This window comes from Aphelocoma coerulescens, chromosome 1 (genome assembly GCF_041296385.1).
Source record: "Aphelocoma coerulescens isolate FSJ_1873_10779 chromosome 1, UR_Acoe_1.0, whole genome shotgun sequence".
NCBI classification, from domain to species: domain Eukaryota; kingdom Metazoa; phylum Chordata; class Aves; order Passeriformes; family Corvidae; genus Aphelocoma; species Aphelocoma coerulescens.
The window spans coordinates 119,752,589-120,004,611 of NC_091013.1; the positions used below are offsets into that span (position 1 = coordinate 119,752,589).

At 49.8% G+C, this 252,023-nt stretch overlaps 3 protein-coding genes and 1 long non-coding RNA gene across 11 annotated transcripts; 1 reads left to right on the top strand and 3 right to left on the bottom strand.

Annotated features, from left to right (window-relative positions):
- Positions 1-540: 540 nt before the first annotated feature.
- Positions 541-35,134, bottom strand: SLCO2B1 (solute carrier organic anion transporter family member 2B1). Of its 5 annotated transcripts, none has more exons than XM_069027013.1 (16): positions 35,031-35,134; positions 26,420-26,509; positions 22,251-22,388; positions 21,999-22,161; positions 20,273-20,500; positions 19,149-19,247; positions 18,640-18,770; positions 11,913-12,021; positions 7,804-7,968; positions 6,475-6,667; positions 5,448-5,604; positions 3,328-3,488; positions 2,169-2,233; positions 1,539-1,659; positions 903-1,087; positions 541-766 (listed from the first exon to the last, which is right to left on the bottom strand). In XM_069027013.1, the coding sequence occupies exons 1-15, from the start codon at positions 35,106-35,108 to the stop codon at positions 913-915; spliced, it is 2,073 nt and encodes a 690-aa protein (XP_068883114.1). In that variant the 5' UTR covers positions 35,109-35,134; the 3' UTR covers positions 541-766; positions 903-912. The 5 variants fall into 5 exon arrangements, with proteins under 5 accessions (XP_068883114.1, XP_068883103.1, XP_068883093.1 ...); XM_069027002.1 differs by having other exon boundaries at positions 541-788; XM_069026992.1 differs by having other exon boundaries at positions 541-1,087.
- A 19,684-nt stretch (positions 35,135-54,818) lies between these two features.
- Positions 54,819-108,782, bottom strand: LOC138120098 (glutamate receptor ionotropic, kainate 1). The gene is made up of 15 exons (XM_069032543.1): positions 108,710-108,782; positions 105,842-106,099; positions 102,936-103,117; positions 95,671-95,724; positions 93,933-94,106; positions 90,978-91,121; positions 83,749-83,856; positions 80,344-80,457; positions 79,134-79,337; positions 78,535-78,758; positions 75,418-75,536; positions 70,789-71,006; positions 66,040-66,265; positions 61,659-61,909; positions 54,819-55,071 (listed from the first exon to the last, which is right to left on the bottom strand). The coding sequence occupies exons 1-15, from the start codon at positions 108,780-108,782 to the stop codon at positions 54,916-54,918; spliced, it is 2,505 nt and encodes an 834-aa protein (XP_068888644.1). The 3' UTR covers positions 54,819-54,915.
- Positions 108,783-125,616: 16,834 nt separating this feature from the next.
- On the top strand, positions 125,617-195,861 carry LOC138117059 (uncharacterized). Of its 4 annotated transcripts, XR_011154489.1 has the most exons (5): positions 125,617-125,907; positions 164,376-165,141; positions 171,849-171,946; positions 193,062-193,193; positions 193,412-195,861. It is a non-coding gene; the product is annotated as an uncharacterized lncRNA (long non-coding RNA). The 4 variants fall into 4 exon arrangements; XR_011154481.1 differs by lacking the exon at positions 164,376-165,141; XR_011154491.1 differs by lacking the exons at positions 125,617-125,907; positions 164,376-165,141; positions 171,849-171,946 and adding an exon at positions 181,369-182,289.
- Positions 195,862-217,226: 21,365 nt separating this feature from the next.
- Positions 217,227-221,634, bottom strand: LOC138117071 (claudin-17-like). Its single transcript, XM_069027060.1, has one exon. The coding sequence runs from the start codon at positions 221,435-221,437 to the stop codon at positions 220,778-220,780; it is 660 nt and encodes a 219-aa protein (XP_068883161.1). The 5' UTR covers positions 221,438-221,634; the 3' UTR covers positions 217,227-220,777.
- Positions 221,635-252,023: the final 30,389 nt, after the last annotated feature.

Below are 252,023 nucleotides of genomic sequence, written 5' to 3' on the forward strand. Positions count from 1 at the left end.
GATGGTTCAGCCACAATCTCTGCCCAGTCTGGAGAGGACTCCAACCTCGCCCTCTGATCCTGCGTCCCTGGGAAAAGTTCTGCCCTTCTCAAGCTGCAAACCAGGAATGCACCTGAACTCCTACGTGCTTCAGTGAGCTCCTGTGATAAGCACTGACCATCAGAAAGTAAGTGCTGATAACACAAAAAATAGGAATTATTGTTATTGTTATTGTTGTTATTGTTATTATTATTACTACTTTTCCTTTTTTTTTATGTCCCTGCTGCCAAAGCAGGAATGGGAGTTTCTCCCCTGGGCTGGACCTCCAGGTCCTTTTGGTGTCCTCCCCTCCCCAGGATCCTCATCCCTGCAGATGTGCAGGTTGGTCCTTCTGCAAAAGTGGTGACAAAAATCCCAGCAGTGTCAGCTGGAGCTGGATGAAGTGTCCCGGGAGGAGAGGGCATCTGACACCAGGAGAGGAAAGGGAACAAGCACAGCTGACATTCTGGAGGCAAGGACAGACCATCAGTCACAGAGATCTATGGGTTCAGTACAAAACCATTTCTTAAAAATGATTTATTTAAAAAATACAACCCACAAAACCCTTCAGGTTTATGGTTAATGCTCAGTGCTGGCATCACCGAGACGCTCAGCAGGAAAAAATGCTTTGAAGGACACAAATCCCGGAGGCTGCAGAGTCCAAGGGTTGAAGTGTGCGGACTAATCCATGGGAAGGAAGAAGCTGCACCCCTGAGGTGGAGACCAACGCGTGGATGGATCCCCAGCACTGCAGGAAGAGTTCATCCCACCTGGGAGATCAGGAGGCAGCCCCAGGGTCCATCACTCCGAGCATCCACCCTCCACAGCTCGGGTGTGGGGCTGATTCACGTGGCTCCACCTCCCCAGACATGATCACAATTCACCTTTGCGGTGTCACACTTTGGATTCCGGGGTCTTTATGGAGTCTCCTGACAGTTTCTCCTTTTCTGGCTCTGCCTTTGTCTCCTGTGCCTGGCTGGCTTCCCTCTCCTGCTTGCTGAGGATCAGATACACGGCCCCGAAGCACAGGAAAGCACCCACCTCGAAGAAAAACTGCAGCCCCAGATACCTGTGGGGTGCAAACGGAGGATCAGGGGAGTGGGGATATTCCTGAGCGCTCCAAGCACCTGAGACTCTGGGGAGGTTCTTCCAGGGATTGCCTCTGCCACAGTGCAGAGAGCTGGCAGGGCCTGGGGGGTGAGTGTCCCTGTGTGTTCACAGTGCTTTGCACAACGATTTGCCACGTCTCCCCACTGTCCCTAACCCCCATTATCCCAATGCCATGTGCCCCCACAGTCCATGATCCCCATTATCCCGATGCCACGTCCCCCACAGTCCCTGACCCCCATTATCCCAATGCCACATCCCCCCACAGTCCCTGACCCCCATTATCCCGATGCCACGTCCCCCCGCAGTCCCTGACCCCCATTATCCTGATGCCACGTCCCCCACAGTCCCTGACCCCCAATATCCCGATGCCACGTCCCCCCGCAGTCCCTGATCCCGATCTCCAGCCCTACCTCTGCCTGAAGAGGGTGTTGTCGTAGTACCTGCAGGCTGCCCTCCGGTCACACCTGCTCTCCCACAGGATGCAGGTGGTGTCGATGGCGCTGCCGTACAGCACCGGGCCCGGCATCCACGCTGCAACACAGGGTCAGCCGGGCCCAGCCATCCCCCCCACCAAAGTCACCCCAAATCCACGTCCCCAGGTGCCCCAGCCAGGTGCCTCTGGAACGCTTCAGTGACGGTGACCCCACCAGCCCCCTGGGCAGCCCATTCCAGCTCCCCTCCTCCATACACTGAGCACTTACTGCTCCTTCCCACGGCTGCTGTGGCACAGCCTGGGGGCCTCCAGGGCAACGTGAACTTTCCCCTCTGGAGAAGTAACTGGTGGGATCCCAGGACAGGGTTTGGAGCCCCCCTGATGCACTGGAGGCGAGCAGAGCAGTGTCTGCACACAGCCTGAGCTCCTGGACCTGAAGTATTCCCGTCCCTCCTTTGCACATGGAGATGGAGCCCTTGGAGCTGCCCTGTCTTATCCCCACTGTGAGCACCCCCAGACCCCACAAGGCAGCATCTTTCCCTGCCTTGGGAAAGCCCTCTCCAAGAGCTGCCATTATTTTCCAGGATGGTATTTTAACACAATTTACCTAAAACTCTCAGCAGCATGAACTGTATCCCAACAGCAAATGATTTGTCTTCAGGCTGGATGCTCCTGAAAAACAAAGTGGAAAACATGTCCTCTGGCAATCCCACCAGGATGGATGCTTCCCTCCCTGGCACGGCACCTCACCCACACATGGCCCTTCAACCCAGCCACCAAGCACCCTGGAAGTTCCCATTTACATCAGCAAAGCTGATGAGGGTTCATTCATCAGGGCTGAACACTGACCATGGCCTTCCCTTGGCCTGAAAATCCTGCCAGACCCAGGAAGACATGGGGAGGGCTCGGCTAAGGAGCATTTTTGCTTTTGATTCAAAGAATCTGGGTGAGTGAAACAGAGGCAATGAAAGGGATGCTTTTTGTAACTGAGCAAGTGCTTTGCACGTGGAGGCAGAGGTTTTCCTGAGGTGAGAAGCCCCAGTGTCCATTCTGGTGGCAGCCCAGTTTTCCGGAATCCGTATTTCCGGCTGTGGTTCCTGCTGGGCTTACACATGGAAAAGGACTGGTTGGCAGAGGACCCCCAGGCCAGCACCCTCAGGGGACTCAGCTTCCCTCTCTGCTCTGACTGCCTGGAGGGCACGGAGCTCTGGGAGGTAAAAAGGGGTTTTTAACCACAGATTTTTCCCTAAAAAGCAACTCTTTAGAATATTTTGGCCATGGAAATGTCCTTGGAAGTACCGTTTATAGACTAAGACAGAGACTTCCCCATGGCTTTCCCCTCTCCCTCAGCTTTGCCCATGCTGGGGTCCAGCCCCACCAGCCTGGGCTCACGTCTAGGCGGCTCCATCCTGCTCTGCCCCACAGGCACCTTTCCAAGGATGTGGGAAGGTGCAGCCCTAATTGCCTCTCTGCACTGGGAGGGAGGCCGCTTGCAAGCAAAGGAAGGTAATTAAACTTCTTAACTTCACACAGAGCTGCCTTAAAAAGAGCCCAAGTGCCGCGTGCTGAATTACTGCTGAGTTAATGGTGCATCTAGTGCTGAGGTAAAAATCCCGGCAGGAACAGGCAGGAGGTGCAAAACAGGGCTGGTTTAACCCCTACAGGGCTGGTTTAACCCCCAGCTGCAGAAATCCTTCCTCCTGAACCAAACATCCTCTCTGGAAGCCCTCTGTGGCTGCGCAGGACCGTGCCCAAGGCGTCCCCACCTGAGGATGAGCATGAAGGACGGCGTGTGGGATGTGCTGGCGAGGATCCCCGCCAGGCAGGACAGGACCACGAAGGGCACGAAGAGGTGCGAGCAGCCGGTGCCGCAGGTGCCCGGCCTGGCGAGCCCCGGTCCCGGGATGCAGCTGCACTCGGTGTAGTTCTGCAAAGAGAGGAGAAGATCCAGGGGCTGCTCACGTGCCCAGGGGTGTGCAGATGGAAGGGAACGCTGCCAGCTGCCAGAGTGAAGGAGGGCAGTAGGATTTGTCTGGAAATAATTAGCAGTAATTAGCACTCAGTACTTTGGGGAGACGTCAGAGCCCGGTCCCGAGCTCCAGGAGAGCTGGAGAAGGACTGGGAACAAGGGCATGGAGGGACAGGACACAGGGAATGGCTTCCCACTGCCAGAGGGCAGGGATGGATGGGATATTGGGAAGGAATTCCTGGCTGTGAGGGTGCTGAGGCCCTGGCACAGGGTGCCTGGGCTCTGCCACCCGTGCCCAGGCGCTGTCCTGCTGTGAGCCCCTTCATCCAGGGCTGTGCGCAGGGCCCAGCTGCAGCCAGAGCCCAACCTCAGGGCAGCGTTAAATCAAAAACATAAAACCTCACCTTTGAGAGAGGCTCATAAATAACTGGCAGAGAATTATAGCAAAGAAAAGATGCCCTGGGGTGATGGATGAGGAATTTTTCCTTTTCTCTATTTTTTAGCCACAATTTTCTTTCTTTTTTTTCTTTTTTTTTTTTTTTTTTTTAAACAAGAAACCTCTGGGTGTTTTTTCGAAGAGACCTTTAAATAAATAATGAGCATCATCTTTTGGTTGCCAGAGAGGGTGGCAGTTCGCAGAAGGGTGATCCCAGAGGCAGGAGCAGCTCAGGGTCTCCCAAAACCTCATTCCTACATCCGAGCTTGCATGGTGCCCTCTGGAAAGGCTGCAGCAGAGCTGGGCACACAGTGGCAGGGCTTTCTGCAGGCTGGGAGGTTTCTGGAAACCCCGGGACAGGGAAGGCAGTAGGCAATGAGTGCCACAGGTCCCTGTACTGGCAGAGATGCTGAAAATTGTAAGAAAAGTGTAAAATTTCCGAGAAAGCAAGGGCTGGAAGAGGGAGGCATCTTCGAGGAGGAAGAAAGCAGTTGGAAAGGATCTGCCATACAAAAGGCAGGCGTGGGGGTGCAGGAAAGCACATTTGGGACTAAGCTCTGGCAGAAAGCATAATTGTTATTAAAATGAAGTGCTGTTAATTAACAAAACACTGCTGAAAACTGCCCAGACAGTCCCACGCTGCCATTACAGCCTGTGCCAAGTGGAAAGCCACTCATCCTACACAGACTGCAGAGAGGTTGGAATGGCAAAGATTTCCTTGTGGGTTATCTGTTGAACTGCACTGTCTGCAGACCCACAGAGCAGCTGGGAGAGCTCAGAGCTGTCGGGGTGACGGTGGCAGGCTGGGAGCAGCACAGCAGAGACAAGCACAGGGCAGCAGAAAGACCCCACCAAAGGAAGGCCAGGAGCAAACCCCACTGTTCCAGTCCCTGCACTGGACTCTCCACTCAGTCCCCCTCTCATGCAGACACTTGGCTGGGCAGCCCGTGCCCATGGAGAGGGCGTGCACTCTGCAACCAGATGGGAATTTCCACCCTGCAAACCTGGGAGCTGAAAGGTGGAATAACACCCCTCTGACGAGGCTCTCCCAGAGCCCTCACCACAGCTCTGCCAAATGCCAGTGCTGGGAGCAACCTGGGCACCTGGGAGGTGTCCCTGCCCATGGCAGGGGGTGACCTGGGAGAGCTTGGAAGTGCCTTCCAATCCAAACCATTCTGTGGTCCTGGGGCGGCCCCTCAAGCTGCTGGGTAGCAATGAATCTGGAGAAGCTGGGGTTTGGGAAGCACAGCCTGACCTGGGGGTCAGGAGATGGGGAGGGACACCTGTACCTCCTAAAACACTGGATCCTAAGAGGTTCCTCCTTGTTGCCTTGGCCAAGGGATGTTCCCAGCCTCCCTCTGCTCATCCCACACGGATCACGCAGCGCTTGCCCAACACCAATGAACATCAGAAAATCCAACTGCCAGTCTCCAGCAGGACAGTGGTCACCCCTCAGCAGCCATGCCCCAGGCCCGACTCACCAGGACTGAGTTGTTTGTGTCGATGTTCACATTCCTGCAGCCAGCAGAGCAGGGGGAGGTGTATTCCACGCCGTTGGAGCCACAGACGGGGTTGAAGCCCTTCTCGGGGCAGCGACACTGCGCGTTGCACTCCATGTTGTGGTGCCCAAACCCAGAGCTGAGCATGAGGGAAGTGTTAGTGCCAGGTACTGATCAATATGCATCTTACAGAGAAAACAAACTGCGGGTGTGCTGAGATCAGTAAAAACCCACTTGACTGCTCAACAAACCCTTCCCCACGTGTGAATGAGGAGCCACGGGAATTCCACCATCACCCCGGGCCTTGGCTCTGCCTGGGCAAAGCATCCCAGCCACAAATGGTCCCAGGAGCCTCCCACTTCCTTCATACTTGGTCCCAAGCCCGGGCTTTGGGGTTCTTGCAACACCCCACTGTGGGAGGGAAGGAGGGAGGGAGGGAGATTCCCCTGAAGGTTGGGACCACAGGACACTGACCAGGCAATTCACAGAGACCTGGATCAAGCCTTGAGGGCACACAAGAAGATCCTGCCCATGTTTAGCTGCCACAGCTTGGAAGGTGTGATCCCAGGGCTGGCCCAAAACTTTCCAAGATGAAATGTAAGTCTTGTGCTGTTTGTGCCAAAAACGTGTTTACTTCGGGTTCCACACTTGCTCCTCAGTGGGAAATCTCACTGGTGGAACTCTTATAACCCTGCTCCTAAAAATCTCATGTTAAAAAGGTTTTAACCCAAAGGAGATAAAGCTGAACTGACTCCACTGTGTGTGGGATAAATCACGAAGGACATCTGTATCTTTTCCGCCCTAAACCTGAGGACACAGCAGACTCGGTGCTTATCTACAAGAATTTCTTACTTTATCTCCATCAGCTGCTTCTCCTGAGGAAATAAATCAATTTCTGGGGATTCTGCTTGGCTCCCACTCCCACCCCGAGGAATGTGCCTGTGGCTGGGGTGTGCCCACCCTGGGAATGCCCCCCCCGCCCCGTGCCCAGCCCGCGGAGCAGTGGTACCTGTCCCAGTAGGTGACACCGGCCACCTTCTGCGTGGGGCAGCCCAGGAAGAGCAGGGGAAAGGCCCCGAGCAGGCAGAGCAGCATGCCCAGCACACACAGGGCACTGCACTGCCTCAGGGACATCTGGAACCGCTTCAGGATGGCACCGCCCACCACAATCCCCACCATGGCCCCGGGGATGTTCACGGCACCTGGGGAAAGGCAGGGCATGGAATCAGGGAATCACAGAGTGGGTTGGGAGGGATCTTAAACATCACCCAGTTCCAGCCCTTCCACTGTCCCAGGGTGCTCCAAGCCCTGTCCAGCCTGGACACTTCCAGGGATCCAGGGGCAGCCACAGCTGCTCTGGGCACCCTGTGCCAGGGCCTCAGCTCCCTCACAGGGAAGGATTCCCTCCTAATACCCTATCTAAAGCCATTCCCCCTTGTCCTATCACTGTAACTTGCTTTCCATCCTCTGAGCTGCGTCAGTCCCTTCTCACAGCAAAGGCCCAGGGGATTTGCTGTTGGGTTCCTGTTTTTCAGCACAGGGGATTCAGGAGGGAGCAAGGTTTTTGCAGGGACTGGTGGAATAATGCTACGAAAAAGCTGCTTTTCAAAGCCAGGAGGATCCCAGGGCAAACCGGCTGCCTTATGTATCCGTGGATGGAAGATGCCAGGAGCAGTGGAAAGCCATGCTTCACCCAGCAAAATGTGACCTTTCAGTGTGGACAGGAGGAAGCACCAAGTAAACCTGGGGAGGATGTTTAATTTCTGTGCAGCACAGGACTGTGCCCATTTCTGTGGTCACCCTTGTAAAACCCCATTTATCTAAACCCCCCCATTTTCGAGGGAGACCAAAGTTCAGCTACAGATGTGCAAACTGATTAATTCAGCTGAGGATCAACGGGGAGGTTGCTTTCATCCCATAAATACCCACGCAAGGAAGGAATTTCCAGCTACAGAAAGCTTTTTGATCTGAGGGAAAAAGGCAAAGCAAGACTCAGTGGTGAGAACAAAGGCTAGAGAAATTCATCCACTGAGCACAGGGCTGACTTGAATGCAGAGGGTAAATCAAGGCTGGGAGCAGCTCAGCTCACATCGGGGCAGGAGAGCACTGCTTCAGCATTTAACCTTCCCGCCTGCATTCAGCCCTGGGCTTTGCCAGTCTGCTCTGCTCACTTTATTCTGATTTATCTGTTGCAGACCTCAGAGGCCTCTTTCCCTGAGGAGCTGTGGCAGGATCTCTGAACTCTCTGACTGATTCTGAGAGGGGGGCTTTATTCCAGAGGAGCTCTTCCTAATTTCTAGATTATTTTTTAAAGAGTCAAAAGCTCAGCAACACTTACCAATGATCATGTTGGCCAGGGACGCTGTGAGGGAGAATTGTCTCTCCAGGAACTTGCCCATGAACGTTGCTAACCCAGCAACCATGGCAGAGATGTTGACCTGAGCCAGCACCACCAGCAGGTACACGGGGTGCCGCAGGTTCCTCAGCAGCACCACAGGGAAACCTGAAAGGACAAGGGGGCACCTGTACCATGGAGAGCAGGGGTACACCAAAATATTAATCAGGGAATCACAGAAGGGTTTGGGTTGGAAGGGACTTCAAAGCTCATCTCATTCCACCCCTTTCCTTGAAGCTTTCTGGCAGGGCTTCTGCTAAAACAAACACAAAAGTTAACTAAAAGTTAATTTATTTGTTTGCTGCGCTTGCAATTTCAGTGTCCTTTTTGTTTCAATAATGAAAAATGCATTTTTTGATTACAGGCAAGAAACACTCCAGCAAACTGCTCTAGGGCTGAACCCTTGAGCAGGAGAGGTCTCCACTGAGCTCAGCACAGGCAGCCCCAGCTGCCAGGGAAGGGGTGCCCGGTGCTGCCAGCTGGGAGCTGCAGCTGTCCATCCTGGAGCGATCTCCCCTTCCTGCACATCCCAACCCCACTTTCTGCTCCTGCTGCTGCTCTCCCGCCGCCTTCCCCTGCTCTGGCTGGCACGCAAAGGGCAACTTCCGAACGAACTGCTGGTGAGTTTCCCAGATGAGGGCTCGGGCAGCCAATATGCTGGAGCAGAGATAAGGAATTAACAGGGAGGATTAATGCAAAGGACTGCCATAAATTAATGGTGTTAATTCTCAGCAGCTGACAAACAACTGGGACAATCTTTCTATCGGCTCCAGCCCAGCGGCGCCAGGGCACTGCGGCGGGGAGGCCTCCCTGGGGCTCGTCTGGGAGCTGTCCCCAGATGGGGACAGATTTTGGCTGTCCTAAATGTTCTGTGGAGGGCAAAAGGACCCTCTGTGGGTGTGGTAGGGTCCTCCATGTGCAAAGGCAAAACTCCCCAAACTCATGGCAGCATCACCTCTCCTGCTCAGCACTCTGCCCTCAGGTCAGGCAAGCAGCCCAAAATTTTAGGGAGCTGCAAAAGCAGGTCCGAGCATACAAGGCATGGTCAGGGACCCTGGAATTTTGACCCTGTGGAGGCTGGCAGTCAGTGGAGAGGGAAGGAGCTGCATTACACCAATGTGAACCCAAGAGGGGAGATGGTTTTGCTTTCAAGTACCACTAAAGGTCCTGATCTTCGAAGCATATTCCTGGAATTTCTCAGCCATATTACAGATAGGAAACCTCAACTTGCTTGCTGAAAAATCTGATTTTTGTGGGAATCCTCCACCAAAAAGTTCTTTTCCCTGTAGGCCTTTGGTCTTTTCAGTCAAACCACACCCCCTCTGCCCCACCAGATCAGAGGTAAAAAGCTACAACTCTTTTTACCACTCAGAGGTAGAAAGCTGAGCAGGTCCCCACTTCATGGTGGGAGCAGCAAGACTTCCGTCCTCTGCAATCCCTACCTCAGCACTAATTGGATCTTCCTCACAGCTCCAGAGAGGAAGCTGGGCAGACAGGAAAAACAAGTGGAAACTTTAAAATAATAAACAAAAAATATCCTTGAAACTGCCTCTAGGGACCATAAGGGAAACAAACGAGTCACGAGTGCAGCGTTCCAATTGCTTTGAAGATCACCTTTAATGGGCTAATTCCCAGTATGTGCAGCAGAATCGGCACATCCTCCCAGCTGTTTTCAACAGAAGCCTGGAAATTAGCAATGGAAATTACTTCAGGCAAGCTAAATCCTACAATTTTCATTACTGCAGGAAGATCCTGTGCCTGCAGAAGGAGGAATTGGTGGTGGGGGGGGTGCAAGCCAGTGTCACACGGAGAGAGCATCTGTGCGAGAGCCAAGATCATTCCCCACGGAGGCCTGATGTCCCCAGCGCTGAGGGACTCAGCCAGCGGAGCCGCTCCCTCCTGGGGTGACTGACCTCAGTGCTTGGAACGTCCCCAGAGCCCCTTATCCTGCACACAGCTCCATCCTGTTATCGCTGACAGGGCTGGAAAAGCCCTTCCTGCCCGAGGCAGAGCCTCCAGGGCTCGGCACGCTGCCCCTCACACCCTGCCCCAGAGAGGCCCAGAGCCCCCAGGAGCACCTCACGGCACGGGCTCCAACCCAGCCTTGTTCTGCTTGCGGGACATGGCAAAACTTCCCACAAGCCTGATTTTGCTCTCTGGTTATCCCCAAAGCAACAGAACACACGGCAAAAGGCGTTTTCTTCTCCATAATCATGGAAAGGTTTGGGTTGGAAGGGACCTCAAAGCCCATCCAGTCCCATGCCATGGGCAGCGACACCTTCCACTATCCCAGGTTGCTCCCAGCCCCATCCAACCTGGCCTTGGACACTTCCAAGGTGATTCAGGCTGGACAATCTCCAAATGCTGCTTTGATAAATTATCATGTAGAAAATAATAGTAAAAATAGAAACTGAGAGAGGAAACAAAACAAGCAGGAGAGTGATGGAATGGGAAGAAAATTCTCTTTCCAGTGACTTGTGGATGAGCCAGCCCTGAATTGTTTAGGCTTCACCCAAACTGTCCCATCTAACCATCACACACTACCTGTCACCCTGCTCCTGGCTCTAAACAGGGTTTTGTACTGGAGATCCTGGTGATTTCAGCAAGATTGCTCTCCTGACCAAAACCAGACAATTCATTTATTTCAGAACTGGGCTTTGGGGGATAAATTCTCAGGAATAATGAATTTATGAGCACAGCCCTGACACAGCAACACTGATGCAAGCCCCAAACCAAAGCTGCAGCTGGAGCAGGGTTAAGATATTTCCTCCTCTCTCCTCCCAGGAGCAGGGAGCTCATTTTCATTCGTGTTTCAGAGGCACAGAACAGAGTGTTGGTGTGAAAATCCCATCTGAGCACTATCAATCTGTTCCCACGCAGCCGCTGCCATCACACAGGATTCTAAATGACAGTGCAACAAGGTCGGGGGGGGAAGAAACCCCCGACCGCCTCCTCTAATTGAGCATTAGGCTGACGAGCAAACGCTGCCACCAGCGGGAGGAAAACCTGCCCACGCCTCCCTGGCTGTGCCTGCCCTGCACTGACCTTCAGAACACAGAGGATTTCCAATAAGTTAACGGGATAATAGCTGGGAAATATGGTGGAAGCTGACACAGAATGACTTCAGAGGGCCACTTTTCCTAAGTAGTTGCCAAAGTGCAGCTATTTAAAAACCCCAAACATCCCAACCATTAGCAGATGCCTCCACAGACTAAAGCCTAGCTGATCCCCTTCAGCACAAAGAGCCCAGTCATTTCCAAACAATTTAATTGCACTGGATTCAAATCCCAGTCTCTGATTTTAGCTGCTCAGACCCTGGCCCCAGGCAGCGCCGGCCGTCCTCAGTGGGACAGGAGGTCAGGCTGGCTTGGATATTGTCTCCAGCCTTGGAGGAGTGGGTCTGAAGAGGGTTTTTGGGGATGAAAGTTGCCAGTGCTGCTGTGGGTCTGATTCCTGCCATGGCCTGAGGACTGAGCAAGAGCAGCTGGATGCACCCTAGTCCCTCTGACTGAAGGGGGTCTCTCCCTTGCCATGGGCCTGCTCCAGGCTCACAGCTTGCACCCCTCTTCCCTGCCTGGATTTGGGCTCTGGTGAGATCTTGGCCTGTTTCCTACTGCCCACCTGAGCCATAAATCACAGTCACAGAAGGATTTGGGCTGGAAGGAACCTTAAAGCCCACCCAGTCCCACCCCCTGCCATGGGCAGGTACACCTCCCACTAGCCCAGGTTGCTCCAAGCCCTGTCCAACCTGGCCTTGGGCACTTCCAGGGAAGACATGTGACACTCAGAGTGACCAAGCCCAGGTGCTTTGGCTGGCAGGAGGTGGAGCAGGGCAGTCTGGGCGAGGTGAACCACATCTGCTAGGAGCAGAGGGTTTAAACCCAACACTGAGCCTAAGGTGCATCTCGAGGGCCCATCCAGGAGCTGGGCTGAGCATAGGTGGGAACATCCCTGTTCCTTGGCAGCACTGCAGCCCCGGCACGGCCCCAGCTCAGCTGTCTGTGCCAGCAGGGAGTCGCCGTCCGTGTGGGATCGGGACATTCCACACTTACGTCTGATGAACTCCGGTAGGGAGAGGTTCTCCGTATGCTTGGATCTCGACCTGAGCTGGCTCAGCACGTCCTCCCTCTTCTTGCTGCCACTGTCCTTCCCTCTCACCACCTGGGGACACACCAGAGGCTGTCACTGCACACATCATGACAGAGCTTCCCCTGCTCTCGCCTTTTCTCTCCCAAACCATGACACACAGGAGCCCATGTTTTTGGCCTTGGCCATCCCTATCCGTGTCCAGCTGCTGCTCCCTGCCCACACCACCGAGTTTCCAATGGGGCTGAGAGCATCCAGACATATATCCATGCTGCAGGGAAGTTCTCCCACCTTTCCTGACAGCAGTAGATCACACTTCATCAATATCAAGCTGTGCCATTCCCCAGGCACAGCACACCGTGTGCTCAGCTCACACAAATTCAGGAGGTGCAAACCTTTGCAGGGAAAGCTGGATACCCTTAGGTGGGTGGTTTTCTGCCCCAGAGGTTCTTGTACCTCTGTGTGTGGGGACAGGCACAGGCACCCAAGAGGGATACAGCTGGATCCCCACCAGCACAGCTTTGGGCACCGGTTTGGATGGAGGATGAGCAGTTCCCTGTGTCTCTGTGTTCCCTAAAAGCCACTGGGCAGGAAAGAGGCAGCAATTGTAAGAGGAAAGTGTATCCAGGCAAGCAGGAGGTCTGGGATGGAAGCAAAACATTTGTCACCTCCTGAGCCAAGAGGCTGCCCAGGGCAGTGGTGGAGCCCCCAGCCCTGGAGGGCTCAGAGTGTGGAAGGTCCATTGCAGCCCCACTCAGCCGAGTGTCCAACATCCCACGGCATTGGGAAGCCAAAGGAGCAGAGGATTTCTGGGATGTGCTTCGGGTCCCCTGCTCTGCTTTTAGGGGAATCACAGGAGCAGAGGGCCTTACTTAGAGGAGCTGTGGGGCTGTGCCTGTGGGGTGGCAGGCAGGGCTCAGGGGAAACCACGGAGTGCTTACAGCCAGAGCCAACAGCCCGGCTCTGCCACCCGCCTCAGCTCAGCAGCTCTGCTGCAGCTCCTGGCACCAGCCTGGGCTGGACAAACGAGTTCATTCAACAGCAATTAGAGACTTGTAATGGACAGAGAGAAACGGGCAGCTCTTGGGCGAAAATCACCTCCTGTGCTCTGAAACTGAGAGTGGTCATTAAACCACAGCGAGGTCACAGTGTCTGTGCTGCGGGTGCCACGTGCCCTTTTTTAAGGGCAAAAGCAATGAAACTCCTTTCCTGTTTTTTATGGCTGGAGCTCAGGCTTTCATACGTTTTTCAAATGCAAAGATAAAATCCGGCTCCCTTTCACTTTTCAACTGCGTTACAGGGGCTCTTCTCTCTGCTCTGAAACTGCAGCACTTTCCAAAAATACATTCAAGCTGTTCCTGACTGTGGCTTCCTCAGCTTCCAGCTGTTTGTACTTCTGAGAGTCAACAGCCGGCACGTCCAGACAAAACGCAACTCCCCCCAAATTCCCCAGTCTGGGTTGCCCCTGTGGGTGACCCTTGCAAGGGACATTTCCGCGCTGGCTCGGGAGCAGCAGCTGCCTGCACAGGGAGCAAAGCCCTCACAGAGGAGGAAAGCTCATCTCCCCGTGCTGCCTTGGCCCTGGTATATTTTTTTGCTGCCTGAAAGGATCAGGAAATACATTCCTCTGGGATGAAGGAAAGCAGGGGCAGAAGGAAAAGCAGGAATCCTGCCTGCTTGCTGCAGATGATACTGGAATGGTGCTGGAATGCTGCTGGCTGCACCATCAGCGATGCCCAAGCCCTGAGGAGGATGCTGTGCTCCTGCCACGGGGGATTTTGGCACTCTCACAGCAGGAATTTGTCAAGCTGGAAGGTGCAGTAGCATGGGCTGGCTGCTCAGCCCTGCCCCAGCATCGTGCCAAGGAGAAACAAACTAAGCTTGCAAAATGCCCCTATACTTGGGTTTTCTTGCATGATTCCTTAAAGGACTCCGTTTCTTGGTGCCACTCATGTGCATGTGCATCTCACATTTTTGCAATGAGATTTTATCTGCATGGAAGATTTTGCCCACAGAAGCTGTGGCTGCCCCTGGATCCCTGGCAGTGTCCAAGGCCAGGCTGGACATTGGGGCTTGGAGCAGCCTGGGACAGTGGAAGGTGTCCCTGCCCATGGCAGGGGGTGGGACTGGATGGGCTTTCAGGTCCCTGCAACCCAACTCATGCCGTGATTCCCTGAGTCCACTGGCATCACTTCCAGCCTTCCAGGGATGGAGGAGGCAGACAGGCTTCTAAGGAAGGAGAATGAAGCTCCCACACACTTTGCACCAGGAAGAGCATCCCCAGCCCGACCTTGGCCTGGGGAAATCCCCAATTTCCCTGCACAGACATGAATAAATCCAGGGATGGCTGAGCAAGGCTCTGCAGGAAAGGAAAATGAAAGCAGCTTTTGCCGCCAGCTCCTGCTCTCCCCACCTGCTACTGCACCTGTGAGAAGGGCAGCCAGAGGTGCCAGCAGCCTGGGCTTATCCAAATACACCCCTGGAAACAAGGATAAATGACCTGCTCCGTGACAGAGAGGTTTTCTTTGTTTATTTTGAGGTGTCTGCAGAGTTTCCCTCTGGCTGTGAACAGAACCTGGCACTCCCAGCTCAGTAAGGACAGAGAAGCTATTTTCATATTAGACAAACAAAGTGTGAAACCTCACATCTTGCAAAAGGATTCTTTTCCTTTTGACAAGGTCACACTCCCCACAAACACTTCATTCTGCCTCTTGCAGCACGTGCGGGTCCCTCCAGGGACCCTATTTCCAGGAGTGTTAACATCACCAGCGGAGGGGCACCTTGCTCCCACTGAATGGGAGGATTATTTTTAGCTGCTGTTTGTGCCTGACTTTAAAGCTCCCTGGGGAAAATCCAGATGTAGAGCCCAGCCCACTCCTGAAGCCTGTCCTTCCACTTTGCCCTCTTTGCTCCTCAGATCATGCCCTGTACTCCTAGGCTGCCTTTGGTGGTGCTTTAGGAGCTTTAATGAGGCAACCAGAGCATCACAGCACCTTCTCCCAGAGAAAGAGCTCCATCTCCAGCACCCAATGGAAGCCCACAGGAGAGCTGGACAGGGACTTCTGCAAGGGCAGGGAGGGACAGGACAGGGGGGAATGTCTTTAAGAGGAAGGAGGTCAGGGACAGATGGGATATTGGGAGGGAATTGTTTCCTGTGAGGGTGGGGAGGCCCTGGCACAGGGTGGCCAGAGCAGCTGTGGCTGCCCCTGGATCCCTGGCAGTGTCCGAGGCCAGGCTGGAGTAACCTGGGATAGTGGAAGGTGTCCCTGCAACACGGAGGCAAATAAGTTTTTGAAACCTCCTGCCAGTGAGGCTCAGGAGGAGAGCACTGAGGAGTGACCTGATGTCCAGAGGGGTTGTGTGACAGCGAACTGGAGCCACCAGGGCTTGGACAGGAGCGGGACATGCAGACCTGCTTCCCATGAAATCCATGGGGGCTTTGTCTTGAGGCATCTGTCAGTGGATGCCGAGTGCTGACATGGCAGGGAGGTTTGTCCCAGCCAGGAGGAAGAGTCCCTCAGTGTCACTCAGTGTCACTCAGTGTCACTCAGTGTCACTCAGTGTCACTCAGCCCCTCTGGCATTTGGGAGACGTCGGGTTCTGTGTTTGGAGTGTCCCAGAGCAAACCTGCAGCGGGAGGGATCTGGGTGGCCAAGACAGGTCCTGCACACGAGAAATGCTGAGCAAGGACAGCGCTCCTGTTTCTCTCTGAGGCGCTGCTGAGAGCAGCTTTCCCCCTTTCAGTCCCTCTCCGTGTCACCCTTGGAGCTGCAGGACAGACACAGGCTGTGGCCCAGGAATACTGGAATATTGTGACAATACAGCTGCCTTGGGCTTGGGATGCAGCAACACCAGCAGATGGCAAAGCATGAGCTAAACTTTGGCTACACAGCAACTGGAGAGTGCTTCAAGTTCCTCACAATCCAGGACACAACTGCAAGAAATGGTCCAGGCTCATGGAGGCAGGATTAAACTGGAATTACTGGGGAAAAAAGCTGTTCTTGACTGAAAATAGTTTTTCCAGTATAAAAGCCTCATCCCCTCATCCCCTTCTTGAGTTCATGACAACTCCATGGCTTTGCTGTGATCAGCCCCCAAACAGGATTATTCAGGATACTCTGGTGCTAGAAACCTACCGACAGGCAGCAAAGCAGAGAAATAAAGATGTTCTGGGCTTGGAGTGACTAATTTACGAAAAAAAGATCAGAAGAGCAGCCCCACATTATCATTAATGTTAACACGAGCCCTTGCAGGAACTTCAAAGGCAGAATTCATCAAGAAAAGGTGAAGCTGAAATGTGGCTGTGGAATGAAAGATGTAGATGTGTCCTGGCTGGTGGGAGGAGGCAGATAAGTCTCCGAAGACACGGAGGGCTGGGTGATACCCGGTGTTCGCTGCGTGATGCCCGCTGAGGAGGGTGGCCAGAAATGGAATCCAAGCTGCTGGTGCAGGAACACCTCAGCTGCCTCTGGGCAGAGCAGAGCTTTTCGCATGGGCTGTTCCCATGCTGAGCCTGAAGGCATCTGCTGTGGGTAAGACAAATTTTTGGGGCTCTACAAGCTGTGTGGAAAAGCTCAGTTGATTCTTCAAGTACTTGCAGCTTGTGGTTTCTCTGCTGGTAGATTTGTTCCTGCTTTGGACAGTCAGAAATCCTGGAACACTTCCAGGGATCCAGGGGCAGCCACAGCCTTGCTGGGCACCCTGTGCCAGGGCCTCCCCACCCTCCCAGGGAACAATTCCTTCCCAATCTCCCATCCATCCCTGCCCTCTGGCAGTGGGAAGCCATTCCCTGTGTCCTGTCCCTCCATGCCTTGTCCCCAGCCCCTCTCCAGCTCTCCTGGAGCCCCTTTAGGCACTGGAAGATCTCCCTTCTCCAGGCTAACACCACCAGCAACCCCAGTCTGAATCCACAGCCCTTTGTGATGGAAAAACCATCACTTTTGTGTCCTTAACCAAACACTGATTTACTCCAAGGGCAAGCCAGAGAAAGGGTTTTATATACATATATATGCATATGTACATCTTTAGATATACATACATACATGTATATAAATTTATATATACACTACAGAAAAACATCCACGACAACACGGATTTCCAATGAATCTTGGAGTGCTCCTGCAGCCCACATGTGTTACCCACAACAGCACCTGGCAAACTTTCTACAGAGGCTTTTATTTGAATTTTTAAAGCAGGGCCCCTTGCTGCTGCTGCTGGTGCTGATACCCCCATGGGACAGGTGTGGCTGGCCCCAGTGCCTCCCATTCTGCAAGGAGGGCAGAATTTGGCTATCATTTAGTGTATTTTCCTATTCTTACTATTATTTTTAACTGTCAGCAGATTCCAAGAGCTTTCTGAGGGAGATGGCAAAATGGGGAGAAATCCAAGAATTCAAGAAACTCACATGCTGCAGATGGATACATGGGTGCTTGGCCACGTGGGAGCGTTCCCACAGATCCCAGCCAGCAGAGCAGGGTGAAATCCTCCTGCTCTTTCTTAAACCAATATCCGCCCATTCCCCCCTTCAACTCTTTCAAACTGCTCAGAGTGCAGCACTTGCCAGAAAGTGCAGCTGTTTTAGTTGGAAGTGCATTATTTTCTCTCAAGAGCTGCTTATGAAATTAATATTCCCATCAGCCCTAATGAAGAACTTTTCCCTATGATGGAGCATGCCACCCTGGCATACTGAGCAGGCCCTGCCAACACAGACCATCCCCAAGGCTTCAGAGCAACCCAGGCTGCAGGAGGATCAGTCAGGCACATTGCATTTGGGATCACCTTTACTCTGCCAGGCGCAGAGCAGTTCCCAGCCCATCACTTCACAGCTCATGTCAGCCAGGAGTAAATCACTGCATCCCCAAGCTGAACTGGTAAAACAGGTCAGGGAACCCCAAATCTCCACTCACTCCTGTGGAAATTCAGGCAGTGTCAGAAGTGAAGAATTACTCTGCAGCGGTGCACGGACTTGTTTGGACATGAAGGTTTTGATGCTGCCTCAAAGCACAAGTGCAAGGCAATGATACCACTCAGAGCATGGCCAAGACACCGAGATGAGCACAGCTTCACCTCCTGAGCATGTCCCAGCAGCTTCAGCAGCATCCCAACCCGCAGAAAGTGCCTCCTCTGCAAGCACAGCCTGTTCTCTTTGCTGCTGCCAACACGCCGGGACGCGCAGCCAGGGAAGCGCTGGGGAAGCTCCTGAGTTGTGCACTCCAGGCACGCACGGCCACTCCCTGGCCCTGCTCCCCAGCTGCTGCTGAAGAAGAGCTCCCAGCGTCTTCCAGGAGCCCACTGCTCAAATTTCAGAAATGTCATAGTAATTTAAAACGTCCAAGGACTGCTCCTGAAAAATCCTGCCAGCATAGACAGGTCTGGCTGCCTTTACCTGCCCAAGCAGTCTCTCATTGGCATCTGAAACATGGGGCTAAGTCCTTTCCTCCTATGGAAAAGGGTGTCCTTGTCTTCCAGGAGCCCAGTGATGGAATTTCAATTCTACCTCCAGAATTCAGGAATTCTCAGCTGCCAGCACAGACAAAGCTGGCTGCCCTTGACCTCCCCTGCAACCCTCTCACGGAAACATGAAAATCTGAGACTGCACCCTTCCCTTCCTAAGGAACAGATCCTGGTTCCAGTCCCTATGGCTGACATTCTGGCTCCACCGAGGTGTGTGTGTGTGTGCAGAACCTCTCCTACCTCTTTCGGCATTTCCCGAGGGAAGAAGAAGTAGGGCAGGGCAGACACGGCCACCAGGCTGGCGGCCACCAGGAACCCAAGCCACCAGGCCCCGACCCAGCGCGGGTCCTTGTTGGTGAGCTGCACCTCAGCTGCAACACAAGCGGGGAGAGGGGCATCAGACCAATGCTGGGACAAGGGAGGGAGCCCAGAGCACCGAAGGGTGGCCCCAGTCACCCCCGACATCAATCAGCCCCAAGGTGGTGGCTCCCAACCCAGGGACCATCAGTTCTGGGGTCTGAGCAGCGTTTGCCACCAATCATCCCACCACTAAATCACATTTCATTGTCTCTTTCCTATTTCACTGCTGTCCCCAGGACGTCCAAAGAGCCACTCAGCCCTTTGGATGGAGACAGCTGGGACAGGGATGTCCTGGAGGCCCACTCTGCCCCACCGGCACAGGGCACAGAACCCACAGGAGGCTGGAAGCCCCTCTGCTTTAGGAGCTCTCCCAGGACCCGCTCCCTCACCTGCACCCACTTTGTCGATGTCCACGTAGAACCTCAGCATGGCAGAGCCCAGCATGAAGGCCACCCCCGGGCCAATGACCGTCACGGAGAACAGGATTCCTGCGGAGGTACGAGAGCGGGGAAGGGCTCAGCCTGGGGGAAGGGACCACAGGGACAGAGGGGGCTGGGGGTGGGACGAGGCTCTGCTGTGCCTGCCTCCAGCACAGCCCACTTCCCCGGCAGCTTTCTAATCCCCAAGAGCCACAGCCCCATGCTCCCTATACTCCCTTCACACACGGAATTCCCTTTGGCACGGCTCAGACCTTTCCCGACGCTTGTCTGCAGCCTCCTAGAAGGACTGCAATACTCCTAGGAACAAGATGTGCCCCTTGGCATCAGTAATCCAGGAAACACCAAGGTTTGTTACAAGGTTAAGGAGATAAAAGTTATCAGTGAACTCTCCTCCATGAATTACTGATAAAAGAAATCCCCACATGTAAGATTCAATTCCTACCTGGTTTGGATCATATACCAGAACAAAATTTGATGCTGTGCTTCCATTTTTTAACAGTAATGACCTGTTTTTGATCTCCCTTTGCTGTTCCATTCAGTTCAAAAGGCTGTCACAGCTAACAGCTGGGAGAGGACTAGAAGGACCTGCAAGGACCAGCTTGTCCATCCCGTCACCCTGGGACACCCCTTTTGGGCCTGTGCCCAAGCTGTTCTGAAGGATACTCTCCCATCTCCTGGGTGGTTGAACCTGCTTTCCTTTGGGTTGTATCACTTTCCTAACATCTGAACAGAGTCCTCGTTGCTGCCCCTTAAGCCCACAGCTGCCACAGAGATCAGATTGTCCCTCTTGTCCTTCCTGAAGCCTTTTTGGAGGAGGATATGGTTACTAACTCCATCTCCAGGTTATCTCTCAGGCCAAAAACCCCAGCATCTGCCCCAAATGGTGCTTACCAGCTCTCCTGCTGTTTGCCCAAGCCTGAAGCAGGTAAACTCTTTTTGCAGAAACCTTCCTGGCTCTGGGCAGAGCACAAGGGCTGTAACGAACCCTGCTCTCATTAATGCAAATTAGTCCTGGCTGGCCTTGCTGTCACCTCCACCCTGGCTTCTCCCCCTCCCAAGCAGCCCAGCCTTACCCAGGTAGAGGGGGGAGTTCCTCTCACTGGCGAAGTCGTCGATGTAGGAGATGCCAAAGGGCTGGATGGGCACGCCGCCGATGCCCAGCAGTGCCTGGGCCATGAACATGACCAGGAGAACCTCGTGGTTCTCCCTGGAGGCGTGGGGGGTGCAGCTGGCAGCGCTCAGGTTGGCCCCGGCCCCCGGGGCCCCGGGCTGGCACAGGTCCGTGGTGTTGCTGAAGGTGCCTGCGGTGGCAAGGGGAAAGGTCTGAGGAGCTCGGTCTGGAGAAAGAACTTCTTCCTTTAGGCCCTGCAAGGGGCTCTGAGCTCTCCCTGGAGCCTTCTCCTCTCCAGGTGAGCACCCCCAGCTCTCCCAGCCTGGCTTCACAGCATAGGAGCTCCAGCCCTGGAGCAGCTCCAGGGCCTCCTCTGGATTTGCTCCAGCAACTCCATGTCCTTATCTTATCCTTAGGTGAAAGAAAATACAAAGAAGTTGCAAAGAGCACTCCACTGATGTTCACAGAGATGGGTTCACGTGCCATGGAAAGCCACCTCCATCAAGAAGTGGAGCTGAGGTCACTCCCAGGACCTTTGACTGACCTTCCAATACAGGTAAATGAGCAAACCTGCAGATTTTGTGAGTGGCTACCCAGGAAATGAGAACTCATTTCACATTTTACTGCCTAAGTGAAAGTGCTGATTCTAGCACCCTCATCTTCCTTGGAACCCCAGGCAAGGGGGTGGGGGTGCTCATAGCAGGATTTCCATGGTTGTGCCCCAAATCCTGTGGAATTCCAAGTGCTCAGACACGGGGCCACCTGCACCAGCACTGCTGAAACACCAACTCATTGTTTCCAAACTGGGGTTTGCAGCTGGCCCCTATGTGCAGCCAGCAGTTATTCACCTTTTCAGCCTTCCTTTGGTGTCTGCAGATGCCTGAAACAGCTGCACTTCTTCTGATGAGCCAAACAAAAGCTCTTCAGTGGAGGCTTCTAAAAGACTTGCTGGAGCTCCATGGCAGGAATTGGGAAGGTGGCAAAAATTGGTTTTCTCCTTTCTTTCTTTTCTCATCCCTTCACTTTCCTTCAGAAAGAAAATCCCAAACCCACCGTGTCCCGTTCCCTCCACAAGTGATTTAGACCTGCATGTTTCTCAAGGGAGGCTGATTATCTGGTGGGGTCTAAAACCTCAAAGGCAGCCCAGCCAGATCAGGGAAGGCAGGTGAGGTTGGATGTGCAGCAAACAAGGGGAATCAGAGGCACAGCCTGTATTTTGATTGTTTTCCTGCCCTTTGCCATGGCTCCATGATTCTCATGTCCCCTGGCTCTGCTTTCCACCAGTAGCTATTGCCTCTCAAGGCTGAGATGATTTCATTCTTAGAAAAATAAGATTTCTTGAGGAGAAGCCAACAGCTTGCAGCTCGCAGTGTGTGGAGGGAAGGTCATTTCACAATGGCTTCCCACTGCCAGGGGGCAGGGCTGGATGGGATATTGGGAAGGAATTGTTCCCTGTGATGGTGGGGAGGCCCTGGCACAGGGTGCCCAGAGCAGCTGTGGGGCCCCTGGATCCCTGGAAGTGTCCAAGGCCACGTTGGAGCAACCTGGGATGGTGGAAGGTGTCCCTGCCCATGGCAGGGGTGGAACAGGATGGTTTTTAAGGTCCTTTTCAACCCAAACCATCCTGTCATCCTGTTATTTCCTCCTTCTGCCCCAAAAGGCCTAAACCAAGTTTCTGGAGCACTTACTGGCCACAGACTGGTCGTACTCGTAGGGCCCTGTAATGAAGTGGGGCAGGGACATGAGGAAGCCGGCCAGGGACACGAGGATGGCCCCGCAGCCGATGAGGCGCGGCCGGTGCACGCGGCTGCCGAAGTAGCTGACGAAGACAATCAGCAGCGTGTTCCCAACCTGCAGGGACAGAGAGCGGGAATGTCTCCCAGGGAATGGGAGGAGCAGGGGACAGAGCTCAGCAGGGACAGGGGGCTGGCAGTGGTCACCTCATTGAAGGAAGCGAGCAGCCCTGAGGTCTGGCTGGAGAGGCCGTAGCGTCTCTCGATGGTGGAGATGGAGCTCTTCAGGTAGCCGGAGACCAGGAGCTGGGAGAGCTGCAGCAGCCCGTGGCAGAACACAAAGAACTGCCAACACAAAAAGAGAGCCCCCAGCAGGGTCACCGAGAGCTGAGGGTCACCGAGAGCTGCAGCACGACAAACTGCATCCCCCTCAGAAAGGCACCATTATCCAACATAAACCTCTGACCACAAGGCTTGGAAGTATCACCCCTGCTCTGCCACCAGTGAACTCTTCTGAAATTAGGTCAGAGCTATGAAATGGCCCTCTGCCAAAAATAACAACAGGGTCAGCATCTGCAGGGAGGCTGTAATTCCTTCAGCTGAGAAGTGGCTTTGGACAAACACATTCCTTCAGTTGGGATGGCGCCTGTTTGTGTTGGCCTTGTCCCTAGGATGCAGAGCAGAAGAGAGCTTGCAAAACGTTCCTGCTCCCATTCATCCAGAGGCAGCCATCCCCAGTGCTGGGAGCTCTTCTGGGACAGGAATGAGCCCTTCCCAACACAGCAACAAACAACTCCTTGAGGCAAAGTCAGGAGAAGGTCAGGGAGAAGAATTCAGACTGCTTTCCTTCCCTTCCCACAAAGCCCTAGATGTAAAAGACTCCCCCTTTGGAAAATGTGAAGGTTCTCTTCCACTTCCAGAAGAAAACCTTGTCAAAGTCCACCATCTCCCAGAAAATAATCTGGCCTCATCTCCATCCTCCCTCCTCCAGGTGAGCCATCTCCTTCCCTGCTGCCTTGTGGCTCTCCCAGGCATCCCTCCAACCCCCAGAGGAGTTCAAATAACCAGCCTGAACAGCCACAGCCCACCCATCTCCCTGCAGGACAGGCTGCATGCCCCAGGCTCCTTCCAGAGCTGCTGCCCTCAGCCTTGGATGATGCCCAGACCCTGAGGGCACCGCTCCTGCTCTGTGTGTTTTGCACCAGCTCCCACCACAGAGAAGCTGCTCAGCCTGGCCTGGATTTCTGCTCTGTCTCGTTCTGATCCAGGCCTGAAGGGAGGTCACTGCCAAACTGGCCTGCTCTGTAAGCCCAGGGAATATCCACAGCACAGAAGGGGGCAAGGGGAAGGCCTTGAGTCCCTGAGAACTGCGGGGCTGGGATATGGTCACCACCTCCCAAGGGGATGGGCTGGCACAATGCACACCAAGCCACCATCCAGGACCATCCCCGGCTCATGTCACCCTGATGGAGGCAACGTGCCTGGACTGGGGAAATGTCACCCAGCCAGAGGAAAGCGTCCCCAGAGTCAGCTTTGCTAAAACTCCTGCGTTCCTACAAGTCGCTGGCTGTGTCCAGGCTCTGCTTCCTGAACACATCAGATGCAAAGGCTGGAACCAGATCTGTTTATTCCAGGCATCCACAGCACACAGCCCCCTGGCTATCCGAATCCAGGACCTTCATGGGTTTACAGCAGCTCAGCAGCTGCCCAGCACTGCCCCATGTCCTCTTCAGCTCAAAAGGGGCTGGGAATCTGCTGTTTTATTCTGCCCTGTCTGGGCAGAGTAAAGCACCGAAAGGAAAGATGGCCCTGCACAGGACCTGCAGTGGGTTGGACAAGGACCCCAGTTCTGCCTCCAGGGGCTCTTTGCTCTCAGCCATCAGTGTTCTGTCAGGAAAAGAAAGACCAGACCTTTCCCGGCCTTTGGATCTGCTGGACTGCTGGGACTGATGTACTACCCCAACAGGTGACCCAGACTGGCAGATACCAGCCTTTCCCAAGACCTTTTCCCTGACAGCAGGACAGACCATGGAGAGCCAGGAGCAGCCCCAGGGCTGGGTGGTCCTGGAAGGGAGCCCCAGCTCACAGCCCAGCACCTTTTCCCTGAAGGGCTGAGCTGTGTTCCTAATCCTTCCCTCTAGATCCATGGAACTAAAGCAACTCAGAGAATCCAAGCACTGGCAAGGTATGGCTGATCCCAGCCTGCATGTGCAGGAGAATAGAGAAACACACTGCATCCCACACAGCCAGTAAATCACAGACCTGGGAATTAAACAGCAACATTTCCTCTCCTGGTGGTCTGGAACAAAGCTTCTTCCAAAGGCTCCCATTGTTTGTAGCGCTGATGGTGCAGCTCGGCAGCAAAGCCTCCCCGGGAGGCTCTGAGAGCCCCACACAGCGTCCTGCCCAGCCCAGTTCCCAGCACGCTCTTTCCACCTGTTTGGGGACTCTGGAGGGTATTTTAAGAGAGGGGGTTGTGCCTTAGCACCTGACAAAACCCTGTGCACTGGGCTGTGCCTACGGCAAATGGGTCTGGGAGGAATCGGCTCCTTCCAGTTTAATCCAAACCAGTTTGGCTGGGCCTGTAGTTGGAAAGGAGCTTAAAGTTCATTCAGTCCCCCCCTGCCACGGGCAGGGACACCTTCCACTGTCCCAGGCTGCTCCAAGCCCCATCCAACCTGGCCTTGGGCACTGCCAGGGATCCAGGGGCAGCCACAGCTGCTCTGGGCACCCTCACAGGGCCTGCCCAGCCTCACAGGGAGGAATTCTTTCCCAATATCCCATTTAAATCATAATGCTCCTTGAAGCCAAACAGGGCAGTTGTTAGCTATGCCCCTTAGCTGCATTTTGCCATGTGGTAGGTGGTTTTTGTGACACACTCTCTGGAGATATAAATACACACAAAAACTGCAGTGCTGTGATTTTTGGTCCTTCGGCCACTTCGAACACATCCAACCACATTGTGCAATGGCTCTGTGTTTCTGCAAGAACCATTCGAACCCTGGGCTGGAGGTTTTGTTTTCTGAGGAAGTCATTTAGAAACCGGACAGGGAGGCCTAACTTCTTGAAAAAAATCCCCAAGAGATGAGGGGAAAACATCCTGTGCTGAGGATAACTGTGGTCTTGGTGACAAGAGCTTCCTCTACATCTGCCTGGGGCTGGGGGTTGCAACAAGAGGGTCTTTAAGGTCCCCCTCCAGCCCAAAGCAGTCTGGGATTTTAGGATCTACCTTCACAGATACAGCAAAATATAACTTGAATCTGCTCACAGAGCCGACTTTGCCCCTCAGTGGTTTAACCTTTGAACCCCTTTAAAATATCTCCTCAAGGAAAAATCAATGGGGTTGTATCTTTATGGATAATGTTACTGGCAAGTCAAGAAAAAACCAACAAAAAGCATCAGATGAAAACAGCTGAACGGGCTGAAGAGAGGATTGGGGAAGAAGCCTCAGGACACGCCACTGTGCCTCCAACCTCTGTGCTCTGGTGGCCTCTGCCTCAGTGACTCACTTTCCTCCTGCCACATGGGATGAGGGTGATTATCTTCACCAGCACTTGTAGAAAAACCCTCAAAACCCCAAACTTCCCCACAAAAGTGACAGAGAAATCTTAAGCTTTTAAGACTGACTGTCATCTTTTGCTCTCTGGCCTGGTGAGATTATCTAATGAGCCAGGTAACTGGCTTCCAACTATACTGAATGAAGTAATAAACTGATGTTAAGGCTGCCACTACTAATAAAAAGGAATTATTGAGCCAGAAAGGAATGAAGCAGATGTTGCAAGACAGAGGGAGCCACTCCAGGTGCAGCCTGTGGTTCTGCAGAGCTCCTCAAACACTCACCTGGAGGGCTGGAGGTTGCACCATATCCAGGAGGATGTAAGACTTTGAAGAAAGGCTTCCCACTGACAAAGCCAGGGATGGATGGGATATTGGGAAGGAATTGTTCCCTGTGAGGATGGGCAGGCCCTGGCACTGGGTGCCCAGAGCAGCTGTGGCTGCCCCTGGATCCCTGGCAGTGTCCAAGGCCAGGCTGGATGTTGGGGCTTGGAGCAGCCTGGGACAGTGGAAGGGATCCTGCCCATTGCAGGGGGTGGGACTGGATGGGCTTTGAGGTCACTCCAACCCATCCCATGCTGTGATTCTCTGGAGTTAAATCCTGCAGGAGCTGGGAGTTAAACCTGCATTGAAACATCCTTGCCCCACCACTGGCTTTGGGATGGAGACAGCTCCACGCCAAAGGTGCTTTTGCCATGAGAAACACAGGGAGCATTTCCCAAATACACTTGGTACCCAGAAATCCTCTCAATGCCTCCTGCAGGAAGCTGAACTCCTCTTTCCCAGGCCAGTGATCCGAGGAGAAAGCAGGAAGTGTTTACCTTGATACTGAGAAAGGGGCTCCTGCAGAGTGTTTTCCGAGCCACGTCCGGGCAGCTGCTCCTTGGAGCCGTACTTGTCATTCTGTCAGCCTGTCAAAAACAAATCATTCAGCACAATGCTCAGTTGCTGTGCCTGGATTCCCTGTGCTCAGCAGGCAAAAAATCCTGTCGTGCTCTGCCAACACCCCCACAGCAGGCACATGGTCTCCCAAGCAATCACTAATTATTCCTGGGTTTCCTTTGCTCCGAGCACTTTAACTCTGCAAAGCCGCAGAGCAGCCTGCAAAATGTTAAACACCAGAGGTGCGGGAGGTGGAACTCTGTCCAGCAGAGCCAAGGACAATGTTGTGCAAACATCACTGGGGTCGGTGTGACGTCCTTATCAATGGCCTCGGTGATGGGGCACAGGGCACCCTCAGTCAGCTGGCAGCAGACACGAGACTGGGAGAGCAGCTGGCAAAGCTGATGGCTGTGCTGCCATCCAGAGGTACCTCAGCTGCCCGGAGAAATGGGCACTGGGGGATCCCAGTGGGCTGCAGAAATGGGCTCTGAGAGGGATCCCAGTGGGCTGCAGAACCCCACGAAGCTCAAGCGGACACAGTGCAAAGTCCTGTCCCTGCCATGACCAGGACCCAGCCTCTGCATCCCTCAGGAGGGATTCCCTGCAGGCTCAGGGGCAGCAGCTCCTGCCTGCACAAGGGGGCTCAGCGAGCCCTTCCCCATCCCTGCATGTGCTGGGCTCTGATGGATTGAAGCCCTCCTATCCTGCATCCCATTTTCACCCAGGGCGTTTCTGCATCTCCCCGGAAGAACCCCTCCACGCTCGCTTTCCCAGCCACCGCCTACCCGGAGCCACGCAAAGCGGTTCCAACCCGCGGCAAGCCAGCACGCCGCTCCCTGCCCGCACATCTCCTTCCCTCCTCCGTGGCCGCTCAGCCCCTCCTCCCCGAGGGACCGCTGGTGCCTTTGTCGGGTTTCAGTACCCAGGCTTCCTGCTCCGGAAGCTGCATTGTTTGGAGGCACGTTAAACCCATTAGGCTTTAACTTGTTGTTCAGCACACTCTAATAGATGTTTTCATCTCCGCAGCAAATGGGGTGAAAGGCTTCCCGTTATTACTTTGTGTAATTCTATTTCCCCCGTGATGAGAAGCAAAGGAGCGAGGACCCGCAGCCTCGAACAGATTAACAAATGCAGGGGTTGATGTAACTTCGAGCAGGAGGAGACTGCCTTAACCGTGGTGTTTATAAACCCTTCAGCACGGAGCACAGGAGAGGTGAATTCCAGAGGGGACCGGCACGAGTTACGAGCTCCACTGCAGCCTCTGCAAAACGCAGAGTTGCTGCCCTCAGCCCCATTCCACGAGATATTGCTACAACAAATCCAGGATGGGATCAATAAAGTGAATTTGATCGTAAATGAAAGCAGCAGCAAAAGCTCCCCCGGCCCCTGGAGGGTTCGGCAATGCTGGGGCAGAGGCACCTGCCTGGCTGCAGCCCACGGCGCCCTGATGAATTATTGACAGCCCCTCGGAGGCTCAGGGGTTCACAGGCGGGAGAAAAAAGGGTGGAAAACCAAAGGCAGGAAACCCAAAGGAGCCCGAGCCTGGATATCCAGGGATGGGAATGCTCATGGAGCTGGAAGCCACAGCAGGGTGGATGCCCTGGTTAGCTGCGTGAATGTCTTTGTCAATCAAACCCAGTGGTGTGCCGGAGTGCTCCGGTCCTCCTGCCCATCCTTTCCAGCTCTCCTTTCCATGTGTGGAAGGCGGAGGGTGGCTGACCCCCGAGGCAACGCTCAGCAGAGATCTGAAACGCGGCAGGGTTTGCCAGCAGATCAAACTGAGGATAAACCCATTGCCCTCAGATCCCAGCCATCCACAGCTCTCCTTCAGGAACAAAATGAAACAGAAAAGTACTTTGATCCAGCGCAAAGGACAAGGAGCACATCAAATAAAAACACAGATAAGGCTTAATTGATTTTAAAAAACCCCCAAACATGGAGATAGAAGCAGGTTAAGGTCAGTCTGGTTCTTGTTGCCTTTGGCTGGATGGAGGCCAGCCGTGGCAGTACCCCCTGGGAGTGGCACTGGCTTGGCACGAGCCAGGTTTTCCATCCTGGACAACTCCGGATGGAGAGAAGGAATTCCTGGTGCCAAAAGAGTGCCTCTCTCTTGGAGCTCTCAGGGATGCCCTTCGCCTTCTCCCCCCCAGTTCCAGGGGCGTGAAATCCCTTTGTTAGGGAGACCTGACCTGAGCGGCTGGTGGGGCCGGCACTCCGGGTGCCAGCAGGGGTGGCAGGGTGTGACAGGGAGCGGCGTCACGGACCCTGACACGGAGCCCTCGGAAAGCAGCACGGCGCCCTCAGGAAGCAGAACGTCGCGTCCTTGAGCGCCTGCAAGTGAGCCCTCCGGGAAAACCGCTTCTCCCATCCCCCCAGAGGTGCTCACAGGTGTGCTTGGGAGTCCGGGGAGGTGCACAGGCGGCCAGGCTTCCCCGAGGGTCACCTCTGATGTGGGCACTGCAGGGGACCCAAGCAGCAGCTCCCACACAGCCACGGGTTTCACTCCAGGGAAGGTGATGGATGGATGGATGGATGGATGGATGGATGGATGGATGGATGGATGGATGGATGGATGGATGGATGGATGGATGGCTGTTCAGAGAGCAGAGGTGCTGCAGATCCACCAGCTGCTGCTGTTCCTTCAGCTACAGGTGCAGGATTTGTCCTCAAAGCCCAGTCTTCTTCCCAGTGCTGTCCTGTGGGTCACTGCACCCCTCAGCAAGGCCTGGCATGGCAAACCCTGGGTGCAGTGGGGGAGCTGAGCTCAGTCCCACACCAACTGCTGGCACTAAAATACTGCCGTGGATCCAGCCTTGCCTGCCTGACAGCTCCTCCCTGCTCCCGGGAGACTGCAGAGAGCTGCAGGTGGGGGAATAACCAGGCTGCTTTGGGATAGAAGGGACCTTAAAACTCACCCAGTCCCACCCCTGCCATGGGCAGGGACACCTTCCACCATCCCAGGCTGCTCCAAGCCCCAATGTCCAGCCTGGCCTGGGACACTGCCAGGGATCCAGGGGCAGCCACAGCTGCTCTGGGCACCCTGTGCCAGGGCCTGCCCACCCTCACAGGGAACAATTCCTTCCCCATACCCCACCTGTCCCTGCCCTCTGGCAGTGGGAAGCCATTCCCTGTGTCCTGTCACTGCCTATACCCGGGCTAATCCCACAAACCTTTGCAGCACTGATTAAGATGCTCCACTTGTCCCCACACTACCCTTTCTTTGACACCAGGGCAGCAAAAATGCCCAAAACCCCGTGTGGGACCTGCACCATAGTCCTGGCTGCGAGAGCAGGGGTCTGGGCTGGGTGCCAGCACCCTGTCCCCTTCCCGAGGACATGAACCCCTCCAACACCTTTATTAGCAGCTGCTCCCGTTAGCTGAGCACGGAGAGGCACACGCTGGGCTCAGCAGAGCATGAGCAAATAACAGCCGATGTAACACAGCAAATTAAACCCCAGCAGGGACTCGAAATGCCAGCAAATATTCCATAATCTGTCTTCCTTCCTTCTGCTGAATAATTTTCCCTCACTGGCAGTGAAGCTGGGACGGTGTCAGGGTGTGTATTTATGGGTGTGCCTGGGGTAAAGGGGGAGCTGGCTCATGAAAATCTGGGTGCAGAGATGCTTTATAATACACCAGAAGGAAAAGACAGTGGATACACATCATCCCCTCCTGGAGAAAGACAGAGGGAATAAAAAGGGATGCAGAGATGTGCCCAAGAGCTATTTCTATCTTGCACCAAGTGGCAAAAAGAAAGCGAAAATGAGATTGGCCCATCTCAATGACTCAGTGTAATGAGAAATGGGCCACAGATGACACATCCCAGAAATCTTACATGAAGTTAGACAAAGAGGAAAATGCTACTGGAGGTTAAAAATTAGATGAAAAAGGAAAACTGGTATTGAAACACATGACATGCAAGCACAGGCAATGAGGGAGAGGCTCCATCCCTGCCCTGGTACCCCTCTGCCTCGGGAAGGATGAAACCCTGCTCCCTGTGTGTGTGCTGAGGTTTCCCGGAGCTCCCTGCCCTCCCTGGCACCCCCTGCCAGGGCTGGAGCCCTTCCTGGACAGATCCTCACCTGCTCCAGCAGTGCAGGATGTGGGGAAGGCATTGGAGCTCACCTGGCAGCATCAAACCAGAGATGGGAGCTCTCACCCCACCCCCGGGCATGGGGCAGCCGCAGCTTCTCTGGGCACCCTGTGCCTCCCCACCCTCACAGGGAACAATTCCCTCTCAATATCCCATCTAATTCTGCCCTCTGGCACTGGGAAGCCATTCCCTGTGTCCTGTCCCTCCAGCCCTTGTGCCCAGTCCCTCTCCAGCTCTCCTGGAGCCCCTTTAGGCCCTGCAAGGGGCTCTGAGCTCTCCCTGGAGCCTTCTCCTCTCCAGGTGAGCACCCCCAGCTCTCCCAGCCTGGCTCCAGAGCAGAGGGGCTCCAGCCCTGGAGCAGCTTCGGGGCCTCCTCTGGACTCTCTCCAGCAGCTCCAGGTCCTTGTGCTGCTGGCCCCAGGGCTGGGGCAGCTCTGCAGGTGGGGTCTCACCTGAGGGGGCAGAAGGGCAGAATCCCCCTCCCCTGCTGCCCACGCTGGGGGATCAGCCCAGGGTTAGGGGTTTCTGAGCTGGTTCATGTCCAGCCTCTCAGTCACCAGCAGCCCCAAATCCTCCTCCCAGGGCTGCTCTCCATCCATCCATCCATCCATCCATCCATCCATCCATCCATCCATCCATCCATCCACCCCTGCAGGAAGCAGCACCCATCGCACCTGGGGTGACATTTCCTTCCAAGGGAAAGCGCCCCGGGGCAGCCGTGGCTCTGGGAGGGCAGGGAAGGAATCCCGGAGCCTCCAGCTGTGGGAGATGGCTCTGCAGTTACATAAGCAGGGAGGCTGGCATTGCATAATTCCATGAATCACTCACTTGGCTTTGCTTTCAGAGGCTGCCCAGTGCTGTGGAGCTGTCGGGGTCTGCAGCCACCCCAAGACCCCTCCTCACCCTCTGCTCCTGCTGCTTCTCAGGCTCTTCTGGGGTGCCTCCCCCTCCGTGCACCAGCAGCACCCATTAACTGCTCCTGCCCTTGTTCCTGCCCCATGGCCTGTGGGTTTGTGCAGTGGCTCAAGGGTTTCTAAGACATTTGCCAAACCAGGATCTCCCGGCTCTGCCGGTTTTACTCCTTCCTGCTAAGGTTGTATGCGGTATTTTGAGTACAAAAGTCACCCCTGTCTTCAGGATCGAGCCAGATGCTGAACATGCACCCCCCTGCCCTGGGATGCGCAGATGTGGCTGAGCTGCAGAAAAGCCTCATCTTGTGTCCTCAGTGGAGATTTTCTATTTTAGCACCACCTCCTCTGTGTTTGGCAGGGAAACTCTTGGCGTTTTCAGGCAACTCCAACCCCTGGAGAGGAGTTAAAGTGCTGAATGAAGGATGAAGAGCCTGATTCCAGCAGGGATCTGCCTCTCCACAGGCTGCAGGCAGTGCTTAGCTCTGCGGACAAACACCTGCCAAGAGAAGCCTGAAGGGAAGTGATCCCAAACCACACTTTTCCTGATTTGGGGCTTCATACACCATAAATACCTTCCTGATGTTTTTTTTCCCTCTGCACTTCACTGCTGCTTGGACAGGAGCGAAGACTGAGAAAAACACGTGTTTTGTGCCGAGTCCTCCTGAAAGCTGTGAGAGTTTGCAGTGCAAGGAGCAGCTGGAGGAAACAGGCAGAGCCAGAGTGGCTCCAGGGACACTGACACCTCTGGTGAGAAAAATGAACTTTTGGAAGGGGAAGCTGTGGCAAAACAAGGAGCAGGAGCCCCTGCAACAGCCCCATGCCTTGAACACACATCCTGAGTGGAAACCCCAGCAGTTCCCTGGAGCTGAGCCCTCCTGGAGCAATCCAGAGTTGTTTGCTATTTATCATCTATAACTTCTCAAAAACCAGCACCAACAAACTCCATCTGCACTCATGGCCGGCCCAGGACCACAGACCTGCTCCCCACGCTGAGTATTCCATGAGGAGCAGCCACACCCTAATCCGAAACATTTATTTCCAAGGGACATTCAAGGGCAGGTCTTTTCTCCCTCCACACTAACCCAGGCATTAACAACTAGAGCATCCCCAAATTTTGGGGGTGACCAGTAAAAATTGCTTCACCAGGAGCTGTGAATAACACCAGCCACCTGCAAGCAAAAGGGATGGACGGAAGAGCAGGAGCAGGGAAATGCTGCTGCCAGGAAAGGGAACTGAGTAGAGCTTAGGAGAAGTGAGAAAATTCCTTAGCCAGCAAGAGAGGAGCTGGCTGTGAACAGCAGAGGAAACACTGTGGGTGGGAGAGACCTGGTGACATCTCTGGGTGATGATGGACAAGGAGCAAGTGCTGGAGTGAAGCCCCAGCCCAGAGCAGCTGCTGGGGGCTGGAGCTGGCACGGGAAAAGGAGGAAACGCTGGTATTCTGGGCAGCAAATTACTCAATGTCCTTCCATTATTTAACGTTACTGGACTGCACTGGCATCTGTACACTCAGAGGGAACACGAAGTCCGCTGAAAGTGGAGATTATTTTCTGGAAGTGCCCCGACCCACAGCTGGAGCCACAGCTGGCCCCAGCCAAGCTGCCTGACAGCAACAAACCCTTTCCTGCATCCCTGGGCGTGATCTTGTCCAGGGGTGTCTCCAGCCATGCACTCCTGATTTTCCCTGGATGACACCTCAGAGCCTTGCGGTGTTCAAATCATGTTTCAAGCCAGGAATTCCCCTCACCGCCTGCTGAGCCTCCCACACTGCCTCCATTTCCTTAGAAAATCACCTTTTCCAAAGCTGGGGGGCAGTGACAGGTGCTGAGATGGGAAATGAAGCTCCCGAGCCATCCCTCAAATCCACGTTCAGCCACATCGTGGCTCAAGCCACGGAACATTTAACCCACCTGCAGCCAGGGCACATGTGGCAGGTCCAGGGTAGAGCACAGTGCAGACCAGAACCCCCAGTGATCCACTGGGAACAGTCTGGGAGCCAGGAACCACAGAGGAAGGGAGGCTGCGATCTAATTGTGACCAGAGCAAGGTCCCCAGAGAGCCCCGGGCTGCTACAGGGAAGGGAGGAGGCCAAGCAGCCCCGCAGGGCTCGGGCGCCGGGGGGGCCAGGACGGGGCATTGCAGAGCCTGGAAATGCCACCTGTGCCCAGCAGGACGGCTGGAAAACGGGGAACTGGGCAAGTAGGAGGGGACGCAGAGAAACGAGAGCGTGCTGTGAAACAAGCCCATAACAATAACGAGCGGGAGGCTGGCAGACAGGGGGGCTCTCACAGCCACACTGGGGCCGGGGTTCCTCAGGAGCCTTCAGAAGCTTTCTGAGGGAATTGGCCAAAGCAGGGAGGAGCTTGGGATGTGTCTGTGCTTCCAAGGTGGTGGGAGAACCTTGCTCAGGCTGCACGGCTGAACAGCCAAGGAAGGGTTTGGGTTGAAAGGGACCTTAAAGCCCATCCAGTGCCACCCCCTGCCGTGGGCAGGGACACCTTCCACTATCTCAGGCTGCTCCAAGCCCCGTCCAGCCCGGCCTGGGACACTGCCAGGGATCCAGGGGCAGCCACCACTTTTTGGGACATGCAGTGCCATTCCCTTCTGGGGAGTGTCATTCCCATCCAGGGTTATCCTTGCCTCTGGATTCCCATCTCCAGAGGGGCTGGAATCAGAGGGCTGCAGCAGCCCGCACACAGGATGGGACGTGTGCCCACCCCATCCCTGCAGACCGGTCCCACTGTCCCCATGCCCAGCAGGGACGCCACAGCTGCCACCTGACAGCAGCAGCAAGTGTGGCCAGTCTCACCCCAAACTTAAAATCCGTGTTCCAGGGAGGACAGGCTGTTCCCGGGGCTGACTCCCGGGGGATATGCTCACGCCAAAGGCTTTAAGGGACACAGCAGCTCCCCCATTTGCAGGACCCAGCAGAAACCAAGCCAGCCTGCTGCTCCCAGACCCTGCAGCCAAGGGCAAGCTCACTGGGGCACTGGCAGAGGCAGCAGCTCAGCCCTGACCCCAGACCTTTCCATGTCTCTAGGACCGTATGGATCAGTTCTCCCAAGCAGTGCCCTGCTGGAGAGGCTGGGCTTGGCCAGGCTCTGCCTGTGGCAGCAGGCACAGGTCAGAGCCACGGCTGCCCGGCATCTTCCCAGGATCCGGGCTGCAAAGAGGCACTGCCATTAGAGGAGAAGTGAAAGCATAAGAGAAACCCACCGTGGCAGCCTCAGGCATTGGGAAAACTGGGAAAATTCCCTGCGACGGGAGAACTAAGGGGAGCTGCCTCACCGGGGGAAAAAAATCCCTCAAATAAATAAGCACAAGCAGAGAGGAAGCGACAAAACACGTGCAGAAGGCTGACAGGGGACAGGCGTGGAATCACTCCTCGTTTTTTCCCCTTTGAAGCTGCTCCTGAGCCTCAGCGGGTCAAGGAGCAAAACCAGCGGGGAAAAGCAGCGTGAGAAACTTCACCTTTCCCGGCCCCGAGCCCGGCACCACAGCCATCCTCCGCATCCCCCGGCAGCGAGCAGGTGCTGCCATACTCACAGTTCCAGGGCTCTCCCGATCCTCATCCCACTGGCGCTGGGAGCGAAAGTTTTCCTCTGCCCGCAGAGCTGGGGCCATTCGCTCTTTCCCTGCCCAGGATGGGTGTGGGTGTGTGGAGGTGGGGCTTCGGCACTTCTAAAACCCAGAGCACGTTTCAATCCAAACTTTTGCAATCCCTTTCAATAGGATTTCTTTTATTTTTGTTTTTGCTTTCTCCTGAGGCTGCAATCCCAGAATGACAGAGCTGCCCGTGCGGTTTGCTGAGCCAGGGCTTTGCGAGCTGCTTCTCCAGTCCCTGTCCCACTCCAAACTGGGCTTGGCTTTCCCTCCATCCCCCGGATCCAGCCTCCTCTCCCCTCCCTGCAAGGGTCCCATTCCTCCAGGGCAGTTTCCTTCCGTTCATTTTCCTGTTCAATTTGCTTTATCTGCTTTTTTTTTTTGTTGTTAAGTTTTGAAGCTGTAGTGTAATCCTGGGATTTGGGACAGGGAAACTTTGTTTGTCTAACCCCGGACTATTTATTTTCAATGCCTCCCCAGTACTCTCTTGCTCTGAGCACTGAGGCTTTTCCGGAGGAGAACTGGAGAAGTTAATAAACAGGCAGCCTCATCCAGCCCTGCCCTCTGGCAGTGGGAAGCCATTCCCTGTGTCCTGTCCCTCCATGCCTTGTCCCCAGTCCCTCCCCAGCTCTCCTGGAGCCCCTTTAGGCCCTGCAAGGGGCTCTGAACTCTCCTTGGAGCCTTCTCCTCTCCAGGTGAGCACTCCCAGCTGTGCCAGCAGACAGGTGCACAAACACAGGCGAGCTTTGCCAGGGCAAATGCACACTTGGATTTCGTAAAGTTGCAGCTTGGAGACCGGGACAGCTGCAAAGTCCTGTCCAAGGGGAGTTTGAGGGATGGAGGGAGATGGAGAGCCTTCTTCCATCCCAGAAGCCACAACGAGCTCCTGGATGGAACCTCCGAACGGGATGTTTCCCCTCTCAGGGCTGTGGTGCAGCAGAGGCAGAGAAAGGCACAGCCACCTTTTCCCCCTGGCACTTCTTGCTGAGCTCTGAGGGATGGGACAACCCACAGGACACACTGGGCAGAGGGACTTGATGTTTCCCAGGGGAAGATCATCTGCTTCCTCTGCACCAGCTCATTAAATAATAATTAAACAACCCCTTTATTAGCTCTGGCAGCACGGAATCATTTGGCTGAGCAGGAGACAGCCACATCAGCGTGTCCCAAAGCGCTCTGCACCCCAGTGACCATGAGCTGTGCTCCCGAGCAGGGCTGCCACTGCAGGGAAAAGAAACTTTATCGGCTCCACCGGCTCTGCAGTGTCACAGGAAGGCATTATTAGATTGGAAACAAATATTATTAATAATTTACAGCTGCAGAGCTCCTTCCTTCCTGGGGGGCTGTGCACACAGAATCCCCCAGGACCCCCAGAACGGGCTTGGTTATGAGCCAGGGGAAGAGGAGACTGTGCAGCTGCGGGGGAGCATGAGACAGACACCCCAAAACCGCCCCGACAGGGGATCCTCGCCCCCCATGCCCGGAGAGCGGCAGCGAAGGGTGGATACCCAGGAATGGAGAGGCAGGAATCACTGCTGTGATCCTCCATGAAAGAAGAGCACCATCTACTGACTCTGCTCAGCTCCTCGTCCCGAGCTGCTCTGAGCCCGCACGGCTTCTGCAGCTCCGCCGGCTGCTGCTCCATCCCACGGCCGGGGGGTGGCCAGGGCACCCCTGTCCCGCCGCTCCAGGGTGGCTGCTCCATGTCCCAGCTCCGGGACATCCCCGTGGTCTGCCCAAAGGCTGCTCATCCATCCAGGGCCAGGCTGGACAGGGCTTGGAGCCACCTGGGATAGTGGAAGTGTCCCTGCAGCGTGAAACTGGGTGAAGCAGGGTGAGCTGTAAAACCCTTCGGCCCAGCCCATCTGGGATCCTAGAAAGCCCGTGGAGTGTTCAGAGGAGGGCAGTGTTATCCTGGTGCCTCAGCTCGTGGCTCCTGCCTGGGGCCGTGTCCTGCCTCTGGCCAAGAGATTTCCCGCAGCTCCTTCAGCTCTTAGGTCATGCAAGGCTTTGGCCGCCAAATATTTGGGATGTGCAGACCCCAAGTGCATCCCCAAAAGGATAATTCCTGTTAAAACCAAACACTACAACCTGAGTGGGCACACAAAGTGCTCGGTCGGGTGAGGGGGGTGGAATCCTCTGGAGGATGTGCAGGAAGGAAGATTCCCTGGAACACTTGGGAGCAGGTTGTTTTTTTTTTTTGAAGCGATAGCAGCCCTTATTTGTGCAAAGAGACTGCCAGATCTCACGTGTCTGAGGTCAGAGAGGTGCACAGATGAACAAATTTGGGCTTCCAGCCTGGAAAAGGCCACATTAGGAACCCCGTATCTGCCCAGGTTCTGCTGCTATTCCAACTCTGCTCTTGGCTCCAGACTTAAACGGGGATGGGAAAGGAGCAGCTCAGTGTCCTGTGGGAAATGGGACACGTGGCTGCTTGTGGGGCTGGGGATGATCCTTTTCTGCATGTGGAGTTGGGAAAAGCCAGCTGGATTAGGGCTGGGATTTCACATCTGAGCTCCCCTGATGTCTTCTCACAGAGGGCCAGCCAAAAGCTGGAATGCAAACGTTTGGGATTCTGCAGAAATTGTTTGCAGAGCTGGGATTTAAACCGGGTGGCTGGTGGTAATCAGCTGCCTTGCTTCCGTGTATTTTGGGCTTTTCTGAATCCCTGCCTGCGTCCTGCCTTTTGCTGTCTGTGTTTGCAGTGCCTGTAGAGGACAACAGAAAAGAGTCATCTGCTTTTGGGATTTCAGTCAGAAACAAACTGAATAAGGAACTCCTTTGTTTGTCCTCTGTGTTTAATGAAAAGTCCCAAACCACCACCAAAGGAAATAAGACCAGGATGTGTCAGATTCTGGGAGGAATTGGGAAATCACAGGATTTCCACATCAAGAAAAGACTTTTCCATTATTTTCTTAACAGAAAAAAAAAAAAAAAAGAAAAAAAAAGAAAGAGGTTTCTGGTTTTGTTTTTGTGGAGATTTATCACGATTTAAATTTTTTTTAATGCTAAAGCGGCTGCCCCATTCCTGAAAGTGTTCCAGGCCAGGTTGGACGGGGCTTGGAGCACCCTGGGCTAGTGGAAGGTGTCCCTGCCCATTCCTTTCCAGTTTGGAACCACAGATGGCAGCACGACCCTGGGAATTGCTGCTTCGCTGCTCCTACGGGAGAGCAACGCGACCCAAACTTCTTGGCTTAAAAACCCCGGAAAAACGGAGCGGGGAAGTGAATTTAAATTATTTGTACAACAATAGCGCAAAAGAAAAGGCAAAGTGCCAAGTCCTGCATTTGGGTCACCACGAGCCCATGGAATGCTCCAGGCTTGGGGCAGCCGGGGGATCGGGCTCTGCTCCCAGGGAACAGGGACAGGAGGAGAGGGAACGGCCTCAGGCTGGGCCAGGGGAGGCTCAGGTTGGACACCAGCAGGAATTTCCTCATGGAAAGGGTGCTCAGGCCTTGGCAGGGGCTGCCAGGGAGGTTTGGAGTGCCCATCCCTGCAGGTGTCCGAGTAATTCCTGGAGGTGGCACTCAGTGCCCTGGGCTGGGGACAAGGTGGGCATTGGGCACAGCTTGGACTCCGTGGTCCTGGAGGGATTTTCCAGCCTAAATGGTTCTGGGACTCTACTCTAATTAATGCAGAAGATAGATTTCAATATAGGCTTTTCAACTCAAAACCTTCATTAATCCCACCAGATGGGTGAGGCAGTCCCAGCACGTGGATCACCGATGTCCTGATGCTGAATGCAGGTCTGAACTCCAGAACACGGCATTCCGGCTGGAACTTTGCACGTTGGGAGTCAATCCTATCCCACGGACTGGAATTCAAGGTAGACATGAGAATAACAGTAAAAATAAGAGAAAAATACATCTCCCAAGGCTTTGTGCATTGTGAGTAAAGCTCAGCTGGAGAGGGCAGTGCAGTTCCCCTCAGGGCCCGGCCTAAAGCCATCCAAGCACTTTTAAAATATTAAATGTGGTGTTAGCCCAAAGAGCTTCTATTGCTTATTTGTAAAGGAGAAGAGGTTTTAAGGTTCTGAAGAGAAGACTTGCTGTTACCCCTTTTACACAGCACCACTTCCAGCTCTCAGCTGGTGCCGTGAAACGCTGCCTACGAAGAGTTAGTGGGGATACAAGAGATGCTTAATTATTGTAGCATAGATGTTTAATTGTCTCGTTATTTTGCTGAGAGGCTGCAGTGGGATCTTTCGCACTAATGCTGTGCCAGATTAACCGAGTGTATTTGAAGAAGAGTGAAGAAGTTCCAAGCTCGTGTTTATCTGCTTGCACAGATAAAATATTTGTAAACTCAGCGACACACAGGTGCTAACAGGAACTTCTCCTTTATCTGTTATCTATCAGTTTAAAACACCCCAAACTTGTTAGTTCACATCTATGTGGCAAATTTTTTTTCCACAATGTTACAAAAACTACAGTTATCTTTTTACAAAACTCTTCAAATACCCTCAGTAATAAAAGCTCTTTGAGGGTTATTAATTTGATTGAAAAATTACAAGCTAGACTGGAAAACAGCTTTTTGTTTGAACAATATCTGGGAAAGTCATTGTTCTTGAGGTATTAAGATGCAAATGTTAAAAGCAAGAGGGTGCTGGTGTCATAAAAAGAAAATCATTATTTCAAAGGTGATTATTGCTTTACAGTTATGAGAAATTTCCAAGTACTCCAAATGCTTTTGCTTGGTAAGGGAAAATGACCTGTGCGTAGTTCCAATATCAAAAGTGGCTTTGAAAAAATCTTTTATTTGAGCCATCAAAAATTATTTCTGCCCCATCTTAAAACCAAACAGTTCTGCTTCAACCCAGGGAGTGCATTTTACCCTGGACTATAAAACTCTGAGGATGCAGCCTGAAACCTGGGTGGAACCAAGGCATGAAACAAGGCAGCACATTAATCCTGCTTTACTCCTGCCCTGTTTTCTTGCTCTGAACATCAGGTTTCTGGTCCCAGCAATGCTCTTTGCTCACTGGACTACCCTGTGGAGCTCCTCATGGGGAAAAATCAACTGTGGGGAGGAAGGCTCAGTGCTGCCACGGTTGGAAATTCCAACACTTCCCAGGTATTTGTCCCTGGGGGTGTCCCAGGAAGGCCTGGAAGTGGCACTCAGTGCTCTGGGCTGGGGACAAGGTGGGGACAGGGCACAGCTTGGGTTCAGCGGTCTTTTCCAGCCTCAGGGACTCCGGGATTCCAGGATTCCGTTCTCATGGCTGGGATTTTGCTCGCAGGGCCCCAAATTAGGGAATGTCTTAATCAAAACCCTGTTGTGCCAGGGACCAGAGCATCGGCGGGAGCGTGGGTTTGTCCCCCCAGGGAGCTGCATTTTCAGGCAGCTCTTTGAGGTCGGCATTTGGGCGTTGCAGCTTTCTGATGAGCAAATTCTTCCAGGGAAAACAGCTCGGGGAGAAATGTGATCTCCCGGAGGCTCGCAGGAGGCGCGGCAGGTCCGAATGGATGATTCACCGTCCGCGGCGGCCACTGCCTGCTGCAGCCCTGCTGGGAGCTGGGGATCCTGGCGGAGATCCTGCCCCGACAAACACGGCCTGCCTTCTGCTCTCACGCCAGAAACCAAATCGCAGCGGCTGGAAACAGAGTCACTCCGGCTGCTGTGTTCGTGCAGGCCGGCAAAACCACTTTAAGGGCGAATTACTGACAAGCAGCAGGGATTTTAATTTGCCCTTTACACCTCAAGTGAGGCTCAGCAGTGCTAGTGAATGGATTGGCAGCACCTTCTGTGCTGGCAGTCACCGAGCCAAGGCAGCCACATCCCAGACCTTGTCCAGTGCCCTCTGGCGAGGGGAAGCCCAGCCCTCTGCACTGCCCTGCTGGTTGTGCCATGACCCTTTTGCCTTCCTCTTCCTCCCAGTCTGTGACTCCTCATCCCAAAGAGTCCTCACCCCGTGCGTGCTGCAGGACCATCATCCTACACTTGGGTCTGGGAATTAGGAGCATCCAGGACTCTCCTGTTCACTAGAACATAATTTATGCTTTATATATATATATATATATATATATATATATATATATATATATATATATATATACATACACACACACATATATATATATATATATATGTATACATGTATATTTATCAGAAAGATATTGTGCAAGACTCAAGAGTAAGTCCTGGTGTAACATTGGTCATTACTCCCCACAGTTTTTAAAATGACTTCACGGAGTTTTTAAAACAGTGACTTAATCATTTCAGGTTTTAGGGATGTTTCTTAAAAGTTTCTAAAAGTTTCTTAATCCTGAGCTGTCTTCCTCAAGGGAGGGAGGAAGATCCCATCTTAATCCTTGTGTTCTGTGAGTAACATTTGTGTTGCAAAGGCACTGCACAAAAATCAGGGTGTCAGAAGCCACACCGGAAACGTTCTTTTTAGTCACTGAGGCATTTTTTCCTGTGTTTATTTGCTGGTCTGTGTAGAAAATGTCTTTTTCCTTCTGACCTTTCCCTGCTCCTCTAAATAAACCCCTAGATAACTTTTGCTGTTCTATCCAGCTGTATGTGCTCTATGAGGAAACAATCCAGATTAAGAAAAGTTTAATTCTGGCTCACTGGCATCAAACTAGGTTGAAAACAGTTCAAAACTCCTACTGAACTTCAGGAAATTACTTTTCCATAGACTTTGCCTCTATTTAAGCAATTTGAATAATTCAGGACCAGATAAACCAGGATAACAACCAGTAACAATGGGGTAAAATGAAGTTCTAGTTTCCAGGACTATGATGGAAACTGGAGGGAGTTTAAAACGAATTGTGGAATGCTTTAAAAGAAACACAGCACAGCCTCTGGTGGATTTTAACTCTTCACTGAAGAGGGAGCAGTGTTCCAGTTGTTCTCTGCCAGAGGGTATTTATGGACTTCCCTTTTTCTCCCCAGACCTTTCCCCAGGTCTGGAATGCCTGCGAGGGCGGGAGAAGGCAAAGGGGAGGCTCCAGCTGTCTGCCAGAGGCAGCTGAGGGCCTCTAATCTTCCAGTCTGTACACACAAGATTAAAGATCTGCCCGGAGTTTTGATTAAGAATGCAAAGTTAAAAGATTAAATACCAGGAAGCCAAATTAAAGAGCTTTAAGTCAATCTCAGAACTCATCAAAGTACCAAATTTTTAAGCTGTCATTACAACACAGGATTAGTGCAAAGCTTCCCTAACCCTGATTTGATGCCCTTCACTCAGCAGTGTTATTTATTCCCCCCTGCAGTTCTGTGCTCCCGGCATAAACCCAGCTATTGTTTTGTCTGTGGAGCTCATCCCACCTGGATCCCTGCGGGACTTTCCCTGGCATTCCAGCCGTGTCCCAGTTAGCCTGGAGCCCACGGTGACCCCCGTTTGTGCTGCCCTGCTTGGTGCACTGTCCCCGAATGCACCAGAGCTTAGAAAGTGCCCTCAGGCACTCGCATTATTGTGGGCTAAAGGAATGAATACATCCCGAGGAACAAATAGATCCCAAGGAATGAATACATCCCAAGGAGTAAATACACCCCCTTTCCTTCTCGCCTCTGGGCCCACTGATCCCAAAGACCTGGGGAAAAGGGAAATGTGGTGAGAACCGGAGTGGGGTGAGGCCACTGTGGTTATTCACCTCCAGGTACCTGAAAATGAGCCCTAAAAGTCCCTGATTGATGCTCACAGCTTGCTGGAGCCAGGAATCCTTTCAGCTGGAATCACTGACAGCCCGGGATGGAGGGTGGTTCTGTCCAGGGACCTGCGAATGCAAAGGACTGCTCTGAAAACACATCCCGAGAACTGCCACAACTGCTATTTAAAGCTCCTGCGTTGAAGTGAACGTTCCCCTGCTCTTCAGGATAATAAATCCTGTCCTTCCCTTTTTATTTATGGGATTGGGATGTCTCAGCTACATTAAGATTGTGCTTTCCAGGGCTTTTTCCACAAAAGATAACTTAATAACGTGGCTAAATGCTGTGCTAATTAAAGCTTTAATTTGAAGTTATTCTCCCTTGTAAGACGCTGTGCCAAGTGAGCCATTTCCAAATGAGCATCTCAAGCCTTAGAACTCTTTGTAAGAGTTAAGCACAACAATTCCAAGCTTTTTGGACCCACTTTTTAACTTTCCCGCATACCCGTGCAGAACGCCTTACCCAAAACATCAAACTTATGCGCTAAATTACGTGAGGTTCTTTTTTTTTTTTTGAAAAGGGAAAATTAAAAATTTTGTTCCTCATTGGATGTTATTGCCCTCCCTTCTGTGTTACTGAGGACTCTTCTCTGCCTGCTCTGTTGGTACAGTGGGGATTCTGTAACACGCGTATCAAACCAGGAGTCTCGTGGAAAAGAAATACATATAAGGACCGATTCTCGCTGTGTGCTCGAGAGCCGCTCCTCCGTCCCGCCGCCCGGCCGGGCTGTGCCGAGGAGCTGAGGCCGGCCCGGCCCGAGGGCCCTTCCCGCGCAGGGAGCACAGAACAGCCAATGGCAGCGAGGCTGGGCAGGGGCTGGGAAACCCCGCGCCTCCCCTCAGCGCCCCTCGCCCCGGGCTGGGGAGAGGGGGGGACCCCGGCGCTCTGTGTCTTGTGGCCGTTTCTGATCATTTCCCTCAGTAAGGGACACTGAGAAGCGCTGCTGTATGAGTTATGTGAACATGCAGTTCTGTAGTTAGCACCTGGTGTCCTTCAGAAATACTCTTCTGGATGGTGGAAGACGAGGGATAAATAACCAGGACATCGGAGAAACGGTGAGTGTGGTGATGCGATGTTTTGCTGTATGTTTTGTCTACATGTTCTGTATATTCAACCCTGTTACCCTCTTGCCCCCATTCCCAGTTGGTACACCCCAAACCCTAGCCGATCCCCCAGTGCTCCCTGCATGGTTACTTTCCTCCCCCCGTTCGAGTTCGTTCTCCGTCAGCCACCCGAACCCCTCCCGTTGCTCCAGACGGTTCTGTGCCCATCCCCTAGGCCCTCCCTGATTACCTCTATATGGTTCTTGTCAATCCCCTGAGACCCTGCCCCTTCTGGTGCCTTCCCTTTGGAAATCCCCTAAACCTCGAGGCCCCAGTGGGGCATGTGATCCCTTTCCCTCTGTCCCTTAAGGCCATTAGTCTGTGTCTACGTCTATCCCTGTCCATATCCCTCCCCCAGAGATCCCTATTGGACGCCAGGCGAGCCATTCCCCTTGTAACACCCCGCATTTATAAGTTGTTGGTCTGTGCTTCTTCTCCCTGGACGCTGTCCTGGCGATAACCCTGGAAGTGTATCCAGAGGCAAGCCTCCTCGCAGCCTTTTATCCTTTCCCTCCTCGGGGCTGCTGGCAAGCACAGCGCCTGGGTTTCGGCTGCCCTGGGCAGAGCTGAGACTCCGGAGGAGCAGCCTCAAAGCCGGGTGCCCTGGGCTGCTCCCCGCTGCTGCCGGGCTGTGGGGGAGCGGTCACTGCGCTGGGTGTGTTTTCCCTGACCGTAGGAATAACCATCTTTTTGGAGGCTGCTTGCTGCTCTCGTTCGTTCTGGGTGTACTGCACGTAACCTGAAAATGCTTTCATTCAGCAAATAAAATATAGGCTTTCAGAAGGGAATTTATACGTGGCTTTTGAGTAAAAATGGGAGGGAAATGAATGTGGAAGGACAAGGAGAATAATGAAGGAGAGAAAACAGTTGTTGCCTAAGAATGCGTTGGCATCCTGCTCCTGTCGGGCTTGCAGGGTTTATGCCTGAATTCCCCTTGCTGAGGGTTTCACTTCCTGGTGCTCGAGCTGCAGACAGGAATGGGAATGGCAGAATATGATTCCCAGTCCACAGCAACCATGGCAGGGGAAGGATTCCCAACAAACTGCAATACTCTGTCCCACGGATCTTTCAGATTTCCCACATTTTATATCAAAACATGGCTAATCTACCAATACAGGGGTTTATACCAAATCTGCTTACTAGCAAATTTTGTTTATTGCCAAGTGTAGTCAATGTCAAATTCCTTATTTGATTCCTCTGGTGGGATACAGCTGAATTCAATGAAAATGTGATTCCCTTTAATCTTCACTGTCACTACACTGAGTTTCCCAGGAGGAGTTTGTGGGTTGAAGGCAGCCCAAATCCTAAATTCCTCCTTTGGCAATCCTGAGGTAAAGCTGCCGTGCCATTTGGTCCCCTGTGGAGCTGTTGAGTGGAGAAAGAAGAAACTTTTGAGTTCCTTTTTCCAAAAGTCCTTTATAAGTGCAGTTACTACTAATGGTTATTTAGTGTAGTTATTCCCAGCATATTTCTACTCTTAGAAAGCCATATTGGAATGAAGCTTTTTATCCTCTGGAATTACTGGAATGGTTTCCCAGCAGCTCCAGCCCAGCCGCTGCGTTGTGCTGGTTCTCCCCAGAGCAGCAGGGCCCTCGGTCCTGTTGGGCACCACAGGTCTGTTCTTAACCCCCTCCCCAGCCCCCCCTTGTCTGCATTCTGACACAGCTCCCACCACGCTGCTCTTGCTCTCCACTTTGTCATTACAGATCCATCACGTGCCAAAGACCGAAAACGCCAGTGTGAATTGGAAGTCCTGCTTATTGAATATTGCTCTTTCCTGGGCAAGCTGTCGCCCAGCTTTGCTTGCAGGAGCAAGGCTTAAAGAATATTTTATTTTTATAATAAAAAAGAAAATACATTGATTGCGCAGAGCAGCTGTGGCTGTCCCTGGGCAGTGTCCAAGGCCAGGCTGGACGGGGCTTGGGGCAACCTGGGATAGTGGAACCTATCCCTGCCCATGGCAGAGGTGGCACTGGGTGATCCCTTCCAAGATCCCTTCCAACCCAGACCCCTCCATGATTCTCTGATGATGATAAATTCATTTTGGCTTCTGTTAAAATTACAGATACAGCAACTCCATGGTGCCACCAACAAAAGGGGGCTGATCCAACAGCTGCCCCTGTGCCCAATCCTGGGGCTGTTTGTGCTTCAGTGCCCAGAGCATTAATTCCAGAGGTTGTATTTTGGACTCACTGGTTGGATTTGTGGCTGCATTATCAGTCTCTTCACGTTTCCCCAGTTATATTAAATGACTATTATTTCCTTCTCCTGCTCCCTCCCCCATCCAACTGTTGTTGTTTAATTAAGGATAACGTGCTGCTCTTCTGTGGGTGTTTGTTTATAGCCAGATAAATGTCAGGAATATGCTCTGGTGTAAAGTCTTTTAGCTGGGAACACTCGGGTCCTTATAACCACTATTGCATCTGTAAAAAAGAAAAATGGTCTTAAAATCTCCTTTTCTGATGATTTAAAAATATTTAAATTATTCATTTACAGGAAAAGTGCAGTTCAAATTATGCTTTTTACAATATCTTTCTTCTTGGCTTTTTTGCTTGTTTGTTTGTTTTGGTTACTTGCTGGCAATCTGCATGTTTGGAACCTGGAGAGGAAAAATGCATTTGTGATTTATAACAGTAGAGACCCTGTACAAGCTATTGCCTGTAGACACATTGATTTTTATTGGTTGTGAAGAGCACCTTTTTCAAAGCCAGCTCAAGCAGCAGCCTCTCCTCAGGGCCTCTGGGCTGTCCTGTAGCCCTCAGCAGGCAGAGCTTGGGCTCAAGTCAGAACCAGAAACAGCCAATTTTTCCACTGGATGGCAAAATCTGGTTGGTTTTTTTTGCCTGGGGCTTTGGGGTTAGAACAGGCATTTCACCTCAGCTGTGCCATGGAAGATTTTACCTTGCTCTGCCCTTTCCTGTGTATGGGGCAAAAGATTTCATGGCCCTTTGCAAGAGTCAGTGTAGCTGCCATGCTTAAATCACCTTAAAAACAAAGGAAAAGCTAATTGGGAAGGTGTCTAAATGCTTTTACTTTTTGCAATTCCCTTCATCACCTTCGCCAAAGTTTGAGAAAAGTTTGTTTGAGCCCTCGGTGCGTCTTTGGTGAGCAGGCTCTTGCAGGGAGTGTCCCACTGCAGGGGTTCAGAAGGGTGGGGAGCATTCCATGGATCGTGCTGGCAGATGGGCCTTGCAGAGCCCCAGTCACGGAGCAGTGCCATCAAATCTGCCTTTCCCAGCACCTTTGTGCCACAGACAGGTGACAGCCACCGGGTGCTGGAGCGTTCTCCCAGGTGCTGCTCACCTCCAACCACGCCTGTGGGATATAAAGCCTGCAGACTGTAACACACCTCTGGCACCTTGCAGGTGTTAGGCATGATTTCATCCTTATTATTTAGGGAGTTAAAGAAGGAGAGGACAAATCAGTTGAGAAACTCCTCTGAGTCTGAGACTTTGCCATCCCTGACTTTGGTTCTTGGCTGCGCCACCAATGCCTGGGGTGACCTTGGTCGGGTGCTGAACACCTCTGGAACGATGCAATTTACACCCTGTGTGAATTCCTGGAAATGGATTTCCCTCTGCTTTCATTTGCACTTTCTGTCTGAAGGGGATGGGGAGTGTCAGCTGCTGGCTTGGCTCTGTATCCCCGCCTGAGCGGGGCTCAGCACAATGGGACCTGACTTTCACTGCCACAAGGACTGCAGCCTGAGCAGCTCAGCTGAAATGCTGGAATAAATGATGCGTGCTTGAGAGGCTGGTATGAGAGACAGCCACGTTTTAATTCTCTGTGAGGAACCTGGGCGTTCTCAATGCATACTTCTCCTAATGAAAAGCTGTAAATTCACGCTGCTTTCTCTCTGAGGTGGAGCAGCCTGCAGGTTCTGAGTGCTGAATTTCTAAGAGGCTGTTATCAATCACAGCCTTTCTGATTTAGCCAAACTAAGACAGAAGACCTCGGGAGGGATCTCCTTTCCATGAAATTCAGAGGCCAGTTTTTCAGCCCTGGAGCGCTGATGGGAAGTCACACTCCTGTCAATAACTATTGCCTCCGGGACTTCATCCAGGTGTACAAATGCAGGGCCCTGGTGGCTCTTTCAGGGCTTTCCTGGGCCATTGGTGGAGTTGCAAAACCAGATTGGGTTCCACCTGTTTGTATTGGTGGGAAAAAGCTCCTTTGGAACCTCCCCTGGTGTTTGTGCCCGACAGCACTGCGGATCTGGGTATTTCCTCACGGCTCTGCAGGGAAGGGCTCAGGTTTGCTACTGCAGTTAGAGATGGGATGGGCAGGGTTGGAGTGAAAGTGAGCAATTTTTGGCTTGTAAACCCCAGATGTTGGCTTGCAGCAGTGCAAGGGCCGTGAAGCTGGGATATGAATTGCAATCAAAATTAAGGCTGAAATTACTTCTTTGGAAAGCAGAGAGAGTTGTGTCCGTATATTGCAGACTGAGGATAGTTTGCCTCCCTCTGTTCCCAGGGGCTTCCCGTAGTTAATGGGGTTAGATTTCTGACCCAAGCACCCTATTTCTTCCCTTTATCTGCTATTGACCTAAGCAACAGCAACAAAAAATAGTCACAATTTCTTTATTACCTTGATATCCTAAGGAAAACCCTTAGGAAACCACTAGTATCCCTATTATTTCCCCAGAAGATGTGTTTAGGATGTATTTAGGATTCTCTTTGATTGGAGGAATTAAATAGCAACATCTGTCAGGAATACAGGGATATCTGCAACTCTGTTTTTGTGTAGGGGAACTGAGGGGCCTCTCAGGACTCCTTCCAGTTCAATTTTCTGGCTTCCCTATGTAGGACATTGGAATAGATCTAGAAAGAGAAGAAAAGGTCCTGTATGTGTGTGTATATATATATATATATATATGTATAATTACTGTGCTCTTTTCAGTAGCATTGGAAGGTCAGATTTGATGGGGAAATCCCCTTTACAACCCTTAACTCCCAAAGCTGCTCTTGGATTTCCAAAATAAATGTAGAAGTGCAGCCATTTATTAAAGCAAACCCCAACACTGCCTGAGCTGTATAAACATTGATCATCACTGGCACATCTTGCTGCTGCTTTGACTCTGGATCAGCATCATCATTTATTAATGTTTTGAAAAAGCTCTGCAGAATGGATGATGCTCAAACCTGTACCTGAAAAATCTCCCCAAATCTCCCCACAGAGAACTTGGTGAGGAAAGCAGGAAAAAAAAATCAGCCAAAACTGATGCAGGAAGTTCAGCCCCTCAATCTACCCACTTTCCATGCATTCTGTATAAATCAAAGGCTGTGTTTTAAGTCTGTATTAGATCATCAAATAGCTCTTTTCAAAATGTCAGCAATTCGTTGCCCTAAAGCCTGCCAAATAATAGTTAATCAATTGCAAATGGGATGCAGATTCTCCTGGAAACTTGGGGGAATTGTTCACCTCAGCTAAATGCATGTAACACTTTAAGTCACTTCCTGCACTTGCCTTGGCCGGATTAGGCTGGACAAAACTGATTGGAATAATTGCAGAAATGTGGCTTAGACTGAAAGGTCCTGTTTGATTTTATTAACAGAACTGTGCCAAGAGTTCTCTGCTGTGGAAGCCCAGCCTCCCTGCAGGTATCTGCCACTGCTTTAGAGACTCTTGCAGTCCATCTTAGCATTATGCAGATTTTTGCTCTCTTATCAGCTCTATCATCAGCTCTGCATCTCCACGGGCTCCCACAGAATGGCTCAGTGTGCTCCATCCACAGCCTGCACGCTGGAACAATTTAGATGTCACTCATCAGACTTAATTGTTCACCTGCCTGAAATCCACATTGAAACACTATGGATGAGTTTCAGGGAATTAAATTTGCTCAAGGCTTGGCAGACATTGGCACAAAGTGGAGTCAAAAGCAGAAACAAACAAGTTCAGCTGGTGCCTCTGCATAACGCACACAGCTTAAAATATTGGATTAATTAAAGACAGGAGTGAGGATGAGGAGCAGATGAGGAATTGCCTCCAGTTTTGGTGCTCACGTGTCCTCTGGTGGCACTGGAATCCTTGTCCGGTGCCCCTGCTTGTCCAAGGAAAAGCCAGGAGCAAAACCCCTCCAGCCTCACTATCCCGGCTCTGTGGCAGGGGAAGCCCCAAACTGCTGTTGGAATATTTGCTTTCACTCGTGCTGCACAGACAGACCACTTTCCCAACTTCCAGTTGCTTCAGAAATCCAGGATGTGAGGGAGTTTTGCCGGTGATACACTGGTAACAACCGCCAGAGATGAAGCTGAAGGCCAGATAAATAATTAATGCAGCCCTCCTGATGAAGGCTTCTTCCTTAGCACTGGGTCTCGTTAAAGTCAGTAGAGGGAGCACGGAACAAAAGGCCACGTATGCACTGAGTTTAGCCTGGAGATAATGAAGTGGCAAATAGGTCACGCTGCTTAGGAATTTACTTAAAGCAATTTTATTTTGATAATGCCAGCTGTCACCAAGTGCTGCTAGCAGGGATGGTCTCCCAGGTAGTTCTTCTTCCTACCTGAGCAAGCCTTGACCCTTGAAATACCAGCTCTGGGTGCACAGTGCAGCTCTGGGCAGGGGCCTGGAGGTGTGGGCACTTTGCGTGGTGAGAACAGAAACTGGAAAAGGGCATTTAGCCATCAACAGCTGGGCAGGTTTGCTGTCTTTAGTTCAACAGTCAGATCAACTTTATACTTGGCTTTATACCACTGGGCCTTCTGAAAGGACTGGGCTCCAGGTATGCACGGAAATGAGGAGATAACTCTGGGGTCTAGAAGAGAGCAAAGATCCCCTTGCAGGGCTCAGTCTGGCTGGGGTGACATTTCTGTCTGGAGAAAGGGAGGTGATAATTCGAGAAGAGTTGGGACAGTGACAGCATGCTGGAAGAGCTTTCCTTGAGCCTCAGAGCATCCCCTAGGGACGCTCGGAGTGATTTAATCAGCAGAGAAAGATTATTTAATCAGCCATGAACCTGGGGTTGGATTTTTTAAAGAGAAGCAATTCTCTGTTCATTTGGAAAGGGAAGCAGGGAAACAGGAAAGCGGTGTGGCTGACAGAAAGCTGTCCTTGCTGGGGACTGCCTGTGGTGACATCCCTTGACAAGAGGAGCCTGTGAGCTTGGTCCTTGTGCTTCCTCCATCCCCTCCAAAGCAGCAGAGCCTCTGAATTCCCTTGTTGTGGCGGAGGTGCAGCTTCAGGGGTGTGTGCAGCGTCTGCGAGAGATGGGGCAGCCCCAGGCCCTGCCGGGTGCGGGATCCCTGGCAGGGTTTGTGGGGTGCAGCTGCTCCCCCATGCCCGTGCCCAGCCAGGGAGCAAAGCCCAGGCTGTGCCTCTGAGCAGGGCATTAATCTGCCAGCAGTCTGATTGAGTGGAACGGGCAATCCCTGCTGGATAGCAAAATGCTAGATTAGCAGTTAGGAACCCTTGTGATTAGAGAGATTAACTGCTAAAGACATCACTCCTTCGGAGGCCAAGCCTCCCTTTGCATTCCCAGCTGGTAGCCCGTGGAAAAGCACCGATCTGGCAATTAGGGGAGCACGAACGTCCTGACCTGCACAAGGGGCTGTGCTTTACCACAGCTTTGGTAGCAGTATTTCTGCCTGTTTGCTTGTTAGGCAGCCCATTTTTCTTTCTCTGGACAATTGAGGTGTTGCCTTCTCAGAAGATGCTCCTTTACTGGAAGAAAAAAGACCAGGCTGCTCCAAGCCCCAATGTCCAGCCTGGCCTTGGACACTGCCAGGGATCCAGGGCAGCCACAGCTTCTCTGGGCACCCTGTGCCAGGGCCTGCCCACCCTCACAGGGAACAATTCCTTCCCAGTATCCCATCCAGCCCTGCCCTCTGGCAGTGGGAAGCCATTCCCTGTGTCCTGTCCCTCCAGCCCTTGTCAAGAGTTTCTCTCCATCTTTCCTCTCAGCTCCTTCAGGCACTGCAAGGCCACAATTTGAACACCATGAACATTGTATTTCTCTTTTATAAACAACTGTATTTCTGTTTATAAACGTCCTGCTGCTGCCAGGAAAGGGATCTAATGAGGACACTGGCTTTCCTAATCTCTAGCCAGGCTTCTCTGCTGCCATGCAGGGAAAAAGGCAGGAAAATGGGATTTGCTGGGATACAGGGAGAAGGTCACTGCAATCATATCTGCTCCTACATCCACATGTACAACTGTAAAAAGTAACCAAACAAAGTGCTTTCTCTTCAGGCAAACATGAGTAGATTTTTTAAAAACTGAACTTGGAATTCTTTAATCTGAAGGTTTAAGCCACAGGAAAAGCTTAAAAAAAAGGCTTGATCATAAATCTTTTATCACTTTTAACCGAGTCATTTAAAAATGCCTTAGCTGAGGGCCATGGATGGCAGAGCAGTAGGGTTACAGGACTGGAAAATAATAACCTGCTTTTCAATCATAGTTTCAACAATAACCTGCTTTTCCACCCTCACAGCAGTGCTGGGGGTCTGCAAGGTCTGTTTGCCACCTGATGATGACACAAATGAATGAAGCTGCCTGTTACAGGGTTCTCTGTGAGCTCTCCCAGCCAGGGGCTGCTTTCCCTAATTGCTGCTCACCAGCCTCTGCAGCAGACTGAGCTTCCCAAAGCGGGCACGGGCGTTCCAGCTTCCCACTGGAGGCACCTGAAAGAGGCCCTGCTCTCTCCTGTCCCACTGTCCCAAACCTCCTGGAGGACAGACAGCCTCCAGAGGAAATGCTGGAAAGCTGCATGTCATAGGTTAGCAAGCATAGTCCCGGAAGGGATATCCTTGCTGAGGGGTGCTTACAGCTTCCTCTGGGACCTGATAGAACCTATCAGCTGGCCAGTTTGAATATGGACAATTCTTTAAGCCACTTAAAGTTGTGACCGCCTCTGTGATCCACACTTAAGAATAGACAAACTCCCCCCCAAGCTCTCTCTCGTTTCCGGCGCTGGCACAGGTGGCTGCAGGCCCCGTGCGGGGGCCAGCGGGCCCGGCCAGGCCCTGCTTGGGCCAGGCCAGGCTGGGCCATGGCCAGCCTGGAGCCATGGGCCTGTTCCAGCCATGGAACCCCCCCCCCTCCACTGCGGCCAAGATTTCAGCAAAGCGGCACCTCTGTCCGGCAGAGATCAGTGACCAACAGCGATAAGCCACATTCCAGCTGCAAGGCCGAGGTGAGATTAACCCTTTTATTGCTGTGAAGAGCTGAAAACCTGAGGGAAGAGAGAGAGGAGATGCTTAAAGCTGAAAGTCTGTTGTGAAGCTATGATATATCAGAGTATCCCGTTGTAATTTCATGAAGATCTGGGGGGTGGAGTGTTCAACTCGTAAGCAATAGGCAGATGCTGCCGCAGCTGTAATTTCATGAGAAGTTTGGACAGAGAGAGATGAACCAGATGAGGACTTTTGCTCCAAAGAGGAAAGGAGAAAAACCTCAATTCCTAGAGATGCTCCCAGAGATAGTCTTGAAGATAAGAAAGACCCTTTGCTCCCAGGGAAGGAGTAGGGCCTCTGTTTCTTTGTTTCTGAATGGCTCAACCTTAAAATTGTACCCCAAAAAACTTAAGAGTGGACCCTCAAAAGCAGTTGCGGGAAAAGCTGCAAGTCAGGGGAAGGGACTCACATTGCGAGCAGAGAGACTCCTCTTCCTAAATGGACTGAACAATATTTGGAAGTGGGTGGCTGTCTCGGTGTGATACTGTTTTCATAGCACGAGCAAAAAGAGACTTCTCTTTCTAAATGGACTGAACCAGGTTATTATGGAAGTGGTAACAGACTGAACATCTTAAGGGTTGTCTTTACATTGTCAGTGGGAGAAGGGAGGAAGGTGGGGGGAGGAGGAGGAGAGTTCTGAAGGTGGTATAATTTTTTTTCTTTTCTTCTTTTAGTTCTTTTAATAAACTTCTTTATATTCATTCAAGTTGGTGCCTGCTTTGCATTTCTCCTAATTCTTATCTCACAGAAGATAAACAGTAATGAGTATTTTAGCCCAAACCACTACACTGCAATAATACTTCCTGTTTTCAGATGGAGGAAAAGAAGAATGCAGGCAGTTTTGCATTGCCTGACAAGCACTTATATCAAATAACGATTTTTTAAGTAAGTGGGAGAGAATGAACAGGAATTAATACGAGTCCGTCAAAACCAGGCCTTGTTAATCTGATTAATTCCTTTCTTCAAGAGCTTGACCCTCCATGGGTGAGGGAAGGGGTCCTTAATAAGCCTTTGATGTCCCTAAACCCAGGCTGAAATCCTCCCTGCCTGCACCATGGAGGGGTCACCCAACCCAGGCCAGACCTTCTGTTATCTTGGTGGTGAAGATTTGTTATAAATCTAATATTCTCAGCCCTAATTTCTAAGAGATTGTCATTTCCAAGTCAAGAATTGCTTTGTTGACATCAGGATCTGGAGGATATGGCAGTGTGATTGTGTCAGGGTTGCTCACTGATCACTCCTTGTGGCATTTTGTTTTTTCTTTTTTAAACATCAGCACCTGCTGATTTTATCACCTGGTGCTATGATATTACCAAATACTCATGTTTTAAAAGAACTGAAAAAGGGAAAAGATGGTGGAAAGCAAGTTTCTCACAGAAAAGAGCCTGCAGAGTGTTCCTTACAATATCAGAGAAAATAGAAACGCCTTGTTGCTGGATACCCTTGTGCTTCACACATTTCTGTAGTCACAGTTCGTGAGTTAATGGTGTGAATTTCCACTTTGGTGTCTCGGGCCTGGTTCCCAAACACCTGTGCTCAGCAGAGCTGCAATCTTCGCTTCAGAAGGGAAAAGAAAAGGTTCACTCCCAGATTCTTGGAAAAAAGAACCCTGTCTGTTGTTTATTTATTTATTTAGAAAGCACATACAGCGATGCACGGGGGAGGGGGGGACAGAGATGCAGATCGGGTGAGCAGAGGAGTCCAGCCCGGAGGAAGAGCCAGACGCTCCCCGGAGGATCAGGAGTACCTCAGTCTAGGCGAGCATTTCGGCTGCTGTACCTCTAGATTAAAAAAAGACACCGCAGAGAGCCTCTGAGGGCGGGGAGCGTGTGTCCCCGTGCCAGCAGCGCCCCGGTGTCCCTCGGGCAGGCGGCTCTGTCCTGCCCGGGCTGCCCCCGGCCCTCACGCGATGGTTTCCTTCCTCGGCGTGCGCCGCTGCTGGCATGTGAGGATGCTCGGGAAGGACGATTTCCCCTTCGTCCTCGACCTCTTCTTCAGCTTCTTCTGGTGCTTGAGGGAGATTCCCAGCTCCTCCATGATGGCGTTGAAAGACAGACACTGTGGGGAGAGGGGATGGCATTAAACACCTCCCTGCGTGGGGAGCCCGGCGGAGCTCGGCCCGGGGCCAACCTGGGCCCTCATGGGGCTCAGGGAGCTCCTCGGGAGATCCAGCTGGGAATAAACCCCCGGGTACCCCAGGTCACTGCATACGTCTGGGCTTTCTGCCTAACTCGGCTGCCACTGACTTCCAGTTAACTTTGGCTCAGCTAAAGCTGCTTACAAATGTTTCTGAAATCCCCCACAGGCGCATGTACGATGTTTGGGTGGCTTCACATCCGCAAACTTACCCTTTCTCATTTCCCCCTGACCTCACAAGAGAAGAGATCTCGTTTTAAACGCCATATACCTTAGTCACAAAAACCCATGAGCGTGCTAGAGAAAATTTCAAAGAAGAGGTTTTGTAGATTTCTTTGTGGTTTAGTTATTTTCCCCTCATGAAATGAACAGACGTTTCTAAAATACAGCCCAGCCCTCAATCTTCTTCTCTTCTTTGGTAAGAATCTTTTCAAATATTGTGTGTTGAAAAAAGGAGATAATTACTACAAGAATCAGGGAGCTGAATGGCTTAGAAAGAAAGAAGAGATCTTTGTTCTTCCCACCATCACAACATTAACAAAGACATTTGAGGCAAGTGGAAACATCTTTTAAAATCCACAGCTGGAATAATTACATATAACACAAAGGAACACAAGGAGCCTTTAAGTGGAAGTATCTGGCTTTGCAAAAAAACCCCAAAACAATTGTTCTGTGCAAATATACATGAGTAGATTATTTATATAGAAAATCAAGTGATGGCAGTGGGGTAAACAAAGCTTCAAGCCCCTTACCTTCATCGAGCTGAATAAAGTGTGTGAGCCTGGTTCTGCAGCGAGCTCCTGCCCCCAGAGCCTCAGTGTGGGTGTGAATTTTGTGTCCTGTGTGTGCCACCCTGTCCTCGTGGGCTGGGCTGCACAGAGGCTGAGATCCCAGACTGTGGCAGATTTACAGCTCAACGTGCTCCTTCTCTGAGGGGCTTCATTTTTGTTCGTCTCAAATTCCGAGGTCAATTAAACTCCTGTTAATTCGTGCCCCTCCCCAGGGTCAATAGGCACGGCCAGGGCAGTGCACTGCTGCTGTTTCAAATTCCTGCTGTGGTAGCCAGGCCTCTGCTGCTGCAATTATCATTGAAATACCCTCCCTTTGACAATATTATACAGGAATTCCTGTCCTCCTTCCCCCTGGAAGCAGCAGGAGGAGCAGGTATCCTCTAAACACACTTGCTGTATTGCTCCAGGCTCTTCTGGGGAGCAGCACCACTGATTGCCAAGCTAATAAACCCAAATGCTCTGAGTGGCTGACTTGGCCTGGATTATTGCTCTCTGTGATCTCAGCTTTAACTGAATTTTTAAAATCTGGATTACAAAGTGAATCTGGAACGCCGTGGTAAATAGGGACAGGATCCTATTAACCCTTTGTAGGATTGATCAGGCTTATTTTTATTTTCTTTCCCTGTCGTTCTCACTGCCCTCCTAATGTGTGTATTTAATCCCAGCCATCACTGTCTGCAGAGCACAGGCAGGGGTGATTTCTGCAGGTGAAAGAGTGCATTTTACTGCCTTGTTAATAGGCTGGTATTTTAATTTTCCAAGTGGATTCCTATTACTCAGACTGTGCAATAACCACAACGCCTTTCACATTCATCCCCACAAAACAGCCCCATGAAGATCATTTAATATCTGCAGGCAGCTACACTGAACATATTGCTGGGAGGTTTGTAATATCTCATCTGTGGAGTGCCCAGTGGTTCCACTTCCAACTGTCTGGAATTTTAAAATAATTACTATCAGGACGATGTCAAGCTATTCTCAGGAGAAGGGGTGCAGAGCGAGCACCCCTCAGCCAGAACGGTGTGGGATTTGCAGGAAAGCCATGGACAAGGAGCACACCCCATGGGGAAGCCCAAGACGTGGCCCTCTGAGCAGCACCTGCAAAGCAGCCTTCAGAAAGAGGATGCTGACATTAAAATTCGATTTAAAAGGGTAATAATGGATTGTTCTTTCGTCTCATATTCAGGTGGCCAGACTGAAAGGGTTGCTTTAAACCCCCTCTTTTTTCCATGCTGTTCAGTCCACTGCTGAGGTCTGCCCAGAACAAGAGCAGAGTGGGCACAGAGTGATGCCTTTTACAACTTAATAATGAATTTAACATTTTGCTTTCAGCCAGCTTAACGTTCTCATTCTGGCAGTGTCAAAATGCTGCAGGCCGTGGCATGTAAAAGGAAATGTCATGCTTTAAAAGCAGAATAGGTTCTGCTCTCCGTGCGACGTGGGACTCTTTTCTCTGTGCCCTTTGGTCATTTCAGCAGCTGCTAAAGCTTACTCATGAAGCTCCCAAATCCTTCCTTACACTCCCATGCAGAGGTCTGTGCTAAGCTTTAGGAGAATTACACATTCAGAATTAAAAAAAAAACAAACAACAAAACATAACATAAAGTCGAAACAATGAAAAAAAAGGAGTTGTAGTCAGGATTTATCAGTCTCTTGCTTCTGCTGCTGAGCTACCACTGGGGACATGGCATTTTATTAATACCTTGCAAAACCAACCAAATAACAATAAAGAAGCTACCCCAAGCCCAGTGTGCTGTGTTGAAGTGCTGAGAGCTGTGAAAATCAAAGGATGTGGGGCAGGCTTCATTCTGAAGGAACTCCAGAACAGCTCAGGGTCAGAGGAGGAAGTGCAGACGTCAGGGTTTTTCTCCTGCACCCATAGCTGGGACACTGACCTGTGTCTTGTGCTGAAAGAAAAAGCTGGGCACGGAAGGAAAAATATCCATAATAGTTTCTCTTAGTGAGCAAACTGCTGCTGGGGCACACTAAGGATCTGTGTGAGTATTTTGTCGCTGATGGCATGAGGAGATCCCCAAATTAACTCTTTTAACCTGCCGGAGCCTATTGAGCTGTGGTTGCCAAAACAGTGTGACAGTAATCCAGGGCTTAATTTAACTCTTCCCCATTTACAGAAACTGCTCCTCTGTGTCCTGTTCACAAGAAAAAAAAATCAGCCAAGCTGCTTGCTGGTCTCCCACATCATCTGAACACCAGTGATAGTTTTTGATAACTCTTTTTGTAGCGAGGCATGAGGCTCTGTCAGAGCCAGCAGGAGCTGCTTTGGAATCCCCCCAGGGAACTGCTCCCAGCCCGTGGGGCTGTCTGTGGGGACAGCTAAAACCAGGGAACGATGGCTGTCACTGCCAACGGGGCTGTGGGACTGACAGCTGGGAAAATGTTTACCCAGCAAGTGACAGAAACGCTCTGGACCCGGCACTAATCTAAGGAACAATTACAAAACCGATCCAAGCTGCAACCCAGAGGATTTCCTGCATGGAGCAATGATGGAGATAAACACATTAGGCATCTTCCTTCTCCTCTGAGAGCTGAGAGAAGCTGAATTTAATTAGTTTTAAGCCTCTTCTACTGGGAAGCTGCAAATAAAAAGTGCTTTCTCAAATCAGGTATTCAGAGGACCTAATTCAGGTCCTTGCTGGCAAGATGGAGCACTTCATGGAGAACCGAAGCTTTCAGGGCCCCGTTCAAACAAGTTAAGAGACCATTCTGAGCAATCTGCAATCTCTTGCAGCATCTGGAGTGGAGCAGCAACTCCCAGCCCCGGATGAGCGGAGGAGAATTGGTACAGCCGAGCTGCGAGCAGCACAGCTTTGTCACAAAACGATAAAAATTGTAACAGGGATGAGAGGAAACCACGGGGCACTGTTTGCTCTGGCTTTCCTCAGGAGCCAGGTACGGCAGAAACCAAGGATTTCACACCTTGGGTGTGAAGGCATCCACTCCAGCGAGTCCCCTGACTGCAGCAGGGGGCAGAAACGGCCCCAGGGAAAACAGAGCAGAAACTTGTTTGATGAGCCAGAGCTCCAGTGGGCAGGAAAACATAAACTAGAGGTGAGGGGTGAGGGGAGGGAGATGAGCTGGTGAGACTGCTGGGAATCTGGGATACGATGGAATACAGATAAAAGGTTTTGGAAACACTGGGGTTTGGCACAGTTCATGACATCCCACGAGCTGGCGTTTCCGTGCACTTTGTGCATCTCAAATTGTTGACATGTGTTTTTTGGTGGCAAAACCACATGCAGCCCATTGTCCCCTGCTCTGTCAGTCCCTGACTGGCTGAGGGCTGGAGGAAATCCAAGTGTTGTCCTTGCAGGGTGTAAAACACATCCAGTGCCAGCCTCCTACACAAAACATCCCACCAGGGGTTCAATATGCAAAGCAATGCCAGGGCTTTGCTGTCTGGGATGAATTGATATCCTGATTTTCCCACCAAAGAGTTTTCTCTGTTACAAATGAACGTCATGAATTGCTCAACCAAGACAGAGGAGTTGCTCTGTTAATGGTCTGTGCGGGTGTTGCCTGAGGGTGCTCCTGTTCAATGTGTTCTTGATGGTTACGTGGCATAAAATTTAACTGATGCCTCTGATTTTGTGCTACGATAGTTACTTGCAGGCTTTGACTAATGAATTTTAAATGCAGGAATTAACATTCATTAAATATTGACACAGGGAATAAGAGATGCCAGCTCAACATCTCTGGCTGCTTGTAACAGGGGTTCAGGAAGTTAATGGAGCCCTGCAGGGCGCTGGGGAGGTTCCTGAGGAGCAGCCTGGCCCACTTGCAGCAGACACCAAGCTGAATGTTCCTGCCTGCTTTCAGTGATGAGGCTGCCACTGTTCAGCTGGGGTTGGGGAGGAGATGAAAAGGAGGTAAATAACTTTTCTTACCTGAAGCAGGTGAATGACCCCGGGAAATGACAAGGTGACAATTGCACATGAGAGACTGTGATAAATCTGAAAGGCTGCCACACTCTGCTGAGCTCCCTGCTGGCCGTGGGGCAATTACTTAAATACACATTTAAAGTGCCCAGGTTTCAGTAAATTTGGCAATGTACTCTAGATCAGCTTAGCTCCTGTGTTAACCCTCTGCAGTGCTGAGCCCTGCCTGGGTGGGATGCTCTCCCCGGACACACCTTTGTCCTTCCTGACTACACGGTGTGGATCGAGGGCTGTGCTCGGATCCCTCGCTCCTCCCGGATTAATTTGCCACAGTCTAACTCCGTGGATAAGGTGGTGCCAGAGGTGGAGTTGGACGGGTGGGGTTGCTTACACTGCAGTCCGTAAAAGAAACAAAAGGCCTTGCATGCAAGAGAAGAGAAATGGAGAAAGTAAATAAATGAACGAAGCAAAACAGAAAACAAGCATGAGAATGATTCAAAAGCCATTTAAATCAAAAGAGACTCCAGTTATGGAAACAGAAAAGTCACAGATTGTATTCAACAATGCTTTGGATTAGCTTAGTGATAACGCACCCTGCACAGCATTTCCCATCTAAGCTGCTTATTTCACCAGGGAAAGGAGAAAACAATCCCAGAGAAACCAGAGAGAAACCAGAGAGAAACACTGGAATCGCTGGTATTGGGCTCTCTGTGAAATTGCTTCTGGAAGAGAAGCAGGATGTGCCACATTAACTCACTTAATGATTCTAATTATTAAGCAACGCCTTGCTGTGCAGCAGCAGTGCAGGTGCAGAAACGGGGTGTGTGTGCAACCCCAAATTCTGTGTTATTCACCCCACGTATTGCTCAGTAAGTTAACACTCCTGGCCTAAAGCTTTAGGTCTGCTTTAGTCCTGGCTTCAGGGAGGCACTGCCTTGCACATACTCCTGAAAAGTTTCCAGGAGGTTCTGCACCATGTTAGCACTTGAACTAAACATTTTAATTATACTAAATATTTTAATTAGCTGCAACTGTTCTCCAAAACGTATTTGAATAAAAGACCTCCCGAGACATGAACAAAACAAAGATACCAATACATTTTTTATGCATTTTGTGCTAATATGGCCCTGCCTCTTTCACAGGGCTGGTGGTTCTCTAAATGGGTGTTTACACTCAATTTTAAAGATTGATCCCTTCTCACAAACTGCTCTAATGCTCAAGGCATGATTTACACACAGCATTTCCTTTGTTTTCCCTCTGCCCTTTTAAATTGCTCATTACACTTCAGTGGAGCTATAACCAGAATTTCTTTGGCTCCATAATCTTACTTTACACTGGCATCTATCACGTCTCATCGCTCTCACTTCTCCCTGCTTTGAAGTGCATCCTTCAGCACAGCTTGTAAACCCCCAGCTCTGAAAAGAGATGCTTTCTAGAGCAAGAGGAAAATGACTCTTGGGATTTGGATGTGCTTTCCTGTGTTACTCCAGGGGCTTGTGTTAATGCCACATAAAAAAACCAGCAGCCCAGTTGTGTTTTATTCCTTTCCAATGTAATTTATGCTCGAAGTCTTAAAGTTCAAGCAGAAACTGTTTGAGAAATTAATTGCCCTTGTTCTGCACTGCCCTGCTAAGCAGCACTAATTGGACCGTGGGTGAGGCACTTCCCTGTTCTTATTAATAAATTATTTGTCGTTAGAGCCGGGAAGGGCCGGTGAGGGCTCAGCAGCACGAGATCCCCGCTGCAGCAAGGAGGGCTGTGCTGCAGAGCCCTCCCCAGGCCCAGAGCTCAGGCTGGCAGGGCCGGGGCAGGGCTCGCTCACCTGCTCGATGTCGCTGTTCTTGCGCGATTTGTAGATGAACTCGCCGATGGCCACGAACACGGACAGCACCAGCCCCGCGGCCAGCACGATGAAGATGCCCCCGATGTTCTCCACGCCGAGGGCGCTGGCTTCCTTGCTGTCCTCCTCGGGGCAGCCATTGCCTCGCCACCACTTCTCCTTCATCATGTGCAGCTTGCCCTCCTCCTGCAGCTGCAGGATGGCGATGGTGATCTTGTCCCTGTACGGGGACCCTGCAAGGGGACAGCGAAGCCTGGCAGTGCTGCTGGGGAGCAGCTGTCAAAATCTGAGGCAGAAGCACTCCCTTGTCACAGGAGGGACTATTCCAGCTGGAAAGGCTGGAGGCGGGAGGGGGAATCTCTGTTGGTGTCTGCCCTGGGGACTGGGAAGCAGAAGGCTCCACTGGTGCAGTTATTTGAGAATTCACAATAGTTTTAGGGTCCCCTAGTGAGGTTTATTTAAGCCTTGGCAGTGGGTTTTCTCGTTAAGTCACTCCTCCACATCATATTTGAATATTGCTGTGAGCACTCTTTGAGGATTTCTGCTTTGCATCCCCTCTACTGACTTCAGCATCTGTTGGCTCTTCCTGCTGCATGTAAATGAGTGCCTGCCTCGGAGGAGCCCACAGTCTCCCTGACTCTTTCTCTTCTCATGTACACCTGCACCACGCACAGCTCCGCCTCAGCTACCTACAGCTGGTAAGAACACCGTGTGGACAAGGCTTTTTTATTGTCATTTGCAACAACCACGGCCCTGCAGGCTGAAAATGGCAACCATTCCATGCTTTTGGTTTGTAGGCCATCGTTTTGCTAAATGATATGTGTGCAGGCTCTGCAGCCTTATGGGCCTGGGCACTGTCTGGCCACACTGGGTGGCTCAGGCTGTTCAGATTTGCTCTCACACACTCTGCTCAACCTCTCCATCTTCCAGAATCTCTGCACGCCATGTTTGTGAGGGACTTTTTTTTTGTGGGAGCAGGATTTTGTGATCGCAAGGCGGGGGGGGGGCTTGCAAGAAAGGTTCTGTGATTCTGTGAGGCCACTGGGCTCCAAAGGCACATGTGTGCTCCCAAATCCTGCCATGCTGGACTCCCTACAGCTGGAAACATTCAGAGGCTGGGCTGAAACGCAGTGCTGAGAGCCCTGTGTGCATGCAGCTACTCCTGCCCACCCTTTCCCTCCTTTAGGAGCACATATTAATAAGACATGAAGGGACAGGACACATGGAATGGCTTCCTACTGCCTGAGGGTAGGATTAGGTGGGATATTGGGAAGGAATTGTTCCCTGGGAGGGTGGGGAGGCCCTGGCACAGGGTGCCCAGAGCAGCTGTGGCTGCCCCTGGATCCCTGGCAGTGCCCGAGGCCAGGTCCAGTGGAAGGTGTCCCTGCCCATGGCAGGGGTGGCACTGGATGGGCTTTAGGGTCCCTCCCAATCCAGGCCATACTGTGATTCTGTGGTTCTCAGATTTTCTTAAACTGCCTTTTCACCAAAAGTCACATTTTGCTGCACATTAAAGGTGTTGCAAAGTCAACCCCATCAAGGCACACCAAGCTTTACAGCAGATTGTGTACCAGAATTCCGGGGATCACGTGGCACTTCAGAAAAGCCTCACTGAGGGCACCGCTCCTGAGTCCTTATGCATTGCAATAGCCTTGGAGATTTGGCCTCACAGCTTCAGTTTTCCTCCTTATTTTGCCATGCAGGACATTATTAAAAATTCTTGTCCCATGAACACAGTCCCCCTCCCTGCTGTCCACTCCCTTCATCCCCCAGCCCTGTCTGAGGAGATCCAGCGTGAGGAGCATTGCCGTTCCACTTCTGTTGTGCCAGCACTCAGCTGCTTCTCAGGGCAGAGCACTGCCAGCACTGGGCCATGCTGTGACCACAGCTGCCAGGAAACACGTGTCAGACTATCCCAAATCCATCTGGGAAGCCAGAGACCAGCACTGCTGGAGGCAGCCAGCTCTGAGAGGAAAACGTGCCTGCTGTAGGAGTGGAAGATTTGTGTGCTTGTTGTTAAAGGCCCAAAAATAACAGCACAGCAAACAGCAGTGCCTCGCAGAAGAGAGAGCAGAATTGTCTGTGCCTTAGGAGAGTTTGTCCCCTGAGATGTGTAACGCTGCAGGGCTCATCCCTTCCCCTGTCTGGAAGGACACAGCTGGGAGGTAAATGCAGCAGCCAGGGTCACAACACCGCATTTGTGGGGTTGTCCACCCTTTCTTGTGGTGCTTACGTTGCCATCAGGATTAGCACAATCCATCTGGAGGGTGACAGGCACCTCCATATTTCTGCACAGGCTTTTAGAGTTTGTCAAGAGTGCCTGGAGAGCTGCACTGGTGGTGGTTTATTGGTGAGCTCTACCACCACTCACAAATCCATCTCCACGCCTCTCTGAATATTCAGCACGTTAGTTATGGCCTCTGAGCTATTAACAAACCTCTTAGGCCAAGGAATGCATTTGTCTACTTTCTTAGCAGTCTCCCAAGGAACTGGGAAGAGCTTTAGTGCTACAATTACCTGCATCAGCACTGGCACATATCCTGGAGTTAAACCTGCCCTGACATATCACAGATCCCGGAATCATTGAGGGTGGAAAAGAGCTGAGACCGTGGAGTGCAGCCTGTCCCCAGTCCCCACCTTGTCCCCAGCCCAGAGCCCTGAGTGCCACATCCAGGCCTTCCTTGGACACCTCCAGGCATGGGGACTCCAACACCTCCCTGGGCAGCCCTGCCAAGGCCTGACCACCCTTTCCAGGAAGAAGTTCTCCTGATGGCTATAACGGCAGTATTTTACGTGCAGAAGATGCTCTGATAAAATAATACATTTCCTGGATTCAAGAGTTCTCCTCCCTGTTTCTTTGGGAGCCGTGAGGGGCTGTCCAGCTCTCTCACTGGGATTTTGGAGTGCCACGCATTCCTCTGCTGCAGCAAATGCCCTGTGGTTTTACATTCCTCTGCGGGCCAGTTAAGCCTTGCTGAAACTTTGGTGTTAAGGGGCACAGGCAAGCATTTATTTGTCTTTTTTATTTTCCACACAGCCTCTGCAATCAATACTCTTCAATGTTATGAGAGAAATAGCAGAGCCTTGGGGGTCCCTCTGAATAGTGGCAGGTTTATCTTGTTTATGAAATCAGTTGTTTATGAGGTGCTTGATGGTGCTGGATTATTCCACAGTGCTTGGGGATATCTATTCCCCTGGATTTTGCAGGTTTTCTTAAGAAAAAATAAAGGTGCACTTCTCATACAAGAAACATCTTATAAATATATTTCACAGCTGCATTTCCAATGGCTGCACTGTCTCTGAGGATTGCCATCTGTTCCAATTATTCCTTCATTGTTCTTGGTTTAAAGTGTGGCAGCTTTATAACCGCAAGGAAACTCTTGCCACGAGTTTGTCATTCTCAGGGATCTTAGTTTTTGCATTGCTTTCCTCAGGGTGCCAAGGCTGTTCTCACACAGCCACGGGAAAAATCTACTTGGGATGTCATGTCTGTGACAATCTGTCTGAGGCGCTCAGCACCACAATGAATGACAGTTCCCAGTGCAGAGGTGTTTCTCCCGTATTTATATCTGCTCTGCCGAGCAATGGATGAACCAATCCCCAGTTGGACGGGGCTTGGAGCAGCCTGGGCTAGTGGGAGGTGTCCCTGCCCATGGCAGGGGGTGGGATGGATGAGCCTTAAGGTTCTTTCCAGCCCAAACCTTTCTGTGGTTCTGTAATTCTATGAACACGGGACAAAATTGGGCTCCCCAGTTCCAACTGTTCACAAGTGCACAGCACAGAAATCTGACACAATTTTTAATGCTCTACAATTAGAAACTGTCAGAAAGGGCATGGGATATGCTAGCAAAGGTCGGCCAGAGAGAGTTCAGAGAGACTGGGAGTCTTAAAGTTCTGCATTAAAGGAGATGAATTTCTGAGTTATTTCATGACCTCAGAGCAACACCTATGAGCAGTGAGGATCAACTGCAAGGTTCTGCGACAGGGATTTCAGTGTTTTGAGTAAGCAGTTTTCTTTGGGGAAAATACAGAATCCTGGAATAGTTTGGGTGGGAAGGGAGCTTAAAGCTCTTCCAGTCAGGTGGGCAGGGACACCTTCCACTCTGCCAGGCTGCTCCAAGCCCCAACATCCAGCCTGGCCTTGGACACTTCCAGGGATCCAGGAGCAGCCACAGCTTCTCTGGGCACCCTGTGCCAGGGCCTGCCCACCCTCACAGGGAAGGATTCCTTCCCAATATCCCATCTAACCATGGCTTTGTCAGTGTGAAGCCATTCCCTGTGTCCTGTTTCTGAGATCCCAGGACTGAGTGAATCGTTTGCCTCAGGGTGAGCTCTGCAGCAGCTCCGCCCCAGAGCCTCTTACCGATGGGGGTGCCCACGCCGTAGCCCTTGGAGTCGATGAGCCCCCCGATCTGGGTGAGGTTGCAGTTCCTCTGGGTCACGTACTCGATGCTGGTGGACTCCATGAGCAGGGCGTAGTCGGTGGTGAGCACGCGCTGGATGCCCTCGTCGTTGTTCTTCACCAGCGCCGTCTGCTGCCGGCTGCTCATGAACGCCCACATCTTCTCGTACGTCGAGATTTTGGATTTCTGCGGAGGGAAAGCAGGGCACAGGATCACACCAGCACCCAAACTGCCCTTGCCAAATGCTCCTCAGCCTCCCCAGCCTCAGTGCCTACCACATCTGGAATGACAGGGAATCGGTGGCAGGGTTTTCCTTCCCACAGCTTTTCCCTCTTACTGGCCTTTGTAGAGGAGTTTCCTTTTTTTCCCGCTTTCTTTGCAGTGCCAGGAACTTCCTAACCAGCCTGGCTGTGAAGTGCTCTGAGCTTTACTGGGCCAATGCCGTTCCATGGACTGTAGCACCCAAGCAGCTGAGCCAGTGCAGCTGGACACTGCTGCCCTCGGACACTGCTGCCCTTGGACACCCCACTCCCGCCCGTTGGGGCACACCCACTGCTCCAGGAGCCTGGTGATGAGCAAAGCATCCATCTGCCCCTGTTACGTTGGTAGCACTTGCCTAAAAGTCATGCACTTCAGGGATAAAGTTTGAGAAATAAACCGAATAAACTGCTTTGTGCTTCCCACTGCAATCAGACTTAAGGATGTGATCTTTTTGCCACAGGGTTAAGGGCAGCGTCTCCTCAGTCCCTCAGGCCCTGTCTCTGGTTTACAGCCATCTCAGCTGGTTCCAGGCTCAGTTTTAAGCACCAGCTTCAGGGGAGATTCCTGTGAGAAGTTGATTTTCTGGTTCTTTGAGCTTTAAACGTTAATATGCCTCACCTGTAAATTCAATATCTGTGAATGTCACCTAAATTCCCCCTCAGTTTGGCGAGCCACAGGATACCACTAAACTCTGAAGGTGGCTAAGTGGCTCTTTGCAAGTAGAAACCCTTTTTACTCAGTGCTCAGTGGGGAATATTTTTGAAATTGATGCTATGTTTATGCACTAGACTGAGTCTGACAGTGAATTTACTGGAAGGATGTATTCCTTATTCAGAAGAGTTTGCAAGAAAGATCTTGCCTTCTCAACTTGCCAGCTCCCATTTTTTCCAGGATAGATCCTGTGCCAAATGTGCCCTTTGAATTTTCGTTAGTTTCAGCGGAAACACATCTGCACTTTAGAAGGGAGGAGCTGGCACGAGCTGCCACACAGGATGAAGATCTGTTATCATGGAGAGGGGCAAGACAGCAATGGAAGGTTTATGGACGTGCTGGAAACAGCAGGGCAGCAGTCCGGAGAAATAAATGTGTGTCACTGCTTGGGGATGGGAAGCATCTTGCCTTCAGCTGGATTTCTCCCAGATCTGGCTATCCCCACAGATGGGCAGTGCTGCCTGGGGTGCTGCTGGCTTGCCCTCCTACAAGGCTGAACTGTCCTGAGCTGCCCAGGCCCTGGTTTTGGGGCATTTTCATCTGTTCTGGACAGATTTCATCTGTTCTGCACAGGGAGGAGGCTGATTCTGAGGTTCCTTTCAAAGTCGGAACTCCATTTCCCCCCCACAAATAAATCCAATTGCTTCTGTTTTCATTGCCTCCACTGTCTGGCTAAAAGTCACTGCAGAAACTTCCTTGAAAAATATTCCATCTTTAGAATAATTTTTCTTCTGGGGGAACTGTTGCAGCAAGGACACTGGTGCTAGGCATTGCGAACCAGTAACAATCACAGCTGTTGGTACGTGCATTGTAGACACCCCTCACTGAAAGTGATGGCAGCTTGAATAAATGCAGATGGAGCCTTCAGGAAAGCAGCGGCAGTACCTTGCTCTCCTAATATGCTTCCTGATCTCCATCCCACCCAGCAGTTACGCTGGGTCATCTCATCTTCCAAGGGCTTCCTGCTGCTACTTTGAGCACAAAGTCCTAAATCAAAGCCCTTTAGAGTCTGCTTTGTGCCAGCATCTTTTTCTGTGCCTGATGGCTCCAGAAATCCTTCTTCCCGTGTGTGTTTCCCTTACAGTCCTGACAACCAGAGGGATCTGGGCTTTGCCCCTCGTGTCCTGCGTGCCACTCCCTTGTTCCTGTCCCCTCCACAGCGAGGAACTGTTGTGGTTTGCTTTAGAAAATGTTGGTCTGAAGAAATCTGTTCCTCTCGGCATTCCTTGGCTTTAGTACTATTTCATTTGCCAGATCACCTCTGGCAGCACAGAAAGCACTCGAGGTGATGACCCCCCCCAGGGCACTCCAGCCCCGCGCCTCACTCCCTCAGGGGCTTTGTGCTGCCGGTGCCAATCCCTCCTTTCCCTCTCCCTATTCCCGGCGCTCCAGCACTGCCGGGGACAGGACAGCTCCCAGAAGAGAGGCGGTGTCTGGAGTATCACGGCAAAGGCGCTGTAACTGTGCTGGACCCTGGGTGGAGTCCGAAATGGAGGAACTGCTGCCTGAACTCCCCCCTGCTGCCTTCTCTCAGTCCCCTGGCCCCTCCCTGGGCTGTGTGTGCTCATTTAGCTCTAGGAGATTTGCAGCATTTCTCAGTCTGAGGGAGGCAAAGTCAGAGCCTTGCTTTGCAGACAGAAGTATATGATTTTGTTCAGAGATCTACTCCAGGGTTTTTTATTTCAAGTTTTGGACAGGACAAAGAACCCCTGATCTTGTGAGGGTCTGGAGACACTTCTGTAATAAAAATCATAACACCTTTGATAAAACACGGAGTGTTTACAAGTGTGAGACATTGCATTTTTCATGCATTTCCACTGTGTCACCGTCCCTGTGCCAGGGAATCCATCCCCGGGTTCTGAGCTGTCCTTCCCCTGTGCTTTGTGCACATGTATTTCAGGCACAAGTAAGCTGGCACATGTAGTGCATAAATATTTAACCACCTTGTCTGGAAGTTCTCCTTTAGAAGCTTACATGCTTTGAAGCCTACATATTTCTGCCTGAGGGATTAATGGTGCAAAAAGAAATCAGTGTAAAACTGGAAACAGCTCTAGGAAATTTGTTCTGAGCTTCTCATGTTCAGCTTCAGGACCTATTTCCCCTGAAAATGCGGGGGTGCAACAGGTTTTGAAATTTTGTCTCTGAAGCTAAATTTTACTTCAGAATATCAGTGGCAGTGAGCATGCTTGGGCATGGAAGAGCCAGAGGAGAATCCAGAGCTTGCCGGACAGGAATATCTCCAGGTGGGTTTCCATCTCAGTGGAAGTGTCAGCTCATCATTTCAGGAGCTGACTGTAGCAAAATGCTGTAGTTGCTGTCTTTCTTTCAGCAAGGAAACATTTCTGTTCAGCCGCAGGAGAGCCTTGGCAGGGGCAGTTCACCCTTGGCAGCAGCAGCAGCAGGGACAGACTATACAGAATTCCAGAATCCCGGGATGGTTGGGGTTGGAAGGGACCTCTGGAGATCACCCAGTCCAACCCCCCTGCCAAGGCAGGGTCACCTGGAGCAGGTGACACAGGAATTTGGATTTTAGGGATGTCTCCAGAGAGGGAGGCTCCACGCCCTCCTGGGCAGCTGTTCCGGGGCTCTGCCCCCTCCATGGACAGAAATCCTTCCTCAGGTTGAGGTGGAACTTGTTGTGTTTCAGTTCATGGCCACTGCTCCTCATCCTGTCACTGGCACCACTGAGCAGAGTCTGGCAGCATCCTCTGACAGCCCCTGGGGCCATTTGTGTGGATTGAGGGGATCCCCTCTCAGCCTTCCCTTCCTCACACTGACCATGCCCAGCTCCCACAGCCTCTCCTCATCAGAGATGCTCCAGACCCCTCATCCTCTCTGTGGCCCCCTCTGGACCCTCAGATCTCCCATGACTGAACCATTCTGGGTGTGCATTATCCCTTTTTCCTCAGAAGGGCTCGTGGCTGAGGGAGGGCAGGGTCAGGCTGGGGCAGCTCTGCCTGGCACAGATGTTGTTCTGCCCCACTGCTGCTCCCCCAGAGTCCCATCCCCTTCAAAGGCTCTGTGTGTGGGGCTCCATAAACACCATCCTCAGATGCCACAGGGAAAAGCCTGATCCGGCCTCATCCTGAGCCTGACTTCCCTGCTGAGACTGCTGGCGAAGCTGCTAATTAATTCTGACTGTCACAGGATTTTTGTGCATGTATTCTGTATTTATAGCTTGTTGGCTTTTACACTGACATTTTATGAGATTACCCATTTTGTATATAATTGATACTAATAACGAAGAAAAAAAAAGAACACAATTATCACAGTAATACCAAACAATTAGCCTCAGAAAACTGTCTGTCACTTGCAGATGTGTTCAGGTGTGTGCGTGGCCCCTGTATTGATGGTCTGGGTAATATTGACCATGGAGCATTAGAAAAAGGGACAAACAAACCTGCATTTGCCTGCGGAATTACCACGGTGCAAATGTGGCTTTCAGAAGGGGAAGCAGACTTTCCCAGCTGCTTTTTCATGAGGTGGATGCAAGGAAGTAGGATCCCAGCTGGAGGAGGATATCCCCATGTCCATGCCATGGCTCCCATCAAAGGCAGATGGGTTTGCTCCTCACTGAAGTTCAGTGCCAGGCTGGTTTTCCACATGTCGTGGGGGAAACCTGCCGGGTTTTACATTCCTGTGCTGAAGGATCTGCCGTGGCTGTGGGTACCTGGTGTATTTATCTACCCCTCCAATCCCTCGGGATGCTGCGGCTCCGCCTCCCGGGGCTGCCTTACCTTGAAGAAGGTCATGGTGGATCCGTCTCTGACAGCCCCGTACTCTATCTTGGTTTGCTTTGCCAGGTCATCTGCCGAGTCGATGGGGGATTCCATCCTCTCCACAGTCAGGAAGGCAGCCAGGTTGGCAGTGTAGGATGAGATTATGATTAAGGTGAAAAACCACCATATTCCTCCAACTATTCTGGTGGAAAGAGCTTTGGGCATCAGCTCTGATCCTGTTACAACACCACCAAGACAATTGTATTAAAATGAGGCTGAAGGATGCCTTTCCTGATACCACAGACTGGTTTTAGGCACACAATGCTTTTATGAGCTGCAGCATGATAAAATGGTTTCAACAATAATCTCACAGATGCACAGCTGACATTTATAATGGTAACACACCGGGAGGGGGATGTGCGCCATGATACATGACAAATGGAATTACCCTTGAGCCCCCTTACCTCTCTGAGCTAACCATGCTTGTGATATTAACCTTGTACATCCCCAGCAAGCTACTCTGGCATTTTTGTCTGCTTCTGGAGTCCCTTTGTGCCTGTACACTGCAATTGATCTTGTAACCAGAGCTCTTTAGCAAACTCTGTTCTGCTCACAGCTACCTGACAGAAATACCTCACAGGAGGAGCCTGCCCTGTGCCTCCTATCGACACATCTCAGCACCAGGAGGGAAATCAGTGCAGCTCCAGTGACCTCCAGTGAACCTCAGCTCAGCCCCCAGAAAACCTCTTCCTACCAGTGTGTGTTTCACATTTGAGAAATCAGAGGGGTGATGGACACATCCCTCGGATCTTCAGGGTGATGCAAAGTTTTGGACGCTGTATTTAACACTCATTATTGCTGAACAGGTTTCAGCAGGTCTCTGCCATTGCCCTAGCTCCCCACAGAGCAGCACGTGCTACCTGCACTGAAATGGCTTCAGGCAGCTCTAACCTCTAACCTCAGCTACAGAGATACTGGTGTTTCCAAGCACTCGGAGGCAAATTTTCTGCTCTTGTTGGGGGCCCTTCCCCACTGAATTCTGTCCATAATGTGGGATTCAAGGATCTGGTTCAGCAAAGCTCTTAGGCTGCCACCTGAGGACTTTTGACTTCAAGTTAAGTTTTTGCATAATTATTTTTCTGATGAGGGATGGACTTAAGAAAATACTTAAGTGCCTGTGAACAGAGTGCTCAGGGCTAAAGCTTTTGATTTGACAAATGTATTTTTATTACTGGAAAAACATGTAGACCTATTATGTCTCCCCAGCTGTTCAATGAGTTCTGCAAGAAATTTCAGCATGTTTCAGAGGAGGTTTCCAGACTTTGCAAAAACTCTTAATGTGACTTTTGGGGCAGAGACCGAAAGGGTAAAACCTTCCCCACCAACCAGCAAACAGATTGGAGCTGGCTTTGTAAACACAGAGCTGTGTCTCTTAAAGGTCAGAGCTAAGCTTAGCCCAAGGGTTGGAGTGTGTTGACAGAACTGCCAAGCAGCGAGAGCAGTCTGAAGGCAAAACTCTCACTTGAAATTTTCCAGTCCAAAAGGAGTTGTTTCCAGAGCTGTAGCTCTGTCTGGGTTTGTGTTTGGGGTTCTGCTGGGGTTCATGCTTTTTAGATTTTTTTTTTTTTAATACAATGAAATATTTCCTCATTGCTCTCTCTTTTTAAGCTGGGGTTGAACTGCAAAAGCTGTGTTGGTTCAGGTCACCCTGAAGGAATTCTTGCTTTTAAGCTTAGGCAGCCATACAAATGGAATTCCTACACTTGGCCCCTGATGCTGTGCCCCACCCATGGAACGTGCCAGCGCTGCTCAGGAGTGGATGGAAAGTCCCTTGTGCTGCGCTTGTGGGGTGGATGCCAAACCTCCTGTGACTTCCTGCAGCAAGTGATGTTTGTGGGAAAGAACAGGCTCGGTTCACCGGGCTCTGAGCACCACAGCCTGGTGATTCTGCACGGAGTGACTGCTCTGTGGAGGTGAGAGCAAACCCTGCTCCTGGCTGAGTGGGGCAGCATCTCGTTTTCCCCATGGTCATTCCAGTGTCCACCTTTCCAAGTGCCTCGAGGCAGCGAAAAGTTTATCACAGAATAATAGAGTGACCTGGGCTGCAAGGGACTTTAAAGATCATCCAGCTCCACTTCTGCCATGGGCTGGGACACCTCCCACTCTTCCAGTGCTCCAAGCCCCATCCAGCCTGGCCTCGGACACTTCCAGGGATCCAGGGGCAGCCACAGCTGCTCTGGGCACCCTGTGCCAGGGCCTCACCACCCTCACAGGGAAGGATTCCTTCCCAATATCCCATCTGTCCCTGCCCTCTGGCAGTGGAAGCCATTCCCTGTGTCCTGTTCCTCCAGCCCTTGTCCCCAGTCCCTCTCCAGCTCTCCTGGAGCCCCTTTAGGCCCTGCAGGGGGCTCTGAGCTCTCCCTGGAGCCTTCCCTTCTCCAGGTGAGCACCCCCAGCTCTCCCAGCCTGGCTCCAGAGCAGAGGGGCTCCAGCCCTGGAGCAGCTCCGGGGCCTCCTCTGGACTCTCTCCAGCAGCTCCAGGTCCTTGTGCTGCTGGTCCCAGGGCTGGGGCAGCTCTGCAGGTGGGGTCTCACCTGAGCAGGGGAGAGGGGCAGAATCCCCCTCCCCTGCTGCCCACGCTGGGGGCTCAGCCCGGGATCTGCTCCATCCCCCTGCTCCACCCTGGCACTCTCTGCCCCAGCTGCTCCTGCCTGCCCCGTCCCTGGCTGAGCTGGGCTCTGAGGGACAGCTCTCCTTTCTGACAGTGACAGCTTCCCTGGATGGATTGGATGAAATGCGCCCTGTTTGGATGCTTTCAGAGGATGCAAACACATCTGAGACTTCCAGGGGAAAAACAGGGGAAGCAGCATCTAAATCAAAATGTTGCCAGCAAGACTCAGGGGCAGAGACAATACTTGCTGAAGTCTCTCTAGTGCCTTTTTATGGCAGACATGACAGCCAATCCTGATCCAGACTTTGCTCACGCTCTGTAGAAAAGAGAAAGTCTGATCATCACATTTTAAAATTTAATCACAAGTGGCTTCCAGTCAAGCATAACGAGCAGCTGCTGCCAAGGAGGAGGAGCGCAACGCTAGACCCAGACTTCCACCACCACTCACATCATGTCCAAACTCTTCACGTGACCATGATGCACAGACAATCACACCACAAGTTTGCACATGGAAACATTTGTGTTGCCTTACAAATGTTTTTTTTCATTTTTTTTTTCCTTTCTTTCTTTCTTTTTCTCTCTTTCTTTCGTTTTGTTTTGAATCTTCTTAAAAGACAAGCAGAGTCTGGTTGGGGCTGACTGTCATGTACCCAAGGTAGTGGTAACGAGCAGACACTGCATCCCACAGTTTGCTGTGGATGATGGTAAACTCCAAAAAAGGCAGGACAGGAAACACAGAATCCTGGGGCACTTTCACACACAGGGCAACCACAGTTAGATACACACACCTGCCTGATACTGTAAAACCTCAGCCTGTGTTTTACTGACAAATTGGAAGGAAAACAAAACCAAAAAGCTCCAAAACAAAGCAGAAATGCTCTTCTTTCATCCAACCTCCTTCAAAGCAATTTCTGTGGGGAAGCTCTGTATCCTCTCAATACAATAATGCACCACTAAAAGCAAGTGCATCTTAGGTACAATGCAAACTTTATTCTCTACCATATCTAGGAAAAAAAGCCTCTTTATTTTAAAATTTCTTCTACTGCTATTCATGTCTGTTAAAGAGGAAAGAGTAAACTGTACCTGTGTGACTGCAGAGATGGTTTTACATTCCTTACTTAAATGTTTAGGAATTTAATACCAAGGTACTTCTGGGCTTTGCCTTTTTGGTTGTTGCGGAGTGGGGTCTTTTTTGTTCAGCTTTGATTCAACTTGAAAAGTTTGTCAGAAAACATTTTCTCTCTTTTCAGTGGAGCCCAGTTTTGGTGAAAAGTGATTTAATTGGAAACCTTAGAACATAAATGCCATAAACAAATGTGTTTAGTACACAGGTCTATTTGAGTTCTGATATGGAGTAAGCTTCACTGCCCCTCCTTGGCACCTGAGTAAAATGTCACCTCCTTCCAAAATCATCAGGAACGGGGGCTTGTGACTGGGTTAAGTTAAGGCTTCTGGGGTTGGATGCATTTACAGAGGGATGGGACACACACCTGCAGGAAAGCCATAGAAAACAAGGGTTTGGTGTTGGTTTTAAACAATGTGTTTGACAAGTGCCTGCAAACTCAACAATCCTTCTGGAGAAAGAGCATCTTCCCTTGTTTGGCAGCTGGAACAGTTCTTCTAGGGCAGCTAAGGCTGTTTGTGTTGGGATGGAGCCCAACATTTTCCTGTTGCCAAACCTCTTATACCAATGAACTCAAATTGAGCCTGAAGCACTTCATATCCCTCTTGCAATTAATTCACATTTCAGCTGCAGAACGCCTCTGTGGTCCTGCCTGCTCCCCCTTCTCTTCTGGCCGGGGTTGCACTGGTTCCCCTGTGGCAGTGGCACATGGCTTTGTTCCCTTCTGCTACTCAGGGTGTGTGAGATCAGGTTTTACAGTACATGCTGCATTTACAGAGGGTGGAGTTTACCAGCACAGAAGCCCTTGAGCAGACTGTGGGACGTGTGCGAGACCGAAGTGTAACCGGTGTACCTTGCTGCATGAGAGCTCCAACTCCAAACCAGAAACTATTTAGTAAAGTAAAATTGTTTTCCACCACATCTGAGTCTGGGTTGCACGGGTGGGGGTTATACCACTCGTATGGTGTAAACCTGTGGCAGTCAACAGAAACAGTCTGTAAACATCGAGCAGAGGACACACAGCAAACCTGCTGAGCGGCGCTCCCCGGCACGGCACCACGCAGGGAACGGGCAAGGGACAGCCTGGAGTGGAGGGCTGGCCCCGGGACATCCAGCAAAGGAGAGCCTGGCATGGAGGGCTGGCCCCGGGACATCATCAGCGCCCTGTGCCAGCGGTGGAGCAGCTGTGGAGCGATGGCTGGCACAGTGCTGGGCCTGGCACGGGGCTGCTGCTCCTCTCCTCCCTGCTACAGCCCCATGGCTCCCTGCCCTGCTCACGGGGCACCGCTGGGAGCCACGGGGCTGCTCCTGGGAAGCGTTTTGGGAATAAGGAAGGAGCAGCAGCCCTCTCAGGGCAGCAGCGCTCGCTGTCTGTGGGTGCTGGACGTGCTCTCCCTGCAGCAGCAGGTGCCCATCATTCCCAGAATCACTGGATGCTCTGAGCTGGCAGGGCCCCACCGGGACGTGGAGTCCCACTCTGAAGGACAGGGCCCACACAGGACCAGCCCCACAGCCTGGGCCTCAGGAGCACCCTGCTCTCCCAGCTTTGGGAGGCGCTCGGAGCAGCGGCAGCTCCAAAGCCACAGGGACGCGGGACGGGCACTGTGGGGAGGGAGCTGCAGAGGGATTCCTGGAAGAACTCTGGGCTAAGCACACAGCCAGCAGGAGCACCCCAAGGAGCGTTCCTCCTCAGGGTGCCCGCTCTGGCTCCCCAGTGCGGCGTGCCTTCCTCATGGAGCGTGTGAACGCAGCTCTAATCGACAGCCTCACCCAACGTTCTAATTACTGTTGCAACAATATAATTGCGCATTGAATCTATGCACGGGTGAGAGCGGAGTGCCTTGCTTAGCTGGAGTAATGAAATCTGGTAATAATGAACCTGTTAATTGGGAGAGGATGTAGCTTAGGATGCCATCAGCTGCGCAATACCCAGAACGAGAGTAGCAAAAATCACAACAAAAGACAGAGTTTTCAGGTTCAAGTTACAACAGTTCTGCATGCACCCGTCACAAGAAAAGCAATTCCCAAGTTATGTTTCAGATTTCTGCTGGAATAATGGAAGCAGGTGTTGTGGAGTGACCAGACTGTTCCTGACTCAGTCCATGCACACAGAGGGAAGCACATCCCTAGCAGGAGACCCTGAATTAGGACCAGTAGGTTGCCAACAGCCCTAGGAGTGACAAGCTCCCCCCACAGTGTTCACACAGGGCAGGAAGAAGAATACATCCCTCTGCCTGACCTGCCTGGGAAGCCCAAGGCTGGGATTTTGCAGGGTTTCAGAAAACCACCACATTCAGTGAGTTGGACACAAATGTCTCATCACAGAAAGAGCAAGAGAGCCACTGCTAGAAAGTGGCGATGAAATTCTGGCAGCAAAGCTCTGTCTGCCAGACTGGAAAGGTTTTTCTAGCCCTGGGTATATATTTCAATGTGTTAGCGGGGTGTCTGCCTCTTTTTCACCTTGAAACAAAAGCTGATTTTCTTCTCGTGTTCCTATTGCTGTGCTGAGCTCTGGTTTACAGTTCAGCAGAATTCACTGCTCAGACCTTCTGTTTCCCTGGCCTTTTTTTCCCGTGGTTTTCTCCCTCTTCAGCAGCTGCTGTGCCGAGGTTTCTGATAAAGGTGAGATGCTCAAGGTCACCCAAGCACCTTTTACCACAGGCTCTGTGTGACTTATTGACTCAGCTACTTGGCTCTACCGTCACTGACATAACAGCACAGCTGACATGGCATTAGCAGAAAGGGGAATTTTGGCAGAAAACACCTCGTTCATCCGCTGCCAGTGTACTTGGGACAGAGCTTTGCCAGTCTGCAACCCTTCTGCGTGATAAAAACTTCCGTGTTTGAGTCTAAAAATAATGTAACAATGACAGGGCTACCTAAGGCTCAGAGACAAATGAGAAATTATCCAGCTGCTGAAAGTTGAAAGAAATGACAGGAGGATTATACCAGTCTGTGCACATGATTTCCAAGTATTTGTTTTCAGGAACTGATGTCAAAATGTGGGTAACCATTTAATTTACTGCAGCAGTCTTTAGAAGTGGATGGTTTCTGGGGTTATTAAAACCAACCGATATTTGCTGAAACACTTTGCAAATCTTACAGAAATTTTGATGTATTTGGAGACATGGACAGGTCTCGATGTGGGTTGCAAGAACAGCTTAGCTTAAAATGCATAAATCCAAATTAACTTGAACACAATTTCACTTCTTCAGCCCATGCAGCTGAATGTAACCAGGCACTGCTTTCCGGCAGCAGCTCAAGGAAAGCATTTGTGTGCCCTTCCACTGTTCCGAAGTGCAGAGGGCTGGGGGATGTTTTCAGTCTTGGCACACAACTGCAGAAGAGTCAGTCTGTCAGAGTGGAGCACATTCCAGATTAGTCATGACTGAGATCATGGGTTGTGTACAGTAACGTTATTATTTATGGTACAGTGAGGCACTGCAGGAGCCTGTGGGAAGTCACGAGTAATTGTACACAGCCCCACAGCTGCCAGGGCGGGATAAACTCCCCTTTCACCCCAGGCCACCCCGGGAAGTTAACCCCTGACCTCTCCTCCTGTAATTCACAGAACAATTTCAGTTGGAAAAGACTTCTAAGGTTGGACCTCCAGCAAAACTAGGTTCACCTTTTGGTTTTTTTACCTTTGAACCGTGTGCACCATGAGTGGAAAAGAGAAATGCCTACATGCAAGTAACAAGCTGCTTTTCAGCACATGTCTGCTGGGGTGATGCCTCCTGATGCATCCCGTTGGATATTTCTCTTGGAACAGCCCTTAGGAAAAGCAAAACCTCAGTGCAATACACAAAGGGGACAGCAGTGTTGATGAGAAAATACCAAGCCTTTGCAGAAATGTTTTAGGATTGGATAACCCCCTTAGGATGGTTTGATAGCCCTGTACTCCAGAGCCCATCCAACACCTGCAAGGGGAGAGGCTGTGGGTGCGTCTAAAACTCTGTCCTGGCCTTACCTGGCAATGACAAAGAGGACACAGCTGACTCCAAGGCAGGCCAGGAGAACGTACATCCAAATATCCGGGGAGAGAGGGTTTAAAAAGGAGAAAACGCCGGGGTTGGTCCCGTTGGGCTTCCGGTACAAGATACTGATTCCCAGCGTCATGAAGGGCTTGGAAAAGTCAATCACTTTCTCTCTGACATAGGTAATGGTGAGAGGAGCAACAGCCAGGTCAGCTTTCTGGGAGCACAAAAGAGAAAACACTGGTCTCCTTCATGTTCAGCAAACCCACCGCAGCTCCCTCCATTTCTTCCCCAAGAATTAAAGAATATGCCATATTTGGCTCAAATTCAACAAAATTTAACATTTCTAGGGTATTTTGGGGGGGGGGGGGTGACACTGTTTCCTCTTTTTACAAGGCAGGGGAAATTTGGGATGTGGCCACTGATGGAGGTTTCCTCCCAACACCTGCAAACTGTTCATTCAGACACTCCTACTCTGATGGGTGGCAGAACAGACACAGCGGTGGCTCTAAAAAGCAAAATCCACAGCAAAGATTTCATTCTAAAATACCCCAGGTGAAAGGAGAATAGAGAGAGAAGGGTTCAGTCTTACATGATCTATGAGTTCCTTGACCATCCCATTCCACTCTCCCTTGTCATTCTGGGCTCCGTATTTGCCGTCAGAAACGAGCTTGACCTCGTAGATGAAGCCTAAAATATTTGACAGCTCCTTTAGCAAGTCTAGGCAGTACCCCTCGAATCTGTCATTGCCATACAAGGGCTTGTCAGACTTCTTGTACATCACGTAGGGATCCTCCTGCAGGAAAAGACAGCAGACAGTCAGCGAGAGACCTGAGGCTTGCTTTGGGTTAGATCAGTTTCTCTTCACGATGATGATGTTTTCCAAAGGGATTGCGAGTAGATGGAAACCAACAATTTACCCTGTGCATTAAAGCTGTTCTAGGTGTGTTAACAAACTCACTGAACGAATTAGAGATGAGCATAAGGGCGCTAGTTTTCAGTGGAATGGACCATTTGTGGCTCCCGGGAGCTTTAATTCTAGTTGTGCCCAGCAGCTCCAAACTCAGACCCAAGGTCTGGATCCTACATTGTCCCACTCCAAGGGACAGGAAGGGATACTGATGGAGAGAGGGTCCTAAATAATAGAGAAAAACCCTAAGGGGAACCTAACATTTTATATTCTGTGAAAAATAAGGATTTACTGGGAAAAGTCTTCAAATGGAGCAACGAGGGAATGGAGAACAAAAAAGGCAGATTGCAAAGTGCATTTTTGCTTTCCCTTTCTCAGGATTTTGGATAGAAGAAGATCTGGGCAAGCAGTTTAATGTGGCAAAACACCTCTGGCAACAGACAAGTAGTGTAGCAGGGACCCTTTGAGCTCTTTCCCTCCTCCTGAGGGATTAGGCAGAGCAATTGAAAAAAAAGTGGCATTACTGGGCAGGCAGAAAGCACAAGGCAGAGCAGCTCCCAAATACCCAGTTACACCCTTTCCATTCCTCACAGTAAGAACAATGGCTCAATCTGTCTGTTTGCTGTTTGCCACTTCCTTTCAGCCCTCTTTGTCTCATTTTCAGTAAAACAGAGGCTGTATGAGCACTGAGTGCAAACCTGAGTGGTTGTGTGTGTTCGTTCTCCTGGGAGGAAAAGTGCGCAGGGCTCTCTCTGAAATGCTGGAGAAAGCGAAGCAGTTTTAGAGGCAGAGGTTCCTGGGAGTCTTCCACTGGCAGTGGGGTGGTTTTGAGTCAATCTCATGGATGGGTGTGTGGATCCTGACCCTAAATCTAGGATCTGGGGAGCCTTACCAGAATGGTGGTGACGATGAGCGTGCGGTTGGCCAAGGAGTCCGTGATGTTGGTGGACCGGTCCTTGTTGCTGTCCGTCATGTTAAGGCCACTGTAGGAGTTCCAGACCCCAATCTGCACAGAGGAGAGCAGGTGAGAGGCTGCCCTAATCCCCTAAACCCCTAAAGCACCGGCCTTGGGGCTCTGGTCACCTGAGGAAGGGACTGAGTGCTGGAGGAGGGCAGGAGCTTGGAGAAAGGCAGCAGCACCAAGGGCTAGTCCAGAACCCCCAGGGAACGACTGCAAAATGCAGAAGTGCAAACCCAGGAGCAGGGAGAGTACAAGGCTTGGCAGTGCAGTGCTGGGGTGGCCAACTGGCTACTGAAGTGGAACACGTTGGCTTTGTTCCCTGCTAAAGAAAATCTCAAATGTCTATGAGTTTTTAAAAATGTTTTCAATGGCGGAGTTGAGACACGTGGCAAGACCTCTCTCTTCTGATAGAACAGGTTAAAAGCCTGAATAACTACATTGGAGCAGACTGATGGATGCACTGGCCTTTTGCTTGCCCTGTGCCTTCAGCAGGTTTAGCAAAGATTATTCTGTCATTCCTGGACTCCTGCATATGCCAGAGCTGTCAAGGTGATACCATTTCACACATTTGCTCAGCAAACATCAGTGGCCAAAGGCAAATTCCTTTCTAGCCCCAGAGACAGTGACAACTTCCAGTATTTACTACCCAGTCCAAAGCCTCTGGGGAAGATCTGTGTGATTTCAGCGGATTTGGATCTACGCCTTGTGGGGGAAGAAATTAGAACCACGTGATTTATTCAGCTCAATATTTACCCAACTTAAATGCAGCCTGGAAGCATCTCCAGTGTTTTTGCCCTTGGATTGTGGTGCCCAGCCTGTCTGAGGGCTGATGTGAGGAGCTCCAGGCGAGGAGCTGGCTCAGGCAGTTTGGTTTGTGCTGGGCACTGTGGAGAGCACAACCATTTCAAACAAACTCGGGGTTTGTGTCCCCGGGTGCCACTGCTCTTGCCTTTCGCAAACTTTTCTTTTCCAAATTCTTAATGGGGGCAGCCATGCCATTTTAAGAAAAATGCTTATGCCAAGCATTTGTCAGTCATTCCCTTTGTTTCCAAAACTAGATCAGGTTGGGAAGCTAATCTGGAAAGTACACAAATTTACAGAGGAGATGAGGTGTTGGTTATTATGACAGCCTGAGCCAGGAATACAGTGAATATCCTTGGATTTGCACCAGGGTGGATGAGCCCTTCTGCTCACTGTTACTGACGTGGAATGTGTTTGTTGGCTGGCAGCAGGGAAGGGGGAGAACGACCATGAGAACAGGGAGCAGCACAGCCACGGAGCACACAGAACACACCAGGAGAGCACTGCACATCTGGGCAAGGGGACAGCACCGCAGGGCAGCCCTGGCTGGACGGGGGAGCGGTCAGAGGGCGTGGGAAGGATGAGGCCGAGGTAGGATGTCACTGTGGGGAGTCCAGGGGGTGTTCTGCAGTTTAGTGACAAATTTGAGAGGTGTCATGTGCCCTTCCCAGCGAGCCCTTGCTCTGAACCAGCTGTAACTGGCGTTACCTCAGTTCAGCAGAGCACGGAGATGCCTGCAGTCAAAAGGGAGATTGCTTCTGCGTGTCAGGGGATGATGTACTCCCCAGGAACGAGGGGAGAGGGCCTTTGTGCCTCAGCCTGATCCACTGGAGATTAAACTGGGCTGTTAAGTATGTGTGTGCTTCATGAGAACACAGAAAGGGTTCTAGAGGGTGTTTTACACGGTCTGTTCTCGCAAAAACAACACAGACCCCAAACTTTCTTAAGCTGCGTATGAGGGAGGGGAGTGGAATAATGAGATCTGTGTGAACCACGGACAAAATACAACTCTAAGCACTGTAAAAAATTCCTGTCTCATGACTGCAGAGCACTTTAAACTTGGTGGATGCAGTTTTTATCTTCTCCTCATAGAACAGCACCCAGGGGTTGTGAGTCCTGTGGAGAGCCGTGTGTGGAGCTGGTCTCCAAATCCCACTTTTGTGTTTTAAGCACTTTATGTTCAAAGAGGGATGGGATTCCTGGGGTAATTTACATCTTTTATAAACAAGCTTAGTCCCAATTTCCATGTGTTAGTGAATGGCAGCACCCACTTAATCATCTCTATTATTTGCTGTAAGGAGCTAATAACACACTCATCCAAATCGTGAGGCAGTAATGCTCGAACGCTGCCAGCACTGAGGGGTTTGTGTGGGCAAAACCACCCCCAGCCCTGCACATTAAACCAGACTTGGCAGCTGCTGCCAATACACATCCAAAATAGTGTAAATTTACCCCTCATGGTAAATTTTAGGTGAATCAGGAAGGGTGGCACCTGAGAAAGGGACCAGTTTTGCTGCAGCCAGGGGCCTATGCTCAAAGAAAGGGAAAAGCACAACTCCCAAGAAGTAAAGTAATAATTAAACCCCCCTGGTTTTGGTGAGAAATCTGAATCCTGCTAAGATCTTTATAGTCTTTGGAATTACAGTGTCTCAAGTGGAGAGAAACTTATCCTGCCAGGAAAATTCCAGCTTTCAGAGAGATTGTTGTCTCTAAACTGCAATAGGAGAGTCACTATCAAAACCCAAGGGCTGAGTGTGAAGACCCAGCCCAAAGGGTTTTGGCATCACCTGTCTGTGTACAAACCTTCTTCCACACTTTATATAAATGATTAGAACCCTCGCCAGCAGCCTTGGTACAGGGAAAAACAAACAGAGTGCTTCATTAAAAATGAAAAGAGAAGCCGTCTGGAGAGCTGTGTGGGAGCAATTACAGTTAAAGTCTCAATTAACCCATCAGCAATTACCATCCAGAGCTGAGCCAGCACACAGAGCAAGGGCCAGCAGCCCCGGGAGCTGCTGTCACCTGTGCTGGGGTTTGGGACACCCACAGCAGCCACCCCCAGGGCAGCCCATATCGATGGCTGAGGGCTGAGGAAAGGGAAGAAGAACCAATCCAGTCTTAAAAACCTGGAGGATTCTCAACATCTCCACTTTGTTGAGGTTATTACTCAAGCACCTCCTTTCCTCTCTCCCTCGTGTCCCATTTGTCTGTGCATTTCTATATAAATTTATCTCTCTCTTATATATGAATTTACCATTCACTGTTGCAGTGGCAGGGATTGAAAATGAGGTGCACTTAAAGGGATTCTTTCCATCAGATAAGTATTGCCTGCCCCAGATTCCTCTCCCACACCTCGAAATGCACGGTACACACTGTAAAATGAAAAACCAATCCTACCAGCTCTGCTTTAACTTTGACTCAAATCACTTGAGAATAGGGAGGTTTTTTACCCCAATCACAGGAGAGTCAAGCTGAGGAGCCATGCCCTTGTCAAATTAGCTTTTTGCCATGTTTTTTTACAAAAGGCCTGCTTACCTTTTCCATGCCTTCCTCCTTGAGGCTGATGATGTCCAGGTCAAAGTCCTTCCTGAGCCCGTCAGTTTTGTTGAAGGTGATGCGCCCGGTCAGGCCGTCCCACCGTGCCTGGGGACACAAACACATCCTCCCTGTGGCACCCAGCAGGAGCTGCTCGGAACCCAGAACAAGTACTGCAATTTAAATGCACCACAGCATTGAATCACTTCCAAATCTGAGGCTTTTTTAAGAATATGTGGCTTTGCTGCTTTGACAAAACCCCCTTTTTTTGTTTTTGCTTCTCTCCGATATGTTTTGCATTTTGCAGCCAGGCACAAGTCTGTGACAGTTGACACAGATTGATTTACATATGTCTGGTACTGATAAAAAAGTACAGACTGACTAAAGAGAAAGGAGAATTGCACGTGCCCAAAGCCAGGGGAGTTCTGCACTGCATAGGAGTTCACTGAGGAATTAAGAAAAGGAGTCTGCTCTGCCCAGGCTGTGGGGCTGGACCTTGGAGCTCCCAGGAGAAGCCCAGGCAGTCACAGAGACCCCATGAAAGCTTTGCAGGGTAAGGACATGGAGTGTCACCCACGAGGCTGAAGGACAGCACACAAGTCCCAGAGGAGCAGGTGTGGCCAAGCAACATTTTCCTGTTGCAGCCTAACCCAGTGAATCCTAATCCTTGTTGTAAACACTGGCACCTGTATTTGTCCTGCACAGCCAGGAGGATTCCCCGTGCTGGGAACCCTTCTTCAGGGAGAAGGATCAAGAGCAAGGATGAACTTTATCCACAGTGTCAGTTTCCTGCATCTTGTGAGCTTCCCACCCAGCCCGTTTGCCTTGAAACGAGATCTCTCTCCCTCCCAGCCCATCTTGTCCCCAGAGCTGGTGCTTATCCATAAAACAAAGTGATGGGTTCCAAAGTGCAGACAATTTTGATAATCCATTTTTGGGAGCTCCCCCATTAGATTAAATTGGTCAAAGCTACAAGGAGAGCTGCCGGTAAATGATGGCACTGTTCCTTCGTGTGTGTCAGCCATATAATTTAAAATTACAAGCTTTTCCACCACACAACGTTCCTCGTTTGATTTATCGGAGACAGAGGACAGAAGGAAAGCTGCATTAAAAATCACCACACTAACAGACTGGTGTCTCCCTGTTTAATCTGAATTCCAGCCCTGAGTCTGCAGGATTTAATCTCGGGTGCTGGGGAGTTCTCACCACGTGTCTCAGGCAAATCTGGTGCATTTGGAATTCGTGGAAACAGCAGGACTTTGAAACGTACTCAAGTAATGTAAGAATGGAAAAGCATAAATTCAGCAAACTTGCTGTGAGGTTTTCCATCGTAATGACTTGGGAATATACAAAAGTCTCTGCTGTAAACAGCAGAACACTTGCAGGGTTATTTATTACTTGTTTATTTGTTATGCTGATACAATCATGATAGCGGGGGGGGACACATATGAATGAATTTCAATCTCTGATATCTCTTTTTCCAAGCTGTCTTTTTATTCCTCTGGTGTGCCCCCATCTCTTATTCACAAAGATGGAGGATTTTACAAAATCTGCTCTTTAGAGATCAGTTTCTCCTGGAGGGTGATTTGCTCCTGCGAGATGCTCCCGTTCATTGATCACAGATCCTGCGCTCGGCTTCCCTGCCAACGGGGAACGATCCTGAGTGAACGCCCAACGTGTTATGTTGGGCACTGGCAGCAGGAGCCTCCATCTCCGCTCTTGGGGAAAAGAGGTTTAGATGGTGAAATGCATCTCACTTTTCCAAACAGGCTTTGGTGCTTCTACCTCTGCACTCAAGGAAGGAAAAGGTGCTACAAGCTGCTTAAATTTTAAGGTACAGAGGAGTGAACAGGGCCTTTGTCCAACTTCAGTCCCACTCAGACCACCAAATAACAACCCAAACGTGACTTCAATATAAACAGGAGCCAGGCAGTGTTTCTCAGAAGGGTTAAATGTTGATGGGATTTTTAAACCCTAATGGTGAAGAACACGCTTCAAATATCATCTGAATTCTAAGTTTAATTTCTGATTTTTCTTTTCTCTCTTCTAAACAGAAACAGAGAAAGCAGCAGCTGCAGAGTTCATGTTAATTAACAAACTGAAATGAAGCAGAACTTCCTGAAGAGCCAGGAGCTGCATGAGTGTGTATCACAGAGATGGGATTTCATGCTTTCACACTTAGGATTTATAGCAATTTTCATGTTCCTGGTGACACATTGAATGCCACAGGACACAATAAGAGTTGAATTGGAACCTGATCATGTAATTCATCAGAGAGCATCACTGTGAGCAGCTGCTCAGATCCCTTCTGACTAAGCCTCGAGGAGGGAGTGGACAGAACAGGTTTCAGACACAACTTCAGCCACCTTTGGAGGCTGCCAGGGACCTGCCATGGCCAAAATACACAAAGCAACCTAATGAGAAAACTGTGAAACTCTTTTTACTGCAAAACTCCCTGTTTTTACTGCTTGAAAAGACAAGGATTGTGGGAAAAGTATAAACTGAACTCTGGGGTTAAATATCCAGATTACAATCCCCATCAATAGATTGATGGGAATATACAACAACAGGAGAACAGAGCTGACTCAGCTTCCAAGGTCAAACCCCCAGAGGAGCTTTACCAATTCCCACCCATCAAACGCTCTCGGTATCAATTTCCACTTCACCATCTCCGATCAATCCCTGCAGCAGCCTCTGTTCCAGCCAGAGCCACTCAACAGGTCAATCCCAGAATCAATCCATTCGGCTGCTTCCAGACTTACCACAGAGTCATGGAATATCCTGAGTGGGAAGAGACTCCCAAGGATCACCCAGCCCAGCCCCTGGCCCTGCACAGACACCAAACACTCCCAGCCTGTGCATCCCTGGGGGTGGTGTCCAAACTGACCTAAGAAATTCCCCAAACAGACCAGATTTAGTTATTTATTTTGTAGAACAGACCTGTATTTTTTTATTCCCTCTCTCTTTTTTCCTCCTCTTGCTGTTTAAGTGTAACTTGAAAATTTGGAAACTTTTTCCTAAAGGCCAGAAATCAGCTGGGTTTTTCTCTGGCTTTAATGGGAGTTTGGTCAGAAATCAGCCAGCTGGACTCTTCACTGCGGGAGGAGCACACTCAGAAGCTGGAGTGAAGTCTGATGGAAGGTAAGAATATTCTCCTGCCTATTCTGTTTTGTCCTGGGATTATCCTGACCCATAGCATATGTATTTAATTCTTGGGGTTATAATCTGTTTGTTTATGATTAGAAGTTCCTAGACAAAAAGAACATCAGTTAATGATTTAGTGTACATTCCTAATTAACCACAGGGGTGAAGGAACCAATATGCCCAAATTTCTGGTGAGGGCTGTGATGGTACCTGACACCTGAATGAAAAATTTAAAAAGCTAAGCAACGCTCAGAACACCTCAGGTCACTTTTATGCAACAAAATCTCCCAAGGCCATAAATAACAATTCCACTATAATAAGGAATAATAACTAATAATAATAATAATTATTATAATAATAATAATAGTAATAACCAAGATGCTACTGACCAAGAACAGTTTAATTTTCCTTTGGTTTTCTTTCCTTTGGGAAGAGAGAGTCCATGCTTTATTGGAGTTGCAAAGAGAGCTGCCAGATTGAAGTGACAGTGATATTGCTTCTCCTTGAAGGGGAAATCATCGTGTGTGGTGAGCCACACATCAACTTGTTAGTGCTTACAATTAATCCCCTTATTTACAGAGATCCCCCAGGATTAGGGAATACAGTGAGTTAGGGTATGACTTTGCCATTATCCTGCTCCAAATCTGCCATAACCGATGGAATAAAGAGAATTTCAGCACTCGCCAGCACAGAGCTTTATCTGTGGAGATAAACGGAGAATTATGATGCTCCACAGCCTCTTTCCTTGGAAGGGGTCCAGGAAAAGTCCTGGGATTTCACTGAGCAGCACTGGAATGGAAATGCAGTGAGAAGCAGGAAGGTGCATTTTCCACGGCTGGAGGGGTGGGATTATTTTGGACTGTGAACATGGAAAATGTAACCTGTGCAATGTGTTTGAGTAAGCCTGGATATACAAAATATGTCCTGAAAAAATGTTTTGTGTAGCAAATGTGAAAACATCCCCCATACAGTCAGATAAAGTCACTTTGTCATAGCTCTTGCTCGCTCTTATAAACAAATCTACTGCCTGGGTAACATTTAATGAACTAAAAACAGAATGGAAGAAAATATATGTCATCTTTGTGTCAAGCAGCTTGTTTTGACTTGGGATATCACAGTATCAGTACCTTACAGATAAACTTTTATCAATTTTCATCAATTCCATATGTATTTATTCTCAGCATGCAATCCTGCAATTACTTTGCAATCTGGGCAGAGATCATCGCATAAATAAGTGTTTTTCCACTTGAAATGTGATTTTGGAATAAGGATCCCTGTTGACATTACCTTCAGCCATGCACTGTCTTCTTGGGAAGCCCAGCTTTACTTCCTAATAAAGCACCATGGGCTGCAGGTCTGGAAGTTGTTTAGCTTGCTCTCCTAATTAAGAGCTTTCAGGTCAAAGTAACAGCCAGCAGTAGGCTCACAGCAGAAATGCACTTCATGGACAAGAAGTGAGTTTTGAAAAGTAAAACAAAGGAAAAAGATTGCTTTCGTGGGAGTGGATCCAGTGTCAATATTAAATCATCTGCTGAGAGAAGCCCTACCAAAGTAACAACTGTTTTAATTTGAAGTAACCAAATAGTGTAGCACCAGAGGCCAGAGAATAAATCCAGCCAGTACCCACAGAGCCTGTCACTGGCACAGTGCTAAAATGCAATGACAAAGATGCAGGAAAAGAGATTTTATTTCATGTTTTGGAGCAAAATGTTGTCATCTTTTCCCAGTCATTGCACAAAGATTTCAGTGCTGCCACAGAGCCCCTCTCTCAGAGAGCAGGGCAGGTGGGGAGCTCCTTTGCTCTCTCCTTTTCATTTGTTCCACTCTGCAGGGTTGGAGTCCCACGAAAACACTCTGACATGCTGACTCTGGGAGCAAAGACCATCAAACAACAGAAATGTTCTGTTCTCTTACAAGATGTTTTGTGCTCCTGTGTTTGGAGATGCTGTCAGTGGGGAACAGAACAAATTGATGGATACCTCTGCAGATGGATTGCTCTCACTCCTGGGCTCAGTGCTTGGCATGGATCTCGTCAGAAACACACCAGGAACTGAAATCTCTTCAGATGTCTTTCAGTCTCTGGGATTTTTCTCTGTGATTCTTCTTGAAGGCATTTAACAGTCACTCGAAGTCAAATTAGCATCTCTCTCCTTGTCTCTGCAGTTGTTCTTTTAATTGTGGCTGCATTTGAACGAGGGGAGCTCACAGTGGTTTTGATGACAATTGAAAAACAACCATGATCTGGGGCCTTATCTTATGCTTTAGAGGGGACATGACCAGGACTTGATCATTCAATTATAAAAACGTTTTGTGTTTACATCCCTTTTTCCTCCAGGAAAGGTGGGATCATCCTTTCTGTCCCTGCTCCCCCTCTGCAGACAGACAACAACCTCCTTTTCCCTCTGAGCCGGGGTAAGGGGTGCTCCCTGCAAACTCCTCCAGAAGGGCTCAGAGATCAGAACATGCCTCACTTGTGAATGGCATTGGGTCACTGAGACACAGCTGCTGACAAGGATTTACTTTTCATGAAAAACTCCTTAATGAGCTGTTGCAGAGCCTTGATGCCAGACATTTCACAGCCCTGGCCCACAAAGCAGGTGAGGTGTCCTCAGTTCTTATCAGCAGAATAAAATGCAAAACCTCACCAGGCACTGAAGCACTTGTTAACTCCAGCAACTGCAGGAATCACTGCAGGCAAAGTCTTTGTCTGAAACTGGTTTATTTAGACTGGAGTACTGAATATTGTCTTTAGTCCAGTCTGTAAAATGCCTTCACAGAATGCCAGTACCACATCACAAAACAGGAAAATTAAATTCTATTTATGTGGTCCCAAGCTATCACTCTGCCTCCTTGACTTTATTTCCTCCATACCTATTCACTGATCCCTAATTTATGAAGTTCCTCTATCCCTGTTGAACAAACCAGATCCTAACATGAACTAGGGAAATTCCGATGTATTTGCTATTTGCTTCCAGCTCCTGCTTTAGGCTTTACAGGAAATGCAATACTGTCTTACTAAACCTTATCCCTCTGCTTTTAACAACCACCTTTTTTTGGCCACAACAGACACAGGAAGATGAGACTCTCAGAGTATTTAAATGAGTGTTTTACTGACCATGAGAGTCTCTATCTGCAAGGCCATCAGTAATTAGCTCCCATATCTCACTCCATGCAGGAGAAGTTGCTTGTCCATGGTATATGAGAGCTGTGTCACTGTTCAGCTTTGAATCGATCTGCTGGGGCACATCTGCTTCTCTTGGGCAAAGCATTCTGCTTTAGGCCTCAGGAACCCTTAGTTTGATACTCAGCATCCCCCAAAAAAGCAGGGCATCACTGTAGGTTTATTCACTGGTACAAAGTCTTTTGTTAACTTCCAATGTCATTATAATTATTCTTCAAATGGAAGGGACTGAGGTGGGGAAAAGGTAAAGCATATGTGGGATGCCCCACGTAATTTCCGATTTTCATTTTTGCACTGTTCCCTAAAGGAAAGGTTTCCATTTGAAATGCATAAAAAACCTGGTACTTTTGAAAGAGTGACAGCATTTCAACTAAAACGCATCTTTTTAGGACATCTCTGGATCAAGCTCTGTCCTGGATTCTTGTAAGACAGAGCATTGCTTCAGGAAGCAATTTCCTTCTTTAGAAATACTGGCTGCAATGTTTTCTGGATATTGATGACTGATCAAACAATCTGCAAAACAGTTGGAATTACCCAGTGAAGCAAGGACAGAGCTACAGACTCGCTTTTCTTTCAATTTCCAGAACAACTGTTGTAGTCTCCTCATATTTGTAGAAATTATCAATCAACCATAACAAACATTACCCGAGTAAAAACCTGGGGGGTGTTTCAGTGTTTTAGTCTGAGACTTTGCCACAGCCAGGGTTTAGCAGCTTGAATTTTTGGAAAGAGCAGAATGGAAGCCAGAGCCTTGTGCCTGTGAATCAGTGCTGAGTGACGAGAGTTTACCCTGTGAGTGCCAGGAGCAGGAGCACGGCGAGGAGCAGGACAGGGAGCAGCAGCCCGAGCCAGGGGAGAGGAAAGGGAGGATGCCACTGCCCACAGGCAGAGGTTCTGCACTTGCCTCTTTGATGAGGTTCATGAAGCGGGGCCCGAAGCGCCAGGGCTTGTGCCGGTGGCACTGCAGGGAGCTGACGGTGAGCTGGGAGGCTCGCTGCGAGGCCACGGCCACCATGTACACGGCGTCGTACATCAGCGCGGCTTCCGTCTGCACAAACACAGGGCTGGGTTAGTGCCTGCCGGGCTGCTCCTGCTGCCAGCCCGGCCCCTGCGCTGCTCCCAGGGAGAAGCCGCGCCTGGGCTCGCCGTGCAGCCCTGAGGAGCAGCAAAAGCCATTTTTCCTATTGAGTCCAGAGTGTTTTCCACACTGGGAGGGAAACTGCACCGGGTAGCTATGGGGAGAGGGAGGTCAGGGGGTCCCAGGCAGGCTGGAGAGGGGTTTTAGGAAGTCCCAGGTGTATGAGCCACTCCTCATGGCCTTCGTGGGATTGCTGCCTTCCCAACGGATCAGGCTGGCCCTGCTTTCCAGGGAAGCCAGTCCCACTGATCACCTGGAACACATCCCTCTGCCCAACTATCTGCTGCCTCCAGGTGCCTGCTGCCCTCGAGGATCTCGGTTGTTGGCACACACCTGTGCAATGGCATCCTAGAGGGAGGAGAATTGTCCTTCTGAGGTGTGCTTTTGGGGAATTAACTTGGACTCGCACATCTGACTTCTCACTACAGCCCTTAGGTCCTTGAATATTACCCCGTGGATTCAGATACCAAAATTACTGGGTGCTCTTTGTGCATCTGTGTTTCTTTTGAGAGTGGGTTTGTGGGTTCAAAGGCACGGCCTCGAGCTGACATCACACACTCTGTCCCGCTTTGTCACTTCAGAAAAGTCTCACCTTCACCTGCGCTGTGCTTCAGTGCTCTCACAGTGAGGTGGGAATGGCCGTGCCTCCCTTAATGATGCTGTACAAATTACCTTCCAGGTAAACCTAATGAGTAATTAAGCAGCGGCCTGAAAAAGAAAAGGCACTAATTCTGCAGAGGAGAAACTGGACTCCTTTATGGGAACTACTGAGCTGATCAATTTTCTATTTCTTTTCCATGCAATTCCTCTGGCAAATTAATACATTTGATTCTTTGTCCGTGCCATTTACCTGAGTAAATTACAACAGCATCAGTGTTATCAGCATTGGAGGGTTTTGCTCAAATGTATCTGAATCTAAGGACTAATCTTAAGATAGTGCAGAATAGGAATTGGTCTTGATGTGCTTGCCAGGATCTGCCGAAAATAATGCTCCACAATGGGAGCACATTGTGAGATCAGAAGACATTGTGAGTGATGAGTCAAGCAGGAGGAGACAGTACCAGCTGTTCTCACTGTGGAGTGTCTCACAGCAGACAGTCGTTCCAGCCACACTGGGCGAACCAAGGGCTGACCCCAAACCCCTCAAAATCAACGGAAATGTTCCCATCAGTGTCAGCAGACCTCGGTTTTTACACTGGACTGGGCCCTCAGGATTGGATTTTACTGGCCCTGGGAGGAGATGCTTTATGAGAAAGCTCCTCTGCCCTCACTGTGCTGCTCTGTCTGGGAGCGCCGCTGCTTTGCCTGGGTGCATCCCCAGTGTCCGCAGCACTGCCAGGCCTGGCTGCTCAGTCCTGTCCTTGTGCCACCTGTCACTCGTCCCTCCTTCGTGCAGCAGTGGGGAGCTTGTGCCACCCCCTTGGCTTTTCACTTCTCCCCTCACTGCGGCTTTGTTTAGGGTTGCAGGGTGCAACAGGTCACCTCATTTTCCAAAGTCAGCCACCTCACCCTGATGTCTGTGCTTTTATGTTGGGAGAAAGAGACTCGGAGTCAGTCCTGGAACTGGTCTTTCTGATTTTTGTGTGCTACTTAAACCATGCAAAGAAAGCCAGAGATGTCACTAGAACAGCTCTGCCTCTGGGTGCAGTGTGGGCACCAAGCAGGACATGAACTCAGAACTGTCTCTCTCTGTGCCCTGCTGACTTCCCACAAGCTGCTTTCAGGGCAAACAGCAGAGCACGAAGCAGAAGGGATAAATCCCGAGTTAATAACAGGATGTACAGTCCTGATCTCCGTGCACCGTGCGGCCTGTCACAGCCTCATTGTCAATGAAATACAGCAGTGGTGCAGCTCTCCATCAAACTGGGTAATCATGGAACCTGCCGGGAATATGGAAATGATCACAGCGGGAGGGAGTGGCTGCCCTCGGGGCTGTGCCAGAGCAGCAAGGACGCTGAGACTATGGAGATGCAAAGGAGAGGGCAAGAGTCAGGGATGCCAAGGAGAGCAGAAGAGTGGTGAGAAATTTACTTTTCCCAGTGTTCTATTTGGGGTATTTCTGTGTGAATTCCCATCAGGAATTCCCAGGGACAACTTTCTCCCTGCTTTGGGTATGAGTGAGCACAGTCACACTGCCCAAAACAGCATCAGTGTGTGAAATGCCAGGGACAGCACACTTAATGTGTCTCTCCTCAGGATGTTAAGGAATTTCCGAATTTTCCCTGCAATCATCTGCAATAAAGTCTATTTCTTATTGCTTCGAGCTCCACTCAGTCCATGAGATACATTATCTCATACTGCAAAGAGATGGCATCCCATCACCCTTGTTGTCCATGTAATTGTTCCTATTGTTTCCTTTCCTTCTTGGGGGAGTGCTAGGGAGGAATCCTAATTCCCTGGCTTGATGACACCTTTCATCTATCTTTAAATTACATCTCAAAAGCCAGAGTTTCTGTAGAGAGGGAAATGATGCGAAAGGGCGCTTTACCCATTTAAAAATGCTACTCCCTTTCCCAACGTGTGAGATCTGCCCCTGCAGGTTATAAATCCTGTACCTGCTCGGGAAGTTTGATTTGCTCTTGTGTTTGCCACTGCCCAGTGCAGAAGGCGATTGGTCCAGCAGGGCAGCGCTTCAGTTTTTGACAGCGATGAGACGAATGACAGCAGCGTGAGGGGGGATTGTCCCTGTGCCACCCCCCCAGCGTGGCCGTGTGCACTTACTGTCATCATGCCATCGAGGAGCCCCGTCTCGGGCTTGGGGGGTGCCTGCAGCCGCTCCATCGACCACTTCTCCACCACGGACGACACGTGCGGGTTGTCGATGTTGAGCAGCCGAAAGCCCGTCATGTTCACGCCGCTGTACCTGTAGGGCTCCAGGTCCAGTGCAAACAGGTCCTAAAGCACCAGCAAGAACACAAACATGGAGCATTTTTAAAGGCAAAGGTGGGGATTTTCCCGTGTGCCCACCCTGGCTGCCCTCAAAGGCTGCTCCCGTTTGAAACTCGCCTGAGCCAAAGCCGTGTGAGATGGGTGACAAACCACACACCTGCTTTTGGAACGAAAAGACCGGTTCCCCACAGCAGAAATGCTTTGCAAACAACCCGCACATTCCAATTTGTAGCAGTGCTGCAGCTCTGACAGGCCGACATGAGGAATTAGCTGGCCAGTGTCAAGCTCCTTTCTCAGCTCGGGGAAGGAAAATGCCGAGAGACGCAGCGAGCGCTGCGCTTTGCCTGCTCATGAATCCCATTTTCCCCACCGGGCCTCCCCAGGCGCCTCTGCCAGCCTGTGGGAAGGACATGTCTGTGCACAGAGGCTCCACATGCTCCAGAGCCTGGCATTTACAGGGCAGGAAAAGAGTGGCTATGTGGGGTGACTGAACCGTGTGGGACCCTCCCGAGCTGTGCTGGTCAGGCAGTGCAGATGTGAGAACTGCTCCTCAAAGCCTGAAGCTGCTTTTCCACGGTTCCGCTTTTCCTGATCCCAGCAGGGCAGGAAAATGACAAATGAGTTGGTCATGGTTTGCTACCATGAACCAAAACATTCCCAACACCACGACCACAGAGGTCGGTGGTTGCTCTGAAATGCTCTGCACCATCTCCTGCACGCTGCTGCTGGTGGTGACTGTATTCTGGTAGATTCTTGTTTGTTTATTGTGTAAGTTTGCAAATTCCACAGCAAATCCTAAATTTTCACATTTTCCTTGATGTTAAGATGGCCTCAAGGAGAACTATTTGAAGCTCCTTCTTCAATTTCCAAAGAGCAGGAGCATCTCTTCTAATGAATTGGATATTGGATTCAAAATGATTTGTCACTTCCACATAAAATTTGATTTGGGAAGGAAATAAAGAATAAGCTGATGCACATGATGTAGTCCAGCCCTCTAGGACTGTTCCAGCAATATCAGATCCTTGCTGCCTTTCTAGCCTACAATGCAAATGAACCTTAAGCACAAATTGAATTATGTTTATATATCTCATGTAAGGTAGAAAAATTGGAAAAACATGCTGAAATAAGTATAGATTTCAACCACCAAAGAAAACTTAGGGGTTTGCTTTTGTTATAAAATTTACTGAGCGATTTTTATCCATTAGTGATTTTGTGTTTTCATATGAAAATGAAACATTCCAGTGATGAACCAGCAGTGCCCACGGTGCAAAGCCGTTCGTTCTTTATTTTGTTTCACTCTGGTCCATCTGGACTGGCGGTTTCTCCTTAATTACCATACTGCAATTAATTTTCGCTGCATTAAAGTGTTAGCAAACACTAACAGTGTTAGTGGCCGAACAACTTCTTTACAAAATTCTGGGTGCTGATATTCCTAAGGAGTGTTAGCACCCATTCTGCAGGGCTTTCCTTGACTAATGGCAACAAAGATCTCCTAGAAAAAGGGGGAATTTTTAGCTGTCTTTTCTGAAACAGAGGAAATTCCCCCCCAGAACTTTATAGTGTTCCTTACCAGTGTTGTAAAAAAGTAGTGGTAGTATTCTGTCATCATTCCCATGGAGAGAATCTGTGAAAGAGATGGAAAGGTGAGGGTACTTTATTCTGAAAGCCCCAGTGTGTTGCGGTGCCTTTGAAAAGCAAGGGTTAAACACATCACAGGTCATGAGAGCTTGATTGCAATAAACCCTACATTTTTCTTCAGGAGCCAAAAATATCCTGTTGTATTTAAATGGTGTTTTTATCATCTCTGCTCAGGAAAGAGATTAAAGATTGCAAAACTTCCAGGACAAGAAAAATTACTAGAGATAAAGAGATACTGATTTTTAAAACCTTTAGTCTGCAGTCTGGAAGTGTTAAAAAGGAATTTACTAGCAGACAACACAGTTTGTAGGGGGAAGTGCTTAGGGGCGGGTTTTTGTTCTGCTGCCGGGTGAGAACAGGACACTGGTGAGGGCTCAGGAGTAAAGCAGGAAAACAGAAAGAAGGAAGTTTCTCTAAGTGCCTTTTGTTCCACCTGGGAATGTGGGTCAGCGGGAGGGTGCCAAAACAACTGGAATGGAAGAAAGTTTGGGCTGGATTGACCTTCCGGAGGTCTAAATGGACACTGATGGCCACGTGGGGTAGAGGAGGACGAGATTTTCCTTCCCAGCCCTTGCACTGTAGGACACTTCCAGAAGGATGTGCTTTACTCCCTCAGCCCTCTCCCAAATCAGTGGGAATGCCTACAAAATCAGTGGGAATGCTTTCAAAACCCCCGAGGGTGTGTGGGTACCTGGCTGCTCCACAGCCTCCCCCCAGCCTTCCTACATTTGTCCCCACACGCTCTTGCCAGGATGGGAAATTTCTGCCCTCTGGCATCTTGTGAGGAGGAGGAGGAGGAATTATAAACTGGGAAACTGCTGAGGGATTCACTGCCACGACAGCAACACGGAGCAAGGTTAACTCTGGTTCAGTCCTGATCGCAGCAGTGTAAGGATCTGCTATTAATTCTTCCCTTCTAGGACAGTTTTGGGAGTGCCTGAGTAGCTGTTTGAAAGGCAGGGGGACATTGTGGGATTTGGCTGGTCAAAATTCCCTCTCCTGGCAGAAGCCTCTGAACATCAGTTGAGTGATTGTGTATGGCAATTCCTCACATAAAAAAAAAAAAAAAAAAAAAAAAAAAAAAAAAAAAAGAAGAAAAAGAAAAAGAAAGGAAGAAAGCAAGCCCTGAACTTCCTGAGCTGCAGCAGATAATAAAACCAGCTCATGGTTAATCGCAAACAACTGATCCGTTTCCAGCCACTAAAAGTCAAGCCAGAAGGCAACTGTTTTATTGAAATGCTCCACTGGATTTATACATCAAAATTGCCTTTTTTTATTTCTGATTTTATTAATCCTCTTCTCTTCTGTTTCTTGGAGCTATTTTATTACCTGTAGAATAAGCTGGAGGCTGCTGTTCCTTCCCTTCCTGTTTATGCACAGACAACAATACAGGTCTGCATCCAGGGGAGCTTTTGTGTTCTGTGTTTCTGGGACTGGCTGGACTCAGTCCCCCTCCCTGGAGCCATTGGATTTCCGTGGCTTTGGGAAGGAGGTGCCAGTTTTATGGGATTTTCACGATGCAGATCTCCTTTGAGCTGAAACTGCACTGAAATAGCCAACTGTGACCCTGCGGGGCTCAGAGCAGCTGCCGGGTTAAACAAATGTGCTCTGAGCCCAGGAGATGCCCAGATTTCTTTGGTCCTTTGCAGGGTGTTTGCAGTCAGTCCACGGTGGGGCTTTAGGGTGAAAGCAAGTTCTTATCAGTTTATACGGGGGAATCCAAACGGCCAGACTGAAATAAATGATTCCTTCCTGCTCGGATTGCAGCCCGAGACAGGAGAGCTGAGAGGCCACTGCACTTCTGTCAGCAGAGAATACAACCTCCAGCTTGCCTGCGTGGCCAGTGCTACCCCACATACTGCCCTGAGATGCAGATTTCCATGAGGCAGCCAGACACATTTACTGCGGTGATTACAAAGTGCAGCCCGGCCCTTTGGGAAGCGTTTCCCAGCTTGTGCTGCTGCAGCTGCCCTGCTGAGGGTACCAGCAAGCTGAGCCAGGGCAGCTGTCCTGCCAGATCCAGGAGAGCAGCTGAGAGCAGCGTTTGCCTCCTGAACACGCGCTGGGTGAAAGCTCTTAGGAGAATATTGATCACCAGAGTGAACAGAGCTGGCAGGACACACACAGAGCTGTGAATGATCCTGATTTCACAAGTCAAGCTACAGGTTTGTTCTTTAAAGCAAAACAAACCCAAAATGAGCCGCAAAACATGCCCAAAACCCAAGCAAAACCCCCAAACCCCACACCAACCAGAAACAAAGCCCCTGAGGAGAACAACCTCAACCGTTGTCCTCCCCTCTCTCAGTCATTAAGGATGATAATTAGCTAACAGCTATTAATCACTTAGACATGCCTGTGACGTGTGCTCTAGATACTGAACAGGGGCTTTCTGCTGGTGGATCAAAGAGGCTTTGCAATTATCATTTGTTTATGTTTAAGGGTAATATGGCTGCTAAGTGAAATTCCCGCTGAAGGATGATTTAATGCTCCAATGCAGGAAAACAGGAGATGCAATCAAGCCAAAGCAAAAGCAAGAGGAGTGCTGAGAATCATGCTGTACATCCCAAAGCACCTATAACTACTCCTGAGGCTGAATCCCTTGGATGCTCCTGTCAGTGTAAACAGGAGTTTCCAGGGCTCTTCTGCTGAGTGTTTGCAGCACAGCAGACACAGGAAAGCAGCTCCCAGCAGCTCCAGGAGGAGACAATAAGAGCCTGCTTGGACCAAAGATGGATTTCAGGCTGGGACAGCCCTGAAGCACCTGGCAAAGCTTCCCACAGAGCAGGGAACCTGAAAGAGAGAAGGAGCCCAGAAGAGAGAGGGGAAGGCAGCATCTCTGTCTGTGTGCCTGCCCACAGGAAACGGGGATGAGGTTTCCTTGCACGTTGCTATTTAAATAACTTTGCATGTAATTATGTAAATAATTACGCACCTGATACAAATGTCCTATTTAAATAATAATAGCTTTTGCTTACAGTGGAGCTCAGCTGAATGGAAACTGGGGAAATCAGCCTCAAATATTCTCCTTGTGCATCTCCTGCCCAGCCTTCCCTGTATAACATTTGTTCTCCAGCCAAACCCAGATATGGTTGGACAAAGGGAGATAAAGACACTTCCATCTCTAATTATCCGTTCCAGATCAGGAGCCTGGGCCTTGTCCTTCGCAGCTGTGCACTTTCAGCTGTGGGTCACGAACCACAATGTGAATCCAAAAAAGTATCAGTGGTCAAATTATATATGGCAAGCTGACAGAGATTGGGTAAAAATACTCTCCCTTATGTCTGAAAATCTCTTTTGGGTGCCCTGTTCCTGGCTTGAATCACATCCCAGCTCTAACTTGCATTTGTTCAACTTGTAAAAAACTCCCTGCCTCATTTAGATCCATTGTCAGTCTCCCTTCGAGGCGGGCTGGGACTGGAATGATGGGCAAGTGCATTAGTGGGAACTGCACCAAATCCTGTGCTTGCTCTCACTCTGCATTTCCCTCGCTCAGGCTGTTATTTAATTTAGTGATCATTAAATGCATTTCATTTTCCAATTAATTATCCCCACTGTTTTCTGAGCTCAGCAAGGTGCAGCACAGTGAATAAAAGCCCCTCTGCCTGCTCGCCTCTCAAGCATCAGAGGTTTACACTGGGCACACAGTCCATGCAGACAGCTTTATTTGGACTTGTCTGCGCTCCCTGGAAGTCTGCATCCCTCTGAGCACAGCAGGTGTCCAGCCAGGGTGGCTCCCTCCCCTGCGGCCATGAGCCCTGCCAGGAGACAAGGCAGCTCTGGAAGCACCGTGTGGTGCCGGGGCCCAGCTGGAGCAGGGACCACGGCACTGGGGCAGGACAAACGCCCCAGGCAGCCAGGGGTGCCTCCTGCTGCTTCCTGAGGAGATCCCAGGCTTCTGAAGCAGCCACACCACCCTTCAGACCCCATCATCCCACAGAGCCCAGGCGGGTTTGCCTCTGCAGAGACCCACCTGTCCTTTTGGGAACTGGGCTCGCTGCCGGATTTCGGGCTGAATTACCGCTGTCACACCCCTCCACGGGTGTTGCTGCTGTCCCAGCAGGAACCAGGGGACCGAAGGAGGGTGTCCCCCACCAACAAACCCTTCATAAAATCAGGAAGGGGAGGAGAACCAGCCAGGGCAGCACGTCTCTGCTTCTCATGCAAAGCGGGGCACCTGGGGGATCTGCCACTGCTGTTTCTCCCGTGAAAGTGGGAACAGAGCTAATCCTGCCTTTTCTTAGCAGGGAGTGGGCTCCAGCCTACCTGCCAGGTTCCTGGAAGGAGCACAGTCAGGAGCTGAAGTTTTCTATTCTCACGTCTATTACTGTACCAGGAATGTGCTCCCTGGTGACACCCGGTTTTCAGCCTTCTGTAGGAACTGAATTAATGATTCCTTTCGTTGTCTGTCACATCGTCTTTACAGGAGGCTCTGTGAGAGCCTTCAGCCTGATTAAATATACAGTACACTTCCTCAAGTGTGTTTTGGAGGTGTGAAGAAAGGAGTAGGTAATTTAAGGTTAGCAGGGACGTACTTCCTGAGAGGTGAGTTTGCCTAGCAGTAAAATCTGTGTCAGCTCCTGGTGTGTTGGAACAAACTGAGGGTTAGCCACAACAACTCCACCTCTTCAGCCAAGTTTCTCTTACAAAAGGCAATATCAGACTAAATAACGTGTGGGGTAAATTGCAGGATTTGTGCATAAAACAGAGGACAATCTGCAAGAGCCAGATTTCATTTACTTGGGCAGTGCTCGTCTACTGCAGACAGAGCACCAACCTCCGTCCTCCACCAAATATGCCAGGTAAATGCCACAGCCAGGCCTCGTGGGGCTGGTGAGGGACTGAGGGCATCCAGGCTCTCTGAGCATGTCAGAGAAGGGGCAGTGTGGCAGTTTAGGGAACAGCTTGTTCAGCTCTGTATTTTGGCTAAATTAGGTTATTGATTTGCCTGTTCTTGTTGTGCACACAAGGAAGTGTGGCTTGATGGGGTTTTAGTGGAGGCCATAAATAAGGAGAAATTAGAGAAGCAATCTGTCTTTTGTGGTGTTTTGTAAAGCCAAGGCTGGAGGAGGTGAGTAAAGAGGTTCCCTGGTGCACACACTCCCAGCACAGCTCCAGCAGAGTTCTGGGCTAATCCTTCTGCTCCCAGAGGAGCTTCTGGGCACTTCTGTCCCTGGGAAACAAGCAGTGCCATGGCTGGTGCCCCCTCCCTGCTCCATGGGCTACTAAACACCTACTACATTACCTAAACACAGTGCCTTGGGAACGGCTTTAGGTGACCCCGAGTCCTGCTCCTGTTAGAAACCTTACAGAATTTAACTACACGGGAAAACAGCACTCGTTTTTCCCGTGACGTCTACTGGATTGTTTGCAAAGTCAAAAATATTCTCTGCTAAAACCACAGAGTTTCCTTGAAATGATTTCTCCAGTGCTGGATATCCTGCTTCCATCCAGGTAAAAAGCCACAGGGGTGTGTGAGTGCCAGGATGGGGAGGTGAACCAGGGCTGTCCCTGTGACCTGCAATCAGAGGAGTCCCACAGGAATGCGGAGCCCTCCACGCCTGCACATTTCCCTGCTGCCTCTGGTGGGGAGGAACTCAACCCCTGAGTTATTGCTGCCAGCATCCACACTCAGCCACAGAACTAGCTCACAGAAAAGCCATTTTCCCTTTCTTTCTAGCCTATATTTATGTTGTTTCCTCTCCCACAGCGCTGACCCACAGGTGTACCTCTCTCAGTTTTCCTGTTTTCTCCCACACTGTCATTCCCCCTCCTTCTCCCAGTTCTTCAGGCACTGGAGAGCATTATCTGTATCTGCAGCCTGTCACTTGTCTGGCTGATCCATATCCCACACAAACTCTTCTGCTGCTTTGCCCCGCTTTAGTGCATCTTTCAGCACTCCCTCCTCTTCCTTTGACACCCAGGTTTTGTTTTTTGGGGTTTTTTTCCATACTCAGCCTGGCATATTGGAAACTTTGTGCCTCCTGCAGTGTGCCAGACATCTGCCCCTTCCTCTTGCAGACCCTTCAGAATCTGTGTTGTCAACTCTTCCCCCACAAATCTCCTTTTGGAGCAGCCAAAAGTGGGGATGCTTTTGGGCAGCCCTGCAGGGAGCAGAGTGGGGGCACAGCCCACTCCCCCTGCCCAAACAGTGCTGCTGCAGTGCCCTCCCTGTACCTCAGATCGCTCACACCGAGAAAATCCTAACATTTAGTGCAGGCCAGCATTCCTGAGAGCAGGAAATCTCACCCTACAAGCTCACAGGAATTGTGTGCTGCTGCTCACTGAGGATGCTGCCAGTCCCTGTCCCCAGCACCAAGTCTCTCCAGCCTGGAGAGGAAGGTTCCAGGCTCCACAGATGAATGCAGTAATGTGCCCTACCAACTTTGACACAAAAAGCTGCTCTGCAGAACTTAAATATTTCAGTAAAACATTCTGGGATGGGAGCAGAAAGGGACCTTTATGGGCATTTAGTCAGTGGAACCTCTCTGGCGCTCTTCTGGGATCAGGGTATCCCATCAGATTGACTGGCAGGAGAAATAACAACTCCTCCCTCATCCCTCCAGGTGCAGCAAGAAGGGAACTGCCATCACAAAGCAAGGCTTGCTCAGAACTATTTCCTGCAGGTCAACGAACTGCAGGAGCCAGTGCTTTAGACTTTGATTGTCGAGGAATGTAGAGCAAGTGACACCAGTAAATTCTAATTCCCACCACTCCCTGTGTGCCCCTGGGAATGTCCCAGCCCGTTAGTGTCAGGCTCTGTTTGTCCTTGCCTGCTGTAGCCAAATCTCGCACTCGGGCTGGGCCAACCCTCGCACATCAACCTCTCTCATTGTTCTAAAGGACAGTTTTCCCTTCTGACTCTGCCTCTTTTTTTTTTTTTTTTGGATGGGAAAGAAATAAGAGCACTGTCGATTAAACCAGGACAAGCTGAAGCACAGGAAGTGATGTCCCCAGTCAGGGAGAACCTGGAATGCTAGAAAGAAAAGCCTGTTTGCTCCTGTGGGACACTCGTGGGGCTCCCCGGGGATGGCAGTGGCTCTGCGCAGCCCTGGGCTGCTGCACCTTTGTTGGGACTTCTGTCCCTGCCCTCACAAGCCCAACAGGGGAGTGCCTTTGCTTTTAGTGCTCCCAGCAAGTGGAAAGCAGAGAGGCTGGCAGATTTCAGGGTACTCATGCCGAGTTCTGCCTCCCCGGTACCTGCTTGAGGATTTCTGCCGCCGTCTCGTGCGAGCAGTCGAATATCACATAGAACTCCTTGCCCTTCTTCATCTCCTTCAGCAGAGGCCTGGCATCCTTGTTCCCAGAGGGCAGCTGGCGGATTTTGATTTTAATGTTGTATCTGGAAGGGGCTTTGATGAGCTCCTGCAGGCGAATTAGACCTGAAAAATGACAGGCAATGATACAATCACCATCCCGTGCCACGAGGGTCTATTGTCAGTTAAACAGGGTCTCTCACACTCCACACTTCCTAGGGATAATTGCTAGTTCCATATTTGCCAGCCTCCTAGCTAATATTATTAAAGCTTTTCATTCCCGTGTTTATACTGGCTTCCACATCTAAATATTTTTGAAAGGTGTTTTTAACTGGTTGACTACAGGATATGTTTGCACTGATGAAATGCAATACAAACATACTGTAGTATGTTCAAATTGAGACACAAAAAGCACATAAGGCTTCTTCCATGGCAGCTCATTATTATTCCAATACCAAACAGCAAGAAGATAAAACAGAGGAAACCTCCTCCTAACTTTCCTGCCTGATGTCTCTCAGCAGCTGTGAGATCTTTTAGAATGTTTTGAGATCCAGCTCTACGTCCTCAAACACAGAACGTGATTTCTCAGGCTCTGTGTTCAGCTGGCACAGCTTTACACACCTTAGCTGAAGTCAGTGGAGCTCAGCCAGAGCCTTGTCCAAGTGTTTAAACACAGTGCAGTTCCACTGGCTAATTCAGCACTCCTGTGTAATTTGCACTGCCTCCAGAACCTAGGCAAGATAGTTAAGAGCCCTTTGAGGTGTGTGATTACAGCCTCTCATTACCCACAAATGCAATTCACCCACAAAAAAATTCCTGATCTCCTGCTGAGGGAAAGTAAGAGGCTGCCTGGAAAATATGCATAAAGAGAGAGAACGAAGGAAGGCAAGGAGCACTTCTTGAACAAAAATCAAACAAACTATTAAAATGAAGGAACTCCTGCCTCCCCTGCTGGGATAATATTTGTGTGGGGTGTGAATGCCCCTGGTTGAACGGCACATTTAAGGCAAGACAAAGCTCCCTCTTCCCTCTGAGGCTCACAGGCCTTGCTGAGTCTAGAGCTGTTGGCTTTCACTCAAGTGCTGCCAAGGTGCGTGGGGAAAAGCTGCTCTGCCCCCACCTGCAGGGCCGGGGCTGTTCCTCACAGGTTTTCAAGTATCAACAATCAATAGAGAATACTCAACATTTTGAGCATTCAGCTGGAAATGCTGCACGTGCTGGGAGCTGGGCCTGGCCGGGAGCCAGCTGGGGAACAGGAAACCTCTGGAGCTGATTATGATGGGAATGGGCTCCCAGCACTCACTGACAAGGGGCTGGTGTCACCTGGCTGGGAAAGTGCAGCCCGGGTGTGCCAAGTGCTCGCTCCTGGCTGCAGTGCCCTGGGACAGCAGCTCCAAGAGGGAGAACTGAGATCTGGGAGCATTCAGGGAAGCCTTCATCTCATCCACACCTCACATTAAGAACTGGTGTTTCTCTTCCTAGCAAAAGAAAGCACTTGAATGCAAGTGTGGTGAAAAGCAAAAGAAACAGAGGGTTTGCCCACCCACCTCCCTCTCCTTTTAGAGGGCAGAAATTACTGTGTGCCTTAAAATATCTCCTTTGGTCACATCAGACTGGGACCTTGCACTGCTGCCACACGATGTGGAGATGGAGCCCAGGTGTGGTGTCCTGGAGAAACCAGAGCAGCACTGGAAAGAACTGCAGCTATTTTTCCAGAGGACGTAGCAAAAGCCTGACCCCCATAGCCCATCCAGTGCCACCCCCTGCCCTGGGCAGGGACACCTCCCATGAGACCAGGGCGCTCTGAGCCCCGTCCAACCTGGCCAAGGTGTTTTTATTTCTTGTGGTGTAATGATGTCGAACACGAGGGATGAGAAATAAAAGAGCTTGAGTTAACTGGCATCACTCTAACCCCAAATCCAAGGACTATTTATACTGATCAAAGCTGACATGTTTACTTTCCTGACTCCAAGTTAATAAGATGATTGATGATTAATTTACTTTGTAAATACATCTGCAAATGAAATCTTTTCAATATCAGGCATCTTTGTAACTGAGCAGGTACACAGCATTTGGCGTTTTGGAATTCCAATTTGGTCATGGGGTGGGCTGGAGAAGACCTCTCCTTGTTTCTATTCTGTCTAGAAGATTTATCTAGGAGCTACTGGACAATGTCCAGCAGGGGCCACAAAGATGATGAGGGGTCTGGAGCATCTCTCTTGTGAGGAGAGGCTGTGGGAGCTGGGCCTGGTCACTCTGGAGAAGGAGAGGCTCAAAGGGGATCCCCTCAATCCACACAAATGTCCCCTCAATCCACACAAATGGCCCCAGGGGCTGTCAGAGGATGCTGCCAGACTCTGCTCAGTGCTGCCAGTGACAGGATGAGGAGCAGTGGCCATGAACTGAAACACAACAAGTTCCACCTCAACCTGAGGAAGGATTTCTGTCCATGGAGGGGGCAGAGCCCTGGAACAGCTGCCCAGGGAGGGTGTGGAGCCTCGCTTCCTGGAGACATCCCTAAAATCCAAATTCCTGTGTCACCTGCTCCATGGCAGGGGGGTTGGACTGGGTGATCTCCAGATGCTGAGATTCTGGGATTCTGTGACCAGTTTGAAGCTGTTACGGTTCCACAACCAGGAAGCAAAATGGGGTTGAATATTCAAACCCCAGGGGCTCCTTCCCAAGGTCTGGTGAAGTGAGCAGCTTTCCAGAAGCCATGGTGGCAGCAGGACAGGGTTTTTTCTCCTGCAGCCCAGGAGAACTGCTGAGGGCACGGCAGAGTGAGCTTCCCCAGGATGTCACGTCTGTACTCTGACAGGAGCACAGGCTCTGCAGCCCAGCACCACTCACCCGTGCTGTCCTCGTACACCACGGTGACGATTTTCCAGTTGTAGTAGAGCACGAGGTCCAGCACGGCCCTGCTGATGGCGGCGTAGTCGGGGTAGAGGTTGATGTAGAAGGCGTCCCTGTTGTCCACGGTGGGGTGCTTCCAGCGGGTCTGGATGTGCGGCACCTCCAGGGCGTTGCAGATGGACTGCACGGCGCTGACCGACGAGCTGTGCGCCGGCCCGAACAGCGCGGCCACGCCCAGGGCCAGCTGGTCACAGGCTGAGGGGACAAGAAGCTCTTAGCTGCCAACAGCAAGGGACTTGTGGGATGCTCACTGGGAGCTTTCATCCTCCATCCATCCCCCTCATTTCGAAGCGAGAACGGGGCACTGCGTTGCCTCAGACCCACTGAGAGATGTGCCAGTGGTTCCTGAGGCATTTAGAGGTGATTTGGAGGGTAAAGAGAGAGGTTGAGGGAGCTGGGAAAGGGGCTCAGCCTGGAGCAAAGGAGGCTCCGGGGGGACCTTGTGGCTCTGCACAACTCCCTGACAGGAGGGGGCAGCCAGGGGGGGGGTCGGGCTCTGCTCCCAGGGAACAGGGACAGGAGGAGAGGAAACAGCCTCAGGCTGGGCCAGGGGAGGCTCAGGTTGCCTGTCACGAGAATTTCCCCATGGAAAAGGTTGTTAAGCTTTGGCAGGGGCTGCGCAGGGAGGTCTGGAGTCCCCATCCCTGGAGGTGTCCCAGGGAGGCCTGGACATGGCACACAGTGCTCTGGGCTGGGAACAAGGTGGGCATCGGGCACAGCTTGGCCTCGATGGGCTCAGAGACCCTTTCCAACCTCAGTGATTCTAGCTGGATTGAGGTTCTGCAAGTGGCTTTACTGATCAGCGTTACATCCTAGACCCTGCTTGCTCCAAGCAAAACCTTCTCTGCTCATTACCTTGCAGACCACGTGGATTCCTGAACTGCCTTTCTCAGAACAGCTTTATCCTGGAGGAACCAGGAGCTCTGTGGCTGCCAAAGGAACATCACAGCAATGAGGTTCTGTGGAAGAGCCTCATGGAAATACATCCCTGGATCCCCCTGGGACTGGCACCTTGCTACCTGTGTCAGCTGCTCTAATTTCAGGCTGCTGCAGGAACACGAGCAGCAAAGGGCACCACGACTCACTGCTCTCCATAATCTGTGTTTACAAAGCAGGCAGTAAAGCCTAAAGCCCTCAGTAACAGCAAAGGGAAATAAAGAACCGACACACGCTGACATTTTTATACCCCTCCAAATCAGCCAAATACATCAGCAAAGGTTTCCTTCTCCTTGTGCCCATATCTCAGCCCGAAGAACCCTGCCTGGAGCTGTCTTTGCATTTTTCTTTCCCTCCCGTGTCTTTGCAGGCTGACAGACAGGAGATGAAGTAATATCAGTTATTTCTGTCCATTGGTAAAATTTACTGCCAATGTTTTTAACAAGGCTCCCGACGGGGACAAAGCCTGGCACTGAGCTGCAGTGCTGCTCTCTTTGTGAGGCTGGGAAATTACTGGGAAATCAGAAATGACTCTGATGGAGTGAACTGTTAAATACACCAACTTCCACAAGCAGCTGAGATTCTTTCAATGCATATTTAGCTCTCTGACTGTAATGGAATATGACCGAAAATCAATTATTTTCTGTTTCCGTTCTACAAATGAGTGTTTTACAGGCAGCATAAAGCACACAGGCTTTCCAGGTTTCATTCACAAGCCTTTCTAAAGATTTTAACGTGCAAATTGTATGAATAACTTCAGTAATTTATGATGAGAAGAAATTACTGCTGTCTGTGTGAGTTTCTTGCATGTAGATTGACAACTTCCTACACATTAAGTGGAGAAGGCACTTTCACAACAGTCACGGAAGAGATTCTCACTCTACAGGGAATCTGAAATACTGTATTGGCCTGGATGATATGGATTATAAATCCACCACACTTGAGATTCGATAGCATATAGCTCCAGCACATACCTGATAACTGAAAAAGAACGCAATGCATGCAATTTAAAGCTCTTTTTTATGTTCTTTGAAAGCATTCTCCTTTTCCCCTCTCTTACTAAGAAACTGAAATACCAGAGGAAAATTTGGTAGTGTAGATGTTTGAAAGGTGACAGCTCACCAGCCTGAGTTCTAAAGCGAGGCATCTTTATTTTCCAGCCTTCTAGTAAATCCCGTTCCAGGAACTGGGCTGCTCTTTATAACATTTTATCAAACTTCAAGCTTGCCTCCTAGAGGCCAAGGAACACATGGAGGTTAAGGAAAGTTGTGACTTTCTGCCCCTCTCAGTTTTGGCCTGCAAGCCAATTAGAAGGGACTAAATTGGGCCATAATTTTCCTTCTCAGGAAAAAAAAAGAAGAGGCAAAAAATTCCAACCTTGACTACTCCAATTCCTACAGCCATTTATAGCAGAGAAACTTATTTCTGTCTCTAGGCCACTGAGCATTAACATTTCAGGGCAGGGAGGCTACTGGCCTCTGGTCTTTAAAGTGCAATGGAAGTAATTTACCAACAATGGGTATCTGCGCTAATTATGGGTTGTGACGTCCCGTTGTGCTTCCTGTGAGTTCGTGGTCATTTTTCTGCAGAATTCCAGGTGGCAAATGTAGGTTTTGGAAAGAAAAATGCCTTGGACTTGCCACCTGCCATCTGTGGCTCGTAGCATGCAGACAGGACATAGGGATTTATTCAGAAAGCACATGACAGGTCCGAGCCCAGCTTGGTTCTTGGTTCAAACACCTTGGAAAGATTGATTTTATCTTCTTGTTGGTGCACATGATACAAGCAGAGCACAAAAGGAGATCAGGCTGGGGAAAGGTATAGGGTACAAACCATGTATGTAACGGACACAGTAATTGAGATAATTACCTCTTCTCGAGGCTTCAAAGCTATCGAAAAGGTTAATTCTCTGGATGTCATAGGTTAATGTGGTATTAGGCATCAGTGTTCTGTTTCTATTAATGTTGCTGACAGCAAACTTGAAAGCCAATTCTTCAATATTAACAGGTTCATTTTCCACAGTTTCGAATATCCCTCCTGTTGGAACAGAGATAAATGAGAAGGATTATTCACCTCTTAATCGCCGCCCATAAAGAGAGGAAAATAAATCATGAGCAATAGCTTCTGAGCCTTCATCAAGGCAAACCTGATGGCTCTTCAAAGCACTACAGCAAGAGCACAGTGGATCATTAGCTTTTATCTGCAGTGGCACTGGGGTTAACTCAATATTATGAATGTTACTCCACAAACATCTGGGGAAGCCAACGCGTGTTTATTATCGAGCCTTTTCAGAGGAACACTTTACACGCTTCTGAAAGCTTCCATCCAGCTCCTTTCTAATGAAAGTAGGGATGGACATGGGTCTTGTTCCCCCTGCTCCAGTCTAATCTACATTTGGAGATGAAACTTGGACGTGTGGATGTGTTCTGAAGCGTTTCTGCACATCCTGGCGGAAGAAGATCCACTGAGGAGTTTGAGAGCACACGGGGCTGGGAGCCTCCCCTCGAGCTCCGTGTTTCCTCTGGTTTGTCATAAACCTCGGGCAGGGCTGTTGGTCATTCCTCCGTTTGCTCAGGGGCAGGGGAATAGTTTTGCTTTCCAAAAGAGGACTGTAAATAACCAACCTGAATTTTGGAAGCATAATGAATTTCCCTGGAGTGTATCCTGGGATGAGGAAGGTGTCTCAAGGCCACAGCCTGTCCCAGGACACTGGGATGTCTGCTCCCTCCAGCCTCTAGAGACCTTATTATGCCAGCAGCACATTCCTACTGTCCAGGGGCACTGGGATTTGAGGAAGGCACAGCAAACACAGCTAATTAAAAGAAATAGCTCCTCTAAGCAGCAATCTCCAGCTTCAGTGCTTGATTTTGCAAGTATAATTTACTCATTTAGTGCAAGTCACTAGAGAACACTTTGGATTTCTCACTTACGTATTTCCCCATTTCCCCAAGTGAAATTTGAGGCCCCTCTCTTTGTAATTCCTGGGCATCTGAACACATTCAGCTCATGAGCTGCAGTTCCTGCAGTTTTGATGTCACCCATGTAGGAACAGTGCAGTCACTAGCTGACCATCAGAAATGGGAACATGCTGGAATTAAAAGCTGCTTTGAATCTTAATCCAGCAATGAAAACCCTGCAGTTTGCCAGCCCCAGCCTGGTAATGTTATCCCTGGCTCCTGTGGAATAAACGGCGTTATTTTATCTCTTGAGCGCCCATAGAGCAATGCCTTGACGTGGCTTAAGCAATCTGCCAGCTTCAGCAATTTTCTTCTTCACTCCATGGATTCCTCATGCAAAATGTGCAGGTATCAGAACCTTTGGGACTTCTTCCCTCTCCCTCAGAAAACATCCCAGTGATTACAAAAGAGTGTGATACACAAAAACAGCCCCCCAAAAAAGCCTAATTGCAGGATTTGGAACCAAAACATCAAGTGGAATGCTAAAAGCCAGCAGGGTTTTCCAGAGCTGCAAACTCCAGGTCACCTGGAGGGAAAAAATCTAAAGCCTGTTCTTTCAGATCCAGTCCTGTAATTCCTCATCCCAGTGATGATCCCAGCAAGTTTAGTGGTTAAATTCAATTCTCTTTCCCTCATTTCACCCAAGGAAGACAATTCTTTTCAGTCAGCTGCAGTGCCAGCCTGGGCTTGGGCCAGAAAGTCCCACTGCTGAGTTTTCCTTGAATCCCTGCTGGAAGCAGCAGAGCATTGCTCCATCAGGGAGGGTGGATGTCACGGGTACAAGGGACAGCCTGAGATAACCTGCAAATAAGGGTGTCCACAATCCCTCCCCACTTCCAATAGGATGAGTATTTGGCCATTTGATCTTGGCAAAAAATCCCCTCCACCTCAGAAATTATTACTGTGCATTCCGTCCCTTTCTGCTTTTCTTTTAGTAATTAAAACTACTTCATCCAACCGCCCTTGAGGCAACCTTCATACCTGGATGTACACAAGCACTTCCTCATTCTGGGGCCAGAACTATTTCCAGCCCTCTAATCAGCTGCCTATTAAATGAAGATTAATTTTAATTGCTGTACAACCAGGAACTATTTATACTTCATTAGCAGAATTCCGCAGGTTTTTTCCTTTTGGAAAAGAGTAAAAGCTCACTGGGCAGCAGGAGGGCAGGGAGGGAAAGGAGGAGTGATGGAAAGAGGGGAAGTTTTGTGTGGATGCGTTTTCTGAGCAAACTTATCAGAACTCTGCGCTATCAACACACTTCCATGTTCCTTCTGCACACATGAACGGAGCAGGAGAGCACCCACAGGAACTGTGATTGCAGGCTTGATTTGCTGGTGACATACCCTGGATAAAAGATGGAATCCCAGACTGGGTTGGGTTGGAAGGGGCCTTAAAGTTTACCTCACTCCACCCTCTGCCGTGGACAAAGTCCATGAGGGAGTTCATGGAGGCAACAGTTCCTTGCTGTGCCTGAGCTGGGGGACATTGCATTAAAAAGGCTGGGACTGCACCTATTTGAGCTTGATTCTTCTGTTCAGGTCTATTTGTGTAAAAAGGAGTTGAATTACTCAATAAATCTGCGTCACAAACAAGCTGTAGCATTTTCACCCATACATCCCTAATGAAATCCAGCAAGTCCATAAATAGTCTCTTCTCCTTCTTCTGCTGGTGACTGGCAGCCAAGCTCAGAATTTATTGTAAGGTCCAGGTAAAAAAAAAATGGCAGAATAAGTGACAAGTTTGATGAAGAAGCAGTTTGTCAGATGATTCATTTAAATAAAGTAATTACTGTACAGCATTTTAAAAACAAATTAACTACAGCATTATACATAGGAAGGAAGGAAGGAAGGAAGGAAGGAAGGAAGGAAGGAAGGAAGGAAGGAAGGAAGGAAGGAAGGAAGGAAGGAAGGAAGGAAGGAAGGAAGGAAGGAAGGAAGGAAGGAAGGAAGGAAGGAAGGAAGGAGAAATCGATGTTAAGATATAAATATGTTCCAGGAATTAAGCTGTTACTGCTGAGCGTGAAAACAAGCACTGGCTTTCATGTTGGGCTGCTGGTAGCACTTAGGTGGGAAAAACTGTAAATTTTTGAGTCCTCTCTTTCAGTTCCCTCCTCCCTCAGTCAGAGAGTGAACCCTCCACAGCAAACCGAAGGCTGCTGAGTCCTGGTCAGTGGCAGACCTGACTTCTCACTTGCAGCACTTCATTTGCAACATGATTTCTTCAAGGATGAAGGAAAAAACCCTTATCTAGCCCTCTTTGGAATCCAGCCGTGGAAGGTAAGAGGGAATGACAGCTTGGGTGCAGCTGCTCTGCCAAAGGGGGCTGCGCCACGTGAGTGAGTCAAAGTGGCACACGGGGCAAAGCATCAGCTCCATTCACTCTCTGAGCACAAACACGCCCCACAGCAAGGAAAATGTCACAACTACAGAGCACACTTCAGCAGGCACACCTGGAAAAGCTCCTCCAGCCCTCCCAGGCAAGCAAATATTTCCATTGCAAGGGGTCAGCAGGGACTGAGGGAGTTTCAGTAAAGGTCAGGGCTGAATCCATTCCCAGAGGGGGATATTACAGTTTATGACTCTTTCTAGCTGAGGATAAACCCCTGTTTCTACATGGCTGATGCCCAGATTTCCTGTGCTGGCTCAAAGGAGGAATTTTCCCAGGCTGAGTGTCAGCTGTGCAGCTGGGGAGCTGCTGAGACACAGGATAACACATGGAAGAAGCGATGTGGAAGCACAGGGACTGTGGGATGCTGCTCCATCCCCGAGCTGGGAGCCGCTGACCACTCCCAAAGGCAGCCCAGGGCCACGACAGGCAGGGGATGTGCTAGCAGGGCTTCCAGAAACATCTGAACATCCATTTCCTGCAGGGATTCCTGCTCGGAGAAGCCTCGCCTCCTTTCCACAGTGAACCCCGGGAGGTCCACGAGAGCTCATTAAAAGCCACCTGTCAGTCAGAAGGGAAAGGAGAACTAAAATCCTGATGAGGGTGAGCTCTGTGCTGCTGCATTCCCCAAAGAGAAGCTGTTGGTGGTGCCAGGTTAATGTAGGGGATTCATAAAGCCAAACTGACACACGGTTTGCCCTTGGGCTCTTTGAGAGGGGTATGGATCCCATGAGGGCCTGGAGCACACACGCTCAGTGGGGCTGAAGGCTCAAAAAGGAGCAGGGCACAGCGAAAGAGTGCTGAGGAAGATTATTTCCTCCAGATAATTCCCTCTGACAGAGTCCCACTCGGACCGAAAGCACCTACTGCTGGGAACCCCCTCCAAGCAAATGTTCCCATCCTTATCTCTTAGCAAAGGACAGATTGTCCTGTGCCACGTGGTGTCCAGCTGGGAGCCAGTACCTGTGTGCTCAGCACACTCATCTCCCCAGAGGAGAATCAAAGAAGTTATCGCTCACAGTTTAGCAGCATCTTCCTTTGAAAAGTTACCTCTCTGGCAGTGAAAGCCTATCCAGAAGTTGGCTGTTGCCTCTCATTTAGACAGGACCCATACACGGCTCTGTGATGTGGATGTGCATTAAGAGTTTCTCAGGAAGAACGGGGAACATCCCCAGTCCTGTCACAAGCAGCAATTGCAATTTGCATTTGCCCATCCTGCGGGCTGCCACGGCTTTGCTCCCCGAGGTTCTCATGGAACTGGGGCCGTGTTTGGCTGGCAGAACCCACCCTGAGCCCATCAGTATTCCGTGCACGGGTGGGCTGAGCCTGCAGCCAGCAGCCCTCGGAGTGAGGAGCTATTATCATCCTCATTTTACACACAGCGGAGCTGGGAGCCACGTTCCCACCGCCATTCCCTCTCCAATCTGTTCAAAAGCTGCTTTGGAAGCCTTCCATGCGTCGTGCTCTGTTCCAGCCTCTTCCCACCCTCTCCCAGCCCCCGGCCCTACCTTGGCATCCATCATCCCTGCCTTGGCCAGCGTGGGTCCTGGCCAGCCTGCCCCCAGCTCTCCGCCTCGGTGCTCCATCCTGCCAGATGTCGCTGCCATGCCCTGGCTCTGCCAGCTCCGGGATCACTTCCCCTCTGTGACTCAGCACCGACCTGTGCGCTCCTGCTTTTAGGCTGCACTCAAACACAACTCCCAGCCCCTGCCCTTGCCCTTCCTGCCCTTTCCCCTCCTTGTTCTCAGCCATCAGAATCTCGAAGAAAAGACGCTGAGCACCGAAAGGCGAATACCCCGCTCTGGAACCCGCCTGGATTTCTGCCTCCCTCACCCCATGTCTGCAGCTATTTGCTCCCTGTCTCTGTAGACTGAAAGCTTTGCAAGACTTTAAGAAATGTTCAGCCAAACAGAATAATTTTTCAAATGTAATAAATTCAGGGCTGGCTCTGGGGTTGGGGTGGTGGTTTAATTCTCAGTCACCTCTGACTCAGGGTTGATGGTTTAATTCTCCTTTCTGTGGCTGTGAGGAGCTGAAACCTGGGACAGGCTCAGGACTTAAACCCTGACCAAGGGAGGGGATGAGCCCCAAGTGTCAAACTCAGCAAAAGGGATTTTTTAAAGAAGACTAGGCTTGCTTATAGCAAGGTCACTGCCTATTTGACAAGCTGGGTATCTCCTCTGTTCCCAACTGCCTATCCAACATCCAGCTCCGTGTTGTGGATCTGGTTTTATTCCAGCTGCTTTTGTGAAGGTTTTGCTCCCAGCTGTAACAAGGCTGCTCAAAATTTGCTTGATTTTTTGCTGAACTCTCAGGGGGACTCTGCCTTTCTGCCCTTTTCATGCAGCATGGCTGGTGCTTAACAACCACTCATGGAACTGCTACAAATCCCAGTTTGGCCTCAGACATGTGCGGGCTCTGCAGCTGCCCACGGGCTTCAGCCCCTCGCGAGGGGTCTGAACCCATCACCCAGCACAGAGGACAGAAAAAAAGGGCTCAGTAAAAATGGTACAGCATTTCTCCACCCAAAACAGCCCCTGTGAGAGCCAGGACAGCTTTTTATAATTATCTGCACTCCAGAAAGGTGCATTCAGCCCTGATTTGGTCCTTTGGAAAGCAGAGGGATAAAAATACTTGTGTGTATGTATAGGTAGAAGAAGTTGAGCTTATTAAGATACAAGGATCTTCCTTTTCCAACGGGAATTATTTCACTTCAGCTTGCGAGTGGAGATATTTCCCAAAGGCACAATTGGCATGATTCATGTTACAGGATTTCTAACTAATGAACTTCTTCCTTTTTACTAACAGGGAAAAAAATCTGGTTGACCTGATTTAGGTATCTCAAATTGGTAAAAGTTTTAAAACTGTGTCCTTGCTCCTTTATTTTTTATATTTTCCTCTGCCTGCACTATGTCACGGCTTGTGGGCTGTTCCAAACACTTCTCCCGATTCCAGCAGGGTTTGGTCAAATTCCCTCACGGCTGAGCATTCCTCCCACCATGCTGTAACAACTTAAATAGTCCCACTGGCAAAGAAACTTACTTTCCCCAGTCCCTTTAAATCTTTCAGAGCCCTGCTTCACAGATCTGCTTTCCCTCAGTGTCTGAGTCAGAGGATTTCCCAGACATCCTGACACGTTAATTGCTGATCATGGGCAGGGCCACAGGGTGCTGCTGGAAATGGAGAGGCAACAGGAAAGCAGAGAGGAAGGGACAATCAGGAAAAAAAATCAGTGCTTATATAGAGGAGTAAAGGAAGGGGGAAAGAATTTGACAGAAATAAAAAGCAGAGGAGGAGGGTGGACAGCAAGCAGGTGGGATGAGGACTGACAGACTGATGGCACTGAGCTGCAGGCATTGGTGGAATTTTTATTTACTGCTTTTATCTGAGTCCATTTATCAAATGCATTCAATTGCTTACAAATACAGTGAGAATTTTTTGGCAGATTGTACCTTACGCTTGAGAAAAGCTCAAACCAAACGAAGCTTTAGAGCCCCCACCGAAAACAACAGCAAGGACAATAGAATTCTGAGGGGTTTTGCCACCTGCTTGTACACAGGCACCCAGTTTAACCAGGAGGATATCTGTGCAAAAAGTGCTTCACACTGTCCTTTGCTGCAAGAGGTGACACTCACAGAAAGCAGCAATACATGCAGGGTTTTCTGCACTCTGACAGCAGATAACCCCTGGAAACAGAAACATTCACTCGACTGAGCCCTGGAAAGTTACTCCAGAGAGGAGCCCCGAGGGGAGAGAAGATGGCCCCACTGCAGAGCAGTTGTGAGTTTCATTTGCAATGGAACTGCTTCAGGATGAGCCATTTTTCTCCAGCTGTTAGCCAGGAATAGAAAGACATTTCAAAATCCAAGACAATGCTTTGAAATGAGCGCTATTTAGCAAACAGCGTTTTTGTGCATAAATGTCAGGGTTATATCTTTAAAAATGACACAGTCTGTCTTTTCTTGAGTGCCCATTAAGCACTATTATCTCTAAGATGCTTAGGAACATAAGGTCTTTATTAAAGCTGAAGAAATCCGAGTTTATCCTGAAAAAGCATGGATAAAATCAGATCACAGACTGTCCCAAAGTACATCCCTTCCAGCGAGGAGGTGCTGGACGGAGGTTAAGGTTGGCAGGGGGACGTTTCAAGCTCTAACTTTAGTCTTGGGCTGTTTTCTTTGCAATTGCAGCGGCTGCAGGTGCCCTGAAGGCAGAGGTGCCTGTCCAGCCAGGAATGATGGACACGGGGATGCCTGGAAGCCCCAGAGCTGCAGCAGGTCCCCCATTTGGAGACTGCTGGGCACACTTTGCACTTTGAACTGCGCAAAAAATCGTGTCCTGATCGAGAGTTAAAACATTAAGGATCCCAAACAACAGCAGCCCCTGCTGTCACACCCTCTGCACGAGGCCATGGGGAATTTTGGCTTTGCCTTCCATCCCAAATGCAACAATTGCTGATGGCAGATTTCTCTGAGGCTGGAGTTGCTCCTCTCACGCTGGAGAAAAGGTGTAAAATCATTCAGCTAAACTGGAGAGGACTTTGCCTCGGATTGTCCCCACCCTTCCTTCTCCCCAGATCATGCCAGGCCTGGCATTAAGGAGGGATAAACCTGAAGTTTAAAAATAAAAACTGCAAAGAGACATGAGTGATTTGATCGATTTTCAGTATAAGAAATAAATCCCCTTCTTTAGCTTCTCTTGGCACAGAGGAGGATATAAACCCAAATGTTACCAGGTTTGCCACTGGATCCATGGGTTTGGTTGTCCTGAAGGTCCAGACACGTATTTGGGGTGGGGCACTCCACAGTTTGGGGGACATGGGGAAACTTGCAGGTTTTTCTCAGGATTTCCTTTGAACCTTACAGCAGCATATTGTGCCATGCTGCTGCATTGGTCTGCCTCCCTTTAACTGGCATTCATGCCAGTTTTCATCCTTAAATCCTCAGGTATCAGGAAGGAACACAGAGAAAATGGGCTGCCATTTTCCTAAGCAGGGCATTATTTATCTTGCAGCCTCAGCAGCAGCTGGCTTTAAGAAAACCAAGGTACATTTTCAGTGCTGGGAAGTGTAATGTCTGAGGAGCTCATCTGAGATGATGCTCTTAAGGGCGGGGGGTGCAGATTTTGCCACAGATCCACTCTTACGAGTAATGTTTAATCAACACCTGTGCTTTGAGCTGCCACATTTCCTCATAGCAATGATCTTGAAAAGACACTTACTGGAGGTGCCTGCAGTTTAAAGCTTTCTTGGTAATTATCAATCTGGAACATTTCTATTCCTCAGTCTACTGAGGGCCATTTGAGTCTGAAAAATGCCTTATTCACTGTCTACATTTGCAAATATTAAAGCACCAAGTGTAAACAGAACATGGCTGCACCTGATGACAACTTTCCATCCAGTGCTAAATTATACACCTCCAAGAGAAATATGGAATGGGAACCCAAACAACTCTGGGAACACTTCCTTCTTGTAGTGCTTCCCTCAAAAAAAACTTAGAATCAGAGAATCCCAGACTGGTTTGGGTTGCAGGGACCCAGTTCATCCCATCCCACCCCCTGCCATGGGCAGGGACACCTTCCACTGTCCCAGGGTGCTCCAAGCCCCAGTGTCCAGCCTGGCCTTGGGCACTGCCAGGGATCCAGGGGCAGCCACAGCTGCTCTGGGCACCCTGTGCCAGGGCCTTGAGAGGCTCCTGCTCAAATCACTCAGGAGAGCTGTAAAAAGGGGGATCTTTTAGCAGAGACACTTTCATGGTGTGCAGGCAAATTTGGGGATGCCTGAGGCAGCAATGTTATGTGCAGATGAATCCCAACCATGAAATATTCGACATTTGCACCTTGTGTGTGCACAGAAATGTCCTTCCCCAGGAATCACACTCAGATTGAGGCATTCCACTGCAACAGCTTCACTGGGAGCAGCTTCATCAGGAAGTATTGACGCTAATTAGAGATGGTAGTTACAGTTATTGCATTTATTGTGTTCGAGGTATTCTTAGTTGTAATTATTGCACTTATTGATAGGGAAGTTAGATATGTACTTTGGGAAAAAATGGCAGGAAAATTTGCTCCTGGATAATTTTACCCAGGGGTTAAAACTGTATTTAAACAATTAATTCAAAAATTAAATAAAGAAAAAGACAATTATCTGAAAAACTGGATTTAGCTTTAGTATTTTAGCCTCATGGCTTCATTGTAAGAAAGAAATTTCCATCAGAAGTCCATGAAGTAACTTTGCCATGAAGAGGCAACTGTAATTAGTCCAGTGTGTAAAGATGGCTTCAATTCAATTAAGCATTTCTATAATTGATGAAAGAAAATATGGCCAATGTGTTACCATCAATCTCCTGACTGAACAACTTAAATTTCAAAATAAAATCAAAAATTCAGCTGGAGGAGACACTTAATGTTTTTTCCTTGCTCAGTTTTCCTCTGTGTGTGTGTCAGATTTCCCACTCAGGGTATTCCACGATCCTGTGATTCCACATTTCAACAGGTTTATACTTTCGGGGAACTGGATTTTAAGTCATTCAAAGTGGCACTGAGGCCAATCTTCCCCTGAAAATCAATCCCACACAGACATTTTTAGCATCGTCCCATGGGCTCCAGTAAATCCAGAGCTGAGCAGGAAGCACAGGGAACACAGAGTCGTCTCTGGTTATTATTTTCCCTACCACGTAAAAGGTGTTTGTTTGTTTTTTAAAAACCAGGTCCAGTTTTAAACCCCAAATCCAGCAATGCTGCTCCTCACCAGGCTGCCAGCAACTCAAATCCACCCTGAAAGCTGGGCACAGTCAGGCACAACTGGTGGGGCTCACTTTTGGGGTAAGGACATGAAATCCAGCTGCTTGTTCATGCTGAGAGATCACTGTAGATCCTCCGATGCTCCTGCCTGCCCCAAAACTTCCTGAGATCCTAGAGCAGCAATAAATGCTGGCCAGGGAGCTCAGACAAGAGGGGGACGCTCCTGTGGGGCAGGGCAGCTCGTGGCACAGTTGTGTGCCACAGCACAGAGAGAATTCTGTGCTCTCAGTGACAGCACCAGCCTTGCTCTCACTCCGTGTTTTCTGAGACACAGAACACGGGAAAATGGTCAAATTAACCAGGGCAATACATTCCCTATGTAAATGGAATGCTGTGAACACGGCTCTTTGGGTGACTGTGGCTCACGACGTGACATATGTCTAATGATTGCCATTGGCTGCTCTTGAGGGGGATTTAATTTAAGGCACTTATGGCGCTGGGCTCAAATGATTTGCAAGAGTTGATTGAAGCTTATGTTTTACCCCGCAGCTTGTGCTCAGCTGAGGATCATCCGCTGCCCACATTGCATTTATCTCCCGCAGGATCTCGGCTGTGGGCTCCTGCCACACTTTTACATCTCTACAATTGTCCAACCCCTTCCCAGAGCAACCAGAACCTGCTGTAAAATCAGATGTCCGAACAAAACCACCCAATCCTGGTACTTGATGTTTTTATTTATTTAATCATAACGTCTTCAATTTTTAAAGCCACCATGGCAACAGGTTTTGGATATCTGGCTCCCATGAGAATGAGGAAGAACTGGCCATCCAACCTCTCAAGAAGCTTTTTCAGCTCTCCACTTCTCTGTCTCTCAGTGCTCCTCCGTGAGCTGCTGATTGAAGGAACGTGTGGATTCTGAAGTGTCACCACCAAATTTGGTGGCAGCCCAAGCTTGGTGTGAGGCTGCAGCTGCCAGGGCCCTGGGCTGTCACATCCCATGACAAAGCCACCCCACAGGTCCCTGCAGCCCCCAGGCCCCCATCCCTGGCCGGAATGCCGTGGGAGGGGAGTGCACAGCTCTCCCTGGAGCTGTCTGGGGCTGCATGTGTGGTTTGATCTGCTATAGAAAGGTATTCCATGAACCTCCCTGGCCTTTGGGCTGGCCCCAGCACTCCTGCTCTGGCCCTCAGCAGGAATGCCGGGGAAATCCAGGGGCAGGTGGGGACCAGGGAGAGCAGGTGAAGGTCACTAACAGAGGGAATGCCTCGTTTCCCGCAGCACAGTTCCAGCTGGCTTGGGAAAGGCTGAGGGCTGCTGAAGCAGTGCTGATTTCATTATCAGAGAATCCCAGGATCACTGAGGCTGGAAAAGCCCTCCAGGATCACCAAGTCCCAGCTGTGCCCGATGCCCACCTTGTCCCCAGCTCAGAGCACTGAGTGCCACCTCCAGCCCTTCCTTGGACACCTCCAGGGATGGGCACTCCAAAACTCCCTAGAACCCTTTTTCTTACAAACCCAGCCCCCACAGAGAGGAGATTAGCACTCCCTCCTAGCCCAGGAACATTCTGGAAACACTCTTTTTCCTGAGCAGAAGGGAGCCAGCTTGAGCTCTGTGCAGCATCAAAAGCCTCTTGCTCAGAGAAACCTGTACAGAAAACCACCTGGGATTTAAGGGACCATTAAATAGAAACCAGCTAATGGGCTTGAGAGGAGAACAAACACTAAGCTTCTTTAAGTAAAAAGAGTTAGAACATGGGAGTGTGAAATCTCACACCTCTCTCTGTGTGGGTATCTCGTAACAGTTCATTCTGATTCTCCTCTGCTCCCTGATGATTATTACATCTGTCTTGCACAAAATATGGAGTATTTCCTGAGACAAACCTTTGCCTTCATATCCACTGTAGCAAATGCCATCACTGAAATACTACATTGTTCCAGAGAAGGGAAGTGAGGGCACCCTGTAATTCACAGATGACACCAGCTGGGTGGGAGTGTGGATCTGCTAGAGGGCAGGAGGGCTCTGCAGAGGGATAGGCTGGATATCAGGGAAAATTCCTTCCCCAAAAGTGGGAGCAGAGGCGGACTGAAGGTTTGAATTCTAGACAAGGCAGTAAAAAAACATTATTAGGCATTTAGAACTCATTTTTGTTCAATAAAGCTGCAGCAGGGAGCGGAGTTAGCTTGTTAATATAAGGAATTGCTGCTGGTCCTTAACACATTTCGATCAATGTGTGAGAACTGGCAAGAAATGAAGAGCAGGAGAAAATTAAAAAGATCATCAAAAAGTTTCTGACTGACAAACTCCTGGTGCCTCAATCAAGTGTTTATTTGTGCAGGTGTTTTCTGGTGAGCTCCTGGAGCATGACTGGGATCTTTTCAAAGGGGTGGAGATCTCTAAAACCTCCTTTTGTGGCAACGAGGCCCCTTCTGAACAGTGAAGGAGCCCAGATGGCACGGATTGGACAAGTCTGGGGGGAAAAACCAGCAGAAAAGCAAAGCAGCTGAGCTGCTAAAAGCAAATGCAGCTTCTCATTAGTGCAGGAATTGGCACAGGACTCGGAGGCAGCAAATGCTGCTGGACAAGCTTTTGGGAAAAGGTGCCCAGGAACGCTGTTGAGAATCCCCAGCTCCCTGGAACATCAGTGGGAAGGGTAAATCACAAGGTGTGATTTGTAAAATGGCTGGTGAAAATGACCTGACGGACAGCTTCCTTGTCCAAGGCATTTTTTTGGAAATCTAAATAAATAAATAAATAAATAAACAAAAGAAATTAATCTCTCTCTCTGAAAGTCCCATGTAATTTTCACAAATATTTTTAGTGTAGAGGTTGTTGTGCATTTTTTACACCAGGATGTAAAATGAATTCCATGCTGCTCCTGCCTGTGAAGGAATATCCCACACTGCCTAAACCCAGATGAACTTGGGAAATTGTGACATGACCTTTACGCAACCTTCCCTATGACATTCGTCAAATTAAACATTAAAAATCAGGAGGGCTGTACAATAGCAATGCAAACATAAATTAATTCATTTTCTCCCTCTTTTTTGTCCCACTGAAAATGGAGAGATGTGAGAAGCATCCGAAAGCCAGAGGAATTTGCAGAAAAGAAAATAAAAATTGTTTTCCGCATTTCAAACCTTTGGAATATTGCTGATGTAGCCTTCCAGCAAGGAGGAAAAGGACATGGGGAAACCAATGGTTTGTCCCTTTATTTAAAACACAGCATGGCCTGGGCTTGCTTTGATGTTGTAGCAGTGAGACTGTTTTTTTCCTTAGCACATGAAATTATATTGTGGCACTAGGATGAAAAGCAGCACAGCTCAGCTAGAGGCTGTATGGCTCCATCCAGAGTGCCAAACACATTTCTGGTGTTTTCTTTTTTGCTTTTAGGGAACATTTTCTGCAGGTTTTCTTAACAACTCTTAGACATCGCTGCTTTAATAAAATCATCCCGTGCTCTGAAACATTTGGATAATGAATTGAGTGATGGAGCTGTCAGCTCTCTGCTGCTCAGCTGACCAGCCATCACACCAAGGACTCTTTGGCAATTGGGAGATGTTGGGTTTGATGTTTAATTCCCTTATTTCATCAAAGGACTTTATTTGAAAAGACTATTTGAATCATGCATGTGCTGGAGATGTTCCTTATATCTAAATCATCTGCGAGCAGCAATGGGGTTTTAAAGATTAAATTGCTTAAAGATTTATTCTTTAAAGAAATAAAGTTTTTCTTCATGTGGGGACTTCTGTTATGGAAGTGCCTCCTTTGCATTATTGAGGCTTGGTGGTGATTAATCGCAGATTTCCTCAGCCAGCAAAGTGCCCCTTGTGCAAAATGTGCCCTGTGCTGCCGAGGCTGGGACACAGCCCAGCCCCTGCTGGGGCCCCTGCCCTGCACAGCACTGCATACTCTGCTTTCTGTTCCATTTTGAGCATTGGAAGTCACTGAGGAGCTCCACTGGGAGGTGGAAAGACAGGCAGAGGGACGAGCTCTGCTCCATGGGGAGGTGATTACAGCACCCAACAGAAGAGTTTCATAAAAATAGAACAGGTTTTGGTGAAAAGCTGATCCTGAGGATCACACTGAAGCTCCAACCTGCTGCAAAGTGACAGTCAGAATTATCCCGAGCTCCTGAGTCCCCTCCAGCCTCAGTGATCCCATGAACAGCCGGGGACCTTTTCTGGGACAGAGCCCCACGGTTTGGGAAGGGGGGTTCTGGCTGAAATAATGCACACTCCATGGAATCATGGAATGGTCTGGGTGGAAAGGACCTTAAAGCTCATCCAATCCCCTGCCACGGGCAGGGACACCTTCTCTTTCTCTTTTTCCCTCTTCCTTTTCATTTTCCTAGTCATAGACTCACAGAGTGGTTTGGGTTGGAAGGGAATTTACGTTTCCCACAGAATCCATAAGAAAAGACTTCCAAGAGCGTCCAGTGCAGCCTTCGAGTGAATCCCCTGCCCTGAGGGTGTGGAACGCCCCATTTAGGGCTGGGGAAGCTCCACGGGCTCTCCAGGGAATGTTCAGACTCCAGCAATGCTCACTGATGTCACCAGTGCTGCCGCAGCTCAGTGCTGTGGGTGCCCAGTGCTGATGCAAACAGCAAAAAGCCCTTTTGCCTCTTTACTGCTGAACTCGCTTTTACACCCCAACCTGGCCTGTCCTGACCAATGTCCACGTGGATATAGGAAATGCCTTGGATTTTAGGATGCTTTATGACTTGCAAACTACCCAATCCCATTTGCAAGAAATTATTCAAGGCATTAGGGCCCCAGTTTTCAGGCTCAGCCTCTGTGCCTGCAAGTAATTACAGGGACAATTTCCAGCAACCAGGGGCAAGGGCAGTTTTCTCTGTGTAGATCTCTGCCTGCCTGATTATCCCACAAAAAGATGGTTCTGTGCTATAAAATGTTCCCAGAATAATCTGTCTCTGGCAAATCGCTCCCATATGAGCCTGAGTTGAAGTCCTCTCAAAAAAGCGCCACCCAAAACCCAAAGTGAAGCATTAATTATACAATTACTCGATATCTTTTTCACAATACAGCTTTAAAAATCTTAAAAATCTTTCTTTAAATATGTGCTTTATTGTTATCATACTTTCCCTGGAGTCTGCTGCACAAGCAAACTTATGGTGCATCACCTAAAAACGTTGCTGTGGTGCCTTTGGTACACATAAAAAAGACAGATCTTCCTTCATGTTGTTCTAAAAACTATTTTCATGTTCCAGCATTTGGATTTATGAAGCATGGGCTATATTATATAACTTTATCTTAAAGTAGTAGACTTACAAAAAGTAAATAGGGCCCCCATTAAATAAAAAAGAAAGGGAACACAACAACCAAAATAAAAGGTATTATGTTAAAGGAGCAAAGCATCAGGGGTTTTATAAGGCTTGATTTCCACTCTTCTCCGTAGCCCTGGGACTGCCTACATCTAAATATTGTGAGTTACTCGGATTCACACCCCAGTCTGACGGAGGTTTTCATGCACCCCCTCCCCAGCAGTGCTGTTGAAAATGCAAAGGAGGCAGGAAATGCTGAGATGGGCTTTTCCCCACCTCTGAAGCCAGGCAAAGCTGGGAAGTCTTGTCAGGGCTGTTAACTCTCCTGGAGAAAAATAAAAGGGGCGTTTTGCAGATGCAAGTGATGCAATCCTTATCGAGCCAGGTGAGTAAATATGCAGCCAGTGAGACACTAAGGCAGCAGGAGGATGCTGCCTAATAAACCCCGAGGAGCTGAGATACTCCCTGCACTGAGTGCTGCAGCTTTCACTCAGGTGTAGAAAAGGTTCTCTGGGCAAAATCACTCTGTATTTTCTGACAGATCCCCTTTTCTGACCCAATCATAGCAGCCAGGGCCCAGATTCCTGGACTAATCCACTCAGAAAAACAAGATTTTTATCTCCTGCTTATTAGGGTATCCCACAGTGGTAGGGAGGAGAGAAGATCCAGCAGGCAGGAATTGTGCAGCAAGACTGATTTATTTAATTATTTTACAAACTCCTTTATAGACTTTTTTCTTCATCGTCTAATTGGACAAAGGATCAGCCACCCCTTGGGGTGATTGGCTAAAATCCTAAAACATCCATTGTCAAAGTATTTTTCTACTGTACCATAAACAAAGCTCTGCAAGGTCGCAGGTGTTCATAGCTTATGGAACTCTACTGAAAACTTCTGTGAGAGAGAAAAGTATCCCACGGGACTGGAAAGAAGCGAGAAAAATTCTTGCTAGCAGCAATATTTGTATCCACACCTGCTGAGCTCCCCATCTGAAACTTGCCCCTGTCTTTTTTTAATTGGGTGACCTTTTATTTTCCCAGAGGTGCTGGTAGCTCCAGTGAAATTTAACGCAAACACCACAGAGCTGATCAAGATACTGCAACATATGTATCCACAAAATGGCACACACCGTAAATATACCGTGGATTTCCCAGGAAAAGCTATCACAGAGCAAGATTTAGTGGGTGCATTCAAACTGAAATATTTGGAGTGGGACTCTGTTAACATTTTTCACCATATCCTCCATTTGGTACTATTGGAGAATTTCAGACAGGAGAAACTTCCATCCGTAGAAAAATGTGTTTAAAAAGTAGGAATTCCATCCAAAAAGGAGAGGGAATGTTTTGTAAAGCATTTGAACCTTGATAGTGTGCCCCAGACAAACCATTTCTGGGTATTTTTACCAAAGCCCTCAGAGTGGGACCAGGCTGGAATTACCCTCACTGGCTTCACTTGGCCTTTCCACCTTCAGCTGCAGCACATCAGCCCCAGGAGGGGCTTCAGCTCCAGTCTGAAGGTTCAGGGGGAGAGGTGGGACAGGTTTATCTCTGCTCCCTGGCCTTTGCTGTCTTGTTTGGATTTCCTGGACTAACTTGGCTGCTGAGCACTGGATGGGTTTTGTTGCTGCCATCATCTTGACGCTGCTTGCCTGGATCAGGAGCCCCACCTGTTAGAGCCCTCAGGAATTCCTCAAGGACTGAGAGGTAAGCTGTGCTGAATTGGAAAAAATTTGGGAAAGGAGAGGCTGAAAAACTGAATAGCAAGGCAGCAAGGAACAGATAAAAGGGACTGTGCTGCACTGGATTAAAACCAATCCTGTTATCAGAAAAGTGTGTGTGGAGCTCATGGACAGAACAGAGAAACCAATCCAGCAATGTGAGGTCTCGTGCCCAGCAGTTGCAAAATGTGTATGGACTGTGCTATGTGAAGGTTGTAAATGTATAGGTAGAGCAGCCTGTAAGAGTAGGTACAATGTGTGAGTAGGTACAATGTGTGAGTAGGTACAATGTGTAAGTAGGTACAATGTGTAAGTGCTGGGGTATGTAGAAGCTGTAAAAAGTACAAGTAAGTAAAAAATGCATAAGTATTGTGATATGTGTCTGTATAAGTGGTATAAGATAAGCAAGTGAAATGTTGAAGTAGGTAGAATGTATCAGTAAGTAAGGTGTATAAGTAGGGTATGATGTTGAAGCTGTGAGGTGTGTGAGCACAGGGGTGTTTTAAACAAGAAGGAGTTTCTGTGTAATCAGGTTGATTCGTGGATCAGAAGTCATGAGTTCCTGCAGGAATGAATGTTTTGTTCAAAGTATGTGTATGAAAAAGAATTGTTCAAAAGCAGAGGCTAAACTTTGTTGAAAGAGGAGGTTTCAGGAAGCTCCCACTGACTGAGAACACCAGTTTCTGATAAATGGGAATATGGGTATCCAGGGAAGGTTTCTGGTCCTCCTGCAATGCTGCTGCTCATGTGAGCAAGGTGACAATGTGTCAGGGTGGCCCAGAAGCACAGCTGCCATCTCCTGAGGAAACTCAGACTGCCCCAGGAGGTGGCTGACAGAATTTCTTTGGGCTTTTGATGGCTGTGAGCTCTTTCTGTCACTAATGCAGGTGGAAGCTGACAGCTTGTTAAACAGGAATTAGTTCTCTTCTTTGACCTACTCTGAATTTGGGCTGGACAGAAAATGAGCTGGCAGCACTGGGTCGGGTCCAGGGGGGTGTGCAGGGCCAGGAGTGTCCCTCCTGGGGCTGAAAGACAGGAGGGCGACCTGCAGGAGGAAAAAGCCCTCCCAGACCATGGAATCCAAGCTGTGCCCGATGCCCACCTTGTCCCCAGCCCAGAGCACTGAGTGCCACCTCCAGCCCTTCCTTGGACACCTCCAGGCATGGGCACTCCAAACCTCCCTGGGCAGCCCCTGCCTATGTCTGACCACCCTTTCCACAGGGAAATTCCTGCTGCTGTCCAACCTGAGCCTCCCCTGGCCCAGCCTGAGGCTGTTCCTTCTTGCCCGTGCAGGTTGATGATGTCCCTGTGGCTGGCATGTGTCCTTCTGCAGGGAGGCTGCTGCTCTCCTTCCTGCCCCACCTTCTCAAGCTGCGTGCAGGTGCCAGCTCCCTGCTGGGAAGGAGGGAAGGGGGAAGGCTTGTAACAGCTGGTGTTACTCTTGTGGCTTCTGCCTTCCCCTGCAAAGGTCACACAAACATCGATTAAATGGGTAACTTTTGCAAATGTGCTAAAGCTGTCACACAACCCTTGCCTGCTCCTCACTCCCTGCTCTAGACACGGGGGAAGTGCAGCAAGAAAACTGGGGAATATTAAATAGCAACACTCTAGTCACAAGGATTGAGGGGCTTTTACAATTTATTTTAGTCCTAGCCATAGTGCAGGTGTTGTTATGGAAATGCAGCGAATTTGGGTAATGGTGTTTTAGGGCAGTGTCCAATTGCACAGTGTCCAATTAGAAGATGTTGGGCAGGGTTAGGGTTAGGCAGCCAAGTGCTTGCAGGAATTCAGAGCTGCCACAGGCCCCTCTGCCCTGCTCTGAGCATCCCCAGGACCCGTGAGGCTGAGCTCAGGGTCCCCTCAGACCTCTCCTCTGGGCTTCCTTTCCCCCATCTCTTCTGGTTCAGTCTCTAACAAAATAAGAACTAAATCTGTGGTGTTTCGTTTCCTTTCCCTTGGTGCCCTCATTTCTTTCTGCCGTGGTCCCTGTTCCCAAAAAAGCCATTTGGTTTCCTTCTGTGCACCAGTTTGTTTCTCATCCCTCCTTTTATTCACTCTCCACCTCTGTTCTTTTACCCAGCGCCAATATTTACTTTCCTTGCCAATATTTTCCTTCCTAAATCACTTTATTCCCTTTCCAGCCCATCCCAACCAATATTACTTTGAGTCTTACATTTCATTATTTATTCTTGCATAAAATTGAGGCTCCTTTCCTTAAAAGCCCTGGAGTGGTAACAACTTCCACAACGTTCCCTCTCAAACCCTTGTTCAGCTGTTCTGTTCCTTGCCTTGGTTTTTAGCTCAGGCCATCCTTCTGTTCTCTACATTTCACTCTCACCCCATCCCCTTCACTTTTTCCCTTAAGTTTCCATCACTCAGTCACACCACCATTCCTCTATTTCCCAGCTCCATCCCTGCTGCAGCCCCACCTCTCTCCCCCTCCTTTTCCATGGGGATCCAATAGTTTGTTCCTTCTCCTGGCACTGGTTTTGCCATGGGTAGAGAGATCTTCATCCCTGCATCCCAAAGCAGTGTGTGCCTGAGGCTGGATAATGGAACAGAGATAAGAGCCCTAATTTGCTGCTATTCTCAAAATCTACTGCAGACAGAGATTCCAGCCCAAAAAGAGATTATAACATTTAAAGACAGTACAGGCAGTCTATGACCACCAAGTCTGGAACTGTGAATTAAATGAACTGTCAGGTTCCGGACTCGCCAGCTTCTAATTTAGCCATAACTTAGTCAATATCAGACATAATTCCCCTTCTTGAGAAGTTATTAAAATTTTAATAAAACCAAGGAGATGCTAGGACAAAAGCATATTAAGATGGCATAAAGGTTGTGCCTACATATCATTAATTTAAAGGCAGATTAGCTGTTAACTAGAATGACTTAAATGAATATTTCCAAATATGAGCATTTTTAGATTCCCCTGGAATGCATTTTCAGCTCTGGGTGGCAAACACAGAATACAAACAAACCAAACCCCAGCAGCAACAAACTCTTCATCTCCCACTTTTATAGCTATTATATAGCCATATGTGTATAAATAGTCTGTGTTTGGGGGCTTCTTGAACCTCTTTTCCTTCAGTGAAGACTGGCAGCCATCAGAATTAGAAGGAACACTTTCAGTCAATTGCTTGTGCAGTTATCCAGTGTCTCTGGGTTCATTTCAGCATTAAATCACCCTTGGAGGCTGGGTTTGCCTCACATGTTTGGGCATCCTTTAATGACAGAGGAATTAACTGCCAGATCCTGTTTGGGTGTTTTTGGTTGGTTGGTTTGGGGTTTTTTTTAAGTATATTCATTCCACGTACCAAAATGAGGAATGATATGGGTTTGGTTTTTTTCTTTTTTTAGTGAGGCTGCTCATAGTTCTTCACCCGAGCCAAAAGTGAGTTCTCATTTGGACTGGATAGAGATCTCTGCCCTCATCCCCTCACCCCCACGTCTCCTGCCTTCCCACATTCTGTGCCTGTTCTCTAGAACTGCCCCTCAAGGAAATTTCTGCCTCCTTCCACCCCTCCGTACCCCTCCTTTAAAGAGTTACTTCCATTAATTCTGCTGAGAGCTTGCTCATTAATCTCTGGGATGCTGCAGGTGCATTTATTAATGGCAGAGACCTGTTGAAATGTTGGGATCCTCTCTGACACATTAAGCCATTTTTAATTTGCTCCCAGCCTCTCCAGCAGACATGAGATAACTCTGGGGTCCTAAACAAGCCACAGTGACTTAGAAGGAAAGTGAGTGAGTCTTAATCTTATGCAAATGCCTGTTTAATTTTCAGGATCTTGGCACCATTGTAAGTGCTAAAAGTCATAGACTATAAAGAAAAAAGGTAATTTCCTGTTTGTTTAATTGATCTTATGTAGCTTCTCTCCTGGCTGGTAAAGCCAGGTAATGGAATTTGCTACGTAAAGCCATTATTAGAAGTACCAGCATGACATTTGATTAATCCAGGCTATTTAGGCTTAATAATACACACTTGACTTGTGTTCTGGAAGCAAACTTGCCTGCTACTTCCCCTCCTGCTTTTTAAACATGTTTATAAATACCCTTAGCATGATGAGACATGAACCCATTACTTCAGGCATTGTTATTAGGAAGTGATGATCCCCCCAAAGTGTGCTCCATCAGCAATAGGATATGTGCTCTCAGATTTGCACCCACAGGCAACTTTTGGTCCAAGGATTCTTTTAGGGGACCGATGCCTTCCTCAGGTCCCTACAGATCAGCTCTGGCCCCCTCCTGAGTGGCAGATTCCCAGGGAAAACCCAGGCAGGAGCTGACACTGCTCTCCCTCAGTGATGACTCCACTTTCTGAGGAGCCAGGGCTTGGATCCAGCAGGGAAGAACAGCATCTGTGAGCGTCCAGGGAGAAGAGAGGCCATTTGTCACCTCCCTTCCCTGGAGTGCCACAGCCACGGCCAGCTCCAGGTCAGGGAGAGGTTTGGCCTCCACCCACATTCCTCTGGGCCCTCTCTATCACCTACAGCATCTTTTATCTACCCCTGGCCCACTGCTAAAAATTCCTGTACACTATTCCTGGCATTTCTTCAACTCAGCAATGGACCAAGACATTTTTTCTTACAAAGTGCTTTGGGGTGAAAACAACATTTTTCAAGCAAGGTGCAAGCACTGCAAGAGATGCACAGGGGCTGTGGAGGAGCAGGGTCACTTGATGGAAGTATTTTTTGCCATTATGCTACAGGAATTTTTCTGGTTTGGGTTTAATTTCATTTCACAGTAATTGCTCCAACTTCTATTCCCATTCCAGTAATATTTACTGCAATCATACCCCTTTAATTTCATCATTTATGTTCCACTGCCATGGCCAAAACAGACCATGCACTGCTTCATGTTACCATTGGTTGCACCTTACTAAACCAAATAAAAGCAATTGTTGTAAACACCCCTAAACTGATGCACATTGCACTGAAAAATGTGAGGAAAATGCTTTTAAATTGTATTATTTTCAGGGAAAAACAAAATCCCTCTGTTTTGTTTGTGCTTGCTCTGTGCTTCATAGCCCGGCTTCGGTCTGTGGAGTCAGGATTGTATGGGATAAGGAGTATTGGTAAGGAAAGCATCGTGTTATTCCATAACAGCCTTCAAAAGGAGATTATTTCTGTAGGTTGTACATAAATGCCTCTGGGTGCATCTCTTCTGAAGGGAGCCCACAAGAGAGCTGCAGAGGGACTGGGGACAAGGGCTGGAGGAACAGGACACAGGGAATGGCTTCCCACTGCCAGAGGGCAGGGATGGATGGGAGATTGGGAAGGAATTGTTCCCTGTGAGGGTGGGCAGGCCCTGGCACAGGGTGCCCAGAGCAGCTGTGGCTGCCCCTGGATCCCTGGCAGTGTCCAAGGCCAGGCTGGACATTGGGGCTTGGAGCAGCCTGGGACAGTGGAAGGGGTCCCTGCCCATGACAAGGGTGGCACTGGATGGGCTTTGAGGTTGTTCCAACCCAAACCATTCCAGGATTTTTTTGAGGCTAGGACTGCCTGCAGAGAACACCCAAACAAGACAAACACTGGCAGAGCAGATGGGAAAACAAACACCTTTTGAACAAGCAAACAAAATCTGGCCTGGATCATTTTCAAGCACTTTTTGCACAAAGTCAGGGATTGCTGGGAACCCACCCTGGATCTGACTGAGAGGCCAGAAGTGGGTGTTTGTTTGCCTTTTACCAGGAGTGCACAAGAGCCAGTCAGGGATGCTGTGGGGTGGGATGGGGGTACCAACACCACTAGCTTTCCCCAATCTCTTCTCTCCATGAATCCATGTCATCCTCCCCTCGTCCCTCCTGGCAAGCCTGGCTGTGGTCTGTACCTGTCACAGAATGGGCCCCAGCTCTGCTCTGGGCAGGCAGAGCCAGATGGGGACTGGGCAGGGAGCAGCCTGACTTATCTCAGAGTGCTGCTGAGCTTCCACAGCTGCTCCCAAAAGGCAATGTTCCCTTGGAACCAAGTGCAGCCTCTAAATCAAGGGGCAAAGTTGCAGGAGACTGGTGTTTGTGTGGACATTTGTTTTCTTGTTGGACTGGGCCCCCATGAGCGAGGAAAGTGAAATCTTTGGATGCTCTATCCCCTAGAAAGTGTAACCTCCTGGTGAGAGCTCCTCAGGAGCACAGAACACAGTCCCCACCACCTGCACATCCCAAACTGGTGTGCAGAGACAGCTGCCAAGGTGCCCAAGAGGAGGAGAAATCCATCTTCTGAGCAGGGGATGGATGAGACAGGCTGGATCAGGGAGCACAACAAAGGCTGCAAGAGCACCAGGATTCTCCTTCTAATCCCAGTTTCTGGTGGTGTGGAGGGCTGTGGTACAAAGGGAGGGAGAGGCTGAAGGACACAACCAGCTCAGGAGATGTGGGGCTGTGAATGAATAAATAAATGAATGAATGAAGGCAGTTCTGGAGCAGCCTCCCATCCTGGCAGGCTCAGATTGAAAACTGAGTTCTCAGAGGGCAGTGGGGAAGAAAAGTCCTCTCTTGCACTCCCTGCTCCTCCCCTTCCTAAGAAAATCCAGGTTCAGGTGGGGTGAGGGAGTGGGAGCAGGAGCAGGGAGTGCTCAGGGCTGCTGGGCCCTGCTGGGGAAGGGGAGCTGTGCTCCTGTGCACTCATCCCTCAGCGGGAAGGACAGGCGATGCTTTCCAGGCGCCTCCCTCCCCCTTGGTGGCTGTTTAAGAACTGCTTGTGTTGCTCTGGGGGTGCTTTATTATCCAGGGAATAGGTGTGTCTGACAAGCCCGAAATCTGAGCTGCTGCATGAAATAGCTGCTGGCAGGGCCCTGCTTGGATGCCTCTGCCCATCTCTGTGCAGAGTTTTCTGCTGTCTCCTTTGTATGTCATTACTATCTCCTGTCCTGTCTGATGCATTCCCTGGCCTGCCAATGCAACTTTCATTCTGCACTTAAGGGCAATGAGGAGTTCAATCAGTTGCCTTCCAGTCACGCTGCATTTTCTCCCTGCAGTGCCTCCTATTTGCACACAGAAATAGTTATTATTCATTCTGGTTGGCACTGAAAACCCACAGAAGGTGAACCTCCACCTGCCTCAGCCCTGCCTCACGTCGTGAGCTGCACAAACAGAGCAGAATAAAGCAATTTCCTCTTTCTACACCCTGAATTCTGCATTACAAAGTATTGTGCTAACAACATTCTATTAAATTCATTTTACCAGCTTAATAGTGCTTGTTAGGCAAATGCTGTGCTCTCTCTGAGCACATTCTGGTTCTCTCAAATGGCTCTTGGTTTCCCTGTGCCTCACTGATCCAATGGAAATTGGGATGCTCGACTTTTTCAAGATTTTTCTTGGGAACTGAGGTTTTTAATCTTATCATAACAAAGTAAATATTCGTTAATCGAAGCTTAAGCTAGCAAAAGATTAGAGAAATTTAATTAGTCAAAATTACAGCTCATACTGTAATATAGTAAATTAGATTAGACAGGCTTTACACTTCAAAATTAAATTAATGACTGCATGCATTTTCCTAATATTATAATCTTTAATCTTAGATCCCTGCAGATACTAATAATTCTCTAACCCATCACTGACTTTAACATCATTATTTAAAATCAGCATTAAGTTACAGGAAGCAATTATGCACCAGAAAAAGGCAAAATTATTCACCAGAAAGAGACAAGATAGTTCAGAATGTGAGTCAGGGATCTTCACCTTCCCGGCCAGAATTTAGGGAGAGATGTCCCTGTTCCCACTGTCCTCATCTCCTCCCCTGCACAGGGACACCCCCACCTTTGAGAAACAAGAGTTTGCCAGAAGAGAATCATCTTTTCAGAGTTTCACAGAATTATCCAGGCTGGAAAAGCCCTCCAAGGTCACTGAGTCCAGCCTGTCCCCAGTCCCCACCTTGTCCCCAGCCCAGAGCACTGAGTGCCACCTCCAGCCCTTCCTTGGACACCTCCAGGCATGGGCACTCCAAACCACCCTGGGCAGCCCCTGCCAGTGCCTGGCCACCCTTTCCCTGGAGAAATTCCTGCTGCTGTCCACCCTGAGCTTCCCCTGGCCCAGCCTGAGGCTGTGTCCTTGTCCTGTTGTCGTTTCATCCCAGATCTCCCTGGATGTCCCCAGAGGGGCACTGCAGTGACAGGATCATTGGCTTGTTCTGGCTCCCAGGAGCCCATGGGCACAGATTTTTACTATATTTTATGTACTTAATAGATTATTGAACCCATGGTATCCAGCACACGGGCAGGTCTTCCGAAGGCAGAGGAGCAGAAACCCCGAGATGTTTGATTGGGATCAGGAGCCTCTGGTTCAGTGGCTCAAGCCCAGCCCACGCTGAGTGAACTTAGATGCCTGACAGCACAACGTGTCTCAATGTCTGACCTCACTTTAGAGGTGCAATTTGTAATGGTTTCCCCCCTCTGGTTTCCCAAAGGGCGTTACCTCATGTTTCACCTGAATCCATTTTGTGCAGCTCCCATGTCCCTGCCCCTGCCCAGACAGGCGACTGGAGAGGTCAGTGTGGCACTGGGAGAGCTCAGCAGGGCTGGGGGACACGCTGGGTCTGAGGAATGGGAGAAATAAGAAGAAAAATCTCTTTCTGTAAAAGGAAAACCAGAGCATGAGAGGGTTGGAAAGTGAAGAGCAAAACAAAGATGTTCATGTTTCAGCCCTGCTGATTTGGACACTTGGCTCCCTCACGTAAATCAGAATTCCTTCTGTCAGTGGGAGCCACAAAGGACAGGCAATAAGTACTGGGAGCTGACAATGTTCGTACTTAGAAAGTTTTTCCTCTTTCAGGGACATTTTCTTAATTATACTAATTTGTCAAATGTATCTTCAGTTTTACAAGAAGTTTCCTTCTCATGCATTTGTTAAAAGAAAGATAATTGCATCTGGAAAAAGCAAAATGAAAAGAACTTTAATTATGCATTATAATAACAAATGTGTTCTAGTTCAGGTGAGCCAGACCAATTATATGTGATTAGTGAATGGAAACAATTGATGTTCTTGCATTTTCATTTGGGTCTGCTGACCTTTCCTTGTGAATGAGCTACAATCTGTCTTCCCTTGGTGCTCAACACAGAGCAAATATTTTAATTTATAGAGCCATTTGGAGAAATTATTGCAGTCTGATCAGAGACAAGTTTTACTGAACTTGATCTGTACTCCATTCTCACAGAGGAGCAAAATGAGTCTTTGCATCTCTTTTTTTGAAAAGGACACACAAGGAGATGAGGCTTTGGATTTCCTCTGGAAATGTTGACATAATGCAAGTAATTAAAACTCTTACTAAAAATGAAGCTGCCTTTAATATACCCTTCGTGTTCCTCTGTGACGTGTGATTTCTGGAGTTTACTTTTGCTTAGCACTTCTGAGTCTCTTAATCAGGTGCCTGAACCATTTGGGACAATTCAAAATGCCTTCTTTAGCAGAGACGTAGAAAAAATGCCCCATGCAAATGTGAATCACCAGCAGCTCCAGGAACTCCTTGTTTTACCAAACCTCAGCTTAGCGGGAGCGTTGCTGAGAAAATCAGTTTCAAACGGGCTGTAAAAACAGATCAAAGCCTTGCAGTTACCGTGTCCCACATTTTCCTTCCGAATATTTTCTCTCCCCTCAGAAGTTCAGCCAGCACAGCTGGGTCCTGCCCAGCAGCAGCAGCACCAGGATATTCTGCAGTTAATGCAATGTTCCATGAGTCCATTCCTGCCAGTGCCTTTGGACAAACCTCTGCCAACCCCCTCGGTCCCAACGAGCCTGTACATCCCTGGCTGCACCTGGAAGGCAGCAGGGCTGCACAGAGGGACCTGAGGGCACAATTTGGCTGCTTAAAACAGTGGTGAGTGACAGGGGAGAAACCCCCTCGAGCCTCAGAGTCCACAGAGAGCTTAGGACAGGGAAAGCTGCTTGACTCTGGGTAAATCTGATACACAACCGGGGGGGCACAGTGAGTGTGGATCCCTGCCATGAGTTCATCCCACCTCCTTGGTGGATGTGGTGACATTGTCACAGAGTTAGTGACACTTTCACTCTCAATGGAACCAGCTGCAATCGTCTTTATTGAGCCAAGAGGCCCACTGGCAGGGCACCTTATGGGTCAGGCTCACAGAAAGGATGTGCATGGAGGCAGAGCAGAGATGGCCACACTAAAAGACCACGTGGGAGGGATGATGCATCTAAAAGCTTGCCCGTTCTTTTCCACGAGTTTCAGGTAGCCCAAGATTACCCTCCACAGTGTTCTGTGACACCAAACAAGCTGGAAGAGGAGGGGATGAATGGCAGAGAGTCGTGTAGGTTTTCCTGGCCTTTTTGTCTTAGAACCCTCAAGGATGTGTGCACAGAAAAGCCCCTTTTCACCCCAGTGCTACAACACTAAGCACCACCTTCCCCATTGCAACCCATCAAGTGATTTTTCCCCCCCCAGTCAGCCAGCCCTCACTTTATCCTGTGCAGCTGGGGAGATAATGGTTACTGTTTCCATGCTGGGAACTTCGGGATTGAACAGAGATCCGAGGGTAGCTGTGCCCATGCATATTCTGCCATCACTGGCAGCTAGAATTAATCGAAAGCTGAATTGTCTTCCCAATTCTGCAGCACAGAGGGAGGATTGCTGTTAGTTCTGCACACAGGGAAGCACAGAGGGATCCAGGGAGGATGTGGAGCATATGGCAGGTGAATAGGAAGGGAAGGGAAGCAGATTTGCATAAGTTATGTTTTTGGACACCAGGAGGAATTTCTTCATGGAAAGGGATGTTAAACCTCACCTGGTTCCTTTTGGAAGACAGATATATTTGCCAGAAAATGAATACTCCCACCTTTGCCTGGGAATTTCTTCAGCTAGCTCTTACCTACCCATGCTCCTCGTGTCCATGGGACTTGGCCTTCAGGGGTGGAAGGCAGGTGATGCACCTGAACCACAGGGGTTGAGGCAGAGACAGACTGAAATCCTCTCCCCAGTGGGAAAGATGGAAGGGTTTGAGGGTATCACACCAATCCCACAACAATGAGGGTTCCTGCCCCACAACTGGGATCCCAGGTGGGGAATTTCCCTTGGCTGCATCCACACCTATGAGAACCAGAGCAGGTCCAGCCCTGGAGTCTCTCCCTGCTGTTCCACCACTCCTGCTCCTCCTTCCTTCCTGCAGCCTCAGGTGAACCTTTCCTCAGGTGGGAAGCAGACACCAGGGCACATTTCTTGCCCTGCCTTCAGCTGCCCACTGGTGTCCATCAAAACCCATGACAGCTCCCCCAGCTCCAGCACCTGCAGTTGCACAGCTCCCAAAGAATTACAGAGTGAAAACCACTCACTGCACGTGGCCAGCAGCAGCAGCAGCAGTTCAGTTCCAAATTTTCCTACCTGATACATCATACAGGAAGTTAGCAATTATCCAGCAGTGCTTATTCACTCATTTGGAAATGCATCTCTTACCAGACTGAGTAGTGCTTTTCTCTGAGCCTGGCCTGCACAAAAATCACAATTTATGCTTTCCAGTGAAAGCCTGTGCTGAATGTCCCTTTAATCTGCTTAAGATTTATCGCCTGAGAAGCGTGAGTCTTGTCTGCTTGTGAAGAGAAAGCTAGAAATCAGATGAGGAATAGTGCAGCAAAAGTTTAGTGTGTGTTAGTGTTCCACTCGTAAATTGAGATATTTTTCTGCTTTACTCTCTCAGCTCTTTCAGACTCTGCTGTGCTGCAGTCTGACATGGAGGATAATTCATCAGCCTCTATGTCTTTTATTATTATTACCGTTACAAAAGAAATCTTGAGTTTAGGAGAAACAAAACAATAATTTTGCAATAATGCCCCAACATGCCGGGTAGGAACATAATAGACCTCGTTATTCTGATGCTGGAATAGCAAGGAATCACTGAGCACGGTACACAGGAGCATTCATGCGGAATGCTCAAAAACACCCTGTAGATCAAATGAAGTTTCCAACTCAGAGAGACTCACAAAGAGCACTCAGCTGCATCTTTTGGGACAAAACCCGGATCTGTTCCCACTGTGGCTCTGGGTCCTGGCGTTGTGCCAACACACAACCCCTGTGGGCGATCATGGAGTCATGGAATGGTGGAAGGGACCTTAAAGATCACCCAGTGCCACCCCTGCCATGGGCAGGGACCCCTTCCACCATCCCAGGTTGCTCCAAGCCCCAATGTCCAGCCTGGCCTTGGGCACTGCCAGGGATCCAGGGGCAGCCACAGCTGCTCTGGGCACCCTGTGCCAGGGCCTGCCCACCCTCACAGGGAAGGATTCTTCCCAACATCCCACCTAACCCCTCCGTCAGATTGAAGCCATTCCCCTTGTCCTGTCCCTCCAGGTCGTTTTAGATAGTCCCTCTCCCTCCTTCTTGTGGATCCCTGCTGAGGTGTAAAGGGGCACAGCCCCTGTAGGTGCAGGGGTTGATGTAACAGTGCTGGCAGCCTGATGGCCCTAATTTTGTAACATGAGCATGCTCAAGTGACAGAACTTCAGCCCTTGAGTCTCTGCTTTGCTGCAGGGCACAGCCACTGCACGTCCCTGCTGTGGCACCCCTGGGCTTCCAGGAGAATGGGGAGTCAGCACTTGCAGGATGGGGCTGAAAGGGCATTTAGGAGTTTATGTCGAGTTTTTGGACTTGGCCTTAGGAAGCATTTTTTTACCAAGAAGGTGCTTAAACACTGGCACAGGCCCTGGCACTGGCACAGGTTTCCTAGGGAGGTGGTCAATGCCCAAGCCTGGGGCTATGGTGCCAAAGGCACCTGGATCGTGGCCGGAGGTGGGGTTTGGGAGCTAGAGCAGAAACTCTCCAGCAGAGCAGTTTTTGGGGCTCAAAGTTCCCGGGAACTGAGCCCAGAACTCCGTTGTCCTTCCTCTGCACCCCAGCAGTGCCTGTGGGTGGCACTTCCCTCCCAAACGCTGAGCCTGCCACCCAAGCAGCGGCACAAGGAGCTGATGCAGACGAATTTCCCCATCACGAGAGCCTCTCCAGCACGGAGAGGAAGCTCTCCAGAGAGCTGCCAGGCTGAGTTATGCAGTGGCACTTCACTCCCACATCATCAGAGCCCTCACTGCACGCACAGGACGGATTCTCCTTGCGCACCGACGCTCAGGCCAGGGCAGCCTGGGGACCTCGGCACAGGGAGGAGGCACAACGTGAAAAGTGCACATTTGGGATAACCTCACTAGCCATTGCTCCTCGAGCTTCTAATGGGGTGTGAAATGCCGCCAGAAAGCTTTCTGCTTTGATCAAAATATTCCCTCTTTCGGCAGTAATTCAGGAGTTGGCACCGGGGCCTGATGCAAAGTGTCAGCTTGCATACGGTCTGGCAGGAGTGGGAAAACATGTGGGGAATTGTGAATGTACTGCCTTCCAGAGCAGTGGTTTCTGAATTTACTGCCTTCCAGAGCAGTGTTTTCCAACAGCCCTGCTACACACTCAGAACCAGCACTCTGAGGCCATCGTGCAATAGAGAAGGAGCTCATCCGTGCAGGAAATTAATCAGCACAGAAATGCTGGGTGTCAGCAGTGCCATTATGAGCTTCTAACACAGGGCATTGTTCTTCACCAGAGAACAGGCACTGGAAAAGAACCTACCCGTTTCTTTTGCCTCCCAGCCCATCTTGACGCTCCAGAGAGGATCCAAAACACATATCAGGCACGCTGGCACGGGCACCTGAATGAGATGTTAAGCTAGGATTAACAATCAATTTTCTTCTATCAATACACAGAAAAGTGGAGCTCTCTGACCAGCTGGATAAAGAAACACAAAGGTTTAAGAGGAACTTCCTACACTGAGGGGGAAAAAGCAGCCTCTGTACTAGGATATCAATCCATCGTTATTTTAGGATATCATTAATTAGCTCAGCCTGGACTCTGGCCTTTGCCTCTCCTATTCATTCCAAGACTGTGAGGAAAAAACAACTGGTTCTGGACACAGGATTTATGTTCTGCAGGGACTTCCATGGGCACCAGGAAAGGATGCAAAGAGGGATTATCAGTTTCTATCCCTCGGAGAATCGTCCCTGGAAACCCAGTGCTGATCCCTCAGCAAGAGCTTGGATCCAAACCCAAATCCCTCTGATGTTTGTCACCTAACTAAGTCACACTTAGCCTCAGAACAAAAATCATATTACTTTTAAGTGTTCAAAAACTATAGTGAAGTTATGAGGTCTAAAGATTTTTGCAGCCTTTTGGCTCAGCCTGTAACTCCCAGGAAATGTTTCCTCATTTCATGGCTTGCATCTACCCAAAACTCTCCAAGCATTCCCTGGGTCCTGACTTTTACATTTCAATTCCATTCAGGTTGGAAGTGGCACAGGATTAGCTCAGCTCATCAGGAACATCAGTACCGGGTAGTTCACAAATAATTACATTTTAATGAATTCTAATCATTTGCAAACTGATTTTTATTTTGTCCTTTTATTAAGTAGGATGCAAAGTCATGGATTTATTAGCACAAAGAAATGCCTTATCTTGCCACAAGAGCAAATAATCCATTTGGGGGTTAAATTTGTATTTTTTGAGGGGTCAAAAGAATTTTGGAGTACAGACAGATCTCATACTTGTACTTTTCAACTTCCCAGTTTCACAGTAAAAACAAGATGAGAAAAAATACACCACATCGAGATGTCTGTGGTAAGATCATAAGGCAGAGATCGAATTTGGGGCTTACTCATTTTTTTCATGTTCCTCAGAAAGAGGAATAAAATCAGCTCAGAAGAACATGGGAGGAATATAATCTTTGGATCACTGTTTTCATTTTCCTCTAAAGACTTAGGGAGGGGGTTCCCTGGGATTTTATATTTCTGCTGCAGACTCCACGAAGCCAGACCAGAACAGCCAAGTGCCAGTGGGATTGGGAGAGGCAGAAACAGGATCACGTCAAAAGAGTGCAGGATTCTCAGCCTGCAGTTTAGACATGCAATTAAGGTGTTTAAATCCTCAGTCTGATAAAGTCAAATGGCAAGCAGGGCATTGCCTTAGGGAGAAGTATCTCCAGTGCCACTGTGTCCCTTGGCTTCCTAAACTGGGCACCAAAGCCGGTTCCCAAAGTGCACTCCTGTGGATATTCCAGCTGCCCAGGGCAGCAGTCATGGCACAATTCTCTGTGCTAACCTGCACCGTGTAAAAGGGAGGCTGAAGAAGTGAGTGGTACCTACAAAAGGATCACATTTGCACCTCTGCCTTGCAGCTCGAGTGGGTCAGAACTGTTCCGTGGCAGATGTTTCCAGTGAGATGCAGCACTGTCCTCAAATCCCAGCTTGGCACTGGACAATCATCAAATCAGAGAATATTCGGAGCTGGAAGGGCCCCACAAGGATCATTGATCCAGCTCCACAGACACCCCAGCAATCCCATGCTGTGCATCCCTGAGAGCATTGTCCACACAAATTTTCCCTGAATCAATGATGTTAAGAAAACAAAGAGACGCTTCCTGTGTCTTCAGGTACCTTAATACACTGATTTTCCTGTCTTTGCAAGCATGCACAGCAGTATTGAAGAAAAGCCTGATTTCTCAGAAGGGATCTTTCTCATGTTAGATATTCATCTATACAATTATTTTCTGGATTCAGCTTTTCCTCCCAGTTGTTCACCAGCTCCAAACTGATGACTACAAAATGAGAGGTATTTTCTACTGAAAGATGTTTTCTACTGCACAACAGAAAATCTCCTTGGAGAAATGCTTTGCTCCACCATGGGAGGGGCATGAGCCTGGTGAGCTTTCTGTTTGTGCCCCAGCTCTGTTCCTCTCCGTGTCCCTGCTCTGTGGGGCCACTGGGACAGAGGACAGTCGGATCTGGCTTTGCAGAGGTGGCCATGCAAGGCAGGGCAGGAGGCCTCTCTGCTGCTCTGGCAGGGAAAGGGCATTTATTATGTCAAGCAGTCAGTGCAGTGCTCAGGACTTTGTTCAGTGGCACTTGGGAGCAGCAAGCTGAGCAGGGAGGGGTGGATCTGTGCCAGGGATTATACAGGAGGAAGTGAAATCCATCAAAACCGGGAAAACAATCCCATTTTGGCAAAGAAGAGCCAGTGCAGTGCAAGTGCCATGTTGGGCAAGGTGGAGGAAACAAAAGCCAGGAAGGGGAAAACACAGAAGTGAATTTGGGAAGAGGATATTAATTCTTGCTCTAAGCAGCAGATCCGACTCTCACACAGAGGATGGTGCTACAGAGGTCAGGGAGCACTGTCTGCAAGGCAGAAATAACACTAAAAAGCTCCTGACTATCCCAAATGAAAGTTAATTCCTTGAAATAGATGGCCCCTTTGGGAAGAGCTGGGCACACATCACAGGATATGTCAGCAAAGCCATTACCCTGTGGCTGGTTAAGAAAGCTGCCAGTTTAACAAGAATTTGTGCCTGAGGAAAAGCAAACACCAGGAAGATGTGGCCAGAGTTATTCTATGGTTCTCCAAGAAGAAGTCCCAGCTGTGCCAGTCCCCAGCCCAGAGCACTGAGTGCCACCTCCAGGCCTTCCTGGGACACCTCCAGGGATGGGGACTCCAAACCTCCCTGGGCAGCCTTTCCACAAAAAAATTCTTCCTCAAAATTATTAAAAATGAAATTATTCCACCAGATTCCTCCATTGCTTTGCTCAGACAGCACTTCCAAGGGACTCACTCTTCCCCCCTCTCCAAGGACTGGCAGAGGAACCCCAGGAGCAGCCAACATCCCTGCAGGATCCAGGACATCTGAGAGTACACAATTTATCTCTCCCAAATGTGAACAGCTCTGCAAACCCACCATGTGACCAGACTCCCTCTCCTCTGGCCTTCAGCACACCCAGAAGCAGAAGCAAAAACATTCTTGTGCCAGAAGCTGATTTTTTCCCCCTGCTGAGTCCAGCCTGGGGTTTGCTTGGAGAGAAGTGCCCAATTTGCTGCATGTCTGAAGAGAAGCTGCATCCCTTCTGAAAAAGCCACTGTGTATCCACAAGGCAGCAAGGAAAACTAAATGAACACAGGAAAGAGCAAACCACTTAATTTTTGCTTAAGCACCACATCTGCTTAGAGATGTCTGGATGGGAATCAAAACACAAAATGCAATTTGAAGTAATTTTTCAGTGTTCAAGCTATTAAGTCAAATCCATACTTACAACAAAAACCTCTTCAGAGAATTAAATTTTATTTGCCGCTTAAAGTAGCTCTCAGCCTGGACAGGCGCTGGGGACACTGTTCATATTTCTTAGGAGAGCAGCAGAAAAAAATCACTGCAATTCCACAGGGACAACCTGCAGTTACCAGTTTTTCCAGCAGGGTTTGTCCATTGATCTGGACAAACGAGTCCTGTCAAAGTGGCTTCTTTTTTCCCCACACACTTCCTTTGTGGTCAGTTTAGCTCCTGAGGCTGATCCAGCCTCTAGGAAATGCCTCATTGGATCAAAGTTATTCCCATCTGATCAAACTGCAATTTATCCTTCCATTTTCTTTGATTAAGGAATTAGAAAATAGGAGATATTGGGTTAAATGGAAAACAAACCATTCACGATTTATTCCCGTGTGAATAAAACACAACAAACTCTGCTTTTAGCAGATGGACACCCCCACAGCAGAATATGCTTATTTATAAAAAAATAAATGTTTGAATGTGAGGATAGCAGACTTAGGTTCATCCCTATGCGCACACAGGAGAAGGAACAATGCAGGAGGGGGAACCTGGAGGCAGCTGGGAGAATCCCAGCTTATTGATGGATATTGCCTGATGCCATTTTTCAGGAAAAGCACCATGTCCCACTGTTCTCACAATCCAGGCACAAATTCGTGGCTCCTGGGGGGACTTCTCAGAAATGGAGAGCTGAAAGTGGGGCACGGGCGGAGTTTGGGTTGGGATTCCCTTCCTCCTCCCTCCAGTCCCATGGGCAGGGAGCACAGTGACCAAGTGACCTGCCACACTCTGCTCTCTGCTCCACACACATTTATTTATGAAGAACTATTCAAAATTTAAATTTTAAAAAGTGATATTTCAGTGCTTAAAAATACGTCAGATGGTGCTGAGCCGTCCAGTGCAGGGTCTGTGAGGATGGATATTCTCTAGAGGCTCACTGGGTAATTTATTTGCCTGTTTGGGTTTTTTATCCATTTATTTAGCCAATTTTTTTTCCTCTCTGTATAGACAGGCTTGGGGGGGAAATGTGTTTGCACAGTGCAAAAGCACTGGTGGTGAGGTTCTGTTGAGTTTCCCCACAATGCTCTCCTTTGTACAACAAACAGCTCCAGCCCATTTCCCAAACCTGAGTGACTGATACCTCAAAAAACCCCACAGAACAGAGTAAAAACAAAGCTTAGACGAAAAAAAAAAAAAAAAAATAAAAGGAAGCCAAAAAGAGCTTTATAGCTCATAGGATTGAGATATATAAATAGGGGTTTAATCTTCAAGGCATGAATAAAACTTCAAATTCTTCCGTTTCTGTGTGGCTGAACCACAGGGAGCAGCAAACAGCTGCCTGGGAAAAACTTCTGGGGAAAAACCACCCCAGCATTAACATTTCACTGCATTTTCAAGATGGGAAAGTTCCCAGCCCATTTCTGCGCTTATTTTAGGAAACACATAAAGCAAAGAGGAACAAAGTGGCCAAACCAGCATCTTACACTGTGACAAGGGGAAAAAGAAAGGGGCAAAGGAGGATTTTTTTAGAATGCCCTAAACCTGACCCCCTCTGGAAAGCCTCATGAGCCAGGGGCATAAAGGAAGGCAAACAGTTTGTGTTCTCCCTTGTGCTCCCTGTAGGAACAGCCTGCAGGAGAAATCGTTGGGAAGCTCAAAAATCCACCCTGCTGCAGCTGCCCTGACGTGGGGCTAGCTCCCAAACAGGGCACGAGCAGTCTCCTAAATTCACCTTAAAGAAAGGAAAGCTGGGTTGGATGTGGAACCTGCTCCCTGGCCCACTGTCCTTGAGCCTATCAAGTGAGCCAGGGAATCAAAAATGAAAATACACAACGTGTCTTCTGTCTCTTTAAGCCCTCATGTACCTCCTCCTAAGCAGGACAGAAACTTCTAAGAAATCAGAATGAACCATTGGACAAATGAACTGTTGGGCCTGGGCAGTGAAGGGCTGTTTCTGTGTCCAGTAAAGGGTTATTTCTGTGTCCAGTAAAGGGTTATTTCTGTGTCCAGTAAAGGGCTATTTCTGTGTCCAGTAAAGGGTTATATCTGTGTCCAGTAAAGGGCTATTTCTGTGCCCAATAAAGGGTTATATCTGTGTCCAGTAAAGGGTTATTTCTGTGTCCAGTAAAGGGCTATTTCTGTGTCCAGTAAAGGGCTATTTCTGTGTCCAGTAAAGGGTTATATCTGTGTCCAGTAACGGGCTATTTCTGTGTCCAGTAAAGGGTTATTTCTGTGTCCAGTATAATAAAGGGTTATTTCTGTTTCCAATAGGTATGAATGAAGCACCTCCCCAGAGTTTCCTCTCTAACTACCCTGTGCTGGCATGGGTCAAGGCCACCCAGTGCTATAAGCATCTCTATGTCTATTGATTTGCAATCTTTAGATCATTAAGGGATAGAAACCTGAAGCTGTTGGATTTCACTGCAGTTTTGGGTTGCATTTCACATTTGCTGCTTTGGGAGGAGTGTGCTTGGCCAGCACCTGGCTCAGCAGATATCCTGTCAGGGCTTGTCCACACAGATATGAAGCATCTTTATCAGCATCCTGAGCAGGGGAATGAAATCAGGCACTGGAGTGGAGCCAGGGAAGGGCTCCTGTGACACAGCACGGCAGCCTGGGCTGCTCTGCAGCGATTCACTGACGCTGCTTTGGTCGGAGCTCCGTGTGCTCACCCAAGCAAGTGTGTCCTTACAGCCCTCTGGGGACTGGCACAGGGACATCTGGGATGTTTCCCAGTTCCCAGAGGGCAGAAAGAACAGAGCTTTCAGGGAAGGGAAAGGCAAGGGAAGTAAAGGTGATTTTACCACACATGGTTTAGTGCTGGGCTAGGGTTTCAACACGATTCTTTCAGAGGTCTTTTCCGAAGTGAATGGTTCTGTGACTCCTTGGCACACAGAAAGGAGCCTGGGCTCCTCACTGAGGCTGCAAAATGCAGTTTAAAATACCTAATCCTTTGGGAGAAGGTCCATAATGGACTGTCATGATCCTTCAGTGTAAATTCCTCCTGTTACTACCCCTCTTCCCCAAAAAACCCCACAAGAACAAATCCAAGTATTGCTTCCTGACATGGTATTCAGGATTTAAAGGACTGCTCTTCTTTTTATGTAAAAAATGGATTCTCAGCAGCTCTGCAGTGGCCAGAATTAGTGCATGGGCATGAAAAGCAAAGGGATTGGTAAATATTAATATAGCTGGATAGGCCTGGACAAGCACAAAGTCCCTGGGTCCTTTTATGTGGGTGCATAAATATCTACTACAGCATTATCTGAGGACTAACCCAGTGAGCAAGAGCCCAAATTTCCTTTCTCATAAAATGACCAAACCCCTTCAGAACAGGAAAATGGAGAGAGCTCCAGAAAGCAGTGTTGAATGAAAGGCAGGAGGTTGTATTCAAGGGAAACCTTGTCTGGCAGATGGGACAGCCCCCTTGGAGAAGAGGGAACTTTGTGTGGGATGCAAGGCCTGGTGATGTCCCCGATGTCCTGATTTACACATGGAAAATCAGCACTTCCTTTATCTTGGGGTGTGACCTCTGAGTGCTGTGTCCAAAAGTCCAGAAAGCCACAGCAGAGACCTCACCTCAGCAGGGCACTCAGGAAAAGGGGATTTTTAGGAGATCAGGAGATGCCGCTCCTCTCGAGGCATCCTTTCCTGGCAAAGGGAAGAGAGAGAGCACAACCAAAAGCACAGATGCACACCCCTGTTGTAAGGTATTTGAACCTTGATAGTGTGCCCCAGACAAACCATTTCTGGGTATTTTTACCAGAGCCCTCAGAGTGGGACCAGGCTGGAATTACCCTCACTGGCTTCACTTGGCCTTTCCACCTTCAGCTGCAGCACATCAGCCCCAGGAGGGGCTTCAGCTCCAGTCTGAAGGTTCAGGGGGAGAGGTGGGACAGGTTTATCTCTGCTCCCTGGCCTTTGCTGGTCTGTTGTTTGGATTTCCTGGACTAACTTGGCTGCTGAGCACTGGATGGGTTTTGTTGCTGCCATCATCTCGACGCTGCTTGCCTGGATCAGGAGCCCCACCTGTTAGAGCCCTCAGGAATTCCTCAAGGACTGAAAGGTAAACTGTGCTGAACTGGGAAAGAATTGGGAAAGGAGAGGCTGAAAAACTGAATAGCAAGGCAGCAAGGAACAGATAAAAGGGACTGTGCTGCACTGGATTAAAACCAATCCTGTTATCAGAAAAGTGTGTGTGGAGCTCATGGACAGAACAGAGAAACCAGTCCAGCAATGTGAGGTCTCGTGCCCAGCAGTTGCAAAATGTGTATGGACTGTGTTATGTGAAGGTTGTAAATGTATAGGTAGAGCAGCCTGTAAGAGTAGGTACAATGTGTAAGTAGGTACAATGTGTAAGTGCTGGGGTATGTAGAAGCTGTAAAAACTATAAGCAAGTAAGAAAATGCGTAAGTAGAGTGATGTGTATCTGTGTAAGATAAGCAAGTGAAATGTTGAAGTAGGTAGAATGTATCAGTAAGAGAAGTGTATAAGTAGGGTATGAGGTCAAAGTTGTGAGGTGTGTGAGCACAGGGGTGTTTTAAACAATAAGACACGTCTGCATGATCCGATTGATTTGTGGGTCAGAAGGTGTGAGTTCCTGCACACCCCAAGCTGTGAAATTCCTGCTGCTGTTGCTTAACCTTGGAATCCTCCTTCAGGACCAAAAAATTCCCATTAGGATGCCTCCAGGAGGAAAAGCAACCACCCTCTGTTCTCTTAGCTGGTTCTTTCCTTCCCTCTCATCAGAGAAGCATCTTGTTTAACCACAACTAAAATTTGGGACTGAGTTAGTGCTGAGGAGAATCAGGCTCCCAACCTTTGGGGATGGAGGAGCCAACAGATGGAACAGAGCAGAGGAAATGGGATGCAGATACAGAGAATAGCAAGAGGGATACAGGCAGAAGATTATCCTCTCCAGTTGATCCTTTTCATTTGTGTGGGCACAGGCAGATGCTCAGAGAAATGGGAAAGCACCAAATTTGAGAGGGATAAAAGAAAATGCAGTCTGATACAAGGGATAATTAACTCAGGGAATGTGTGCCTGCAAGGTGATCCTGAGAGCTGAGAGTTCAGGGGGATTCAGGAAAAGAGGAGGCTCGGGGAGGGTGAGAACAGCTCTGATTACATCAGATGAGATTAAATGCAGAATTTGTGCTCGTGTGCAATGGGCGAAACACCAGAGAGTGAGGAGCTAGGAATGAGCTTTCTTGAGGGATATCTTTCCATAATACTCCATTACAGGGTTTCTAATTTCATCCTTTCAAACCTCTAACACTGAACACTGTTTGACATTGAAAACTGAAATGAAAAAGCTCCAGAGGATGCTTGTATTGTAATTCCTCTGATTTATGTAACCATTTCTGGGAAGTGCCTGTTCTCTGAAAACAAACTGCCTGAGCGTGGAGGTAAAACTGCATTTCAGTATGTACCTGGGTAAAATGAACCTTCTGTTTCTGAGCCACTGGCAGCAGTGAGGCTGATCTGTGCCCTGGGGCCCATCTGCAGCCCCTCGGCCGGGGTCTGTGACCTCCCAGGAGGAGGAGCCCCCGTTAAACCCCGTGTTCATTCACCCTGACAGGCTGCAAATCACTCCCAGGAAGGTGGGACACCTCTCAATAACTGCCCAAACCACCTTTCATTTCACATCTGTGTCTCCAGTGCCATCCTGCTCCCACGTTTGTGCTCAGGGGGCAGGAGTCTCTGGCTGCAGCAGGCACGGGATGTGCCTGGCACTTCACCGTGTGCTGGATAAATATTTGTGGCTGGGCAGAAATAACCCAGCAGATTCCAGCTCAGAGGGGAAGCCCATTTGCTGTGATTTATCCACTTGCTGCAGAGGATAAACACTGATGCCATCATGATTGCCCCTTGTAAAGATCCTGTCAGCTGCAGCAACCTGGCTGTGCCAACTGTTGTGGCTGCTGCTCGGCAGTGAGGCCCTGCAAGGTGACTGTGAAGGGACAGCCTGGCAGCAGCACCCGGAGCTGCCCTGCCTGGGCACTGCCACCCACCTCCGTTTTTAACCCTTCCATGGACAGGAAACTCCCTGTCCTCCTCACAATTTGGTCATGGCTTTGTCTCACCCTGGCAGGAAACACTGAACGTCTTTGGGTCTTAGTTCAAAGGTATCCCTGAAAGGGAAAGGGAGAAATCCTTTTTTCCCCATCAGCAGCAAATCCGTTCTGGTACTGCCTTGGTGGTTTTCTGAGCACATCCCCGTGATTTGCTGCATGTCTGAGCTCCCACTGCAGTGTTCTCTCAGGTTTGGGGCACAGCACGGTGTGCCAGGATAAGAGAAGAGCGTTTGAGAATTTCCTGACAGTTCTTGCACTAAACCCCACACCCTGCAATCTCTGAAGCATGTTGAGTGCTGGAAAGCAATGGAGTTTCACTGGAAACCGAGCACACAGTCCCACGTACTTAAGATTATCATCAACCTGCCCATTCCCTCTTATCTGAGACTTCTTTCATTCTGCTTCCTTCCCTTTATCCTCTTTGTGTGCCGGTGCTTGAGCTCCTGATGACAGGAGATCACAAGCCTGCAGCTCAGAGCTCCTGCAGGACTCCAGTCCTGAATCCCAGAAAAACCAGCACCTCCAGGAGGGAAGAGGGAAGTTCTCTCTTTGCTTTCGTGCTGATCACCCGCAACACAGCCGTGCAGACTGAGCTGTGGGGAGGATGCAGATCACACTTCTGGAGTAACAAGCGCCAGTGCGCTCCGGAGCTTCCTGAGACTGGTTTGCCTCTAAGGAGGAGGGAGCCGAGCCGCTGATGGGTCTGGCAGTGCAGAAGCTGCTGTCCAAGCTCTTCCCTTCGCTGTGTGCCCACACTCAGGCTGCAGGGGAGGAAGGGGGTGTGGGTGTGTCTCTGCACGGCTGGAATAGGAGCAGCACCACACCTTAACCCACCAGGAACGAGAATCCCCCAGATGTCATCTTCAGCAAAGGCACAACCTTCGTGTGCTACCTTGGTTCTGATTGCGCGTCTGCAGAGAGTGCAGCGCGGGCAAACCTGCCTTTTGGCTATTCTAGGTGTAAGCTAATTGGTGGGCAAGGTTCATCCAGACACTTGAAGTCCCTTTTCCAGACAGATTTCCTGGGAAAAGTATCTGTGTGCATTTAGAGGTCGATTCTGGAGGGAAATTGCTTCTTTTTTTTTTTTTTTTTTTTTTTTTAAATATTCGTTAGGCATGAATACAAAGGGGATTTTCTACTTTGGAGCACACCACTCTGGGCCTTTTTTATTTCGCTTTGGCTCTCTCTGAGCAGGAACATGCCAGGCTGCCTGCAGTTCTCCAGCTGGGTCCGGGCTTTGGGAATGGTGGGGGATGCCCACTGCCCCCTTTCCCCCACTGCTGCTGCCCTGTGCAGGCTGATGGATTCCCCACCTCCAAGGCTCCCCAGTCTGGGCTCCTCCTCTCCCATTCTCAATTGCATGAGCAGTTGTGCCAGATGATGTTTAAATATGACCCTTTTAATCAGGTTACTCAGTGTAATACAAGCAAAATGATGATGAGATGGATGCCGTCAGTGCACTCCCTATTTTTATCTCCATTGATTCTCCTGTGTCTCTCATGAATCACCCTGCTGAAGATGTGACAGGTTTATGTCAGCCACAACAGGGCTGTAACAATATTAGCTCCAGCACGAATTCAGCATGACACCAGGATTGTGCCTCACTTGACCCTGTTTGATAAATCCGTGTACAGAATGAGCAGCTCTGTGCTGGGCTGCACGGAGCAGGGGCAAGTTCAGTTCTAAGGCATTTTTCTATATAAAGAGAGGCTTGTGCTTTTACTGCTCACTGCCCTGGCTCCAGGCAGGGGATTGTATGTAAATAATAATGTTATTTCTAGAGACTGTGGCTAAAAGACATCCCAGCTCTTCAATTCCAGCTTCTTCGTTCCATCCTAGCTGGAATAACTCACACCCAACAGCACTGGTTCTTACTACAACCCAGGGAATTCTGGAATCCTTTCCCTGCTCCCCTGTGCTGAGAACAGGCAGGGCAGAGAAGGAAACCTTTGCAGGAGAGGGAGACTTTGGCAAAATCAGCAGCTGGAGATAAAAAAAAAAATAGGAGGAGGCCTTTTCCTGCTGATTTCCTCAAACTAAGGGAATACAGAACCTTCATTTGCAGTTTGGATGAGCTACAGTAAATTGCCCAACTGTTCTCTTCTGCCAGAATAATGCACTTGCCAGAAGCTCATCACTATAAACTGCTGCAGCTCCATTGACTCTGGCACAGGCAGAGCTAAAGGAGCCTTTGGGTCATTTGTTTTTTTTTTTTCTTTCTGAGAAAAAGTGTTCTGCCACTTAAGACAAAGGGCAGGGAGCCAGAATAGATGATTTTGTACCCAATTTTCTCACAGATTTTCTGTAAGAACTCACAGATAAGAGCAAGGGCTGGGATTTCAAAGAAGTTTTGCAGTTTAATTTACTAAATTTAAAGCTCCTGTCACTGAAATTTCCTGGAGAAGATGGCTGTGAATTCACTGGGCTCTACCCGTGGCCAATGAGCTGTATAACAAAGCCACTCCCATGGGACAAGGACGGAGTTTTGACTCTTTGAAAGCCTGTGCCCCCCTTCTTCAGCCCTGCCAACACTAGGAAGTGATTTTAAATATGAGGCACGAGCTTGTCAGCACCACTTTGTGTAGCAGGAATTGAGCCTCATTCTAAGAATCGCCATAAAATACACTCTCGGTGTTGCAAGCAGATGAGTGCAAACATAAAACTCTGGAATTTTAGCATTAATTAAAGCTCCCCAGCAAAGTTTGCTCTGCATCCCCTAAATTACCTTACTTAAATTATTTAAACCCCCCAGTTCTCACTGCAGATGCACTGTCAGCTGGTGCCACAGAGCAGCTCAGCCCCAGCTAAAAGCTTCGCACTCTTCTTATTAGGAGTTGCTAAGAGTCATCAATTCCAATCAATGTGCCATGGAAGTAACAGCTCTCAGTTTTTCCTAGTTGTGGAGGAGTACTCGGCCTCCCCAGTGCTCCCTCACTCCCTCTCCTCTCCAGGACTCAAGGACAAATCCTGGATGGAGAAGCTGGGTCAGGGTTAAGACTGGGACATGGTTCAACAGCTGCTGCCATGGGCAAAGCAGGCTCAGCTTTTTGAGGTTTTATCCAATGAAAATAGATTGGGACAGTGAGAAACAAAGACAAGTCAAAGCACCAGCTTTCCCCAGGCTCAGCTTCACATCTCCAGCCCCACCTCCCCTGCCCGAGCAGCACCGAGGTGATGGGGAATGAGGTCCGGGGCAGCTCCTCTCTGCCACCCCCTTCTCCTCCCCCTTTGTCCCTGCTGCAGTGTGGGGCCTCTCCCTGGGCTGCAGCCTTCCAGGGACAGGGCTGGGAACAAGCACACTGCCCAGGGATAAGTTTCCCCTGATCGCTGACAGTGCAGGGTAACAATTTAGTGCTCACAGAAACACTCAGCAGCAGAGTCCTGCAGAGATTCCTGCAGCAGCTCCCTGAAATAATCCCCTCTGTGCAGAGTGAAAAAGGTGGGATCTCCTCACCTTCCTCAAGGACGTGTAGAAATCAATTAGCACACGAGTCATCCTAAAAGAGCAGCTGTCACATCAGCCGGGGGGAGTTCAAAGAAAGGCTGAAGAGGAAAAGCGAGAATTGTTCTTTCTTGTTACCTCGTTACCTCGCCCTGCCAAGTATTTCAGTACATCCTGGAAAACTGGGTGAACTTTTGCCTGTGGAACAGCCTGATTCCCACCCCAGTAATCTGCTCAAACACGGGAACACTGTCCCTGGCAGCAGGAGCCAGAGGGCAGGGAGCCCAGAGCCATCTCCTCGGTGCAGAGCGTGTCCTCTCTGCCCCTGCCCTGTGCTCACCCTGGTGCTGCCCCTTCCCGGAGGCCCTCCAGATGCACAGCCTGGCAAGGACGAGGGGCTCTCGAGCCAGCCACCCAGGGAACGCTGCCTGCAGCAGTGCCAGCTGTGCCAGGGGCCACCTCTGCTTCCCCTTCCTTGCTACTGCTCCTCAGTTCCCTATTCCTGAGAGAAGGGAAGCATAGCGAGGAAAAATGATCCTGTGACTCCCCTGTGGAGCTCATGAGGACCCCACAGGCAGTCATGGAATCATGGAATGGTTTGGGTGGGAAGGGACCTCAAAGCTCATCCCATCCCTGCCGTGGGCAGGACACCTTCCACCATCCCAGGTTGCTCCAAGCCCCAGTGTCCAGCCTGGCCTTGGACACTGCCAGGGATCCAGGGGCAGCCACAGCTTCTATGGGCACCCTGTGCCAGGGCCTGCCCACCCTCACAGCCAGGAATTCCTTTCCCATCTCCCATCTAAACCTGCTCTCTGGCAGTGGGAAGCCATTCCCCCTTGTTCTGTCCCTCCAGACTCTTTTCCGAAGTCCCTGTCCATCTTTCTTGTGGGCTCCCTTCAGGTACTGAAAGGACACAGTTAGGTCATCCCACAGTCTTGTTTCTAGGCTAAACAATCCCAATTCCCTCAGCCTTTCCTCCAGCAGAGCTGCTCCATTCCTCTGATCATCCCAGTGCCTCCTCTGGGCTCTCTCCAGCAGCTCCATGTTCTGCATGTGCTGGGCCCCAGGGCTGGGGCAGCTCTGCAGGGGGGGCTGGGGTGGGTGGCAGAGGTGTCCATGGGGCGCCCTTCCCACCCTGTGAGCACCCTCTGGCCCCAGGATGTGCCCACCCCAGGAATCGTGCTGCAATTTTCGGCCAGCAGCGTTTGGGGCTGCTGTGCAGGCACCCACGGGAGAGCTGCTGCAAGCAGTGGTTTGACTAAAATCCCCGTGCCCCACAGACACCGGGCGCTGCAGGGGAAGGGCTGCACATGGGAGAGGATACATTGCCCCAGCTGCTTTTCCTTCAGGACAGCTGGGGTTTCAGGATGGCAGCAGAAGGATTGCAGCTCCCCAGTGCACTCGCTGCTCGGGGCACATCCCACCCTCACTCCATCTGCAGTTGCCTTTAATGTCAGGACATGGCTCAGCCGGGGGCCGTGGTCCCCAGGGAGCTGCCAGGGCTCTGATGGGAAAGGGAGAGGCTTGGGCAGCAGAGCGAGAGCCAGCCACGCCGGGGCACGCCAGGCTCTTCATTTCAGAGAGAAAAATCTCCATTCTTTGGAAAACACTGCTCAAAAATTTAATCTTCATTCAGCTCAATGGAGCAGCCTCATAATTTACAGCGGCAGATAAAGCTGGGAGATGTAATGTGAAATATCTGAAGCGGCTCTCCCCGTGATTTAAAATGCACCTTGGGCAGCAGAGCCTGAACTCCCCTCGGCGTGTGTTTCTGGCAGATAAGTAAACAATTTGGAACTTTCCGAGATAGTCGCAGGCAGGGGGGCAGGAGCTCACGTTAAACTGCAGCTGCAGTGCCCCACTGATAAGGTTTTGGGGTGGTTTGGCACAGCTGAAAGGAAGCGGCGCTGGAAGAATAAAAAGCTTTTTGTGTACAAGTTGTTGGATCGGAGATAGCAAGAAGAAAGACATCACTTTTACAGGAGAACTCTGAAAGTGGCCTCCGTGGCAGGGGTGAGCCTCAGACACAGGGCAGGTGCCAGGGCAGCTGAGCAGCCCCATGCTGGGAGAGAAGGGGCAGCAGGGACACAGGGGCCAGGCTGGGGAGCTCAGAGCACATTGCTGGTTGTGTTTTACGCAGGGACAGAGAGTTACACTCAAGCTTTTTAATAAACAAATAAGATGGGAAGGTGAAAGCCCAGAGGATGGGAAACACCACACCAATGTTGACTGAGCAACCCCAAAATCCCACTTGTGTTAGCCAGCTGCACACCAACTGCACAAGAGTTCTGCCTCCTTCACTGCAGCCTTTTCGTGTGGCATTTTGCATTTTATATTGGTAAGCACAGGCAAATACACTGGGGGGGTTAGTGTCCTATTAGGCCATTTTGCTGGGAGTCCCAGAACATGCTGAGCTGGAAGGGATCCATCGGGATCATCCCGTCCAGCTCCTGCCCTTGCACCGGACACCCCAGGAACCCCACCCTGTGCCTGCATGTCCGAACACTCCTTGCATTCAGACAGGCTTGGAGATGTTTGGCACAAGCCCAGTTTATCCCACTAAATGCATTTGAACAATCCTGAGTGAAAACAGCCCAGCAGTGACTCCACATCCTTCTTGTGCCCTGTGCTCATTCCTCTCCCGTTCCCACAGGCTGTTATGGATCACCTCTTTCATTTTTAAGTCTTTATGCTCTTTCTGAATTCTAAGATGAGTCAAAGCAACCAAAAGCAAACCAAACCGAAAATGGTTTGGTCAGAACTTGTAATTTTGTCTCCAAATTGCAGGGAGGAATTCTGAGGTGGCTCACTCATGGTTTGCTTAGCAGTTCTTGGTGCTTGATTGCTCCATGATTTTCTGTGGCCAGCTACGCTGTGATCCACGTGGGACTGCTGAAGTTATTCATGGTGCATTTCGAGTCCCAGCCCTGATGTGGCAGTGGCTGACAGACCTGGAAAAGTGTAGGACGGCTCCAAAACCTGACCTAACTCCCAAGCAGCCTCCCGTGTGATGGTGACACGATCAAAGGGAGTTTTACAGGTGTCAGGCGGTTGCTGCAGCAACCTGGCTGCTCTGACTGCTGATAGGCACAGCTCTGCCTGATCCCAGCTCAGATGGCTCCGATTAATCCCCTGGGACTGTGCCAGGGAGGTCGGGATTCATCTGCAGTTCCTCGAAAATGAAGTGACTGTTCCATGGAAACTACTCCTGAAATTCCTGCTGTTCCCCCTCCCTCATGTGTAACCTTTGTGGGAATGGCTGGGCTGGCACCGGGCCCCAGGAGGGTCAGGAGAAAGCTCTTTGTGTCACAGCAAGGACTTCTAAAATGGATTTGGCTTTTATTGTATTTTTTCCTGAGTATGGGCACAGGAAAGGTTATTTTGGGAAAGCAGGAGCTGCGTTTTTGGGGGCTGTGTTCCCTCTGGCTGTTCACATCAGTGCATCCCATTTCCAGTTCTCCAGATCTTTGCTGGGTGGGGAGGGAGGCAGTGAAAGCCAAGGGCTGTGAGCACCGAGCTGTGCCTGTCCCAAGGCCAGAGTTAATCCCAGCCAGCCTGGCTGGAGGATTGCGTTAGGACACGTGCAGCTTTGATGGAGACTTCAGGAGTCTGGAGGCACATCCCACATCCCTGCACGTGCCTCAGGTGCTCCAAAAGCCTCTGCTCAGAGCCTGCTGGGAGCAGAGGAGGGAAACGCTGTGCTGGAACAGACACGGTGTAAGAGAACAAGTCAGGGCCATTCTGTGTTTGCCAGCGAGCGACAGAGCAGGAAAATCCTTCGCCACCTTCCCAAAGTGCCCAATGCCCTCCTGAAAGGGCATAAAGAACAGAATGCTGCAGCTGTGTCCAAAACGTGTATAACTACAGAGGGCCTGTGTGCCGTAGTGCACCAGTCTGTGCGAGTGCCAAAATGGGGAAAAAATTTGTATTGTAAGGCCCTAAAAGCACCAGTTTCCAGGGATTTGTCTCCTAATTATACCATCCAAGAGTATAAGGTATAGAAATTTTTCTTCTCAGTACTGCCTTGCAGAATCACACTAGACCTGACTTTTCTAATCCAGAACCCCCCGGCAGGACTCTGCTCCTTCCCTCTCCCCAGGGCAGGAGGACTTGTACCTTCAAAGAGTTCTCCTTTTCTTACAGCTGCCTGATGTTGTCCTTCTGAAGTAGATCTGTTTTCCCCCAAGCCCTCTGATCCCCAGCACACAGGGATGCCTGTCTGCTTATTCTGCCCCAAACACTGGGAACTGAGCAGCCTGTGTTACTTACGGTGCCCTGAGTGGCTCTGGCTGTGTTTTGCCGTGTTTGAAGCAGTGCTGCTCCACCTGAGAGCCAAAGCAGAGCCCAGGAGCAGTGCTGAGGCTCCCAGCCGGGGGCACCTGGACACAGTGGCCATGGAACGTCTCACTGCCCCTCTCTGGGGAGCTCTGCAGCTTGCTCCCCCAAACTCTGCATTTCTGGGGGTGCCTCTGCACTCTGACTGTCACTTCCACCCACCCGGCCTCCAGCAGGACCTCGGTGGCACCCAGCAGGGTGGGAGGGAGCTGCTCCTGGACCCCAGCCAGAATCAGTGTGCTGCAAACAGAATGTGCCTTGAAATAGGCCAAGTTTGGGTGTGCAGAGCCGGGGACAGGACGTGGGAACAATCTCAGTGCTAAAGGAATTTATAACTCTCCTCTTTTAAACTTGTGCAGCCTGAAAGCTCAAAGGGAAAAAAAACCGAACCCAACAACAACCCAACTAGGAGGTGTGATTGCAAAAAGCCTGAAGGACCCAGAAAAGAAGCTCAAACCTGAGCCTTTGACACCTCCTTCTGCCTCTTTGGCCACAGAACTGATTCACATTTCCCACTGTTTGTGCCACCCTAATTTAGTGTCTCGGTACAGGTGAAGCTGTAAAGATAGGTTAAGGAATCTTCTGCACTGTCAGAGGGAAAAAAAAAAGAGAAGAGAAGAGAAGAGAAGAGAAGAGAAGAGAAGAGAAGAGAAGAGAAGAGAAGAGAAGAGAAGAGAAGAGAAGAGAAGAGAAGAGAAGAGAAGAGAAGAGAAGAGAAGAGAAGAGAAGAGAAGAGAAGAGAAGAGAAGAGAAGAGAAGAGAAGAGAAGAGAAGAGAAGAGAAGAGAAGAGAAGAGAAGAGAAGAGAAGAGAAGAGAAGAGTTTAACAGCCCTGTCAGATACTCACCCCTGCAGCTGAAGTGAAAACAATGCCAATGTGGAATAATGAAGCTGTTTGGATTTGGAATTTTGATTTTGCCCTGAGAATGCAAATTCATCATTTGAGAGCTCATCATTTCCTGGAAAATACCCTATAACCTTCAGCAGGGAGAGAGAGGGAAGGGTAATAACCCTCCCCCTGCAAAGCTTGCCCAAGATCATAAACTCATTACTGCAAACTCAAATCTAAAGTCGACCCAAACTAGGACAGACTGGGCTTGCTGGTCACAGCCCCAAAGCCGTGCAGCAAAACTAATCAGTTCTGGGATGGGATTTTTTTCTTTTGCTGCAGTACAATCTATAGTTTAGTTGGTCAAATCAAGCCTTTCTGAGAAAAGAAGATTAGAGGCAGCTGTTTAAAGTATTGAGGGGGGAGCAGGATTTAGGCTTTATTACTGACCAGGATATACAAAACAGACTGTAATGAAAAACAGTATTGGGATTGTATTTGCAGCCCGAATGGAAATGCTGAGATAGGACAGGGCCATATGGAGGAGCTTAGAGCTCCGGCAAGGGCTGCTGCCGAGGGAAATGCCCTCTGAGTCAGGGAAATGGGTGTCGTGGGGAAGCCAGGGGAGTTAGAACAACAATTACCACCCCTGAACGCTACAAACAGGCTGCTGGGCAGGAGACCAAACTCTGGGAAAACGCATTTTATTCTGTTTGTCAGGAAGGTTCCTCCTGCCCAAAACACCTGACCAAAATACTCTGCTCCTTGGGCGGAATTTCGGGAATTCCGTTGCTCCAGGACTCCATCCCGTGCTGCCCGAGCAGCTCCGGGTGCCACCTCAGGGAGGCTCGCAGGGTGTCCCATTTCCCGGCCCGCCTGGAGCCACGGGGGCACCTTGGGACACACCGTGAGTAAGTGAGGGGGAGACAGTGAATTACCCAGCACAGGCAGCAGCTCCTTCCCGACAGCCCAGCAGCTCCTCACCGAGAGAGCGAGGGGAACTTGCCGCGGTCACCCACGGAGCTCCTGGGAAACGCAGCACTGCCACACTTACATTTCACTTTACTATGTGTTTGTCAGGTTTTTCTCTCCCTCAGCCCTGCCTAAACTGCCCCAGCTCTGGTCCAGGCTGGACAAACCCAACCTGCCTTCCTCAGTTTGCACTTTCTGGCCTCAGCACCTTCCCTTGCTGTTCTCCACCAGCCTTTAGGGACAGGTACGCTCACACCCTTTGGTTTTGTTCACGCAGCCCTGGCTGGATGCTGCAGACTCACCCAGCCCCTGCATTATGGAGCATTTGAACACTATCCTGCACCTTTCCAGCCCATCTGTTCCCTGCCCAAGGAGGTATTTAGGCCGTTCTGACAAGGGAGGCACAAAGCACTGATTTTCCAGAGAGTGCAGTTTCCCCAAACCCCGAGCAGTCCTTTCCCCCTCCCCAGCAGCCAGGACGTCCTGGCACGGCCACTCACCCAGGCAACAGGAGTTCCCTTGCTGAGGGGCTGCAAAGCATTTTCACCGGCCTTTTATAGGGATTTTTAACTCAATTACCCATTTAAAGCCAGCCAAACATTGCCCTGCCTCCCACTTGTACAGTGCTCTCAAATCCAGCGAGGAGGGAGAGGCGTGAAAATCAAATTTTGGTAACAATCCTTTAGAAATATTTGCAGCAAAATAGTTTTCCCAGAGTGTAGAATAAGGAAACTTTGGTAAAGTGTATCTCAGTGAATTGATAAACCACTGAGCATTCAGAGTCCAGTGAACAAAATGTATTTAATGTCTCATCATCTGAAGAGAAAAATGCAGCCCCACTCCCTATAATATATAAAATGGCATAACTTGTAGATATCTAGTAATAAGTACTGCAAATGAACATTTTTCATGATGTTCAAATATGGTAAGAGACTTTGCAAGAAGGGTTTTTGCCATTTCACATCGATGAAGCTCAGATGTGTTAGTGTCATTCCCTTCACAAACAAATCTCAGAAATAGTTGGCAAAAAGTAGCAGATTTGCAGTGAAATTAATGAGGTTTCTGTCTTTGTGATTCTCATGAGGGCGAAATGGTAATTTCACACAGGAGAAGAACTCACAGCTTTAGCCCTGCTTGGGGAAGTCCAACAGAGATTTTGAAGTCTATACTGAAAATTTCAGCTTATTAGAGATTGATAATTTGTGGGTGAGGTTGACTTGCGTGTGTTTGGTTTAAACCTGATATTTCTCGGTCGGAGATACATGATAGGGGGCTTGGCCTTGAGGAGAACACAGTTCCCTAAATCTGGGAATTTTGCTCAAGTAAGGAGTAAATCAGTGCAAAGGATGAACCCTTACATGAGTACTCCATTTACACAAACACAGGAATTACTAAAAATCCTTCTGGTTTCTATCTCCTCACCTCAAACGATTCCTGCAAACCCTGACACCTGCCCCTCTGTCCATTGCCAGGAGCTGGTCATCTCACAGATAATTCCAAGATTCGTCCAAGCAACTTCCTTCCTCTTTTGAATAACTCCAGTGCTTTGTTCATAACTTGCTGCTGGGTATTCTAACCCAGACTGGAGCTCAGGTGATGACCATCTGTAAATTTTCCCATTATTCCACTGAATTATACCCTCACAGCCTATTCAGAACCTGCAATGGATGTCCAGTGAGGAATGAGAGCTCTGCATCCATCACCAACAAATGGATGATTCTGTTGGAGCTGAGACACCTTTGGAAGCTGTTTCTGCACCTGAGCATCTGCTCCAGTTCATTTCCATTCTTCCTTGGAGATCATTTATTTTATACAAGTGGTGTGAGTAGGATAGGTAAGGACTTGGCGGAAAACCTGAAAATTCCTTGGAATTCAATGAAAACTATTGGGGTCATGAACTTTAAATACACTTTTATGTAATACAGGCTGGTGGGTAATGTGCAGATAAAGACGGTATTTCCTTGCACAGCTCCATTAGCTCATGTGTCAAGGGAAAAGCTTTGGAACAGGAGTGGGGAAGAAATACCCAGTAAGACACCAGCATTTTATTTTATTACTGAAACTTAAGACTCTATCTTATCTCCGAATCCATTTTTTTTATCCTAATGAGTCAGTTTTACCAGTCACACTGCCATCCCTCATTTTTTTGTTTAGAGAGCTGGAAAAGGAGTCGTTAGTTAGATGCTAGGGAATAACTATAATTCATATCACTCACACGTCCTTTCTCAACTAATTAAACACCAGCAAGACAACCCATTTTTACTACAAGCCAGAAAAAAAAAATTACTAAAAAGTAAATCTGAAAGCTCCCTGACAGTGGCAAACGCAATTAAGCTCTCAGTGTATGAATTTGGGTGCAAACTGCTGCACCATTGTACGGCAGTGCTTCTCTTCCCTTAATTAACTGAAACACGGGGAAGAGAATCTGATGGCTTAATGGCATTTCCTTCGCTGTCAGAAATGCTTGGGGATGATTTTATGATGTTATCACAAAGAGATTTGGAGGAGTTACTGCCATTACTCCTCTCTGCCACCTCCAAGAGTGACAGATTCCACGGAGAAACTTTGCTGCTGTTAACGGATGTGAAGGATTAATATTTTATAACATCGTTCCTTTATAGGCAGCGTAACCACAGCAATAAGAATACACTTAATATTTTATGCATTCCCAGCCCCGTAACACAGCCGGAGCATCGACTCCCCTGCGCATCCCTCCGCATGGGTGTGCCCGAAAGCAGAGCAGTTTGTCGGGTTTGTGGCTCTTTCCATCCCGACGGATGGGACAGAGGGGAGTCAGTGTTAGGGTCCCATCCCCGCGTGCTCCGAGAGAGCAAATCTGACCCAGAAATTCGCCCAGCCCTGCGTGCACCCCACGGAGAGCAGTTTGGGGAAAGCAACGTGGGCAATCGCCCGCAGCCAGGCTGGACACAGCAGAGGCAGCCAAGTTCTGCAGGGCATAGGGTGGCAAAGGGAGACCCCAAAGCTCTGCCCGGCTCCCTGCGAGGCTGGAGGCAGCTGCGAAGCCGAGCTCTCATCCTGCACACCGGCATTTCGGCTGAGCTCAAGCCCTTTAAACGCTGGCACGCTCCTCCTTCCTTCAGAGGCTATTCCCCCTGAGCCAGAGTAAGTTAAGGCAGCGTTTTGTGCATTTCCAGAGCATCCCGCCGGTGCCCGTGGCTCAGGGATTTGAACATGATTTTCTTCCCCGGGTTTCACTGGCCCTGAATTCCCCCTGTGTTTGTGGGATCACCCAGCTTTGTGTGGTGTGCGCACGGCTCCCCTGCAGGGGTGAGCAGGGAACAGCGAACTTCACCTGAACCCTCCGGGAAGGGCGAGCCCACCCCGAAAGGGGCCAGCGGGGAGCTGAGGGCAGGTTCTCCGCTGCGAGGAGCCGAGTGCCCCCGGCTTCGCTCCCCTCAGCCCGCGCTGCCTTTGCCCAGCGCTCCGAAGGGATGCACCCGTCCTTTATTTAAATGTTCCGGGTCCTTCGCTCTGAGCACAAGGAGCCTTCTTCCCGTGGTGTTCCAGGAAACGCTGGTGTGGGGGAGCTGAGAGGGGTTAAGGCTTGCCCGGTCAAAAGGCATGGATCTTTAGCTCGGCACCTTGGGGAAGGCGCCTTTGGGAATTGCGGGATTATCTCCCCGGTGCCGTAAACGGCTTCTTTCCTTTTCCTTTTCCTTTTCCTTTTCCTTTTCCTTTTCCTTTTCCTTTTTTTTTTTTTTTTTTTGTTTGTTTCCTTTTTTCGCCCCTCATGTTCAGTGTTTGTCGAGCGAAAGAGGGATAGACAGAAACAGCAGCGTGCCAGATCCTGCCTACATCTTTCCCACAGTCTCTCCTAACCCCGAACTCTTCCGATACTTTGTATTCACCGTCGCACTTGACTGACACAAGAAACCCACTGTAGGAAGAGAGGCTTCCTGTGAGCCGAGCCCCGTTTCCATGGTGCGGACTTTTCTACTTAAAAATAAATTCCCGTTTCCCGGAGTTTTCCGCGCAGCCCCGCGGAGCCGCTCCTGCCCGGGGGCCGCGGCAGCAAGCCCGTCCCGCACCCTCCCAGCTCCCCTCCGGAACCACAGCCTCCCTCCGCTCCGAGCCGGGACGCCCCGCAGCCCTCGGCGCGGATTTTACGGTCACCGAGCCCTTCCTGCGGCAGGGACAGCCGGCTCCGGGCTCCCTCGCACCGTGCCCCGCGGAGCGCCCGGAGCCGACACCCCGCGGGCTCCGGGGATGCTCCGCCGGGATCCCCGCGCCCAACTTCCCCGGCACCGCTCACCGGAGCCAACTTTGGGCAGCGGCCCCGCGGAGCCCCGGCAGCGCAGCATCCCGAGCATCCCTGAGAATCCCCGAGCATCCCGAGTATCCCCCAGCACCACTGAGCATCCCGGGTATCCCTGAGCATCCCCGAGCATCCCGAGTATCCCCCAGCACCACTGAGCATCCCGGGTATCCCTGAGCATCCCGAGTATCCCAGCATCCCGAGCATTCCCCGAGCACTCCCGAGCATCCCCGGCCCCGGAGCGGCGGCTGCGCCGAGCGGGAGCCGCGCGGGTCCCGCTGCCCGCCCGGGCGAGCTCCCCGCGGCCCGGGAGATGCCCGGAGCCCCCGCCCGGCCCCGCCGCGCCCCGGCGGCACTCACCGATCCGCAGCACTTGCTGTGCGCTCCGGGGCAGCCCCGCCGCGGCGCAGAGCAGCAGCAGCAGGAGCCCCCCGCCGCCGCCCGGGGCCGCTCGGCGGGGCCAGCGCGGGCCGAGGCCGCTCGCCATGCTCAGTTCATGCCGGCTACCCCCGGGCGGGCCGGCTCCGCGCCGCTCCGCGCCGCCCGCCCATGGCGCGGGGGCTCCGCGCTGCCGCCGCCGCCGCGCTGCCCGCGCCCCCCGCGCCCGAGGGACGGAGGGACGGAGGGAGGGAGGGACGGACGGAGCGGGAGGATCCTCCCGCGGGGCGGCCCCGGGCGGGGCCAGGCGGCTCCGGGCTCCGCGCGCACTCGGGGACACGCGCGCGCACACGCGCGGAGCAGTCCGGGCGCGCTGGGACAGGGACAAGGACAGAGCCCTGGAACAGCTGCCCAGGGAGGGCGTGGAGTCTCCCCCCTGGGGACACCTCAAACCCACCTGGACGTGTGTCACCTGCTCCAGGTGGCGGCGGGGGGTTTAGTCTGGATGCTCCCCAGAGGTCCCTCTCTACCCCAGCCGCCCTGCGATCCCGCGATTCTGTGTCAGGGACAGACGAACAGGGACAGAGCTGTCCCTGTCGCCGTCCCTCCAGCCCCCGCGGGTCTCTCCCCGCAGCCCCTCCTAGGACGGGAGAAGCATTCCCCCCCCCGTGCCTTCCAGTCCCGCAGCTGCTGATTTTGGACCTCCCGGCAGCACGGGGCCTTGGAGGGATGTCCTGTGCAGGGCAGCTCCGTCCTGGGCACCTGGCGTGGGACAGGGCGGGGGTGCACAGGGTCTGCAGGCTGAGGGACACCCCTGGGGACGAGGGGGAGGGAAGGAAGCGCTTTCAGCAGTGTCTTTGCTGCTCTGCAGCCCAGTAAGGGACAAGAGATGTGTCCCCTCGGTGCCCGTCCCCAAGCGTGGCAGGAGCCTCAGCGAGGGGACAGCAGGGCTGGGGCCAGGTGTCCACCAAGTGATGAATCCTCGAGACCAACTTTGAACGCTCGGTGACAGGGATCACAACATCCCCTGTCCTTGGCTTGGCCTGGTGACTTGGTGTTCTCAAACAATTTTTTCCATCTGGTTTTTGAAGGTTCGATGAAACTCGGAGTGTTTCACTGTAAAGCAAATATATGGGTCCTGAGCTGCTCTGAAAAAAGAAAACACCACCAGAGGAGAATGACTCCCACCTAGCAACAGAACTAAAATTGCATAGCTGAGATCCAAAACTGAAATCATTTAGATTTGTTTACTTTGTATTCCTCTCCAGCCTGCCTAACTATTGTTGCAGAAATTAACTCCTCGGAGCGGTGGCAGCACATGCTGGAATGCAATGGAAAGAAAAGCATCCACATTGTATCTCCCAGTCAGTTTCAAATGGATCCTGGAAAGAGCTGCCTCCTGTTTACAGAGTGATGGAGGCTGTGCAGGAGTTTCCAGTGCTCAGATCCCCAGGCAGGATTCCAGTTAGAGCCCCAGTTTGTGTTTCTCACATGTTGTAAAGCATTTGAACCTTGATAGTGTGCCCCAGACAAACCATTTCTGGGTATTTTTACCAGAGCCCTCAGAGTGGGACCAGGCTGGAATGACCCTCACCAGCCTCACTTGGCCTTTCCACCTTCAGCTGCAGCACATCAGCCCCAGGAGGGGCTTCAGCTCCAGTCTGAAGGTTCAGGGGGAGAGGTGGGACAGGTTTATCTCTGCTCCCTGGCCTTTGCTGGCTTGTTGTTTGGATTTCCTGGACTAACTTGGCTGCTGAGCACTGGATGGGTTTTGTTGCTGCCATCATCTCGACGCTGCTTGCCTGGATCAGGAGCCCCACCTGTTAGAGCCCTCAGGAATTCCTCAAGGACTGAAAGGTAAACTGTGCTGAACTGGGAAAGAATTGGGAAAGGAGAGGCTGAAAAACTAAATACCAAGATGGTAAGGAACAGATAAAGGGGACTGTGCTGCACTGGATTAAAACCAATCCTGTTATCAGAAAAGTGAGTGTGGAGCTCATGGACAGAACAGAGAAACCAATCCAGCAATGTGAGGTCTCATGCCCAGCAGTTGCAAAATGTGTATGGACTGTGTTATGTGAAGGTTGTAAATGTATAGGTAGAGCAGCCTGTAAAAGTAGGTACAATGTGTGAGTAGGTACAATGTGTAAGTAGGTACAATGTGTAAGTGCTGGGGTACGTAGAAGCTGTAAAAAGTACAAGTAAGTAAAAAATGCATAAGTATTGTGATATGTGTCTGTATAAGTGGTATAAGATAAGCAAGTGAAATGTTGAAGTAGGTAGAACGTATCAGTAAGTAAGGTGTATAAGTAGGGTATGATGTTGAAGCTGTGAGGTGTGTGAGCACAGGGGTGTTTTAAACAAGAAGGAGTTTCTGTGTAATCAGATTGATTCGTGGATCAGAAGTTGTGAGTTCCCGCACTCAGGACATGGTTTGGGTTCACCAGGGACAGTTTCTGCCTGAAATCAGCACTGTTGGTTTCTTGTTTGTTTCCCCAAGAGAAACCCTTTCCTTGGGAACTGCCCAGAGGCAGCAGCAGGTGCTGGTGCCCAGAGGGACCTCCCACAGCCCAGGTCCCTGGGCAATCCTTTTCCTTCCATGAAGCCAGGGTGGGATGCCCTGAACTCCGACATGTAGGATGCTGTTCAGCCCACACCGTGCTTGCTTGTTCTTCCATTGCTGTGCAGGGAATAAAAGGTAGGGCAGATAGCAGCAATAAAAACAGAGTAACAACAATCTGCCTTTGCCATGTAGCACATTAACTTTGCCAGTGGGGGCAGAGGCCTTTACTCAGGAATTTGAAGTCTTTACTCTTGTTCCACAACATGGAATTCCGGCTGGATGTAATGTGTCATCATTACACACACTGCAGTAGCTAAAGCCTCGTCTGATATCAGGGCCTCATGACTGAATTTGGGGATGTCAAACACCTCCTTCCCACTTTGCATCCTTCTGGAATTCTGGTTCGACTTTGGAAGCAGCCACAATACCAGAAGAACACATGTATTCAAGTGTGTAGGGAAAGCTGGAAGTCTTCCCAAAAAAAGCCTTGTAAGTTTTCTCCATTTCTTGGTCAAGTTCTGAGAAATTTTGACTCTGTTGTATCAGGACTTTTACCAGACCCTATCCAGCCTAAGGTACTACAGAATAGTTTTAGTAGTTTTTCCCCTCTCTTTAACAGCACGTGACCAAAACAGCACTGAGTTCCATGGAAGTGAGGAGGTAAAATTAAATTTTTAAACTCAAAATTGTGAAGACCCAAGTACTTTTGCTGGAGCACCATAACACGTAAGAAAGCAACTACAGATTATCCTCCCAATGAAAAGAGCACTGTGATCACAACAAGTTTAAACATCACATTTTAAAAAGCTCTTTTTGGCTTAAGTGCTGTGTTTATTTATATTCCCAGGCCCATAAATGCAGTCCCCTTTTCTCTAAAGATGTGCCAGTGAAACTCTGAACAAACCAGCTCTGATCTCCCCCACTGGCCCAGGGTAACATGAACCTGCAGAACTGCCTCTCCCTGAGCTGGGGGGGCTTTTCTCCACCGCAGTGTTCAGCTAAAAGGCACAAATAACCCACAACTCAAACACAACCCCCTGCAAACCCTTCTCAGCCAGAGAATTGCTGCGTTCCTTCTCCACTATACACTGCACCAGAGAGTTTTGGAAAAGAAGCACCCCCTGCCTGCGTGTCAGAGAATCCTGGCACATCCTCCATCCAAGGAGAGGCTTCTGTTCATTCCTGCTTAGTCACAGGCACCTGGAAAGTTCTGTGAAATGAGTGTGAGCCTCCAACCTCTGACCAAGGATAGTGCTTCTGCTCCGAGAAGCTCTTTCTGTACTTCCTTTTTACAGGAGAAGTAAACCCCAAAAAAAACAGCCTTTTAGCAGATAATGAGGAGGGGAGGAGAATTCATTTATTGTTTTTATTCCTCTGGCTTGTTTTCCCAGTGCATATTTCTCTTTTCTGCCATTTGTTACTATTAATTATGAGTAAGCTGGTGGGGTAAATTAATGGCTGTCCCAAATCTCTGCCAGCATCATTTCAATGTGTCCTAACTCATTGTTCTCCTTCCACACTTCTTTCAAAAGAGTGACTTAAATGTCAGCAAGAGAGTATTTCACTTTATTCACCTTGGTCCTGGCATTGTAGACCCTTTTGCACTCATCCACAGATGTGGGACAGGATTTTGGTAAGGAAAAAATGCTCCACTGTTCAAGAACTGCTAAGACTGGCTCGCAAGGAGGAATGTCTCAATTTAAACACGTGCAGTACATGCTTTGATAGCTCACATCATCGTTTACATAGCACCTGGCAAAATGAAACCCACAGGCAGCTGCAGTTTTGGGGTTTAAATCTCTGCATTCTAAGGATCATGGAAGCTGTGTTTACTCCGTGAATATTTTGTGTCTCCCTTGGCATTTGCATGATCTATTTTATATATCCACACAAAATATGTGATAAAAACAATAGATGAGATTTTGAGAATGTGTATAAACAGGTTTAAATTTATGTGTGTGTCAGCACATCACTGAAAGGATACTTAGAATATTTTAGGAGCTGTGCATTACACACTTGCACGTATATAAAATATAATCTCTGTCTGTATTATATATAAATGAGTCACTTCAATCCTGTGGGCTGGATCCCAGAAGGAAAGGTGAAGGAAGAAGAGAGAAGTGGAGCTGCAGGGAGGCTATGAGGAGTCAGGAATTATTTGGCATGGATAAATTTTGGGGACTTCCCACTCCTGTGGCTCCCACCCAAGGGTCAAGGAGTCCCTGGGCTGGGTGCAGAGGTTGGCATATGGCAGGCAGGAAGGAGAAGGATTTTATTCCTCGGAGGAAGAAGAGGGAGTTCCATTTGCAGTCCCATTTGTGGTGCAGCGCGAGGAGCCAGCTGGGCTTCTCCTGGGCCTCATCATTGATCCCTTCCCCAGGCTTCAGCAAGGCCACAGCTCAGCCTGGAGACATTTGCTCCAGCTCCACCAGGAACCAGCAGTGTGCCAGTGACTCCTGGGCCTTCCCAGGGGCTCCAGGCGCCGTGTCCTGCTGGCACTGAGATTGAACATCCCCTTTCCAGCGCTGCTCCGCTCCTCGGGGGTGCCCGTTCCATTGGCTCCAGGGCTGCACCGAGCTCTTGAATATCCTGATGTCTGAGGGGAGTGTCTCACCTCACACCCTGCCTGTAATTGCAAGAGGAGCTCTACGTGAATGTGATGCTGGTTAAAAGCAGCCAGGATGAGGAGATGTCCTTCCAGAGTTAGCCAGGAGTGAACAAATGGTGTTCTCCTGAGAGCTGTGTCTGACGGGGTACCCTTGTACAGCTGCTGCAGCCCACACCCAGCACAAAGTGCCTTTCTGTCAGCACCCTGTGGCTGTTCCTCAAGTGCCTCTCCCCTGCCGAGTTCCCACTGACCTCGAGCTGCTCTGGTGCATCTGCAAACCAGCTCCTTGCATGCTTTGCCTTTTGCCTCTGACACCTTCAGTGATGCCGAAGACTTTGGTATGAGCATTTTGTTGTGGGGTGGAAAGAGTCACATTCGCTCTGCCCTCCACTCCTGCCCATTTTGGGTTTGTTTTGGGCTTTTTCTGTCCTGGCTAATTCACATTCTGCCCATTCCATTGTGTGTCTGCATGAATGCTCCCTGCAGTGAGCTGATGAGAGACCACGATTTGACCCACTGGAAAAACTCTTCTGCTGGAAATAGGACAGGATAATACATTTCAGCCAAAACCCCTGTTTTTTCCCTGTGCTGTGTCACACAATTAGGGCTGGCATCATCAACTGCTGAAATATCCCTTTGGGAAAAGCCCTGTATAACAGACTCAGGTGCTTCTGAGCAGCTTCTCCCTCTCCAGCCTGGGCACCGATTTTCTGCGACCCAAGGCAGGGGCAGGAGGAGATGATCAGCTCTGAACCCATGAAGCTGTAACTGAGGAACCCACAGCCAGCATTCCCAGATCTCTTTTTCTCTTTTTCTGTGGTTCTCAAGCAGCTTGAAGTGCAGTTGAAATATTCCAGTTGATGTAGGGCAGTGTCTTTTAGGAGTGAATGAAATGCTTCCCCAAGCTGAGAAGTTAATCAACACAGTTGTTTTTATTGCCTTGGGTTACTTAAATCTTCCTTCACAGCACTAATTCCTGATTCTCTCCTACTCACGTAATTTATACAAATCTGATTTTCTAGCCATGATAAATAAATTGTTTCTCACTCTTACTTCTTTGACCAAGGAGGAAAGAAGAATGGAGAGGTATTGCACAAAATATTGGAAAAAGCCCCAAAGCAGCAGAGAAAGCTTCATTATTTTGTGCCTGTAAGTGGATGTGCTTACAGGTCTCCCTGACTATGCACATTAACAGCATTAAACTGTGCACAGAACTCAGGGCAAGATAATTGAGGGCAGATCTGTGTGCCTGCCACGGCCCTGTGCCAGCCAGTGCTGCTGAGGGCACAGCTCCTGTGCCACCCCAGCCCCTTGGGGGTGTCCCTTGGGCTGTGTTGGTGACAGCAGGGGAATGTTCCATCTCCCAGATGGATGGAATTTGCCCATTTGATGGAGTATTTCAGTGCTACAAGCCAAAACAACCTGAAAGCCATGCATAATGATGTGAAACCAATCAGATTCTTATCCTGAGCTCCAACACAGTCCAGGGACACAAAAATCCAACCTCTGTCCCTAGAGGAGTGCCATTAAAAATAAGGAGCTGCTGTCATCCCCCGTGGCAGAGAAGGGAATTCTCAGGGTCCTTGACACAACACCGAAGTTTAATTGTGGGGCAGTCAAACAACCCAAATAAATCAATCCTCACCAGCAGCAGTAAGGGCTTTCCCTTGGGGAATTTGGGATTAAATTGCTGGCACTGGACTCCAAAAAGCTCTTTTTTTTTTTTTTTTTTTTCTCAGATTAGGTATTGCATTGAAAGCAGGCAGAGGCCAAGAATCTTCACGTGTTCTTCTGATATTTTGTACTCAGTGTCCTCACCTGGTGTTCACTGCAGTGGATTTCAGCCTCAGTGGGGCTGGGTTTATTCTGAGAGCTGCTGACTAACGTGCACAGACACCCTGATCTTATTTATGGTGGCATTAGCTCCTGCACAACGATTTTTATCAGCTCTATTAATTTTATGATAACCTTGCTGGGCCATCTCCAGGTGTGACTATTTTAGGGGAGATTACTGATTAAAAATATCAACGAGAAGAAATGGCAGTGATGGCATTGTTAAGGTGCTCTGGCTAGCAGGGCCCCTTCTGAAAATCACCAGGGATTTCTGGGAGGAGGAAGCCTGGGGAGGCCATGCCAGGATGCCTGGTCACGTTCCCACGTTGGTGTTTCCATCTGGCTTGCAGGAATGGGCATTTTTACTGGTGCAATTAATAAAGGTTCCCACTGGAGTCGGGGATGTGGGATCCACATCCACAACCAAGCACCATCTCTGGATCACTGAGTGGCTGAAGCTGGGGACATCCCCAGGAACCCTCTGGTTCCTCCCAAACCAGGGCGCTCAGGGTCACTTCCAGTCTGGCTTTCAGGGTCTCCCAGGACAGGGGCAGCTTGTGCCAGCATCTGATGACTCTGACAGTAAAAACATCTCCTCTTACCTTCAGAGTCCTGGTGAGAAGCCATCTTAAACCAGATGAAAAATGGGACAAAGGGTTTGTGCTGCAAAATCTTCCAAATATATTAAAAATTTCCTCTGTGCAACAGCAAAATGAGGTAAAAAATACCCAGTTTCTGCCTTTATTCAGCAGGAAAAGTGTGAGCTCCTCCACAAGGGGTGACCTACATATGCACTTGCTTGTTTGTTGAGCTCAAAACCTTTGCTCATAACCCATAAATCAGAATCATTTAGGTTTGAAAAGACTTCTGAGAGCACTGAGTCCTCCATGAGTTTCTTAAGTATCCACATTAATTGGTATCGAATCTCATTAATCTTGAATTGACAGAGGGGGAAAAAAACCCACACAAAATTATGGAGAGCATTTCTATTAAAAGACCAAAGCTGAAATTAAGGCTTTTCCTGTCTTTGACAGAACGAGTGCCCTGTGCAAAATCTGACTTTCAGCAACCTTCCCTGTTGAGTGCAGGGAAGTACCAGGAGCAGCAGTTCCCTGTCCCAGAGACATTCCAAGAGAAAGCCAGAGACTTGGAATGTGAACAGGAGAGAGTCTGACCTATTTTAGAAGTGGCACCGGGGAAACATTTCTGGGAGCAGCTCCCCATCCCTGGCCCCGGAGCTGCTCAGAGCCTCAGTGCTGAGCTGGGGCAGTTGGGGTGAGCTGATCCCGAGGGAAGCCCCCTCCTGCCACAGTCCATGGCTGTTTCTTTACGTGCTACTCGTCCCCAGTCAGCCACAAACCAGGTCAGGGAGGGCTCGGAGGGTTCTGACATCTGCTAAGAAAAGCCCAGGTGTGAGAAACATCCTTCTGCCCTGCAGGAGGGGCTGTCAGAATATTGTGCACAGCTTTAAAACATCTCTCTAACACTTCAGTTCCAGGAAAAAAAACCCCAAATGCAGAGAATCCACAGCAAATCTCAGAGTCCTTCCATTTTTTGTAGGTTGTGGAGACAACAATCTCGGTGGAGCAGTTCTGATGGTGGATGAGATCCCTACAAACACGTGAAAAGGAAATCCAGACTGGCTGACCAGGAACTGGGTAAGAGGAGTTAACATACAAACAAAGAAATTCACTTTGTGCAATAGTGTGGCATGAGCAGAATAAGGGGAAAACATCTGCATCGTTTAATATTTTCTAATTTTAATAATTATAGTTTCAATTATTGTAGTAAAAAGTTTCCCAGGCAGGGCTGTGATCTATAGGGCTCGTTGTAGTTTGGTGCTTCTCCATCTGAAATGAAGGAAAAGAGAAAAATGATTGCTCGGATTCCTGCCTTTGCATATCCCTTTTCAAATCTATAATTTATTATCCGTACCTGTGTATATTTTAGCCTTCATTTTTCAAAAAGACGTCCATAAATTCAACAGGAATTCAGCAATCACTGAGGATTTATTCTGTCACTAATGGTGGTCTAGTAGTGATACACATAAAATTCTAAATGCAATTTCTTAGGGCTTGAATAAATTTAGGTTTTGTCTTCTTCTTTCTGGAAAAGTTAACAAGAAGCAGCCTGGCCATTTCCAGGAGAAAAATGTCCATATTTCCCCAAGGTTATGAAACACCAAACCAATCTAACAAATATTTCTTTGAATTGTGCATTCCTGTTCCAGAGCACGAATTTAGCAGGCCTGCTTCCATCTGGCTACTCAGGGGGTGTGGTTTTCCTGCCGGAGCGTATTCCTGCCCACCTCCCTCCCAGACTCTGCCCGTTCTGGTACCCCAATCTCCTCCCCTCCTCACAGGCTGGCATGGTGCACAGGAGGAGCAGAATGTGTGCCCACAGCCGGTGCTTTCTGCTCTCAGAGGTTCGAAGCGTTGCCCACGCGATGTTCTCGTGTGTGCCCCGGGGCAGAGGCTGGTTGTGGTGTGCCCTTATGGGGAGGCAAACATCATTTGCTGCCCAACTTTGTGGTGCCAGGGAGATAAACATGGCTGGGCTTTCAGTTCTGTTTGTGCCACGGCCGTCGTGCTCACACACAGCACCCAGAGATGCTTTTGTGGCTTTTGTAGCAGCTCCTCGTTTGATCCATTTGTAAAGTGCCTTCTTCACCCTCTTGGTCCATCTTCGTCCTGCGGAAGGTTTGGGGAGACGTCATTGCAGCCTCCCAGTGCCTGAAGGGGCTCCAGGAGAGCTCCAGAGGGACTGGGGACAAGGCATGGAGGGACAGGACACAGGGAATGGCTTCCCACTGCCAGAGGGCAGGGATGGATGGGATATTGGGAAGGAATTGTTCCCTGGGAGGGTGCGGAGGGGCTGGAATGGAATTCCCAGAGCAGCTGTGGCTGCCCCTGGATCCCTGGCAGTGCCCAAGGCCAGGCTGGACACTGGGGCTTGGAGCAGCCTGGGACAGTGGGAGGCGTCCCTGGCATGGCAGGGGTGGGACTCCATAATCTTCCAGGTCCCCTCCAACCCAAACCGTTCCATGATCTTAAGGGAAGTTGAGTGTATTGTCTCAAAAACCATTCCTTTCCCAGTGCAATCACTGCAGGACTCCCGGTGTTGGTGGCTGAATAACCTGCCAGCCATAACAGCCTGGGACTTTGCAACCAGCTCAGGCTGGTTTAACCCTAAGCAATGCGAGAAAGGAAAGCTTTCTGCTGACACAAACATACCCCGGGTCCTGCTGGTGGCAGAGGGACTCTGGGTGCTGTAGCAGCACAGAACTGTGTCTTCACAGGTAGAAAAGGGCCTTGTAAGCCCCCTGAACTCTGTGGGTATGGCAGCACTTTGCCCTTGTGTGAAATACCTGCAGAACAAACCCAAACGTGTCCCTTCCACCAAAAACGTCAAAAGAAATATTTTCTTGCACAGAAGCACTCTCCAGCCACGTGCCATAGAGGTGAGATTTAATTCCTGCTTTGTCAGCCTGCTGAAATTCCCGTTGCAGGGGGCAGAGGCTCAAAATACTCCAACAGAGAATTTATTTTAGAATACTGGGATGTCAGAGGCATTGCAAGACATGAAGACAATGACAAAACTTTGCCATTTCCCACATAACTCCAGTAAAACGTGCTTTGCTGTTATCCTGCACTTGCTTAATTGGAAGACCTTGGCTGTTTGTAGTGGGGTTACTTGTAGCTCATTAGAGACCTGCTAACGATGCTTCCAGAGAGGGGCTGGAGCTATACTGAGGTTTGGTGAAATTAATAATGACCCTGGTGCAGATGGCAAAGTCATCCCAGTGCCACAGAGCCCGCAGCTCCCAAAAAGGACCTTGCTGAGAGCCAGACATGCACCCTGGCTCTAGGTTCTGTTCTTCCAGGAGACAGTCCCAGGTAGGAGCCTGTTCTGGGCTTTTTGGGGTGCCCCTGTTTCCCTGCAGGAGAAGGCTGGGAGGTGAATCAGAAATCAGGCACCCCAATTAGCCAAGCAGCAGCCACAAGAGATGCCCCCAGCTTCAGGCTCAGCCTTTCCCTTGGCTGCAACCCTCAGCCAGGGACACCCAGAGGAAACCACAGCTGCCCTGGCACAGCCACACTCCTGTCCCAGCAGATCTTGCTCAGCCTTACGTGGGGCTTGCCACAAAAGAGACAGGCTGGCAAATCCAACTTCTTAACACACCTCTGAGGGTGGTTATCCAGAGCACCCAGTGCAGGATGTTGTGCTGACACCTCAGACAGTGACATCAGTTCAGGTGAACTGGGGAAGTCCTCAGGTGCGGTTGACAGGAGCACCCTCTGCAGAGAGGCATTGATAGAAGGTGCCATTTTATGATTTCTATTCTTTATTATCTTTATTTTGCCTTGGCCACACTCAGAGACCCCCATTTAGGCACCGCACAAGGGGTGGTTTTTCCAAATCCACCCTTAAAATAAACTTGACTAACATTTAAAGGTTTTCAGGGATAAGGTGATGAACAGCATTTCGTTGAAAAAGAAATGTTAATTGTTAGTGGTATCACTGTCACAATTTCAACATCTTTTCTGTTAGAAAGAAACCAGACATTCTTACAATGACTGAAAGTGTTAAATGCTGTGCTGAGAATTGAGGGGGGTAAAAGAGGGTAAGAAGGGTCATTTAATTGTATTATGATAATTCAAAGGCACTGAGTGACTAGAGTACACAAAATTCTCATTATCTTCAGTTTTCTGCTCCTGTGAGTCCTTGAACAGAATTGTTCTCCCTGTGCAGGCAGAAAAATCAGTGAAATATCCCACTGCTGCTGAACCGTGTTATCATAACAATTTGGGGTGTTTCATTCATTCCAGTTATCTCCGTTGGAAGTGTCTGAGGGGAGGGAAGAGTTGCTGACAGGAGGAAAGGGTGGGAGGGAAGGGTGTTACAGATGGACACCACCAGAATTCGCTTCAGGCAATGACGTTGCTTAGAGCTGAACTTCCAGCAGATCCGCCTTCATTAAACCGTGTTTTATCTTCATGTCATAATTACTTGTTGTCGTTTCAATTACGTCTTTTTGATGTGTTGAGATGGCAGCTGGGCCCTGTGCAGTGCCAGGTTTGTGACTTTTGAAATCCAGACTTGTTATTTGGCTTTGCTGGCTTCCTGTAGGCCTGTTGTGTGTGCTCTGCCAGGGTGGGCACCCTCTGAATGGGCAGTTCTGGGGTATGGAGGTGGGTTGTAGGTCTGTGTGTGCTCTCCCAGGCTGGGCACCCTCTAAGTGGGCAGTTCTGGGCTGTGCAGGTGACTCATGCTGACTCTTTGTGAAGCAGTCCCTCTCCCAAAGGAAGCAGGTACGGCCAACACACCTGGGTGGGATCAATATATCAATATATTACCTTGAAATAGTGAGGTGGGAGAAATAAAAACCTGCTGCTCCAAAGTCCAGGCAGAATCTGAGTTACTCAGGAGTCTCCAGCAAATGCAGTCAGTTGGGTTTAGTAGGTACAGATACTTCAGGGCAGGATCACAGGCCAAGGAATGCACATCAGAGCCAGAAATCCCTCACCCACGTGCGGCTCCCGGTGCTCCCCGGGCACTGCCAGCCTGAGGCTGCTCTCCCTCCCTGCACTCCCAGCTGAGGAGAGGGGCCAGGAGAACAGCCTGGGAGTGCCGTGCCGAGGGAGGGGGTGCCGGGCTGGGGCTGTGCCCCCCACCCTCCTCCTGCAGCCCTCCCGGGACACAGCCGGGCTCTGGGGATGAGGGAACACATGTCCACCCCCATCTGTGCCTGCCAACACGGGCTGGCCACCGGGCTGGTGGCCGCAGCAGGGACAAGGCAGCCCCTGTGGCAGAGCTCTTTCCAAGCCCTGGGCAAGGGTTAATTGGTTCAGACTGGTTGCAGAGGGCAGCAGTGCTCCCCAAACAGGGATAACACATCTGCTTGGCCAATGTGCCAGCCCCAGGAGCCTCCTGCATGGCTGGGATCCCCAGCCGGGAATCTCCGCTCCCTGGCTCTGTGTGCTCAGGGAACAGGGAATACTGGGCTTGCTCCAGCCAGCTCTTTTCCTTCCATGCTGAGAGGAGGAGTGATTTAGGATTTAGGAGTAGGATTTGGCACATGCTCATTAAAAAGCTTCCCAAGCAGAGCTGTTTGGGATTGTCTTCTCATAGGAAAATGTACTTGTTGGAGAGCTCAATTTTTATTAGTTCTCTTCAGAATTAAGCATTTCCTAGATAGTTTATCTGTTTTGTAGCCTAAAGGCTGCTCTTGTAAACCACTTCAGAGCAAAGATAAAGCTTCTTTTAACCCCCCAAAAGACTTCTCATGCTGAGGGCTCTCTATGGTTATGTATCCTACTTTTATTCAGATGTCTCGTTTCTGCAGCATCTGATCATCCCCTGGCCATGTGGTGGCAAAACTTTGCCTCCTTCCATTTGGTTCTCTCAGAGGTTTTTTTCAGAGACAACCAGGGGATGGAAGGAAAAGGAGAATGGGGTTTTACAGAGTATGGACCTTCATTGGGGGCACCTGATGTTTCTGTAGGGAGAGCTGTGTTCCCACAGGGAGCCCTATGGCGACAGAGGAAGGGAAGAGGGTGCTGGAGACCTCCTCAGAGGGGAAATAAAAAGCCAAAAAGGCCTTTTTTGTGTGTGAGTAATTCCTGATACATAAAGAAGACCCTCTGGCCAGAATTTTGCATCAGCTGAGGCTGAGTTTATACTTTGGAAAGGAGGAACACGAGCTCCCTGCTCAAGGTGATACGAGGGGAACCCAGCATTCCTGCGAAGAGGTGGCCAAGGCTGGCACCTGGGAATTTACTGCTTTTTCTGCTGGAGGAGAGCAGGAAAATGTCACATGTGCCTGCAGAAAAATCCTGTTTGACATTTCCTTTCCATTCAGGAAAGCCATCGCCACGCAGTCCTTCCCAATGTGTCACCATGTTCTCAGTGAAGTGAACAAGATTAGAACATATTGTTGGGAGGGGGGGGATGAATCATTTCCTGTTTTAAAAAATGGCTTTTAAACCTTCAGCTTGCCTTTAGAAGAGCTAAATACCAATAAAGGGCAAAAATCAGCGTTGTGCTGGAGGCCTCTCCCCTTCCTCACCGGCGTGACCAGATTTCATCTCTTTTGTCTGGATTGCAGTCAGTGCAGCAGCTTTCAGAGGGTTGTTAATGCCAGGTTCTGGCCTATACTTGCTTTTTTTAAGCATGACCATTATTCTGGTTTGTGCAGCCCTGTAGGTGGGCCTGGCCCTTTGTGGGCGAATAAAAAGGCCCCATCTTCTCCGCAGAGCTCAACATTTCAGTGTGGAGCTCCCATTCTGTGTTTCCAGAGCACTTTTATAGAACACAGGGCAAAGAGCTGGACTCTCCTCCCTGCAGGGACACATGAAATCTTTCAGTGACGTCCCTCGATTTCCCTGAAGAGCTTGAGAAAAAAAAATGCCTTGTTCAAGCTGCACTCTCAAATATTTCAGCATTTAAAGTGAACCCTGGGCGTTGGTTAGGAGCAGTGGTTCCTCCATCGGTCTGAGCCTCAAGATAGCTCTGCCTTAATGAGAGGCTGTTTTTAAGAGCCTGCTTGGCCACGAGAGAAGGTCTGAGAGGTGCAAAAGAATCAATGGAAGGAGAATGTGTGTTCTGAAGAGTAGAACAGGGGAGAACTGAAACCTGCTCCCATCATTAGTGGGATTACACAAAGCATGAATATTGCTTTGTTTTTCCACACTCCTGCAAATTCATTACTTCCTGAATGCTTACAAAGTGAGCAATTAATTGGGTACTCTCTCCTGAAGTATTGTTTGTAAAACAAAGGTTGTGTTCTAAAGGAAATAAATCTAAACCTGCTGTTGGATGCTCCAAGAGCACTCTCACAAAATGCATTTTTATTTTAAAACCCAGAGGAAGGCAGCAACCCCCTGAATGTTCCTGTGTGCCCATGGGCAGCAGGGGAGGGGGATTCTGCCCTTCTGCCCCCTCAGGTGAGACCCCACCTGCAGAGCTGCCCCAGCCCCGGGGCCAGCAGCACAAGGACCTGGAGCTGCTGGAGAGAGCCCAGAGGAGTCCCTGGAGCTGCTCCAGGGCTGGAGCCCCTCTGCTCTGGAGCCAGGCTGGGAGAGCTGGGGGTGCTCACCTGGAGAGGAGAAGGCTCCAGGGAGAGCTCAGAGCCCCTGGCAGGGCCTAAAGGGGCTCCAGGAGAGCTGCAGAGGGACTTGGGACAAGGCATGGAGGGACAGGACACAGGGAATGGCTTCCCACTGCCAGAGGGCAGGGATGGATGGGAGATTGAGAAGGAATTGCTCCCTGGGTGCCCAGAGAAGCTGTGGCTGCCCCTGGATCCCTGGCAGTGTCCAAGGCCAGGCTGGACATTGGGGCTTGGAGCAGCCTGGGACAGTGGGAGATGTCCCTGCCCATGGCAGGGGGCGGGATGGATGATCTTCAATGTCCCTCCCAACCCAAACCATGTGTGACCCCACGATGCCACGGCTGTGGTTTGGATTCCCCACTCCCGATGCCCCAACACTGATACTGGGAACTGCGATTCCCAGACTCCCTGATGGGCCCTAATGATCCTGATGGGAAAATTCCAGCCTTGGCCCTCCCAGGAGCTCCCAGTGCCAGTGCAAGGCTCTCAGTTAACAGCTTGTTATGCTTAAGGAGTAAAGAGCACGGGAAATTATTATGGCCCATATGTTACTAAAAGGGTTTTAATGTGGATTAGGGGCTTATGTAACGTGGGGGCCTAACCCACATTGGCCTTAATTTATGGTGTTTTCTCCTTGTCTTGAAAAAAAAAGGGCTTGTTTCCTAATGATAAGCTTGAGCACTAATTTAATTTACGTTTTACTGCTCTTAGGCACAATCAGAACACATTGGAATAAACACTCAAAGCCCCTTACGAAACTATTTGTTGGGTTTGCCATTATTCTTTTGGCTTTTTTTTTTTTTTGAGCAATGTTCTTGTTTTCCCCTGATGAAATAGTCTACTTAGGTTTAATTTGGAATTACAGGAGCCACAAATTAAAACAATGAGTCTGCTGCAATCTGTAGTCTCTTTGGAGAAATGAAAAAAAAAAAACCGTCAGGAAAGTTCGCCAACAACGGGAATTTTCCAAGCCCCTGGAATAAGCAAAGACCAGAAGAGAGCTTCAGACATATAAAGAGAATAAAATCAAAAATAAAGCAATAAATAAAGCAAAAAATAGTCAAACTAAATAATTAGATAGTGCAGCTGGTGGGGGAAAAAAAAGGGAGAGGTTGAAATTGGTGATGAATTCTAAGTTTATCACAAAAAGAACTTTAAAAACTCCAAGTGCTGAAGTGTATTTTCTATTGTTTGTGTTTCCCAACAGACACTGCCATCCCTCCAGTGCTGCATTTGGGAAGATGTGGGCTGTGTTTTTCAGAGCAGACATATGTTTGCTTGTGATGTGTCAGGGTTTTGTTGCCAGCTTGGTGTACTCTGGGGCAGTTCTAAAATGCTGAGCTGTTTTAGAAACAGTTCCAAATTAAATCAGAAATGTGCAGAAATTCAGCCTCTCTGCCAGCCAACTAAAAAAAAAAACAAAAAAGACAAAAAGCCGTCTGTGTTTTGTTATCTGGTATTACAGTTATTGCTAATTTGAAAAGAATCTCACAAATTCACGAGGCATTCCCTCCCTGCACACAAGCCAGAGGAACATGTGCCCAGTACCCATTTATTCACATACAGAATTGGTTTTATCCTTGCTCTGACTAATTCACCAACACAGAAATTGGAGGGGTTTGGAGATTTTCTCTGAAATTCCTGAATTTCTCCTGTCCAGGATTAATCTCTGTATTTCGAATGTCTTTGCATACATCCCTGTCTCTTGCTCTGGCCTCGAGGCCACCTTGGGGAACAGGGATCAGCTGTGTGTCTGAATCCCTGTGGGATCTTCTCCTGGCTGCAGGCACTCAGTGCCTCACCCTGCTCACACCGTGGCCCTCGTGGGAAGGTTGAAAACTCCAGAGCTTCTCTGGAATCTCTCATGCTGAATGCCAAGAAATCATTAATTAATCACTTCCCAAACACTGATAAAACTCCAAAACAGTTTTTAAATTCCTTCCCCAAACTGTGAATCATTCCTGCTAGGGATGCATTTGGGGTGGGTTTTTTCCCCTCTGAAAACCTTTACTAAATGTTATTTCCAGACTGGAATATCGTGATGTCCTGAAGTGGTCTTTAGGTTACCTGCAAACATTTTACCTTTTCAGTGGTTCCTCTTAATGGCTTCTCAATCCTCTTTTTCCCCCCCCGGATTGTAATTCCATTTTTAAGTTAAATGTTATTATCGTGGATTTGTGTTTTGACTTTTCAGCCTCCAAAAAGGTCAGATTTGAATAGTTTATGGCCTCCTTTGCCGAGAAAAAGTTCAGGGGCTGCATCTTGAATCAGGTCACATACTCTGCTTGAAACTAAATCAAGAATGGCTTTTCCTTTGTGGGTTTTGGGGCCAATCAATTGAAGAAGCAATTCTTTACAGTGTTTAAATTAATGCTGTCTGCAGGAGGCCCAGTCCTGACGGGGACGGAGTCTTTGTCAGCACAAAGCCCAAGCCAGAATTCACCTCCATCCCAGCCACACCAGCACACACGGAACACTTGCCTTTTTTGATTCCAAACACTCCTTAAATTCTTCTTTTCCCCCCTAAACCTGCCCTGCTTACCCCAGTTTTCTGAGATGCCAGTTTGTTCCTTCTGCTGGCTTTAAGCCCGGCCGGCGGGTTTGTGTGTCCTCAGCGTGGCTGGGAGCTGTGGCCCTGCACCCACAGGCACAGCCACTCCGTCGGAGGCTGCTGCCCGGTTTTCTGTCTGTGCTGAAGCGGGGATGTCCTTGTTGAGCTGGGCTTTGCTGTGTTCTCTGTTTCAGCCCATCCTGTCCCTGAGAATTCAGCATTTTCCACCCCTGGGAAAGGCACCCTCCTGCAGCGAACGCGCTCGTCCGCGTCCTGCCTTTCTCCCAGCCTCAGCTTCGGAATTCCCTTTCGCTTTTTGATTTTAATTCTCAGTCACCGGGCTGGATTTGGGATCCTCCCCAGGCAGCAACAAACCTCCCCTGTCCTTCCGTGTTTTCCATGAAGGGCTGAGGCTCTGCCCCTCCATCCAGAGAGCCCAGGCCTTCTCCTGCCTCCCCAGCTCCCATCACAGCACTGCTGACATTGGTCATGATCATTTCTGGGCTTCCCCAGCTCTGCATTTGTCCTCCTGGCAGGCCAGGGTGGCTTTTCCCTCATCCAAGTACTTTCACAGCCATGTCAACGCTTATGTGCCAGATAATTGCAACCCTCTGTGCTATTGACCGAGAGGTGTGTGACAGGAGCGGCAGGGAAGATGCAAAACCCAGCTTTATCGGACACGTTCCCCCTCTTCCCACGTGTTTTCTGTGCCTACAGAGCCGTGCACAAGTGCACAGCCATCAGCTGGAACAAGCTGGGAAATCATCTTGGAATCACCGCGTGAAATGTGCTGAGAAAGTCAATTTATGGCTCAGCTGTGGCCTTTAGGAACCACTTAGGAAGGCGGGGAGAAGGAAATAGGTGACATCACTGTGTCACCGTGAGAGTGCCGGGGTCACCTGGTGCTTGGAATGTCGTGTGCCACCCCTGCCAGCCCCACCTCCTCAGGAGCATGGAAAGGAGCAGGTGAAGGGATGTTGAGAAGCATTTGAACCTTGATAGTGTGCCCCAGACAAACCATTTCTGGGTATTTTTACCAGAGCCCTCAGAGTGGGACCAGGCTGGAATGACCCTCACCAGCCTCACTTGGCCTTTCCACCTTCAGCTGCAGCACATCAGCCCCAGGAGGGGCTTCAGCTCCAGTCTGAAGGTTCAGGGGGAGAGGTGGGACAGGTTTATCTCTGCTCCCTGGCCTTTGCTGGCTTGTTGTTTGGATTTCCTGGACTAACTTGGCTGCTGAGCACTGGATGGGTTTTGTTGCTGCCATCATCTCGATGCTGCTTGCCTGGATCAGGAGCCCCACCTGTTAGAGCCCTCAGGAATTCCTCAAGGACTGAGAGGTAAACTGTGCTGAATTGGGAAAGAATTGGGAAAGGAGAGGCTGAAAAACTGAATAGCAAGGCAGCAAGGAACAGATAAAAGGGACTGTGCTGCACTGGATTAAAACCAATCCTGTTATCAGAAAAGTGTGTGTGGAGCTCATGGACAGAACAGAGAAACCAATCCAGCAATGTGAGGTCTCGTGCCCAGCAGTTGCAAAATGTGTATGGACTGTGCTATGTGAAGGTTGTAAATGTATAGGTAGAGCAGCCTGTAAGAGTAGGTACAATGTGTAAGTAGGTACAATGTGTAAGTGCTGGGGTATGTAGAAGCTGTAAAAACTATAAGCAAGTAAGAAAATGCGTAAGTAGAGTGATGTGTATCTGTATAAGTAAGCAAAGGGTGTAAGTAGGGTATGATGTTGAAGCTGTGAGGTGTGTGAGCACAGGGGTGTTTTAAAAAAGGAAGGAGTTTCTGTGTAATCAGATTGATTCGTTGATCAGAAGGTGTGAGTTCCTGCAGAGGGAGGTGCTGGGAGCATGGGGGGGCTCCTCAGGAAGGAGCCACTGAACAGAGCAGGACACTTCAGCTTGGAAACCAGGCAGTTCCAAAGGGATCAGAAATTCTGAGCAGCAGGGAGAGGGGAAATAAGGAGTCATTATTCCCTGCTTCTGCACACACAAAGCCCAGCACTGGCCCAAGGGAAGCACCAGTGGCCTGTCAGGGTGAGCAGAAAGCAGCACTTTGTCACAAAGGCCCCAAGGGGTGACGCTCACCCACAGGCTGTGACTTGCAGAGTGCAGGCAGGAAGCAGCAGCCCCTCTCTGAGAGACAGAAAGGAGGTCCCAATCACAACCTGCAGATTAAGAAACCCCTGAGATGCAGGTGGCTGGAAATGGGGAGGGATAATTGCAGGCTGTGTTACTGAGCACTGGCTTTGACAGTTCTTCCTCCGCTGTGCCCTTCTGCTCCCAGCAGAAGGGACAGGGAGCTTTTGGTCCCGTTCCTGGAGTAATCGGGGATGAAAATGAGGATTCAGCTCTCAGTGTCTCTCTGTTGCTGGCCAAAGGCCCTTGGTGGGATGTTACTGTTCTCCCTTTGCTGCTCTCTGCACACAGCAGTGAAAACACTGCTTGGAGGGCTTACAGCTTTATGGCAAAAGCATTTTTCATCTGGACACACAGTTTAACATTCTAGGTGGAGAAACAGCCTGAGGGGAAATATTTCCTTTGTGGATGGCACAGCTAGGGGTGCAACTTTCCACAACTGAACCAAATGGCTTTAAGTTATGCCATGCTTGCCATCAACTTCCAGGTGTATTTGTCAGAGCTGCCACTGAGGCAGAGAGCAACAGGGTGAGTTCAACCTGCTCCTAACCATAAATAACAAAAAAGACACAAGAGGAGACATTAAAATCCTGCACAGCATTTTGTTTGCAATAACTAAAGCAAAAGCGTCTTCCTGAAATGATTCAGCATTGACCTGCAACTGAGTTTCATATCCCCAGGGTTAATTTCTTGTTGCAACCCTCAAACAATAGACATGTTTTTATTGGACGTGCAGATGTGGAGGGAATTGGAATCAAACATGAGCCGAGGAGCCTTCTTGCCATCCCCTCAGTGCTGGTGAGGCCATGTTTTGGGAAGTGAAATAGAACAAACAGGACCCACCCAAAGGAAACGCTCCGTGAAAAACCCCAAGCCAACGAGGGGGCTTTAAAATGCAGACTGGTTTTACAGCCCCCTTTAGACAAACGGGAGAAGATGAAGAGATGTGAACACCATGCTTTGAAAAGGGGAAGATATCAAAGACTTATTTTGCTCTTTTTCTGAAATCAAATCCTTTGAGAAGCCACAGCTGTACCCGAGCTGGGAAGCGCACCCTGAGCTGAACCTTCCCTTTGAATTCTGCACAGCTGGCACTTCAGGCTTTCATCTTCCACGGATACTCCAAAGTGCCTCAGTAACCACTTGAGTGAGTTCATGCAGCCACACAAACATTCCCTAATGCAGGACCCGAGGTGCCAAGCAAGTCTCCTCCCTTCCTCCGGTGGATCTGGTGAGGGAAACACTTTTAGCCACCTGGGAGCTGAGAAGGGCTTGCAACTTGTTTGGAATCCCAGCTTGCTGGCACTACTGCTGCTCTCCTGGCTGCCATTCTTCCCTGCTCCTAGGCCCTTGATCATTTATAGAATATTCCAGCTCAACGTTCTGTACATGGAAGGGGCAAGAAAAGGAGCTCTAATCTTACCATGTGCTTAAAAAATATATGCAGCTGTGGGGATTATTTTCTTAGCTCACCTAGATCACAGTATGGAAATGAGGAAATTGGGCTGTAAGTTATTAATTCAGCTGCTTTTCCATTGTGCTGGGTTCCACCTGGAGCTGTTAAATTGGCCTGGGAAAGGTATCACTGAATTCAAAGTGGGAAAGGAAAGAGCAACAGTCAGAAATGAAGGAGCTCCACAAGCAGAGGAGGCAACACCTCTGCACAGCTGGAGAGGCAGGAACCTGCTCTAGGATGCTGGAGACCAGCAGGAAGAGCCTGGCAGAGCCTGCTCAAACAGCCATGAAACGCCAGAGTGAGGATGGTGAGTGGCAATCTCCAGCCATGCCCTGGGGAATTGTCAGGAGTTCTCTACTCCCACACCTATGATTTTGGGAGGGGCTGTGGGTGCCAGCTCCCTCTCCCTGCCCAGTGGGGTCTTTGCTGGGCTGGGGGTTTATTTGCAAGCCCAAGCCTCCAGCACAGTTTATTCCCTGCCGGTGAAGCAGCAGCACCACAGGACTCTGCACTGTTCACTGGCAGCGAAGCCCAAATTAATTCCAACGTTGGCTCCTAGTCCAACAGAGGGAAAAGAGGCAACCTGGACACAGTAACCCTGGGAAGAAATCCAAACCTCCTGTGAGGACCCAGATGGCAGCAGGCAGAGCCTCCTTCCTGCTGCCTTCTCTAATGACCTGAACTCCCTTCTCGCTGGGCTTCCACAGAGATGAGCCCCTGAAGCTTGTTTTTCCACAGCCTGGAGTTTGGAATCGAGCTCCGAACACCCAGCTGGTGGATTTCCTGGCTACCTCGTGTGAGCTTGTACCTCGTGTGAGCTTGTACCTCGTGTCAGCTTGTACCTCGTGCTTGTCCCTGTCCCTTGGTGCCTCCCCGGGCTCGGTGCCACCTTGTGATGAAGGTCATTACCGCTTCCAGGAGCGCAGCCAGCTCCGGCTCCCGTGTGCACACCTTAATGATGCACTCATCAGCACGCAAATCCCACTGCTCCCGTCTCCGCTCTGCAGGACATCTCCAGGAGACACAGAGGGGATTCCAGGAGCTGGGCCCACCACAGTTTAACCATGAGAGCCCCCTTTCACACTCCAAGAGCAGCCCGTGCAAGGATGGGCTCAAACATGTGGCTAAATGTTTGCTGAGTGGGCCTCAAAACACAAAAGGAGGGGAGAGTTTCCTCCTCCAACTACCCTTTCAAAAATAATTCCTTCTGTTTCAGAGAAGTGCTGCTGTGAGGAGCTCTGGTTGCCTGCTGTCAGGGAGCTTTCCTAGCACAGAAACAAAAGTGAGAAGCATGCTAAATGCTGCTTCATGGGAAATAATTATTCCAATGCATTGTCTGAGTGCTCCTATAAAAGCTGCAATTAATAAGAATGCAGACTCTAGTCTTCTCATGCACAGTGCCCAGTTCCTTCAGCTTAGCAGGCAGCAAAGCCTGTGCTATGAAACACATTTCCACTCCCTAATTAATAACCTGATGATTTCTATCAGGTACAGCTCTTTGTTTGTAATTAGTGAAGCAAATGAGGCTAATGTTTTTGTCACAGGGTGCTGAACAACGCCTTTTCCCCACACTGTAACCTACGCCAAGAAAAGCTCTGTGGCTTTTTCAGTCCTAACCTAAACAGCCTCAGGATGGGGCTTAGTCCCTTTTATAGTGGAAGCTGTGGGCAAATGTGCATTCAACACTTGGAAATCTAAGAGTCCCCAGAGAGCAGGGCTGTGTGGGCAGGGCTGTGTGGGCAGAGAGGACCAGTGCAGCCTGAGGCAGAAATAATGCCTGGGTCCCATTTTAGGCAGTGTTTGAAAGGTGTTTCCCCGCAGAGTGCATTGCAGGGGAAGCAGCACCAGGTGCCTCTGTCTCCCTGCTTTCCCATGGTCTGTGCTGGATAAAGCTGGGAATACTCAGCCTGTGCAGATGGATCCACACATGCAGGCAGCTTTATTTCAGACTGCAGGCTCCAGCTTTCAGGAACAGCCTCGGGCCCTGCCTCAGGAGCTCCTGTGTAGTAGCTTTGATGTGACAAATGTAGTCACACATGCGCTAAGACAGAAATTAAAGGGAACAGGGAGAAGAGTGAAAAAAGAGCCCTGATCAGTGCTCAGGATGATGGATTGACTGAGAATGAGACACCAGCCCTGATCCCTGTGGAGCAGGAGCCCTGCTGGTGAGGAGAGAGCAGGGAAGAGCAGGAACAGCTTGGAAAGCCCTGCAGTTCCCGAGGGACAGAGTCCCAAGGGAAGAGCTGTGCTCCTTCCAGAGGTTCCCAGAGCAGGCTGATCATGGTAACATCTTTGGCCGTGGCATCACAAGGTCTGCTCTGACCAGACCTCCTGGTCCCAGCAGCCCAAGCACTCCCTGTTGGAAATGGATCTGCCTTCAGCTGTGTTATCCTGAATTTATGGCTGAGTAAGGAATGTGCAGGACTCGTTACCTGGATAAATGCTAAAGGTGTCAAAATAATGTATTTAATTTGTAGAAGTCCAGAATGAGAAAAAGCTGATTTACAGGCAGACAGTGTTCTGGTCCCTTTCCAATATTTTTGCACATAAATACAAAGGTTGACAAATGGAGCTTGTTTTTTCCGTGGAGACTACAACAGCTCTTGATTTAGTAAACCACAAAAGTCAATGTATTTAAGCAAATAATTTCTTAATTCATTGTAGCATTTTAATGACTCAGTGTTTATTTTGATTTAAGGCTGTTTTTTAAGCCACCTCAGTTCCTTGCTACTCACGTAGAATAGATAATCCTCTCTGGCATGAAGCAGGCACTGCTATGTAAATATAAAAAGATCTCTATAACCTTAAAACACTGCAGAAGATTCATTGCACTAATCCTGTACCCAGTAATAAGATTCAAGTGTCTCATGGGAGGCCTCAGTGATCCCTGGCAGGAGCTGCCTGACCCGGGAAGGTCACATTCCTTTTGGACAGACCTCAACATCATTTAGGGGTTCAAAGTTCTTTTTCAAGCATTGTTTACCCTGAGGGAGCTCCAATCAACCAAACCCCTCTAGGTTTCCCCATCATTCTTATTTAGGTAAAGCAAGAAAATGTCTGATTTCTGGGGTTTATGGGTTTAGAGCCTTTATTTCAGTCTCTACGCTTCAGGCTCACAGTCTCTACTTCAGTTCTGTGCTTCCAGTCTCCTGACTGCAGGTGACTTTCAGTGATTAGAAAATCCACAGAATCAGCAGGAGGTTTGGGGGTTCCATGCTCCAGAATATCTGAAAAGACACAGAAAAGAGGGAAATGCAAAATGTCCCTGTTTGTCCCACGAGGTGCAGTATCCAGCCCTGCTGTTGCCAGGGGTGGGAGCAGCTGGATTTCTGATTTCCAGACGTGATTATTTCACATGTGAGTGAAATAATCTCCATGGGGGTGCAAAGGGCTGCCCCACAATTGTGGGGCTCCCTCTCTGACATCAGAGATCAGCACTGACCTGTCAGACATTGTGCTTGCAACAGCATCTTGGGCTTTGAAAGGAAAATGTCAGCTCTGCTCTGGGCTGGGGTAGAAAACCAGAAGAGAGCAATTCTGAGGGAGCTCTGGGTTCTCTCCAGTTCCTCCATGAGTGGCCATTAAGTGATGTTTTACCTCACATCTCACCAGACCCCCCAGAACGTGTGCCCTGCCTCCCCTCGTTCCCAGTACACCCCCAGACTGGAGCCCCAGTCCTTGAGGGCAGCCCTCAGCACCTCCTGCCTGAATCCATTTACAGTGTGACCTCGGGAAATCAGGTCAGCTGCTGTAAATGTGGAATCAGCCCACGATGCCACCTCCATCCTGAGTCCCCTTCCTGACTTCTGTAGGAGGGGAATGGATTCTTGTCAGACTTGTGTCTTCATTTTACCGGGTCTGCTTTTGACTGCATCCATGTTTCTTGGGTCAAAGCTTTGTCCCAGCACATGAAATTGTAGATACTTAATTAACAGCTGGAAAAAATGAGCTAATCTGGCGCATTTTTATCATCCTGATAAGGATCTCCAGACTATTGTCAGATCCTTTTGCTTTCCTAATTCTTTTGCAATTGTGACATACGAACACAAAAAGATTTTTGATTTTCCCCAAAAAACTCTGAATTCGCCTTTCATTATTTTTTGACAGATACGTGTGTGATCTTTCTAAAATCCCTTCATTGTCTTTTTGCTCTGTCCAGCATCCCTTAGCCAAAAAAGGGAACAGCACAAAAAAGAAGCAAAAATTTGGACAGTGCCCCACTTCATACAGTGAGTTCAGCCTTTGACCTGCCACAATCAGAGGTGAAAAACATGGCAGGATATTTCTTTTTCTCCAAACTGCTTTAGGCTGATCACTCTTTGGCTTTAAAACTCTGTGTGTCGTTCAGACTCCTACAGGTGGCATTTCAAATAAATATCTTCATGACACAGCCCACATGAGTGTCAAAATTCACAGATATTTGGGAATTCTGCAAGGCTTGTGCAGCTGAGCCTCTGTTTCTCAGCCCCCTCACGTGCAGGGATTTTGGGGCTGCGGATTCTGAGAGTTTTCAGTCTAAAATTAGCAGCATTTCCCCATTAACAAGCAGGTATTTATTTGCTTTTGCACATAAACAAGGCTGCAGAGCTGCAGCACATCTGTGCCCATGCAAGAACAAAATAGAGCTGATCAAGCAACAGCAGCATTTTTATTTCATGTGTTGTGTTTTTTCCTTTTGTCTCCTGGTTGCTCTCAAGGGCACATCTTACACCAAAAAAAAAAAAGTCTAAATAGACAACCAGAAAGCTGAAAATTTGCAGAATGTTTAGATGTCACTTCCAATAAGTGGGTGGCTGGGTCAGCAAATTCAGAGGCCAACATGGGCCAAACCTGCTGCATAATCTGCATATGGATTTGTATTGGTCTTTCTCCAAGTGATGTGCTGTCACTGAGAAGAAATGTGGCTTTTCCAATGGCCAACTGCTTCCTTGGAAAAGATTATTTGTCAAATCTGAGTCTCAGCATTTAGCAAAAAGGAAAAACAGAAGTTGTCCTTCTTTTGAAAATGTTGGGTGTTCAGCAAGCCTGGGAGGCTTATAAAGGTTATGTAGGCAGTAAATCCCGAAATCCCAAAATGCAGCCACGTCTGGAGCTTCCCACTGGCCAGGGCAGGGAGGGAATAAGGGAAGCATATAGAAATGGAAGGATATTCACAGGAAAGGAAGGAATAACCTTATAAATGCCTAAACTCCCGAAGATGAAGTAGTAATAGTCACATTTTCAGCTTTCTGTCCTGTTCAAAGGATGCAAAATTCCTTTGTGACCCAAAGCACTCAGCTGGTGCTGTGTTTACTGTGTGACATCAGGAAAGGCACAACCAGGCACAACCATCCCACAAAGCTGTCTTCAGCTGCAGGGCAAGTCTTTTAGTGGAAGGGATTGTGAGGTGCTCACTGACAGACGTTCACTTTGTTCACTTCTGGAAATACCAGCAGCTTTCCTTCCCCTGCCATTTCACAGCCAGCACCTGGCTCCTCCTGGCCACATCCTGGAGCCAGGTGAGGCAGCTCTGACCCTTCCTCTTCCCAAGCAATCAGGGCAGCCCAACATCCACGGGAGCAGAGAGGGAACGTGGCCAACAGAGAGCTGTGGAGGGCAGCTGTCAGCTCTGAGAAGTGAAGATATTTTTATTTAGGGAGGGGGTTAGGTTTTCTTTTTTCCTTTTTCCTTGGGTTGTATGGAAGCTGCAGCATAATTAACAAGATCAAAAGACAAGGAGCTACTGGAGTCCAGTGGAGGCCACAAAGATGCTGAGTGGTCTGGAGCATGAGGAGCCACTGAGGAGCTGGAAAATGCAGGCACACACTGTGTGTATGTCAATGGTCTGCACAAACCCCAGCCTCGTGTTCCTGAGTGCATGCAGAGACTGGCAAGCAGATGAGCACATTTATGACAAGCCTGTGACTCCTCAGCTGCTGGTGAGTTGAAATTTGCTGTGTGAATGTGCCGTGGAGCTGCAGCAGCTGCTCGGGCAGAAAGGCCTTCACCACCCGGGGAAATTGAAATCAAAATGTTAAATAATTATAACCCCTTGCAGTCCCACACTCTGCAGACAAAGTTCTGACAGGAACATGATGTTCTTTTCTTGCCTGATTTGCATCCTGAAGAGTCTGGGTTATTCCTTGGGATACAGCAACGTGCTGTGCCTTGTGTTCCACCTCCTGCACTGTCAGAGGGTGCTGGTTCCTCTCAGCCTCTGTGCTCAGCTCAAATCCTAAATCTGGGTGTTCCTCTGAGTCTTTGTGCTCAGCTCAGATCCTAAATCTGGGTGTTCCTCTGAGTCTTTGTGCTCAGTTCCATCCTAAAGCTGGGTGTTCCTCCTAAATCCTATCAAGCCGTGGGAGGCCAGGGGTGGGGAGATGATGCTCTGGCCACAGGGGAGAGAGGGAAATCAGGAGAAAGCCCCTCTGTAGTGGTGGTACCGGGTGCAGGTTCCCATCCTGCTTCTCCCCAGGCACTCAGGAGCTTGTCAGGTAGGAGGAAAGGGCAAAAAACCCTCTCATGTCTGGCTGAGGAATATAAACCCACTAAATTTATTCTTGAGACACAGCAAGCTCGAGCAGGGCCCTCTCAGGCCTCTCACACATCCCACAATTGTGTGTATGATGATTTTAACAACAGCAGCTCCTTGGCTCTTACTCCATTCCGTGCACATTCACTGCATGGGTTTTGCAGTGACAGTGGGGGGTTATAGTGAAGAAAAACAGCTTTACAATTTTTAAAACCCCAGCTTTTGGCCCCAAATAAATGTGTGTTATCTCTCAGGAGGATGTCTGCTGGCTGCAAGGCACAGTTATGGCAAACAAGGGTAGGTCAGGCCTGCCTGTGATTTGGGCTCGGTGCTCCTGCCCACATTTTCGGAGAGCTCTGGCAGATCTTGGGCAGTCCTAGGGAGCAAACGAGGTGTGCACACCCCAAGGCATCACCCAGACTGCAGGGAAGAGCCAGCAATGGAGGAGACAGCTGGGAAATGCAGGATGCTCAAACCCTCTTTGCCTGGGGGGGGTGAGTGAAGAGCCAGGACCTTGAGCATGTTCACAGGTTTCCTTCAGCTGAACTCCTGAACATCCTGCAAACCTCCTTCCATTGCACTTGGGGGCTTTTAACCCAAACCCATCTATACCAGAGCAAAATCATTTTCATTTTAAGGAAATAGAAATTTATGACTTTCCAGAATCATATATCAGTATGGGCTCAGCTGCTCCAGTGTTTATTAAAAGGAGCTCACAATCAGCTTTTTCCAGGGGTATAAAATCGCTGCAGGGAGTGGTGCCCCAGACATTCCCTTCCAATTACCCTGAACTGTAAGACTCAATTGCTCTGAGTCATTCCATTCTTCAAATGACTGTTTTCATGGATGTGATTTAAATTATGCCAAAGGTTTTAAATTAAAGTCACCCTTGTCATGCAAATATTTAATTTGTATTGATATATTTTTAGCTATAAACCACCGTCTTGATTTTTGGAAAAGGCTTTTTAAAATTCATAGGAGTGCTTTAGTACAGCGCTGTGTTGGTTGTGACACGAGGTATCTGTCAGTCGCTCACTCCCTGCCTGACTGCTGAGGCTGGAGAGGTGAAATTCCACCCCAGACTCTTTCAGAACACCAGAGGCTGTTGCCAGGCTTGTGTTTTTTTGGGGGAAAAAAAAAAAAAAGAAGAATAAAAATAATACTTCATAAAGGAGGGCTTGCAAAGTCTTGTAACGCTTCCTGAGCTGGTGGAGTCACCCCCCTGCAGGAACAGCTGAAGTGTTTTTCTGAAGAAGAACTCTGGTTTTAGTGTTCAGCATTTTAAATAAGTGTTTCAATATGAGAACTTTAAAGAGTCAGAGTCCAAAAGGTGAGCAGAAATAGCTTGATGCAGCCTTTCAGCAACTGGATATTCACAAACCCATTTCTTTTAATGTGGGCTCTCGGTTGTGTCATAGTGAAATTGACCTGATGCTGCTCCCAAAAAATAAAAAGAGGAGTAATAAGGCCTTATCTCTCTACTCAGCCACTGATGTTTAGCAGACTCAGAGGAAATCCTCTCCTAAACATGGCTGTGAACAGCTAATAGGGGCTGTATTTTTAAGGGACACTAACAGTGTCTTGTAGTCACTGTCCCTCCTCTGAAACTCCCACTAGGAACATTTTGGGCTCAAAGCAGCTCCTATTTGCACTCTCAGTGCGTGTGGAGAAATGGGCAGTGGCTCTTAGACTGCTGGAAACCCAATAAAACTGGCCCTGGAGGCTGCTCAGCCCTGTGTGGGGCCAGGGAATCCCTCACTGACCACCCTGAGCGAGTCCCTGCACTCGGTGCCGCCTTTGGACGTCGGGTTCGATCCGCCCTGAGTGAGCACAGACAGAACCTGTGGAGGTTGGGCCAGAAATCACCCATGAGGTGGCACAAATGGATGTCACCTCAGCTGCTTCTCCCTCTTCTTCTCGTGAGACTTCATTTTCCTGACGATGGATGCAAAGGCCCCCCCCAAGTACTTATTAACATCCCACTGGTTATTCCCACAGCTGTGGCCCGGCTGGTGCCACCGAGGCTGCTTTTACACCAAATTTACTGTGACAATTACCCAGCAGACCAAGAGCAGAAGGAGATGGAGCTAAAAGCAAGCTGGCAAGCTGCGTATGGCTTCTTAAAAAAAGGTAAGTGGAGCACCAAAGGCAGCAAGCACCTCAGAGAGAACTTTGCTGCTTTTCCCTTCCTTGCACAGAATGCTGATGAGGGCTTTTTTGGGGAGGGGTGGGGCTGTAAACAAAAGTATTCCTGCAGCTTTTGGCTGTGAAGTAGCAGTCAGGGAAAGCCAAGAAGGTTTCGTAACACGTTTGTGTTTGGTTCAAAGATGCTCTCTCTTTTTTTGCAGCCACACTTCATACTCCCTGCCTACCTAAGGTGCATTTAGACGCGCAGCGAATGGAGCCGTGCTTCCCGAAAATGTGTCTGGTCAGAGCGGGAGAGCACGCCTGCAGGAACGTGTGCCTGCACACACACGAGGGAGGGGATGCTTCCTGCAGCCTTTGCTCCGGGGATTTTGCTTTAGCTCAGGAAATCTGGGCCCCCCTTTGCTCTGCGGGACGGGTCTGACTTTGCTCTGCACTGTTCCCTTTTCCAGGTGGCCTCTGAGGCAAGTACAGAGAATGTGCTCGGAAAAAGTGTTGTCATCTCAAGAGGTGATTTAGGAAACAGAAAACCTGCAACAATGTTGGGTTTTGAACATCTCCCAGCACGCCAGAGATTCCCAGGATAAAACCAGTGGCACCCTTTGGTCTAATCAAAGGTTAATTGAGTCTGCACTGTCAGTCAGGCTGAAGGAAGTGGAGCAGGATTTGAGAGAGCAGCATCAAAAAGCCCATTTAGTGATCTGCAGAGGCTGTCAGCTGCTTGACAGAAGTGAGCTGAGCTCTTTTTAAAACAAGCTTCTCTTATTAATAGTGCTTCTGGTTTCTCTAATTATCTGTTCATTGTTCTGTAAAAGACTGAGCACTTTTAGCACTCCAGCTAAGAAATCAGAATCTGCTGGTACATAGCAATGTAATGTCAGAGAAGCTGACCCCAGCACTGTTTGTAACAGCTGGTGTCTCCCCCTAGGCCAGCCCAGACCCCATCTGCCTCTGCAGACACAGAACATGAGCCTGATTCTCTTTTTATGCATCTCACAGCATCTCCTGATGAAGCAGTCAGCTGGGTTGTTCCTCTGCTGCTCTCTCTGTTCTCCTAGAAACAGTGGAGATAAAATGACAGATATTTCGAATAAATGAGTGCTTTGGTTTGCAACAAAAAGCAAGAGAAACTTTTTTTTTCCAGAGAAAGGCAATAGGAGCATTTCATGTGCTCTTGTCTTCTCCTGTGCCTCTCGAGAGCCAGATGAGGGAATTAGAAGGTGATGCTTGAAGGCTACCTTTGCCAGAACAGGAATTGTCCCCATGTCTCACCAGCCCAGCTCACAGGTCCCAGATACCTGGAGCAAGTGACACAGGAATTTGGATTTTAGGGATGTCTCCAGAGAGGGAGGCTCCACGCCCTCCTGGGCAGCTGTTCCGGGGCTCTGCCCCCTCCATGGACAGAAATCCTTCCTCAGGTTGAGGTGGAACTTGTTGTGTTTCAGTTCATGGCCACTGCTCCTCATCCTGTCACTGGCACCACTGAGCAGAGTCTGGCAGCATCCTCTGACAGCCCCTGGGGCCATTTGTGTGGATTGAGGGGCCATTTGTGTGGATTGAGGGGCCATTTGTGTGGATTGAGGGGATATTTGCGTGGATTGATGGGATCCCCTCTCAGCCTTCCCTTCCTCACACTGACTGGGTCCAAGGCTTTGTGAAACCCTCCACACTCGTGTCCTTTTGGAGCAGGAGTTTGAATTTTCCTTCTGAAGGGTCTATGGCCATAAGTCAAACTCACTCTGAAATGTAAACCCATCCAGGTGATTACTGGTTTCCCATTCCCAAAGTCTTGCTCTCTTTCTGGTTTTTATTCAGGTTTGAGATGGTTTTTAGCAAATGTACTTCATTGTGCAAATTGGATCTAAGCAGTAATTTGCCACTACCATTTTATTCATCTGGAGTGACAGCAGTCCCTTCCTCATTTGTGTCACTTTGCCACCCAACACGGTTGTGTTCCAGCACCTCCTACACCAAATCAACAGTAGCCATGAAATTATTCATACATTTACAAGCCTGAGACTCTCTCTTCTCACCTTTGGGTAAAAGCTCCCTTTAGGCTAAATTGAGGGAGTTAATTTTTCACATCTTCCTTCTCACATGGACCAATCCTTGGTTGGTGCTGTTTGCTTCTGAAGGGTGTTTGATTTAGGCTGGTGTGGTTTTTCTGGTAACAAGCTGAAGCATGGATCATCAGTGCACCCGGGAAGTGAGTTCTGAAGGTGTCCTAAACAAATATTTCCTAAGTATGTATTTGTTCTTTGTGTCTTGGCGTGTCCAAATCAGATTTGCTGATGACCCTCTTTGGTTTCTCCTCTGGCAGTTTGGGCAAATGTAACTTATATACAATGGTCAACCCCAGTAAAGATGTGATGGGACCATTGTCTGCAACAATTATTAATTCTTAGAATTTAGCAACCAGGGTGTCTGGCATTGCTGCTTTGGTGCAATCCACTAATCATTGTCATTATCTGTCTGTTGCAAATGAAAATATCCTTGTCCTTTGACAGAGCTCTGTTGTTCCATCCACTGTGACCAGAGATGCTTTCCAAGCATTTGCTGAGAATCAGACTGGGATTTTAACAGATTTCCCTTCCAAATTTGTTTTTACTCTTCTTCACTCGTTTTGCATATAATATGACTATGTAAATAATAAAAAAGGAGAACTGGTATACAATAATTGCATGGATAATATCAGAACAATCCTCACCAATTCCTGCTTCACTCCCCCACCCCAGCCCTCCCCTGCAGCTCCAGCAGCAGCAGTTGTGGCTCCCTCTGTGTGATGTAATTTTGCCAGTGTGTGCTCGAGGTGCTCTGGGTGTTGACACAGAGATTACAGGGGTTTTACTCTGACCTTGGCCAAAAGGAGAAGTGTGGGCAGCAGAGAAGGACGAGCAGTGTGTGGGTGAGGATTTGGAGGCAGCACTTCTGAAAGAGACCAGTTCACCTCCCCACTTAATCCCAGGGAGTAATGAGGAATTTGGGGCCTGTTCTGATCTGAACGTGCCCAGGTTTAAATGGATCCAAGGCAAAGAAAGGCCATTCCTGGGGCAGAACATTGCCCTTTGTGGAGGCTGTGGCCCATCTCCTCTCCCCCTGGCCCAAGCTTGTTCAGAGCACAGGTGCCAGGGCGCAGTGGGGAACCTCAGGCATCACCCTGAGTGTTCTGGGAGGGTGCAGGTGGCCGCACACGTGCACAGACAATACTCAGGATTTCTTTGGAAAGCAGGCTGCATTTCCAAGCCACACATCCTTTTTTTCCCCACAGTCCTATCCAATTCCCCTTGAATGCAGCACAAACACAAGTATTCGCACACACTTTACATACCCATGTCTGGTCTTGTCCATGGCATCCTCTCCTAAGCTTTTTTTCATGCTATCGAAAAGTTTCTTTTGCCAAGTTTTCTAAAATCTGCTTCTACATTCACTAAGGCCACGATCAGTGATACAACATGAGATTTCCAGTGATGGAAAAGTAGGAAATGATCAATTTAGGTCCATCCTCAAAGGCCAGTTAAACAAGAAGCACAGTAATAAGGGGCTGACCTGCTCACTCTCACTGCAAATGCGAAGCTACGCCTCCCGTCCGAGGGCAGACCTTATCCCTCTGTACTTCCCTTGCAGACAGGAAATCCAAGGGTCCTGTTCACAATGCAGATTTTTCCACACAGCCTCCAGTCACAGCAATCATTCCTGGCTCTCCCTCACAGTGCAGAGCTCATGCCCTTTGCCAGGCGGACGCTGCAGCTCCCTCCAGGCGGATTTCTGTCACCAACGCTGTCTGTGGGTCACTTGTAGAGCACTTGGGTACCCTTGGGGTGAAGTGGGGTGCATTCTGCTTTATTTCCTACTGAGTCTTTGCCTAGATCCTTAGAAGTTTTTTTTGCTATTTGGCACGTGCTGGTTGGTGTTGTAAAGCATTTGAACCTTGATAGTGTGCCCCAGACAAACCATTTCTGGGTATTTTTACCAGAGTCCTCAGAGTGGGACCAGGCTGGAATTACCCTCACTGGCTTCACTTGGCCTTTCCACCTTCAGCTGCAGCACATCAGCCCCAGGAGGGGCTTCAGCTCCAGTCTGAAGGTTCAGGGGGAGAGGTGGGACAGGTTTATCTCTGCTCCCTGGCCTTTGCTGGTCTGTTGTTTGGATTTCCTGGACTAACTTGGCTGCTGAGCACTGGATGGATTTTGTTGCTGCCATCATCTCGACGCTGCTTGCCTGGATCAGGAGCCCCACCTGTTAGAGCCCTCAGGAATTCCTCAAGGACTGAGAGGTAAGCTGTGCTGAATTGGAAAAAATTTGGGAAAGGAGAGGCTGAAAAACTGAATAGCAAGGCAGCAAGGAACAGATAAAAGGGACTGTGCTGCACTGGATTAAAACCAATCCTGTTATCAGAAAAGTGTGTGTGGAGCTCATGGACAGAACAGAGAAACCAATCCAGCAATGTGAGGTCTCGTGCCCAGCAGTTGCAAAATGCGTATGGACTGTGCTATGTGAAGGTTGTAAATGTATAGGTAGAGCAGCCTGTAAGAGTAGGTACAATGTGTAAGTAGGTACAATGTGTAAGTGCTGGGGTATGTAGAAGCTGTAAAAACTATAAGCAAGTAAGAAAATGCATAAGTAGAGTGATGTGTATCTGTATAAGTAAGCAAGTGAAATGTTGAAGTAGGTAGAATGTATCAGTAAGTAAGGTGTATAAGTAGGGTATGATGTTGAAGATTTGAGGTGTGTGAGCACAGGGGTGTTTTAAACAGGAAGGAGTTTCTGTGTAATCAGGTTGATTCGTGGATCAGAAGGTGTGAGTTCCTGCAGGTTGGGGTTTTTATTCCATAATCAGTTTAAATGCAACGTCCCTTGTGCAGGTTAATTACATGGCTGGGTAGTGACTTGTAGCTTCAGGCTCTTGAGTAGGGAACGAGGCCAGTCATTGATGCATTGGCTGTTTTAGTGCCTCTGAGCTGAAGTCTCCACCCACAACCTGCAAAGTGGTGCCTTCGCCAGCCAGGTAAGAGCCAGGTAAAATCTCTTCTTATGTGAACCTGCCACTGACTTCAGGAGGATGAGGTGTTGGGCAAAGGAGCCAGCTGAGAATCCAGGGAGTTGTGTCAGTATCAGTGTGACACCAAGGGAGTTATGTCAGTATCAGTGTGACATCGGGGGAGTTAGATCAGCTTCATATCAGTGTGACAGAGGGCCAAGTTCCCAGCCTGTCTGGGATGACAGCTGCTGGCTGGAGAGCATGGAACGAGACCCCTGGAACAAGCAGCTACAACACCTCTGTGGAATACTTCACAAAAAAAACTACCTGAGAACACGTTTTGGGGTGAAAAAACCTACGTATAGCTCAGAAACCATGAAACCCCAGAGATCCTGAGCCACAATACTCAGGGGGAATTGAGCAAGAGCATTTTAAGCTGTGGTGTGTGGGAAACAGGCACTACCTTTGTTTCTGGGAGAGGGATGCTCATCCATAGCTGTGATTCTCTGTAGAAGTGAACAAGAAATCCTTTCCAGCACCTTTGAAAATCCCCATTTCTTAAAAAAAATAGATGTCACTGACCACTGGAGGCATTTTTTCCCCTGAGGGAGAGAGGAAGTGGAAGCCTAGAGTGCCAATGTCATTATGCTGCTAATTATAGGTTCCTCTCCTGAGCTGGTTAGCAGCTATTTTGATTAGCTGATGTTCAAGACCACTTACTGTCAGCCTTCTGGCAGTTCTACCCAAATAAAATATTTGTTTCAGGCAGCTCTGCTCCCCTCCTTAGGTAAGGCAGTTGCGTGCAAGCCTGCCTGCGTCTGTTTGTATCCGGTGTCCCAAAGGCAATGTTTGTTTTCTTTCTTTGGGTAGACAGAGGAATCGGTGCTCTCATGTTTTATTCATGGCAGCATTTCTTGTGAATGTGGCCTCCATACGTATTAGAGGCAAAAATATCACTAACAGTAACGCCTGGAAGACTTTTTCCTTGTGTTGCAAATGGACGCACAAATTAAATCACTGCTGTTAATGCCTGCCCACTCCGTAATTGCAGCCCGCTTTGGAATGCTGCTGAAGCGATTATCTCCGTTCAGAATTGCAAATCGGGAGTTGGTTTTAATCAGGCAAGTAGGACACCTCATCCCGAACAAAGGCAGTGGCACAGGTCTGTAACACGTCTGACAAATCGCTGTCGGCTTGGCAGAACGTGTCCAATGCGCCTCTCTCGCCAGCCCGGCTCCGAAGGAAGCTCTGGCTGAGCGCCGCTTCCCTGCGCTCGGTCCCAGCGCCCGTGGGGCTGCAGAGCTGCTAATTAGGGCCAAGTGTCTTTATTGTCCTGTTGGTGACGGTGGCATCCCAGCCAGGAATGACGGCAGGCAGTGCAAAGCGCTGCTCAGCTGCGCTGTCCTGTCCTGGTTTCATGTCCCAGCACCGAAATGCTCAGGTTCCAGGGCTGGGTGGGCGCTGAACTCAGCCGCGCTGGTGCTCCAAAGCCACACATCCGATCCTCTTTCCTGGAAAAAATGCGGAGTGCCACATCTGGCTCTGGGAATCACTCGGAGCTGGGCTTGGGCATCGCCGCTACCGAGTGGCTCCTTCCGCAGTGCCCTGGGAGCCGGGAAAGGGATCGGAGCGAGTCAAAGCCCCAAATTCCCATTGCCCAAGGTCTGCAGTGCCCTGGGAGCCGGGAAACAGGGATCGGGGCGGGTCAAAGCCCCAAATTCCCATTGCCCTCGGTCTGCAGTGCCCTGGGAGCTGGGAAACAGGGATCGGGGCGGGTCAAAGCCTGGATGCTCAGGGAGGGGCGGCGGTACCCCGCTGGCCCGGCGGGCCCTGGGCAGGGAGCGGTGTTATCTCCCCACACCCGGTGCAGGAACAGAGCCCTGCAGCCCCAGTCCAGCCGGTTCTGCTGGTTCCAGCCAAGCTGGTTAGGGGAGCCCAGGCAGGCTCACCCCCCTGGGCCCCAAAGGCAGCGACGCCTGGCAGGCCCGGCTCCTGAGTGTCCCTTAGGCCCTTGGAAACCTCTCCCAAAGCCCTTTTGTGGCCGAGTTTGGCTCTCCACATCCTTCTGGCATGACTGAAAACTCGAGATCCTTTACTGACAAGTTGCTGTTTCACAACAAACACGGTGCATTTTTACATCCACGCAGTGGGAAGGAAAACCAGTTTTTCATGGAGGAAGCTCAGTGCCAAGCCAGAGATGACATCCAGCTCCCACCCAGGCTTAGGTAATAACCCAGTGTGACTGAAGATTTATTTATTTCATGACACCATCCTCATTCCTTGTGCACAGGGAACAGCTCACAGAGAAAACAGGAGCCAAGTGGCTTTTGGAGGTTGCTAAGGCAAACCTGGGGTTTGTTTTCCTTGTGTTACTGACGTGGCCCTGGACATAAATTTCAGCCAAACCTTTTCATGCAGAATTAAACTCTGCTAGAAACCCTTGCCTGGCTACCCTGCCATGCATGAGCAGAACACAAGGAAACATTTCCTTACAAGCTGAGGAAATGGGACGACTTTAGAGTAGGGATGTGTTCCCAGCTCTAAAAATATCGTCCTTAACAAGCACTGTAATGTGGAAAAGCATCAAGTGCTGCTCTCATTCCTCCCGAGGTTTAGCACAGGCCCTTCTACCTTCTTAATGCTCTCCAAATATTTCACCTTTTGATATCAGAGCTGGAAAATTTTAAGTTCCTGGGGGAAATTAGTTTTAAAATAGGGCTTTGACTAAGAATTTCTGTTCCCAGGGCTCGGCAAGGACCGAGGTGCACAGCCAGCAGTAGCTGTTCCTCAGAGCAGTCCCAGGCTCAGGATAGGGCATGTCATCCCAATTAGGAGCTGAGAAAAACCCTCCTGGCAGGCCCAAGCAGGTCCCAGGAGCAAGCAGAGGGGAAATAACTTTTCCTCTCTCTGCAGGCAGCAGAGCAGCTGTAGATCCAGTCTTCCATGAAGCCTTGTTCAGCTCCAGAGCCACGACAGAATGAACCAATATTTAAGCTCTGTTCCCTTGGTTAGACAGGAGCAGTGTCAGACAAAACGGCAGCAAAGCCCCCATGAACCCTGGGGGAAATAAACAGAGAGATCAAGAACTGATCAAAGGACCTTGTTGCAAACATCCATGGATTGTTTATGCCAGAGATGGCATACCTGACCTACAGGAATTCAAACTCAGAAATCCCTTTAAGAAAGGGAATAAGGATTTTCTTATAGTTATGTGCCTATATGCAAATATATATGCATATATATACATACATATATATATGAATTTTTTACACCAGCTATTAGGATTTAGTTGAAAGTGTAGCTGTGTTTGATGTTCTTAAAATCCTTTGAGTCAATGGATTAAGGAAGAATCCAAACTTTTGAAGTTCTTCCTAACTTAGAACGTAACTCTAGCTTTTATGATTTAATGCAAAATTCATGAAGAAGAACCTAAGGACTTTGAGATCCAGAAAGCATACAAAAAGTCCAAGTCAATCATCTGGGTTTAAAATGGGATTTCAAGCCAATTTGAAAAATGTCATGGTGGCGGCAAAAAATCCCACACACTTTGGCGTCAGCAAGTTTGGTTCAGGTCCCAGAGTCTGATCCCCAGAGTTCAGAACCCCCCATATTTAGTGGTGCCAACCTTCCTGTTTCTTTAACCCCGTTTAGTGTCAGAACTGCCCAAGGGAGGCGCTCAGGGGACACACTGAGTGTGTCCATCTCTCCAGAGCTGAATGCCCAGCTGAAGGAATGTGAGCTTCAGGTAGAGTGGGAGATTCTGGGTGCTCTCCCAGGGAGCAGCTACTGAAGGATGAGGTGGTTTTAGTCCATGTTGCTGTTTGTTTACCTCCATTGGCTGGCATAAAGGACAGAGGTGGTTTGCAGTGCCGGGGCACACGCAGCTGCTCAGTGGCTCAGGATCAGGCAATCTGGGCTGCTCAGGCTCTCCCAGCGCTCCACCCTTCCCTCGTGCTGTGTGTGCATGAATTTAAGCACAGAGGAGCCTCCTCTGAGAGCTGACCTGGCTGAAAACTCTGCTTTTTTTAGTGGATTAACTTCAGCAGCAGCTTTCAGCCCAGTGACCTCCCTGAGCTGGCTCAGGGGCCACACAGGAGCTCCTCGCAGCACCCTGATATCCCTCATGGAATCGCAGCATGGTTTGGGTTGGCAGGGACACCTTCCACCATCCCAGGCTGCTCCAAGCCCCAATGTCCAGCCTGGCCTTGGACACTGCCAGGGATCCAGGGGCAGCCCCAGCTTCTCTGGGCACCCTGTGCCAGGGCCTCACCACCCTCCCAGGGAACAACTGGTTCCTTAGTATCCATTCTAAGTCTATTTTTTTTTTTCTGTGGGAAGCCATTCCCCCCTGTCCTGTCCCTCCAGACCCTGCAACTGTTGTCCACTTATGCCACAAACAAATGTATTTGTTTGTATTCCCCTGCCCTGCCTGAGTTAAGGTTCTTTTTAAGACAGCTGTGTGAAAACCCAATTATTTTTATCCCGGGAAATGGGGCAAAAGGACGCTTCAGGAATGTCTGTAGCTCCCCATCCTATACTCCAGGTCACTCCAGGCATAGCTGAGTACATCCTACTCCAGCTGCAGGAGCCAAGTGGCAAGCTGGCATCACAGGAAAGTCAGAATCATCGAGGGAGAACAAAATCTGGGGAAGGGCTGAAAAGCAGGGGCAAGCAGATGGGGAGAGGGGAATAAAGTGGAAGACAGCTGGGGGAAATGCCAACAGCACAGCTCCAGAAGCCAAAGTGTGCAGAGCAGGCCAGGTTTTCTGAATGTTCAGGTGAGAGACATCCAGCAGAAGGGCTGTGCTGTCCAGAGCTGCTTAGTGTGGAGGCACAGGGCACAGACTGCTCTAACCCTGCCAGGATAAATTCCTGCTGTGAGGTCACTCAGTGTTTGCCTCAGTGGGGCTGCCCTGGGCACTGCTGGTCACAGCTCTCAGAGGAAACAAAGGAAAAGCAGCACCTGCTGGGAGCAAGGCACTGCCACAGAATCCTGTTCCACACATGGGACAGAGAACCCAGGGAAATGCTTAAATCCCAACCATGGCAGTGGGGCTTCCAGTGCAGGGGAGAAAATCCCTGTCAAATATTAGAAAAATACATTTGGAGGAAGAAAATAGCCCAAGGAACAGAGTGTCCTGCACACATGGCTTTGTGCAATACACAGAACAGGAAGGAGCTGTGGATTTAATCACTCTTCTCTCAGCAAAATGGTTTATTAATCCAGGACTGAAATCTGTGGTTTCACTTGGCTTACAATAACTGCAGTATTTGTGTTATCCTGCCCCAATCCTCCTCCAAGCTAAGTGAAGAAGGACAAACAAAGCTGGATATGTCTGTGGATGTGAGATTAAACTTGCTAAATTATAACTCTCCTGGTGGGCAAACTCTTTTGCTCCTGGAGTCACAACAAAGAGTTTATCTAGGACTAAAAATGCAGGGAAATTATTGTTTATTTGTTAACAATTTTTTATTATTTGTTTTACACACGAAAGGATCTACCCTTTGAATTCCCTAGAATGCAAATGGCAAAGTATGTGTCGAATTTAGGTCTAAAACTGTGTCTCCTGCAGGGACGCCTTCCACTAGGCCAGGTTGCCCCAAACCTCATCCAGCCTGGCCTTGGACACTTCCAGGGATGTGATTCTGTGATTCTGTGACTGTCTGCTGGGTCATTCCGACTCCTACCCCACACATTGTTCTTTTTTTTTACAGAGGTCAGGCTTTACCTCCCCAAATTCACTCATTTCCAGCACATTTATTCCTGCTTCTCCAACAGCTCCCCACAGGGAGTGGCAGGGGGCCAGGCTGCCCAGTGTCAGTGCTCCCTGCTGTAATGGAATCTGATTTTCACTTTGGCTTTCTGGAGTAAAATATAAGCAAAAGTTTCACTTTTGAAGCGCAGAAAGGGCCCACTGTGGTGAAATTATCATTAAAATGTTAAAAAGTTCTTCTGCTCCACGAAAACCACAGCCTGCTAATTTGCATATTAATAGCATAAGTTAATGCTCGAGAAGATAAAAACTGCAATCTTTGGCCAGATGCAGAGAATTAATTACAGCAAGTGAAAGGAGCCGATGAAAAGCACAAAGCAAGCCCTGAATATTCTGAAAGAATGTTGTTGTCAGTCAAGTTTGAGAGTGTGGAGAGGAGGAGAGAATTGTTTTGTTGTGGCAGGGCTTTAGAGAGCCTGGACAGATATTTAGGATGTGCTGTCCCTTTGAGCCACGGTACCAAAGCAGATAGAACAGATAAAATGGAACACACAAGGCCACTAAAGCCACAGTGCTGAGCTCTTTATCCACCTCAGAGGCTGGAAAGCTGTAAAAGAGCTCAGCCTGACAAATAAAGAGCCTGATGAAAGGAGAAACCAAGCCCTGCAAAAGGTAAACGATTTGTTGAAGAGGAGTGAAACTGATCGGATCAACCGGTCTGGCACAAAAGAGAAGTGCAGGGTACTCTCAGAATACTCGGTTTTCCTGAATAAATAGTTGCACTGGGAATCTGGGGGGCTGACATGTATGGTTTGACAACAGACAGACAAGATGTATTACATGGTAATGTTAAAAGCAAATATAACAAATAAATATTCATATGTATCCATGAAATATGGGTGTAGGGCTTTAGCTACAACAGGGGCAGGAATTAAATCTTTTTTAACAAGGACTCGAGTCTATTGAAAGGTGGATTTTGGTTTCAGTCCTTACTGACACTGATTGATCTAGACCTCAGCACACTTCCTGTGGCTCACAATTGCATTATGGCCACTGTTAAATGTGCTTCTGGAAAGAAATAAGCAGCAATTTGAGTTTATTCAACTAAACACATGATTCCTGTTCTTGCAATCAGCTTGAAGAATAAATCAACCACGTCCTACTGAAATTTAAGGGTTTTCTGCTATAAAGGAGGAGAGCTTTTCATAGTTTGGCTGTTGTGGAGAATGTTATGACTATTTAAAGAGATTGGCTTTTCTGCCCTTCCCCTGGGCCATCCTACTTCCTCCATTAATTAGAGATCAATTAATCCCGCTGTCCAAAACTGGGGACAAAAGTAAACATTCTAGGGCAGTGCAAATGCAGCACTGCAGCTGTTGTAGAGTCACTGTATTGAACAGCCTCTAGCCCAACCACAGTTTGAGTTATTGCCTGTGATGGTGCCACTACCTCTGGTCTTCCATAAATCATTTGGTTCCTGACTTTCACCAAAACATGACTTTTTCTTCAGCTGAAGGGATCACATCCAGCAAAACCAACCCCTGGCCATTTCTTTTCTGTGTTTCCTTCTTTTAATATGGGATATTAGTATTCATTTTGGAAGTGTTACTCTTGGCATTAACTGAGATTTTCCCCACGGAAGTTCTAGGACCTACACTTGCCACCACAGAGACAACGTAGGGAAACACAGCAGCATCAAACCCCGTAAAAAAGGGATATTTTCAGCTCTCCTTCTCCTGAAAATCACTCTGTGCAGCTCTTCTCTCTGCTGTCCAGCTCCCCCAGTATCTCTAGTACCTGTCAGCCAACTTCAATCCTCTTCCACAGGGGGTCAAACCTCAGAGATAAATGAGTAACAACAGTCTGCAGGGAAAATGTTGAAAGGGAGTAAAAGAAAAGGGCAACATAATTGCACAATTTTAGAAATCCCCACATGTACCTTAAAGGGAGGGGTGGATTTTCAGTCGCTTGTTAGGGAAGTAAACACACAGTGAGTCATCTCTGTCCTTCTAATCTTTGGGAGAGCTCCATGTTCAGCAGCACTTGGTCCACCAGTGATGCGAGAGATTGTGCAGTCTGGGAAGAGTTTTTAGACGATGGGAGGTTATTTCTGTGTTTGTGACCCCTGGGGCAGGTGTGTGCATGAGCACAGGTGAGGGCTCACGAGGACGTTCAGAAATGCTGGAGAAGGGACAACACCCAGCACTGAGCCCAGCAGGCCTGCAGGGCATTGTCCATCCCCAGCAACCAACCCGACATCTCCAGGGCTCCTGGCAGCTGACCCTGGGTAACTCGGACTGGGGCTGACACGTCTGATCTTAAGAGATCAGCTGGTGACAACAAGAACCTTTCTAAGGGCTCCAGTAACCTCTGCCCTTCCCCTCACTGCTCACCAGGAGTGTCCTCAGCAAGCGCAGCATTGCTCTGCCAGCCCTGACATCCCGGTGCCTTTGGCCCACCCTCAGGGACTGTAGGGATGTTTTGGCTGTCTGTGTGAAGTGGCAGTGGCCCACAATGCCACATGGAGGGAGGGCAGCCACGGAGTTCTGAACAGGCTGTGCTGGAATACAGTTTGTTGTGGGCACTGCTCAAAGGCAGATTAGCCAGTGGTTCCTTCTTGGCAGGGGAGGGTTTCCAAACCCTTTTGTTGTGGGTGCAAACAGCTTTTGGGTGCCACACAAACCACTGCTGTGTGTGGTGAGCCCAGGGAGAGGAAATCACTGCTGCTGCCAGAGACAGAGCTGTGGCAGCCAGCACCTCATCACCTTGCACACATCCCTTGCTCCACAAACTCCATTTCCTGATGATTTCTTGGATAATCACTGCACTTCCCTGCTTCAAGAGATGTGCACAAAAGCTGGGAAGTGGAGGGAAGTGGTGTTGGAGAGAAGGCACATCCTGGGGCAGCAGCACAGACATGTGGAAACCTGCACAGTCCCTCTGCTCACTGAGAGCTCTGGAGCCTCTTGGAATCCCAGAATCATTTGGGCTGGAAAAGACCTCGGGGATCATGGAGTCCACCCTGTGGCTGATCCCCAGCTTGAGGGGCTTTTGGATGCTTCAGTGAGAGACCAGGGCTCGGATCAGCCTGTGCAGCCTGGCCTTGCAGGAAGCCCTCAGTTAGCAGCACCCTTTGCCTCCACACGTGGAGTTTGTGTCACCAGTTTCTGCTGGATCCCGACAGAGTGTGACAGTGTGTGAGGGAATGTTTGTCAGGGCCTGAAGGTGATTTCCTACCCCCCCAGCACCATCTGGCGTGACAGTGGGAGCTCCGAAGGAATGAACATTGCTCTGCCAGTCACTCCTCCATCAGACAGGAGGTGGAACGCTGATGGACTCATCACCTTTGTCACCTGGCAATCAGGGAGCACTTTATGGCTACCGAGACCCAGATTAAGAAGTGGGTGACAGAGATTAATGCACTGTTCACTTTGACTGATGCTGATGCAGGGAACAGGTGGGTTTGTGGTTTCTATTTTTGAAGTGTCTTTTTTGCACAGAAGTGTTGGATTTGTCACTTAAATTGCTGTGAGCTCTTAATTTTTCCCTGTTGTTCCACTGAAGAGAAATGTTTACATTAAGAAAAAGGAGGGGGGTGCTGAAGGGAACTGCGTGATGTGTTCATCGGTACACAGATAGTGTTTGATTAAAATTACACCTCATAAAACTCTCTCAGCAGCAGGATTTGTTCTGGTGTGCAGGGAGGTGATTTGAAGAGCAGCATCACTGGCACAGACTCTGGTCGAGCTCGCTGCCTCAAGTGCCTGGCAGCAGAAAAGTCAAAGCACAGCAAAGTTTACTTTTCTGTAGTGCCTTGGATTTCCTACTGTTCAGATGATGACACATTCGAGTGAGAAGCCTTTTTGGAAGGACAGGCAAATGATGAGGTAAAAGAATAAAAAGCCTAAAGGTAAAATTAGCTCCCTCTTTCATTTTTAACGGGCTGGGAGTGGAGGGCTGAGATCTCAGGTAACCATTTGTGCTCTGCTTTTGTTCTGGTGCAGACAAATGAGTTCATTATAGCATTTGCTCTTTTTCCCTTAATTGTTTTTGAAATGAGGCAATTGGTTGTATTTACTGTCACTGAGAACACACTGGCTTCAGTCCCTTCTCATCCCTGGAATGGAACAAACTCTGGGGGTGTACATGGCTTGTTAATCCTGCTGTCACAACCCTTTCCCCAGCCACTTCTACTCCTTGATGTTGCTAAAAACAAAATATTTGTGCTTTTGAATATGTTTATTGTCAGCTGGAACATTTTCTGCAAGTGGCAACCCAATACAAGAAGCACCGACAGAAATCTCCAGCTGAAAATGTCCTTCCCTGCCCTGTGCATTTCTCATTTTCTCTTGTCTTTGCTTCTAAAAGTAGCCATAAAATGTCAGGTCAGTCTTACTCAGACTCTGAAATCAGGCAAGCAAAGTGTATAAATCAGAGAGCATTTCCATGCCAGAGACAAAGGCAAGGAGCTGTTTATTCGCTGGCTCAGGCCTGTCCCAGCTTTCCAGGGTGACACAGGACTCCCCTGAAAAGACTTCTCGTGCCTTTCCTAAAGGCTGCTTGCAGCCACTCGGGAGGACACAGTCAAGCTCCCACGCCTGGCTGGGTGAGGCCTCACGCTGATTTGCAGGAGAGCTGTGACATTTCTGAACACAAGCTCATTTCGTGTTAATGCCCCTCACACCTCAGGACTGAGGGCTGCGTGCATTTATTTGTCTCAAAGCCTGTCTGATTCCTCTCTCTGCTATAATGAAGTGTTTTGCTAAGCCATTGTTTTTACCATAAATATATTCCCTTGGCTGCATCTTTGTAGTGGATGATTTGCTCCAGAATCTTTTCTTTTCACCTCAGAGATGAATATACATTTCGGGACCAGGTTTTGAAATACCAGCTTGCTTCAGGAAACTTCTTATGAGCAAGTCTGGGAAGCCAGCACTAAATCACTTCTGTATATTTTATTTCCCAAGGAATCAGACCCACTTTGTTTATTATCTCGCAAAACCCCAAGCAGAATGTAAAAACCAAGACTGAATCAGAAAGGAGCATTATAAAAATACTGAAGCTGTCTTTCCCTGGCAATGGGGAAATACATTCCTTCGCTTTAATATGAAAAAGAAATGATACGATGGTAAAGAAATAGAACCAGAACCAACTGAAGAGTCTGAGAGGAAAGCTGATGTCTTCACAAACAATTCGAGGGCTGAAGCCACAGGTATGAACATCTTTGCAATGGGTCTGACTGTCTGCACTGCCTTTGGTGCAGAGCCCAGGGAGCCTGGCTCCTGAAACAGACAGGGGTCTGCACGAGCCTGAACTTTGGGGGAAAATGCCAGGTTCAAGGGGGAATGGGGGCTAGGCAGTTCGGGAAGGCTGCACCTTCCTGGTACCTCAGCAGTGGGGAAGGGAAGAGGGCACTGTGCGGCCGGGAGTTTGGGATAAAGGGAGGCTGCGCCCTCCGGTACCTCGAGAGAGAAACCCCGTGGGCTGTGCCCTGGTGGCCTCTCTGCCTTGACTCGAATAAAGCTGCAGGGCTCCTCTGTCTCCTTTTTGGACAGAAACCCCAGGCACTGGTGGATTTTCCTGACAACTGGGAGCTCGTCCGGGATCCTTCCACTGTCCGGCATGTGGCGAGAGGAACTGGAGGCGCCTCACCCAGTTTCAGTGAGCAGCTCCCTTCGGCGCTGGCCGACACCGGGCATTGATTGACCTGAGACTGTCCAGGAGAGAGATGAGAGGTGGCCCAGGGGGATCTGTGAACAGTCCACAGGGAAGGACCACTGGACACAGATGCCCAGAGGGGGCAGTAAGGGAAAGTCAAGAGGGGTCCTGGCAAATCTCACCGGTGAGTACAACTTCAGGGAGTAAAACATGGCAGGGCATCCTGGGTGGGCAGCAAAGGAAAGTCGAAAAAGGGTGTCGGCCACAGGGATGGCAATCCCAAAATACCTCTGAAGGGAGAAGGTTGAGGTGGTTTGCACATTGTCCCAGAGGCAGTTCAGGACATGGATGCCCAGAGGGGGCAATAAGAGGCACTGAGAAAGGGTCTCGGCAACCCGCCCCCAGAGCGGGCAGTGTGGCGTTGGTTTGGGAAAGGACTGGCCAAAGGGGAGTGTGGAGAAATCTGGCTCGGGCACACAGCAGCGGGAGGCTGTGTGGTAAGGAGAGAACAGTGAGGACTCACAAGTTCTCTGCCTTGTCTTCAAAACATGCAGTCTGATACAGGGCCAGCTGCAAGTGGTTTGTATTCCCAGCTGCCAGGATAAGGAAAACAGGGAGGCATTGTTGCTACAGCCCCACCCCTCCCTGGGCCATTATGGAGCCAGGGTGGAGGATTTGGGTTTGCCCACTGACTACTCAGGACTCAAGGGGGTTTCTCTATGGTGAGGAGTGTGAGGCCAGGTGTGGAAGGTGGGATTGGTAGCACGGGCTGGGGCCTGTGGGGAGGTGCAGGACCGAGCTGAGGCTGTGGGGCGGCCGGGGCTCAGCGCCGGGCGGTGCCTGACCCCAGCACCCCCCGGGCAGGGGCTGCAGTGTCCCCCGGCCCCACGAGGCTGCGGGATATTCCGTTCACCTGCGCATCCCTGTGGCACCGTCGGCTGTGCCCGCCTGTCGGGACCTGGTCCTTTACAGAGGTTGTGGTGCTGGGAGAGCGGCCCGGGGGCCTGGGCGGGGGTGCTGGGGACTTCTGGAGCTGCGGCTGGACAGGGAGCGGCTTTGGTGTGCCAAAAGTGTCACCAAAGGCTGGCCCGATGTAAGAAGGGATTTTGTTTGGGTCACTGGGGAGATGAGTGATTTTGCAAAGAATTTGGTGGCTGTGGGAGGGTGAGAGCCCACAGGCAGCAGGAGCAGGGGCTGGAGAGGTGGCCGAGTGGGCCCTTGCAGGAATTGGCTAGAAAGGCACCTCAGGTATATGAAAGATATGAAAGGAGGGATGAGGAGAAGGTAAAGGTACAGGCAAAGATTATGGCACAGTTTTTACAGCCCCTGACAGGAAAAGTGCAGGGAGCCCCAGGAGCAAAGGGAAGGGGGCAGCCACAGGACAGCGATTGGGAAGGCATCAGTGTGCCATTTGTAAAAAAGAGCACTGGAAATGGATTGTGAAGGGTGTCAGGATCTGCTGTTGTACCAGGGCTCACCACACCGGAGCCCTTGCTGAACCCAGAAGTGTGTTTCCTAGCAGGCATGGGAACTCGTCTGTCTGATTGGAATTTTATGCCAAAGGGGGAACAGTTGTCCAGATGCTCTTTTGCTAAGTGGGAAAGACGAGCAGGTGCATTTTATTCAGCCACTGCTGGTGACTGTGTGTGTGTGGATGCGAATTCCCACCGTGGGCGTTACCTTCACAGCTGCCTTTGCCCATTCCCTCCAAATGCATTGCACAGGGCTGGGAGAGGCCAGGAACAATGAGACACGGGCACTCAGTTGGCTTGTGCCCTCTGAGCTGTTTTATGCTTTTTCTCTGTGTAGCAATATTCATCGCTTTTGGGTTTTTTTTAACTCAGTTTCAGATTCTGCACTGACTGTGTGCAGCGAAACTGAAGGGCCAGGTGAGTTCTCTGGCTTGCTCAGATCCTGCTGCTGAGGAGCCAGTGCCTTGAGAAGAGGATGGATGGATGGACCAGGCTGGGAGGGAAGCTGGGGGAGAGTCTGCTCCACATCCCTGCCCTGCCAGCCTGGTTATGATGTGCTGCTGCGGGGTGCTGCACGCTGCTCCTCCCTGAGAGATGAGGGTGCAGAACCTCGGGGGCTGCTTGAGGTCACACTGGAGTCCCTGGTAGGGGTAACTTGAGGTCTTTTGGGGTTTCTCGAGGTCATTGGAGTATTTTTTAATTGATCCAGGGGTTGCTTGAGGCCATTTGGGGTTATTTGAGGTTGTTGGGACACCTTTATCAACCTAGAAGTGAGACAATGCACACTTGGGAGCTCAGCTCAGCGTGGGAGGTGGTGGACAAGGGGACCTTTCTTTGGAGGCCCCTGGGGCCGTTCTGGGCAATGCCCCCGAAAGCCCCCCACGCGGGGTGGCTTGGGGTGACTTTATGATGTGTATCCCATATCGCTGCCCTATGCCCAGAAATTAATTTTTGTGCTTTTTCCAAGCAGTTTGCAGCTTGTTCAAGGTCACACAGAGAGAGAGAGACTTTTCTTCAGCTGCGGCAGGAGAGCGAGAGGGAAGGGAAGCACCCGGCTTGCTTTTCTTTCCAGCCGGCTTTTGGCAGTTTTTTTTTTCCTCAGCTCCTTTTCCTTCGGAGAGTTGAACTTTTGTTTTCCTGGGACTTCGTTTTTTCCTTTTCTCTCTGCTGGATGGCTTCAACATCAGAATACATCGGGAGGAATTTCCACCGAGGCCTTGGCCCTGGAGGAGGGCCCACCACGACCCAGCTCCGAGGAGGGGGAGAGAGAGACTCTGAATTTTCCCCCAGGTTTCTCTCAGTAGATCAAGAGGTTTTATTATTTAGCATCATCATCCTTTTCCTGTGTGTTTGTTAAATAAATAGTTTTTATCTCTTTGTCTTTCCTTTGAGGATAATTTATTTTTTCCCAAACCTGGTTGGGGAGGGGTGGTTGTAGCCTGCCTTCTCTCAGAGGATGCATTTCCAAATTTGGCCAAACCGGACCACGGGGTGAGGACAGCTTGTGTAAGTTCAGCCAATTAGCCTAATTGACCAAAAGCACCAATCAGGAGGAGGAATGGGGATTCAATTCCCCCCAGCCAGGTCGAGCCCCTTCTCTGGAGCCCGCCCTTGGTTCTCGCTGCACTTTGTTTGTGAAAGTGCAACCCGAAGAGCTGCTCTCAGCCCGGCAGCCAGGAGGAGCCCAGGCAGCACAGGGGCCCTGGAGCGTGTTTTGTCCCTCTGCCTGGGGAAAGGGCACGGAAAACTACTGGGAAAAAGAGCCGATAGCACAGCGGGGTGCAGAGCTACAGCTGTGTGTGCAGAGAATGCAGAGAATGCTGGAAAGGGAAAGGAAAAAGGAAAAACGAACACAGCACCAATTGGAGTCCTCGCAGGGGTTACCTGAGGTCATTGGAGGCCCTGACCGGGGTTACTTGAGGTCATTGGGGTCACTGGAGGTCATTTGAGGCCCTGACTGGGGTTACTCGAGGTCATTGGGGTCACTTGAGGTCACAGGGGTTACTCGAGGTCATTTGAGAATTTTTCACTTGATCCAGGGGTTACTTGAGGTCATTTGAGGCCCTGATTCTGGGGTTACTTGAGGTCATTGGGGTCATTTGAGGTCATTTGAGGGCCTGACTGGGGTTACTTGAGGTCATTGGGGTCACTTGAGGACACAGGGGTTACTTGAGGTCATTTGAGAATTTTTCACTTGAGCCAGGGGTTACTTGAGGTCATTTGAGGCCCTGATTCCAGGGTTACTTGAGGTCATTGGGGTCATTTGAGGTCATTTGAGGGCCTGACTGGGGTTACTCGAGGTCATTGGGGTCACTTGAGGTCACAGGGGTTACTTGAGGTCATTTGAGAATTTTTCACTTGAGCCAGGGGTTACTTGAGGTCGTTTGAGGCCCTGATTCTGGGGTTACTTGAGGTCATTGGGGTCATTTGAGGTCATTTGAGGGCCTGACTGGGGTTACTTGAGGTCATTGGGGTCACTTGAGGACACAGGGGTTACTCGAGGTCATTTGAGAATTTTTCACTTGAGCCAGGGGTTACTTGAGGTCGTTTGAGGCCCTGATTCTGGGGTTACTTGAGGTCATTGGGGTCATTTGAGGTCATTTGAGGGCCTGACTGGGGTTACTTGAGGTCATTGGGGTCACTGGAGGTCATTTGAGGCCCTGACTGGGGTTACTCGAGGTCATTGGGGTCACTTGAGGTCACAGGGGTTACTCGAGGTCATTTGAGAATTTTTCACTTGATCCAGGGGTTACTTGAGGTCATTTGAGGCCCTGATTCCGGGGTTACTTGAGGTCATTGGGGTCATTTGAGGTCATTTGAGGGCCTGACTGGGGTTACTTGAGGTCATTGGGGTCACTTGAGGTCACAGGGGTTACTTGAGGTCATTTGAGAATTTTTCACTTGAGCCAGGGGTTACTTGAGGTCGTTTGAGGCCCTGATTCTGGGGTTACTTGAGGTCATTGGGGTCATTTGAGGTCATTTGAGGGCCTGACTGGGGTTACTTGAGGTCATTGGGGTCACTTGAGGACACAGGGGTTACTCGAGGTCATTTGAGAATTTTTCACTTGAGCCAGGGGTTACTTGAGGTCATTTGAGGCCCTGATTCTGGGGTTACTTGAGGTCATTGGGGTCATTTGAGGTCATTTGAGGGCCTGACTGGGGTTACTTGAGGTCATTGGGGTCACTTGAGGTCACAGGGGTTACTTGAGGTCATTTGAGAATTTTTCACTTGAGCCAGGGGTTACTTGAGGTCGTTTGAGGCCCTGATTCTGGGGTTACTTGAGGTCATTGGGGTCATTTGAGGTCATTTGAGGGCCTGACTGGGGTTACTTGAGGTCATTGGGGTCACTGGAGGTCATTTGAGGCCCTGACTGGGGTTACTCGAGGTCATTGGGGTCACTTGAGGACACAGGGGTTACTCGAGGTCATTTGAGAATTTTTCACTTGAGCCAGGGGTTACTTGAGGTCGTTTGAGGCCCTGATTCTGGGGTTACTTGAGGTCATTGGGGTCATTTGAGGTCATTTGAGGGCCTGACTGGGGTTACTTGAGGTCATTGGGGTCACTGGAGGTCATTTGAGGCCCTGACTGGGGTTACTCGAGGTCATTGGGGTCACTTGAGGTCACAGGGGTTACTTGAGGTCATTTGAGAATTTTTCACTTGAGCCAGGGGTTACTTGAGGTCGTTTGAGGCCCTGATTCTGGGGTTACTTGAGGTCATTGGGGTCATTTGAGGTCATTTGAGGGCCTGACTGGGGTTACTTGAGGTCATTGGGGTCACTTGAGGACACAGGGGTTACTCGAGGTCATTTGAGAATTTTTCACTTGAGCCAGGGGTTACTTGAGGTCGTTTGAGGCCCTGATTCTGGGGTTACTTGAGGTCATTGGGGTCATTTGAGGTCATTTGAGGGCCTGACTGGGGTTACTTGAGGTCATTGGGGTCACTGGAGGTCATTTGAGGCCCTGACTGGGGTTACTCGAGGTCATTGGGGTCACTTGAGGTCACAGGGGTTACTCGAGGTCATTTGAGAATTTTTCACTTGATCCAGGAGTTACTTGAGGTCGTTTGAGGCCCTGATTCTGGGGTTACTTGAGGTCATTGGGGTCATTTGAGGTCATTTGAGGGCCTGACTGGGGTTACTCGAGGTCATTGGGGTCACTTGAGGACACAGGGGTTACTCGAGGTCATTTGAGAATTTTTCACTTGATCCAGGGGTTACTTGAGGTCATTTGAGGCCCTGATTCCGGGGTTACTTGAGGTCATTGGGGTCATTTGAGGTCATTTGAGGGCCTGACTGGGGTTACTTGAGGTCATTGGGGTCACTTGAGGTCACAGGGGTTACTTGAGGTCATTTGAGAATTTTTCACTTGAGCCAGGGGTTACTTGAGGTCGTTTGAGGCCCTGATTCTGGGGTTACTTGAGGTCATTGGGGTCACTGGAGGTCATTTGAGGGCCTGACTGGGGTTACTCGAGGTCATTGGGGTCACTTGAGGTCACAGGGGTTACTTGAGGTCATTTGAGAATTTTTCACTTGATCCAGGGGTTACTTGAGGTCATTTGAGGCCCTGATTCTGGGGTTACTTGAGGTCATTGGGGTCACTGGAGGTCATTTGAGGCCCTGACTGGGGTTACTCGAGGTCATTGGGGTCACTTGAGGTCACAGGGGTTACTTGAGGTCATTTGAGAATTTTTCACTTGATCCAGGGGTTACTTGAGGTCATTTGAGGCCCTGATTCCGGGGTTACTTGAGGTCATTGGGGTCATTTGAGGTCATTTGAGGGCCTGACTGGGGTTACTTGAGGTCATTGGGGTCACTTGAGGACACAGGGGTTACTCGAGGTCATTTGAGAATTTTTCACTTGAGCCAGGGGTTACTTGAGGTCATTTGAGGCCCTGATTCTGGGGTTACTTGAGGTCATTGGGGTCATTTGAGGTCATTTGAGGGCCTGACTGGGGTTACTCGAGGTCATTGGGGTCACTTGAGGTCACAGGGGTTACTTGAGGTCATTTGAGAATTTTTCACTTGAGCCAGGGGTTACTTGAGGTCGTTTGAGGCCCTGATTCTGGGGTTACTTGAGGTCATTGGGGTCATTTGAGGTCATTTGAGGGCCTGACTGGGGTTACTTGAGGTCATTGGGGTCACTGGAGGTCATTTGAGGCCCTGACTGGGGTTACTCGAGGTCATTGGGGTCACTTGAGGACACAGGGGTTACTCGAGGTCATTTGAGAATTTTTCACTTGAGCCAGGGGTTACTTGAGGTCGTTTGAGGCCCTGATTCTGGGGTTACTTGAGGTCATTGGGGTCATTTGAGGTCATTTGAGGGCCTGACTGGGGTTACTTGAGGTCATTGGGGTCACTGGAGGTCATTTGAGGCCCTGACTGGGGTTACTCGAGGTCATTGGGGTCACTTGAGGTCACAGGGGTTACTTGAGGTCATTTGAGAATTTTTCACTTGATCCAGGGATTACCTGAGTCACAGTGGTCACTTGAGGTCATTGGAGTCTTTTTTATTTATCTAGGGATTATTTGAGGTCATCTGAGGCCTTTAGCAGTGTTACTTGGGCTTTCAAGGGTGTTTGAGATGATTGGAGGTTTTTTAAATACATCCAGGGGTTGCTTGAGGTCCTCGGGGCTGACTTGGTCAGGAAGCCCCGTTCGCACAGGCACTGCCTTTGGACTTTGCTGTCCAGAACATCCACCCAGGACTGCAGAGACAGCAGAGGCAGCAGCCAGGACAGCTGAGCACGCCTGCACCCAGCACACTGGTGTGGAGGTCTCCAGGCCTGGAGATTTGGCCTTCCCAGCTGGAAGAAAGGGATTGCTGGGCTAACGTGAGCCACCTGTGCCTGCTTTATTGTCTGTGTTTCCTTGCTGCCCCTGCTGCAGGGAGCAGCCGTGGAACAGCCAGCAGGGGCTGTTCCCACTGTTCCAGCTTGTTTAAAAGGGCTAAGGCAATAATAGCTAGGGCTTGTGCAGACAAATGGAGAAATGAGAAGAGGAGGGGTTGAGAGGAAAGATGTGCTGATGTCTTCACAAACAATTCGAGGGCTGAAGCCACAGGTATGAACATCTTTGCAATGGGTCTGACTGTCTGCACTGCCTTTGGTGCAGAGCCCAGGGAGCCTGGCTCCTGAAACAGACAGGGGTCTGCACGAGCCTGAACTTTGGGGGAAAATGCCAGGTTCAAGGGGGAATGGGGGCTAGGCAGTTCGGGAAGGCTGCACCTTCCTGGTACCTCAGCAGTGGGGAAGGGAAGAGGGCACCGTGCGGCCGGGAGTTTGGGATAAAGGGAGGCTGCACCCTCCGGTACCTTGAGAGAGAAACCCCGTGGGCTGTGCACTGGTGGCCTCTCTGCCTTGACTCAAATAAAGCTGCAGGGCTCCTCTGTCTCCTTTTTGGACAGAAACCCCAGGCACTGGTGGATTTCCTGACAAGTCTGTTCCTTTATTTCAAATACACAGCAAGATGGCAGCTGGACACATTTCCAAATTCACGTTGTCCTGCAACCACCAAACATGAAAGCATACAATAGCATCAGACTACACCCGAGATTGACCCACAACATTTATTCAGCTCTTTCAATCAGCCCAGGGAGGCTGAAGGCTCTGCCAGTTGTGCCTGTGAGCACCGAGCACCAGGGCAGCTTCCACCCTGCCCTCCTCCAGGAGAGCAGAGCTGCAGCACGCAGGAACCTGACACAACGTTTTAGCCACCCCTGGCCCATCCACAGCAAGTGACAGCCTCAGCCCAGGCCTTTCCTTGCCAGAGAAAAGTGCAGTCTGGAGTGATTGTTCCCACCCTCTTTCCTCCACCACGGGGTGCAACCAAGCTCTCCTTCCAGGGCCCTCCTGGACCCCCCTTCCCTAAAAGGCCTTGCTGCACTACTCGTGTTCCTGAGCAGCCTCTCCTCACCTGTCTCACCGAGGGACATGTTCAGCCATCCAAATAAGCTCCAAGAATCCCCTCAGACACTCAGGGTTCCTGGAGACAGGATCTGGCTGGATATAACCCAGCCTTGGGCACAGGGATGTGTCCCAGCTCCTCCATCACTCCCCTCAAGCCAAACTTTGCCTGTTCCCCTCAGAAAACTCATCAACAGCAGCAGTTCAGTTAAAGTTCAACCGCAGGGTTTTTTGCTGAAGTCTCACAGCTCCCTTTTCCTGCTCCCACTCCCAAACTGCAGCTCCTGAGTCAGTTCAGAGCATCTGAGCAGGGGAAGGAAGAGGAAAAACTCTGTGTCCCTTAGCAGGCACAAATGCGCCCATTCAGTGCCAAATGCCTTCCTTGCACACAGAGATAAAGCATCTATTAATCCTCTAAATGGGCTTTTCCCCACCAGAATCCACAATGTGGGATTTCAGTTTGGCTCAGCAGGAGGAGACAACCCCTGAGTTACCTCTCCTGCAGATCAGCTCCCCCTGAGATATTTGTTCCTGCACCACACTCAGATGTGATAGTGCCACAGACTCCTGAGAGCCTAAAATGCTCCATCACACCACCAGCAATCATCATTTGTGCCACTCAAACCCCGGACGTGCCAGGGCCACCCAGCCTGGCTCTACCCTCGGAATCAGGGTTGGATTCCCAGCCCACACACGAGCACTGGGTTGTCTGAGCTCAGAGACTTTGTTTGGGCTCCTCTTTTGATCAACTGGTAAAAGAGAAATGGGGCAATATGTAGCCATCAGGTGTTAATGTCAGACATAAAAAGCTCAGGTTTTCTTTGAAATTGATGTTAAATGCTCAATAAAACAGTTTTATCTTTCCGCTCTTTGAAAATGAAGTTACCAGTGCAAATGGCACACCCAGTTCCAGTTTGATTCTTAGATGGGCCCACTGATAGTGGAAGCATTCAGGAGCCTCTAATTAATGTTATAGAAAACTGTACTTAATTACTTCTTAAGCACTTACATCTGCATGAAGTTGCATTACACTGAATCCATCATCATTTAAATCCATTACCTACACATAAATATGTATCAAATTTGCATTGCAAATGTTTCATCCTCTGCTTTGTTAATCACAAATGTCATGTCTAAATTACTCCAAAACCTGCAATTCTGGCTTACTCACCAAATAGTTCCATATTAAACAAAATATGCATTATAGGATCAAAATACAATAAAATAGGAGGTGGAGGTCCTCAAGGTAGTGGAAATTATTACCAAAGACACCAGAATGACTCCACTGAAATCAGCTGTCAGTGACAGCTGCTGTGACAGACTTCATAAGACAACAGAAAAAATATATGGTTTAGTGCTAGAAAACCTATTTATGACTGTTTTCTTCAATTTTCATCTAGAATTAGTAAGTGCTGATTTGACTGCTCAAGTGACGAGCTGGACACATCACACCTGTTTTGTGGTGCCTAGAAAATTCCCACTGCAAGATCTGAGCTGGCTGTCCTCAATGCAAATGCTCATGAGTGAATACATGTAATGAATTTCTGTGGAGCACTGCACTGTCTCATCTGAGTTCATCTGAAGCCAAGTTAATAAAAGGCTTCTTTAATTACAGGCACCTTTCCATGTTCCCTTTCAGACTGAGCAGTCAAATGAGCACACAGAGACATTGCTCTCCTCAGCCCCAGCAGCCATTACAGCCTTTTCACAGCACCAGCCACAGGCACAGAAAGGCTCAGGCTGAGCCCTGGGCCACAAAATGACCCCTTAAATGCTGCCATCCATCCCTGCTGGGTAAAGAACCAGAAAAACCCTTCTGAGCTGGACCTGCTTTGGGCAGGTCAATGCCACAGACACTGTCAAATGCAGATTCCAAGGTTTTCAGCTGGGAATAATAAAATGCCCAGCTGCAAACGCTCTTGGATCCTGCAGGACGGACAGACAGGATCAGGCTGCTCCAGCTGCATTCCCAAATCAGCCTGGCAAGCACAAAACAGCCAGAGCAAGACTAGGGCTTTGCAGAGGAGTAGGTGCTGCCTGCAGAGCAGGAGAAGCCATGGAAGATGAGGGGTGGCAAACAGCAGGAAGCCAATATTCTCAGGGCACATTTTGGGGAAGTGGTTAAAAATCTGACAGTTCTGTGTTCTGTGCCCTGCAGAGGAGATGAGGAGGATGCACCAGCTCCACAAGCACCAGAGAATGCCAAGGACAATCCCAGAGGCCTCTGCTGGGGTAGCACAAACATCCCTGTGCCAGGACTGGCAGCAGGATTGCTGCAGGCTTCTCCGTTCACTGAGCCGTGCTGCCAGCCCCACGCTTCCCCCAGAGCACTCCTTACAGTCACTCCACTCCAGAGGGAAATGCCCCGCTCCCTTTGCACCTCAGGGGGCGGGGAAGGGCTGTGGGATATTGCACAGCAGCTCCTTCCCTCCAGCCCAGCACAGGCTGTTCATCTTCCCTGAGAGCCTCCTGACTGCCACTGTCCCCATGCCTTTCCTCATTCCCAAATAAATGGTGACTGTGCTCTAACCAAACACCCGTGTAAGAACAGTTCCTGCCAGGCTGTTAGAGAGCAGATATCCCCATCAACAGTAAACAGCAAGGGAACAAAATTACTCCTCCATTACAGGCCTGAAAGTAAATTAAGAAGTCAATCAGCACATGTCAAGTAGGAAGATCACAGGATGTCCCATCCCTGGCAGTGTCCAAGGCCAGCTTGGGCAGGGCTTGGAGCTACCTGGGACAGTGGAAGGCGTCCCAGCCCATGGCAGGGGCTGGAATGAGATGATCCCTAAGGTCCTGTGCAGCCCAGAGTACTCCCTGGCTCCGTGGCCACGGGCAGCCCCTACACGTAGGCATGGACACCCAGGGCCGGCCCTCCTGCCCGGGCCAGCCGGGCCCGGGCCAGCAAGGGGTACCTGGGCCTCGTGGCCGTGTCAGCCCAGCACCAGAAGTGACAGTACATGGCTCCTGCAGCCAGCAGCAGGGCACTGCTGCCCCAGCCCACGTACAGGGCGGCTCCCAGCTCCCGCTTCAGCGGCACGGGCACATCGGGGTCGTAGAAGTCCCGAATGATGCTGCCCCCGGTCCAGGACACCGGGATGAGGACCAGGCTGCCCGTGAGGAGGAAGGCAACGCCAGCTGCCAGGATGAAGATGCTGATGCCCTGGGGACCCTCCTTGCCGCGCTGAGTGTACTTGACCCCGACAATGGCCATGAGGAAGGAGACGATGGACAGCCCCACGGCGACGCACATGAGGGCCCGGAAGGCCTCCAGCGGCGGGGGCAGCGCCAGCACCGAGTCGTAGAACTTGCACTGCAGCCTGATGCCCAGCTGGCTGATGCAGTCCATCCACAGCCCCTCCCAGATGGTCTCAAACACCACGATGTTGCCATCCACGTAGGCAGAGACCCTCCACTGCGGCATGGCCATGGCTGCCAGGGTGCCCACCATGCCCACACCGCCGAAAATCAGCCCGGTGATCTGGAGCACGCAGCAAGCCATGCTGCTCCCAAACCTGCTCCTAAACCTGCTCTAGCTGCTGGCCCAGGGGCTGCCAAAGTCACTTACTCACAGAAATCGTGGACACCATGAGAAGGAGTATCGTCTCTGGCTGTTTCCTCATGCAGCAGGTTGGGTTTCTCGGGAGAGGCTTGCTCCAAGGTTGGGTTTCTCAAGAGAGGCTTGCTCCAGTCAGGAGTTCAAACAGGTGGAAATCATTCCTGCTTGCTCCAAGGCCCTGCTATTTATTTGCTTTGAAATCCCCTCTGACTGCAGCCCATCAAGCCTGACAGGTTTGCAGCCAATGGCAGCCTGGGAGAGGTGTGGCGGGGCTGATTTCACTACTTCTCACAGGGTAGCTGAAGTGCTGCTAGAATTAAGCAAGTGGCAGGGATTTGATTAAAGTTGCTTAATTGCAGGGCTAACAATTCTTAACTGTGAGACTGCAGCTCTGTTGCAATTCAGTACAGAAAGCCTGAACTTCCGTCTGCTAAAATCTTGTTTAAATTGGGTCATTACTGTTGTTCTTACAACAAAAGCTAAACTTGAGTCTTGGAGTGGGGCTTATTTTCTAAGTGCTGCTGCCCTGGGAAAACATCTGATTATTATTTTCCTTTAAATCAAGCCAGGAGGTGCTTGTTGTAGTCCTTTAATGTAGGTTTCTCATTTTGATCAAATACAAAAGTCTAATCATGGTATTAGACAGGTACAGGAAAGTCAAGTATTCCAATCAACATCAAAGCTTCGCTCTACCAGCTCCAAAATTCACGAGGGAGGCAAAGCAAAGAAGTGGCTGAGCTTCACAGCTCCTGCTTTTGAATCAGGAGTAAAGGCACAGTTAGGAGATGATCCTCTGTGGGAACGAGAAGGAGAGTGCTGTCATTGTGTCCCACAGCAGCACTCTTACCCGGGTGACACTGCAGGGCTGGGGCCACTTGTCTGATGTGTGTACAGGGAGTACAGCACACGAACCCAGAGTCCCTCCCACAGATCCCTGCAAGCCTGGACAAACACACATTCCAGAGGCTGATCCGCCTCGGGCAGCCCGGGAATAGCTGCTGTGGTAGGGCTTTGGCTGCCTCCTTCTCCTGCGCTGAGACAGTGCTGCGTGACGACAGCTCACGGGTGGTGGTGAAGTTGGAGTGCTGCTGCTTACTCCAGCCCTTTGAACCAGTTAAAAACCAGGAATTTTAAAAAAAAAAAGTGGCCCACTAAAGGCAATAAAGGCCCCAGAAGTGCTCTCAAAGAAAGGCATGGTCTGGGGTTGTTTGTTTGTGGACTCTGTGTGTTTGGAAATATCAGACATTGCCTTTGATGGTATTAATTTAATTACAGCCTTAGGTGCCTACACAGCACATTCAAAGCCAAAGCTGAACCCATGGAAAGGGAATTGTCCACCCAAACCACCCACAGCCCAGTTACTCCTTGGAAGGAAGGAAGGAAGTGCCAGATCATGCAAATTATTCAGTACAGTGTTACACTTCCACATGGAAAATGCTCCTGGGGGATCTGGGCAATTGAGCTTCGAGTCTACAACCAGGAATCTGGAAAGAAAAAAATGTCCTCAGTTGAGATGTGAAACACAGAAGTCAACCCACCATCAGGTTTGTACTTACAGGGAGAGGAGCTTTACATCACTGCAGACAGACAAGAAGAATCCTGTGATGCAGAAGTTGGAGGCACTTTGCTCTGTGCCCCAGTGGAGGTGAAGTCAGGGGTCAGAGCTGGGTCTAAAAGAAGCTCCCTCCCCTGGCAGGACACTGCTCCCTTAGGAGAACACTGCACACAAGACCTGTGCTATTTAACTGGAGTACACTCTCCATCCATTTTGCTGGACTTCTTTTACCTCTGAATTCCCCAAACTGTTTTTTGGACTTCTTATTTTAACTCCAGAACCAGAAATCAATTTATGATGGAAAATCCCTCTTAAAACCAGCATTTAAATGCCTTTTTTTTTTTTTTCTAACAGAAAACCCCTTTGTGCAACGTTTTCAGGCAGGCAGCTCCCAAAGGTGTGTGCACAGCTGGAGCACAGAGCATGCCTAATGCCCCGAATCCATTCTCCTGGCTGCCTTATCTATCAGGAGTGCTGGGAAATAATTCTCCCTCGGATGCCCTGGGAGGGTCAGCAGTTGAGGCCATGCGGAAAATCGCCAGGGCATGGTTTGCAGAGAAGATGAAAACTGCCCGGAGAAATAGGATTAAAATGCAGCAATACAGCCAGGGAGGGCCAAATGGCCGAGCGGGGCTGGATCTTTAGTGGGAATTAGAGCCTTTGGTGGGTGACATCCTGTGCAGGTGTCAGCAGGAGAGGAGGACAGCCAGGGGACTGCTGCAGGGCCAGTGGCAGGATGGTTCCTGTTGTTGGAACCTGAGGGGAAGGAGGCAGCAGAGGAAAACCACCAAATGGAATCTGAAGGCAAACTTCAGAGGTTTAAAGGAGCTACAGGAGACAGGTTGGGGGGGGAAAAAAAAGGAAACATTAAAAATATCTTGGAACTGGAAAACCTTCTGAACCTCTCCCATGCCATGCCTGACTTCACTAATCTGTGAGAAAAAACACCTTCTGCAAGTAAATCCTGTGTTTGGGTCAGCCTGGAGGGGGCTCTTACAGCCCTGTACCCCTCAGAGAACTGCAGCTCCATTGCAAGGCTCTCAGAAGGAGAGGCTTGGCCGGCTGAGGCATTCCCAAACCTCCCTGAACAGCACCTCTCTCTCAGAGCAGAAACCACAGAAGTTCTCCCAGGGTGGGCATGGCAGATACCACGGAGGGAACAAAAGGAAGTGCCTGCTTACACCTGACCAGACTTTGGAAGCCTCCTCACTGTGCATCATCCCTCTGCTGTGCTATTGGAACGCTTCCCTGCCTCAAGAGGACGAGACCAGTTCTTATGCAAACATGTCCACCCCAAAATTTGCCTTCAAAGAGGAAAGTGGGTGACTGAGGGAGCACGTAGCCTTTACACCTCATCTCTCCCGGGATCTCTCTCAGATTTACATTTGCTCTTCCCTTCAAATCAGGATGTTCATTTGAATCTTTCCCTGGGGCACCACCTTCTGCTCCCTCTCTGGCTCTTAAAGTGCTGATGCCCCTTGAAAAGGAAGAAGTAGAGCATCCCCAGTCCACAGGATTAACCAAACCTGTCAATGAGCCTCAGTGGTTAATTAGTTACAGGCATCAATAATGTAAACACTGAGTTGCCTCCCCGAAAGCAGGATGAACTCCTCTTTGAATAACCTCTCTGTACCTTGAATTTCAGAGTGCTTATCCCTACACACGCACCTATAGAGAGAGCAAGAGGCTTTAATCCTGTACAAATGTACAGCCATAATGGCCAGAGCTCATTACGGGCTCTCACCGGCAGCACAGAGGCTGTGCTGCAGCCTAATGAGCCGAGCTGGAGGCTCAGTAACACTCCCGGAGCAGGCAGATACGGAGATTTATCAAAGGCACACTTCCAGTCAGTGCTTACAGAGTCCCAGTGACGTCTCTGCAGCTCCCAGCTACCCAGGCAGAGCCTGGCAGGGGGATGCCAGCAGGCTGGGGCTCCGTGGGCTCCCTGCATCCCTCCCGTGGGCTCCCTGCATCCCTCCCGTGGGCAGGGGGCTCACTTGGAGCCTCCTCTGCCAGTCCACCCTGCTGGGAGTGCACAGAGAGCAGGCTTGCGGCTGCTTGCGATCGTTTGCTTTGGAAACGCCTGTGAGTGGCATCAGCTCCTTCCTGCTCGTGGCTTTCACTCCCCAGTCATTACCTGCTGCGTTAACCACTTTGTTTTCGGCTCTGTAGAGGGCTGCTCCACGAAATCACACTCCGCATTAATGGCTCCATTGCTTCCTGTGGCATCTTGATTGACTGCCGCATCTTCAGCCTGCTGCCGAGGCAAAAGGTGATCTTGAATCTGTTTTTACACTCAGGAGAAAATGGCCTGAAGGCAACAGAGGCCTTTTTATTTGTGCTACCTTTAATATTTCTGCCTGCCCTTCTGCTCTCAGTTTTTAATGTCGAAAAATGAAAGGGTGCCTCCTTCCCCCCCTCTTCAAGCGTGGCACATTTTGGGGTGAGAGGAACACCTGCTCTCCTTAGAGAGGGATTTCCCCCGGTCACTTGGGCACTCACCTCCAACTCCAGCTCTGGGGCGACCCCTGACTGATGCTGGAATTGCAAAGAACTCACATTTATCTTCTGCCACCTCCTCCAGCACACCCGAAATCCCCAGCCAGAGAGAACGGCCAGACTCCTGCTGGTGCTCCACGTCTGATGGATCCTGTCTCCTGGACACTGAGGAACCTGCTTGCAGCGCACTGAAACCCCACAGTAATCAAATATTAAACACTCCTCCGAGTATTCAATCCACCTAAACCGCTTCAGGCTTTTACAAGGAATCTGTCACCTCCCCGCCTGCACACGGGAGCAGGACAAGCTGACAGAGAGAGAAGCTGCCAGAGAACTGCTGCCTCACTCTGCTGCCTACAGACAGCACCTCCGAGTGTATTTGGGGGGTGCTGATGGCCCTGCTGATACTGAGCTGTTGGAAATGCAGCAAATTCCCAGGGCAGCACTGGCTGTTCTCCGGGGTGCCAGCAGTTGGGCTGTCACTGGGTGGGGCACAGGGGAACTGCTTCATTTGCGAGCCTTCATGGGTGGAGTGAAAGAGGCAGAGAAGGTGGCTGGTGGCAGCGATGGCCTACAGACAGGTGAGAGGCAGGCTTTGTAGAAAGAGGTGATAGCTTTTATCAGACTGTCCGATGCTCTCAGAAACAAGATTTTAGGCTCGGCCTCCCAAGATTGGTTTTGGAGCTCAGCATTATAATGCACCCCTGAACTAGAGCTTCCCAGTAGCCAAGCAGTGCTGGGAACTAAACCAGTAGGTCTCAAATCATGAAGAAAAGGGGTTTTTCCATCTTTCCTAGTCATGATTTGGACACCTCCCTGTCCAGTCCTGTCCCCCTCAGGTTCTGTCCTCTCTCAAGCCCCCGTCCTGAATGCAAATACATTCTTAATTTCCACCTCCAAAATAAACCCCAATAACGTGAGCTATTTACCCCAGTGATGTGCTGGGAGCTAGGGGGCTGGAAGTTAGGGAAGGGAAAGGGAAAAAGACGGAAAACAGTCTGACATGTGCAGACTGACTTTAAAACAAGGATAAAATGGAGGAGAAGGAGGTCTCAGGAAACCTGGTGCTGTTGTGGGGGAGTGGAACAGGGCTCACATTGCAGGCAGAAGATGGAATTGAAGGATCATTAGGATGAGAGGAGCTACATCTCTGCACAAGGCCATTGCCAACGAGGTGAGAGTGCCTGGAGCAGCCAGGGAGAACAGCTTCTCTGATCCTGATCTCATTATTCCTTATTAACCACACTGAACAGCTTAGGGGTGGGAATGAGGATGAGGCTTAAGAATTCCTCAGGAAGCGAATGGGAAGTAAAATAAAATGTAGCATGGATGTAGCGAAAAAGAAGTTCAGGTTTTGTTTGGTATCATTTTCTAGAAAATAAAAGTTGATAAAATCAAATCCATTTGGACCTTATTAAAGCATCTGTCACAGCATGGGAAATCAACAGAGATGCTGGAGGGATGGCACGGAGTACCAAGAATGCAACGTGGAGGCAGAACCACGAGTCAGTGAAACAACAAAAGGCTCTGCTGCAAGGAGAACTATCACACCCCTATGCCCAGACACTGATTTCTGCTGCTGATGGAGCCAAGGATTTCTCTGGGGCCTCATCCTACTCCCCTCAGGAATCCAACAACAAAGGAGGAACTGCAGCCAGGAAATCTGCACCAGGCCCCAGCTGGGGATGTGCTGTCAGTGGCTGAGCCCCACGGTCGGGATGATGGGGTGCAGTGCATCCCACCCACCCTGGGAAGGGCTCTCCTGGCTCTGAGAACATTTACCCGAGCTGTGGCCACCTGCAGGCAGTGTGCTCCCAGTGCTCTGCAGCTTCCCTGGGACTCTGCACAGTTCGGGGCAGCAGACCTGGAAAGGGAGAAGAGAAGCAGCCAAAACCAGCCAGAGGGGGTAAATGAGTGTGGGGAGGAGTGTGAGGAGGGTGACAGAGAGGAAGGAATTGGAAGTGATGAAGCTGAGCAAGGGGGGCCCAAGAAGCCAGGTGGGAACAGTCCTGAAGGAAGGAAAAGCTTTCGGAGCTAAAGGAAAGCTGCCGACTGTGGGAAAGGAATCGCGGAGCAGCCTTACTCTGCAGCGAGGAGATTTAGTTCCAGCTGCCTGAAAACCCTCTCTGATGAAAATGACTATTAAGGGCTGGGATATACTTCTAGGGACACCACAGAGCAGCCACCTCTGGAGGTTTTATTGCAGGAACAGCTCTCAGGAGCAATTGTGGCGCTTTTATTCCCCAAAAAGAGCAAGGGAGCAGTTCAGAGATAACAGCTTTTCTAAAGGAACTTCACCCACCTGAGCCGAACGAGCATTTCCTCCTCTGATCTGCGGGGTGGGCATCCACTTACAGGGCCCAGAGGGCACCAGGTGCACCTGGAAAGGCTCCACTTCCATGGAATGTGCGCGAGTGCCCAACGTGCCGAGCGAAGGGGGACAGGGCAGACCCCCTCGGTTTCATCTCTGAAAGCAATACTGCTTACTCCCCACATCAATGCTCTTGTCCCTAAGCAGGAAAAAGAGTTTCACATCATAAACTCCCAATAAAATGCTTGCAACAGTCAATCAAACTCCAGAACAGGACTGTTGTTCTCCATTAAACACCACAAATTGAATTATGCTCCCAGTTGAGTCAAAGGCAAAATCTCATCAATTTCCGTGGGTCTGGAGTTACACTTTATTATTGGTTACAAAATTCTATTAAAATACTGCTACTATTGATTGGTTTGGGTCATTCATTAAATTGATTTGGCTGGAATTACTCATTTTTTACTAGGCTTGGTTTCTTTACATTGCTGCTTATTGGGGGGGGCATGATCATAATAGGAGTAATATAGTTTAGCCTGTTTTAATGGGAACTGTGAGTGAATACTATGGCTGTTTATGTTCCTCATCTCTATAAGCTACGCTGGTGTGAGTGGGTTTCAGCAAAAGTCATGACCTGATTGTACAAAAGACACTTAAAAAAAATCATATATATATACACATATACACACACCACAGAGTCCTGTGGCAAGCAACCAGCACAGTGCTTGTGCTCTGTGCAATGCTGGAAAATGCTGTAAGCCATGAGTCTGGTGCCTGTGAAAGAAGGTTGTGAATGAGTTTGACCTGTTTGGGTTACAAAGGAAATATTAACTTCCCTTCCCCTGAAAGGATGATAATTAGGATGTACATAGAGAGCTGTGTTTATTCTCTGAAATAAGGGATATTTTTTCATGTGTTTCAGCTTACCTTCCTCTGCTGGGTAAATTCTCCATGCAACCCTCCATTAAGCCTACAGTAAATCAATCCCTTGGTGAATGCTTTTCTTTTAAACCATTATTATCTTGTCTTTATTCACGTTTATCCCTTCTTTCTCAGGCAGAAAACAAAACCCCTCAGCCGCTTAACTCCTCCCTTCATTGCAACAGGCCAGACTTTCATTCCGTGCTGTAATTCTAAGCCTTTTTTTACTGCTTGTCACACAAAATGCACCCAAAGCAGAAGCAGAGCCACACAGCCCGAAAGCTGTTCCAAGGTGCCACCCAAATAAGCCAAGCTGCTGCCCCAGTGCCATTACCCATCCTCGTGTGCGTGCACTGGGATGGTGCAGCAGAGCCCACGGCGCGGGGCTGAGCCCCCAGCCGCAGCACAGAGCAGCAGGAGGCACAGGCAGGCTCTCATTCCCTTCAGTGCCCGAGCCCCAATGCCTCTGGAAGAACTGGGAGCAGGGAGAGCCACTTGGGGTAAAGGCGCCTTCTGAGGCAAATGCTCTGTGTTGGAGTTGTTTACCTGAAAAAACAATGAAAAGCCCCAAGCCCTGCCCTTAGCTGTGGCTGTGTTCTGCAGCTCTAGGGATGGAGCAGGCCCAGCAGGGAGACACCGGTGCCACTCCTGGGTCTGTTGTACAGAAATCAGGAGTGTCCCACCTCAGCTCAGTGGCACAGTGCCCGGGGAAAGCAGAGCCAGCTCCGTGCTACAGGGCTTCTCCTCTGCTCCCAAAAGCACTTTTTTTCTGATGCTTTGGGGAGAGCACTGCAGAGACAGGATCCAGGGACAAAGCAAAGCTAAAGGATACGGAGAAATTAACCCCGAACCCAAAACAGTTCTGCAGGAGACAAGCAAAGCTGCAACGCACCGTTTAAGGGGGAGAAAGGAGACCCAAACCTGCCAGTACCTCCACACATACATAGCTCTAGACACTCCTCTTGCTGCACACCGAGCTGTGGGAATGAGCAGGATTCCAGAGATATCCATGTGCCTAAAGGATTGCACATTCAGCTCCTCAGGATGGGGTATAAGCCACGTAACAAATTGTTTTCCTCTGCAGAAGTCAGCAACTTGCCTAAGATGGAAGTGCAACGGGAAGCATCGGCACCCCAAGACCTGTGAGAGCTATACCTGTATAAATAGTTTAGAAAAACATCATTTCAAATAAAAAATTAAAAATAATTAAAAAAAAAACCCACCCCAAACCACAAAAGCCACAAAAACCCCTTAAGAATTATGGCGAGAAGGTGAACTTTCCACTGAAGGGTTCTTGCGTGATGCGACCTTTCTTTCCTGGAAAATGCTGGGTGAAGAAATGAGTGAAAACCAGAACACCAGAAACCAGAGGTGAAAACCTAAGAACAGACCCCACACAGACATGGAACAGTAGATCCTTTTCAGAAATTCTTGTAGCTATGGGTGTATGCATGAGGTATTCAGCCTAATCTCTGAATGTGCCCCAGCACGGAACTAGAAACCCAGGCATAAACAAGGATTCTTTTGCTGTAAAATAGAGCTCCTCGTGTTAAGAGACAACCTAATTTGTTACACAGTAAAAGAACAATTTAGGATTTAACTACCTAGATACTGAAATACAAGCCTGCTGCTATTCATCTGAACTTTCCCTCCTCTAGCTTTTTCCTTGCCATTTATAGCTCTTCAAAAGCAGAAAGCAAATGCACAAGTGCTAAATGTGCCAGCTCGCTGGCATATCAGAGATAGAGGAGGGATAGAAGTCCCATTTACAGGGAATATCTTACGCTCCTCGAGTGTGTTTCTGTGGGTAAAACCATGGTTAGTGGGGAAAGCAGAGTAAGAAGCATCCTACAAATCTTTCCATATTCAGTTTGTCTTTCATAGCCACCGACTTTCCCAACCTCTGCAGCTGGCTGCTGCCCATGAAAACATGGGAAAATGGGGAAGGCAGGGGACCTCTCCTGCTGCTTCTGGCCCCCTGAGCCCTGATTTGTCCTTTTGGTGTTGTTTGCTGCTTTACCTGCTGCCAACTTGTCCTGCCATCCAGCCCCGTCACTGCTGGCTTCAGGAAAACTGAGTGGGGAAAATGCCTTGGATGACCGGATTCCTGGAATCACAGAATAATTCAAGTCAGAAGGAGCCTCTGAGTGTCATCTCATCCAACCCATGCTTGAAGCTGTGCCCTTCAAACTCATGAGGCTAAGAGCCCAATCAAGATCCGTTTCCATCCTCAGAAATGTCCCCAAGTTTTCCTGGGGGAGGAGGAGGGGGTTAAATCCTGCTCCCCCAGGAGGACTGTGAGGAGAGCCTATGAACACACAGCATTTCCCTGCGAGAATGGATTTGACACAGCCAACACAGAATAATGGAACCACCATGGCCTGGCCCTGCAGCCCCGTGGCTGCCACTCAAACAGCACAGGAAGAGCTCCCAGCCCCAGCAGAACAAACAAACAGGCACTTCAGTAATCCTCCAGCAGGTAAACACAAGCGTGGTGCAAACAGCAGGGCTGATTTCTCTCAGAGACTGATGAAGTTCTAATTTAAAGGACATGGAAAATAATTAGCAGAGCAAATATAATTTAACCACGTTATTGATTAATTTACAAACCCATTAAAGCTCCCATATAAATTCATGGTGAGATTGTGTCTGAGCCAAGGATTCAGTATTCGTACATTCTTGGAAGGATTAAATTTAAGTGCCTTATCTTGCTCAAAACCATTTTTGGGAGGAAATGAGGGGAAATCTTATTTAATGTTATGAATTGCATCTGCTTGTTTATAATTAAAACACAGGAAAGGGGCAAGTGATGAATCTCATTATTTGTTCTCCTCTCTCTTCAAACATGTCATTTCATCATGGGAAATATCAAAAATGCCTGTGAGTAGCTAACCACAGCTCACTGTTGGCCACAGGATCCTAACAGTGTGTTAGAAAACAAATATGTCCAGGCAAAATCTAACCTTTCCTTTCCTCCTTCCCTTGCCTTCCCTTTTCCACTACGTTAAGGAATTAATACCCCTGAAGTCAGTGTCCAACTTCTCTGTACAACCTGTGTGTTTTCCTGCTCTGCGCTCCCAGCTCTGCCCTCCTCCCCTTCCTGCTGCCCAGAGCAGGTGAGAGCTGCAGCACTTTTATTCTCTGTATTTGGACCTAAAATGTCCTAAAAATATGGGCCTAAAGCAACTCCAGCACTGCCTGGGCAGAGAATACACAACATTTCAGGGCTGCTTTGGTGTGTGTTGGCTCTAAACAGGTCCCCATGGTCAGGACATTCTGTTCCCTGCCCCTTTGGCACTTCGTATTCCGGTTAATCCCCTCCTGTGGGAGCAAGAAGGGATTGTTCCTCACCCTCCTCATGGCTCTCCTTCCACTGCTGCTCTCTTTGGGGAGGAGATAACCCTGCCACAGCCCCCTTCCTCACAGCTCCCCTGGGAATCCACAGCCCCACTTTAAATCCCACCTATCAAACAGGTGACAAAGTGATGATGCCCCCCTTGGATCAACACGTGGTGCAGGAAATTCAGTTTCCCTGGTTTTACCTTCTGTGTGTTTTGTGAGGTGCTAACACAGGACATTTTCCAGGCTTGGAACAGTGACCCCGTTCCAAAATAGGATTTCTGTAGGCACAGAGTGGCTAAAGAGCTTCAGAGGCTGCAACTCCCTGAAGCCTCAGAGCTGCAGCCTCAGATGGATACAGATGCTGCTTGAGCTGATCTGATTAAAAGTTTCACATCTGTGGACAAAACCGATCATTTGTGGCCCTTCTGCCCCAACCTACTGGAGGTCACACCACCATGTTACATCTCATTTCCCTTTCTAACAGGTCCCCAGGGTTTGGCATTCAGCATTCCTGACATTCTTGCTGTGAAGGGCTGCCCATCCTGAAGGGCCCTCCCAGCACTTCCACAAGTGTGACAGGACAGTTCATTAAGGATAAGAACCCCTGGCAAGGCTGCCCTTCTGTTACAGCCCCGGTGCCTCGGTGGCTGCAGCAGGATTTCACAGGTGGGAATTAGAGCAAAACTTCCCATTTACCTGCTGGCCAAGAACCTGTACTGGGAGCTCAGCAGAGGAAATGCTGACTGGGCAGAGAACGGATGGAGAGCCCCTGTGCTCAGGTGAGACCCCACCTGCAGAGCTGCCCCAGCCCTGGGACCAGCAGCACAAGGACCTGGAGCTGCTGGAGAGAGTCCAGAGGAGGCCCCGGAGCTGCTCCAGGGCTGGAGCCCCTCTGCTCTGGAGCCAGGCTGGGAGAGCTGGGGGTGCTCACCTGGAGAGGAGAAGGCTCCAGGGGGAGCTCAGAGCCCCTTGCAGGGCCTAAAGGGGCTCCAGGAGAGCTGGAGAGGGACTGGGGACAAGGCATGGAGGGACAGGACACAGGGGAGAGCTTCCCACTGAATAAAGGTAGACTTAGAATGGATGCTAAGGAAGGAATCCTTCCCTGTGAGGGTGGAGTGGCACAGCTTGCCCAGAGAAGCCTTTGTTACCTGTCCAAGCCCTTTCCTGAGAAAGCTTCTCCCTGCCTCCTTCCCTGCTCTGCCCCCAGGTGTGGAATCCCTCCACTGGGAGGGCACAGCAGCTCCAGGGCAGTGCAGGTTCACATGTGGGACCATTCCGAGAGCTCAGCCCTGACAGGGGGAGCTCTGCTTTTATCTGAGACACGAGAGCCCTCCCTCAGCCCCCAGACGAGGAGCACACCTGCAGCAGGGATCCAAGCCAGCCTCTGCTCACACAGCCACAGCTGTTCCTGGCACCCCCTGAGCCCAGGGAAACACGGAATGTCCTGGGCTGGAAAGGCCCACAGGGATCACCGAGTCCAGCTCAGGGCCCTGCACAGCCACCCCAACAAGGCCACCCTGTCCCTGGGAGCGCTGTCTCACAGGAAACACAAGGGAATTGTCCCACAGCTCCTCTGCCCTGGCATGCTGCTCCTCAAGCACTGCAGCAGTTCGCTGCCCAGGAGCGGTGAGAGCGTTCCTGCTCCTGGCAACGCTGACCAGTTCCACTCCAATGACTTGAAAAACTGCTGCCCCTAAAATCACTCTCCTCGGCAGATTTAAACAAAACCAAATTTACCTTTTGGTCAAATGCCTTAGACAAAATCAGGAGTGTTGGCTTCTATCATGAAATTAAAGATTAAATGGGTAATGGCTGGGAAACACGCTCACACCCATGGCGAACTCTCATCCACCTTGTTTTTGCATTTCCACATTTGTATAATAAAATAATTTTTATATTCCTATTTTCTATAAAATACTGATATCAATAAATCTATGACACAGGTGTCCTTAACCCACGATTTCCCCTCTGTAGGAAAGCAGGGACAGGGAATTGCTCTTGTGAAAAACCAGCCAGCTCAGGTTCCTTCCCTTGGTGGCTTCTGCAGCACCGTCCTCGCTCAGTGACGGAGTTTTTGTGCAGCTCCAAGGAGAACAAACACAGGGATGTGCTGGAGAGGGGTGAAGGGGATGAGGAGCATGGGGAGGAAAAGCAGAGCCCTTCACTTCCAACCCCTTCTCTTGCCTCCCCTGCAGTGTCCCAAGCAATCCGTATCTCAGTATTTTATTCTGAAGCTGTGTTGCCTCTTACCTTGTTACACCATGGTTTTGTACTTGATCTTAATCTTCCTCTGTTTAGCTGGTACCAGCCTCCGGCCTCCTCTCACTTAAGGATTTTCTGTCTGCAGAAATTTCCCATTAGGAGTAGGGAAAACCAAAGCGTTTCTGTGGAGAAATTATCACATAGGATCCAACGTTACACGCAGGGGGAAGAAAGAAAAGATAAGGCCATTTTAGCATGAATTCATTTTCCTAAAGCTTAAAGAAAGATCACATCATTTATTTTTTGCTTAATGCTGTTTCCCATAGGATGCAGGCAGGATGGAGGCAGTGCAGTGAAATCACACCCATTTACAATACTGCAGCACAGCAGACTCCAGGCTCTCTCCAGAGCGTGCCTCCAGCTCCCATCAACAGCTCTGGAGTCCTCTGGAGGGAACATTCACTTCATAATTTCACCACAAACCAGAGAGTCAACATCAGCTCTAGTGCTGCTAAATTATTCCCCCCTCACAAAAGCAGCTGTGAAAGAACATTATCATTACAGATCTCAAACAAGCTTTTTTCTGGTTGTTGTTACAAATTCTCATTTACGACTGTTGATGAATATTAATTCTCATTATCCCGAAATACCACTGAAGGTGCGTTCAGTCACGAATTCCTCATAAAGATAATCAGGACTTCATACTTGCAGCCTTCCAGGACCTACAAGTAAAATGGAGAGAGATTGTTTACAGGGGCTTGGAGTAGCAGGACACAGGGAATGGCTGCAAAGTGAAAGAGAGTGGGTTTAGAAGGGATTTGGGGAAGGAATTGTTCCCTGGGAGGGTGGGCAGGCCCTGGCACAGGGTGCCCAGAGCAGCTGTGGCTGCCCCTGGATCCCTGGCAGTGCCCAAGGGCAGGTTGGAGCAGCCTGGGACAGTGGAAGGTGTCCCTGCCCATGGCAGGGGCAGGAATGGGATGAGCTTCAAGGTCCCCTCCAACACAAACCACGTTTCTATTTGAGCAAAGACAGCCAGTGTTGCACTGATTCATCTGCAAAAGCTCTGCAAAATATTTACCGTGACTGATGAGTCCTCGGGCTTTTATTTCCAGGAATTTGGCCTCAGCTTTCCTGGTTTCATCGTTTCCCAGAGACCTCCTCCCACTCAGCCACCCTCACACCACCAAGCTGCCTCAGCTTTTCTAAACCCAGGCAGCAAATGAAGGCATCGGGGTCAGGCAGAGCTGGGAGAGAAACAAAATGTGCTCTAATTAATTCTGCCTGGCTGTTTCTTAATTCTCCTCCTGTAAAGCACCCAAACAAACCCACTCAGGATGTTGGCTTCCAAGCAGTGCAGGCTGCGGGCTTAATTAGCCCAGAGCTCCCCAGATTGATCAGCGCTGCAGTTAGAACCCAAGAAAGGAGGCAGGAATGGCCCTCGGAGTTCTCAGTGTGTCCTGGATCAAGGGAGATGCTGAGCACCTGAGATCAGGTGATAACATGATCCTTCTTTTAAAAGCGTGATGAAAACTGTCACTGCTGGCTGAGGGTCTCTTTGATCTGCTGGAGTGGGGCCCTCCTGGAGAGCAGCAGGGACATCAAACCCCTCAGGCACCCTGGGGCTGAGCTGTAGCGTCACATCCTCACGGCTCCTGGGGCTGCTTCTGGAAAAGGTGGAACATCTTGGCACACGGGGTTACAGCTGCCTTTGGACGAAAAATAAACGGGAAAGCCTCAGGAGCAGGTGAATGGCTGCAGCCACGGGTGTAAAGGATGCTGCTTTAGGAATTCTCTCTGGAAGCCACCCCTTCGCAGAAGATGAGACTCCCAAAGTGTCTCAAAAGAGGCGCCGGCTCTGTTTGTTTGTCCTGGCTCCTCCTGGCTGTGCTCCTCAGGGAACCCTTGGCAATGCAGCTGTCTCTGATGGCAGTGCTGGCTGTCCTCCTGCCTTCCCAGAGCACCAACCATCCTCTCTCTGCTGCCTTGGACAGCAGCAGCCTCTCCCTGCATAGAGGCTCGGGCCATGAAAGAGCTGCACCAGGAACTCCTGTCCCCAGCACCCAAAATGTCACCTTTTACTGTCACTGCCACTTTGTGCACTTGCTATATTCATATTTTAATTGGTTGTGCTTCCTATGTCATATAGCCTTGCACTGAGAAAAGCTTTTGCAGCCCAGCCAAAGGCAGGAAAGGCTCGCTTACAAAGTCCTTGGTTTCCTCCCCTGGGGTGTAACTCAAATGATATTTAAGTGAAAGGTAGCTCAGGAGTTTGAGGGCAATGCCCATCTGTGTGTGTGTGTCACAAATTCTCACACAGCCCCTCACTGAAGGCTGATGCATGACTCTGGTACTGCACCACACCAGATATTGCTGGGTTTGCTTCAGGGAAATCACTGGAGTTTTATTGATGCAGTGTTAGCACAACATGATGCAAAATTAGATACACGATCACTGATGCCTTGGTCAATGCTGTGACTTTTTAAAAAATAAAGTCTGTTTTGATTAATTGATGCCAGCAACAAACCACTCTCTATTTCAGGATTTATCTTCCAGTGCTTGGCCTTTTGAGCACTCACAGCTCCCCGTGCCAGCTCCATGTCAGTTCTGTCCTGCTGTCACTTCACACCCACTTTGCACGAACGCCAGCTGGACAGAGGGATCATGGAGTCAGGGAATCACAAAAAGGCTTCTTGGGTTGGAAGGGACCTTAAAGCCCATCCAGTGCCACCCCTGCCATGGCAGGGACACCTCCCACTGTCCCAGGCTGCTCCAAGCCCCAATGTCCAGCCTGGCCTTGGACACTGCCAGGGATCCAGGGGCAGCCAGAGCTGCTCTGGGCACCCTGTGCCAGGGCCTGCCCACCCTCCCAGGGAACAATTCCTTCCCAATATCCCACCCATCCCTGCTCTCTGGCAGTGGGAAGCCATTCCTGCTGTGATGGCAGGGAACAGAGCCCCCCTGCAAACACTTCCCTGCCTGCTCCCCCAGCAGCCCAGGCTGCGGCTCCTCTGACAGGAGCTCACACGGCCCTTGGGGACAGGGGACAGGCAGGACAGCCCCTTCTCCAGCTCCATCCTTCCCACACCAGTGGGACCAGTGACACTGCACACTCCTCCCTGTCTTCCTGGACAACTGAAGCCACGAGAAGGAAAATTCCTCCCTCTGGAGCACCAGGGGCCGGGGAGCATCGTGTGCCAAGCGCTGCCCAGGGAAGCTGCCAGCAGAGGCTGCGGGCTGGGCTCAGGGGGTGCTGACTGGGAATCTCCAAACAGCTCCAGCCCAAGGACCGTTCTCCTGGTGCTCCGCAGCCCCCACGGAAGCGGGAGAAGCGTGCTGGACGTGCTCCCTGCCTGATTATCATCCACAACAGCTTGGAAACCCTGCTGGGATCACAAGGACCCAATCGGCCCAGCAAACAGCTCCAGTGCTTGTTAACACGTCCCAGGCACGTGGAACGAAAGGTACAAGGCATTTGTTGCTCTCTCTCTTGTATTAAAAGCGGTTCTCAGACGAGCTGTTCCTCACCACAAATTCATTACAACTCAGAGGCAAAGCCAAGTGAAAGCCCCACGTCTCCCTGGGGAAGCACGATCCATTTCCAACCCTTTTTTGTTCTTAATTTTGCTTTTCTGTGGACAGCCAGCCTTGGGGTGAAGCAGGCAGAGCAGAGCTGCGGGCTGCTCCCAAGCTGCTCAGACAGCCCGAGGTGAGGCTCCCTGCCCTCCAGTTTCCAGTGCAAAAAGAGGGAAAGAGTGGCAGCAGAGGTGGGAAGAATTACCAGTGCTCCCACAAAAGATGGACAGTTGGTTCCCTGAAGCACAGAAAGCTCCAGCTCAAATACAATAATTAGCAGGGGATGGGGATGGAGCCTCTTTCAGAGCAAGGAGTGATTACCAGGGAGGCCTGGCTGGAGAGGTTAATGGGAGTTTGTAATGAGAGGAGAGCTCGGGGAGGAGGCACAGAGAGCAATTGAATCAGCCCGGGGGTGGAGGGGTCACGGGCAGCTCCATCAGGGCGGTGGAATACAAAGCACAGGCATTAAAATACCAGCAAGGGAGGCAGCGGAGCCAGAACACAGGTGGGGAGTTAGTCACTGTGCTTCTCCAGACTGCTGGGTGCCACCAGCCCAAAACCTGCCCATTCCACTCACCTGGGAAGCACAGACACACAGAAACGCCCTGTCCATGTACTGGAAACACAGCGAGACCTCAAGCCCTGCAGAAGGGTGATGGGGTCACCCCAAAAAGCCCAGCCCTCCAGGGACGTGGTGGGCAGGGGGAGGCACACACGGTGCAGCCTCTGTGCCTGCAACACTAAAAACAAACAAACCAAACCACGAAAAAAACCTCACCAAAAGCAAACGCAGCCCAAATCCAAACAAAGAAACAAACAAATCAGAGCAAAAAGAAAAAAGTCAGAAATGCAGGAATTTCCAAGGCAAGCAGAGAAAAAGTGGCAGTGAGGGGAGGCAAGAAATAGATAAGGCTTGGCACAAAGGGAAGAGGGTGTTAAACTTTCCAAGGGAAGAGCAGAACAAAAGAGAAAGAGGGAAAAACCAGAGTCCCACTGAGGGGGAGGAGGAGGAGAGTGTCGTGCTCAGCTGTTTCAAATCCCAACAACGTGAGTTAGTGCTGCCCTGAGATTGCGGGGCTCTGTCCGTCTGTCTGTTCACGCTTCCCAGGCACACAGCACCGCCAGGCGCCTGCAGGAACATGGATCCTGCTCGGGCCGAGCTGTCCTTGTCATCCCTGTCAGCGGGACAGCAGAGAGATGAGAAATGACAGCGGGCAGAAGGTCTGAAACTGCGCCCAAACAAGGTCTGGCGGTGTTTGAATCCCTGTCAGGCAGCGCTGAGGGGTTTATGGACCTCTTCTCCCAGTACAAACCCTCAGGCAGATCCTATTTTCTCCTCTGTCTGCCCAGCAAAACTGACAAAAACTGCAATTAATACAGAGGAGGAGGGATCAGCCTTCATAATAGAAAGGTGAAGACACAACCTAATGAAGAAATATCAGTCTGAGGGCGAGCACCGGGGAGGAGAGGGGATGCCACACTAGGGCAGGTGACATGGGTTATTCATTCCAGGCTGGAAAGGGGAACTGAGGAGCCACCCCTCAGCTGCAGAGGGTCGCCGCTGCAATCCTGCTTCTGTGGGCGCTGCTGCTGAGCAAGAGCGAGCTCCCTGCTGGCAGCTGGGGCGTGGGCGCCGGCGGAACTCGCACCTCCATCCAAATATTTCCCTGCATTTCCCCAGAGCGCCTTCACGACCTCGGTGCTTTCACCGGGAGCCGATTTGATTCCCTCCCAGTGCCACCAGCTGCCTCACACACAAAACCAGTTGGCTGTGAACTTCAAAGCGGAGCAATGACTTTCACTGCAGCTTCATGCCAGGGTTCCTGCAGGAGAAAGTGGGGAAAGAGCTGGTGGGTTTTGGTCCCGGGATTTTGAGGGTTTTAAAGCCAAGAGCTCACAAATGCTGGGGCTCAGCTTCTACCCATTCCCTCCTTTGGATGTTCTCTAACAGCTTTTTATTCTTCTTACATTGCGCTGCCCAAAACTGCACCCAGTGTTTTGCAGCAAGTAACAGCAGACAAGTGAATAAACCTGACAGGAAAGGCAGGGGGGAAAGTGCTTTCCAGTGCTTATGTCAGGCCAGAGAACACCTTAAAACTATTCTTGCCTTAAACAAGTGCTGGGCAAGAGCAGCAGAGGTGGTGGCTGGACATGGAGCCCTCTCAGGGCAGTTTAACAACATCCTGTCCCTCCCAGCCCTCCAGCAAGCCATTTAAATATTTTATCTCTTTCCTGCACTCAGGATTATGTATTAGGAGAAGGAAGGATCGGGAAGATTGTTTTCCTGTGTTCTTGTTAAGCTTCTCTCTCTCCAGCCCGATGCCCATATGGCCTGTTAATAATGCAGCACCATAATTTAACACAGTTTGCCTTCAGATAAATCCCAAAATAAGGACGGGCCGGGATAATGCTCCCTTAATAGGATGTGCATGGCCCAGGGGGAACCAACAAGCAAATCAAACCATAAATGTGGAAAGGTGGGGGAAAATATGTGCTATCTCAAGCACTTAAAAAAAAAAAAATAAATAATAATATGCTGTTGAGCTTACATCCCATAAGCTTGCATGAAAAAGGATTTGATCTTAATATTCTCCAGCAGTTCCAGCGACTTCCAGTAAGGTGCAGTTTTCATTTGAATGATACAGGGATTTTTTTGAAGAGGAAAGTTTGTGATTTTTGGTCTAATAGATTCTGGGAAGGGGTTTCCAGGCAGCTGATGGAAGAGGGAATGCAGGGGCAACAGGGTTTGGCACCCCAGGGCTCTCCACAGGCCGTCACTGTCCCAAGGAGAGAACAAAAAAATGTGAGATTCCTGTTTTTCCAGGGATTATCCCCAGGAGCACCACTTTTTACTGAGTTTTATTTAATTTCTGCCTACAGCACCCAACCCAGCATAAATGCTCAAGCATCCAGAGGAGACAGAAATAGTTCTGCACTTCTGTGGTCTGTGAGTGGCAATACTGAATAAGCTCCGTTCCTGCCAGCATTGTAGGAAACCAAGAACCATCACTCACATCACCTTTACCTCCCTCCAGTGGGGCCCCGCAGCTCCCGTGTCTCAGGGGTCCATAAAAGGTACCTGCTCTGCTGGGCCGTGGGGAGAGTACATTCCAGAGAGCTCCTCCAACACCTGGAGCTCTCTGCTGGAGCAGGGGCAGGGAACTGAAATGTTACTGCAGCTGTAAAGCCAATGCCTTTCCAAAAAAAGTCCTTCCAAAGAGCACAGGCGGCCTGGAAAGAGATTAAAAAATACGAGGTTCAGACGGGCGGCGTCAGTCTGAGTTCCTGTTCCAGGGAAAAAAGGCCTTCCCCCACCTCAAATGGCAAGGGTAGGGAAATTTGCCTTCTTTTCCACCTTTTTTTTTGTGAATTAGACTCCAGGAGTGCCAGAGGAAGGATGGAGAGAGCCCAGGGCAACCCTCACAGTAGCTCATAGGCAGGGCTCCATGAGGCAGCAGCCAAGGAGCTGACTGCTGACATTATTGGTTCTAAATGTACATTTATAGACATGCATAGATATACCCCACGTGTCTCTTTGCTAAGAATACACCTGCAAGGCACTGGCAGCAGCCCTGTTGGGCCCTCAGGAAGCCCAGGAGCAGCTCCCATGCCCCTGGAACAGCCCAGCCGTGCCCTGCAGCTCCCTGATGCACCATTTGCTGTATCAGTTACGTGGCAACCTATGGCAAACCTACATTAGCCATCCACAGAGAGGCTTAGATTTTGGCTAAGGATTAACTTAAGAGTTTTTATGTGATGCAGGCAAATCTACTTTGGCTTTGCAAGACTCTAACATTCCCAGGTTCGAGGGAATTTACTGTACAAAAATCCGCTTTCCCCCACACTTAGAGCGCGTACAAGAATATTATAAAGCGTAATTCTTCATGATCTACTCAGTGCTGGCGTGCCCCAGTTCCACCAGATCCTGGAGAGTCGAACTTCACAGTTCCATCCCTGCCAATGGTTATATTTATTGCTGTTTCCAACTTACCTAAAAAGGATTCTCCAAGGTTTTTGTTTATCTTTCAAAGTATCTTCTAGGAGAAGAAGTAGCAGCACAGATGACCAGAGAAGGATGTTGCCTGTGAGCTCCCACAAAGGATTTTCACCCCTGCTGACTCTTCAGATCTTACTTTTTATGGGAGATTTCAACCTGCTGAACCAGAAGGACTTTGGGAATGATGGTTTGATACAGACCCTGGTATTTTTGGCAAGGAACAACAATGGGATATGTTAGAAGTACCTACAGACCCCTGTGGCAGTTCTCCCGTGGGACCGCGCCCCACAGAGATTCCCTCTGCTTCCCCAAAGGCAGGAACATCCTGTCTGTGCAGTCCTCCCACAGCCTGATCCCAGACACCTGGGCAGGGCTGGCAGGGACCAGGCTGCTCTCGCCTGCTCAGAGCCCAGGACAGCCGGGAGAGCCCCCTCCCTGTGGGAATTCCTGGCACCTTCCTGTCTGCACCTTGTTTGGGACGTTTCTCCCAGCATTTTTGGGGAAGAGTATCTGAGAGACCTTTTGTCAGCTGTTTTTATTCTCCTGAGCCAGGTCCCAAAGGTTGGTCCCTTGTCCAAAAACCTCCTCTCAAACCGTGGATGCCACGTGAGCTCAGTCTGTGGCAAAACAGGTCAGAGCCTCAGGCTGGGCCAGGGGAAGCTCAGGTTGGACAGCAGCAGGAATTTCCCCATGGAAAGGGTGCTCAGGCCTTGGCAGGGGCTGCCAGGGGAGGTTTGGAGTGCCCATCCCTGCAGGTTTCCAGGGAAGGGCTGGATGTGGCACTCAGGGCTCTGGGCTGGGGACAAGGTGGGCATCGGGCACAGCAGGGACTCAATGGGCTGGGAGGGCCTTTCCAACCTCAGGGATTCTGGGATTCTGGTTCTGAAATGGTTCCACTTCCTGCTCCCCTTTTGTCCATTCTTGCTCCCCTTTTATCTATTCCAAGCCCCCAATTTGTGTGGGAGTTCTGGGAGGGCTCCTGCAGCCTCCTGTGCACACAGCCCTTCCCCAGAGCACGTGTTCGTGCTCGCTGTGAGCAGGGGCTGTGCTAGTGGCACACAGATCCTTGGATTACACACTTTACAGTGTGGAGGTGTTGCATCTGTTAATTTGTGCTCACGGTTCCTTTGGTTGGAGCCTTCAGCGTGGGGTTAGCGAGCAGCCTTCTCCCTGAGTGCATTCACAGCAGGGCCCTGCTGTTGGCAGGGTTCTGGAGCCCTGCTACCTCGGTTATTACGTGCTCCCCACAAATGGAATCGTTGTGTTTTAGCTGGGCCAGAGGGAGGCGGCGGGGTTTGTTTTGCCTGCTAGGAAACACATGTAACAGAGCTGTTCATTGAGGCACGGAGGCAGAGCGTGCTGAGGGCGGTGCCAGCTCGGTGCTGCAGGTTAAGTGCAGGCAAAGGACACGGCAAAAACACAGGAGGTTCCCTCACGTATGCAAGTACACCTGCACGGGGCTGCTGCTGCCCTCACAGCCTGACTGGCATCCTGGGTGCAGGAGCCAGCAATGTCACCTCTCCCCACAACCCCAGCTCTTGCCTCAGCTGCACTGCCCCTGGTTCTAACCACAGGAAACGATGGCTGTGGGCTCCTGAAGCTGCTTTCTCTGTGAGCCACTAACGGTGGGTTATTTGTTCTGCCTTTTTACTCTGTTAAGGGGACTGCATGTAGATTCTCCTGCACTTTCTTTCTTCATGCTGCACAGCTCCACAAAAATATAAATTCCTAACTCAGAGGAGATGAAATGAGATCTGGGAGCTGCAAGGTCCCCAAAAAGACCAGGAAACAAAGCCCCTAATCAGTGTAGTGGGGTCATGGAAGACACTCCAAAGGAATTTAAAGCCATGCAATCCATATTTATGAGGCAGCTTTTTGCAGCCACACATTTGTCCCTGTTTGCTTCTGCTGAGTGCTAACGAGCATCACCAGACACAGAATGCACCAGGAGCCACCCCCAGCACAGCCCCCCTGGAAAGAGCCCCTCAATCCAGCACCATTCCCATGGCTTTGGAGGGACACAATCCCAGGAGCACCAGCCTGGGGCAGCTGCCTGTCCCACATCCCTTCTCCTGTTCCACTGGGGGACTACCCTGCAGCTGCTCTGCACCCTCAGCACTGATGCTCTGCTCCATCACCTGCTTTCCTCTCCCTCTAAGCTGAGGAAACAACCCTGTTTTGGGACCTGCCTGCTGTCCCAAGCCAGTCATTAGGATGTGGACAGTTTTCCCAGGACTCAGAACCCTCTCCGCTCAAGGTTCAGAGGGGGCCGGCTGCGGGCTCACCTGAGGGAAGGACATTGCTGAAACCACCCTGCAGTGGTGACCCAGCCCCACAAAGTCTGCAGGGAGAGGCACACAAGCTCCCACCCTTCCTGGGGACAGGAATGTGCTTGTTTACGGACCTGCTTCCCAACAAAGGGTCCGACCAAGCTCCAGGGTGGCATCTGATGCCCTTGGCTGCTGCTGGTGCTCAGTCCCGGGGGCCAGGCTGGCACTAATCCCCCAAAATCCACTGGTGTGGGTACCCAGTGCCCAGCTCCGAGTGTTTCAGTGCACAGCTGCTCCTGCTGGACCACAGCCCCCGCGGATGGAGACAGGAGCACCAGCGTGACAATCCAAGCTGCCCGCTCCATTATCCTCCTCCCTCGGGGGTCCAGGGACCCCGAGCCACTTCCCCCAGCTGCCTTCCCTCGTGCCCCACTGGCAGGGACGGGGGGGCAGCCACAGGTCCCACAGCCCTTTCCCCCACCCCCCTGTGCCCAGGAGAAAGCACAGGCACAGAGAACCCGCAGGTCATCCCAGGAAGGGGAGTGGGATTTGGGAGATTTACTTCTCTCTGCTCACAGAATCCCTTCCCAACACAGCAGCCTCCTTCTCTCCATGCTGAGCTTTCCCTTCTGTTCCTTAATCCCTCTGGTAAGTGCTGAGTTCTGGGAGGTGCCACGCTCTCCCCAAAAGACAAGAGCATTTTGCTCACAGTAAATGGTGTTTCCAGGGGAAAATCGTCTCAAAAACTGGGGTTGAAGAGGGCTGAAGTGGATCTAGTGAACTGTATTGTGCTCTGCCTGAGCAGAATTTGCCTCTAGGTAGGTAAAAGATCATGCTGGAAATTAATTTCGGTCCATACCTTCACTGGGAGTGAGAGCCAGGAGAGTCAGGCCTTGTGAGGACCTCCACCAAATCCCTTATTCCTGCCAAATGCACAGAGCAACTTCATTAAGGTAAAAAAAAAAGAGACCATCATATGCAATCAGGGTCCCATTATTAAGAGAGAAACCCATTATTCCAGTGACCCTACACCTTTCAGGAGACACAAAATTGTTTCTGCAGGCAGATGGGAAAATAGCCTTTAATGAGGCACCTTTTGGCAGCAAAGAGTGAAACTTATCTGGATTTCAAAAATTCTGAAAGTTTTTCAAAAAATGTCGTCATTTGAGAGAGTTTAAGACTTCGACATGTCACCCATACTTGCTTTTAAAGCAACAGGCTGGAATGGAATGAGAACCTCTCCGAGCTCGTTCCAAGGACCCGTGGCTCTTTTTGTGGCAGATGGATTGCAGCCAGAACAGGCTGTCAGGGAAAAGGCCACACCCAATGAAAAACTGCAAAATCCCAGTTTAAAATGTGAATTAAGGTTTGCACAAGCCACAGCGTCTGCTCCAAAATCTGTGAGATTCTGGAATTTTCCCCTCTGATTCAGCTGGTGTTTGCAAGACGTCTCTCTCTGGTTACACTTCGGGGTTTGGACATGGCATTGTGCTGATCCTACAGCATTTATGGGGAATAGTGGAAGCTTTGAGTGGCTTTCCTCAATGCAGAGCCTCAGAAAATCTTTGGGGGAAATACTGAGAATCAGAGCATTCGTGACTCTTTTCCAGCTCACTCCCTGCTGTCCAGAGCTGAAGAATCAGCAGGGTTTGCTGGCACAAGTGACCAAGCTGGGCTCTCCCTGTGCTGAGGTTAATCAGGATGTAACTGAGAGCAGGGTTTAGGGTCCTGGAGGCAGAATTTACCATTCTGCTCTAAAGTCAGTATCACAGAACCCTTTTGTTCCTCCCTGAGTGAAGAACCCCGTGTGACAAAACCACGTCCCTGTCAATTCCCTTCCTGACCCTTCATCCTACAACATCCCTGCTCCTTGTGCACAGGGAAAAATCCAAAACTAGGGGTGTAAAAACCTTGTCTCCAAGGGGTTATTATTTTACAGCGTCCTGTTTCCCACCCACAACGTGCAGACTGCACAAAAGCAGAATGCAAAGACAGCCTCCTCTTCCTCCTGCCAAGGCCTTGCTCACTCTCGTGGCAGCTTCTCTCTCCTGGTTGTCAAAAAAATTGTCCAGATAACATAATGTGGAATGAAGAAAACACAGAGTGTGGAGAGGGGAACACACGTGAAAATATGCAGGAGCAGGAGTGGTGCCTTTGGCTCTTTGCCCAGCTTCGTTCCGTGCCCTCCCTGGGTCCATCACTGAGGATGCTCCAGAGGCCCCCATGGCTCGGGAAGAGCCACTCGGTGCTGGGAAATGATGGGAAATCTGTGAGTGGAGCTCGTGCAGCTGCTGATCCGATGTGAGAGGCTGGAATTGTTGCTCCCTCAGCCAGAAGCTCCCTCCCTGTCCCGGGGGTGCCACGGGATGGGGGAACTGACCGGGCGCGTGCTCCACATCCGTTGGAACGGGAAATGGAATAGGTGGCTTTTATCACACTCGGGCTATTTCTGGCCCCAGTAAAGGAAAATAAATCTGTCCCATCAGCTCAGCAGGCATGATTTTCCCTCTCTCCCATGGGCACTAAGAGCTTTTGACAAGAAAAGTACCTTGTATTTGAGGAAAAGGGGAGGAAGCAAAAATAAACTTAACGCAGTGCCTCAAAAACTCAGCCAGCCCCACCATTGTGAGTGAAGCAGGGAGCAGCTCAGCCCTGCATCCCTGGCCAGCCCAAAAATAAACCCCCTGGCTGGGGCATTCCCCTGCTCACAGCCCCTGGCTGCAGGAGGCCTGGCTCTGGGAGGGGAATTCTCACCTTTGCAAGCAGGAGTTGGTGGGAGCACACTGTCGGCAGCAGCTCGTCACACAACTCCACCTGAAACCTAATGTATTGTTTGTGCACTGCTGCTGAGCCTCCGGGTTACAGACTCTGTGCTTTCCTTGGTGTTGTCTTTTACACCAGTGGCATTTTATCAGGCTGATAATTCAGCCTTATAAGAATCCCCTGGGGTCAGCATTAGTTTTGTCAAATCCCTTACCCACCGCGTGAAAACAGACAGGCACTTTGTTGAAACAATAAATCCATTATGTCAACACAATTAATTCTGTTCACTGGCTAAAACATTCTGTCGAGGAACAAAAGGCATTCCCTTAATATCTTTATCTAGTTGACAAAAAGCAAATCAGTTCAGACCCTTTGATGTCATTGTGGTTTATGCCAAGGAAAATCCTTCTTGTCGACATCCCATTTTATCAGCATTTTGTGAGGAGCCAGGACACAGGGGCTGTACCAGGGCTCTGCTGAGCGGCACAGGGACAGCTCCTGCATCTGTTCGTGTCCTCTGGGCCGGGGCTCCTGCAGAGAATTGTTTCTGCTGATGTGCTGGTAGCAGGCTGCTCTGCTCCCCGGGCCAGGGACCCTCACTCGCCTCTGTGGTGATTTTCACAGCTCCAAAGGGAAGGGAGGGGCTCCCTCCCTGCTCCTGCAGCCCCAGCAGGAAGGGCTGGGTTGCTCTTGGCACTATTTAATGCCCATTTTATTGAATGGACCAGACCACTTCCAGGTCACTGCTGAGCACAAGGGGCTCTGACTGAGCTCGGCCCTCCATGCACGGCTCCATGTGCCTCGGGAGAGGCCCTCTCTTCTCACAGGGATGGCGTTTTCCTACAGCCGGTGGAAATGTGAGGTTCAACTTCCACATGATTTCTTTGGGGAATTACCCCAAAGGTTCCACTGCAGCTCTTAGCAGGGGGCTGCGTGTGCACAGAGAGAGGAAGCTTTACCCTAACGTAATGTTCTTTCTTTTCCCTTTTCTCCTCAGAAGAGGTGAATTCTGTGTTTTCAAAGCAGGGAATCAGCCAGTCCTCCTTTCCTGGAGGCTGAGGTGAGGTGCTGCTTTCCCTCAGCTCCTCCTGGCCCTGGGACAGGGTCTGTGCAGCACCTCCAGCCCCCACTTGGCCAAATAAAATCAGGGGCTGCTCCGTGCATCCTCTGAGGAACAGCTCCCCTAAAGCTGCCCCTTTGTGCCAGCAGCACTCCCTGTACAAGGGGGTCAGAGTTGTCTTTCTGCTCAATGCAAAGTTTGTCATGGGAAGGATTCTGGCTGAGATTGATCAGGTCTGAGATTTGTCATACCTGAGCTAAGCCTCTGGTCTGCCAGTGACACCCTGTGCCAGCTTTCCTTCCCTTCAGTGTCCAGCTGGGAACGGCCACAGCAGCACCTCTTTTCCTCACAGTGAGAATAAGCACCTCTCTTGAGGGAGAGAAGGCTGTGAAGTGCAGAAATCTGATAGCAGAACCAAGAGGTTCATTTCAAAAGGAAAAAAAAAACTAAAAGAAGGAATTAAAAAGGTGCTTAAAGTAAACATCCAAGGAAAATTCCCAATTTCTCCCTCATGCTATCTCCTCCAGGCTTCTTTCCCAGCCTCCCGGCAGCCAGGTTTTCCCTGCTGCACCGAAGGCAGCAGCGCAGCTCCAGGCAATGCAGATGGAATGATTGTCAATTGTGTGCCCATCAATAGACTCCTGATTAGCAATTTTTCTTCCATTTATGCCTGCAGTGATTAAGAAACATCCAACGGTTTCTTTCTTTTTTTACGAAGAAACCTTTTTAAATCATTTTTTCCTCTTCTGCTGGAAAACAACGCGTCTGAGTTGGCCTGAGCTCTGCTGTGGCCACACAAGGAGCCGGGGGGCTGTGAACGCAGCCCTGAGCGTCTCCCGTGCCTTCCCTGGGGATCCCTGCAGGACAATTCCTGGCTTTATCTCCCTGCTCGGGGGCTGGGCTGGGGCTGAGCTGCTCAGCATCTCCAAAGCTCAGCTCCTGGTGGATAGGTTCTGCCATTCTCTGGACTGGTGGCAGCTTTAGTACCACAGCCAAGGCTCTCCCACTTAGTGGGGAGCTGCTGCCCCTCTAAAGATATTTGCTATGGCAGGTTTTGAGTGGTTGTCTTAACACTCCCATGGTACCAAATCCTCTTCTAACACCCCCTTTTCACTGCCAGCGAGTCAGGGATGACTTTATTCCCGGCCAGGGTCTGTGTGTGTGGCTGACAAAATTCCAGCCTCCACACGGACACTGATACAGAACTTTTTCACTTATTTATGGATTTTTAGCATAAAAGAAGAAATTCATGCTCATTGGTTCTAGATTACATAATTCTCTTTCAATAATTAGTATTCTATCCTCTATTGGTTATTATTTCTCACTTCTCATGCTAATTAGTCTGTATTTTTAGTATCTTTTCCCTCCACTTTCCAAGACATCTACTGAGTCTTTTTTAGCCTTTCCTTTATCTTCTGCTTTCTGCAAAATGTCCTTGTGGTCCATAAATTCTGCGTTCTAGATGTCCAACCTCACCAATCCATCTTCCTCTCCCTGGCTTTGTTCGTCGGAGCACATCAGAGTTAGTTTATCAAAAGTTAAAGTTTCAGTCATTTTTCCCAGCTGTGTTCCCACAAAAGTAGCTTATGACAACTTCGCTGAGATTAATCTAAGAATAACACCCTGTTCATAATTTATATATGTGCTGGTTATGATTAATTAAAACAAGGATTTAAAAGGGTAATTAAAACCATTACCTACAACTATTTAAAAGCTCTCTCGTTTCCGGCACGCTCAGACCTCCCGCGCTGTGTCAGCTCAGGACTCCAGAGGTGGCACAGGAGCTGTCAGCAGATCGCAGCCTGGGATTCTCCTCCAGCTCACAGAGCCAGGGTGCCACCAGGAGCACCGACGTGGAACCGCCTCTGCCAGAGCAGACAGGGAATTCCAGAGGGCGCAGAGCTGCTGGGCACAGCCAGCCCCTTTCCCAGGGAATTGCAGGACACAGACACAATCCAGGCCCCGCTTTGCCTGAGGGCGCGGCGCGTCCCCGTGGGCTGAGCGGCACCGCCCCGAACACAGCTGAGCTGCAGCCTCTGTGTCCACCGGCCTCTCTCTGCAAAATGGGGAACTTAACCCCCGGACTGGGATGCACAAATGGGTCACAGTGAAATCAGGAAATGTCCCTAAGCCAGACAAAATCCCCCACCATGCTGAAGAAAAGGTGTATTTGTAGGAATGTATCTCACACAACCTAAAGATCTTTTGATGTTTTGTCTTTAAAGGAGAAAATGAAGCTGTTTGCCCTCTGCACTGGAGGGACCTGCACACCCCAGTCCCAGGCAGGTGAACACCTTCTCACTTCAGCAGGGTAGATTTATTTGTGCTCCCTGTGAAGTCCGAGTGGGAAGAGCTTTCCCCAGCCATGGGCGGGCAAACTGAGCCACCAGTGTCCTTGGATTTTGATTTACTCCTGTTCAAATCGAGGCTGTTGGGGATACACTGAGCCTTCTGCCTTCTGTGGTGTTTCCCAGCTCCTGTCTCGATGGTCTGACAGCAGCTTCCACAGTAACTGGTGCAAAACCTCCTCATCCCCTTAAATCCATTGCTGCTTCTGGAAGGGCTCTTCTGCTGTCACCAAAACAAGAGAGCCGCCAGCAAAGATGGCTGTGGTGGGTTTTATCACCCTGTGCTTGAGCACAGGGGTGTGTACCTGCATCTCTCAGCATTTCTGGGCGCTGTGCTAACAGTCCCTCCAGGCCCAAACTCAGCTGAATTTCATTAGATCAGCAAAGTGACAAAGTGACAAAGTGACACTGTCCCTTTGCATCCGTGCTTTGCAGAAACATGCACGATGTCCCAAGGATGTTCAGTCAATAACCTGCAGGTGAGGCTGGCTCTGGCTGCTTGGACAGGGATGGAGGAGTCCGAGGAAGAAAATGCTCCATCAAAACCAGACACCAGAGGTGAGCGATGCAGCCCTCAGCTTGGGGGGACTGTTGTTACCTCCAAACAACGCCAGCTCCTTATGAGGCAGAGAAAAGCCCTTTCCCTCCTGAAAAGAAACATCATTAAACATGGGGACAGCCCTTCCTCACCTCTTCCTGATTTCCTTGCCTTCAGGACTGGAGAGCAGGAATCCAAGAGGAAGTTCAATCGATGTGCTGTGCCTCCCCAAAAAGATCTGTTCCAGAGTCCAGGTGTAACTGCAGGTATTGCTAGCAGGAGGATGTCTGGCAGCTTCAAGCTATTCAGCCTAAATAAAACAGCCCTAACTCCCCCCCCAACTGAATACAACTGCTCTATGGCGCTTCCTTTTCATTCCTCTCCACTTCCCAACCACATTTTCTCTCTGCCCACCCTCTCACCCCAATCCTAAGTCTCCACACTGATGTTCCTGGCCTTCCCCTGCTCCTGCCCCAGCACAGCAGCATCGTTCTGGGCACCTACAGAAGCGATGCCAATAATTCTTTCCCTGCACTGCCTGGAAATCCGGTCCTGAGCTCCCTGGGGAAGTGCAGAGAGCTGAGCCCACAGCTCCAATGTGTCTGTACCACACTGGGGGAATCTTCCCAAACTCAGCTACTGCAACTTTTATCGCCACACTCTCTTTTTTTATTATACCTTTAACAACAGCTCTGTCTCTGCTTTTTACACAGGAGACGGGCAAGGAAGGGTCATTTAAAAATCTCTTCATTACCAGCTGCTCATTTTCTCATGTTTCGTGAGGGTTAGAGGGGGCAGAGGATTGGATTTTCTTATCTTTTCAAGTAACTTTTTTTTAATCTCCTTTTCCTGGAGTATTCCAGCATATAATTCAACTATTAGTCTGGTATTGCAGTGACCTCGAAGAAAGCTGATGCTCTCACTCTGCTTGAGTCTTTAATATCCTATTGGAGATCTGAAGGGCTTTTTAAGTGCTCTCCTAGAACCTGTGGCAGGGGATGGAGTAGATTCTCTAAGTGCACTTCTACCCAAGCTTTGTTCCGCATCCCTCTGCCTCCTCCAGCACTGAGATCACTCCCAGCGTCACCACATCGAAACAGCCACAAAGTTACTCGGCTCTCTGATACCCCTTGAGGAGTTAATTAAAGGG

Bases quoted from the DNA above. Each gene is read 5' to 3' on its own strand.
- LOC138120098 (XM_069032543.1), bottom strand. From the start codon at position 108,782: ATGCCTAATACCACATTAACCTATGACATCCAGAGAATTAACCTTTTC. The intron at 95,725-102,935 runs GTACCGGGGAGG...TCTCTTTCACAG, and splicing joins CGGCAGAAATCCTCAAGCAG to ATTCTCTCCATGGGAATGAT. The intron at 94,107-95,670 runs GTAAGGAACACT...CTGGTGCTTTAG, and splicing joins ACTACTTTTTTACAACACTG to GACCTGTTTGCACTGGACCT.
- SLCO2B1 (XM_069027013.1), bottom strand. From the start codon at position 35,108: ATGGCCCCAGCTCTGCGGGCAGAGGAAAACTTTCGCTCCCAGCGCCAG. The intron at 22,162-22,250 runs GTGACCACTGCC...CTGTCCCTGCAG, and splicing joins TGCTCGCTTCCTTCAATGAG to GTTGGGAACACGCTGCTGAT. The intron at 20,501-21,998 runs GTAAGTGCTCCA...TTGCCACCGCAG, and splicing joins GTACGACCAGTCTGTGGCCA to GCACCTTCAGCAACACCACG.
- LOC138117071 (XM_069027060.1), bottom strand. From the start codon at position 221,437: ATGGCTTGCTGCGTGCTCCAGATCACCGGGCTGATTTTCGGCGGTGTG.